This window comes from Schistocerca piceifrons, chromosome 7 (assembly GCF_021461385.2).
Source record: "Schistocerca piceifrons isolate TAMUIC-IGC-003096 chromosome 7, iqSchPice1.1, whole genome shotgun sequence".
In the NCBI taxonomy this organism is placed as follows: Eukaryota; Metazoa; Arthropoda; class Insecta; order Orthoptera; family Acrididae; genus Schistocerca; species Schistocerca piceifrons.
Genome location: NC_060144.1, coordinates 481,339,714 through 481,628,071, shown reverse-complemented (window position 1 = coordinate 481,628,071; position 288,358 = coordinate 481,339,714). Strand labels below are relative to the sequence as shown.

Here is a 288,358-nt window from a genome sequence, read left to right as displayed (position 1 = left end):
GCACCCAAATACCATCTGCCACTGGGCCTAGACACACTTGGCTACAGTGTAATATTGGAGCACCTATTTGTGGCAGAACTGGGTGTAAGCATGCGGTACCTAGTGGACACTGGGTCAGATTTATCACTTTTTCCCAGAACCATGTTAAAAGATAGTAGGAAGGCTGAAACTCTGTGCTGCAAAGAATTCCACCATAGAAATGTATGACACTTATCTTCCGAATTTGGATCTTGGACTGCACTACACATTCGTGTGGAGGTTCTCGGTGGCCAATGTCAAATAACCGATCCTGGGTGCATATTTCCTTGGACATTACCAGTTGCTTGCTAATATTGCAAATGCGCAGTTGATCGAAACTACCTCGCCCATCTGGGGCACTGTGGGAGTCAAGCATTCAATGTGCTACCATACCATAAACACACCTGGTACCCCCAACTCGTGCCTCCCACGTCACCTCACAGCCGACAGGCTCGCAGTGGCAAAGGCCGAGTTTGAGGCGATATTGTGACAAGGTGTCGTCTGACCATTGAGCAGCCTTGGTCTTCTGCCTTGCATTTGGTACCCAGAAAGGAAAATTCATGGCGCTCATTTGGAGACTACTGAATGCTAAATTCAAGGACAGTGCCAGATGGATATCCAGAGCCACATCTGCTGGATTTTTGCCATGCCTTGGTAGGTGCGACTGTGTTAAGAAAAACTGGTGCAGTGAAGGTATACACACAGCTCCCAGTGGTACCAGAGGACATAGAAAAAACCGCGATTACCACTCCCTTCAGGCTCTTTGAGAACATGTTCATGATGTTCAGCATTAGGAATTTTGTCCAAACCTGGCACTGTTTCCTGGATGGCATCTTGCGAGGGTTACCATGCTGCTTCGCCTACCTTGCTGATCCCACATGTCCCGTAAACACCTGAATTCCACTGCAGCAATTTAACAACCGTCTTCCGGCGCCTCAGTGAGGGTGGTATTTCAATCCATTGAAATGTGTATTCAGGGTCAGTGAGATTGAGTTTCTCAGTCACCTAATCACCACTACCAGATTCACACCTCTGCTGGACAAAGTGCAGGGGATCCTGAATATATCACGCCCAGAAACTCACAAAGGCCTATCTTGGAGTGGTCAGCTTCTACTGGCGCCATCTGTGTACCGCTGCTGCAGTGCTTGAACCTCTGACTGCAGCACAACTTCGCCCCACGGTGAAAGGAAAGGCTCCCAATACCTGGACTCACGAAATGGAGCAAAGCTTTACTGCAGATAAACCATGCCTCGCCTTAGCGGCGGTACTCGCTCGTCCAATACACAATGCAGAGTTAGACGTCACTGTGGACGTCAGCCAGGCCACTGTCGGCACAGTACTTTGACAATGCATTGAAGACAGCTGGTAACCACACGACTTCTTCTCACGGAAGCTGTCAGCAACGCAGCGCTCTTGGATAGCGTACGATCATGAACTGCTCACAGTGTATCGGGGTGGCGAAATACTTCCATTCGCCAGTAGAAGCCTGCCCCTTCTTTGTCTTCACTTGCCATAAACCTGTAACACACGCTCTCTGGATCAACAACACTAACTGTCCACCACATCAACTACAGCAGTTGGAGTGTGTGTCCCAGTTCACAACAGACATCCAAAACATTTCCTGGATGGATAACGTCGTCGTTCACTGCTTCTCCTGCGATTGTGCAGTAATTTCTTCCCCAGTGAACTTCGAAGATGTTGCATAAGAACATGAGGGCGATGGAAAACTGGACAGTTCCGACATGATTCCTCCAGCAGCCTACTTCTAGAACTGGTACCCATACCCAGCTCCTCCCAGCTCGCCCGTTTAACCCGAAAATATTCTGGCACAGCCCTTCCGACTCTGTACATGGGTTCTCACATCCCAGTGCAAACACCACAATGTCACTTGTGGCAACACATTTCGTATGGCCTTGACTCTGGAAGGACTGTCGCCAGTTGACATGCCCCTGTGTGGCGTGTCAGCGCACTAAAGTCGGGAGATACACTCATGCACCCATTGACATCTACCCCAATGCGACATGCCGCGTCATACATGTCCATGTGGACATTGTAGGCCTGCTTCCTCCATTCCAAGACAAGCGATACCGCTTTGCAGTCGTATACCGCTCCACTTGCTGGCCAGAGGCAACACTCATAGTGTACATTACCACCAGGACAGTCGCTATTGCCTTCGTCGACATCTGGCTGGTGTGATTCGGTTGCCCCAGCCATTTAACTATAGATTGTGGCCAGTTTGTGTGCTGTTTAAACACATCACCCGACTCTGTGGCATGTGGCTACACTGCACGACAAGCTACCACCCAGTGTTTAATGGTGTGGTCGAGTAGCTTCATCATATGCTGAAGGCATCCCTGACATGCCACAACTCTGACTGGATGGAAGCACTTCTGCTTGTACGCCTCGACCTGTGAGTGACATTGAAGGAAAAGATTGGCATCTCACATGCTGACCTCGTCTACAGTCAGTCACTTGCCATCCCTGGAGAATTCGTGGAGGAAATACTGTGGCCACACGATGCCGTCTGGCCTCTGACCGCACCCACTGATGTGGCATGGTGTTGGCAAAACCTTTGTCCACCAAAAGACTTGGTAACAGACGATGCTCCACATACAACTGGCTAGGCAGAGCCCGCCCCAGCAGTTGCAGGTGACTCACGTGCACCACCAGCTGTCATTGAGGAGCCACATGCCCCGCAGCCTGCCCCAACCCCACCAAGACAGCTGCCCACACCACACCCCACACAGGCATACTAGCAAGTCCAACCATAGCAGCCAACAGACTACATCACCCTCGCTGGCCGCCGTGTTCACTTCAAACGCCTGTGCTGTGTCATAATGACGTCATATTGCACACATCAGCCCAATCGGACACCACCCACTGCCTGCTGTTGAGACCCTCTCTCCGGCAGGCCGCCTCACCAGCTGACAACAGGTTTGTAGTTGACACTGCTGCCCATCTCACTAGCTGTTCCTCAGTCACAGTTCCTGGAATCGCCGTCGCATGTCTGCGCCTCCACTACGTCGGGTGTCGAGGTCAGCTCGATTTCTGAGCCAGTTCCTGTGTCGCGTCCCTGATGAGCTCTGGACACCATCTCGCACGCCGCCGAGTATGTCCGCCGCAGCTCCAGAAGTGGCAGTCGAGCTCCGGCGACCCCACATTCACGCAAATTAAGCTATCCATAGTCTCTGCTACCGGGAGCACTGGGACCGGATAGAGTGCCGCATCACCCTTCCACACTGGGTTTGTCTTTTATGAACAGTGCCACCATGCGAACTTTTTGTTTAGTTCTTTTCTCACAGTCAACGAGACCTTGCTTATCTGTGTATGAACTCAGTGGTATCAATAACATGTCTTTACCAAAGCTTCATTTTTCATTTCTTATCCTTTGTTGCAGTTATCCAGCGATTGTGTGCCAGTGTTCGACATCTACACATTTGATCTGCAGGCACTCATTGCCACAGACAGCTCCCGTATAGCGCCATCAGGCACTGCTGTTCTAGCGGGCTGCGTGGGAACACACCCCCATGAGGCTCACCAGCCCCTCATGATATAACACACCACGACAACTGCGGTCGCTGACACCGTGCTCAGGCTGACGTCACCACAAATGCTCGAAGCACAAACAATGCTGAGCACAGACAGAACATTTCCGCCTCTCATGCCTACGAAGCTCCGCTCCCCAAGGGGGGATCTGTGTGGCAGCCTCAGGGATCAGCACAGCAATTGCAGAAGTCACAGTCAATGGGCTGACATCCGTCTGCACGCACCCCTGGATAAAAGTACTGTTAGGCCAAAAAACGGCAACTATCTGGCGCCGATGGGCGCGCAGGACAAAGAGAGAGGCACAGTATGAGCTAACCACTGTAACACGATGGACGCCTGCTTTGTTCTGTGATGTCGCCAGCCGCAGTCCATTCCAAATGGGTCGAACACAACACGTGCTCCCCACCATCAGATACGCAAATCAGACAGCCGCTACTCGTTTGCTACGTTTCTCTTGCCACACGAGAGAACTTTCGTACACTCGGTTGGATATGCGTCCACTGTTCTGTGGCCACACGTCTCTATTAAGCACTCAATCACTGAGGAGTGTATACCCTCTGGGATCAGTGATCGAACTGCTCACCATGGTCAGGGGATTACCCATGTCGACATTTCTAGTGTAATTATTACATGTTTTCAACGTATATTTGTGTGATTAAATGAATGTGTCGTGTGTAACCATGTGTAATTTATTTACTACAGCTTGGACTTTGTGCATGGACGTGACAGAGAGCTGGCCCACTGTACAACAGGTTTGAAAGCAGCGAAGAACCACGTATTGACTGCTTCACAATTGTTTGGAGTTGTTTCCAATTGGTAATAACATCATTAATTAATTTATATTAAGGAGAGCAAAAAACTTATTTTGTTGTCTTGAACATTTCAAACAATATCTTGTTAAGAAATAATGGTATCAAATAAATTATTTTTATGAGCCTCAAGATCTAAAGGAATCCCTGTATGGCAAGAGGAAGTAAAATATTTGTTTGGATGAAATGAGGTATTGAAGAAATCAGCTTCCTTGAAAATCGAACTAACATCAAAAGCCAAGTTTTTGTTAAAAAATTCTTTAAATGACTTAGTGATTTTGTCAAACTGAAGTTGTAAGCTCTCTACTAGTATACAGATACCCTGAGTTTACTAATTTTCAGCAAACACACAGTTTAATCAGTAGTGGAGCTCACATCTATATTCTCTTTCTTGTATTTAACATGATCACACACCCCGAGACCATATGTTGGCCCCAGACTACACAAACTACACACTGTTCACTCCAGCAACTGAACCAATACTTGAAGAAACGGTATACCACTGTTGGGTAAGGTGAGTTGTATTATTACACCCTCACAATAACTTGTTTCAGTAATTATCCTGAGACAGAATACCAAAATAACCTTCTCAGAACCAAATGCTAAATCCTCTGCCACTGGGACATATATTATGCTCATTTGAATCACTGGTAACATGATGGAAGTCATATTTTACTCCACATTCACTCTTTCCTCTTAAATTTACAGAGGTTGTTTACAGTATACTCTTTTCTTTGAAAAGGCATTAAGACATTTTAATGAACAAGCTAATGTAGGAATGTAAAATAAGGAATACAGAATGCAGAACATTTGATCATAGTGTGAAAACATAGACTAATTCACAATGATATAATACAAAAGTTATCAGAAGTAAAATACAAGAGAGAAACGAGAAATATCATTTATGTTTCAGTCTGCATCCAAACAAAAAAGTGCAATAACTATGTCTGATGTAGAAGGTGAACAAATCACCCAAAATGGAAAATTGTGTAGTTCCAACACAAATCTTCCTATCATTGGTTAACATATCTTTGTAAATGCTTGTATCAACATTGAATATTACACACTACAAGATAAATTTATAGTCACCACCATGAAGGGCGAGTCTAAATTAAAAAAATCACTTATTTTTCGCCAAGTACTGCTTTGCACAACATTTTTCACAACACTTCCATTATTTGTGTTGACTCTAGAGACATCACATCCTGTGGTGAATCGTTATAGTACCTTATGATAGCACTGTCAAGTGAAATTCTGGGAGTTAGGATGTGGAAGACACACATCTACTGTTTCGTTCTCTTATGATTGGCGCTATAAAACAGGCCCACAGTGTTGTTGGTAGACATTAGACTCACAATCGTTCGGCATGACCTTTCATCCACTGGTCATGGTATGTGACACATAGTTGATGTTGTCACAAGCCGACATTCTCTCATGTTCTAGCCAGAGTGAACCAGGGCCACAACTATGGACATCACCCTAGTTCTCATTGTGGATGCCATTGGCAACTCTGCCACTGTGCTCTACTGCTCAACTTGTGTCGTTACTCCTCTTTCTGCTCTGTCCATACCCTTTCATTTGCACTGTGGTTTATACGTGGACAATGTAACACCCTAATCCCTATGCCACTGTGCAATTTTTCACGCGTGTTGCATACAAGATACAATAACTTCCTACTCTCTTTTTTTAATATTCCTTATATTGGAGTTATTTTAAGGTTGTTTGTTTTAGTGATTATCTGAGTGCTCCTCACTGGACTACGTGTATCGTCACCTTGCTGTTTTTTCTTTTCTGTTTCACCAATAGACCGCAGCATGTCCTATTTTCCTTGTTTGCAAAACTAAAATTGCTACATGCTTAAGTTTTCAGTATTGGGAATTCACTATCAGGTCAATGTCTTCATTTTTGCACCCACATAAAATTTTAGGATATTTCACTTTCCTTTAATCACCCCACGATGCTGCTGGAATTGTTAATTAGTCTTCTTTTTTCTTCTTCCTTCCATTCCTTTTCAGTCCAAAATACTTATTATATTTTTATTCCTACTTACTACATGGTTGATGTTCATAGGAAGATCATGAATCTTTTATTTTATCTTCCTTAGACATCTGTTTTTTTGTTTTCGCTTGTATTTCACCATCTTACATTTTTGTGACGCCATTTACTCTTTTGTGTATGTCGTTGTCATGTATACTCGCTACACTATATACCCCAAACCGGGTGCAATCAAAACTAGTGGATTTTACAGCATCACCTGTCTTCCTGTCCCCATTTCGTAAAATAAAATATCTTCTTTCACACTAATTTTTTTTCGGTTTCTTGGCTTGTTCCTTTCTGCAGCTTTTATTTGTTTCGCTGTCTGTTGTTTAGTAGTATTTGAATGTTTTATTCCTGTTATTTTGTATGACTCTGGCTGTTCAACAAGGTTGTTCATTTCTGCTCCAGGTAGGTTACTCTTTATGCTACACAATATTTGATTATAGTCATAGTATTATTTTCTAGTTCTGATGTACTGGGTGATCAAAAAGTCAGTATAAATTTGAAAACTGAATAAATCACGGAATAATGTAGATAGAGAGGTACAAATTGACACACGTTTTGAAATACATGGGGTTTTATTAGAACCAAAAAAATACATAAGTTCAAAAAATGTCCGACAGATGGCGCTTCATCTGATCAGAATAGCAACAATTAGCATAACAAAGTGAGACAAAGCAAAGATGTTGTGAACAGCACTGTAAAGCATGTCCAGAGTTATGGTGAGGCACTGGTGTCAGATGTTGTCTTTCAGCATCCCTAGAGATGAAACTTCCTGGCAGATTAAAACTGTGTGCCCGACCGAGACTCGAACTCGGGACCTTTGCCTTTCGCGGGCAAGTGCTCTACGACTTGCCCGCCAAAGGCAAAGGTCCCGAGTTCGAGTCTCGGTCGGGCACACAGTTTTAATCTGCCAGGAAGTTTCATATCAGCGCACACTCCACTGCAGAGTGAAAATCTCATTCTGGAAACATCCCTAGAGATGTCGGTCGATCACGATACACTTGCGACTTCAAGTAACCCCAAAGCCGATAATCGCACGGACTGAGGTCTGGGACCTGGGAGGCCAAGCATGACGAGAGTGGCGGCTGAGCACACGATCATCACCAAATGACGCGCGCAAGAGATCTTTCACGCGTCTGATAATACAGCTTCACCAAAAGCGCCTTTTCAGGTAAAGTCAACATGCTGCGACTGCTGGAGCATCTGATTCTCTCCCTCATTACAGCTCCTTTTATACACGATTGTCATGTTCAGTCACTGACGTTTTTCTGGCCAGCGCCATCTGTCGGACATTTTGTGAACTTTGTTTTTTTTGTTCTAATAAAAGCCCATGTCATTCCAAGCATGTGTGTCAATTTTTACCTCTCTATCTACATTATGCCACGGTTTAAAAGTTTTCAAATTTATACTGTCTTTTTGATCATCCGGTATTATGAGCAATTCTGTCTGCATCAACATCTTTCTCCTTCTCAGTAGATCCTTAGTTTATTTTCAATCTATTATCTGTAATTTCACTAGTTCCACTCTCTGAAACGTGAAAATTAACCAACTATCCACTTACAGTTATTTTCACTCCATCTACTCCAACACACATAACACTGATGTGATTTAACTGCATCTTGATCTCATGTTGTGCTGTCGAGGAGGAACAACATTCATGTGTTTACTGTATATCTTCTTTAGTTACAGCTCCTGTACTATCATCATAAAATGTAACAGGATAACCCACTATACCATTAAGGGGAAGTTCCTTCCTGTTAACATTTGGACTATTAATTTCTTCATCAATGTGACTTTCAAATATTACAGCATCCATAATAGTTTCTTTTGTCTTGTTCATTTCATTTTCAGGCGATCTTATCTGCACACTTCATCCTTCTGCTACTGATGTTGTCTTGGTTTCACTTTCTTGGTATTTTACTTCTGTTTCTACTGCCACTACTCTCACCTGTGTTCCTGTCTTGTTTACATGGATGGTTAATTTAGTCTGCTACTTGCTTTTTGTCGTTATTTGTGTTTCTGTTTGTGAAATATTGTCTTCTTGCTCTCGAACTGTTGTGCTACTTTTTCGTCACCGGTAGCGTCCTGCCTGCAGTCTATATGGTGGTGTTCAAATAATCAGTTAATTCTTGAAATTTACTTCTCTGATTATGTGTGTTTTAACAAGTCTTAATTTTCTAACATAATTTTTACTGATACAGGTTTGCTTTCTGTAACAATTCCAGGGAGTGGCCTCCCCAAAACTGTTCTATGTTTTAAATGCTCCCGTTTATCTCTCTCTACTGTTTTGATGCCCAGTCTATGTGCTTCTTGTTCTCCTCTTGTACTGAAGTATTAGTTAAAGAGTTCTAACATATGTGTATATACTTGTGGATACAGCTAGTTGATTACTTTTATTTAGAACACTTATAAACGTAATGCTGTACATTTTATTAGACTATAAATTGCTAAAACAAACTTGCCCATTATACTGCACAGAGTGCTACATGACATACTGTACGATGAACATGACATATTAAAATAAAAAAGCACATACCGCAAATACACACTAGCAAGTAGACAGACAGTCAAGTGCGCATGCACTGAGACTAAGCAAAGACACTAGTACATAAAAGCAAAGGCATACAGTAAGTACGGCTCACACTAGTCCACAGATGTTCATTTGGATGCTTTTGACTAAGCTCAACAGTCCCACTTCAAAATATTGAAATTATTTAATTTAAAACGTATTTGCTGTTACAGTTCTTAAATTAATAATCTTTTCCTTTAGTTATTCTTTTGTAATTATATCTGCTGAAATATCACTTGTTTGAAAATACGCTGTCTTTACTACTTCATTACACACAACTTCCCTTAAACAACAGTGTTTAACATCAACATGATTTGGCCTTTTCTGCTTTGAAGGGTTGGCAGACAAATTTAATGCACTCTCATTATCATTAAATAAAGTCACACACTGTCGATAAATTGAGTGTTATCCATTCCAACACAGAGAAGTTTACTACAGAATCTAGCGGCCACAGTAGAACAAGCAACTGAAGAAGTACATGGGTTGCTCAAATCTACAAGTATGATATAGGGACAAGTGAACGTAACCATAGATCTATCTCTCTGATATAAGTTGGTTGTACAGTTGTGGAATTTTGCCCTTGCTTATTCCATTGCTTTTGCTTTTTGTTTAGAATGAATAATTTCCGTGCAGAACAACAATGATTACAACGTTTTGTCAGTGAGTTTTTAAATGAGATACGCAAATGTTAGTAGGTAACGAAGCCCAGATTAACACAGTATTCATCAATACATGGAAAACCGTCTATAGGCATTCCACACCACTTCAAAAATCAGTAACTTGTTGTTGATCTTCTGACTATAGTGAGTCACAAGTTCAAACAGTTGAAATTGATTCGCCATAGTGCTGATGTACTGCAGTGCTGATACCTACTGACAACTTTTGTAACTTCCTTGTAAACCTTTATGAATATATGCTGCCAATGAATGGTTCACATACAATATTAAATGCTTTGGCGTTACTGCTGAATCAGATCTAGTACAAGTTTGAAGTTATGGCGTTTATTCAACAAATATATTTCGTTTTCCATGATCTAGGCTTATTATAATTATGCTGTTGGACAAAGTGTTAGAAAGACGACAAATATTGTCACTGTTTTCCCAAAGCTCAACAGTTGCAGTGCAAATGGATATCTTGTAAATTTGCCTACTGTATGCAGGGAATGTACTGTTAGTAAAGACAACATGCTGATGCGATACAATTTCTTTATTTATATCACATTACATACAATACATCCTCACAGTCACATGCTCTAAACCAAACTGCCCAGTCTCTCCTTCACACAGATATCCTGCTCAGCTGGGTGAGTAATGCAAACACATAGGTTTGTGACTGGTCACATTTTGAAGAACCATAATGTGAACTGTAGTTTCTGATCCCTCTCCAAGGGTCCATGTGAATGACCTTGTTCTACATGAAGAAGGCACCTATTTGATTCTTTACAATTGTGACTTAACATGTCTCAGTCAATTAGAACCCTTGAATAACATTGTGTACAACATTGGAATCACAAACAACAGCTATACAAAGCAGCGATGGAGCACAGTGCCTTAATGTTGACCAGCACATGGAGCATAACAAAACATAGATTTTGCCCTCCACTTCCAACTATTGTGACAGTATTATAAGAAAGTCTCTTGATATTAAATAACTGGACTGAATGTTTTCTTAATTCTGCAAGATATCCTGACTTTTTCCTAGTGAAGCAATGAATGGATAAACTAATCATCACTCCTAGCGATTATTATCGATACATCTTCGCAGTAATTGCCTTTGTCAGGCAGTAGCAATTAATTATTTTATTATTGGCTTCTAGTATACATACTTTTTAGACATAATAAATTGCAACACTCTACAAATATACTGGTGAGCAAAACTTAACCCTTTGTATCGTCATGTTGCAGTTCTGCAACAGATCATTCAAATCTCCATAAGTTATTTATTTCGAATCTTAGAACACGAAATTACTATATTGCAATTCACCAACATTCCCTCTTCCTTTCAAAATTCTCAGAAATTGTGCCAAACGCCTTTGCTGCAAGCATTCATCGATTGTTTTCCAAGGATATCATAGTTTTGATGTTCTTGAAAAGGAATCTCAAAAACAATTAAGTTACATACATAAATAATAATTTTATTTAAAACAAAACGCTACTCCAATAGATTGTAAAATTGAATCTTTATGTTACTTTCTCAAAAAAAAAAAAAAACATGAAACTTGTTAACCTGTGTACTATATCACAAACCTAGTTCCCTGTGTTTCAAAGACAATTAGGTTCATGTTTTTCATCTAGCCATATTTATCTGGGCAAGGATATTCACTGGTTGCATGACATAATGAGTTGATCCAGGAAGCGTTCTACAAATTTGTACTGCACACGTCTTATGAAACTTCTGTTTATTTGCCGATGATCACTATGTTAACATGTTAGTCGTTTACTACTTTCTACCATAAAAATTGGCATCTTTGGATTAATAAAAGACAATATGCGCAGGTTATAGGCTTAAAGCAGTGCAAAAACACTGTAGTGCATACACAAAAACTCAATGACAAAAAGTTAGATACACATAAAGCCCGTCTGTGGTAGTTACATCATTCCACGACTTAAAGTACTCTGTCAGAAGAAGAATGTACAATGAGCTGTAAGATAATAAATCACACAAAAAGCTGTTCATATGGACAGATGGGATCTAAAGTCAAAATATAATATATAATATGTAAAATTAAATAAAAAATACCACAATAAAGTCGAGGCATTACAATAACATGCCAGATGTGCAACCATAATGTATGTGTGGGAACTCCTTGACAACCAAGAACATCGCTGGTGGCTGACCAAGGCCACACAGGCGATCTTCGACCAGTTGTTCACTTAATAGCTTCAGAGTGTGTGGTTGTATTTCGCTTGTACATCTCTAATGAAAAAAAAAATTGTGCTATAATGGACTCTGGTCGTATTATTGTACAGCCCACATATCATCCATATAGTGTAGCACTGCACTGGTGACTCTGACGGTTGTGTTTACGCTTAATTTGTGCATTTATGCTTATGCACAAAAGCAGTTATGCCGCCATGCCCCTGTTGTGCTGCGCAGTTACACATTTGGACAACAGTTCTCAGGCTATGGACTACACCCTCCACACACCTAAAGTTATTTAAACCGATAGTGACACCCTTCACGTCAGCACTCCAACAGTGAACAATGGTGCTGCACAATGAACTTCATTGGAGAACCTACTCTGTGATTTTGCAATAGAGTCCACTTTGCTCACAAATTGGGCTACTTCGAAATCATGTCAATTCAGTTGGTAGGATTTGCGTACAACAGCTGATATCCTATCTGTATCTCTGCACCGAGTTGGCTCTAAAGCTCTTCTGTTATCTATGGATACACCTACAGCACCGTCTTCATCTACTGACACAAAGGTCAGTACTGTGCTTTTTGCTCATCCCTCTAACGTACCATCATGCCCGTTCCTACAACACCAGTTTGTGCAATGCGCCATTAAAACTGGAACATTTTATAAGATTGTGTCTGTGCTCAGTCCCCCAGTGCTCAGACTGAAGAGACTAGTGACCAATTTACTCCTTGTTGGGAAGGCAGCGGTAGATGATCGCCTTCAAACTGCCATCATACAACCCATGACAGATCCTGGGCTTCACCCATGAAATTGTTTCCCAAAAAATGAATCTATCAGGTTGTGTGGTGATTACAGATTTTTCGCAGTATACTGAACAGCTGTACAGTTTCGAACATCCAGGATTTCATTCATAATCTGGTGAATGCCTCTGTGTTTAGTGTTACTGACTGCGAGTCAGCATCCCTGCAAATCCCTTTGCGGCCGAACCGTATTCACAATACGAGTATCATTACCCCTTATGGCTTCTTTGAGTTCATGTTTATGCCATATGGTCTTAAGACTGTCTCCCAAAGATGTCAGCACTTTATTGACAGAGTACTAGTGAAGTTGCCATTCTGTAACGACCATCTCAAAGACATCCTAATTTTCTCAGTGGAGGATGACTCCCATAACTCACATCTCAAATAAGTTCTCGACGTGTTTTCTGACAGCAGAGTTGTGATCAAAAAAGAGAAATGCCAGCTCAGAAAGAAATCGTTTTCCTCGGTCATGTGGACCATAATAACTGCCACTGCTGCAGTGCTACCAAGAACTATATTGGTTTTTGGGCATGATACATTTTTATCAAAGGCACTTTCCACAGGCAGGTGCAAATTTAATCTCACATGGACATCAGGGGATAATATACACCTTCGAATGCAATAGAGGCTGCCTTGTCTGTACCACTACTTTGGCACGCCGCCAATTCATCATAACTGCTGACACGAGAGATTCCATTATTGGCGCTGTCCTGCAACAAGAGGTGGGGGATGGTCAAGAGCTACTTCGTTTCTTCCTGCACAAGCTCTCATCTTTGCAGTGCAGGTGGTCGGCGTATGATCGAGAGTTACTAGCAGTTTACAAAGCGGTATCTTACTTCTGATAAGACATACAAGGACGCTAAGTGATTAGTTATACAAACCACAATCCGCTTGCTGACTCTGTCTGAAACCACTCAAAGAACCCTGCCCCTAAAGGTTTCAGCACATGGATAACATTGCATGGTTCACTACCAACATATGTCATCTAAAAGGGGCGGAAAACGTCGTGGCAGATTACTTCTCATCCATCACATCCATGTTATCCCACTTTAACTATGGCGAAGCGCAACAGCAAGATCAGCAGTAACAAGCTCTTTCGCATGACCCCTCCACGAACTTCGATCTATCTCAGGCTTGACGAATCCAATTCCCCCGTGATGTTTCGAAAAAACGGTCATGCCCTGTGTTCCCCATCCGTTCAGTCGTTTCGTTTTCGTGTATGTCCAACTACAATTATGGTGACAAACAGTTTCGTACTGCCTAATGTGAAAAAAGGATTACGAGCTATGAACTCGTGCATATGTCCTGTGCCAAAAGACCAAAGTTTCATGCCATGCTGAGCCACACCCAGGTCTCTTTGAAATTCCAAAATGATGCTTCCAGTATGACTTGTCAGCCTTTTGGGACCACTACCTATCTCTGACAGCTATTGGTACTTCCTATTGGATATCGACCACTCTACTCAATGGGTAGAAGCTGTACTGCTTAAAGATATGGCTAGTTCGAATCTGCCATTTTCCTTGAACTGTGCAATATTATTGGCACCCAGCGATTCATAATGGGCGCATATTAATCACAGAGCAATGAGATTGTCATTGGGTACTTCTGGATGTACGTATGGCTCACAAAATTGAACTTGGAGCCTCCCTTGCTGAAATTCTATACAGTAAAGTACTATCCCTGCCATCGGACTTTGTGCTCCAAGAATCTTCAATTATGCCTCCAGATCTATCTGAACTCGCCTCACTAGTTAAGGGATTCACTGCTCAGCTTTGCATACCTCCATCTCTTCCACACTCGGTGCCTTAAATTTTCATCCACAAGGCACTAAAAGATTATGACTTCATGATGTTACATGATGACACAGCACCCTCTCCCCACTCCCTCACCGATACAAGCGCACTTTTGATATCAAATTAACTTACTAATTAATTAAATTGATCAATTAATTAGCCCCTCCCCCTCTGGAAAATCACCCAGTCCTCCCCTCCCCCACTCCCCCCTGCCCACTGAAATTGTCAGGAAAAGACTCAGTCTGTGCTGAGGTGCTGGAAAGGAAGGACATTGGGTAGATTTATTTATTTTGGGTGCTACCCTGTTGATAATTGGCAGGAAAAGTTCAGCCCCACCTCTCCCCCACTTACCCCACCTAGAGAAATGGCGGGAGATGGTCAGTCTGTGCTGAGCTATTGGACTCGAAGATGTGTGTATTATCTTGTCCAGCAGCTACAAACTGTAACTACATAATTACATTGATGCACATTGGAGGTGTTGTCTTATTGGAAACTGTCATGTTTGTGTGCTCATCATGAGATGCACGGATCGACTGAATTATTGCACAATGCCACCACCATATGACGTCCCACCCCACCCCCTCACTCACACCCTGCCCACCTCTCCCAAAAAAATTGGTAGGAAAAATCGGTGAACTGGTGGACTGGAAGAATCCCGTGACACTTACATTGAGGAGCAAATAATAATAATGATATATTGTTTATTTATGAAATTCAATTTCCAGGGTTTGGATCCCCCTTTATTTGGCGAGAACAGCTCATCATTCCCTGCTGTTTTGGAGGAGCCAAGTCTAGTAATATACATCGAAAAAGTAATTAAATAGATAAGTAGATCACCGTTTTCCCATCGTGTAAGGAATATTGTCACGAAATCGACGTCAAGATAACTAACCATCCGTAATTACACTGTTACAGATCATGCTAAATACATCTGGAGTAGGAACTACTTTCCGATTGTACACACTTCCTTCTTTGTGCATGCTGTCCACAAACGATTGGTCGATGACAGGGTCGCGCCGGACTCGAACAGAACAGGGAGCAGCGACTGAAGGAGTGCCTGCCTACCATCGATAGCAGCCCCCAGTAGACTGCTACTTAATCCCTCAACAAAGCATCAGGTGTTGGTTTCCCTTTTATCCCTTTTATACCAGGCTCAGTTCTTGTTTTGCTCCCAAGCAACCACATTCCATACCAGGTCAGTGGAAGCAGCTGCTCTATGCACTGGCCTTGCTGTGCAGATACTGACTGAGTTAGTTCACAATACCACTAACATAGGACGCTGTGAGAAGCAATCTCCCCACCCCAGCTCCCTCCAGTCCCTCCTCCCCTCATGCCCGACCCTCTAGTTATTTCCTGTCAGACAAAGCATCAGATGGTGGCGACTCTTTGATATTGACACCTGGGAAAATCCTGTCAAAACACATGCTCCCTCTCTCTCTCTCAAGTGACTACTCCCTGCCCAGTGAGAGTCTGTCACATGCCAGTGGAAACCACACTAACCCATCTTTTGTCCTGATCAAAGCAATGGTTATTTGGTAAATCCCCAGAGCTTCCCAAAATGCTGAGTTGTGGATATCTTGGAAATAGTATTTTTGCACTATCCCCATTCAATCAAATTGATTGACTAATTACTTAAATCTATATCCTCTGTGTGGGACAGTTTTTCCTTGCTTCCTATTGGTCGATACTAGCTCTCGAATATCTGGTGGGAATTCGATATTCGATCTCGCAAATTTCCCCTTCCGGATTTTTTTCTTGCATTCTGTTGGTGGTTGCTGGAACAGGTACGTCATTTGGCGGGAAATTCATTATGTTGGAAGTAGCTGAAATGGTGGTGAGAATTTGAAATTTCATTTCAGTTGCGCCATGTCCTTAACCAGTTTGAAGGAGACAGGGCAGGGATTGACTGAAGTGTGCTGGCAATACTGCTATTGATAAATCAGGAATTTGACATTGTGATTGGAAGTAGTGCTGTATAAAAATATAGTTTTAATTTCAAATTTTGTCCTCAATTTATGCCACCATGTTTGTGTACTTTCCAATGACCTACAAGTCTGCTAAGTGTAGTTTTTAAAGGATACAGTGTATTTTCCCAGCTCGATATTATGTAAAAATCAACACTTATTTCTTTCAGGCACTGTTTATAATGCATATGTTTTACAGATTTTTTGTTTGTCTCAGGTAATGCAGCACACTTTCTTAACAAATGAGCAGTATTTTGAATTTTTTTGAACCTGTTTAGGGTTATGAAAAAAAAATTAAAAAGAAATTGATGCAATTTTTTTCCTAGATGCTTCCTGAAATTGAGGTAGCATTTAATGGAGTGTTGTACCTTTGAAGGAAACCAAATTTTTACCAGATATGCTTGACATGATGGCTATGTGTATTATAAGGATAAAAACATCACATAATATATTTTTTTCCTAGTAAAAATGTTATTTTTTCTGTAATTTATTTGATTCTGCAATAAAGCTTAGGTCTACTACATAAGCATGGACTATTGCAAGCTACAGAATTAAAAAAAAAGCAATGCTTTATAAACTTTATAAAACATTTATACCTGAATTCTGAAAAATACAACTTGCGGGAAATTGCAAATGAAGGTATGAATCCAATTAAGCTGTGCCTCAGAACATTCCTGAAGCATATTCTTCATCCTGCAGCATTTCATCATCTTCAACCTTCCTCTTGGCATTCCTTTTGGCACTTCTTACTTATTTGGTAACTTGAAGAGCGAATCTTTCAGCTTCATTCACCTGTTGTCTGTCACACACAAGCAATTGATCTTCCATATTAGAGCCATATTTTATGCCTAAATTTCTCAGGACTTCCAACCTTCCTACCACGCCATCATTGAAACATATCACTGTATTTAATCCTACAAAAACATTCTTGGGTAACCTTTCCGATATGCAGTGGTTGAAACTTTCATTTGTATTCTGAGTGCCCCCATGAACTCATTAATTTTATTGAAAGATTTAGAGTCCGCATCGCCTAGGTACTTCATACAGCTAACCTTATAAACAGGCACCGACCTCTGGAATATTTTTAGAGCTCCATCACACTCCATACCTCCACTGTAACCATCATAATTCTTAGAATACTGATGTTCAATATGTTCTTTAGTGTTACCATGGCAGGTGTGGCAGTGCTTAGATAAGCACTCAACATCAACAACTTTACCATTCTCCAGAGAAGTAGTACTTACAACACCATTCAAGGAACGATGTCCTCGACATTGCCATGTTCCGTCAAGTTCAACAGTAATGTCCCTGGCTCCAATAATATTTACAGTTGCTTCTACTGCATGTTTCATAGATGCTTTAGGCACAACCCTCAAGGCACCTAAAAGTATTTTTACATACTTGCTGAACCTACTGGGAGGAGGAGGAAGGTCCATCAAACCAAAAACATTTGAACAGCCTTTTTTCCTTTTCCTTTGCACACATTGCATACACTAACTTCAATTTCACATATTATGAATTATGCACAATGTTCGAAGTCATTTTCGAGGTAGCTTTATTGCAGGATCTACACAGAACAACTAATTTTGATGCTAAACCCTTCCTGCTACTTTCTTGTTCAGTTATTTCCAGGCAGCCTACACCATCACATTGTTTACATTGCGCCACTTCCTTTATCAAAGAAGATAAGAGTGCCACATCGACAACAACAAATCCACTGCAAACAGCGTCATTCTTAACACAAAAATTTGAATCACCATGAGGTGTGCCATGTGGGACTTTCTTCCCTGAAGAACTTATACATAGGTTACTTTCAACAGTGTGGCTTGATTTGTTTGTGAAATGGTTACCATGGAATTTCGTTTTATTGAATTCCTTGATGTGGAGCATAATTCGTATTTATTGCACACTAAAGGATATGTACTTCCACAAATATAAGTAGCACTTGGGCAACAAACATTCAATAAGACGTGAACAAAGTGTTTCAGTGAAACAAAAGTAAATACTAGCAAAGATAATCATTTACAAACTCTGGAAACCTGCACTGTTAACAACGTGGAGGTAAGAATAAGGGGAGATGGCGCTACGTATCCCAGCCGTACTACGTTTTGAAGCCATGGGGGCGTGGCTCGCTGCCATGACACTCTGACCAAAACATTGCCAGTGTGCTATAGCGCTGCGTGTATTACAGTAGCTAATTGCACCATATACGCATGTAACATTATCAGATTGGTTGTTTCAAAGTTTTTGTTTAAAATAAAATCTCATAATGGCGAAATTCCGCATTTCTTCTGATTAAAAATAGTTTTTAATGCAATATTACGAATAACTAGTCTTCAATGTAAACGGTACAATTTTGTTAATTCAGTAATAAACGTGTATCACAAACTAAATAATAGAAACTGAAAACTAAGTTAGCTATACCCTCCCTCCAAAGCCCCATAAATACATCTTGTTTGTAATACGTACTGGAACATTTCAGTTACGTTACACTACTGGGAAACACTGTTCATTACCACCAATATTTACTGATATACGGTACATAGAATGGCAAATCTACACAGTGTCCTGTTTAGGCCTATACTTTACGCCAGTTAATGTAGTGTTAGCTTTTAATTTGGTACATGGTGAAGACAAAGTGAGTTACTCAACACTTCGATTATCGACGATACGTATGTATTATATTGAAACGTGAACTTGAAAACTAAGAATTTAATTCTTTGAATTAACATATCTTTTGCAAATGTTTTGGGTGTGTAGGGAAAACTGATGGTACAGCATTTTCTCGGAGCCTTACTGTTGAAAGGGAAGTTCGGTCTACGTCCTCTTCTCGGAAATGCTGAGAACATATAGTGCTCCATTTAGACGCACGCCAATTCTTCCTCCTCACTGCATTCTCCCACAGAGCTTTCCGACTTTCATTTTTAGGAAATCTAAAATCATACAACACGCTATAGTACAAGTACCGATGTAGCACACGTTCATACACAATGAAGTTCTAAAATCACACTTAACGAGACAACTTACACATGAAATGTTATTCCCTTCGATTTAGCATCACAATCAGAACGATTCGTACATCTGAACACCACACAAGTCACCATAATAGCGCAAAATCCTTCCAAAAGCGAGCGACAAGCCTATGCACACAAGCTTACAGCAGCAATGTTTTGGTCGGATTGAGATGGCTACCCTTGGCTTCACATAGCTTCGCAGCTGTGACGTCACAGCGTCTCCCTCTATTCTTACCTCCATGGTTAACAACATATACAATGTATCATACAAATAATCGCTGGAAACAGAAAGTTCACAGCTCTTATGGAAATAATACTGGTTTCTGTAACAGAAATAAAGGGGGCGTGGCGGCATACATGAACGTTACTTTAATAGTTCATTTTTCATTTGAAACCCTATAATGTATATATCAATGTAATCATGAAAGACTATAGAATTTAATAAAGTAATAAAAAATTTTAAATTTTTCCACCATTTATAAGTAGCCTGTATCCTTAAACGAGTATAGAATTCCCAAGTTGGTTCTCTCTGCTATACCAAGAGGAAGAAGGATGGGAAGGTGCGTACCACATGATAGTTTAGTAACGACAACGAATCCACATTTATTTACAGAAATACACTCCTTCCGCTGCAAGACAGAGTCCACTGGGATGCACTGAGAAGCACTCATCATCACACACAGTGGTCATCACCACATGGATAGGGCACTTTGTAAACACATACACTTAAACCACGATCCGTTCCATAGCAGTTGCTGTGATTAAACGTCGGAAATCGTGGAAACTTCCATAAGCCAGCAGCTGCATGTACAGCCCACAGCGTCCACAATGCCTCCCATACCGAATGCTCAGAGGTCAGAGAGTTGTCACCAAGCAGTCAAGCGATCAATTTACATGGGGAAAATCGTCCAGCGCAAACAACAGTCATATTAAATCCTCTAACTCAACATACACATATCCACTTCTGTCGCTGATCACCCAGTGCATTGGTTACTAATTTCGTATGTCAGTCAGACAGCGCCGCCACCGGGATTTGCCCCTGCAGTCGCAGGCAAGAGCCGACAGTTCGGAGCATTCTTTGTAACTAATCTTGGGTGATCTCTTCTGAAGGTAGATTGCCCAACATTAAGTTCAGAGGATGTTCAGAGAGGGCGGGGGGGGGAAGGGGGGTATGTGAAACCGATGCAGTCACACACACTCATACAGGAAAAATGGAGCAGTTGCACTAGGTGTTCACAGCAGTACTACATTTACAAGCAATTTTAGAATGTGCAGCGAAAAGCAGACGATAATGTATAGAAATTGGGGGAAAAAATACTCCAAATTGCAGAGAAATTGAGGAAAAATGAGGGAGTAGTTACATGTCGGCTTGGTGCAGGTAAATTCTTGTATATGAGTACGAGTATGTGACAGTGGGAGGAATATGAGAAAAAGTTGACATGGAAGCACCAAGAACCAGGGAGTTTTTTTTTGTGAACAGCGATACTACAGCTGGGAAATTGTTTATCGTGGATGACCTCCAAATGTATAGTAATAAATTTATGTATGTCAGATCACAAGCCTAGGCGTGAGCGCAAAGCAACCAGCTTACAGATTTTTATAAAGTGTCCTTAGCTAAAGAGCATTGTATTACCAGGTTGAGGCTATAGTATACAACTAAAGAATGAATCGCATGTTTGACCTTGTGCAAGACTGCTTCCGTGTTTTAAACTCTAACAAACAGTATTTAGAATGTGCTTTTCTGTACTCTCTTCCAATCATAACCATGCGGTGTCAGCTAACAAATTCCTTACTGAACAGTTGCTGCATGGCTTTTAACAACATTCCGCTATATGTCTATTGAGGTACCAGGGATACCTACAACTTGACTGCTTTCTTCGATGCTTTCCTAGACGAGAGAACCATCTAAATTGACATGGATTTGCGTTAAAAAATGATAAAAAGTAGATGGAGTAATCAGTTGAGAGGGGTTGTAATGAGGTATAATTAATGGTAGATTGATGATGCACTCTAGAGAAAGGAAGATATCGCAGCAGGTCATTAGTTACACATTTAACCATTTTTTCCGTTGTTCTCTTGGGGATTATCAGTTCTGTGATATAACCAGCATTCGACTCGTATACAATTGCGTGTTCTGCATGTGACATAGAGAGGTAGAGGGACAGAAAATTTGCAGGGTGTATGTATGGTAGGTGCTGGATATATATTTCCTGCATTCGAGTGTTAACAGTGTTTCACTCCACAAGTCAAACATACCGGAAATCACACTGCTTTAATATTATAACATATTTAATTGCAGAACTGCGTAGCCTTAGGAGTGTGTGTTTATGTTCTACAATCATTTCCCTTTTTCTAGTACACTCTTGCTACAGAATTCAAACAATGCAACAGTACTAAAGAATTGATATAAGTGATTTACATAAAATGTTTCAGACGACTTCCATCTGCATCTCTATCTCACATAAACAATACGTTACTTTTTCTTCTTATTTGTCTGTTATATCACTCTCAAATGTAATAGGCTCACATGTACTATACACCAATAAGTAGTGCTAACCTCCTCACATGCAAGCATCTAGAGAGATCATGTGAAATTGGATAGGTGACGTGAGTAAGATTAGTACAGAATTGTGCTATCGTGGGATGGTAGTTATGGTATTGGAATGAGAATACTGGTCCATATCACAGGCATCGGTCAGTTGTGCAACTTTGGAACACGTGTTGTGCTCTTTCAAAAAGCAAAATGTCGAAGTGTATTTATTACGTGGAACTCGGCTCATTCTGTTCCTTAACGAGATGTCAAATGTAACAGGTATTGTGGGCTCCTACTTCTGGTCAATGCAAAATTAAATCAGAGACAATGTTGCAGGGAGGGTTGGTTAAAGACGGAGGAACAGTAACAAGATGCATAGCGAGAACATTTTGAATTTTGCTCAGGATCCACAAATGCAAGGATACTTTGTGACTCCCATCCACACAGGGAGAGAAGACCAATCGCAGCAAATTCATAAAGTGTTTTGCCTAAGGAACGTAGTTCTTGCACTTCCTCTCTCCTGATGACAATTTCCTGCACTAAGAAACAGTATTTGCATAGTGTGGTTTAGGTAGTATAACAGGGTTTGCGATGTTGCCACATGAGTAGGGGAACAAGGCCGGTGTGGCCCAACTCTACATTTTTGCCAAATTTATTCAAGATCGCGGATACAAGGTGTCGGCGATAGATGTTTCAATGTCGCAATGACGTCATAGTGGGAAGTTCAAATTTTGAAGGGAAAAAGGTCACTTAGGCTACCTCCACTAACATAATGTGGTGGGAAAATTTTGGCGGGAAAATAGGTAATTTCGGCTACCTACACTAACCTAAGTGATCTGACTACCACCTCTTCCTTGGAACTGGTGGGAAAAGCACTCAGTCTGTGTCCAACAGCTGGAGAGTGGAAGGAATGCACTTTATTTATTTTCAGTGGGAAGTTGGAACACTTTATTTAGGGATGGATTTCACGTAGTTTATTTATTATACTATTACAAAACACTCACCCTGAAATGCTTGGGGTCACAGTACATAGCCTACAGACCTGCAATCTGCTCGTAAATTACCGGAATAACACAGTATACTGATGTACAGACACGTTCACTACACGTAAAATTATCAAAATAAAGCATGTATAACGCTCTACAAACTCGCTCACTAATTGTAAACTGTCGAAGTAATGCATTGCACACCCCACAGACATGTTCACAAAATAATGCAACACATTCGCATACATAAAATTGTTCAAAAATAATGTATGTACAGGGTTATTACAAATGATTGAAGCGATTTCACAGCTCTACAAAAACTTTATGAAATGAAATGAAATGTCGTGTGACGAGGGCCTCCCGTCGGGTAGACCGCTCGTCTGGTGCAAGTCTTTCGATTTGACGCCAGTTCGGCGACTTGCGTGTCGATGGGGATGAAATGATGGTGATTAGGACAACACAACATATTGAGATATTGAGATATTTTCACAATACTTTGCACACACATACGAAAACTCAAAACGTTTTTTTCGGCATTCACAAATGTTCGATATGTGCCCCTTTAGTGATTCGGCAGACATCAAGCCTATAAGTTCCTCCCACACTCGGCGCAGCATATCCCCATCAATGAGTTCGAAAGCATCGTTGATGCGAGCTCGCAGTTCTGGCACGTTTCTTGGTAGAGGAGGTTTAAACACTTAATCTTTCACATAATCCCACAGAAAGAAATCGCATGGGGTTAAGTCGGGAGAGCGTGGAGGCCATGACATGAATTGCTGATCATGATCTCCACCACGACCGATCCATCGGTTTTCCAATCTCCTGTTTAAGAAATGCCGAACATCATGATGGAAGTGCGGTGGAGCACCATCCTGTTGAAAGATGAAGTCGGCGCTGTCGGTCTCCAGTTGTGGCATGAGCCAATTTTCCAGCATGTCCAGATACATGTGTCCTGTAACGTTTTTTTCGCAGAAGAAAAAGGGGCCGTAAACTTTAAACCGTGAGATTGCACAAAACACATTAACTTTTGGTGAATTGCGAATTTGCTGCACGAATGCGTGAGGATTCTCTACCGCCCAGATTCGCACATTGTTTCTGTTCACTTCACCATTAAGAAATAATGTTGCTTCATCACTGAAAACAAGTTTCGCACTGAACGCATCCTCTTCCATGAGCTGTTGCAACCGCGCCGAAAATTCAAAGCGTTTGACTTTGTCATCGGGTGTCAGGGCTTGTAGCAATTGTAAACGGTAAGGCTTCTGCTTTAGCCTTTTCCGTAATATTTTCCAAACCGTCGGCTGTGGTACGTTTAGCTCCCTGCTTGCTTTATTCGTCGACTTCCGCGGGCTACGCGTGAAACTTGCTCTCACGCGTTCAACCGTTTCTTCGCTCACTGCAGGCCGACCCGTTGATTCCCCCTTACAGAGGCATCCAGAAGCTTTAAACTGCGAATACCATCGCCGAATGGAGTTAGCAGTTGGTGGATCTTTGTTGAACTTCGTCCTGAAGTGTTGCTGCACTGTTATGACTGACTGATGTGAGTGCATTTCAAGCACGAGATACGCTTTCTCGGCTCCTGTCGCCATTTTGTCTCACTGCGCTCTCGAGCGCTCTGGCGGCAGAAACCTGAAGTGCGACTTCAGCCGAACAAAACTTTATGAGTTTTTCTACGTATCTGTAGTGTGTCGTGACCATATGTCAATGAATGGAGCTACAGTGAATTTATGAAATCGCTTCAATCATTTGTAATAGCCCTGTATAATGCTCTGAAAACATGTGCACAACGCTTAAACAGCCGAAAATAATGCAGTGCACAGACACTCATTGCACGTAAGAAAGGATTTCCATTGCCAGGATTGAATCAGGTTTAAGGACAGGTATGACAAAGAAGTAGTTATCAAAGAGGAAAATGTGGACAGTTTGGAAAAGAAAAGAAGGGAGCCTCTACAGGCCTTAGTAAATGCAAGGACAGCTGATTTAGATATGCACGTTGTATTGGATACAGGTACATCAACAAATGTAATCTCGGAACGCTTATTTAATGAGTTGCACAGGCAAACACACGTACCAACCCTCCCTGTGCAGAATTGTCGGATCTTGACTGCAGTAAGGAGAAAATCGAAAAATTTCCATTAAATGTATTTTTCAAGCGGTGGAAAAACTTGTACTTAATTGTCTTGTTGGTATGGATACTTTCTGACAGTACAAGGTACAGATTGACAAAGGACAGTAAAGTGTTTCTTTGCAAATAACGAACAAGGATTATCAGTACATTTAATCACAACCAGTACAATAGAAAACAAACCTCTGCGAAATATAGACATTAGAGTACAGTTGTCTTACACAAATGTATTGTTCCGCAATACACAAAAAGATGAACAGCTACATGAAAGAAGTAGGGATCTAGCACTAGCGCAAGCAAAGGTAAGTGAATCAGTGTGTTTGTCAGAAGACCAGAAATGGGATATACAGGAATTAATACTTCGGTATGCGCAGTATTTGAAAAACACCCAGGAGTAATAAAATGTTACACATATAAAATGGACGTTTACCCACACGAAACGTCCTGTTTTTAATTATATACCATACCCTGGTCCAAGGAGGAGGCAGTAAGGAAGGAAATTGGGAGTATGATAGATTGGGGGTGTCATACAGTGCTCACATCTGCTATATTTTAATACAATTTTAGCTGTCGCCAAATACGATGATAGCATCAGGCTTGTACTGACGCACGGAATATGAACATGATCGTTGTTCCTGCTAGAACACGTCCCAAAAACTTAGGAGAACAGTTATTAAAGTTCCATTAAGTCAAATATCTTACTATAACCGATTTAAGGGTATCGTATTGGCGGATAGCTCTCCATGAAAACAGTAGGAAGTACACATTCTTTGTATGTGGGGCAGAAACTATGAATTTTCGTTGCCTTTCGGCTTAAATGCGAGTGCAGGTGTCCTCGTTTCAGAATTAGATAACGTTTTAGGCCCAGAACTAGCTAATGAAGTGAGTGTATGTGTGGATGACTTGCTAATAGCAACACCTACCTGGCAAGGGCATTTGCGACTTTTGGGACATGCACTATACCAAGTCTCACAATATGGTGTTACAGCAGATTTAAAGAAGTTTGAATTTGGGAAGGAAATGGTCAAATTCCTAGGAAACATCATATCACCACAAGGTATTTTGTCAGACCTAGGGAAATTAGATGCAATCAGCATTTTACCCCCCCTCAGAACAACACACAACTCAAAGATTATTTGGGGTTAGTGTCTTTTTTTAGAACATTTATTCCTGACCACTTGTTGAACAGCGATACCCTGTTAAACCTGTTATGGAAGAATAACTCATATGTATGGACCAGTCAATGTCAAATCAACCTTGAAAACATAAAAGAAGTTCTAATCAGTGCTAACATGTTGCATCGCCCAGACATGTCACAAGAGATTTGTTGCACCACTGATGCATCTTTGCAGGGTCTGGGGGCATGCCTATCACAAATCACTAAGACAGATGGACAACAAACACCCAAGATAACCAGTTTTGCAAGCAGAGCTCTTACCAAATGTGAGCAATCATATTCAAAGCTCTCTCTATAGGGCGGGCTTTTAAAAAATTCGAATATTCTTTGTGGGGGATGTACACTGAAGTCTACTGTGACCATGAACTGCTTGCTTTTCTCTTAATGTACAAATTGCTGCACAGAAGAATAGCCAGATGGTGTCTTTACTTGCAGGAATTCAGTTTCGAGGTTAGTGTACATCAGAGGTAAGCAAAACATTATTTCTGACGCTTTGTCAAGGCTACCTCAAAGTTTTTAAATGAATTGTTTGAACACTCTGAACATATTCTGAAATCTGCACTCTGTCTAAGCAAGACAAAACAGCAAAACAATATTATGCAAAAATGTGCAATTGTCTGGAGCAAATCTAAGAATAAGATCCAACTGGGAAAAGGTAAGACCCAAACTATGTGAAGGAGATGATGACAACGACTTAAAAATTTTTATACTGTTATAAAAAAAGTACTGTTTCACCGTTATACAGCTAACCAAGAACAGTGGACTGTATGTATACCAGAAAAAGTTAGTAGATGAGTTTGTTCAAAAACGGTTCAAATGGCTCTGACCACTATGGGACTTAACATCTGAGGTCAGTAGTCCCCAAGAACTAGAACTACTTAAACCTAACTAACCTAAGGAGATCAAACACATCCATGCCTGAGGCAGGATTCGAACCTGCGACCGTAGCAGTCGCTCGATTCTGGACTGAAGCGCCTAGAACTGCTCGGTCACCAAGGCTGGCGATGAGTTTGTTCTTTACACATGCAATGTGTGGGTCATTATGGTGTTACTAAATGCACCAAGATCAACATGTACTGCTACTTCCCTAACATGCAGCTCCAAATTCTCCAAGTAATTCGAAAATGTATTCGAAAAGACAGAACACTCCAACCAATTGAATTGCATCCAATAGGTGACACAAAACCTTTACAATTAGTGTTACTGGATGCTGCTGGTCCTTATCCAAAAGTAAACAGTGGTGTTAAGTATGAAATTGCCTTATGTGTTTTTTTTGCAAGCATATTAAGTTGTATGTAATGAGATCAGTGACTGCCAGTTCTGTTATTGGAGGAATTACAGACAACTATCTCTCGAGAGTAGGGAAGCCACAGATATTGTTAACTGATAATCATCATACTTCACAGGTAACAATTGGGAGGAATTCACAACCACAGATCAGATAAAACACATACTGGTACATGTCATTTGAAGAAAAAATATGGCAAGCCTTGATTAATCTAGGAGAAAAGGCCAAGGAGAGAAAAGGTCTTATGACAAAAGATTATGGCGCACTGTACTATTCCACATAGAACAAGAAGTATTCCCGCGAATGCACCCAAAGTCCTTCAAACACAGAAAACTTGAACTCAAATGGGAACTCTTATACACTGATCCATTTGTAATTACACAAGTCCCTCATTCACAATCATGTAGAGAAGATTACCCTATAAGTGGAAAGGGCAAGGGCTTTTCTTCACATAAGGATCTAAAGGAATTTGTACACTGAATAGGTCTGACAAAAGGCTAAACCAACTCATGAACTTGTTGTGCTTAAGAATAGTGAAAATATTTCACTATAAATTTTGAAAGATGTTCACTTAGTTTTAGAATAAGTTTTTCTCTTGTTATTTCCATGCATGTAAACAGAAATATGATAAGTCATTCGTTATTTAAGATTTTGATCCTTGACTATAGTATGTTGTGAAATAAGTAATAATTTGAATTTAATTGCAGTGATGCAAATTCACTACTAAAATTCATACACCTTCCAACTGCAAACTGACAAATGTTGTGGGGAGAAATAAATGGTGTAGCATTACGATGAGAGCCAACCCACAAGTGCAGTAGAAATTTGCATTGCACGACAGTGACCTTGGCACATATGCAAAGACAAAAAAAATCCAACATGCTGCTTAATATGCCTGACACTCAGCTAACATTAGTATCTATACATCAAATAGAATATACCCAAAGGATTATGAATATAAATTGGTTACTAAAATAAGTACTGAGATCTGCACTATAAGAATAAAATTAATATGAAAAAGAGAACTAAGGTAGGGAAATAGTTACATGGAAGGAAAGACAATGAAGAAACTACAAGAAGATGTCTACAGACTAGATTACTATTTACAATATATACACAGAAATGTACATTATGGCTATATAGAAAAAAACTATGCACTTTAGTATAGGAACTCTGTGTACACCATGAAAGAGTGAATAATTCTTGGGATATGCTCATGTTCTGTATAAGCTATGAGAGGGGGTAGTGACACTGCGCCTAGTCTAGAAAGATATCTATTTGTTTCATGTGTGCTCATTGAATCAATATGGAAGAGACAGAAAAGGTAAGTCGAAATGAGAGAAAACTATAAATACTTGCCTTTTCACAAAAAAGGGTAAAATTCTGAGAACCAATCAGAAGAAATATTCGCATACTGAATGAAAATAAACAGATATGAATGCTGAATACAAGCGTTCCAGAGATAGTTACACATGATCATGGCTTATCTGAATGTCCTTCCAAGAACATTTCTTTTGAGACAACCTTCGTAGCAAGCTATTTACACATATACACATTATAGTACATATGAGATATGTCCCACAGAGAAAAGTATAAATGAAGTACACTGAAGTACAATCATTACAGGTACTTTTAAGCAAATGACATTTATAAACTTTTGTGAGACAATGATGTTAGAATTTTATCTATAGCGATGCAACGTTAAGTAATAGGTTTTTCGCAAAACACAAAGAAGCAATCACAGAGGATCAGTTATTGTGTGATGCGTACACAATGGACTTCAGCAGGAGATCATAAATACTTCTTTCCATTCCCTATCATAACGCCTCATAGATTTGTAGACTGCCTCCTAGTAGAACTGAGAGAGTTGTGGTTATGTGTAGTTATGCTTGCTTATGTTGGAAATGCGAATGTGAAGTTCTGTATTCCCTTCGCTAGCGATTTGGAATTACAAACACTTGGGTTAAATGCGATGATGGTAGTAGTTCATGCATATCATTAGACTGCATATAAGTATATTGTTTTTCAGTGCTGATATGTAACATACTTTGCAAAGTATTCATATAAAAAAAGGTTATATCATGAGTTTAAAATTTAAAGGAAGTATAAGCTCATCATAAAAGTTATAAATATAAATGATTTATTAATGATGAGGGTTAATATGAAATAGCAGGTCACTGAAATGTTGTCTTATGAATTTTGAAGGTGAAAACGACTTTTTCAATGTTATTTACTTGTATTTAACTGTTGTTATGCAAACTTTGAAAAGAATGTGACTAATTTATGTATAAACTTGATTATAAGGTAAATATATTAGACCTTGCATTTCAGCGAATATTAAGATGACTTTAATGTGTATTTAGAAAGAGCAAATTTACATCATGTTTTAATTTTTTTATGCACATCATGTAAAATTTTATGCTCTTGTACAAATACGTGCAAGGAAAACTGTAGGTGAAAACAGTGTTTAACATACGATAAATGAAACGGGACTTCAAGAAAAACTGTCCACGTTTCATATACACTGAAGAGCCAAAGAAACTGGTACACCTGCCTAATATTGTGCAGGGGCCCTGCCAGCACGCAGAAATGCAGCAGCACGATGTGGCATGGACTTGATTAATGTCTGAAGTAATGCTGGAGGGAAATGACACCATGAATCCTGCAAGGCTGTCCATAAATCAGCAACAGTACGAGGGTGTGGAGATCTCGTCTGAACAACATGTTGGAAGGCATCCAGATGTGCTCAATAATGTTCATGTCTGGGGAGTCTGGTGCCCAGTCAAAGTGTTTAAACTCAGATGAGTGTTCCTAGAGCCATTACATAGGAATTCAGGACGTGTGGGGTATCACATTGTCCTGCTGGAATTGCTCAAGTCCATGCTGAGATTATTTATATCTTTGTGAAGTTCATATTTACTTCTTGTATCATGAACATAATATTCACAATTTGCTTTGTAAATTGTATGATTATTGTTCACAAAGCACATTAGTGGGTAAATGTAGTGAGATGGCAAGGTGAGGATCCCAAGCTGTTTGAATACGTTTCTGCAAGAGCATCTGACGTGCACTATAGCCATCATTCTGATGACTCTTTTCTGTGCAATAAAGACATTGTTTGCTCATTACTGGTTACCCCAAAATATGATGCCATATGTCATAAGTGAATGGAAATATCCTAGTATGCAGTTTTAAACGTTTCCAGTAAATTGAGCGAATGGTAAACGATGCTGAATTCAGTCTTTTACATGGGTCACTGATGTGAACTGACCAGTTTAGACTGTTGTTTATGTGTAATCCAAGGAATCTGGAAGACTAACTCTCAATGTTTCTCTGTCACCACATTTTATTTCAATATGTTTATAACATGAGTGAGTCCACAGAAAGGCCAGTTGTACAATCTCACGATAAATCTAGGGATAGCTAACTGACAAATAGGCTAATCACCAGTTAACGTGGCGTGCGCATTGTATGATGCTATGTTATTCCCCAGTTAGCTATGCCCAGAATAGTGTTCCCATCTAGCTAAGTTGGCAACCACTGAAGAGCAAGCTGGGTATTTTCGCATATGTCATATCATATTTACTTAGTCGTCATCTGCAGAAATAGTGTGTCTAACATGAGTGTTAAAGGTTCCAGCATCAGCAGTAAGCGTTACAGATCGCTAAAATATTCTCTTGAGGGTACTTTGAGGTTGGTAGTAACTGTAAATGAGTTCAAGAGTGTGGTAGAAAACATGGAAACTACAACAGTCTCGTTTAATGAAAATATTAGTGTGAAACATTTAACTAAGTTTGTAGGATACTTGTACATATAACAATATAACTATACATCATGAAATTAGTTAATGGATCAGCTATTTGTTATTTCACCAGTAACAGATATTTATAAACTGCCGAGTAAAGTGAGGAAAAAGTGTGCAATTGTTTCCAGTCACAAAGAATTTCATATTGATTGACAGAACAACTACAGCAGACGTACAATATTTTTATTCGTTTTTTTTATTCACGGAAGAAACACATAAACATTATGCCCAGAAAAGGTAGCATGGGCTATAGATTGGTGGCGCCCCATATATGGAAAGTAAGTTTCAGGCAGTGCAGAAGGAAATAAACGACTTGATAAAGTTGTCGACAGAAGAATGTCACAGTCAGTTTGACTCAGATGCAACATTTCTAGACAGGATAGTATTCCATGAAACGTAGCTTTGTGGTGGATGGTTAATTGTAAGTAGGAACAGAAAATAGAATCAACTGTTAAATGCAGTCTGCTTTGTGAAATAGTATGCCTTTACAAGGTCTCCAACAAACTGTGACAAGACAGATATCATGGAGATTGATTTTATAGACAGTTCTGAGAGATGTTATTGCCTAGCTTGCTGTTGTATTTACATCTTAGAGTGATCAAATCATTACAACAGCAATGGGTATTCTACAGAAAGTGCCTGTGATGAATTATTGAACACTATTATTTTGTGCATCAACTTTTTCACTTCTTGGGCATATCTATATAAATCCCGTTTCTGTGATATGATGGTTATCAAAAATTATATTGAGGGCATAAGTGGAGAATAAGATGCCAACATTTACAATAAACAATCATAATCTTTTTTTACAATTTTGGGGGCTATTGTTGTAAAAAATGTTTGAGTAACAGTAACTATTTTGCACATAATTTTGGCTTGTGCAATCATTTCTAGCAGTTACATGTAATGTGGGAGGGAAGGTGAAGTAACTGAACACGTGTCACTTTCACTGTGTTCTTTCTTCTTTTCTACAGCATCTCAGCTTATAAACGTCAGGTTTTTTTTCAGAATAAAAATACTTGTTCCCAATTTCGAAAGAATTAGCAGAGTTGTGTTTCTTCAAAAGCAGCATGACAACAAGAAAGTAAGGAAGAACTATACTGTTTTTTTTAAAAAAAAGAGCATAAAAATCAAAATCGTGATCAGAAAGTAAAAATTAAAACAAATGATTTCAGAATAAAAGTTATTAATTCATATACTTTTGTTAATTTTATTTTCGTTTGATTACATCAGAGAACTGTAACAATTAAGAAAACTGTTTCTCATACATGTCTTCCAGTGTCAAACACATCCTTTTAATAATACTGGTGGCCATTCCCTTGCCATTACCAAAGAAGTCTCCAATGGACAGAAAGAAATAACCAGAGGAAAAATACCAGAGTGTCAGTAGCAGCTGGCTAATTGGTGCAACAGAGTCATTTCTAACGGAAAGAAAAACAAATGACATGAAACAATTTCTGTGACAATTCAAGAGAAATTTAAGAACATAAAGTGGCCAGCCACTCATTCCACTGTTATGATTATGTAGATTCAGTAACCTAAAGACTCCTGTTAGCTGAATGACAAGTACCTATGTTATTATAACAAACAAATAACAATTACTCTGTGATAAGTATGGATGTTGTTATGTGGATAACACTAATAACTGAGAAACACAACCGCTATATCCTATAGCTTTCCTTAAAAACTGTCTTCCCTGCTAATTTTACAGTGTTAAACTTAGCTTGAGCAAACACAAATAACTTACATGTTTAAGGAAGTTGTAAAGGCGTAAAGTCAAGCGGCGGCACGCCGGTTGGGAATGGCAGGGATTAGAAGGCTGTGAAAAGAAGTCAGCCAATCGCACACTGAGCGGACCTCCCTCCAGAACGACAACGCAAGAGCAATGACCCCTATGTGAAGAGGACAGAAGTGCCGCGACCGACTGGTGACGGCCCACTTTGGTAGCAGCTGCAAGATTAGCAACTTGGACAGAAGCGTCATCTCTAGTCACTTCGCTTGTACTCTCTATGCAGCACAGACTTGGGATTGCTTGTATCGAAGAAGACTTATTTCATATTTCGCCCTCTGCTTGCGACACACGTGACACCCTGTTCACGTTTCGCACCCGGAGCCTGGCTACCATAATTTTGTTTTGTCATGGCCTTTTATGTTTTGCTGGCGCCTTAATTCTACCTTGTCTTTTCTTTGCAGGGGTGTGTTTACATGATTTAACTGTGTCTCTTATAGCGTTTTTTTTTTCAATTCAGAGTTTTCAGGTGAGAGTTGCAGAAATTTTCTTTGCTTGTATTCCAATTTTTATTGCTTTTGTTGTCTGACAATTGCATTTGCCTATTTCAAAATGATCAACCCATCTTTCCCACTCCCTGCTCAGACGCCACAACTACAAGCGATAGATGCAATGCAACTAACAAGGATGTTTCAGTTACAGACGCTGCAGATCGCCACTCTTCTAAATACGGTACAGCAATTAATGGCGCACCAAACACCTAATGCAGCGCAACAGGCAACAGCTGTAGCTCCGAGTGCTATACCGCCTTTTCACCAGTTTAACAAAAAAGAAGAGGAGTGGCTCGAGTGGTTACAACAGTATGAAGCCCACATCATTGCTCACAAAGTATCAGGTACTGTGAAACTACATTACTTTTTGTCAGTGGTAGGAAGCTCAGTCTTTCGCCTCATTCAGAAATTGTTCCCTAACGCCACTCCGAGTGAACTTTCCTATGATCAGGTTGTAGATTCTCTAACTAACTATTTTCACCAACAAGTGAATGTGGTGGCAACTAGGTACCAATTTTTTCATTGCGAGAAAATGACAGAACAAACTCATCCCAAAAGGTTTGCAAGGTATGACGAGGAAAAGTGAATTCAAATGTGTTTGTGGTGCTTTATATTCTGATGTGATGTTGCGTGATGCGATCGTGTACAATGTAACTGAAGTCAGACTTAGAGAACAGATTTTGAAACAGTCCCCATCATTTCAGCACTTAGTGCAAATTCTACTTCAATATGATTCAGGCCGGCCGGAGTGGCCGAGCGGTTCTAGGCGCTGCAGTCTGGAGCCAAGCGACGGCTACGGTCGCAGGTTCGAATTCTGCCTCGGGCATGGATGTGTGTGATGTCCTTAGGTTAGTTAGGTTTAATTAGTTCTAAGTTCTAGGCGACTGATGACCTCAGAAGTTAAGTCGCATAGTGCTCAGAGCCAGCCAATAAGATTCAGGTGCCATAGTGGGCTATAAATCTGAGCAGCCACCAATTTGTCGGTTTGATTCGTCCCTTTCTTATGAGTGGCCCACTAGGCAGCAACAGCACACACGCACCTCGCCGCATAAACAGTTCTCTCAACAGGCGAACATGCCCTTGATGCTATTCAAGGCGCAAACGCCAAGACTGCCCATCCAAACAAGCACAGTGTTACGTTTGTGGCAAGAACGGTCACGTACAATCCATTTGTTTGCAATGAACAAACATAAGAATTCTGCCCACTCAAAAAATTCTAGTCACAAGGCCCATGAAATCAATGTAGTGTATTCAAAGCCAGCTGCAGGCATTAGCAAAACTAGCAAGCGAACAGTTTCTTCAGTGCTACGCCAGTTCAACAAACCTTTTGTTCATTTGCATATTAGTGGAAAATGTGTGAAATTTCAGTTGTTCAGCCTCTGTTATATTGCTCAGTCATAACACATGAACTGTTAGGGTCCCCACACCTGTCTAAAACTAGCATGTGGTGTTGACTTTAAGTCTACCGTCAACCCAAAAACTGTGATTGATACTTTTTCATTGCCACGTCCAGAGGATCTCATGGTCATATTAGGCGCTGGTCGCTACTTTTCAAAAATTGATTTGTGTGACACATATCTTCAAATATCACTGGATGAAGAATCTCAAAACAGTGTGTGTTGTGAACGCTCATTTGGGCTTCTTTAAACATTTGCGTTTGTCTTTTGGCAGTGCTTCAGAACCCACCATTTTCCAACAGTATTTGGAACAGCTGACTGCTCAACTACCAAACTGTTCAAACTATTTGACGATATTGTCTTAGCAGGACATACACCTGAAGAACACATTGCAAATTTGCGTGCTTTGTCTGATGTGTTATCTGATGCAGGACTGAAGTGTAGACTGGACAAGTGTGATTTTTTAAAACCTGAGTTGCAGTACCTTGGTCATGTCATGTTATGTCATAAACATCCTCTTGAATAACATTTGTTACCCATACGTGATCTGCCAGTTCCTCGCAATGTCACAGAATTGCAGTCAGTCTTAGGGAAAACGAACTATTATATTCGATTCAAACCGAATGCTGCACAAATCGCAGCTCCATTGTATCGCTTGTGCTGCAAGACTGTCCCCTTTGTTTGAATAGATGAGGGCAAAGTAGCTTTTAAAAACTTAAAGATGCATTTCTCAGTGATCTATGCTTAATTCACTTTGATCTTTACAAAGCGGTTGTGTTGCAAGTTGACGCTTCTTCTTTCGAATTTGGTGCAGTGCTTCCACACAGAATTGGTTATGAAGACAGGCCTATTGCTTTCGCATCAAAAGTGTTTTCCAAAGCTCAGTGTAACTGTTCACAAATAGAGAAAGAGGCATTGGCTGTTGTGTATGGTGTCACCAAGTTCCACCACTATTTCTATGGAAGACAATTCTACTTAGTAACGGATCACAAGCCATTGCATCCTTGTTTCATTCGATGAAGCCGGTTCCTCTACAAACTACACAAAAATTGCAAAGATGGGCTTTGTTTTTTTCTCAGTACCAGTACAAGATTGTGTATCGCCTGAGAGCTCAACATGGTAATGTTGACGCACTTTCGCATCTTCTGATTAGCCCTGATACAGACTTTGACGCTTCTGCTGCAAATTGTTGTCACATCGATGCTCAGGATTCTGAATTGCTTCAGGCCTTTCCTCTGAACTATAGGAAAATTACGTAGGCCACTGAAGATGATTGAGATTTTAACATTGTGCTAAAATACATTCGCAGATCTTGGCCCCGCTCAATGCGTAGCGTGAAGAATTCTAAAATGTGCCGATACCTTGGACGTCGGCATATCCTCGCTATACAGCGAGGTGTGATTTTTGTTGAAAATGACAGTGGATAGTCACGTGTGTTGATTCCCAAAGCTTTTCAAAAAGAACTGTTGCAGTCACTTCACCAAGGACATTGGGGGATTGTTTGTACGAAACAGTTGGCGCGTCGACACTGTCCTTGGCAGGGTATGGACACCCAAATAGAACAGATGAGGTCACTGTGTCACGAATGTGCTGAAAATCAGTTCTCTCCGCCACAAAAATTCTCTGCTTGGCCTAAGTCGCAGTCACCACGGCGAAATGTGCACATAGACTTTGAGGGAGCTTTTTGGAACATTCATTGATTAATTGTGGTAGACTCTTATAGCAAGTTTCCTTTTACTGTGCCAATGAACTCGACAATGTCACGTAGCACAGTGCAGGCATTGGCCTCTGTTTTTTGCCTCGAAGGTTTGCCTGAAGTCATAGTGTTGGATAACAGCCCTCAGTTCATGTCAAATGAATTTGAAACCGTCTATGAACGCAGTGGTAAACAGCATCTAACTAAAGAAACTTCCTGGCAGATTAAAACTGTCTGCTGAACCGAGACTCGAACTCGGGAAACATTTAACTAGTACAGCATTCCATCCGCAGTCCAACGGTTAAGCGGAACGTTTTGTCAGAACTTTCATGCAGCAGATGGCTTATCTTCGCACCCTACACACCAGGAATCAAGAAGCATTGCAACTGTTTCTCGCCTCCTATCGTTCGCATCGCTGGCGGAATTGCTTCACAGCCGCCGTCATCGACACAGCTCCACCAGCTCTACGCTCCTCAGCATCCGGCGTCGAAGGAGGGCCGCAAGTATCGCTTCGGGCAGCATGATATTGTGTTTTTCAAGGTTTTTAGCGGCAGCAGATGGTGGGCGCGAGGCGAGATCCTTCGTCGACTTGGTGTATGCATGTACCTTATTTCAGGCCCAGACAGATTGCAGCGCCGACATCACAATCAAATTCGCCACTGTCATGTGCACGATGATCCTTCTGTATCTATTCCTCCAGAGTTATGGACCACGAGGACAGCCACAGCAGCCACAAGAGGGTGTCATCACGACATTGCGGGACGACCTCATGGAGACGCAGCCTTCGCCTCCTCTTTTCCTATCTATTAAGTTGGACCCGCCCATGCTGCAGCAGCCGACACCTTCTATGTCTGGGTATGGACCTCAGGAGGTGAACACATACGCTTCTGGGCGTTTTCTGGGGCGCGTTTCCACCAGAATGCAGGCTGGATGGCGGGGTACAACTGGAAATCCGATGTCCCCTGCAGCCACAGTTTCCAATCCCTCGGAGCATCCACACTCCTGCCTCCCCTCCTGTTGTGAAACGCCAGCACACCAGTTGGAAATGACAAGGAAGAGAAGGCTGTGAGAAGACGTCAGCCAATTGCACACTGACCAGAACCTCCCTCCAGAATGACAATGCGACAGCAGCAGCCTCTTTGTGAAGGGGACATAAGTGTTGTGACCGACTGGTGTCGGCCCAGTTCAATAGCAGCTTCAAGATTAGCAACTTGGATAGAAGAATCAACGCTAGTCACTTCACTTGTACTCTCTATGTAGCAAGATTTGGGATTGTTTGTACTGAAGAAGACTTTTTATTTCACCCTTTGCTTCCAACACATCTGTGTAATTGCAAAAGTTAAGTATTGTAATTTTTTGTAATAAAACTCATTAATATGATTTGTTTGAATGTTTGTCTAGCGAACCGAGTATGCAGGCTTCCTAGTCACCACAGGAGTAATGCTAGATGGTGGACAATTTTGTTGCTCTGAAGCATTCACTAAAAGAATGAAAGTTGTTGTCCCAATGGGAGATAAGAGTGAACAATATTTTCTACTACCGATGTGCCTGAGTGAACTTCGGATATTACTGTACTATCAAAATTTTCTACACTAAGGAATCATAATAAGCCATCAGTTTCAGAAAAATGGTACTTCACACAAGTACAATGTGAGACAATTCAATTTAAGTTATCTTCAGCTAGCTACAATTTGATGTAAAGGATGACACTGAAAATAACTTGATACTCAACAAAAGTTAAAAATATAGCATACTATACACTCCTTCCACATGCTACAACTATGTAGATTCAACAACTAGATTCCTGTTCTCCTCTTACATCACACATAACACGTGTGTATTCATTCATTCATTCATTTCATTGTTGCCCTTATGGACAGTGTTTGAACTCGAAAATCACATGATGACACAATTTTCACTTCTTTCCTTTCTTCCTCTTCTCTTCCCAAAATCTCTTCATCCTTTGGCTGTGCTCCTGTTTCCTTTGCTCTGTCCATAATGTTCCTGTCTTCTTTCTCTCCTTTACAATAAATTTTGCACTCCTAACTTTGTTTCTGAAGTATTTCCTGTCTCCTATCATTTGCCTGTTGATCCCTATCTGCCTTAAGTCTTCGTCTATTTCATGATACCAATTTGTTTTCTTGCTTGAGCTGTTTACTACATCAAAAATTTTCTTTGTAAGTCGGTTGTTGTCCATTCTCTGTATGTGCCCATAGAAAGTTAATCTGCGTTTTCTGATCGCGTCTGTTAGTCTGTCAGTGTGCTGGTACAGCTCTTTGGTAGGTTGCTTCATCCATATGCCATCTCTGTGAATTGGTCCAAATATTTTTCTGAGAATTTTGCGTTCTATTTTTTCTGTGTCTATGATGCCTGATGCTCCAATTGTGGTTGTTTCTGACGCGTACAATGCTTCTGGTAATACAACTGTTTTGTAGTGCCTAAGTTTGGCCTGCCTCGATATGCTTTTCTTATTATAATGTGACCATGTGAGTTTGTATGCCTTCTGGAGTTTCTTCGTTCGTTCCATGTTAGCCGCCTTGTTTGATCCTCCCATTTGTATGTACTCCCCTAAATACTTAAATTTTTCGACTCTTTCTACTGATCCATATACAGTATGCATGGTGCGTACATTGTTGGTCTGTCGTTCCATATATTGTGTCTTCTCGTAAGATACCTGCAGACCTGTTTTGGCAGCTATTTCATGCAAGCATTCCAGTGCTTCCTTTGCCTCCTGTGTATTATTGCTGAGTATGGCTATATCATCTGCAAATGCCAGACATTTTATGATTGTTTTGGTTTCACGTGTTCTTCCCAGCTGTATTCCTTTAACTTGTTCCTCCCACTGCTTGATAATTTTGTCTAACACCATGTTGAACAGGATTGGTGAGAGCCCGTCTCCTTGTCGGACACCTGTGTGTATGTGGAAGGGTTCCGAAATTTCTCCCATGAACTTAATCTTGGAAGTAGTGTCTGTAAGCGTCTGTTGTATAAGTGCCCTGGTTTTTCTGTCGATACCATATTCTTCCAGCACGTCAAAGAGTGTCTGTCTGTCTGTCTATGGAATCATATGCTTTTTTAAAGTCCACAAAGGTAACTACAGTGTTTCTTGCCTGTCTGACTTTCAAAAGTGTTCTCAAGTTCCAGATCTGTTCAATGCATGATCTCCCTTTTCTGAAGCCTGCCTGGTATTCCCCAATTTGCAGATCTGCTTGTGGTTCTAGTCTGTTTAATAGCACCTTAGAGAAAATTTTGTATGTAACTGGTACTAGCGAAATGCCTCTGTAATTGTTTGGATCTGACTTATCACCCTTTTTATGTAATGGATGGATCAATGCACATTTCCATTCCTCTGGCACTTTCTCTGTGATCCAAATTTCGGAGATAATCTTATGGATTTTTTTGGTGATGTTTTCATCTTGGAGTTTCCAGATCTCGGCGATAATACCATCTTCTCCGGCAGCTCTGTTATTTTTCATTTGTTTTATGATTTCCTCTACCTCTTCTATTGTGGGTGGATCAGAATCGGCATTAGGTGTGGTCTTTTGGAATGTTAATTTTCCTGTAGGTTTTTTGCAATTAAGAAGTTTATCAAAGTAATGTTTGAGAATTTTACAGTTTTATTTTGTGTTTGTTTCCAGGGATCCATCTGTACTTCGGAAGCAGAGGCTAGGGGGTTGATAGCCCTTAATATTTTCTTTGAAAGTTCTGTAAAAATTTCTTGTGTTATTTCTTTTGAAATCTTCCTCAATTTCTTTTAGTCCGTTATTGTCATATGCTCGTTTTTCCCTTCTGATTTCCTTCGATGCTAGTTTCTGAACTTCGTGAAATTCTTTCCATGTTTCTGAATTTCTGTAGCTACTGAACTTGTCCCATGCTTGCTTTCTTCTCTCAATGGCTTCATCACAATTTGCGTTCCACCACCTATGTTTGCGTTTTCTAGGTGGTTGTCCCCAGCACATAGTCTTCTGAACTGCCTTCGCCAGATCTGTCCATGTGTCTATTGAATGCCTATTAATTTCTTCAACGATTTTATCCCTGTTTATCTTCAAGTATTCCGGATCAGGTTTGACTATTTTGTTTTGTGCTGTCTGTTTCAGTCTTGGGATTGGCCTAATCTTAACTTGTAGCAAATAATGATCAGACTCGAAGACTCCTTTACGTGTTCTGACATTTAGAATTTCCCGCGAATTTTTCTTGGATATGGCCACATGATCAATCTGAAATTCTCCCCACACTGTGTTGGGTGCTTTCCATGTTGTAAGTTTTCGTCTTGGTTTTTGAAATTGTGTTGACATGATTTTGAGGTTAAAGTTTTGACAATATTTTATGAGGTGTTCCCCATTTCTGTTCGTGCGAATATGTGCTGAGTATGGGCCTGTTATTTCTCTGAATTTTCTCTCCTTACCAAGCTGCGCATTGAAATCACCCATTAGAATTTTCACATGTCTTTCTGGTACTTTGTTAGTTACTTCCTCCATGTCTTCCCAGAAGTCTTCAATTTCTTGTGGCTTCTTTCTGTTATGGTCATTTGTAGGTGCATGTGCGTTGATAATTGTGTATGCTTTATTACCTGATTTGAAGGACAGCCACCTGGGACGCACCACGTCGGAGTATATACACTCCTGGAAATGGAAAAAAAACACATTGACACCGGTGTGTCAGACCCACCATACTTGCTCCGGACACTGCGAGAGAGCTGTACAAGCAATGATCACACGCACGGCACAGCGGACGCACCAGGAACCGCGGTGTTGGCTGTCGAATGGCGCTAGCTGCGCAGCATTTGTGCACCGCCGCCGTCAGTGTCAGCCAGTTTGCCGTGGCATACAGAGCTCCATCGCAGTCTTTAACACTGGTAGCATGCCGCGACAGCGTGGACATGAACCGTATGTGCAGTTGACGGACTTTGAGCGATGGCGTATAGTGGGCATGCGGGAGGCCGGGTGGACGTACCGCCGAATTGCTCAACACGTGGGGCGTGAGGTCTCCACAGTACATCGATGTTGTCGCCAGTGGTCGGCGGAAGGTGCACGTGCCCGTCGACCTGGGACCGGACCGCAGCGACGCACGGATGCACGCCAAGACCGTAGGATCCTACGCAGTGCCGTAGGGGACCGCACCGCCACTTCCCAGCAAATTAGGGACACTGTTGCTCCTGGGGTATCGGCGAGGACCATTCGCAACCGTCTCCATGAAGCTGGGCTACGGTCCCGCACACCGTTAGGCCGTCTTCCGCTCACGCCCCAACATCGTGCAGCCCGCCTCCAGTGGTGTCGCGACAGGCGTGAATGGAGGGACGAATGGAGACGTGTCGTCTTCAGCGATGAGAGTCGCTTCTGCCTTGGTGCCAATGATGGTCGTATGCGTGTTTGGCGCCGTGCAGGTGAGCGCCACAATCAGGCCTGCGTACGACCGAGGCACACAGGGCCAACACCCGGCATCATGGTGTGGGGAGCGATCTCCTACACTGGCCGTACACCACTGGTGATCGTCGAGGGGACACTGAATAGTGCACGGTACATCCAAACCGTCATCGAACCCATCGTTCTACCATTCCTAGACCGGCAAGGGAACTTGCTGTTCCAACAGGACAATGCACGTCCGCATGTGTCCCGTGCCACCCAACGTGCTCTAGAAGGTGTAAGTCAACTACCCTGGCCAGCAAGATCTCCGGATCTGTCCCCCATTGAGCATGTTTGGGACTGGATGAAGCGTCGTCTCACGCGGTCTGCACGTCCAGCACGAACGCTGGTCCAACTGAGGCACCAGGTGGAAATGGCATGGCAAGCCGTTCCACAGGACTACATCCAGCATCTCTACGATCGTCTCCATGGGAGAATAGCAGCCTGCATTGCTGCGAAAGGTGGATATACACTGTACTAGTGCCGACATTGTGCATGCTCTGTTGCCTGTGTCTATGTGCCTGTGGTTCTGTCAGTGTGATCATGTGATGTATCTGACCCCAGGAATGTGTCAATAAAGTTTCCCCTTCCTGGGACAATGAATTCACAGTGTTATTTCAATTTCCAGGAGTGTATATATATATTATTTGATGATAACATGAGTGTCTTTATGTGAACAATACTAATAACTGAGAAAAACAACTACGTTCTATAGCTGGGAAAGAATCACCTTCTTTTTAAAAAAGAAAATAAAAATGCTAGCTTTGCTGTTAATCTTACTGTTTTAATTTTGAGTAAGTACAAAGAGTTCGCAGGCTTCAATGATTAATGGCAAGTGGGAGAAAATGTTTCTCTAAAGCATTAATGGGCCTGTGATAGTAATATTTTCACTAAAAGGTGGAAACTTGTTCTGGCACTGCTGTCTGTTTACAAAAAGAGGCAGTCCCAATAGAAAACAGAGTGGAACAATATTTTCTGCTACTGATGTAATGTGGATGAGTGAAAGTGGAACACTATTGTTTCATTAAAACGTTTTGCAACATGAAGAATTATAATGATTTTGTCTAAAACGAAAATGCAGTTAATACAAATAGTACTCATAACAGGTGGGTTTTTCGGTTTGGTTAAGTCTGTAGTGACCTATTTCTGAGAATCAAGCCCTACAAGTGTACAGTGCTTCATAAACATTCCGTGAAGTTTTAATTTATGTGCAGTGATATAGTTATTCTTTGATTAGCTTTTGTTAGTTATTCCGTGCTGTTCATGTCTACACAATTCATTCATGTGTGTGGTGTTAAGTTATTGCTAAATATATATGAGAATAAAGGAACTGTTTTCTCCAACACCCATAGTGACCTATTTCTGACAATCTATCCCTACAAGTGTAGAGTGCTTCATAAACATTCCGTGAAGTGTTAATTTACGTGCAGTGATATAGTTATTCTTTGATTTAGCTTTTGTGTGTTATTCTGTGCTGTTTATGTCTACACAATTCATTCATGTGTCTAGTGTTAAGTTATTGCTAAATATATGTGGGAATAAAGGAATTGTTTTCTCCAACACCCGCATGTCTATTATGGCCCTGTCAGCTGAATAAAACGAAACACACCTTTCCACTACTGCACCAATTGTAACACATGCCAGGTAAACAAGACTATTTTGGCATGAATTGTCATTTTAATATGCTTAATTTACATAAATAATATGATGGAATTCACGATGTACTGAAATCAAAAGCATATTACTACAAATTATCACTGCTATTAAAAAAAACAGAAGAATAGTCTCACCTGGCCGTCATATGCTCCAGTTTCTCAAGTAAAAGAGTGAAAAGACGAAATATGGCTCCCTTTGATTAGCGAAATCTGGATACTCATTTTCTCCTTCGTCATTCTCATGAACAGCTCAGCCAAAATCTTATCATTGCTCTCTGAATCTGTCACTATTCCAGCCACCTTGAAAATTTATTCTTCCGTTAAGTTCACTAAATGGGCAGAAATTGCTGGTTAAGTTATTCTGAGTTATGCGCTATTCCAGGTTCGTACACCGCGTTTCTCGCGTTATTTCGAGAATAGAGCTTAACCCGCTCAAAGTAGATTAACCCCCGCTTTTGCTTGTTATCAAACCTCAAGACTGTCCCCCCTCCCCCTCGCAAAGTCACCAGCAAAACTTACTTGTCGAGAAACCTTGATGGTGTTGTGATGTGACGTAATTTGACTTCCGAACCATTGACACCCTGTGTGAATACCCCCATTTGAAAATCATTGTGAAAGATTTTGACATGACTTGTCCGCAAGTGTGAACTGACAGGCCTTTATTTGTTTATACTTCACGAGAGGTACTATGGTTGGCGGCTGCGCTCCCTTCAAAGGTATCCTTCGACTTTATCGATGGCCTTGATAGATATCTCAAGCAGACGAATTAAAGCAGAAGCTGTTTATATGTTCAGCTGGTTCGTTCATCGCAAATTTAGAAACTATTGTTGTATTTTCTTTCTTTTAAAGTGAGAAGCTGTCCACTACATTCTCGTTATTTACATGTTAGCACATAGTATGAAAAACACTTAAGAAGTTTCACCAATGGGAAGTACATGTACTGGTTGTGTGAAGTGCTTTGTAATTTCTGCCAAAAATTACAGTTATTACTTATTTCCTTCTTTTGAAAGTGAGAGCCTGTCAACCACTTATAATTATTTACATAGCGGTATGTATCACAAAAAGTACTTAGAGAAGCGCCCCCCAGCTAAATAAATGTGCTGGTTGTGTGAAGTATGTTCTAATTTCTGAGAAAAATTTCTGCAACGAAAATAAAATATTACTTTCCTCTTGAAAGTAACTGAAACAAAGATAAAAAAATACCAACAGGAATATGCCTACACGAGGACCACAATGAATTTCTTCTGCATATTTGGTTTATTAAAAGACGTTCTTGTTTGAAACAGAAATCTGCTAAAAAACTAGCTTGTAAGTTTTCTTTTATACTTTGTAGGCAGCTGACAGTAAGACTAACTGACCTTTTAATTCTTTATCACATGTGTCAGTCCTTTCAATGTTTTTTCTCTGAGAATGAGTGGTCGTTTGTTTTTAGCAGTTTATCAATATTAGCTTGCATCTCTGTGTTTCACGCCTGATTTGTAAATTATTGACAATTACAAGTACCAGAACCTCCCAGAAATGTCAAGATGAATAATAAAATTTTAGCCGATGGCACGATACGAACCAAAATTGTCCTTTTTAGCAATTCCATCCTTCATTCTGCAGTCTCACTACGTTAAGCTGTCGAACCACGGAACGAGTTACCTTACGCTGACGTGGCGCTCTGCGACTTTTCTGACGTCACTTCCTGCTATCTCTCGTTGATGAACCATTTCATCACGTAAAAGAGAAAATAAGTTCAGCGATATTTCGGTTACATGCTACGTAAAATAGAACGAATACGAATCGAGAGCGCTCCCTACGTCACAAGCAGAAAGCAAGACCTCATACTATATTTGTCGTGTTGAGTAGAAGCCCATATTCGGTGGGTTTTATGTTATACGTTAAAACCTATGAATGTATGCTGTTTCTGAGCACCAGCCCATTGAATGTCTCGAGAACGAAACGTTATTTGTACGATTTGTTACAATAAAATGATGGGAAATGATGGTTGAAGAATTTTTGTATTTAGTTATTTTCGCGTTATAAGTCGCCTGTTATGAGAGAAAGCCGTTAAAAGACAACGACCTGTTGAAGGAAGTTTCATGAAAACGTGTTATTCTTACTGGGATTTGTTATAAATAAATATCAATAACATTTTGGAAATTGAAGCTTTTAGAGCACTTTAATATAAGATCCAAGAAAGCACAAACTGATTTATGAGCATAGTGTAGTTTTTTGAAGCATCTCATTAGGGAACCGACCTGTGGATTGGTTGTGAGTTGGCCTTCTGTTGTATCGTAATTTTTTTCCACCCTTGCGTTTTCTGAAAGGTCGTGGGAGTTACCTAATACTTGATGTTATGTAAATATAAGTGCACTCTTTGTCACAGATGAGTTTGTTCAATTTGGTGAACTTTTTTAAGTTGATGTCTTTCATGAGTTGTCATTAATCTTTCATTTTTGTCTTATTACATGTTCAGGGATGTTGAAGTTTATATTTATGTTGTAATATTGATAATTTTCGCGTCACAAACATTAGTACACGCTCAATAGTAAACGTCTGATGGCCTGAAGTTATCAGACAATTGAAATGTAAAAGAAATGAACTATCACATAGCAGCAACACAGTCTATTATTTTGTATCTTTGACACTCCTGCACAGCGGCTGGAAATCTCTATGTACACGTATCAGAATGAGACCTTTTATTATCCTATAATTTTTATTATCCCCCAATTGTATATAAAATATTACAAAAACAATATATGAACACTCCAGTTTACATGTATTACAAAGTAATATATAACAGCATTTACTTAGTGAACGTATTTTTACAATAATTTATTTGACACAAACCTGTTAAGCTTAATTTACAAGTGATGTTCCCTTGCTCAGACTTTCACATCATCATCCATAAATTCTTCTACAGAGTAATAACGTTTCTCCACTAATAACTCGTGCAGCTTTGCTTTCAGTTGCCCTAGCTCCATGCTGTTTATTTGTTGTTTTTTTTAGCATGTTGTAGATTTTCATGCTCATGTATTTCGGGGTTTGTGCATATAACTTTAACCTGTGAGTAGGAAGCATGAAGTTTGTCTTATTCCTAGTGCTGTATTGATGCTTAAAATTGTTGTCTGTGAATAATGTAGGGTTACTATATACAAAAATAATCAGTTCATAGATGTAAAAACAGGGGGCACTTAATATTTTTAGATTTATTAACAGTGGGAGACAAGATTCTTTTGGTCTTGCGTTACACATATTTCTAACAACCGATTTTTGTAATTTTAGTATTCTAATGATTTTGCTTGTATTACCCCAAAAGATAATGCCATACCTTATAACATCTTCAAAGTAGCAGTGATAAACTACTTTTCTTATCTCCATGCTAGTTGAATATGACAGAATCTTCACAGCAAATGTCAGGCTGTTCAACTTATTTGCTAAGTATTCTATATGTGAAGACCAGGATAAATTTTGGTCCAAACGTATTCCTAAACATTGAACACGATCTGATTCTTTCAGTTCCTGGTTTATGCAGGTAATATGAATTTCATTTATCTTAGAGTTTTTATTTTTAAACTGTAATAAATTTTAACCCATTTAGTTGGAACCAGTTTTCTAAATTGTCTGGTAGATTTGTGACAGTTGAGGGAATTTGTTCTGAATGATTGCCTTCGATGAGGGCAGACGTATCACCAGTGAATAAAACTGAGCGTGAATTTATGTTTAGTGGCAAGTCGTTTATGTAAAGTAAGATTAAAATCGGACTACTCAGAATTGAGGCTTGTGGAATGCTTTGTGAAATAATCATCCATTCAGAGAAGAAATTTCCCTTGCTTGATGATATAACTACTCTTTCTTTTCTCTTTTTGTGGTATCACCTGAACCACTCTAAAACACAACCTCCAGTTCCGTATTTTTCCATTTTATACAGGAGCAATTGATGGTTTACACAATCAAATGCTTTTGAGAGATCATAGAACAATCCTGCAACTTTGCTAGACTTGTCTAAGGCAGAACAAATTTTTTTCACAATCTCATTTATGGCGTCTATTGTGTTTTTGCCTTTCTGAAATCTGTATTGAATATCTGACAGTATGTTTGATTTTTCTATAAATTTTTGATTTGCATTACTACCACTTCTTCAAATATTTTTGAGAAAATTGGGGGAATAGAGATTGGGCGGTAGTTCCCCATATCTTCTCTTGAGCCTCTTTTGAACAAAGGTTTTACCTCTGCATGCTTCAGGGCGTCTGTAAAGTGGCCTTCTTCTAGTGATTTATTGATTATTGAGCAAATTGGGTGAGCTATTATCGTGGCAGCTGATTTAACTACTTTAGTAGGTATGCCATCCCACCCCGTGGGAATTTTTGGTGGTGGTTGTTGGATGTTTAAGGGGGACTAAACAGCGAAGGTCATCAGTCCCCAGGGAATTTTTGTTTTTGAGCTGTAATGTAGTGTTCTTTACATCTTTGGCTGAATTTTTTAAAAACCTGTTAAAGCATTCTTTCCCCTTGTGACCTAATTGTACTTTTTCAGTATAATCATCCACATCTGCAACTGATTTTGATTCATTTAAAAAAAATGCTAAAAGATTCTGAAACCAGAGCAGGATTTGTTATAGTTTTACTTCCCACCTTAATTTTGGAGATAACTTTGCTGTTAGTTCTCATTCCTGCATTTTCGTTTTCTCTTGTGATTTCCATGAAGTTTACCTTGAAACCAAGTTTTTGGATGAAGTCCATAAACTTTATTTAGTCATTTGCTTGATTTAATAAATTTATATTGAAATCAGCTGTTAGTAATACCTTTTTCTTTTTCTCATTGATTACTTTCTGTAAAAGATTTTTTAATTTTGGTAAAAATAATTTTTTATCTCTACACCTAGGATTCTAAACAATAATAATATTTTTTGTTTCTAGTTCAGTCGAGCAGCTTTCAAATACTCCTTCTTCATTTAGAAAATTGAAATCGTCTTTTACTTTATACTCTACGGAGGTATTTACAAGTATGCATGAGCCCCCATGAGTACTATTTGTTCTACAAAAACTTGAGACTAGATTGAAATTTGGTAGCTTATTTAAAATTATGATACTATCTTTTGTAAGGCAATGCTCGTTTAAACAAATAGTTTTAATATTTTTACATTTCGAGAGTAAAATTTGTGGTTCATCAATTTCATTCATTCTTTCATTTTGATGGTATGTAACCATGCCATTTATGTTCAAGTGCGTTAAAAAAGTGCTGCGATTTGCCTAAGGTTTCAAGAAAAGCTTTCTTTATAGGATTTTTACACTTCCTATTCTATTTTTCCTTATTTACAGTTTTTGTTGGAAATGTTTGGGACCCAGTACAATCATGAATAAAAACGTTTCTTACCTTTGTATTTGCCTTAGGCTCACTGGCAGAAAAAATCCTTTAAGTGCAATGGTTGTTTGATTTTTCTATTTGGGAGTCGAGTGGTTGCTATCAAACTGGCTGTTGGTGGTGGATTGGTTTCTGCGCTGGGCTGGCTGCTGACGGTGGGATGGTTTCTCCTGCTGCATCAGTACATAATATGCCTTCAAGTTGGTGCGAGTGATCTGCTTCTGCTAACAAGATTGCAGTTTTTGGTTTAAACCAATCTGTAATTCGTGTTTTTCTGGCGATTTTAAGCTTGGTGTATGTGTCCTCATGACACAGGTACTGGTAAATACTTATTCTGCTAAAAATACTTTTCCTAATTTTTTTAAATGGAGTCCATGAGCATGTATGTCAATAACTTCAACATTCTGAAAGTCAAAACATATTTCAGAGATTTGTTTGTCAGCAGCACAAATTCCATGGTTTACACACAACCAGATAGGCAAGTCATATCGTGGTGGTATGTTTACAACGCGAATAGGGGTGTGTGTTAATTTGTTTAAACAATTCTTTTATTAACTTGTACGTTTCATTCCGATAAACATTGTCTGAGCCACCTAAAAGTACGACAAAATCATCTTTATTTAAGTTGGATATCTGAGCAGAATTTGTTTGTTTTGCTATTTCACGAAACGGCGCTCCTTGTTTGACTAAGCCTGATACCTTTAAATTACATTTTTCTGTCAACAGTGCAGAAATTCCACATCCGTGGCTCTCACCTAACACACAAAGATCGTTTTTTACTTTTTTTTGCACTCGATGTTATGAAAACATGTATTTGCCCAGAAACCATGTTATGTTTCTGCACATTTTCTATGGGTAATATCTTCCTTACTTTTGATTCTGTGTTAGACATTATTACTCATTGTCCACTGTTGTTTACACTGGTAGGCCTCATAGTATGTCTATTTCATTTATTTTGGCCGTTATTTTCACTCGGAAGTGTGAGTGTTTTTTTTACGCATTTTTGACTATTATTTCGCACTGATGCATTGTAACCAGATGTGCACATGAGTTTTCGATCTGCTTCATTTTTCTGTATCACGTTTATACTGGGTAATTTGCTTTGGATGTTACTTGAAGCTGCTGCTTGTAGCTGGTGGTTTTCGTCTCGAAGATTACTGATATCTCGCCACAGAAGGATTTGTAATCGTACGTTCAGCGTCTCGCTTTCACTTTTACAGTTATTACAAAGAATTCTGTTGTTCAAGACAAATGAGGCCTTGAGCGCTTCATCTTTTACTATTTCTATTCCATGAAAGGTGGATACAGACTTGCTGTGTTCCGGAATCTGTGTTTCATAATTTGTGGAAAATATTTTGTAAATGTGCTAATCGTCTTCTCTATCAGAGAACATATATGTTTATGTAATTAATTACGAGCAGGACATTAGTCTCAAGTGTAGCCTGTTATGTGCAAAGCTTTTGTTAATGCGCACCAGCTATTGTAACTGTAATATAAAAAGGTACATAGCATTATAAATGTGTGTTGTATATGACATGTGCTTATTTAGACAAATTATCCTTAAGTATCTCCATCTCCTCATTACTTGAATGTTAATCATTTTGTATCAGTTTATCTCCAGAACTTACGATCACGCTGATGGACCGAACGCAGCATTGAGGCAGGAGGAACATTATCGATTTCCTATAATTTCTGATTCAATCCTTTTTTTAAATTGTGCAGTGTTGTTTTTCTTTATAAGTCAGTAAATCTTTTGGTCCCTTAATGTCGATCCGGGTATGACTGCATTGAGGTCATGAAAACGCACGGAAATGATAATGCTGCTTCCTACCAATCTCAAATAAATTAATCTGCTGATCTATGTCCAAAGAATGTCAGGTGTTTAAAAAATATTTATCAGGTGAAATAATCATTACAGTGACTTGTTACGATAAGACAGAACAATCAATCTCGGTTTCTGTTGCCAAGCTACACACAGAATTTCATTATATCTTCAACACTATATTTTTTATAACACTACAATGTGTACCGCAGACAGAACGACATGACTGGCATATGATCGAAGAAAGAAAATGTGCGTTTTAATAAATCTAACGAAGAAACTCTATGCGCATCCATTTTCGTGGACAAATTATATCGTTTGCGAGCCAAATAAAGCCAAAATCCGACGCTGGTTAATGCCGAGGGAAGAAAATCACGTTGGGCAGCCGACGGTGCTGTGTGTCGTGACGTGGTATATCTCGTTTGCGTACACTTGAACATAGCTGTCTCGTCCCGTGTGCCAACGACTTTGCCCATTACACAACAGAGGTACCGCATAACTTTGAATTTTGTCCTGCGTCATATCTGTTCTGACACCTTTACATGCTGATAACTCATTATGTGACATTTAATATTAACCACCTGCATCTTTTCGTGAGTTCCTCAGTGTACCAGTGTGTTGGAACAGCATTTATTTGTTGGACATGATTTATAACGTGGTTATAATATAAAAAAGACACTGAATACGAGCTTGATGGAATCCAAAATGGCCTCTGCCATGTGCTTCAGTCAAAATATATCTTTGAAAAGAGCGCAGCCACAGTACCTCTCGTAACGTATCCGCAAACAAAGTCAACTGTTTGAATTGGCGTTTTCTAAGAAACTGAGTTGAAAGACGGATGTAGCTTTGCTTCAAGGCATGAAACAGTTTTTTTCGATGTACATTCGAAGACACGAAATTTATATTGTACAACAAAATTGCGTGGAGCACCCAGCACTCCCTCTTGCGTCAGTTAATACGATAGAGATATGTGTCAGTATCGTATCCCTATGTAAACTGGTTATTCAATTACTTTGCTATGTGCACCATCAATGCGGGTTGCTTCAGCGCCGTATCGTGAGTAGCATCGCGTGTCGTATAGCATATCGTAAATCCCCAGTGAAACCGTGCTTAAATCACTTTTCTTATTCCACCGATTCACACAGTTGAAAGTAGTTCAGAAAATCACCGTTCCGTTAGTTATTAATAAGGTAGAAACTGATAGATACTTTTTGCCCAACTGCAGTGTGGCGGCCGATGCAAGCGAATGATCTCAGATGGAACGCTGAAGATAGGGCCAGTATCTATGGTCGGAGGATATGCACACACGATTAACTTTGGACTGTAATTGTATGCTCTATGCTACTGTCAGAGTATTAGCGCAAAGTGGGAGTGGGCGACGCCGTGGAAGATGTGAGCGATTGTTGTGTTGGGTGTGGTTGCTTAATAACTTTGAAGGTACCAAATTTAGTGAACATTGTAGCCGACCTTATCGGATACACATCTTATGTCCTCCGTTCGTAGATCGTTATGCCATTAAAGCCACCTCTGCGCACTGGCTGTTTGCATACAAGAGTTGTCAACTTATGTTTTGGTTTGCTTTGTTGTGGTAACTGTTGACAGTATTGTACCAGATCGAAATGCTACACACGCTGCTGACATTTGAACAACAGCAAATAGACGTCTATTTGCTTACTTTTTTTAAAAAAGAAATTACTAGTGTGTATACAATCGAGCTGATGCAGTAGTAATAACAACCGCAACTGATTTGTCTCTTTGTATTTAACGTTGCAAAAGTATTACACTCGAATTAAATGCGAACAGTGGACAGGGCATGGTACACGTTGTGATTGACATAAAATAAGTTATATCAATTTTACACATCAATTTTTTCTACGATACAGGTGTAGACAATAGATAAATTTTATATATTACACACTAACAAAATATGCAAAGTGGACCAGCGCTGTATGTGGTTATTTCACGGCCAGCACAAGAAATTGATTACATTGTTTAAATATAGCACGAGTTGAAACTGTGCAGTAGGTACTAACTGCTGCTTTTTCTTTTTTTAAAAAAAATCTTCTAATGTACTTACTGTATTTTATTCGAATAAACTTTATCCTAATATTAATTTTTCTTGTGCACATATTCATTAGTAGTTTCTTCAAAGCTGCTCATTGATGTATCTTTTCAAACTGTGTAGATATTTTACCAGAAAAATTGAATTCCTCAGTTGTGTACTTTTTTTTAATTCATCATGTGTGTTTACAACCTAGCTGCAACACCTAGTAGTCATTTCTTTTGTGTATAATGCTTTCCTTGCATAGTGATGGATTTACATAAGAATTTTAATAATTTATATTCTCAGTGAACAGTTAAAATTTGTAGCCCTTTAAATAATTGATAGCAGTGATCCATTTTGTTTCTATTTTTTATTTCTTTGAGTGCTTTCTCCTATAACATAAAAGTTGTTTGTGTGCTTCACCAAAAAATTGTAATGAGTTATGCCTACATGTACACAGTAAGTTATTTGGAGGCAAGTACTGCTACACACCGATGCTAATATATCTGGGCATAGAGTGCAGGTGACATTCGTTTTGCCATCATTTCAACATATTAGTTAGTGTCAACATAAAATGTTTCTAAATAAATAGAAGCCAGGATTGCGATGGCCATGTGACCATTCGGCTCTAGGAAACTGAACCTGTAGCAAGGAACAAACTGGGTCAAGTGTTTTGTGTCATGCAGTTTTTTATTGGGCAGGGGGTGGATTTGTTACTCATGTTACAAGGAGTGTTTCAGTAATATAGAGCAACTCAAGTTAATGAATACAATAGGCCTATATGAATTTCTGTTTTTTTATGTTAGAATTTTAGAATTGGATAGATAGGCTACGACTTTAGTTTTTTTTTTTTTTTTTTCCAAGTTGGAATGGCTCCACATAAATTTACACCATACAGTTTAGTGATAAAAATTTAAAAATTAGTGAATAAATAAAACTAAATGGTTTATATTTTCGTGTCATAAATAAACAGAGAGTAGAGATCGTTGAGATTTTGGTATGGAGAAGCTGAAAATGTGAATCTGCACAGACAGTGTAGGGAAAGAATTAGTATGTAGAATTCTTGATTGAGGTAGACCTGTATTATGGTATATGGTAATTTGATAGTAGGAGAAATGCCGAAGAAAACAATGCTTATTAAAAGATCTTTGGAAGAAATGGCAAAAGAAAAAGAAAGAAGATGGAGGAAAATATGTAAGTTGATAGGCAAAGTGGATCTTAAGAAAGGTTATGTCATAGCAAAAAGACTGACAGAGAACAAGCAAAATTGGAGAGCTAATGTTGAGGAAAGACTTGCTTGTAAGAGGTACCTAGTGATCTTTGTAGCCTTCCTTTTTGAATTTTTCATTTTGATGTGCAACGTATTTAAATAATATGCACCAGAATTCCCATTGAAAGTTTGTGTATAATGTATAGTGTTTTTGAATTTGCCTTGCGGTTTTAATTATTTATAAACAAAAGTGAGTTAAATATGGAGCAAATGTTGACCATGAGGGCTTCATGCTGAAATTGGAAATGACTGAGTCAGTTGAAAATCAGTGTTCAGGTTTTGTCGTAATGATGTGTTAAATATGAAGAAAATGTTATTGATGGTGGATGTTTACCCTGGGTTACGCTACAGATCAGTATGTTAGATCAGATTTCACTTTGTATTCACATTCATTGACTTCACCAATTCGCAGTCAAATTTTAAGTTTTAAACCTAAATCTAGACTTCAGGCAATGTACTGAGCAGGGTACCGCAGTGATTAGTACACTGGACTAGCATTCGGAAGGATGACAGTTCAAACTCGCGTCCAGCCATCCTTAATTACATTTTCGTCCAGCCATTCTTAATTACATTTTCCGTGATTTCCCTAAGTCGCTTAAGGCAAATGCTGGGATGGTGCCCTCAAGCTGCTGCTTTCTTTCTCCATCCTTCCGTAATCGGAGCTTGGGCTCCGTCTCTAATGAGCTTGTTGTCGATGAGATGTTAAACACTAATCTCATCCTCCTTCAGATGTCACCTCCTTCAGTCTGTCACCAAAGCTGAGGTGGTTGTTATCTTTTTATATGGAGATGGGACACCATTACATTCTATCCAACGTGCCTATTGGCCAGAACACTAAATAAGAAAATTTGATTGTATCTCTCTAGTAGAAGGCTCTCTATATTCATCACCAAAAATTTGTATTTGTGTGGGGATTAACTGAAACCTTCGATACTGCTTTGCCAACACGTAACCAAGCTGTCACTTTTCAACCTAACCTAAGACTAGGGCTAAGCTACAGATTGAATGCTTAAGCACAACTAAGATTTTGTATTTAGATTCATTGGCTTTGCCAACTGACAACAAAATAGTTACCTTTCATTATGACGTATATGTTAGGCTATGCTACAGTGCAATCTGTCACCACAACCTGTATTCTAAAAAATAGTGTAGTCGCAAAAAAAAAAGTTATCACTGTTCTGTTATTTTCTGATTTGCCCATATTTTACATCACATGATGAAGCAGATATCTGCTATCAGTAGGTTCAGCTAACCTGTGCATGTGTGATTTAGGTTAAGGCTTACTGTGTTTTTCCTGACTGTTTTCGTACACTTTAATTGTGTCAAAGTCTTTGCTTAACTGTAGCAGTGGTAACTTATTGGTAATTATGGTATTGCCTTCATCATCAAAAATGATTTTTGAAGAAATTTTGCCTTGCAGCTGGGCATCATATACTACACTCCATGATATTTCAATTGGGCACATACCAGTCATCAACAGGTGAGCCATCAAAGATTGACAAAGACATTCTCCATTTTGCAACATGTCGTTCGCTGAGAGTATCCCACTCGTGCAACAAAATCATGGTGACAGACTGAGCACGCTACCCAGCAAAAGTGCTGTCGCTGGTGGAACTCGGCTGTTCACAGTGTTGCTATGGCCATTGGCACATATTCTCTCATCTTTGACTAGAACAAATTGTGGAAATGAGGAGATCAGAGGTTCTATGCATTATTCAACTGGTAGCCACTGTCACGGTCCATAAGATTTTCTGTCATGTACATTTCCATGGATTCTTTAATAATGGAGTACTTGAAAGATGTTGCCATAGCCAAAATTATTGTTTTATCATACTCTGCTGGATTTTCAGTGGAGGTACAATAGCAAGCCTGCTTCATAGCAGAAGGCAAGTACAGCACTGATGTTTGGTGCAGCGTTCTTCTGTGGTGTGTATTCTGGCCTATATGAGCCATACCACACTGATGACAAGGTATTTTGTAAATTCCACCCTTCCGTAATAATAAATGGTTCTTCACTGATCCCAACAGGTTGACAATATTAAAGTCAGCAGAAATCCACTTTCACCTAAAAATTGTGGAAGACTCTTGCTATTTTCGCAAAATATTGCTGACAAACAGAGGAAAAGCTAGGGATTTTGCTCATGTGCCCTCCTATTTAACTACTTCACAGTTCTTGGTTTTAACTATCAGTGATTTGTTAATCTTGTGGATAGAATATCTGTGTCCCCTGAACCCTATCTTGAGGTGAGCAAGCTTTGTGTGCAATCTCTTTGCATCTGAGACTATGTGAGCTCTGTGTACAAGTGTTTTAAGCACACTCATAGTTTGTGATGGTTGATGAGAACTCCATGATAGTAAATACAAATATGAATGAGAGGGATTACGATAAACTGAATGCCCCAGAGAGCAGTCTTTCTTCTGCCTAACCAAAATGTCGAGGAAAGGCAGACAGCTATCTTTCTCTAATTCTGTAGTTAACCAGATGTTCTTATGAATCAAGTTGAGGTGATGTAAAAACTCCATTAATTCATCTTCTCCATGAGGCCACACTATGAAAGTATCACCAAATTGGTCTATGGGCTGCTGATTCAAATGCGCTCTTCTCATCGCCCTCCCATAAAAGGGTAAGGCACACAGGGGACTACCCATAGTGAAACCATCAGTCTGCTCAAAATTTTCATGGCTAAACATAAAACTGGTTGAGGAAGGATTGTGCCAAAACAAAGCAGTTTAGTCCACCTGAAACTTGTTACCAATTATAGCCAAAGAATCTGCTGGAAGGACTTTGTAAAAAGAGATACCATGTCGAAGCTATCTAAACAATCTGACGTACTTAGACAGAGAGCCCCAGTCTGTTGATAAAATCGGCGGAGTTTCATATATAATGTGAAAATTTGCTCACCAATGATCTCAGCAAAGGAGTAAGATATTTGGCTACATCAAATACTGGGACACCAATGTTGCTTACTATTGGCTGTAAAGGTAGACTTTCTTTATGAATTTTAAGAAGGCCATACAATATTGGTGCTACACAACCATGCAGTCTTGACCTTTTGAAGGTCTCTTGAGGTAACGAGGAAGAACTCAGGAGTGCACGAGTCTTCCATTGCACACATCCTGTAGGATTGTAATCAATCTTCATATAGGTAGAATCACTTATTAGACTGTACATTGTATCAATACACAAACTATGAGGGAACAGTGTTGTTTCATTACTATTATTAGCCTTTGTGCCACAATGTTACGAACCTCTTTGAGATTTTGTAGACGCCACCACATGTGCGTTAGTTAAGTTGTTGCATTGAGGAGGAGTTTCCACTCATAAAACTTCTAAAAGTGGGTTGTGCCCTAGATGTAGGTATGAAATTAAGTCCTGTACCTAATACAAATAGAGTTGGCTTGTTCACATTTTTATTCTGTGAAATTGACAGTGCAATGTTATGTAGTTATCATCTGTGGTAATGACTTGTGATAATGATACTCTTACTGATTCGTATTTATAATCATTGAGTCATCATCACCCGTCACAATAGATGAATGTGCTTGAAAGACTAGTATACGGAGGTCACAATCTCGGATGCAGATAGGTTGCACAGAGAGTTCACCCATCTAAAGAGAGTGTTCAGGAAAGATATATATTCTACTTGGCAGATTAACAGGGCACTAGCAGTTAAAACCAACAATCTGGAAGTGGATAAAGAGAACAGCACACCAGCAAGCTCTCTAGCTTTTCTTCAGTTTGTTGGCAACATTTTGTTTAAAATAGCAAGAATCGTCCATTATTGATATGGTGTGCATCAGTTGAGGCATAATGAGAACTCTGGCCAAATCAGTTTTATAAGTATTCAAGAACACAAGTCTCCTTTGTGGAGTTTTCAGTTATGTAAAAATGGAAGTTCATTTGGAACTTTGAGTTCCAAGAAGGAAGGCAAATAAAGATTAAGCGCTCAAAGGCCGAAGTGAGTAATGAAAAGGTTCAAGTCCAGAATCACTTGGAATGTTCTGGAGTTAGAGCACAAGTAGTTGTGGTCTCAGCAGATGGAGACTGTGTGTGCTTAGTTCGCTTAAGGTCCAAGTCTGGAGAAGCAAACTCACTATCCTAAGCTCGGTAGAGTGTAGCAGTTAAACATAGCATGGCAACTGTCTGCTGATGGTTCTTTAGGGAGAGCTGTGGTGGACCACTACTGTGATTGGTGTGAGGCGAAGAGAACTCGAAGGAACAACTGTTTCAATAGCTGAGCTCGAACTACTGATCCGTGTTTGTGTGTCGGCGTAAGTACTGTCGAGGAGCACGGATATGGTGCAAGCTGCTATTAGGCACATGACATTTTGTAGGGAAACAGTGTCCACAATCATAATGCCATGGTTGTGGAAGTGTGCTCAGCTGGCAGTGGACTGGGCACCTCTTGTGGCAGCTGCCAGACACTCACAGGACAAGAAATTGGTGTGTTGTTGTTGTTGTGTGGAACATTACCAATGTACGAGACGAGTGCAGATTGTTGTTTGGCTTGCAGATGCTTGTGTCCGTTGCGGCAAACAGCACCTGATATGTGGCCAACTGTGGGTTGTGAATACGTTGCAGACTGCTGTCTTGTAGGAGGGACACAGCACCCCTTCCTCCAGGAAAGAGATGGCAGAGTAATATTTGTGAAAAGTAACAATCAAGCCTCCTTTCTCCCCCCTCAGAAAATGATGGTGGCACCAACTGGAGGTGTAGGGCGAGGAGCTGTTGCAGCATTGACCCTGAGAAAGTGGAATCAGAGAAGTCCAGAGGCTTGGGTCCTGTACCCACCGGTGGCGTGAGCAGACCTGGAGCGGCTGCCAAAACTGGCAGCAGCCAAGGAGCGACCACCTGAAGCGAATCTGCGAGATACCACATAGGGTAAGAGATATGTTGTCGTTGGGTGGCTGATAGTGATGCAAGAATGCCATGGAAATGTGATGACAACACCTGGAGCGTGGAGAGTGGCGTGTGAGCACAGGGAAAGAACATGATACAGTGCACCTGGGGAACAGATGTGGGTGTGAATGCACCCAAAAGATAGTGAAACTGTGCCTGGAGGATGTATGAGAGCACAGATACACCTGAAAAGTAAAGGTATTGTGTCAGGAAGGCATGAATGAGTGCGGGAATAATTGAGAAGTAGAATTGTTGTGCCAGGATGGCATAGAAGGGTGTGGGAACATTTGGGGTGAAAAATTATTGTGCCTGGAGGGGTTAAATGGGTGAGGGAACACTTAGGATGTAAGATGATTGTGCTTGAGAGCATAGATTGATGCAGGAGCACAGGGGATATAAGATCATTATGCCTGGAGAGCTTAGATGGGTGGGGAGCATTTGGGGTGTAAGATTATTGTGCCTGGAGGGAATAGATTGTACAAGGACAGTGCTTGAGAAGTTGTTTCTACATTGAGGAGAAACATACTCATTGCCAGTTGATAGGACAAAATGTTGAAATGTGGTAGTGGTGGTGGTGGTGGTGGTGGTGGAGAAGGAGGATGTTGAGCCTATACAAAATTCTTCTATCTCATCACCAGTTGATGGGATGAAATATTCAAAATGGTGCAGAAGTCAATGGCGGCACTGGGGCTGATGAAAAGTTCTATTTCCTTGTCACCTGTCAGTGGGATGAAACTTTTGATCTGTGACGCTGGAACCAATGAAAATGTTTACCTCCATCACTAAATGGTGTGAGAAACATAAAATCTGTTGCTAATGGTGGGACAAAAAATAAAAATAAAAAAAACACCGTTTTCTTGGGATGAATGAGAAACTAAGAAAATACTGTGTCGACAAATGTTCTGGGATGAAACTTGGATTAGTGAAGGCGCTGGGGACAGAAAGAAATGTTTGTCACTGACTGATGTGGGACGAAACTTGGAGGGTGGGGAGTACTGGGGCCAGGAGGAATCCTTGTCACCAACTGTTAAGAGATGGATAAGAGACAGAACTTTGAGAGGTAATGCTGGAGCTGGTGAAAACATCTAGATGTCACCTAATGATGGGATGAAATGAAGAAGCCAATACCACTGGTGGGCAAAACATTCACAAATTTTTTATCCTTGTTACCCAGTTGATATTTCCCGCACTGATGGAGCTGCAGTGAGACACTGCCCAAGTAGACAGTGTAGAACAAGTTTATTAAATATTCAAGAACATTTGCCTCATTAATTAAGCTTTAAGTTACATACAAATGAAAGTTAATTTGGGACTTTGAAGGAAGGTAAATAATGATTAAGGACTGAAGCCCAAAAGTGAGTAACTAAAGTGTTAAAGTCCAGATTCTCTTGGAATTTTCTACAGTTAAAAACACAAATAGTAATGGTCTCACCAAAGGGATGCCACATTTACTTATTTGACGTATGCAAAAGTCTGGAAAAGTTCCCCCTGTGGGGCCAGGAGTGAGAATAGGCCCGAGGTATTCCTGACTGTCGTAAGAGCCGGCTAAAAGAAGCTTCATATGTTTCGGCCTTTATGTGATGGTCCACTGTAGGGTTTGACCTCCATTTTTCAAAATTTTCCTGAAGAACGAGCCAATTGGGGAAGGGCGCCTTACATGGTGCATAGTGTCGCATACTTAATCGGCGTGGATCTGCACTTCTGCTCATTCTCCAGGTGTTGGGCGAGGTCATCCTCCTGGGTGCATTTTCCTCCATCCTCTGTGCAGTATCGCTTTCTGTGCTGTTGATGATAATGGACTTCTTAGCTCATTTAAGCTTGAGATCCAGCACAGTAGCCAGTCCATCGTGGTGGGGCCGCCATGTACACTGCTGGTTGTAGCCCCCTGACCACACGGGGATTGAACTGCTGATGCCTGCACCGTTAACTCCCCACATATGTCAAGGAGTAGATGCCTGTCACCCTGGGGCATTGGGATTCCTGGCAATGGCCATCCTGCCAGGTGGCCTTTGCTGCGGCTGGGTTGTGCCCATGGGGAGGCCCCATGGTCGGAGTGGGTGACAGGGCAAATGACACGCCATGGAGTGAAGTACGCCATCTCTTGCTGGTAGTCAAACATCAGCACTCTCTAAGCGATAAAGGTCTTACTTCAATGCTAAGAAATACGACCCCGAATCATTCCCCTCCCTGGCCACACCATGGGAGGGACACCAGGCTGAGGGTGAAGCTTATTCACCCCGGTACCTCATATGTACGAGAGTTGATGGGGAATCTTTCTTGTCAATGAAATCTCAGTTTTTTGTGGAGCATTTAGAGGACAAGTTTTGGGAGGTAGAGGGCTTGTCCAAAATGTGGTCAGGGTCAGTCTTGATCAAAACAGCATCCTCTACCCAGTTACGGGCACTACTTGCCTGTGAAAGGCTGGGGGACGTTTCTGTTTCCATAATGCCCCATAAGAACTTAAATATGGTCCAGGGTATCATATTTCACAGTGACCTTCTTTTGCAGTCTGGCGATGAGCTACACGCCAATTTAGAGTGGCGAGGTGTCCATTTCATCTGGCGCATCCACCAGGATTGAAGGGATAATCATGTTGCCACCGGTGCCTTCATCTTGTCCTTTGAGGGTGACACATTACCCGAGAAGGTCAAGGTGATGGTCTACCGCTGTGACATAAAGCCATATATTCCTCCCCCGATGCAGTGATTTAAGTGCTGGAAGTTCGGGTATATGTCTTCCTGCTGTACTTCCAGTGTCCCCTGTCAGGATTGTGGATGTCCTTCATAACCCAATACTCCCTGTGCCCCACCTCCCACCTGTGTCAACTGCAGAGAGCACCATTTGCATTGCTTGCCAGACTGCAGGATTCTCCTGAAAGAAAGAAAAATAATGGAATACAAGACCCTGGATCGATTGACCTACAGTGAGGCTAAGAGAAAATATGAGTGACTACATCCTGTGCTTATGACGTCTGTCTACATCACCACTGTGATAACAGTTCTACCATCTTCCGTTCCACTGTGTACATTTGGCTCTCAGAGCCGTCAGACTCCACCTGCCCACTTGATGGTGGGGGGCACTTTCCTTTCTGTTGCTCCTGCACAACCTACTTCAGGAGCAAACTCCCCCCCCCCCCCCCCCCCCCCCCGCCAACCACTTGGGGCCATCAGTCCCCACTTCTCAGCAGGAGAAGCATAAGTCTCCTTTGGTTCCTCTCACCAGGAAGGGATCCCTTGTGTCACTCCCTTCCCAGGTTCCTACCAGTGGCAAAGCTGACACCTGCGAGTGGCTGAAGCAACCACAGTTAGCTGGTCGAAGGGCTTTATGGTCCTCCCCAGTCCCTGAGACTGAATCAGTGAAGCCCTACTGGCTGGACAAACCTAAGGAGCAGCGAGAGAAACCTAAAAAGAAATAGACTCCCAAGAACCAAGGCACTGCGGTGCAACCACACCCCCACTCCCTACAAGCTGTGTGTCTGAGGATGAGGTGGAGATTCTGGTGTCCTCCGAGGACCTAGATCTCGCTGGGCACTCAGACACAATGGATGTCGATCACACAGGTACTCATCTGGTGACAGCAGGTGACCCTGAGGCGTAGAATGCCTCATTGTTTCATGCCTTCCCAGTCTCATAATCACATAATCCTCCAGTGGAATTGCGGCAGTTTTTTCCACCACTTGGCTGAGCTATGGCAACTGTTAAGCATTACACCTGCTTTCTGCATTGCTCTCCAGGAAAGCTGGTTCCCGACGTATTACAGGAACCGTAGCGACTATAATGGAGTGTCAGGTGGAGTTAGTGTCTATGTCCTGAACTCAGTATGTAGCGAACCTGTGCCCCTTGAAACCCCTCTTGAAGCTGTGGCTGTCAGGATAAGGACTACACAGGAAATAAGTGTCTGCAATATATATCTTCCTCCAGATGGCGCAGTACCCCTGAACATATTGGCTGCACGGATTGATCAACCCCCTAAACCTTTCCGACTTTTGGTAGATTTTAACGCGCATAACCCCTTGAGGGGTGGTGCCATGCTTACTGGCCAAGGTAGGGAGGTTGAAAATTTACTGTCAGAACTCGACCTTTGCCTCTTAAATACAGATGCCCCCACACACTTCAGTGTGGCACATGGTACATATTCAGCCTTTGATCCCTCGGGTTGCAGCCCTAGCCTTCTCCCGTCTACCCACTGGAGAGTACATGACTACCAGTGTGGTAGTGACCACTTCCCCGTCTTTCTGTCACTCCCCTGGCGTCCTGTCCATGGGCGCCTACCCGGATGGGCTTTAAACCAGGCAGACTGGGAAGCCTTCACCTCTGCTGTCACTGCTGAATCTCCCCCACATGGTACCATCGATGTTGTCACTGAGCAGGTCACTACACTGCTCGTTTCTGTGGTGGAAAACGCGATCCCTCATTCTTTAGGGTACCCCCAGAGAAAGACTGGCCCTTGGTGGTCGCCAGAAGCTGCTGAGGCAAATAAAGAGCTCCCTTGGTGGTCGCCAGAAGTTGCTGAGGCAATTAAAGAGCGTCAGTGAGCTCTACAGTGACATAAACGGCACCCTTCCCTAGAACACCTAATAGCCTTTAAGTGGCTCCGTGCCTGCATTCGCCAGCTTATAAAACAACGGAAACAGGTTTTTGGGAGAGGTTTGTGTCGACCATTGGATGCCATACGTCACTTTCCCAAGCCTGGACGAAGATCAGACATCTTGAACCTTATAACGCCCCAGTTACAGAGTGGGAGCTCCTCAGCAACCTTGCACATTGCCCCGACACAGCTCCTGGGCCAGATCGGATCCACAGTCAGATGATTAAACATCTCTCATCTGACTACAAGCGACATTTCCTCGTCGTCTTCAACTGGATCTGGTCCGATGGTGTCTTTCCATCGCAGTGGCGGGAGAGCACCATCATTCCAGTGTTCAAACCCAGTCAAAACCCACTTGATGTGGATAGCTATCTGCCGATCAGCCTCACCGACTTTCTTTGCAAGCTGCTGGAACATATGGTGTGTTGGCGGTTGGGTTGGATCCTGGAGTCACCTGGCCTACTGGCTCCATGCCAGGGCAGCTTCAGCCAGGTTTGCTGTACCACTGATAATTTTGTGTCCCTCGAGTCTGCCATCCGAACACCCTTTTCCAGACACCAACATCTGGTTCCCATCTTTTTTGACTTACGTAAAGCGTATAACACGACCTGGAGACATTGTATCCCTGCCACATTGTATGAGTGGGGTCTGTGTGGCCCCGCTCATGATTTTTACCCAAAACTTCCTGTCGTTTCGTATTTTCCGTGTCCAAGTCGGTGCCTCCCAGAGTTCCCCTCCCCCTCCCCTCCCTCTCCCCCCGTATTCATGAAAATGGTGTTCCACATGGTTCCATATTGAGTGTGTCTCTATTTTTAGTGGCTATTAAAGGTCTAGCAGCAGCTGTAGGGCCATCAGTCTCACGTTCTCTGTATGCGGATGACTTATGCATTTTGTGCTGCTCCTCCAGTACTGGTGTTGCTGAGTGGCACCTACAGGGAGCCATTCACAAGGCCCAGTCATGGGCTCTAGCTCACGGCTTCCAGTTTTCAGCTGCGAAGTCGTGTGTCATGCATTTCTGTTGGTGTCGCACCATTCATTCGGAACCAGAGCTTTACCTTAATGATGATCCACTCACTGTAGTGGAGACATATCGATTCCTAGGACTGCTTTTCAATGCCCGATTGACTCGGCTAACTCCCTTCGTCAGCTTAAGCGGAAGTGCTGGCAGCACCTCAATGCCCTCCGCTGCCTGAGCAACACCAACTGGGGTGTTGATCGCTCTACGCTGCTGCAGCTTTACAGAGCCCTTGTTCAATATCGCCTTGACTATGGGAGTCTGGTTTATGCTTCAGCAGCACCCTCAGCATTGCATTTACTTGACCCAGTGCCCACTGTGGTGTTTGCCTAGCGACGGGAGATTTTAGAACGAGTCCTGGTGGAGGCCGGAGTCCCTCCATTGAAGGTTAGGCATGCACAACTGTTCTCCAATTATGTTGCACACATTAGTAGTTCTCCTGTGCATCCACATTACCATCTTCTTTTCCCAACCACGGCGGTTCATCTCCCGCATTGGCGGCCCAAGTCAGGGATTACGATTGTAGTTTGCGTCCGGTCCCTTCTGTCTGAACTGGAGTCCTTCCCATTACCACCTCTCCTCGAGGTCCATTCATGTTCACTTCCATGGTGTACACCTAGGCTGCGGATTCTTCTGGACCATTTGCATGGCCCTAAGGACTCCGTTAACCCTGCGGCTCTCCGCTATCACTTCCTCTCGATTCTCAAATTGTACCGGGCCCATGGAGTGGTTTACACCGATGGCTGATGGTCACGTAGGCTTTGCATATGTTGATGGAGGAAATAATGAACAGCACTCCTTGTCAGATGCCTGCAGTGTTTTCACTGCAGATCTGGGGGCCATATCTTGTGCTCTTGAGCTCATCTGCTCATGCCCTGGCGAGTCATTTCTCCTGTGTACTGATTCCTTGAGCAGCCTACAAGCGATCGACCAGTGCTATCCTCGCCAGGACACATCGGAATCCCAGGCAATGAACTTGCCAACTGGCTGGCCAAACAGGCTATGTGTAAACCGCTTCTGGAGATGGGCATCCCCGTAACTGACCTGCGTTCTTTCTTATGCCGCAGGGGTTTTTTCGGCTGTGGGAGACGGAATGGCATAACAGTATGCACAACAAACTGTGTGTCATTGAGGAGACTACGAATGTGTAAAAATTTCCATGCAGTCCTCTCGCAAGGAATCAGTTGTCCTCTGCTGGCTCCGCATTGGACATACGTGGCTAACGCACTGTTACCTCCTCCGTCATGAGGACCCACCTCGGTGTCACTGTAGCTCACAAAAGATGGTCATCAACCTCTTGCTGGACTGCCCACTTTCCGCCACTCTTGCTGTGGACTTCTAACTTTCCCAGCACCCTACCTTTAGTGCTGTGCGACAGTGCCTCAACAGCAGCTTTAGTTTTATGTTTTATTTGTGAGGGTGGGTTTTATCAAATGACCTAAGTTTTAGTACATGTCCTTTGTCCCTCTGTGTCCTCCTCTGTAGGGTTTTTAGGGTGGAAGTTTTAATGTGTTGCAGAGTGGCTGTCTTCTCCTTTTTATTCTCATTATCACCCTGCCATGGTAATCTGCTCTCTTGTTTTGATCTCTTCTACATGTGTCCTGCGTCTCTCTGTGGTTTTCTTGGCCGATTTTGTCCAGTTTACTGTTTGTTGCCCTTATGTCATTCTTGTGGTTTTCTCCTTTCTTCCAGCTGTGTTTTGTATGTCTCGATTATTTTACTCCCACCCTTGTGGAATTATTGTAATCGGAACGAGGGACTGATGATCTAGCAGTTTCGTCCGTCCGTCCCCCCCCCCCCCCCCCCTCGTCTCCCCCTCTTTTAAACCAACCAACCAATCTGGAAAAGTAAAGACACTGACCTAAGCTTGATAGGGATTAGAAGTTAGAGACGACACCAACTGTCCAGCAATGTTTCCTTAGGGAGAGCTCTGATGGACAACTCATGTATTTGGCACCTGGTATAGAGAACTCACAGGAATCACTGGTGTGCTAGCTAAGACTGAACTGCCATTCCATGGTTGTGCACCGACATAAATACCGTTATAGTGCATGGATACAGTGCGATATGCTAGCGGTCATGTGACATCATGTAGGAAAATAGTGCCCACAATTACGGCGTAATGGTCATGGAAGCACATGTGGTTGGTAGCAGCCAGGGTGCCCTTTGTGCAGGGTGGCATAGAATCTGAGGACAACAAGTCTGCATGTTGTTGTCTGGAACATTTACCAAAATAAGAGATGAGTACAGATTGGTGTTTGGATTGCAGATGCCCTGTATCTTTTGCAGCAATGAAGCCTTAAGTGTGGCCACCGTTGGGATATGAGTTTGTTGCAGGTTGCGGTCTTGTAGAAGGGGGGCAGCAGTAATTTTCAGGTGAAAGTGGTTTTCTGGCCACCATCTAAGTATGCTGACCTGTTGAAGGACAGTGTACTGTGAGAATCTGGAATTCACAAAATACCCTGCCAGTGTGATATCTATACTACTATATAAAGACAAGTCCATCTTTAATGTTGTTACCAAAAAATCTTGAAATGTGATTGAGTAATTTATTTCAAATTTTTACATGATGCTCTAATAAACATTTTATTTACTTCAGATCTTTACACAAGTCAGTAATTAGGATTCAGACAGACATATTACTTTAAATGGCAGTGTAGAGGTTTTCTGTTAAAACCGATTGTGAGAAAGAAATTGCTATGCTATGCTGTGCTGTGAAAATGTGCAGTTTCGTTTTCTTTCTTACATCAGTTTTAATTACAGTAGCAGGGCATGTAAACCATTAGACAAACTGTTTCTCCCATGTTTATATTTCGTCCTTATATATAAATTTTAAAAATATTTTACATACAACAGTGTGGTGTTTTGTTTTCTTTTTTGGCATTGGTTTTACAGAAAACAGGCAAATTTAATTTATGGCTTTGATTAAAATACTGCTGAAGAATACGGATTGTCCAAAACTTTGTGATCCTAACCATTTGCTTATTAAAACTATGTGGAATACTGTCATTGAAGCTACTACCCCCACAGATCTAACTGCTGGAAAGGCCTCTCTCATACTCTTATATACCAATAATCCCAACCAATTTACTCATTCATTTTGAGTGATTTCAATTCCCAATCAAGGTTTCATTTTGAATAAAGGTCAGAGAGAGGGAAAAAGAGGAGATGGATAAAGGGGGGGGGGGGAGGGAGAAATGGACGCAGAGAGGGGAAGGAGGAACCAGACGGAAAGAGGGGGAAGGTGGAGATGGATCGAGATAGGGTGGAAAAGTTAATGTACAGAGAAAAGGGGGGGGGGGGGGAGAAGACAAACAGAGAGGAAGGGGGGACGGGAGGGGAGTCAAGGATGTGTACCCAATTTCCATACATATTCAGCAATTGCAAAGCATTGCTGGGTTTGCTAGTGTCTTACATAGGCCAGACCACTGCACTTGCCTTTTGAAACCAAGCAAATTGGCTATTCCAAAACATTGTATCTCCGCTAGTTATTCAGTGGAGTGTGATAAAACAATAATTACGGCCACAGCAATATCTTTTTGGTGGTGGTGGTGGTGGTGGTGACGGTGATGGTGATGAGGTGGTCCCATACTCCAAGCAGTGTAGGGGACGATGCAGGAGAACCCCACTGACTACCAGGCAAGGTCCTAGTGGAGGTGGTTTGCCATTGCCTTCCTCTGACCATAATGGGTATGATTGATGATGATGAAGATGACACAACAACACCCAGTCATCTCGATGCAGGGAAAATCCCTGACCCTGCCGGGAATCGTACCTGGGATCCCGTGCGCAGGAAGCGAAAACGCTACTGCAAGACCACGAGCTGCAGATGTCTTTTTGGTACTCCATTACTAAAGAATTCACGGAAATACACAGCAGAAAACTTAATGAACCGCGACAGTAGCTACCAGCTGGATAATGAGTGGAATCCTATCCTCCTGCTCTAATCAAAGATGACAGAGCATGCCTATCACCAAAGCAACTCTATTGGACTATCAAGTCCCGCAGTTCAACCAAATAGGGTGCTTTCACCAGGTAGTGTGGTCAGTACATCAACATGATCTTCACACATGCATGGAATACCTCATAAGTATGTTACATATATTCTGAAGATATTTGCATAACAATGTTCTCTGTAATTACCATATAAACATCTTTGACAACTTGTTTCATTAGTAACACAGTTATTAGATAATAATTGTAAGATCATTAAATGTATTTCTTGTTAAGATGAAGCAGTCAGTCCCAGTGTTCAGTTCTCTATATATGATGAGTCTGGTTTCTGTACCAGATACTGCAGTTAATTTAGTAGTTAATGAAACTTTTTACACAGCTGTGTGAATTTTTATTTCAGGTGAACATACTCAAATTTTAGGACGAAAATGGCAACTGAGAAAGTGACTCTTGCAGATGCTCTGTCTAATGTGGACGTTCTTGATGAATTGACATTGCCTGATGAGCAACCGTGCATCGAAGCTCAACCATGCTCTGTTTTATACCAAGCAAATTTTGATACAAACTTTGAAGATCGTAATGGATTTGTTACAGGAATAGCAAAATACATCGAAGAAGCAACAGTTCATGCAAGTCTTGTAAGTCAAGAAATGCTTCAAGAAATATTTATTATATCATTTCAATAGTGAATAATTTGTAACCTGTATATAAATACAACCGAAAGTACAATGTAGCTAAACTAGTTGAACCAGTATTCAAGGCACTGGAGGAATGGATTTCAAATGCCCAGCTGGCTATTCAGGTTTAGATTTTTTACAAAGTCCTATGACCTTAAAAGATGACTACTGGGGCAGTTGCCTTCTCCTGTGGCCTTGTCCCATTCCTGTATGACCAGGAATGTTGCTCTGTATCTAACAATACTGGGTGAACTAGTGATCATAATAATTATTCTGAAAAGGTGGTCTTGGTCAAAGAAGAGGCAACAGAAAAAGAAACCCACTCTGCTGTTAAAGGCTTTCCCAGTGTAACTTTTTGAATGGTTTTCAGGCATTTCAACAGAAGTTGTCGTGGAAACTGAATTTCCATAACAACATGTGATGCATTGTCCAAGAAGCTTTGAAGTTAAGGTCCTTGATTATTTCCATATTGGAATGATGTATGTGGTAGATTATGAAAATTTATGCCAACTAATATGGTTTGTGCCAAGTCCTGCCTCTATGCAAACCTTTTTCTTAAATAAGGGTGTATACGACCTGGGACAACTGGGAGATCCAGGAAAAACCTGGGAATTTTTTCATCCAGGAGAAAACCAGGAAAAACCCGGGAATTTTTCGTTCTTTTAGTTTTCAGTTAAATTTCTGTATTTTTGACTGGTAAGAATCGATACTTAACAAAAGGATATTACTGTATCCCGCTATTGCAGAATAATACTGCAACAATAAAACGTGAATGAGAAAACAAAATGAAAATAAAACATAAATTGCAAAGGAAATGTGCCATATACAACAACAAGACACAGTGCTCATACAAGCGTTTGCCAACAGCAAAATGTGTCAAAGGCTTTAGGAAGACTATGAAATGCTTCATAACAACAAATTGCCTCCGATGAGTGTGACGTCAAAACTGTGTACATTAGATTTGATTTAGCAGTTACGAGTGGGCTCATGCACATGCGCAGTTGCAGTTGAGTGGCGTATGAGTAGTGCCTTCTCCTGTTTCTGGCTACAGAAGTGTGGCTGTTGGCTGTGTAAGCAGTTGCTGCAAGCAGCTAGATGCAACCAGGAAAAATTTTACTGCTGTGCCCAAGCTGCCAGATTCACGCATGCACAGCGGGACCAGATCCATGATGGAGAGAGGGGAAGGGGGGGGAGGGGGAGCAAATTCTTGAGGAGAAAAATCTTGTTTCATGATGTGCCCAGCATTCAGCGCACGTTGGTATATTGATTACTTATATAATTTTGATGCACGTCCCTGTTGGTTTTTGAACACTCTCTGTAAGTTGATTTCTGAATGAATCATAAGCCGCGTGGGGTAGCTGTGCAGTCTGAGGCGACTTGTCATGGTTTGCGTGGCTCCCCCCGTCGGAGGTTCAAATCCTCCCTCGGGCATGGGTGTATGTGTTGTCCTTAGCGTAAGTTAGTTTAAGTTAGATTAAGTAGTGTGTAAGCCTAGGGACTGATGACATCAGCAGTTTGGTCCCAAAAAAAAAAAAAAAAAAAAAACACACACAAGTTTATTTTTGAATGCATGCATAGTGTACATGATGTCTCTGTCAGGGGAATGACCGTCGCATCGGGAAATAAACTTTCCTGCAGGCAAAAGGGGACCGTGCTACACAAACTGAGCGGAGTAAAGCTGAATGATTGAACGCCAATCGCTGTCTGATTATGTTGTTGTTTGGGTTTGCGAATGATCAGCATTGTCATAATTACTAGGGAAACCCATAGATTCAGACTACTAGAGTGGAAATAAATGACTAACATGAATAACAGGTAAGAAAGATTAGGTATTATCTTCTCGGTGTATCCAGGAAAATGAAATTTTGTCAGAAAATTTTTGGCCAGATCGCTACACTAGTAAGGGTCAGTTGTACAGTCCCCATCTAGCAGCCGCTTAAGTTCTATTCTGGAAGTAGTGCGGAAAATGGTTTATACGAACATTCTAACAACGCCTAACCAGAGAATAATCAGGGATAACTAAACCGGTGATTCTGGCAGGGCTAGTGAAATTAACCGTCAGATAAGTTTTGACAAAGGCAGGAATAGTTTCAGAATTAGTCATGACAAGATTGTTAGAACGAGGAAGGAGAAGAAATGGGGACATCACACAAATTAGGGAAGAATATGACGATTCCAAATTTATATAAAAATCTCATACTATAACGTCCACTATGGATAAAATTCATTCATACTACTGTTTTTCGATCTCATGCTCAAGAAACTGGAGCATATGAATGAAATGTTAAACTATTTTTTAACATAAAGCTTTTTGCTTGTAGTAGGCCTAATAGGAATTTTATGTTGGTCTTTGTGGATTATATTCTGTCATGTTATAAAAATGACCATTTGTGCCAAAACAGTCTCGTTTATTTGGTGTGTGTTACGATTTCTGCAGTGTTTAGAAAGGTCTGTTTTGTTTTATCTAGCAGACAGTGACAAAATATACATAATCAGATCAGGGAACCACACCAGTCTTGGGTACTATTTGTATTAACGGCTTACGCGGTATTAGACTACGATATTTTGATTTTTCATGTAGCATAACGTTTGACGAACTTTGCAGAAACGAAAACACACCATGTAAAGCTGTTGCAAGATTAGAGAAAAAAACAATGCTAGGAGCTAAGAATTGAAGAAAAGTGTGCTCTATTGCTTGTCTCTTGTCTTTCCTGGTTTTATGTATCCTATATTTAATTTTATGTCACCCAAAACAGAAAGTTATTAACTAACAGGCAATAAAGAGTGCAAATTTTCTGAAGAGTTTATTTTTAAAAACGAGGGGCCGAACGTCAAACCGGGCGACTGGAAGCAGGAGAGGCACCACAGGACATTTTAATTTACACTGTCCTGAATGTAGTTTGATGGCATCCAGTACAAAATATACATGTTTCAATTCCATGGGGCGACATACAGTGGTGTGTGGTAGAAGAATGCTGTGTGAAGTTGGGTGGCACTACACTCTGACACACTTAATACCGAATAACATGTCTTACATTTCCTCGAACATATATGTTTTATGCATCAGATTCTTCAGGAAGATGTGCGCTGCAAAATGGACATATTTTTGAAAATTTGATTTTTAAAATTTTTGACGCCGTATCTTAAACGCTCGAGGGGGGGGGGGGGGGGGGGCACCACTACCTTAGTATTGCCCCGGTTCGGAAATATCGCAGATCCAAGGCTGATGAGCAGAGCAGTCTGATTTATAGTGAGGAATTGTGTAGTCTCCACGTGACCCGTGTTTACATTTAGTGATTTTACTGTTTTCTCTTTGGTTATTGCTCTCACGTCAAATGAAAACAAAATGGATTTCTGTGGCCAAGAGCTATCAAGTGAATTAAAAGACATTCACATAATTGCGGAAGGCTAATGTACGTTATTAGTTTCAGATTTTATTTTATTTCCAATTTTCTGACAGCCATGCATTAATTGCCTTGTAGAACAATGAAGTTACTTTTGTCGGTTTGCTAAAGAAATTGGGTTTTTATTACTCTCTTATGCTGAGGCAGTCAGTGTGTTAGAAACGAAGCGTTTAGTTCCACACTATTGTCTAATTTCAACTGCTCACTGCATTTCAAGTGCACCTTTTCAAAGCTTAATATCAGGTTGAGGCCTACTTCATTGGGAGTCTGGAGATACCAATGTGCTCTTTTAAGTATGCAATTAAAGAGCACATGCACATGCCATTGTAGTATGGTTCACGAAATTCCGATGCTCTTGGAGTATCTTCTAATTTATTTTTTTTTGTGACATAATGTAAAGTAAATTTCCTTTTACGCAAGTTGAACTATGTACAAGAATGTATGATGAATTTCTTAAATCACAGAGCATTTGATGACGAGCTGCTTAGAAGTTAGCCCAGAAGATCAGACATTCATGCTGCTATTATTAGCAAATTGATGTAGCGCTACGGGAAGCTCTCTCCTCTACAGTAGCTAATTTGTGGAAAACTTTGAGGACAAGTCACTGGACTCGGCTAAAAATTTTACTGGTACATTTGTGTGATATATCTTAAAATGTAACATGTGCAAAAAATATCAACATTATATGTGAAAGCTTAGCTTCTCTTGCAGCTTATTAACCGTAGAGACCACTGTTATATGTAAAAGCTTTGCTTTTCTTGTAGCAACACTATGTACATTAATTTAAGACATTAACTTTTCCTGTTTGTGTATCTGCACTACTTAACAGTGATGTTGCTATTAGCTGACTACATCACGTGTCCTGTGGTCGGAATATCTGCTGTCATCAGCTGGCGGGATCACGTGACATGAGTTATGACTGGCTTTCAAAAGCGCATCGCAATCTCAATTACAATGGTTCAGAAAGTAACATGCGGTGTTTGGTGGAATTCGAATTTATACTTTCGTAATATGAAAATATGCAGCTTACATGTTGCAACACACCAAAAATCTTTCCAAAAGGAGTTTTCTTCCCTGAGTTTCATTTTCTAAAGTTCCGGAAAATTCTACACCCATGTATAAAAACTTACCCATTCAAAGGATTGCTAAGTTTTACAGTTCCAAGGGAAAATATACTGTCGCTTAATAACAAGGAAAATAGTGTGTTTTCACCTGGGAGAAAGTGTATTTTTAACCGGGAAACCCGGGAAAAATCCGGGAATCTTTTTTCCTTGTCCACGTATACACCCTGTAAATATTTAATGAGAGTGGTGTGGGTTAACGATGTGGTAAGCAAACAGATTGACTGATGATGTCATTAATGTGAAGGTGATAGGTGGCTTACAAAACAGCTGATGGTATCACAAATAACATGAAAACATTAACAAAATAAAATCTGAAAAGTCATTGGATCTCCTGGGGACCAGGGGGCTTTGGGTTGGCTTGTTCTTGTTATTAACACTGTCATACACATTAGAAAACTTGACAAGATCAGGCCACAATGGAAAGATAGGGGATTTTGTTCAGGGATGTAAATGTAGCCATGAAATACATATTATATTTAAGACAAGGCATACTGGCTGCCGCGCCGCAGTTATTGTTGCAGGTACCAGTGACTTTTGTAAGACAGGTGAGAAATAAGTGCACCTTCTTCATTTGAATGTAGTTGCACCTAGCAGTGTCTGATGCTGATGAAACTTGGCAGACATTTTGTGTGATGTTCTAATATTCTTGAAGGGCAGTATTCTGGAAACACACACAGTACTTCATAAAATTGGCAGTTGTATCTTGTTTCACTTCTGTTATGATGTGTTGCGCAAACTCTGCTAGGTTGTGTTGGATATTTTTTTCTTCCACTTCCCACAATAGTCGGAATAGTATATTCTTTCATGTTCCCCGACAATCAACAGGGTGGATCCTTAGCAGATGCTGATTTTGTGGGTCGAATTGCTTCAGTTTCCACCATAGTTGCTGCGCCAGGTTGCTGATCAATAGTCCAAACTCTTGCAACTTCTTTTAGGAATGTTTTAATAGTTTTTTAATGTCTGGATTTAGTTTTTTATACACTTTGTATGCAAGCAAAGCACGATTTATTAGAAACAAAACTGCTTTCTTTGTCCATTTATTGATTTTTTTGCATTTTTCTGTTGTATGTGTGGATGCATTGTGAACTGTTATCATTCTCACCTCCCTTTTATCTTTCTATACCTGCAGCAACATGTCACCTTGTCTTCAAAATGTAGTGTCACCCTTCTTTACAGATTTGGCATCTGTTTGTAGACACTTAGGGGGACCTCAATTGATTCATATTGTATCACAAGCTCTTGTTTTCCTTTCTAGAAGTAGAGTAGCGTACGCCTTGAGCCGTGGCCACAGTGGCATGTCGAGTAGTCCCCTGTTCAAAATGTTGGAGGAATACAACATTACATATGGTGTTTCCAATTAGGAGTTACAAAATACTGGCCTGTTCTACCCTTGCAGCATGGGGGTGGGACGCCACATGCCATTGGATATTCAAGGGCTATTGAGTAGTATATTGTAAATTATGATTGTGTATCCATTTCTATTTCTCCGATTACATTGCCATCTGTGGTGAAACAAAGAAAATGCTTCAGACAAAATGCATGTAGAGTTTGCCGTGGAATTGTAATCTGCAGTAAATAATGGGGCTTCCCATTGAAGATTTCAAGTTTACCCCTGCTACCACCTGCGTGAGGTGGTGTGGTGGATTGAGTTTGGTATCATTAGATGTCCCCCTCTTAGACAAACAGATTGGAACTATACCTTTTTTTGATCCAATTTGTAGTTGTCAGGATATTTCATTGTCTTCAGTTAAAATGAATATCCTGTCTATTGAAACTCTGTTCACATTAAAAAATTATGTACTTACACTTGAAACAGGAAACATGGTATGAGTGCTTGGGATAATGTAGTTTAAGTGTAATTAACATTATTTATTCATATCATTTCACTTTTTTTCTATGAAAACAAGAGATACTTAATCATCTTTGTACCACATTCCATGTGTTTCAAATTGCAACCACCAGGTGATAATGTTTTTTGTAATTATAAACAACTTCCGTAATTTTATTTAGTGAATTTACTTTACGCAACAATACACAGTTGTTAGCAAGAGTGTGTAAGACCTGCGAGGAACTGTGTGGGAGGCCCAGTACGATGTAAGATCGTGAGCAGCATTCTGTGATGTAATAAATTGTACACCTGAAATAACAGACGTTTCCCGTTATGTGAGAGCTGTTCTGTTATCTGCCCTGTTTTCACACAAGAAACTGAATAGGAAACATCAACCACAACAAAACAGTGAAATAAAGATAAGTTCTGGTCAACGCTTGTTATTTTGAACAATCTGTGTTACACCCACCAAATTTCAAGAACAATTATTTCAGCTACTATTGACAGAATTAATATTTACTTAGAATTATTTTCTGTTGACAACATTTATCCCCAGCAGGGTGGTTACATGGCAACCTGTCTGTGACTCAACACTTCCTCTATGTGGTGAGCAGCATTCTGTCCTTACCATGTATTTGTTATTTCATCCTGTTTGATTTAGTTGTGTTTCTCAGTTAGCTTTTCTGAGGTTATTTATCTATTTATAGTCATCTGATAGCTATTTATAGGCTTCTGAAAGTGTAAGATGTTGAGCCTTTGTCGCCAAATGTGGGGTCTTGCCCACTCATCTTGTATATGGTGCCTAAAGGATGCTGCATTCTCGGAACGCTGTACAACAGTTCAAGCAAATAACATTAGTGGTTTTATTTCAATAAAGCAGGTTGACAATACTTAACTTAAATGTACAATGGTGTCGCAAGCAATGGGTGACATGCAACATAAATCTGAGTCCTTGGTATACACAATGTTTAAACAAGCAGTGGGTATGAATCACTACAATCTGATATCATGGCACTCTCTGCTAGTCCACACGAATGCTCTGCAAATATTGTCCACTAATGTCTGGCCGAGGCTGGCAGGAGCGGTGTTTATATTCGCTTCGGCTAGGTGCTACTCCTATCATTGTGACGTCGTGGTCAGTGGACTGTTGGCTGACATCGTTTCACCGCCTTTACTGGTCTTGCGTTCTTCTTCTTCATTCCAGCACTTGTGATTATGCCAGAAACGTCAGAGTCTCTGTCAGAGCCAATCGGAAGACGTGAAAGTGCGATCACATTACCATGTTGAGCTGTTGGACGATACACAATCTCGTACTTGTATTGAGAAAACAACAAAGCCCATCTTTGCAATTTTTGGGCAGTTCCTACAGGAACCGGTTTTGTTGGATGAAACAAGGACTGCAAAGGCTTGTGATCCGCTATTAAGTAGAATTTTCTGCCATACAAATAGTGGTCGAATTTGATGACACCATACACAGTAGCCAAAGCCTCTTTTTCAGTTTTCACTGAATAGTTAAACTGAGCTTTGGACAACACTTTTGAGGCAAAAGCAATAGTGAAGCGTCAACTTTTAATACAACTGAGCAGTGCTTCAAAGTTTTGAAAAGCTTCCTGGCACTTTTCTGTCCAAAACAAGGGGACATTCTTGCAATGCAAGTGATGCAGTGGAGCTGCAATTTGCGCAGCATTAGGTATAAAATGAATATAATAGTTCATTTTCCCTAAAACCGACTGCAATTCTGTGACATTGAGAGGAACTGGCAAATCTCATATGACTAACAAGTGCAACTGAAGAGAACATCTTGACTGTTTATGACATAACCAAGATACTGCAACCCAGGTTTTAAAAAACCATACTTGTCCAGTCAATACTTTAGTCCTGCACCAGATATCATATGAAACAAAGCATGTAAATTTGAATATTTTCTTCAGGTGTACGACCTGCTACTACAATATTGTCCAAATAATTGAACAGTTTGTGCAGTCAGCTGTTCCAAATACCATTGGAAAATAGCAAGTGTGGAAGCACTGCGAAAAGGCAAGTGCAAATATTTAAACAAGCCCAAATGAGTATTTAGTACACACACTTTTTGAGATTCTTCATCGAGCAGTATTTGAAGATATACATTGTGCAAATCAATTTTCAAAAAGTAGCATCCAGCACCTAATTTGTCCATGAGATTCTCTGGTTGTGGCAATGGACAAGTATCAATGACAGTTTGTGGGATGACTGAAGACTTAAAGTCAACACAGAGGCAAATGCGACCTGAGGGTTTGGGGAGCAAAACCAATGGACTTGCCCATTGACTACCTTGTATGGGCACAATAACTCTGCTACCTTGCAATTCTTTAAGTTCAGCAGTGACTTAGTCCCATAATGCAATGGGAGCAGTTCTGGCCCAGCAAAATTCCGGCTGAGCATTGTCTTTCAGTGTAAAACATACAACAAAATTGTTAGCTTTCCCTAAACCTTCAGAAAAGAGTTAAGAGAAGTAATTTAGAAAGTTAGCTGGACTGTATTTTGCACTGAATGTAGACACTGACAACACATTGTTGTGAATGTTAAAGCCAAATAAATCAAATGAATTAAGACCAAATATGTCCTCACACTTGCATGATTGTAGCGCTGTAAAAGCCACTGTTCACTTATGAGAGCAGTACATGGTGGGCAAAGTACATTTTCTGAGAATGGGAATGTCTTGTCCATTATAAGTTGTCAGTTGCGTGCTAGTTTTAGACAGGTGTGGGGAGCCTAACAGTTCATATGTGTGACGATTTAGCAATGTGACAGAGGCACCCATGTCCAACTGAAATTTGACGTGTTTCCCGCAAATAAATAAATGAACAAACAGTTTGTTTGACTGGTGTATCACTGACGCAACTGCACTCTTGCTAGTTGCAGACTTGGAATATACTACATTTAATGACATGGGCCTTGGAACTAGATTTTTGGGAGTGGGTAGAATTCTTATGTTTGTTCTGTTGCAAACATACAGATTGCAGATGTCCTTTCCTATCACAAGCGTAGCACTGAGCCTGTCGGGAGGAGCCGCTTGGGCATTTGTACCGTGAATAACACCTAGGGCAAGACTTAATTAATTCTGTTTGTCTGTGTAGCTGCCTGTTTAACTAATTGCTTACATGGGTGTGGAATGTTGTTTACTCGGCATGGCTTGTGCACACCGCCGGTGTGGAATGGGGTGATTGCAACTATGGAACTCAACCCAGCAAATAGGTGGGTGCTCAAATGTATGAGCCGACAAGGCACCGAAATCGTACTGATCTAGTACTTGCACTACCTGCTGAAATGATGGATTAGACTGTTTTAAAATTTGTTCTCCGAGTTTGACATCAGGTACATTGTACACGATCACATCACACAACATAGCATCTGAATACAAAGCATCGCAAGCACATTAGAATTTGCATTTACTTGTCATACCCTGCAAATCTGTTACCCGCTAACTATAAGTTTGTTCTGACCATTTTTTGCAATTAAAGAATTGATACCCAGCTGCTACCATATTCACTTGTTGGTAATAATAGTTAGCTAGCGAAGCAGTAATCTGGTTGTAACTAAGTTCACTCTGAGTGGCATTAGGAAAAAGTTTTTGAATGAGGCAAACACTGCACTTCCTATTGTGGATAATAGATAGGGAAGTTTCACAGTACCTGAAACATTATGGAGTAGTATATGGGCCTCGTACTGGGCCAACCACTCGAATCATTCGTCTTCCTGTTCACAAAACTGTCGAAATGGTGATATAGCAGCTGTAGTAAGCAGTGCCTGTTCCATCGGGCGCACAGCATTGACGAGTAGCTGCTGCACCTTGTTGAGTAGTGCTGATATTTGCTGCGTGTGAAACTGAACATCTGCATTAGCTGTGTTGCGTCTAACACTTGCGGCTGTGGTGCCTGAGCAGGGGGCGGGACAGGTGGGATGGTCATGTTGGAAGATACAAATGCAACAAACAGACAAAAATATGTACAAAGAAATTTTCTGCAACACACACCTGAAAATACGAATTAGCAAAAATGACAACAAACTGTTAAAGCAGTATGCGCCCCTGCAGAGTAAAGACAAGAGAGAATTAAGGCACCAGCAAAAAAATGGAAAGGAGAATTCCATGGCTGCCAGGCACAGAGTTCGGTTGGATACTCGTCGCCAATAATGTTGAGTCCTTGTCAGTAAATGTGGGGTCTTGCCCACTTGTCTCATATAGAGTGCCTGAAGGATACTGCGTTCTCGGAATGCAATGGTGTTGGATGTGATGGGTGACATGCAACATAAATCCAAGTCCTTGCTATACACAGTGTTTAAACAAGCAATGAATATGGATCACTACAATCTGATATCGTAGCACTCTCTGCTAGGCCATGCTAATGCTCTGCAAATACAGTCCACTAATGTCCTGCCGAGGCTGGCAGTAGCGATGCTTGTATTCACTTCGGCTATATGTCACTCCTATGGTTGTCGTGTCCTGGTTAGCACAGTATTGGCCGACGCCTTTTCACCACCTTATCTGGTCTTGCATTCTTCTTCTTCATTCCAGTGCTTCTGGTTACGCCAGAACATAAGGAACCTACTAACTAGTCTTCTGTGTGTCATTCACAGTGGCCATATGCCAGTGTGAGAGGCAGTATGTATTCCGTACATTCAACTACGTCACTAAAGCAGCAATAGTTGCCCATCAGTAACAATAAAAAATATATATTCCTTTGATAACTACATTTTGGCTGACTTTTGCCTTCAGACAGTTGCCCTCTTGCAATTTAATCTTGGATAATGGACTTCGGTTTTGGTGTCAGTTCAAGTATCTGAATAGAGGATCTTCATCTGTTTTTTTCTCCTTAAATGAGAATGAGCCCTTACACTACTGTCCATCAGCTCTTCTTTATCAGCTCAGTTTAAATCAAGAAAGGCACTAGCCATTTATTCTGTTTGTTGTTTGTGAAAATGTCTTAATGATAGTTTAATGAGTTCTTTGATTAAACGGAAGTGGATTATTACAAATTCACTCATTGTATGAATCAAGGCAATATAAATCAGAATTAGATTAGCCAGCTGTTGGACAAATGATGACTACTTTCAAAATTCTCATAATAAATGATGACTACTTTCAAAATTCTCATAATAAATATAATGCTCAGAGTATCATTAACACAGAACTTGGTAGAACGTGTGACAAAACACTACAGATGATGTTAATGTTACTGCAGATGACTTTTTTTTTAAAATGGTCAAAGGCTAAGGTCAGTTCCCAACTCATGATATTCAAAGCCCACGCCTGACTCTAACTCTGCTTATGTTAATGAGTTTCTACAAAAATTTGCAAACACTGTAATAATTTGTATCTGGACGGAAGTAGAAGTACACGGTTTTAAAAAATCAATGACAAAACTGAGCTGAGCTGCTCCAAGTCTGAAGACATTTATAGCCTTTCAACTGTGAAACACATATGCTCTACTGAACACAGCTGTTAAGATGTGCATTTTAAAGCCCGTGGTTACTAGACAATTTTTTCTTTTGGTCCATACTATTTCCTCCGAAAACATGGAAGGTAAATAGACAGTGGTAGAAGAGATTTATTTCATAGTATCAAAGATGAAGTAATGCTTATAGCTCTTAAGGTCAGTATTTTAGACTTTTTTTTGCTTCAAATAATCATTCCTGTCATATCCCTGAATTTTGAACATTCCCCCTGGACACCTAGTACATGCATTTGTTTATTTGATTGTGTATAGTTTGGAATATAGTGTTGTGTATTACAGTACAGTAAGTAGTCTCCTTTTCTCTAACATGTTAATCTCTAATGTAGAAGTTATTTTTAAAATTAGACCCGATAGCAAATGCATGCAAATGCTTAAAGATGGATGATAAATGCCTTAACATATACCGAGCAAGGTGGCGCAGTGGTTAGCACACTGGACTCGCATTCGGGAGGACGACGGTTCAATCCCGTCTCCAACCATCCTGATTTAGGTTTTCCGTGATTTCCCTAAATGATTTCAGGCAAATGCCGGGATGGTTCCTTTGAAAGGGCACGGCCGATTTCCTTTCCAATCCTTCCCTAACCCGAGCTTGCGTTCCGTCTCTAATGACCTTGTTGTCGACGGGACGTTAAACGCTAACCACCTACCTACCTTAACATATAATACAATAAAAATTTCAAAGAAGTGTGGTCCACATCAATTTGGATGTCAGCAGTGTTTTAATGTTATTTGTTATTATTTATGGATTTGCTCATTTCCCCCAACTTTCTCTCTTGTGGGATTTTACATGGCACTGGTAATAAGAGCCAGTCTTGGTTCCACCATTTCCTTCTGATGTTTCACTGTCTCATGTTATTTATTAGGTACCTATCTCACAGTGGAGGTCGTTGAGAATGCAGTACTGGTCACACAATTTGAATATGCATCATTCTTCTGGAGCTACACCTGATAGATACTTCAGCACTTCCCATTTGTTGAATGTTTACAGAAAGCCATATTCATATGTACCCCTGTATCTTGGGTAGCTGAAATATTTCTCTCTCTCTCTCTCTCTCTCTCTCTCTCTCTCTCTCTCTCTCTCTCTCTCTCTCATCTTTTTTCTAGAAAATGAATGAAAGGAGTAATATCAGTAATTGTGGTGACTGTTCTCATCTTTAGATGGGTTATTTATAAATTGATTCTGCAGTTATAATAATGAAAATCACTGTGAATTACTAATACTGCCTTGTAACATAATAACTGACTAATCACATCACAGTATTGGACTATAATAACAAAATTATTAAGCATTTGTGCTGTGGACTAAACCATGGTGGTCTGGCAAACTAAGCCAGACCAAAGAAGCACACAGTCCTGTGTTGGTGTATTGATAAAGCGTAATATTTTCTTAATTTTGGAAATGATACCTATTAGTATCTACTTCTGTGTGCGAAACAACTTAGCCATGAAGAACACGTGGTATAGAAGAAGGAAAGTCATAAAATAACGAGATACAGCTGGGATGGTAAGTTCAGGACTATGATAGACTTCATCTCTGGTAGCAAAGCTGGTCAGTATGTTATGGATGTTAAAGTCATACCCAGTGAGTGCCTAGATAGTGACCACCAGCTATTAACTGCTGACCTAAAAGGTGTTCAAGTGCCAAAGTTTAAACAAAAGAGAATGTCGAAGTTTAAGGCTTGGCTGTTGAAGGGCATGGAGAAAAATAGAAAGTATAAAGCACAAATAGCAGCCAAATTACCCAAAATTGAGAAAGGGGAATAGAAGAAGAATGGTCCTTATTCAAAGAAACCTTTGTTAGAGAAGCCACAGACATCTGTGGAAAAATGAGTGCCGCAACAAAAGAGAAGGAAACTCCTTGGTGGAATGATTGGCTAAATATAGCAGTAAAAGATAGGAACGTACTGAAAAGAAATTTAGACCATGAAAAATAGATGATAGACGAATGAATTAGCATTTGACCATCTAGTTCAGGAATACCGCAAAAAGAAACTAGCTGTAAAAAGACTGATGCAGGAAGAAAAGGAAAAGTGATGGGAAGACTTTACTACAAGGATAGAGGAAGAATGTCAGGGAAGTAGGAAATTATAATACAGAGTACTAAAGAGCAAATGAAATGAATATGTAAAAATCCTTGTCCTTGAAATAGATGACGGTAACTTAATACGAACAGAGGAAGGAATCAGGGATGAAATGAAAAAGTACTTCAACGTGCTGCTAAATGGAGATGGGGACAACACAACCATCAACGACTGTAGAGTAATTAATGAAGTCCAAACTAGTGGACACCCATTAACATCACGGAGATAGAAACAGCATTGAAGAGCGTGTGGAATGGAAAGTTGATTCAGACACGATAAAGGCAGCTGATATAGTAGGCGTAAATCAGCTATATAGAGTGTTATCAGTGGTTTGGAAAGAAAACAAAATCCCAGAAGACTGGAGTAAAGGAGTCATTGTCCATCTGCTCAAAAGAGGCAAACGACGAAATTGTGGAAATTACAGAGGCATCACACTGCTGTCACACACCTCGAAGCTGTTAGAAAAGATCATAGAAATGAGAATTAGAAAGATAGTAGAACCTTCACTTGAGGAAGAACAATGTGGATTCAGGTAAGCCGGAGTTACTATGGATCCTATTTTTGCAATTTTTTTGACAGAAAAGTACTGGGAATATGGAACAAATCTTGTGATTGTATTTGTGGACGTTGAAAAAGCGAATGACAGCAAAGTCGAGATGCTGTACCAAAAGTGTTACAGCTGTCTCCAGAAAGGCAATGGATGATCAGAATAGTTTGAAACAAAGAGAGGTGTCTAATAAGGAAGTGCCCTATCACCACTCCCGTTTGTAACAGTAACGGACAAGATCATAAAATCTGTCAAGAAAATAGACAGTGAACCAAATGCCCTAGTTTTTGCTGATGATTTGATAGTATGGGGAGAAACAGAAGCTGAAACACAGAGGAAACATAGTGATTGGAACAATACAATCAAAAATTTTGGGCTAAAAATAAGTTAAACAAAGACAGTAGAAATGACCATCAACAGGCAAGGAACAACCTCAAATATATTTCTAGAAGGGGTCAAAGTAAAATCCGTTTCACATTTCAAGTACCTAGGAAGCATGATTTCAAAAGACAACATCATTAAGCAGGAAATACTCAGTAGGCCACAGAAAGCACCCAATTTTTACATCCGAGTCAGAAATCTTCTCTGGGACGATAAAATGCCACGAAAAGCAAAAGCGACCAGTACCACATCTGTTTTGTACTTGTCCTAACGTATGGTTTAGAAACATGTAAACAAAGACCTCAACAGAATTCAGGCAACAAAAGTGAGATTCAGTAGAACTCTGAATCAAACAACTACAAAGAACAAATTCAGGAATGAGGTGAACAAATAAGTAGCCGGTATTGAGTTTCCAGTTATCCGTGTCGTAAAGAAACACAGGCTCCAGTTGTATGGGCACATAATGAGAATAAACAGCCAAAGACCTGCCAAAAGTATTTCAAACTGAGCCTCGTAGGAAGAAGACCACGGGGAAGACCAAGAAAATGCTGGATAGAGGCTGTAAGATCAGATGTGCAGGAGAAAGGACACACATGTGAAGCTCTCTTGGAATAGAAGATCTGTGAAGACAGAACTAGATGGCGAGCACTTGTACACCACACCCTGGAACCTGGAGTTGAAAAATGAAGATTATGATGATGATGATGGTGATGATGATGATGATGATGACCATTACAGTGTCCCATGGCCTTCATGGACGTGAGTGTCTTTCACGTCCTCTCAACTGTAGGAATGATTTGTGTTTGTGCACTGTTCCTTTCCTTTCCTTTATTGTTAAAAATGGCTACCGTAACCAGCACACCAGTATCGGCAGGCACAGTAGCTAGAAAAAAATGAACTATTGTCCTTGGTGATTAGATGATTGATTGAAGTAGCTACTCCCTTTGCTAATACAGACACATACGAATAAACAGAGAGATTTCATTTTGCTTCTAAAATCTCGACCTCTACCGACTGTTGCCTTTAGTGCTGTTGATAATGCGACGGGAACATTGTCGCCACTAACAGTATGTGCCTTTAGGTATAATTTTATTGTTCTTTTATCATTGTGCAGATAGTTACTTGGAAGATTTTATGTATTCCTTAATAATTCTTTGTCTCCTCATTCTATTGTCAGTCTGAAGAAGATGACGATAGGCTCACAGAAACAGGTTATGTTATCATGAAACGGTCATGTGCTTGTGTCATAAAAAAATAGTTGAGGTGGATGTAGAAAAACTTTTTGTATTTTTACGTACTAGTATTCTTAGCATAGGAATAAGTACTGTTAATCTGTGGCCCAGACAATATCTTCTGGCCAGAGTCTCCTGCATAGAAGCCCTGTGCTGGAAGCAGATTCTTCTGCAAAGGCAGCCTTCTAAATTTCTTTCTTGGATCTACAATCAGATACTGCTTTTGCTGCTGTCTTGAAGGCAACCTCACAGAATACAGTATTTTGTTACTTTTCGTTGTATCTATTCTGAAATTTCCATCAGCTTAATGATTAGTCAGTTTCAATTTCTGCAGAGTGAGTTTACAGTATGAAATTCATCAACAAATTTTGTTTTTGCAGAACGAACTGCTTGAGGAAGGTTTAGTGCACGCTGTAATGCTGTACACGTGGAGGTGCTGTTCTCGTGCTATTCCACAGCCAAAATCAAATGAACAACCAAATAGGGTTGAAATATATGAGAAAACTGTAGAAGTTCTTGCACCAGAAGTGAATAAACTCTTGAATTTTATGTATTTTCAGGTAAACCACCTTTATTAACTTCAAAGCCCCTTGTATACATACAAATGCTGATTGTGTAAATCTGCTCATTAATTGTGTTCTTTGCAGAGGAAAGCTATAGAAAGATTTTCTGCTGAAGTGAAGAGATTATGCCATCAAGAAAAAAGAAAAGATTTTGTTTCAGAAGCATACCTTCTTACACTTGGAAAATTTATTAACATGTTTGCTGTTCTTGATGAATTAAAGAATATGAAATCAAGTGTGAAAAATGACTATTCTACTTACAGAAGGTATCACCGTTTGAAAACAGATTGTTTATTTTATTCTCAGTTGAGCTATTAATAACCTGCAAAATATGTATTTGTTTGCTTTGTAGGGCAGCCCAGTTTCTAAAAGTGATGGCTGATTCACAGACACTTCAGGAATCTCAAAACCTTTCAATGTTCCTTGCAACTCAGAATAAAATCAGAGATACAGTTAAAGAAAACTTGGAAAAAATTCCTGGGTATGAGGAACTTTTAGCAGATGTAGTGAATATATGTGTTCACATGTTTGAGACAAAAATGTACTTGACACCACATGAGAAGCATATGCTTGTTAAGGTGATGGGATTTGGACTGTTTCTCATGGATAGTGATCTGTGTAATATCAATAAACTTGATCAAAAGAAGAAGCTGAAGCTAGAGAAGATTGACAGGATATTTAAGGTAAAGAAATTTGAGATTAAAATTCCATGTTTTTACAATTATTCTTTTATTTACCAAATACATTCTCTCTTAATATCTGTAGCTATACACCTTGTGAATGATTTCAGAATCTGGAAGTTGTGCCACTGTTTGGAGATATGCAGATAGCGCCATTCAATTATATAAAGCGTAGCAAGCATTTTGATCCGTCCAAGTGGCCTCTGTCCAGTTCCAACAGCATAAGTCCTCAAGCTGATTTAATGGTGCACCTGCCCCAGATACGAGAAGACCATGTTAAATACATCAGTGAACTTGCAAGATATAGCAATGAAGTAAGAGTAATTATCACAAGATCTTAATTGGATTATTGATGTGTAGATGCCTCATTTTGCTTGTTATATTAATGGTCATAATTAACATAAATTAACATAACATACATTAACATTGTACAGAATATTGACAGAAAGAAGGCTGTATTGACAATGAAGTGTATTATGAATGGTAAGACAAACATTTCATTGGCTTTTCCGCTATGGTTAAGGTGCCATCTGAGGAGACTTTTTTTGCCAAATCTTATTATCTGGTACGTGTTGATTTTGTGTGTCTGTGTTTTTTTTTTTACGAGTGGTACACACTTATTAAAGGACTGATAAGTGTTGTATACATACACGTAACAGAAAACAGTGTTCACTGGCTTTCAAGCTCTGGCTCTTTTTGTAGTAGAAAGTACATGAATTCACACAAACTGTAGCAGCTGCAGCATCATTTTTTTCTTCTAGGAAAAGAGCCAGAGCTTGAAAGCAAGTGAACACTTGTTTTCTGTTATGTGCGTCTATGCGCCACACATCAGTCTGCCATAGGTGAGTGGTTACCTTTCCCTTTTTTTACATATCATTCCATCTAGGAATTTCCATTACGGCTACATGCTTCTTAAACTACACAGGATGATTGTTAAGTATTTGATTATACCACAGGCTGTGAAGTTTGTGCACTAACTGGAGAGGCATTACATTTGATTTCTGTACAAAGTGTAAATGTGACAGACAAGCAGATAGTAGTCCTATTTCAGCTAACATTTTCAAGAAGATGGTGTTAAATTTTTGGTGACTACAATAATGTGCCTTCTCAGTTGTAATATTTTTAGTGTAAGAGGAATGATGAGCCATTTTTCCTTGCCAAAACACTGCGAGTAGAAATCACATGCTGAAATATGGGGATAGTGGGTTGTCACGGTGCAGCATATATTCTCTCTTTTTGCAGCCAATTCACCAGCCTGGTATGTGTTAATTCAGAACATCCATATGCCAATGTGGTGGGCAGTGGAGACACATTTTCCTTTACCATGAACTGTGGCACAAACTGCATTAATTGACTGTTCTGTTGGTTCTTGGCAGAATATTTTATACATTATGAACGAAAAATGCATAACACTGGTGTAACATTCCACAATATTTATTATTTTACAAACATATTTTCAGCTTGAAGATTTTAAGCTTGGTTTGTTTACAGAGAGTCTCATTTAATGTTCAAAGATGACAATTGTAATGTTTGATTTAGGACTAAAACAAGAGGAAGAATGTGATGTAAAACTATTTAGCTTAGGTACACTATGTGGCACATTAAATAATGAACTATGTGACAAATTACAACAATGTTCTGAGAAGAAAAATAAGTTGAACAATACATAGCAAACTTTGGTAACATGTTCCAACTGTGTGACTGAACAAGATAACTTGTCCTTAACAGCTCCAGTATTAGAAACAGGTAAAACATTACAAATGAGACTAAACAGGCAAGTGAATTGACTGTAATTATAAAACGTAAAATTTTAACCCAGCCAGTGAAGCTACAGAAACTGAAATAAAGGAAAAATGGGGAACTTGAGTAGAAGGGGAAAATTACAAAGCAACTTGGAAGGCATTATTAGCAGTATCCGCAGTTAGAAGTTGCAATTAAGGTAACTGTGCCTAATCATTCAGTACTGTTGTGACCTGGGGAGTTGAGGTTGCATTGTGACCAGGAGGCCAAGCCCGGACTGTGGATGAGTGCTCCAGTTTGCACCCGGAGACGCCAGTGAAACGTTGATATCTTCAGTAACATTTATTTATAATTTTCAATCTACAGAGTTATAAGGGGTTCAAGCCAGGGTCCTGTGCAAAAGTGCCATGCCTGATTGGTCTGGAGATAATAGCTTGCACATCATCTGTGATAACTAGTAACCAGCAACAGCAGACCACAGCTGTTGTACACATCAGTTTGGCTCTGTCTTGGTACTGAAGTTCACTTGCAGGTAGCTTGCAGACTCATCATCAGTCAACTTGTCATGGTGTCACTGAAACTCAGCATTCTGTCATTCCCTCTGCTTCTAGTGACACAGCCAGAATGGCAGCGTGACAATGTGTCTTGGAGCTCCAAAAGCCTTGTTATTTAAAGGGCCGAGCATATGTCTACAATACAGTGGCTCTGAGTGCATGAGTGTGTATGCCTTCATTTATCAGTCCCGTCAGAGCTCCTTGCATCAATGTGGTAATTCAGTAATTACTCTGCATCAATGAGCTTCTGCTTACATGTGACTTTGCAGTGGCACACCGGCATTGAAGTTTGGAAGTTATTTAGTGTTACTTTACAGTGCCTTGTTATGCAGCACTGCAATGTTTGCATTTCTTCCTTTCTCAGTCTGTTACATTGGTGGTATGCCTTGTTGACGTTCCAACTGGCACACTGCCGCATAGCTACCCTTCTTTGTTCTGAGCTCGCATGGCAGAACTTTGAAAAATTTAGATATGTAGCAAGTAGACACATGTTTATTAATTTCCGTTATTCCAAGATACACTGAATAGCCAAAGAAATTGATACACCTGCCTAATATTGTGCAGGGCCTCTGCGAGCTCGCAGAAGCACCACAACACGACATGACGTGGACTCAGCTAATGTCTGAAGTAGTGCTGGAGGGCACTGATACCATGAATCCTGCAGGTCGGCCCATAAATCTGTAAGCGTATGAGGGGTTAGAGATGTCTTCTGAACAGCACTTTGCAAGGCATCCCAAATATGCTCAATAATGTTCATTTCTGAGGAGCTTGGTGGCCAACAGAAGTGTTTAAACTCAGAAGAGTGTTTCTGGAGCCACTCTGTAGAAATTCTGATGTTTAGGGTGTTGCATTGTCCCGCTTTAATTGCCCAAGTCCGTCGAAATGCACAGTGGACATGAATGGATGCAGGTGACCAGACAGGATGCTTACGTACATGTCACCTGTCGGAGTCGTATCTAGAGATATCAGGGATCCCATATCACTCCAACTGCACACACCACACCACTGCAGAATCTCCACCAGCCTGAACAGTCCCCTGCTGACGTGCAGGGTTCGTGGATTCATAAGGTTGTCTCTATAACTGTACATGTCCATCAGCTCAATACAATTTGAAACAAGACTTGTCCGACCAGGCAACATGTTTCCAGTCAGCAGCAGTCCAATGTCAGTGTTGGTGGGCCCAGGCGAGGTGTAAAGTTTTGTGTCATGCAGTCATCAAGGGTACACTAACGGGCCTTTGGCTCCGAAAGCCCATACTGATGGCCCAGCGTTGAAATCTGCAGCATTTTGCAGATGGGTTGCACTTTTGTCACACTGAACGATTCTCTTCAGCCGTTGGTTCCGTTCTTGCAGAATCTTTTTCCAGCTGCAGCAGTATTGGAGATGTTTTATCAGATTCCTGATATTCTTGGTACACTCGTGAAATGGTTGTATGGGAAAATCCCCACTTCATTGCTACCTCGGAGACGCTTTGTCCTGTTGCTCGTGCGCCGACTGTAACATCATATTCAAACTCACTTAAATCTTGATAACCGGCCATTGTAGCAGCAGTTAACCAATCTAACAACTGCGCAACACACTTATCGTTTATTGACATTGCCAACTGCGGTATTTAAATACACATGCCTATACCAGTTTCTTTGGTGCTCTAGTGTAGTTATTCATCCCTTTGTGGATGTTATGTAAGACTTTGTAACTGAGGTATTCTTTAAGCTGGTCTTCTGCAAAAGTAGAATGTCCTTTCCTAAGTCTCCACCTTCTGTGGATTTAAGTGGTGATAGTCCAACCTAAGTGTCATGGCTCATGGCTGCCATGTGATTGTCAAGGTGCATATGACACTCAACGTGCTGTGTATTTCCCTACTAGAAAGATAAATCACATCCACATCTGTGGAATGAAAGGGGTATCATGGTCAGAATGCTTGCTGAAATAAAAAAGTCTACCTAAAAATATTGGATATTTAGTGTCACATAGTCTAATAATGCTACATTAATACCAAACTGAGCATGATGACGAGTCCATCACTACTTGGAATGTTTTTACATGTTGAAAACTGTAGTTTACAGCAATATTAATAATTGGCATTTATGGTAATTTCCTTCACAAATTAATTGTTCGAGAACTTGTGCTGTGAATTCAAATGAGGTATCAAAAGAAATGTCCTTTTTTGTAGTATAACCTGTGAGCACCATGCTTTAATACAGTAAATAGTTTGAACTCAAACAGTTATACAACTAAAGTAAGCCAGAATAAGTGGTTCTTCACAGTAACCGGTGTTAGGATACCAGCACAGTTTAGACCCATCTGTTACCTGTTTCCTGTCATAGTGCTTTTACAATATTCAGTATTTTTAATAGTAATGTTAAATTTATTTAAATAGGCCATTAATAAAGGCTTTTGCCCTTTGATTATTGTGCATATATTGTACATTCTGAGGGCACTAGGTGAAAGGTCGTTGAAAGGCAATTCGGAATAACTGACCACTTAATTTTTGTGTTAATTTGTAAATGGGATTTCATTGTGTAAATCATTGTTGCAGAAAGGTTTCAATATGTATTTTGTATATGTGTGGACTGCAGCAACAAATGAAAATTTGTACCAAGGCCGGGATTAGAATCTGAATCTCTTGCTCCCTAGGCAGATGCACTAACCACTAGGCCAATCTAGCACAGTGGCTTTGCACAACTGCATGTACCATGCTAGCATGCCTTCCTCCTCAATCCAAATTCCCATTCGTGTCTCAGCTCACTTGGTATTTGCCCTGAACTTGAATAGTATTGCAGAGGCACTCTAACTATACTGGAAAAGGAACTCGGTATCAAATGAAATGGGTGGGGATTCTCTACATCTACATCTACATTGATACTCCGCAAGCCACCCAACGGTGTGTGGCGGAGGGCACTTTACGTGCCACTGTCATTACCTCCCTTTCCTGTTCCAGTCGCGTATGGTTCGCGGGAAGAACGACTGTCTGAAAGCCTCCGTGCGCGCTCTAATCTCTCTAATTTTACATTCGTGATCTCCTCGGGAAGTATAAGTAGGGGGAAGCAATATATTCGATACCTCATCCAGAAACGCACCCTCTCGAAACCTGGCGAGCAAGCTACACCGCGATGCAGAGCGCCTCTCTTGCAGAGTCTGCCACTTGAGTTTATTAAACATCTCCGTAACGCTATCACGGTTACCAAATAACCCAGTGACGAAACGCGCCGCTCTTCTTTGGATCTTCTCTATCTCCTCCGTCAACCCGACCTGGTACGGATCCCACACTGATGAGCGATACTCAAGTATAGGTCGAACGAGTGTTTTGTAAGCCACCTCCTTTGTTGATGGACTACATTTTCTAAGCACTCTCCCAATGAATCTCAACCTGGTACCCGCCTTACCAACAATTAGTTTTATATGATCATTCCACTTCAAATCGTTCCGTACGCATACTCCCAGATATTTTACAGAAGTAACTGCTACCAGTGTTTGTTCCGCTATCATATAATCATACAATAAAGGATCCTTCTTTCTATGTATTCGCAATACATTACATTTGTCTATGTTAAGGGTCAGTTGCCACTCCCTGCACCAAGTGCCTATCCGCTGCAGATCTTCCTGTATTTCGCTACAATTTTCTAATGCAGCAACTTCTCTGTATACTACAGCATCATCCGCGAAAAGCCGCATGGAACTTCCGACACTATCTACTAAGTCATTTATATATATTGTGAAAAGCAATGGTCCCATAACACTCCCCTGTGGCACGCCAGAGGTTACTTTAACGTCTGTAGACGTCTCTCCATTGATAACAACATGCTGTGTTCTGTTTGCTAAAAACTCTTCAATCCAGCCACACAGCTGGTCTGATATTCCGTAAGCTCTTACTTTGTTTATCAGGCGACAGTGCGGAACTGTATCGAACGCCTTCCGGAAGTCAAGAAAAATAGCATCTACCTGGGAGCCTGTATCTAATATTTTCTGGGTCTCATGAACAAATAAGGCGAGTTGGGTCTCACATGATCGCTGTTTCCGGAATCCATGTTGATTCCTACATAGTAGATTCTGGGTTTCCAGAAATGACATGATACGCGAGCAAAAAACATGTTCTAAAATTCTACAAGAGATCGACGTAAGAGATATAGGTCTATAGTTTTGCGCAGCTGCTCGACGACCCTTCTTGAAGACTGGGACTATCTGTGCTCTTTTCCAATCATTTGGAACCCTCCGTTCCTCTAGAGACTTGCGGTACACGGCTGTTAGAAGGGGGGCAAGTTCTTTCGCGTACTCTGTGTAGAATCGAATTGGTATCCCGTCAGGTCCAGTGGACTTTCCTCTATTGAGTGATTCCAGTTGCTTTTCTATTCCTTGGACACTTATTTCGATGTCAGCCATTTTTTCGTTTGTGCGAGGATTTAGAGAAGGAACTGCAGTGCGGTCTTCCTCTGTGAAACAGCTTTGGAAAAAGGTGTTTAGTATTTCAGCTTTACGCGTGTCATCCTCTGTTTCAATGCCATCATCATCCCGTAGTGTCTGGATATGCTGTTTCGAGCCACTTACTGATTTAACGTAAGACCAGAACTTCCTAGGATTTTCTGTCAAGTCGGTACATAGAATTTTACTTTCGAATTCAATGAACGCTTCACGCATAGCCCTCCTTACGCTAACTTTGACATCGTTTAGCTTCAGTTTGTCTGAGAGGTTTTGGCTGCGTTTAAACTTGGAGTGGAGCTCTCTTTGCTTTCGCAGTAGTTTCCTAACTTTGTTGTTGTACCACGGTGGGTTTTTCCCGTCCCTCACAGTTTTACTCGGCACGTACCTGTCTAAAACGCATTTTACGATTGCCTTGAACTTTTTCCATAAACACTCAACATTGTCAGTGTCGGAACAGAAATTTTCGTTTTGATCTGTTAGGTAGTCTGAAATCTGCCTTCTATTACTCTTGCTAAACAGATAAACCTTCCTCCCTTTTTTTATATTCCTATTAACTTCCATATTCAGGGATGCTACAACGGCCTTATGATCACTGATTCCCTGTTCTGTACATACAGATTCGAAAAGTTCGGGTCTGTTTGTTATCAGTAGGTCCAAGATGTTATCTCCACGAGTCGGTTCTCTGTTTAATTGCTCGAGGTAATTTTCGGATAGTGCACTCAGTATAATGTCACTCGATGCTCTGTCCCTACCACCCGTCCTAAACATCTGAGTGTGCCAGTCTATATCTGGTAAATTGAAATCTCCACCTAAGACTATAACATGCTGAGACAATTTATGTGAAATGTATTCCAAATTTTCTCTCAGTTGTTCTGCCACTAATGCTGCTGAGTCGGGAGGTCGGTAAAAGGAGCCAATTATTAACCTAGTTCGGTTGTTTAGTGTAACCTCCACCCATAATAATTCACAGGAACTATCCACTTCTACTTCACTACAGGATAAACTACTACTAACAGCGATGAACACTCCACCACCGGTTGCATGCAATCTATCCTTTCTAAACACCGTGTGTACCTTTGTAAAAATTTTGGCAGAATTTATCTCTGGCTTAAGCCAGCTTTCTGTACCTATAACGATTTCAGCTTCGGTGCTTTCTATCAGCGCTTGAAGTTCCGGTACTTTACCAACGCAGCTTCTCCCTCAAGCCCTGGCATAAGTGCTTTAATAAAATGAAATTATATGGTTCCAGAGAACTTTTCAAGTCCCAAACATTTATGATGTATCTATTTTACAATTATTTGAGACTTGAAAAGATCTCGGGAACTAGGGCCTATATAGTTTTATATGAATATCTATTTTATCAATAACTAGGGAAGCAATAGACTTATACTATAGTTTGTGGGTGGCAAATGACTGCAAGAAAGGGGATTGTCATTATACATGTATAGTTCTAAAGTTTTATTGGTGGTGATTTTGATTGAACAAACAGGGCAGTGTGACATCAGTGACACTTCATAAGTAAGATGTGAAAGTTTTGTGTCACAGTCTGTGCAGTGAGTTTGACGATAGGCAGTGCTGGAGAGAGAATTTTTTGTGGCATATTGGCTTCATCGATTGTGGAAGATTGTAAATTTTACACAATGTGTGTCTATCTTAATTTGTCATTGACTGGTGACAACTGTTTAACTTTTGATGGATATCAGACACTGAATCCAGGTTAAATGTTACAGTTTGCAGTAAGTTGTTATGTGCTGCAGTTAACTAAAGTCAGTTGAAATTAATGTTTTGTGAAGCAGTAGTACTAATGAGAAGCTAAATAAATATAGTACGAATGCATGTTCTCGCAACGATATCCATTAATGAGCCGCGGGTTCCAAGCTGCATCAAGTGGTTAACTGTCCACACATTTTCGGCAGAGATCGCCCTGCCATTGTCAAGTGGCTGACTATCTAGTGGTCAGGTAGGGCATTAAACACTAATCTGCAAACCTTCAGATACTCTGTAAGAATGGAGCTTTGAAAATAGATCAAGAAATGTACATTAATAGTACTGTATTGCCCATGAAAGGCACATGTCCAGATTTAAGTCTCAGACTGCGAGATACTTTCCATGTATCAGGAAGCACCGCTTGTGTTTTATCAATTATGTTTAGGCTTTGATCTTTCTCATCTGAAGTTAATTTCTCCTGCTAAGTCATATCTGCAGTTACTAGGTAACAAAGGACTTTTTCATTATAGGTAACAACAACATACAAAGAAACAAGGAGTGATGCAGAAAATAAGGAAACAGCAGACTTAGCATTAAGGGGTTTGCAGCTGTTATCAGAGTGGACTAGCGTTGTAACTGAATTGTATTCGTGGAAACTTCTTCATCCGACCGACCACCATCAAAATAAAGAATGCCCACCAGAAGCAGAAGAATATGAGAGGGTAAGTAGCCGCCCCCCCCCCCCCCTCCCAAAAAAAGCTTTCCTTCATATGCTAGTAAAATAACTCACTTACAACAAATTTATGCCTTAGGCAACACGTTACAATTATACAGATGAAGAGAAATTTGCACTTATTGAAGTAATAGCAATGATAAAAGGACTGCAGGTGCTAATGGCCCGAATGGAGACAGTATTCACTGATGCAATACGACGTAATATATATGCAGAATTACAAGACTTTGTTCAACTTGTTTTGAGAGAACCATTGAGGAAAGCAATAAAAAACAAAAAGGATCTCATCAGGAGGTAAGAATGTGTCATGTCAGTTTAGTGACTACTTTTTTCTGTTTGTTACTTCTGGGATTTTGATGAAGTGGTTTATGCTCTGCTGTTATTTTTTCCCATTTGTTTTTCAAAGGATAGCTCTGTAAAACAATTTTCAAACGATTTCTGCCATAACTAACAAATATTTCTGAGCAAACTGTATTATATTTGGCCATTGCAACTGTGTGCCATCATCGGTTATGGTGGTAGCTGATTATACTAAAATATTATACATTTTTGAGTTTTACAAAAATATTGTTTGAGAGTTGTGATATTGCAATAAATCCATTAAATATAATTTTGAAATTAAAACAAATCATGTTTGGCAAGCAATATACGCAAGCGCGCGCGCACACACACACACACACACACACACACACACACACACACACACAAGTAAATTAAGCATTCCAGATCACAGACTTGACCTTCAAAAATTCCAAATTTTGTGCTCTATTCTTTCTGTCATTTGGAACATCTGAAATATTAGATTTTGATTCAGATTTCTTAGCTTCCTTAATTCATCCTATTGTGGTCCTCTTCTTCCATAGATACGTGACTGTCTGTCCGGTCAGTGTCATGCCATACAAATGTCTTAGGAACATCTTCCGCCTCCTCATCCTCATGCTCTTCAAACTTCTGCATATGTTGTGGCAGACTCTTGTGATCTTTTGAATTTTCCACCTGTCCTCATGCTGGATCATGCCCACAAATTTTCTTAAGATTCTCCTCCCCAAGACCTCTCACTTTTCCATGTTGTAGTTCATTAAAAGGTATTCACTGATGTATAAGCATTTTGTTTTGATAATAATATTAAGCTGTATTGAAAATTCACTTATTGTGAACAGGTTTTCCCAGAGCAAGTAATCTTTCCATTTTTGATATTGTGTTGCTGGTAGCATTTGTTTTCAATCCATTCTGGCTTTCAATTTTCCAAGTCCTTGAATGTCTTGACCATTTTAATCCTTTTCTTGAGATTTTTTGCTTTGTTCCTGGTGATCTCCAAGAGATTGACTTGTATTGTCATGTCTGCTGAGCTGTGTTAAAGGATTCTGCAAGAATTTAATCACTTCTGACTTTCGTCCTAAGCATATTTCATTGTTTCTTGACTTTAAAATTCTGCATCTACATTCATACTCTACAGCCACCATTAAATGATGGCAGAGTGTCCCTTCCATAGTACCACATGCGGCGTGCGGGAAGAATGATTGTTCAAATGCGCCTGTGTGTGCTACTGTTAGTCTAATCTTATTTCCCAATCCCTGTGACAGTGACATGTAGTGGTTTGTAGTAATAGCCAATATTCTTAGTTGGTTCTTGTGCTTTGTAAGTTGGCTTTCGTGGGATTGTTAAATCATCTTCAAACATCTTCCAGTTCTGTTTTTTCAGTGTCTCCATGGGTCAAACAAACATGTGACCATTCTTGTTGCCCTCCTTCCTGTCTGTTTTTAGGATGACGGAGCGTGGAGTGTTGTGAGGCAAGCCAGTCGGTGTGCTGAACAGTAATGATACGACATTAGTGGAACAAGAATTTATTCATTAAAGTTTGCAATCATGTATTCTCCTCTTTCTCTGTGCCCAGGCCGGCAGTGATACAGCATGTGGCCTTGGAACTCAGAACTTTCTGACGTTGTGTTAGCAAACTGCGGAGGATGTGGCTCTCGGCGTCTGGCTCACATAATCGTGGTCTTGGGTGGGAGACAGGCCTCATGGGCAAATGGCCAATGATGTTGCCTGTATGGCGGGTGTCACTGACCAGAATGGAGACTGCAAATTACGAGAGCACCTCAAAGAGGTGTGCTCGGGTAATGCCTCACATCTCTGAATGGTGTGTAGATGAACAACAGAATATTACTTCCCCAAGGAAGGCAGACATTGTCAATGACTGCTTACAGATACTATTTGAGGGGGGGAGCAGAGGTTAGTGTGTGTCCTGAATACTGTGACAGGTGGACAGTGCGTCAAGCACCATCAGTTTGGCTCAGCAAGCCATAGATAGAAGTCTTCAAGTCTACTCATCAGTGTTTGCAAGGTCAGCAGCTCACAGTGACAGAGTCTGGTAGATCAGACATGTAGCGGCCTTCGAGGTGAAAGTCATTGTGGTGAATGGTAGCAGCGCATCACAGGTTTGGCCTTGTAGCTGATGTGCTGCAATATAATGATTGACACTAAGGCTCAAAAGTGTATGTTTTTTTTTTTTACTACTAGTTTGAGACAGTGACGCTATGTCGAGCTGGCGATGATGGAATGTGGCCTACCTTTCCACGCTCATCAGTGGTCTTCACCACCCCTCTGTTTCATAAGAATGGCATTCAGGACTTCAGCTTGTTGCTTTTCCACCATATCAGCAAGCTGATAGCTTCTCTTGTGAAACTTTTGCCCTTTTATAAAATCCAGCTGTTCTGCTACAGTGATGAGATATCTTGTCTTCACTGAGATCTTGTTGCTGAGTTTCATTCAACCTCCTCACTCTGAAGGTGAGGCTGTGTAATCTCTTCCAGATTTGTTCGGCTGTCCATTATGTCGGCTTTCTACCTGTTTGTCATTTTGATTGTGACACAGGGTATTGGCTGGCTTGCCCCTGGCTGGAGAGGACTACAGGAAAATTTCACATTTCTCCAGAATACATTTCTGCTGTGTAATATTTCTCTACATTCAATATCCATATTCTAGAATTGGTCATACAAGTGTTTTGTACGCAGCCTCCTTTGTAGATTGATTACATTTCCCTAATATTCTACTAATGCATTGAAGCCTGCCACCTGTTTTACCTACGACAGAATGCATGTGATTGTTCCATTTCATAACCCTACAAATAATTACACCCTGTTATTTGTGTGAGTTAACTGATTCCCATAGGATACTAAGCTTTTAATTTTGTGAACTGGGCAGTTTTCTATTTCTGAATATTTAAAACAAATTGTCAGTCTTTGCACCTCTTTGAAATCTAATCAATATGTGACTGAATATTTGTTCAACTTTTTTTCAGACAATACTTTGTTATAGAAATCAGATTTTATGCAAGAACTCTGAGGTTACTATGGTCTGCAATGTTATTAATATACAACATGAACTATAATGGTCACAACACACCTGAAGTTACTTCTATATCTTGCGATAACTCTTCATCCAAGACCCTCCCTACCAAGAAATCTTCAATCCAGTCACAAATTTTGTTTGATACCGCATATGATAATACTTTTGTTAATAAGTGAAGGTGTGGTACACAGTCCAACACATTTTGGAAGTGAAGAAATACTGCATCTCCCTAACTGCCTTGATCTACAACTTTCAGGATGTTGTTGTTGTTGTTGTGGTCTTCAGTCCTGAGACTGGTTTGATGCAGCTCTCCATGCTACTCTATCCTGTGCAAGCTTCTTCATCTCCCAGTACCTACTGCAACCTACATCCTTCTGAATCTGCTTAGTGTACTCATCTCTTGGTCTCCCCCTACGATTTTTACCCTCCACGCTGCCCTCCAATACTAAATTGGTGATCCCTTGATGCCTCAGACCATGTCCTACCAACCGATCCCTTCTTCTGGTCAAGTTGTGCCACAAACTTCTCTTCTCCCCAATCCTATTCAATACTTCCTCATTAGTTATGTGATCTACCCATCTAATCTTCAGCATTCTTCTGTAGCACCACATTTCAAAAGCTTCTATTCTCTTCTTGTCCAAACTATTTACCGTCCATGTTTCACTTCCATACATGGCTACACTCCATACAAATACTTTCAGAAATAACTTCCTGACACTTAACTGTATACTCAATGTTAACAAATTTCTCTTCTTCAGAAACGCTTTCCTTGCCATTGCCAGTCTACATTTTATATCCTCTCTACTTCGTCCATCATCAGTTATTTTGCTCCCCAAATAGCAAAACTCCTTTACTACTTTAAGTGTCTAATTTCCTAATCTAATACCCTCAGCATCATCCGACTTAACTCGACTACATTCCATTATCCTCGTTTTGCTTTTGTTGATGTTCATCTTATATCCTCCCTTCAAGACACCATCCATTCCGTTCAACTGCTCTTCCATGTCCTTTGCTGTCTCTGACAGAATTACAATGTCATCGGCGAACCTCAAAGTTTTTATTTCTTCTCCATGGATTTTAATCAGGATATCAAGTGAGAAATGCTTGAGTTGTATTTATATGGTCTATATTTGAGAATCAGTGCTGGTTGGCATGGGGAGGTTTGAGATACCTCATTACTTTTGAGCTCAGAATATGTTCTAAGACTGCACAACAAATGAATGTCAAGATTGTTGGACTGTAGTTTTGTGGATCACTTCTGCTATCCTTGTAGCGGATGTGACGTGTTTTGTACCGAGGCTTGGTAGTTATGGATAAAACAGCAGTCAAGAAGACTGGAAGTAGTAAAAAGTTTATTCAGGACACAGTTACAGGAAGAAATAAAACTATCAAGCAACTGTACGGTGTATGTGGGTTACAGGAAGACATAGCACTGAGGAAGTAAGCACTTAGGATGTTACTAGAGGAGATAGCACCAGTCTGGTAACTCCGTTGAAGTGTGCAATGGGGCCCTAACACTGAGTTTTAATCCATGGCGTAAGTCTGTAAGTAGGTATCCACCGAGGGAAGGATATGTCGTGTTGGTGGAGTTCAGCACTGGTCAGGAGTTGTTTTGAATAAGGAACTGCAGAGCAGTTGGCACAATTGCCTGGTGTAACTCCCAATGGTGACTGATTTCTTGGAGGCCGTGCACTGGCCTAAGTGCTGCTGAGGTGGAAGTATACTGTGTGGACTACCTTTGTGCATGTGACTTATGGATGGAAATAGTTCTTCACTGGATGTGCTTCCTGTCATTAATTGGAGTATTGCCAAAAGGCAAGAGTAGTGCCTGCAGTGGTGGCATTCTGAGTTCTCACCAAAAACAAACCACATTGTTGTTGTTGGAATGGCTTGTTATGTGGAACTCTGGTTTTCATAGTTGGCTTGCATACACACATGCTGATAGCAGACGGTGCTTGAGGCTTCCGTGGGACATGGGTGTGCGTGCGGTTGCAGTCCAATCAGAGTGTGGGTTTGGATATCCCACTGTAATTTCTTCCAACCATCGGGCCCAGTTTTTTGTTAGAGATCTACAGTATATTATGATTGAAAGAAGGGCCAATTCGGCCAAAAAATTGGTATATAATCTGATAGGGATTCCACTGGGCACTGAAGCTCAGTTTAATTTTAGTGATTTCAGCTGTTTCTCAATTCCACTGACACTAAACCTTTCTTTGCAGTGGTGTGAGAATTAAATTGATGCAATACTCGTGGCCTTTCCTATGGAAAGGAACATTTGAAAATGGAGTTCCAGCATTTTGCTTTGGCACCTGTCTCTTTCATCAGTGCCTGGACACTAACTTTGGTGCCTAACAAATTACTGGAATTTCTTTGGGTTTTGTGAGAGATCTTTTGGTAATACTCTACTATGGTAGTCATTGATGTTATGCTGAATTGCCCTCTTTGGCCAAATGATTTTCATTCAGCACCTCTGTCTGTAGCGCTATACTGTAGTTTACACCTATTATGCAGTTCAAAGAATGTCATTATTTACTTCTGAGAGCTACTGATAAAATTTATTTTTGAAGAATCACTTGTGGTTCACGAACAGTCTTCTGCTTCATAAGATTATTTTCGTAAAAACATTTACACACTCACACTAGGTGATAAAATCAATGGTGCCAAATAATGAAAGCCATGAATAAATCACTGTTGTCAAATACTAAGAAATTACATCTACATCTACAAATACACTCCGCTAGCCACCAAGCGCTGTGTGGCAGAGAACACGATTCACGCCAGAGTCATCTTTCCCCACCTCTGTTCCACTCGCAGATCGCACGATGGAAAAACGACTGTCTCAGCACCTTAGTACGAACTCTAATTATCTTTGAATGGTGATCATTGCATGATTTGAAAGTTGATGGTAATAATATATGCTCTACATCCTCGGTGAAGATCGGATTTCGGAATTTAGTGAGCAGCCCCTTCCATTTAGTGCTCCATCTATCTGCAAGTGTATCCCACTTCAAACTCTCTATCAGATTTGTAATGTTCTCACGATGGATAAATGTACCAGTCATGAATCTTACCGCTCTTCTTTGGACCTTCTGAATCTCTTGAGTCAGACCCAACTGGTAAGGGTCCCATATAGATGAACAGTACTCTAAGACTGGACGAACTAACGTATTGTAAGCTATTTCCTTTGTTGAAGGACTGCATCGCTTCAGGATTATTGTAAGCTATTTCCTTTGTTGAAGGACTGCATCGCTTCAGGATTCTACCAATAAACCGCAATCTAGAGTTTGCCTTACCCATTACTTGTGTAATCTGATCATTCCATTGTCAGTCATAAATATGTCCAAAACAGTGCACGCATTAACTACCAGCATTAACATTATGAACAGAGGCATCGCATATACTGCAGACTGCACAGATGATTGATAATGGTGTGTGGATTGAAACTGGTTGTTCAGTAAAGGAATTTTATTAGCAGCTGTTTGCAGTAAGGGATAACATTCTTCAAATATTTACAATCTGTGGGCCACCACATTCTTAAAATATATTCTTTAGAAGTCTTTACGATGACTGTATACCATAGAGGATCGTTCCCACCATGAACTGTTCTAATAGATGCTTATCTATCAAGTGTGTCATCAAGAAAGGTGTGTGTTTTTTTTTTTTTTTTTTTTTTTTTTTTTTTTTTTTTTTTTTTTTTACTTGATCCACAGTTCTTTTGGATGCTCCTGACAAGGACTAAATGTTTCAAGTTCTTCAGTGAGATGTGTTACTAAAGCCTCTCAAACTAGTTTGCTGAACATACAAATCTTCCTACTAGTTTTAGCTTCTCTTCATGTTTATTATTACAAGTGTGTCATGGTCACTGATACCAGTTTCATAGTAATCATCTCGAAAGAGCTCGTGTGTATTTTTTGCCATTTGATGTAATACATATCTGTCATGAGCAGGCTTCTGAATTATCTGTTCTAGGCAATTTTCAAAGAGAAGGCTTTAGTAATGATTTGCAGGATATCTTATCATGTCCATCACTTACAATACTTTAACTATCCCTAGTGATTGTTGATCTCGATCATGATGATATCATAGAGCGACTAATGTATTAGTGAACTCAGAATTTCTGTAAAGTTTTTAGTTACACCTGCAGGTGAGTGGTGTTTGATAGAAACATCCATTTTTAAGTTTATGGCACTCTTGCTACTGTCTTAATCAATCAATCTCATGTGCAGCTTCAGTTTCTACCTTGGTGATTTTGAGTGTCATGTTCACTGTGAAAGATACGCCACCTTCATATCCCATTAGCCCATCCTTTCAATATACACACAAATTTTTCCCCATGAATCTCACTGCTATCAGTTATGGATTTTAATCAGATTTCTGTACCTGGTGTTAAGTGATCTCCACTGCTTTTTAGGAGTACTTCAAATTCTGGCTCTTTGATGTGAATACTTCAGCAGTCAATAATTAGTACTGTAATACTGTCACTTTTGGGGGACATTTCTTTGAATTTTATGCTGATACTGCTGGGTCTCCTACAGCTCTTCTTATCTGGACTATATGGAGAGTCACTGCTTCTGATCTGTAGTGCAGTCCTGATCCATTTAGGAGCACCCTACAGCTCTCAGCCCTATGGATGCAGGTTAGCTTGTCACAGAACCTTTGAAACCTCTGTTTCGAGCCGTGTAGTCGATTCAGGATGAGATGGCCACAATCATTTTGGGGACAATGCTGCAGATTATGAGCTTTGTTGAAATTCCATGGGCAGGGCTGGTCTTCTCAACCTTTTCTTTCGGTTACTGGAACGATCTAAGTATGACCTCAGAACCTAGATGGCAGGTTTTGTTCATTCCAACATGTGCCACAACCTGTAGTTGTTTGCACTGTGTTCCCTCAGTGGCTACCAGAAAAGCCTCGTCAACATGTTGATGCGGCCCCTGAGTATGCACACTTAGGGCGCCTTGTGGTCCTTCTCATTTTGTGTTCCCAATTATCATTTTCTTCTCTCGGAATAAAATTAAATGAGATTTGCAATAGCACATCATCCTTATTTTATTTATGTCTGGATTTTGAAAAGTTGGGAGAGTTGTCCATGAACTTCAGTGTGAAAGTTGTGTTTTCTGGAGTCTCTTTAATTGTACTCACCATCTTGTTATTTACATAAAATTCTCTAATTTTTTCTCTGTTTTAAAATGTAAATAAGTTATACAGAACTGCAACCAGTCACTTTTTTGAATAATTATGTTTTATTCCATGAACCAGTTTTCGAACCTTTTCAGGTTCATCTTCAGATGGTTTCAGGAAGGGGTTCTGGCTCTATGGCGGAAAGATGGGTCACACTTTAATGTATCATCATGACTATAGCTTATCTGTCGATATGCATGTAAATTTAGTTTTTACTTACTGCGACAGTATAGGCGGCTTTTTTCAGTTAGTGTCCATCTGTCTGCCTCCCATTTTGATGTCCAGTAGTTATATAAAGACACACACTTCCACACAAACTATATTAATTTACACTTTGACAGTGAGACTTTTCCAGCATCCAGCATCTTTGTTACAAGCAACAGTTGTAAAGCGCATGCTGGATGCTGGAAAAGTCTCGCTGTCAAAGGGTAAATTAATATAGTTTGTGTGGGAATATGTGTCCTTATATAACTACTGGACATCAAAATGCAGGCAGACAGATGGACACTAACCGAAAAAAGCTGCCTATACTGTCGCAGTAAGTAAAAACTAAATTTACATCCATATCGACAGATAAGCTGTAGTCATGGCGATACATTAAAGTGTGACCCATCTTTCTGCCATAGAGCCAGCACCCAGCATTATCCTACTACCAGTAATGATGTAACTTACTGAAACCATCTGAAGATGAACCTGAAAAGTTTCGAAAACTGGTTCATGGAATAAAACATAATTATTCAAAAAAGTGACTGGTTGCAGTTCTGTATAACTTATTTACATTCAATATACAGTCACGGTTCTAAAATATCCGTAATGGATAAGCATAATATGTTTTAAAAGTTTATTTGAGAAGAAAGAAGTGAATAATTTTGGGTAAATACTGCAGAAAGTGCTGGTGTGTGGGCCAGATTCTTGGTTAGAGATTATTCTCAGCTGAACCAAGAAAAGACTTGTTTTTATGTAGAGAAATTAAACATGCCATTAACCTATCATCATCTAGGAAAACATAGATACATAATAATGTGGTAGAACTAATTAACAAGGGCTTGATTCTGGTCATGGCTATATTAAAATTTAAGGAGGCTCTATGGTTTAAAACGATGGTGGTTCAGGGGGTCAGCTCATGTTCCATTTAAAATTCTAAAGTATATTATTACCCCTCAAGGCAAACAATATCCATTATCTTACACATTAGTGTACCTCATAAAATCATCTTGACATTGAATTGCAGTGTCACTGTAAAGTTCTGGAATCCTTCATGTTGATTAATGTCAGAGTATTCTGCAGAACAATAGGTGGATGGTTCTTGGGTGCCTGTATGTGTGACTGGAATTGTCTCCACTAAACAGCAATATGACAGCAATTCTCTCAAACTGATCGAGTGTTCCATTTATAAAGGAGTAAAGCATCAGGACTGATTAGATTAGAGACAGCTTGAGACATAATGTTTGTTGTTGTAGGTTTGTTTACCTCATTTTCCTGTTAGACCTACATTGTTTTGAAGTTCAGGGTAAGTATATGCAGTAGTATGCCATACGAAACTATCATCCACAATGTTTCTTAGCTCCATCTTATTTTGCCTTCATCCTGTATCCACAGTGGGTCAACATGGTTATTATCAGGTTTGGCAATGTTAATGTTAAATGGTGGCCAAACGCCCTCCCTGTTGCCACTTCTTTACTCCCTTCACCTGCCTCGAGATGACTGGGTGTTTGTGTTGTCCTCATCATTTCATCATCATCATGAAAGTGGTGAGATTGGGCTGATAACCTCGCAGTTGAGCACCCCACAAACCGAACATCATCATCATAATCCTTTACCCCCCCCCCCCCCTCCTCCCCCCAGATGCAAGTTGTGTATCCCAACTAGTGAGTACCCCAACTAGTGTTATCCATGTGATAGTGTGCAAATGTTTTCTAAATGCGAACCATGTAACTGAGTTGGGACATGGGTATCAGCCATGTATTCAGCTATTTGGATTGGGAAACTGCCTAAAAACCACATCTGGGCTGGCCAGCAAAGGGGCCCTCGTTGTGAATCCACCTGTTGGATCTGATCTGAGTCTGGTTCACTTGCCTGAATTCCAGAAGCAGCATGCTAACACACTGGCTATCCAGGTGGTTACAATGTTTCTGGCAAAGTTAATGTATGCTATAACAGCCCTTTCTATTCCACCTTAATGATGAAATGTTCAGTATGGCACAGCCTTATTTGTATGTGGTAAATTGATTCTTCTTGGTTTTCAAAATGCTACTTTGAAACTTCTGGTGGAATATAATAAAAAGAAAACCAAACTCACCAGCTTGTAACAGTAACTAGTTATGTATGGAAACTCTTGACTACTGTCTTCATTGTCTTGCCTGCTTTGATGCCGAGAAGCCATTTCATTTAGTAGGAGAGTTAAGAAAAAGGGTTGGAATAAATGTGATCGTAAGGAAAGTCACCCAAGACTCCAGATCAAGGGAAAGACTTGGGATAAGATGTGAGGAAAATGACAAGATAAATTCTGTTTATAGAGACATTGGCAGTGGCTGAGAGGTTACTGGACATGGACAGAAAAGAATGAAACTCTACAAAGTTGATGAATGTCAAGGTAAACAAGTGAGACTACACAAGAAAATAGCAAATTAAAAACACAAAGAAAAAAAATGGGGGTGGTGTATGTGGAAGCTGATCTGCAGTCAGTCATATTTTTTCCAAACAAGTATCAAGTAGGAGTCTCTCCTTTGTGTTACATGATTGATGTCGATATAGAGAAAGTGTTGTATAAAACCAAATTCTCATGAAAATGGTTACTTTCCAACATTACTGTTATGGAGAGTGCACGATTTACAAAATTCCCACAGTCAGTTACTGTTCGCTATTCTCCACAGGATCCTGATGGAAATATGTTAGATCTAATTGCAACAAACAGACCTGTCATCTTTGAGGACGTCTGCATTGAAACTGCTGTCAGTGAACAGTAGGCTATTATAGTGATAGTGAATACCAAAGTAAAAAGGACAACTAATACAAGCAGAAAGATTTATATGTTCAGCAAATTAGACAAAGAAGCAGTAGTGTCATATCTCGATGAGGAAGAAACTTTTAGCTCACGAGAGGAGTAAGTATAGAAGAACTATGGCTGAAGTTCAGAAGAATAGCTGACTGTCTGCTGTGTGGGTATGTACCCAGTGGAACAGTTTGTGATGAGAGATACCCTCCATAGTATACGGTCACTGTAAAGGAACTTCTAAACAGAGACTACTGCATAATCAATATAAAACAATATGTAGGACTATAGGTAAAGAGATGATGAATGAAACATCTTGGCTGTCAAAGAGAAAAATGCGGAAAAGCAAAAGCAAAAATGCGTACCTCTGTTTTCAAATATTTCTTTACAACGGGAAAGCCAGGAGTATTGCCCCAATTTAATCCACATAGCACTGAAAAGATGAGGAAAATAGACTTTACTGTCAGTGGCATTGAGAAACAACTGAAATCATTAAAATTGAACATAGCACCAGGGCCCAATGGAATTCCTATCAGATTCTGTACCCAACTTGTGGATGAGTTAGCCCATGGTTAACCACAATCTGGCAGAGATCCCTCTAACAAAAAACCACTCATAGTCATTGGAAGAAAGCACATGTCACAACTGTCTACAAGAAGAGTAATAGAAGTGATCCACAAAACTACCATCCAATGTCCTTAACAGCCGTTTGTTGCGAATCATAGAACATACATACAACATATTCAGAGCTCAAACATAATGAGGTATATTGAAAAGAATAACCTCCTTCTTGCCAACCAGCATGGATTCTGAAAACAGGGATGATGTAAAACCCAACTCACACTTTTCTCACATGAAATAGTGAAAACCATGGATGTAAGCAATGAGGTAGATGGAGTATTTTTTTTTTATTTCTGCAAAGCACGTGACTCAGTATCACACATATGCCTATAATCAAAAGTCTTTTCATATGGGATATCAGCCAAAATTTATGACTGGACTGCTGATTTCTTGGTAGGGAACATGCAATGTATTATCTTGGATGGAGAGTCATCAACGGGTGTATAAGTAACTTCAAGTGTATTCCAGGAAAGTAGTTGGATCCTTTGCTGTTAATTTGTATATTAATGACCTTGCGAACAATATTTGTAGTAACCTCAAACTTTTCGCATATGAAGCAGTTATCTACACTGAAGAACAGTCTGAATGGAGCTGCACGAATATTCAGTCATACTTTGATAAGATTTCAATGTGTTGTAAAGACTGGCAACTTGCTTTACGTGTTCAGAAATATAAAATTGTGCACTTCACAAAATGGAAAAAGAAACACAGTATCATATGATTATAATATCAGGGAGTCTCAGAGCTGGTAAATTCTTACAAATACCTGGGTGTAACACTTAGTTGGGACATGAAGTGGAATGGTCACACTCGATCTACAAAGGAGATTGCGTACAAATCACTAGTGCGTACCATTGGAACTGGCTGCTCTTGAAGATAGGCACAAACTATCCTGGGAAAGCCTACTTACAAAGTTTCAAGAACTGACTTGAAATGATGACTGTAGGAATGTACTATAACCCCCTACATATTGCTTCGATAGGGATCATGAGGACAAGATTAGATTAATTACAATGCACACGAGACATTTAAACAATTATTTTCCTGTGCTCTGTATGGTAAATGGAATGGGGAAAAAACTTAATACGTGGTACAATAAGACATACCCTCTGCCATGCACTTCACAGTGGTTTGCAGAGTATAGATGTGGATGTTGATAAGGCTCTGTTTATATCTTTAGCTCTCACCGAGGGAAAATAAACATGAACCTGAAATAAAGTGTTTCATGTTAGGATTCAGCAAAGACATCACATGGTGCAAGCTGCACTGTTTTCTTTGGGTGTATGTTGTCCCACAAAGGTCTGCCTCCATAGCGCAGCGGTAGCATTACCACCTACCGTGCAAGGGGGCCTGGGTTCGATTCCCGGCAGGAGACTGAGTGTTATGTGTCCTTCGTCATCATTGACACGCAAGTTGCCGAAGTGGCGTCAACTAAAAAGACTTGCAATATGGCAGCCGCACCCCGAAGGGGATATCCTGGCCAATAAATGCCATACGATCATTTCATTTTTTTGTCCTACACAATCTGTTTTGTTCTTTTAAGAACTCCTGCGAGTTAATATGTCAATGGCCTTGGCAAGGTGGATACTCTGGCTCCTATCGGACCACTGAAGTTAAGGTATGCTGCACTATGTTGACAATTTTCCCTTTGAGTTGATGGCAGAGAGGACACACACACACACACACACACACACACACACACACACACCTCGTGGTTCAATTCTGTTTTCACCTGTAAGTATTCTGCAAACTGTAGTAAATTCCCTTTAAATAAAATCCATTTACTCTTAGTTTTTTTGAATTTGGTTTTATTGATCGAAGAAGGTCCTGAATGTGAGATATTCCATGCACAGCATAATAGTGTCTGTACGGGAGACATGCGCTGACTGGCAACGAGGAGTGGAACCTCAACAGGACCCAGCTTTAAAAGGCAAGAAAGATCCCGACAATGGCTTTGGAATAAAAGTACCAAGAAGAAATGTTGGTGAGTACCATTGTAGTTAAGCGCTTATCGTTAAAACTTTGTGAGAAGCAGGATGCAACATAAATCACATTTGTCTTCTGTTTTAGACATATAACGATGATAATAATCACAATCTTATTATTCGTGTTAATGAAAATTGTGACAAAAACATAAATTGAAGAGTAGGGTGCCTGAGTAGGGGGGTGGGGGGTGGGGGGGAGGAGGGTTGAGGGGGGGGGGGGTAAATGATGGAAATTTGGTCATAATTATGTTGTAGAAAGAAAATGAAGTGTAAATGTTTTCAAAATGTGTAGCCATCATATGAAGTTTGCAAATGCTTTGAATGTACTGCATTAGGATGTGCTTTAATAAGATCTCAATCACTGTAATGTGGGATTACAAAAGAAAATTTAGTGTTTCTTGTATATTAAAACAAAAATTCTGTTGTTCCCCAACTGCAGCTACATATAATTTTTAATTGGGCACACAGGATAATTAATGATATTTTCTCTGCTATATTACTAATTGAAACCACTAAATCAGGCAATGCTGAGGGAATTAGATTAGAAAATGAGACACTTAAAGTAGTAGGTGAGTTTTGCTGTTTAGGGAGCAAAATAAAAGTAGTAAATGAGTTTTGCTATTTGGGGGAGCAAAATAACTGATGATGGTCGAAGTAGAGAGGGTATAAAATGTAGACTGGCAATGGCAAGGAAAGCGTTTCTGAAGAAGAGGAATTTGTTTACATCGAGTATAGATTTAAGTGTCAGGAAATCATTTCTGAAAGTATTTGTATGGAGTGTAGCCACGTATGGAAGTGAAACATGGACGATAAATAGTTTGGACAAGAAGAGAATAGAAGCTTTCGAAATGTGGTGCTACAGAAGAATGCTGAAGATTAGATGGGTAGATCATGTAACTAATGAAGAGGTATTGAATAGAGTAGGGGAGGAGTACCAGGTTACATAAAAACAATGTTTGTTCCTTTTCAGTAGTGCAGCCAAAAAAAAAAAAAAAAAACTGTCCAGGAACTTTTCTGACAAAGCGAGTAAGTCACAAGTACACAGCAAATTGCCTTGGGGATATAACAAAAAATCCAGCATTTTAAATTGTGAGCAGGGCAGGTTTAAGGCCCAAGTGACACAAGCCACCACTGGTGTGCAAAGTTGAGAGGCATCACAACTGAAAGGTTTCTGTACAGGATGTGTCACAATTCACAGCAGCTGCTTGTCGTGTCAGGTTGAGGGGGAGGTACCAAGGGTATCCAAGTGTAAAATTTGTATTCTTTATGGATCATCCTCAACAGCAAAACTTGACACAGATGAAAGTGTATTTGTGGTACTCAAACGCACTACTATCGAGTACTTTATGTTCTTATAAAATGCAGAAATATAACTCAATTATCCAAAGGAGGGAGAAGTTCGGATAGAGGTTAAGTTTAAAAATATGATTTTTTTGTGGGGAGGGAGGAGTGTGTGTGTGTGTGTGTGTGTGTGTGTGTGTGTGTGTGTGTGTGTGTGTGTGTGTTTTGGGGAGACTGCCTCTTTGTGTAAGTAGTGACACTTGTTCATTTTTATATTACTAATTTATCTTATTTTATGTATAAAATAATCGTATGTCAGTGAGATTTCTTCATCTTTTTTCAGGTCCTTCTTCTACACAACTGTATATGGTTCGAACAATGCTTGAGTCACTAATTGCTGATAAATCGGGTGGTAAAAGAACATTGAGAAAGGACATTGATGGACAGTACCTTGTTCAGATTGATCAGTTTCATAAAACATCATTTTATTGGAACTATTTGCTTGGATTTAGTGGTAAGTGGTGTCCGTACTCTGAGACCTTTTGTAAACTAATTATGCCTCTTGTAATACACACTTCATTTTAAAAAGAAAGGTTAAACACTCAATACTCTGACAGAAAAAAAAATAAAAATCGCAACACCAAGGCAGAGTTGCGCTACATAACCGAAAATTGATAGACATGTTTCAACATCTGAAAGATGACGCCTATTCAGACTTCGCACCAGTTGCAAAAGAGTGGCACTAGTAGCGCCTCTATGAGTATGCAGTTGCTGTAACAGTCATGGGTGTTAGTTACCTTTGAGATTGGACATGGTGAATGTATGTTAGTCAAGAATGCCTTTAAGGCAAAAAAGACGCCATTATCAGTGCGTCACTAAGTCTGAATGGAGTCATGTAAAAGGGCTGCGAGAAGCTGAATTTTCCGCCAGCAATATTGCAGAAAGACTTAGCAGGAATGTCACCAGTGTAAATGATTGTTGGCAATGGTGATGAGAAGAAGGTATGGTCATAAGAAGACCAGGTTCCGGACGGCCATGTGGCACTACTGAGAGTGAAGACTATCATGGTTGGCGTATGACTCTGATACATCAAACTACATCTGCAGCAGCAAATTGAGCAACAGTTGGCATCACAGTGACACAATGATCTGTTATAAATGGATTACTTCAAGGACAGCTCCAAGACTGACAACCAGTATCACGCATTCCACTGACCCCAAACCACCACCATTTGCAACTTTAGTGGTGTCAAGTGAGAGCTCATTGGAGGGTAAGGTTGAGGTCTGTTGTGTTTTCTGATGAAAGCTGGTTCTGCCTCGGTGCCAGTGATGACCGTGTATTGTTTGGAGGAAGGGCCGTTGAGCACCTGCAACCAGCCTATCTGCATGGTAGACACACTAGACCTACATGTGGTGTTATGGGCCGGCTTGCGATTTCATATGACACCGTGATCACACTCACGGTTATTCCACACACCTTGACGGCAAATTTTATGTCAGTCTGGTGATTCGACCTGTTGTGCTGCCATTCATGAACACAATTCCAGGGGGAATGTTCCAACAGGATAATGCTCCCTCACATACTACTTTTGTAGTTCTACATGCTCTAATGAGGTTGACATGTTGCTGTGGCCTGCTTGATTACCAGATCTGTCTCCAGTAGAGCACATATTGGACATCATCAGATGAAAGCTCCAGCGTCATCCACAACCAGCATTAACTGCCACTGTATTGAGCAAGCATGTGCATAAGGCATGGAACTCCACCCCACAAACTGACATTGGGCACCTGTACAACATAATGCATGCATATTTTCATGCTGGCATTCAATATTCTGGTGGTTACATCATTTATTAATTTAATAGCATTTCACATTTGCAATGGCTTGTCTTGCACTTACATTAACCTGTTATCTTGGAATGTTAATCACTTAAATATGTTAGCTAGACAAATGTATTCCCGAAATTTCGTTACTCTATATTAATTACTTTTTGATGTTGCAACTTTTTCTTGTCTGTGTATCTGCCTGTTATTCCAATGAACTGTAGTCTGGATGTACTCATATTTTAAAGACCAGCAATATACTTTTTCTATGTAAAATGAACACCATACAAAGAAGTGGCTCCCTTATGGAGCAGATGTTTGTTATTGGCCAATTTAAAGGTATTGCAAGACTATTATGGACATTAACTGTGTGATGAAACTGATTGTGGCTGCAAGACAACTGTCTTCCAAGGCTACAACCACGTCAGATGTTTGAATTTTCCAAAATGTGAGCCAGTATATGTAGCCAGTTCAGTATGCGAGACATTGAAATGAGTTCAGTTCTCATTGCCTTTCCACATGGGAGGATGAATTTGCAGTGCAATACGCTCCATTGGACCCAGAATAAGTGGAGAAGTGTTCTCACAGAGTGGAAATCAGCCTCCACTTGGATTTAGCACCAGCATTTAAAGTTAAGAGGAGAATTATGTTGAAAAAGTCTTCAGAAAGCTACCCACAGGTGTAAGGGAGGAAACTCGGATTCCATAACATTTCAGATGCAATTTAAGAGATTAGTGCACTGGTTGTATGTTGTTTAACTTACCTGAATGTTTGGGTTCTGCTTTTACATGCTTATTTTAATGCTAAAGGTTATTGTAAGTGGTAAATATATCTCCACAGTTATAGTACATAAAAATTATTTTCCAGCACTTATCCTCTTCTTCAGTTGACGTACCTTGTGACAGGTACTGACAGGAATCTCTTGACTACCTTCTATCCTGTGCCTCTTCCTTAGTCTACTGGTAAATTTATCCATTTTTCCTGCCATCCAGCATTCTAACCCTCCTTCCTCCCCCTCCCCCTCTTCTTCTTCTTCTTCTTCTTCTTCTTCACAACCTCCTCCACCTCCTTCTGTTCTTCTGCCTCTCTTCTTTGCAATCTTTCCTTCGATGCTCTTTCGCGCATGTCTGCCGTAAATGTTTTCTTCATTGTTACCATTTCCACCGAACATTCTTCATATTTTTTAAGGTATTTCATTATTTGTTGTTCCTTCAGTGCATTTCACTTTAAGTGTCCTCCTCAGCAATAATTCAAAATTAACCAAGTGTGTTTTTTTTTCTTTCTGATTGACTGACCATGGTTCATTGGCACATAATAATACACGTCAGTTTTTACATCTCTTTGTTAGCTGTATTTAATTTATTTTTGCCATCAAAAAAACTTTCTCCTTTTCAAAAACTATTTTTACCCACACACATTCTTCTTGTTTTCTTGACACAGCTTCCATTTTCCATCACCAGACTTCTTTAGGACCTAAAAAATTTTACTTGTTCCAAGTACTTTCCTTCTGATTCATTCATCTTGTTTGCTGATTCTCATCAGTTTCTTTCCTCACTTTTTCAACCCTATCCATCATAAATGGTAGTTCTTCCCTTATTTTGACAACAATACTTGATCCTCCGCATACTTAATTGTGTTTACCCTTTCTCCTTCTACCATTATGCTTTTATGGGTAACCTAACATATTTCTTTATCTGTAGTACATCCTAAGAGACTCTTCCATGATGAGGAAGGTGAAGAGAGAGAATCAGAGTGTTGTGACAAATTCTGGGTTCACTTGTGCCCAAGTGTAAGCACAGCCAGTTCCCGCTCCATAGTTGTTTTTTGTAGAGTATACAATTTTCTTGTATAATGTGTTTTCCACAACTTCAGTAATTTATATTTTTTATAAAAATTCTAGATAGTATAGAGATAACAAAAGAACGTTGCTTGCCGAGTAATATAGCTCGATGAAACTTGGGGCCATTCACAGAAAGAAGTGCTACAGTATAGCAACTGAAAGAAATAAGTAATGAGGCAAACAGAAATGGCGCTTTCATTCAAAGTGAAGTCACCGCAATTTATGTTGTTCCCCTGAACATTGCAAAAGGGAAACATCGTCTTTAGTAGGATGGGTGATCACCACAGATGGCAAAGCATGCTCTGCAAAGTGCTCTCATGCTGGCCACAAGTTTGGTAAGGCATTACTTTTGCATCCATCAGCACAGTTGACAACTGCCAGATGGTCGCCATTGGCGTAGAAGACTGTACATCTCAATGTGGCCGACAAATTCCTGATAGCAAACGTAAGAGTGTGCTGCTGCTTGAGGAGAGATTTGAGCACTGCCTCGATAGACATGAGAACCTAAAGAACAACCAGATAGAATAAGTACATGGATGTGAACACCATACTTGTCACCAGTTGTGTCATAATGCAAGACACAACCAGTAGTGCAATCACTAAGAACAAGGGTTTATTTTTCCACATTCAGGTAAACTACATACATAAAACAGTACAATAAGCAGTAGAACACAAACTTAGAAGGAGCAAAGGCTTTACTTTCTTTACATAGAGGAGGGTTGCAGTAGGCGGCGCGGCAGATGTCATGCTGTACACACTACTCTTGTGACCCAGCTTGGATGTCCTCTGTTGGCCGGCGTAGGCAGCTGCCATCGCCAGACTATGTGGAGCATAGAAGGTTGGCGGCGTGGTGTCGCAGCACATATCCAGCTGTTGTGCACAGAGTTACAGCAATATTCTTGAAACCATTTAACAAGTCTATCATGTTAGTACAAGCCTCGAATGCTATAAATATAAACTACGTTACAGTGATATATTGGAGTTTCAGATTTACTATTATGTAAATGTGATATTTTCTAATTAGTCCCAATTGAGGTATAGTTTGTCGTGTTAAATCTAACAGGTGTTTCATTGTGTAACTGTTAGGTGAAAAATTTAAGTGGATTTAATGCCCAAGTCCTTGAAAATGGAGCTGTAGCTTCGAAACATGTTGGGCACCAGTTAAAAAGTAAAAAATGTGTAACTGATGATGAAATATTACTAATTAGTAATCCCTAACCTATAGTTCTGCTAGTTGTTGGTTCGTGATATCATGGGCTTTGTTTGACCCATATAGGTCAAGTGCAATTTGCGGTACTGGTTTTCATGATTGTGTTGGGCATTTTTCAGTATAAACTGTCTTCTCTTTAGCTATATAGTTCAAGTGAAATTTGGGTATCACTGTTTTCATTTGAGCTGTTTAGATTAACTTAAACATTCGAGTCCAATTGTTGTTTTTTTATTGTTTATTCAATTTATTCTCAGTAATGTCATTTGTGTTATTTTTTGGTTGATGTATGGCAGTCATTTTGTTGTGTCTGTCTGCGACCTAACATCTCCTCTACACAGCGAATAGCAATCTTTCCTTTTCATAAGATTGTTGTTATTCCATCCTGAACTTTCCATTGTTTGGTTTTTCTGTTTTGTATGTTTTGGAATGGTGCCATTATTCTTAGTGTTGCTGCATATTTAGCTTGTCCTAGTCCTAAAACTCCTACTTTTTGCAGTGTCCTGTTCATTTTATTGCTGAAGTGAAATATTTCACGTTGGTTATACTTTGTTCGTGGGTATATTTAGTGATGTTATGGTCACTATATTGTATGTGCTGGAAATGGGGCCATCCGCCATCTCGATGGTGTCACAGGTCAAAGCAGAGGGGCAGAATCACATACTTCCATATTGCCTTTCTTCTTTTTTGTTCCATTTGTGTTCCACACTGGTCAGTCTGGGTAACATTCTGTTTGTGTGATTGTAATATGATTTTGTGAGATCCTGTTTTGGCTCACTGTTTTAACTGATGAGTCTCAATATTTTCAGCTTCTCTTCAAGAGTGCTGTGATTTGTCCCAGCTGTGGTATAGAGAATTCTATTTAGAAATGACAATGGGGAGAAGAATTCAGGTGAGAATAGTATACAGTAATATTTAATATCCAGTATGATTTCTAAGTTGTGTTGGGTGAAAATATTGCACTGCCTTTGAATTACTGAAAATTGGACTTTGTACATGCTAAAGATTCCAGTGATGATGTTCAAATAAAGTCTAGAACATTTTTGCTTATACTGAAATATTTGCAAATATGCATTTTCTTTTCACAATCTATTCTGTATAGTTGTAAATTTTGCCCTTTAGGACAGTGCATATATTTTGTACTAACATTGACCTAATGAACCTCAAGTAACTGTATTTTTTATTTGTTTTGAACCATGTCTAGGTAGACTGCCAATGTGAGGCTGGGAGGCTCTTTCCAGCTCATATTTGCATTCCAGTTATCTACATTACTTAGAGAAGTGTATTACATTGTTATCCTTTTCAGGTATCAACCAACATTAGGTGATGTTGATGGTCAGGCTATGCCTATGACAATTGGCACTTGGAACTTTCCCTCCTGTCTGTGCTAGCATTTGCAAGTCTTTAATTACTTAATCTCATGAATTTGCTGCACATTGTATATTCCATTGATCTTTAAGTTGGCTTAACTTTTATATAAAATAGCTGTCACATAGCTGTCATCTACCTGTCACTTTCTTCTCCAGTGAAACCCTTCTCAAACACTTCCTGTGTGTTTCCAGTCATAATAAAAATGGGAAGGAGCTTCATCAGTTTACCTTGTAATTAAACAAATACCTTTATGTGGTGAAAATCTTTCTTCATTTTAGAAAAGTGAATCATTTGTCTCTTTTTTTCAATTTGACAGCTGTTTCTTGAGATTTTTTGAGCATGGTTTTAAAAGATATACATTTTCCTCTCCAGCTAGAATAATGCTTCCATTTAGGTGTACAATATTTAAATGAAGCCAGGTATTGAAGTACATAGTGTGTCCTAGTTCTGCTGTGGTTGCTTGTGTGAAATTCCAAACTGCAATACTACCTTGTAGCAAGTTACAGCAATGAGATCCGTAGAAGCTTCAGCAACAACCGTGTAAAAGGTCAACGCAGTAGTCTAAATGCAAGAAGCATTCTGGCCAGGAATGTAACATTATATGTCTCGCGCTCAATGGAAATTGGTGGTGGAGCAGTGTCGCAGCATCAAATTTTGTTTGAATTAGGCATATCAGCCAGTGAATTTGTCTCATTTGACCTGAACACTTGAGAGGCAAATTCCTAGTTGTTCCTTCACGGCGATGCTCCAATCCACAAAGTGAAGATCGTGCACAAGTGTTTCACCAGTAAATGTATTAACAGTCCTTGACCACCTGCCATATTCACCGAATTTGGCACTAGCCAACTTCCAATTGTTCCCCAAATTGAAAGGACACCATTAAGATGGAATTAAGGACATGCAAAACAATTGTTCTGCAGTACCTCCTGCAGTTCCAAAAAAAGGACTGCAGTGATTGTTTCAAAACATTTTTAAAATGATTTCATCTTTGTATTGGTTCAGGGGGAGACTATTTAGAATGAATACAGTGATTTTGTGAACAAAATCCATGGCTTTTATTTTTCATAGTCACAGTTCTAATGGAACTGGGACATACTGTGTATTATATATAAAAGTGCAGTCATCCTCCAAATTAGACACTGGTAAATATATGTCATATCAATTTCTTAATTTGGTGGTCTGTAATGGTATCCTTCCTTGTTATACTGTCTGTGTTGCAAATGTGAATTGTTCTTGTGAACATTTTCTAATTCATGGTTCATGAGAATTGTAGTGTTTCCAAAAAAATATTTTGTTTCAGACAATGGTCTATTTAATAATTTTGCATAAAAAAGTAGTGATATTGTACTGCAGTTTATATTAAGAATTTGTGTTTCAGTAATTGTTTGCACATACCTATTACACTTTGAAATACAATTTTTATAATTTCTTCATGTGCTTTAATTTATTTTTAATGTATCCATTGTATTTGATATTTGAGTAGATCTTCTCCTTGAAACCACTGTATTAAAATGCAGTTGTAGATTCACCTTAGATGGATAGCAGTGGCACAGAAATGTTTCAAGGATTGAGGCCAGCTATTTAATCATTATTGATACCGTAAGATTACTGATATTGGTCTCTTTTAGTAGAAGACTTTTTTTTTAACTGCCGTAGCCTATACACCATATTTGCACTAGTGGCAACTTGTATTAAGTCCTTTGGTAATAATACAGTCCCAGATTCGGGTCAACAGAAGCGTCCGATCCCACGCGTCGGCTTTGACCCGTGACGTAAGGGTGTTGTCGTGTGTGACGTCATGACGGCACGGAGTTTGGTTTGAGTGTGGCTGTCTCCAGTTCTGTTTTATCTTATTTTATTTACTTTTATGATCTGTTCGTTCTATCTCTTGGGATTTTTTTTTTTTTAAATTTAAAAACACTTATTACTTATTTTAATTATCTGTTTCCTCCAATTTCTGTTTTAGTTTATTATATTTATCTTTCTGATCTGTTCGTTCTACCCCGTGAGATTTTTTTTTTTTAAAAGACAAAAAACACTAATCAACTACTGAAGCATCTTTATCTTCTATAGGTTGCAGGGGTTACGACCCCTGGGGAGGTGGGTGGGTATTCATGCATGGCTGTCTTCACTTACACGTTGTAGCTACGCAAGGCATCTAAATTTGTTTATATTTAGTTTGCCCCCACCCAAAACACCCCATTTCCCGCGCTTGTCCCGTTAGTGTCATTAGGCTTCTTGTGGAAAGTGTGTGTGTTTGTTTTTGTTTCCGCCATATTTGTGACGTCATGGGTCAAAGCAGACGGGCGGGATCGGACGCTTCCGTATTTCCCCAGATTCTGAGAGCTGTAGGTCTTCCTGGGGCGAAAGATTAATAAATTGTAAATTTCCCAAGTGCTCATTGTCACTCCTTACCCCACTACTAATTGTAATTTGAATGACCATCTAATGTATCCAGAACTTATTTCTGGTTATTGTGTATCTTCTGTTACGTACTGATAGCAAATCAAGGAAATACTTAGTCAGTACCTGGGTGAATTCTTCGTGGAGATACACATTGTCGGAAATTCTTATAGACTGTATGGTAGTGGATTTTGATGTAGATAGCATAAAATCTCAAGCCAGTATAAGAAAGAAAACATGAAAAGTACTTCATCTAGAAGCAACATATGCATTGGTCTTTCCATGTGTTCTCTTTCCAGTTGAAAAGTATTGAATTTTGTTTAAAAACCAATTTGCTGTACCTCATTAAATTTTGTATTCTTCTCTGAGACAAGTTTGCTGCTTTGCTACACATGTTAGAATTGCATATGTGCAGGCACATTGAAACTACTTTAGACTTAATTGTATTGTGTAATGGTGTTGGTGTCCTATTCCATTCTTGTTTAGAAATGTACCGTGAGACACCAACACAATGAAGAATGCAGTGACCTCATCACCATGGAGAAGCGCATACAGGTAGAAAAACCCTACCAAACTTGCTGAGACTAGAACATAGTCCTGTGTAGAACGTGACCTTCCTTTGCCAAACACAGTTTGAAGCAAGTTTTGATACACTACTACACTCCATGAACATAAATTGTTGCACTTTTATGAAGGCACTTAATGGCAAAACTTTATTGGATTTGGTTAATTGCACAATCTACTCACCCTAATGTGCATAACTTTTCTTTTAATTTTTTTCTGTTTTTGTCTGAACTACTTATCAGACAGCTTTAAAAACTTTAAATACTGCACAATCAGGACTGTGATCTGTCGCCAGCTGTTTACTGTGTGGTTTGTGGTTTTTCTGGCATGTTGAGGAATTATTTGCTAGGTTCTTAGTTCTTTTTACAGTTTGTTGTTACTGGAATGCTGATTTCCTTCTTCCTTAATTTGAGATATGAAATAGCAACTAAGTAATCAAACCCAAGTTTCTGTAATGGCACAATTTAGAGCTCTCATAAGTTTGTAGCTATTTTTTCTAGAATGTAGAAATTTTATGAAGTTATCATGAATGATGAGCAGAGATGCATGGTTGGTAGGGTATGAAATGCATGCTTGTACAGTAAGATCATAACTAAATTAGTTTTGTTCTTTTTGTTTCTAAATCAGTATGTAAGTTTTTTAAAAAAATCATATGGTTAATGAGCATTGAATGCTAATGACTCACCAAAACTAGTTGCATACAGATGACAAAATTGTTGTGTTTGGTAAAAGATGGCCATTTTCCATGGTAGCCACTACTAGATGATACTAGATTCACAATATAACACTGTAAAACATAGAGTTTTAGATGTTTGCTTACAAGTGTCAACTAGATGCCCAATAAGTTCAGCACAACTGAAATGTATGCATGACATTAAGAAGAAAAAGGGTTACAGATATTTTTGATGGTGAATTCAGCGTGTTGCGAACAATTTCCATTCATATGCTCTTAGGTTAACAGCTGTTAAAGGAGTTTGCTTGGCAATAAACGTGGAGAACATTTTCAAGTAGCTAAGGAGCATTATCGAAAAAGTGATTTGGAGGGAAAGGTAAGTAAAGTGAATATAACCAAGGAACAAATATGGTCTGCAGATGTGACTTTAGTTCTTTGTGTTTTGGTCAAAAGTATGAGCAGGCTGAAAACAAGACTTCCTAGAAATTAAACAATGAATTTTTGTCCAAATGGCCCATCAAATTGCCCAGTGTGAAGTCTATAAACATGCGAAAAAGAAAAGAAAAGAGGGGGGGGGGGCTGGAAAATAATCACTGTAATACAGGAAAACTTAGTGATTTGAGAGAAAACTGAAAATTTCTCAAACATATGCTGAAAGGTTAAAAAAATATCAGATCACAACATAAATGTAAAGTGCTTTGATTTCTTGTGTTCTATTTACTCTTAATAATAACAAAATACTGATCAATATTTTCATGCTTTCTGAACAAAACCTGAAAATAAAAATAATCTTGGAAAAAAATGGTCAGTTATTCCATGAAATATTTGTTTAAAAGTAAGAAACAAAATAGAATAGAGAAACATATGACACATCTCTGAATCATGTTCAAGATCATGTAGAGAAAATGAGGTGCCAACTGAAAATGTGAAGTTCAGTGTTTAATTTAGAATATTAGGATGGAATTTGTCTCTTAGAATTTCATTCAGTGGTCTATTTACGTCAGTAATGTATGAGCATCTTAGCTTCTGTCATGATTTGAAGCATCATTCAAAGGCGCATCAAATGTTTCTGTAATCTGTTTTATTTCTTACTTTTAGGCAAATCATTCCACAAAACATTTGACTGATTTTTTTTTCCCAGTGTTCATGAGAAATGTATTGTAGATAAAGCAGATTGATTTTATCTTGGAATATACAATTATTCAGATTGTCTAATCCTTACTTCTACTATCCCATGTTGACAGTTTTAATGCGCACTTTTTGCTTATTCAGTTGAATTCAGTTTATTATTAGCTACTGACCTCTTACAGTGGAATAAGTTCAGACATTAAAATTAAAAACACTTGTACAGAAACCTTTTTACACTTTAATTCCACTTTTCGTAATGTTTTTAAAAAACTAGTATTGACAATGTCTATTTCAAATAGTTGTGTTACCTAATAGAATGAGAGTTTTGGTCATAAATCTTCACTCTGAAAATATTATAGGGCAAGAAGTGAACATACTTTGAAAGTTTATTATAGAATTTTAAGCATGTTTCTATTAATGAGTCTGTGGTTTCTTTCTTGGTATATTCGAGTCCAGTTTGCCTCTATTGTTGTGATGGGATGTATTCTCCCTGGGTGTCGAACTAACTTCAGTTGCTTTTGATGTAAATCAATGCTGCAAAGATATGTATATTGATGTGTAGGCTTACAATAGTCCATTTCTTGATAAAAGTATTATTATTATTATTATTATTATTATTGGAAGCAAATAAAGCTGTAGTAATACAGGATTCCACACAACTTATTTCAGTTGGTGTGTGTGTGTGTGTGTGTGTGTGTGTGGTGTGTGTGTGTGAACACGCGTGTGCTCAAGCTCATGTTACATCCTTAAAGTCACTTCCTTGGCTGTAGGATGTTACTTGTTGACTGGTGCAAGTCACTGATAGCATTGTTCAACCTAATTAGTTGCTGATTATGGCCACATCCATTTTTACATAGATTGTTCATTATTTGTAGAAAACTGTATGGAAGTAATTCCTCGGCTAGAGTGAAAAGATTTTCTGAATATTATTTGCATATACATAACATCCAGAGAGAATTAATGGATCAGGACTAATGAAAATTTCTGCTGTATTCATTATTGGGGGGATTTAATATTTCTGTTTGGTTTTGGTGTAGTATAGTAACCTACTCATATGAGGATTTTTTATGATTATATAACATAAATCAGCATTGGCAGACAGAGCATAAGTGTCCCTCCTCCAAGACCTGAGCTCAGTGACTTAACAAACACACTGCCTCATTCAGTTTGTACTCAGTGTACAATACTTTTATGTTTGTATATACTTGGAATAATTTAGTTTTGTAAGATGGTATACGCCTAAACAGTGTTCATTATGTGTATCAAAGTCAAATCGCCACGTTTATTGCATACACTTCCAGATTAATTCGGGAACACGGCAGGCCGCTGTGGTGCTTACTGGGCTTTTTTCTTGATGTAGTGGGTTTACTGGAGCAAAAAACGTACAACTGAAGTTTGACCAGTTTATTTTAGCATTAAAATTTAATTTAAAAAGCACACTCAATTGCAACAAATTTTGTGTAACCTTTAAAGTTCTGTCCTTAATGGATGATTTTCTTTTAGTTTTATGAAATTTCACAACTGATTTGTTTACTAATGCTTTTCCCTTGCTGACTACAGAAAACAGCTAATCATAAAAGCTATTTTACAGTTACAACAGTCCCTCACTAATTAAAACACAACCACACACAGTTAGCCAAAATTACATTTTACTGAATTCTCAAATGGAAATTTTCTAATAACTATTACTTTCTTAACTAACGTCAGCCACTAGCTGGCTCAGCAAAACTAACAGCCTAACATCTTCCTTTATCCTAAATAATATGCAACACTCAAGACAACAGATAATTTACCCAGTTGTGCTTCAGTCATTTAACAGGTAACACTTCCTGGCTCAGTATGGTAACACAAATACAACTCCTATATCAAACTGAGCAATTCATTAACCCATTACAAATAACATTTGCCTCGAGCCATTATTAAAAAACTAGGCAACATATTCAGTCCAATGCAACATTACCTTTTCTGTTACCCAGACTGATAGCCAAGCAGCCATCCCCAATTGCTGCTTATGTCTCAGTTTGGCAGTCCACTTTTCTTACACATGCATTCAGCAGGACTATGGATTGTTCTGAGGATTATTGGAAGGCACCTTTGGTAGTAATTGCCCTGGATTCCACACAGAGCAGTGCAAGCTTTGATGCTGCTTATAGCAACCTTCACAAACTGTAAACAAACACTGCACAAGGTGAGTGTTCAAATCTTCACTTCACTGGCCATTTTACTGGTGCACAGTCCCAGTCCACAACATTGCCACCTGGCACCTACCCCGCCTGATCATCCAGAAGTAACTGCCATTCCCATTGACCATACACACATTGTCTGGAAGAAATAACAATCTCTGCCAACACTTCGGTGAGGCAAAAACCTTCTACCTATATCGTAGTGCCAACATTCAATCAGAGTGCCACAACTGGCACACTGCCACATATCTGTTACAGCTATCTTCCATTCTTCTGTCTGAAAAACTAAGTCAGCATCCCCTCTCTATGAGCCAATTGTTGTCAGACTTGATAGACATTTCTGTTCTGCACAACAGATATTGGTTGAATCACTACAGACATTGGTTGAATCATTTTACTATAAAACAGTGTTTTAGTGATCATCTTTTTTATCAAGCTCTACACTTAACTCTTTGCTTAATCCTTAATTGCATAGTAAACATTATTGAAGAGGTATATTTTGACTACCGTTTGAAATAAATGTATTTTAATTGTCTCTCAAATAGTAGTTGTGTTGAATTGTTGACAGGAACACTGAAAGAATGAAAGCTTCACTAGCTTTCAGACAAATCCTTTAATGAGAGATTGTGTAGTGTGTGGTGGGTAGAGGGAGAAAAAAGGCAGGAAGTGGGATGGAAGGTTGGAGAAGTGTGGAGGGAGGCAGCATGCGTGCAGGTTAGAAGTGAAGGGGAGACAGAGAGAGAGAGAGAGAGAGAGAGAGAGAGAGAGAGGAGAGAGAGAGAGAGAGAGAGGGGGGGGGGGGGGGCAGCAGGTGCCTGAGATAGGAAGGGACATATGAGCACAGGAACTGATGATTAAGTGTAGCATATGGTGATGGTGATGGTTATGGTTATGGGTATGGTAGTGATGTGGTGGAGTGGGCTTTGGAGGGGATGAAAGGACAGAGGAAGAGAAGACTGATGGATAATGGTGTGGGGCAGTGTGTTCACAGAGACTGAGGCCAGGAGGATCACAAGAATGGACAAGTTGCAAGAATAATTCCCATCTACTTAGAAACTCCAGTTGGAATATCAATAATATTAGGAAAATGACAGGCCGCTACTCATCATAAAGATGACCCATTGTGTTGCAAATAGGCACAATAAAAAGAATGGTATACGTTAATAACTTTGGGCTAAAACTTTATTCAACAAAGAAAACACACACACACACACACACACACACACACACACACACACACACAGACAGACACAGACACACGAGAGCAAGCACACCTCATGTACACATGACTGCTCCCACTGGCAGCTCTGAACAGAACGTGACTGTCATGTGAAGAGCAATTTGGAATCTGGAGTGGGGGTATAGTAGTGTATGGGCTGGGGCGGGGGAGAGAAGAGGGCTGTCTGGTTGGGCATACAGGGACCAGAGACTACCAGCCATAGCACCAGGAGGTGTGTGTGGGGGGGGGGGGGGGGGGGGCAGGGAAGGGGAAAGGGCGGTTGGATGCATTGGCAGAGGACAAACACACAAAGAGGGTGAGAGAATATGAAAAGAGAGGAGGCGATAGGTTAGGGGGCAGAAACTTGAGTGGAGGGTGTAGGGGACAGTAGGTTACTGTAGGGTTGAGATAGAGATAATTTCGGGAGCGGAGTAAGAATAACTTCCATCTGTACAGCTCAGAAAAACTGGTGGTGGAGGGAAGAATCCAGATGGCCCAGGTTATGAAGCAGCCATTGATATTTAGCATGTTATGATCAGCTGCATGTTGTGCTTCAAGGTGGTCTGCTCTGCTCTCGGACAGTTTGGCAGTGGCCATTATTCCTGATGGACAGCTCCTTGGTAGTCATATCAATATAAAAGACTGTGCAGTGGCTGCAGCAGAGTTTGTATACAACATGACTGCTTTCAGAGGTGGGCTACCCTTTGGTGGGGTAAGATAGGCCCATGACAGGATTGAAATAGGAAGTGCTGGGTGGGTGATGAAGGATGTGGTTCTGTTGTTCCAGTCCAGGGTGGTATTGGATGATGAGGAGGGTTACACTTTTGTAGCTGGCTCTTGGGAGTGAAGGGAGGGTTGGGAGTGTGTGGGGAAATGGCAAGAGATTTGTTTGTGGACCAGGTGGAGGGGTAGTGCCTGTCTTTGAAGGCCTTGGTGAGACTTTCAGCATACTGGGAAAGGGAGTTCTTGTCACTACAGATTTGCCATCCACATGTGGCAAGCCTGTATGGGAGGGATTTTTTTTATGTGGAAGGGATAGCAGCTGTCAAAATGCAGGTACTGTTGGTAGTTGGTGGTTTTAATACGGACAGAGGTATGGATGGAGCCATCAGAGCATCTAAGAATGTGGCACCACTGGATTGGAGTGGATCAGGTGAAGCAGATAGAGTGAAGCTGTTGAGCTTGTGAAGGAATGAGAATAGGATGTCTTGGTCCTGAGCCCAGATCATAAAGATATCATCAGTGATCATGAACTGGATCAGAGGTCTGGGGTTTTGGAGGCTAGGAAGGTCCTGAGCTAATCATCCTTCCTGCAAACACATGATCCACCACTCTACTGATGAGCTGCAATGAGTATCTAGTGGAAGGCCTGTTCCAATTGTCTGACCTCTCCACCTATAAACTCTGCCCAAGCAATACTTCTCCAGAAGTCCACCATAACCTCCAGTCCCTGCTTAAAGTCTAAGGCCTCCCCAAAACCACTTCCCTGACTCCATTTCCCTCCTCAGCCCTATGGCATGCCGCTCTCCCATCTTCTAAATACTCCCCAAAATTCACAAACCCAACAATCCTGGACATATCATTGTAGCTTTTTATTGTGCTCCTACTGAAAGGATTTTGGGCATAATTGATCAGCACCACCAAACCAGTTGCCCGTAATCTAGCCACCCATGTCAAAGATACCAACCGCTTCCTTCAATGACTCTGCACCATCCCCACTCCTTTACCTCCTGGTTCCCTACTGGTCACTGATGATGCCGCTTTCGTATACACCAATATTATTCATGCCTATGGTCTTGCTGTAGTTGAACACTACCTTTCCCAATGTCCTTCAGACTCCAAACCTGCTACCTCATTCGCCAAACTAACTTTATCCTAACACATAACTACTTCCCCTTTGAAGGGAAGGTATACAAACAACTCTGTGGCACAATCATGGGCACCTGCATGACACCCTCCTGTGCCAACCTGTTTTATGGGGACCATCTAGAGGAAACCTTCCTAGCCTCCCAAAACCAAACCCTTGGCCTGGTTCAGACTCATTTATGATATCTTCATGATCTGAACTAGGGGCCAAGACACTTTATCCTCATTTCTTCACAACTTGAACACCTTCTCTCCCAGCCACTTCACCTGGTCCTCTTCAACCTAGTGTGCCATCTTCCTAGATGCTGACTTCCTACCCATGATAGCTCCATCCACACCTCTGTCCACATTAAAGCCACCAACCATCAACAGCACCTCAGCACCTGCATTTTGACAGCTACCGTCCCTTCCACATCGGCTTGCATACAGCCTTGCCACTGGGGGACAAGAACTCCCTTTCACAGTATGCTGAAGGTCTTTCCAAGGCCTGCAGTGACTGACACTATCCCCTTTCCTAGTTTGCAAACAGATTTCCTTTGCCATTTCCACACACATCCCCAGTCCTCCCACCACCCCCAAGAGCCAGTGACAAAAGAGTGCCACCTCCGCCACCCAGTGCTATCTTAGACTGGAACTACATCCTTGATTACGGCTTTCATTGTGAATCATCATGCCTTAAAGAAGGGACATCTACCAAGATCCTTCCCAACCTTCCTAAAGTGGTGTTCTGTCTCCCACACAACTCCCACAATGTCCTATTCCATCCATATGGCACTCCTAATTACAGTCGCTTGCCACAGTGATCATATCCCTGTGGAAGACCTATCTGCAAGACCTGCCCAATCCATCCTCCCAGCACTTCCTATTCTAGTCCTGTGACAGGCTGCATCCATTTTCAATAAGCTACCACAAGAACTCAAAAATCTTAGCAGTAGCCCAAACACTTTTAAGTCTAAACTGAAGAGTTTCCTCATGGCTCACTCCTTCTATTCTGTCGAGGAGCTCCTGGAAGAGAGAAAAAATTAAGCAAATTCCAGTGTTACATTCTTGATTTTCTTTATTTAAACTAACGACTTGTCGCCTGAATATGTTTCTTATATTTCATTTTATCTGTTTCTACAATCGTGTTATAATTTCATGTATTGACTCGTTCCATGACCATGGAGACTTCTCCTAAATGTGGTCCCCACGCAACAATAAATAAATAAATAAATAAATAAATATACACCCACCAGAGTCTGGGCCACCTGTGGAAGGAGCCATGTCATATACCAACTCTGCTGCAACCATTGCACAGCATTTAATTGGTATGACTACCAACCAGCTGTCCACTAGGATGATCGACCACTGCCCAACTTGGCCAACTGGGCCATGCAAAGTAAACCACCCTGGGCCACAACATGCAGCTGAATATAACATGCTGGAGTTCAATGGCTGCTTCATGACCTGGGCCATATGGATCCTCCCTCCACCAACAGTTTTTCTGAACTCTGCAGATGGGTGTTATCCTTACAACACATTCTCCACTTACAAAATTATCCTGCTCTCAATCTGTGCTAACCTACTGGTCCCCTATACCCTCCACCCAACAGTTTTCTGCCTCTCATCCTATCACCCTCTCCGTTTTGAGATTCCCTCACCCTCTTAAGAATGCTGCCCTCTGCCAATGTAGTCACCGGTCCTTTCCTCTTCCCTGCCCCTCTCCTTTTGTATTCCCCATTTTTCCTTCCCACACTGCACCTCCCGATGCTGCACCTGGAAGTTGCTGGTGCTTGCCAGACAACACCCTTCCCCCCTCCCCTCCCTCCTCCCCTCTCCTCCCCTCCCCTCTCCTCCCCTCCTCTCCCCTCCCCTCCCCTCCCCTCCCCTCCCCTCCCCTCCCCTCCTTCTTCCCAATGATACCCTTCTGCCCCCACCTCTCTCCATATTACTAATCAGTGACAGTAGCATTCCATAAGGAGCTGCTGGTGGAAGTGGTCGTGTGTTTGAGGTGTCCCTTGCTTGTGTGAATGAGTGTGTGCATGTTTTCTTTGCTAAAGGAGGCCATGGCTGAAATCTAGTAATGCGTAACAGTCTTTTCGTGTCGTTCTGTAACTCAAGGGGCCATCTTTATGGTGAGTAGCAATCTGTCCTTTTTGTAATTTTTGTTGATATTCCCATCTACTTTGTTCAGAAAGCTGGTGTTGGATCCAGACGGCACAATTGTGAAGCAGCCTTTGATATTGAGCTGCTTGTGCTCGACAGCGTGTTCTACCACTGGGTGCTCTTGGCCACAGTTTAGCAGGGCCCTTATTTTGGTGGTCAGTTGTTTAGTGGTCATGCTTGCATAAAATGCTGTGCAGAACTTGTAGCAACGCTGGTAGATGGCATGGTTACTTTCACAGGTGGCCCTGCCTTTGATGGGATAGGATAAGCCTGTCACAGGACTAGAGTAGGCTTTGATGTGTGGCTGAATTTGGAAACCTGTCCACAGAATGGGTTTGGGGGTTGTGGGCCTGTCTGTAAAGGCTTTTATGAGACCTTTAGGTAGGGGATAAGGGAATTTTTGTCACTTCAAAACTGTTCGTAGGTGGCCAGATTATGTGGGGGTGATTTTTGGTTTGGACGGGATGACAACTGTCAAAATGCAGGTACTGTTAATGTTCAGTGGGCTTGATATGGACAGAAGTGTGGATAAAGCCATCAAAGGTGAAGGTCAACATCCAGGATGGCGACATGTTGGGCCAGTGAGAACCAGGTGGAGTGAATGGGAGGGAAGGTGCTGTGGAGAAATGAGGATAGGGTGTGTTGGCCCTGGCTCTCCAGGTATCATCTGCATATCTGAACAAGACAAGGAGTTTGGTATTTTGAGAGGTTAGGAAGGTTTCCTTTGTAGGTCTAGAAAGCTTGCTTACTCGATTTGCTAGACAAATATTCACATTAATGAGTTTTATTAAAAAAAAGAAAATCACAATACTTAACTTTGGCAAGCAAATGGCAACACACAAAATAACCAACCTTCATCCAGTACAAACAATCCCAAGTCTGTGCTACATAGAGAATACAAGTGAAGTGACTAGAGTTGACACTGCTATTGAACTGGGCCATCACCAGTTGGTCGTGGTGCTTATGTCCTCTTCATAAAGGGGCTGCTGATGTCGCGTTGTTGTTTTGGAGAGAGGTCCAGTCAGCGTGCGATTGGCTGACTACTTCTCACCAGCCTTCTCTTCTTTGTCACTCCTGACTGGCGTGCCAGTGCTTGACTTTATGTTGTAACGTCCTCTAGATAGCTCATAAAGAGATGACATAGGACTGTGCCATGCAGGGGCATGTGGTCAGGCCAAAGATTTGTTTATATATCTTTTCCTCAAAAGAGATGGAAGTTAAGTGTGAAGATATAATTGGTTAAGTTTGTAAGTATTGTGGTAGCCAGTTTGGAGTGGAAAGGGCATTGGTAAGTTTGTTGGTCCATAGCAGTAAGGCCATGGGCGAATGTTGGTGTTAAGGAAAGGCGTCAGCAGTGACAAATAGAGATTGAGGCATTAATGGGATGTTGATAGCAGAGAGCTGGAGAAGAAAGTGGTTTGTATCTTTAATATGAGTAGGTGGGCTAAAGAGCAGAGACTCTTTTTGTGGGAGAACAGTAACTAGTTATAATGGGTCATCTACGAGTGTTTGGCTTGTGGATTTTGTGCTATTTTTCTGATGATGTGTGCCATGCTGATAAGTGTGGAAAATTGGTGCAGCAACAAGCAGAATAGAAAGTACATGCATTTAATGAGTAGTATATTGTAAACATACATTATGTGATCAAAAGTATCTGGACATCTGACTGAAAATGACTTACACAAGTTCATGGCGCCCTCCATTGGTAATGCCAGAATTCAATTTGGTGTTGGCCCACCCTTAGCCTTGATGGCAGCTTCCACTCTCGCAGGTGTACATTCAAGCAGGTGCTGGAAGGTTTCTTGGGACTGGCAGCCCATTCTTCACGGAGTGCTGCACTGAGGAGAGGTATCAATGTCGGTCAGCGAGGCCTGGCACGAAGTCAGTGTTCCAAAACATCCCAAAGGTGTTCTGTAGGATTCAGGTCAGGACTCCATGCAGGATGGTCCATTACAGGGATGTTATTGTCGTGTAACCACTCTGCCCACAGGCCGTGCATTATGAACAGGTGCTTGATCGTGTTGAAAGATGCAATTGCCATGCCCGAATTGGTCTTCAGCAGTGAGAAGCATGAAGGTGCTTAAAACATCAATGTAGGCCTGTGCTGTGATAGTGCCACGCAAAACAACAAGGGTGCAAGCCCCCTCCATGAAAAACATAGCCACACCGTAACACCACTGCCTCCGATTTTTACTGTTGGCACTACACAAGCTGGCAGATGATGTTCACCTGGCTTTTACTATACCCACACCCTGCCAATCGGATCGCCACATTGTGTACCGTGATTTGTCACTCCACACAATGTTCTTCACTGTTCAATCATTCAATGTTTACACTCTTACATCAAGCGAGGTATCATTTGGCAATTTATCAGCTTGATGTGTGGCCTTATGTGCAGCTGCTTGACCATGAAATCTAAGTTTCCTCACCTCCCACCTAACTGTCATAGTACTTTGCAATGGATCCTGATACAGTTTGGAATTCCTGTATGATGGTCTGGATAGATGTCGGCCTATTACAACCCTCATCAACTGTCGGCGGTCTCTGTCGGTTAGCAGATGAGGTGGTACACTTTTGTGCTGTATGTGTCCCTTCACGTTCCACTTCACTATCACATTGTAAACAGTGGACCGAGGGATATTTAGGAGTGTGGAAATCTCACCTACAGACGTATGACACAAGTGACACCCAATCAGCTGACATGTCGATGTCAGTGAGTTCCGCGGAGTGCCCCATTCTGCTCTCTCATGATGTTCGACTAGAGGTCGCTGATATGAAGTACCTGGCAGCAGGTGGCAGCACAATGCACCTAATATGAAAAACTTATGTTTTTTGGGTGTGCAGATACTTTGGTCAGATAGTGCACAACTCGTGAAGTGTAGTAGTTAAACAGGATCATTATTTTGCACAGGGCAGCTGCAGCATACAAACTGCATTTGGTTTTTTTAACAATGTGCTAGTGGAAAATGTAAGATGGGGAAAAGCTCAAAGCGTGTGTTAGTATAAATAAAAAAGTGACTGTCTTTCTAGTCCACAGCCACAGAGTTCAGTAACCAGTAAAATTGATAAATTAATGTAGGGTGTATTATCTTTATATACAAACACTTGTCATCTCTGAACTATTCCTCTGCAGTATGCAATACACAGTGTTGCAAAATGTGTTCATATACTTCTGCATTTAGTGTTTTCTTAAGTGCAATAAAGGGATCACACCCTAACCATGAAGAACACCCACGTACCAAACAACACCTCATCCATTGTTCACTGTCGGCACAACACATGATGGCAGGTAACATTGTCTAGTGCATTTGCCACACTCAAACCCTTCCATGGATTGCCACAGTCTATAGTGTGATTCATCACTCATTTCAAATCGTTCACTACCCCAGTGGTGTCACTCCTTACACCACATAAACTGTTGCTTAGCAGTGACTATGGAAATGTGAAGCTTATGAGGAGCCACTCGATGGTTGTGCTCCGTGCTTTTAACTTACTATGTGCAATAGTGCTAGCTGGACTGTGATTCCTTCACTGATTCGTGCAATTTTTTGCAACCACCCTCTGCAATGCTCAGTGGTTTTTGTCCGTTAATCTGTGAACACAGTCTCGTTTTGGCTTAGCTGTCCTTACATTCTTCACAATTTCCACTACACAGTCACATCACCCAGAAGTTGAGTTGGGCATCTTCAGAATTGTTGAAATGCCCCTTGTGGATTTGTTACTGCCGTGACATCTAGTGAGTAGTCCACATTCGAAATCACTGAGCTCTGCTGACTGTCCCAGTATGCTGTTACTGCTTCTCTGCTGCTAACACACTACTCTCTGCCTTTTTTATACTAGTAGGTCTGTCTCTCATGATATCTAGTGGTCAAGTCCACATCCTATAGTGATGTCCAGATATTTTTTTGATCAGATTGTATACATAACAGCTGGTGAGACAGTTTCATATGTAGCAGGATTGTGCATGGAAAAAAAAAAACCGAATTTTCAGACCATGGAATTAAATATTTTAAACTAGAGCTTCTATTGTATTATTTTTCTCTGCTTTTGTATATCTCATATGGTGTGTGAACTCTTAAGCTTGGGAGGTGGGTAGTTCAATATTTTAAGGAACGTATCATCAATTTTTTCTGTAGTTTTTAACTAGCCTCATGTATTGGTAGTTGCCGTGTAGTTTTTTTATTTTGGCTTTGTTTCCTCTTTTATGATATGTGTTTTTATTTATGGTTTATTGCCTTGTGTGTGTGTGTGTGTGTGTGTGTGTGTGTGTGTGTGTGTGTTAGTAGAAAAATATAAATTATTTATAATTTCCTAGATATGTCTTTGCACAAATTATAAAACCATATTTCCACCCTGACCTGATGTGAAACTGTGTGTATATCAAATATTAGCCATTAAGGGTCTAATGTACGTCAAATATATAGACTCAGCCAAGGAATTAGTCATAAAATATCTTCAGTAGGTGCTGGAAAACTCACAAACCTCAATGTTTAGTGCTCTAAACCCTGTCAACTAAAATTACAGAATTTCTGCTTCAGTGAGGTCAGTTATGTGGTGTGACAGACTCATCTGTCATCACAGTTTTCAGAATAAAGCTAAAACAGAAATGTTGTTTTCATACCACATCTGCACAAGAGGGACAGATTACCTATAATAATGAACATGCACCTTCTAAATATCTAGATTGCTGAATATAGGCTTGGAGTATGAAATTACATTAAATTGCAATATATTGCAGGCAAGATGAAAATATAGTTTTGTTAAAGATGTGCATAAACTGTACACCTATGTACTAGCACCCCCAAGTGTGCATATCTGTGACTCCGAGCTGGTTCACGTAGACTATTACACCATCCATGCAGGATATCCCTGACGCACATCGCGCAGTGGATGGTAATAATTGCGCGTAACAAAAATAGAACCATCTGATCTCTTGTAAAGTCGTTCATTCTACCGCGCGAGGCACAAGAGGGTCCGTGTGACACATTGGAACGTCATTCAATTCAAATTATTTATGTGATCTCAAAGTTCCTAATTAATAAGAAATTATTTTTAATCATTATTTATTAAGTAGTTGTTATTCTATTACGTAGGTTACTACTGATCTGAATTACAGACTCAACAGTTAGTTTTATATTATGACACTTGATTACACAGGTACATCTATATCTAAATTTACATTTGCACGTGGAGGACCCACTTGTTTTTGAGCTATTGCTCTGGCAGTGACAGTAAATCTTTGGATTAGGGCAGAGCAACAACAAAAACGAAAACCCAGATGTTGTTGAGTTCGATATTGCTGAAAAGAAGAAACGAAGGCAGGGGATTATATTGCATATGAGAGAAACTGAGTCCTGAAGATCTGCAAGAATTTCGGAACTGTGTGAGGATGGACATGGTCTGTTTTGAGAAAGCTGCTGTCTACAATAGAAGATGGAATGAGCAAGTGTGACACAGTCCATGAGGGAGGCTATCTCTCCATATCGAAAATAGAATGAAATCCTATATTTTTATTTTTTGTGATTATACCAACCTAGGTCACTATAAAATACCAGGACATGCCCATGTTGCAGGCTGGTTGTGACATTACATTTCCTGGTGACTGAGGAATCAGAAGTGTCTGGTTTTGGTTTTTGGCCAAAGAATAGCACAGCCCACCATTTCAGAAGTTGTTGTGGGTGTATGCACTGCAATTTGCAACTCTTTAAAGGACTATACTTGAAGGTGCACTTGTGTTATTTTTCAAAGTTCGGAAAATGGAATGCAATGTGCTATTCAGAGTTTCGCACTCATCGTCGGTCGCATTGGATGAAACTGCAATGACTTTCTCGCCATCACTGCTAGTATCTCTTTTCTGGCATGCTGAAATAAAGCAAGAGATGCAATTAAAGCAAACATGAACTTTCGTAAGCTAAGGCATGACGATACAAATCAAAAATTACCATGTAACATTATTCGCATATTACTCAGAAAGAAACAATTGCCAACGTACTGTATTATGATACAGCGTGTCTCCACAAAGCATAGAATCCCTCTCTGTATGCTCTGCTGCTGTTCGATTGAGGAAGCTTGGCTGCGATTAAAATGTGACTTGTGGCATTGCCTTACATGATCAGTAAAGTCCTGTGGGATCACTGAAAACAAGGTTAAAACTTAATCCATCCAGAGCTCTGCTTGTTTGAACCTTAGGTCCTCCATAAATTTTTGCCAAAGAGTTATCTTGCTGTCTTCAGATGCCTGATGAATGCTGGGCTGGTTCAGTTACCCAACAATCATCTTGATTCTGGGTCAGTGTACATACAGAAGCAGGGTGATCTCAGATCATTCAGGCCAACAGTGAATGTGTTACATCACTATTTCAAAGTTTGCTAAATAAAATATATGTTGAAGTTCCACATGATACCTCTTGAAAACTACAATATTTGCTTTTATGACGATTCTTTAAGATGCTACAGACCTCCAAAAATGAGAGTATTGTGAAAATGTCATAACAAGAGAAAAATTGTAATAAAGAAACCAAAGGTGATAGAGATCTGAATTTATTTTCAATAAATACTTTGTTCACAGTACTATGACACGTGATTAATACATACATGCTTCTTGAGCTTTTTTTGGGGGGGGGGGGGGGGGGGGGGAGAGGATGTTAATGTCTTGAAAAATGATGAAGTGGAAGGAACTGTCAGCTATGACATTAATGCATGAAATTCTCAAGCAGACAAAATATTCGTGCATAAATATGAGAGGATCTGTTTTTTTTTTCCCCAGAAACCTCATTGTAAATGTTCTGAAATGTCATGCTACGTTAGTTGGTCATTGTACATAGGGAATGTGCAATCAGTGTGGGTAATACTTGGCTGTATAAAATGTGATGCTTAATATTTAAATTGATCGCTTATTTTAAGTAAATGTCATGCAAACTGGTATTTCTGAATCAAAATAATTACTTACATCATTACAAGTGAGTGGGAAAACAATTCATAATTTTGTTAGAGAACATTTATAACAAGTATCAGAATATATATACCATTTTTCTTTTATGATATTACTCACAAATTATTGTAGTCTTCTGTCATGATTTTACTTTTTCATGACTTTCTATGAATTATAATTGCCTACAGTCAACACTGCATTGTTGAAAGGGTTCATTTGTTTTTTCATCTGCTTCTCACTGAACTTGTATAGCCAAGCTGGATTTGCACATAGACAAGGATGATCCAGCAAGAAAAGTACTTGGGAAACGGAAGCTGCTTGCTGATCTTTTGATGGTGGCCATTTGATAGCATTAACAAGACTATCAGGAGTCCTAAAGGAGACGGTTATATCTTGCAGTTTATGAGAGACACTTACGTGTCCCACCCACCACTGATTCTCATACACACAAGAAATGAAGTGGCTCTCGACAAAGTCTTCTAATGTATACTGTGGTCTTGCATTTCACATATAGTAACAGGCTGCATTTCATGGAGAACCGTTGTTGAAATGTATGTGCCACTCTGGGATGCAACCCAGTAGTGACTTGATTGAATTCCTACCACAGGCTTCATAGCAGACCTCTCCTCTCTCATTTTTAAATGGAATTCCCTTAATGTACTTTCATTTAAAATTAAGAGTTTCATGCTTGTTATTAGTGTTGATATGGTGTGTACAGATCCAATAGCATCTCTTATAACTGCTGGAGATTAAATCTTGTTGCAAGATGTTTACAGATACCTCCTACCCCATCACATGTACTTTTTCCATGACCTGTTGCTGAGAATATCCATTTTTTTGTCTTAATTCCTTTACCACAGTGTTGACCAAGCTCATAAAGTTGAAAGCAGTTTTTATAATGATATGCTGCACCATCAGTCACATACACATGTGTAGGAAATAGGAAACGCATGGCCTCTAGATGCCATATCATCAATTTACAGACTGACAGCATAGCATGTATGTGCATTGTCATGAATGAGATCATCACTGACAACAGCAAAACAGTGTGATGTTCCAAGGAAGTGAGCAACACATGTGACTAATGATACCTGTGATGTGTGCCAGTGGTGACTTTGAATTTTGTTATGCAAAGCAACAGACTAGTTCTTAGCAAAGTCGAAACGAAAAATTAATGTGTCTGGGATGTGGCTGATTTTACTTCCGCTGTGACCTGTCTCTGAATCATCCGGATATGATGGTGAGCTATTACTTTCACAACCCAATGCCTAACCTCTGTAACAAACTTCTCTGGCTCTGCTGTGCTCTTCACCAACTATCCTCCTCCCCTCCCCTCCCCCCCCCCCCTCCCCCCACCAGTGCATAGGTAACATCATTGTCAGTATCCTGAAGGTGTAATGCTTCAACGGTCATCACTTCAGCACTAGGACACATTGGACAGTCCTGCAACCAGCATTTATCTTGCAGCTCTTGACATATACACAGAAGCATCAGGTCCATCTCTGTGTACTTTTTTCCTGTGACACTGTTTATGGAAAAACAGACAAGTTTCAAATTAGTGCAGTAAATACATGTGCATACTTCCTTCACTGGTTGGTCATTTTGGTCATAAGGAGTAGAATTTTGTGAGACCAATTTTTAAATTCAGGTTCTCCTTTTTCGTTAGGAGATTTGCTTCTCTTATTGATCTTGTCACATATCTTTGTACCTTTTTAACTTTTTCACCATTTTCACTAACATAGATAACATCAGCCTGGTTAGGACTGTGCCTGCTGCAATCTTTGCCATCACTTAGATGCCCACAGTAAGAGTCTGGGCATGCTGCAGGATCCCCTCACTCCTAAACTGTTACTGTTATTACTCAGCTTAGCCGCGAGTCCGTAGAGGGTGGTATATGTAACGTACAGTATGACTGGTCAGCATTTCCACCCGGAATTTCCGAGTGTAAGTTGGACCTTCCTTGATCTTCCTTGGTGGGTCGTGTCGTCGGATTTCCTCCTACCTGTGCGCGGTGCAGCTCTCGTAAATGTCGTCCCATGCAGATTCTTCATTGGCGCATTGGTTGTCTCTGTCGGTGGAAGCTAATTATCTGAAATTGCTGTCGATGAACTTTGGGGTATGTATTTACTCGAAATTAACATTCAGAATGCCGTAATATCACTTTTATTCCTATTAGATCAATAATGAAACACTCATGTCACAAACAACTCGTAACTGAGAGCATGGCTACCATCGAACATGAGAGGAAGAGCTCTTAACGCCGACCGCTGATTTTGGAGCGCAGTCCATATCTCTTACTAGTTTCGTCACAGTTCGTGGATTTCCGATCAAGTTCGTACTTACTATGATATGCATTTGTTAATAAACGAGTGTGAAGTTTAAAAAGGCAAAATTATGATAAATAGTTTTAAACATCCAGACGCTCCTCCTAATATTCATGTTGTCGTAAATGACTTTAATTATTAAATATAAATAAACAAAATCAGTGACTTTTGCGCCAAGATGGCGGTACATCCTGTTATGTATATTTCCCAGGCTAACGCTTGTTAATACGGTCCAGTGCCGAGCCCCACCCCACTATGCGCGACATATGGTCGCTTCGTCACCTAGCCAGCCAGCGTGGGAAATGCTCTCCGATTCATGGCCGGCTACGGACTACAGCACTTCCTAACTATCATGAATACATCAATAAGAGACAATAATTCATTAAATCCGGTAAAAATGTCTTCCTCATGTAAGAGGCATCTTACAATGCCCAAATACTCTTCTCATTCTTTATTTTATGAGTTTTTGAAATCAAATGATGTGAGGAAGTGGGTATGTATTTCGGTATCTGCTGCTAAGAGTAGCTACCTGGTATCAGTGTCAGTAACTTTACCATCTCATTATAGATTGCTGCGGAGATAGCAGTATTTAGATTTTGAAACCACACATCACATTTTGTACACTTATCACTATCTTCAGATTTTACATGAAGTACATCTACATTATACACTTCACGAAGTTCTGAGAAGATGTTGCTAGTCTAAAACTTGTTCCAATTTTTTCCGCTTTTCTTTTTACATACTGCTTTCTTCTTGTGCTTCTTGCCTTTCCTGGACATTTAAGGGGGGATATAGTCGGGCTACAGCAGACTTGCTAACATGCAATCTATCAACCTGGGACACAGCATCTATAGAAAACTGACACACACGGACCGATACCTGCACAAACTATCAAACCACCACCCGAGCCAGAAAAGAGGCATGATTAATACGCTCATAACGTGAGCAGGATGAATATGTGAGCCACAGCACCTCAGACACGAAATGCAACACCTGGAAAGTGTTCTGAGGAGCAATGGGTACTTCACAAATTATATTAGAAGTTTAACAGAGCCAAACACTTGGCAAAGTAAGGAATCAGAAAAAGAAATATCGGGTATGAGATCGGCAAAGGAGAAAAGGGACCCTCTTGCAATGTCGGGAATATACCATATAGCATGCACATGCGGAAAAGTTTATGTCGGAATAACTGGACAATCAATCAACAGCAGGATCAAAGAACATGAGTGCCATTGCAGGCTGGGAAAGGTGGAGAAATCGGCCATGGCAGAGCACACATTGAGTGAGACCGACCACGTAATTAAATTCGCTGACACGGAAGTTCTGGCTGTAGAGAAGCACCATCACATGTGCTTGTTCAGAGAAGCTGTAGAAATACAAAAATACGCGAACAGCTTCAACAAGAAAGAGGAAAGCCTTAAGGTAAACGGATCCTGGCTTCCCGTACTGCAACAAATGACCGTCGCAGGTAGCAAGGGGATAACTGCACCAGAAATGACCGCTGACAAGCCCTCTGACGTTGGCGTGCCAGGTAAATATAGTCTACAGCCGCGAGCTCGGCTCCAGTTCACCACCGGCAATGGAGGGTGAAGCTTTGACAATGCTAGCCATTCGTGCTGGCGAAACGTCAGTAAAATCATTAGTTGAATGTCGGACGAAGAACCCAAGACAGAAGCCAATAAGCAGTTTGTCAACAAGTGGCCACGAAAGCCTTAACAATTTTGAATCTGCCAACAACTTCACACCCAGGAATATAAACATCTGCTTTATCTTCTTCAGTTTCAGATTTGTGTGATGGTGATTGTTTGGGCGGGTTGTCACTAAATTTATTCTTCTAGTGAGTTCCTGCACAATGGATGTGATGCTAATACCATTACTTGAGTATGAAGATATTTCTGCAATACACTGTGTACATTTTTGAATGTGTCTTTAGGAGAGGAAATGAATTACCGAATAAAAAATACAGTGTGCCATTTAAGTCGTACCGCTGTTCATATCTTTGCAATAAACAAAGCTACAACAAAGGCATTGATGCTGATTGTTGTCCCCGGATGGCTAAAGAACACTTGCTCGAAACATTTTATAATTTGCATCTGGAAAAACAGTTATTTAGGGTGGTCAATGATAAATTGGACACTCTTTATATTTTTTCCAGAGAAATTCACGACCACAAGTTGACATGACCTGTATGATTTGAGATGAAATCACCCAGCAGTAGGAATCAAACTTGACAGGAATATAGTAATCCCTCAACCCGTATTACAACACCCCTTGCTGCCTGAATGAGGAAGTCTCGGTGAGAGCCCAACCCAGCATTAATAAACAGTAACTTGAAGATGAAGATGACAGTGAGTGTTATTGCTGAAAATCTGCGGAGAATCCGTGTTTCAACCTGGAAGAGCACTTCACTTTAATTAAAATAATATGTAATGTTGAGTAGTCTTCTGCTGCAGTAGTTTAATAGAACATGAAATTTAAAAATTAGATCAGTAAGTAGGAAAAAACGCTTTTGAAGTGTCACCAATAGTTCCTAGTTAGTTAGTTTCTTTGTTAGTTAGTTAGTTACTGGCTTCTTTTATCGTATTCCTATCTTTATTCAGAGACATTAATTTAATATATTTTTGTAGCAAATATATGTGATGAGAAAATTTGAATGTTTGTTTTGGCTTGTACAAATCTGTAAAAGTAATCTTTGATAATTAATATAACACAAATATGCTTCTCAGTTCAGGAGTTCTTGTTTGACAAAAAGAAGAAAACAATCAGGCAAGCATTTTACAGATTTTACTCATTCATCATTGCAGTTTTATTACAATTTTTAATTCATAACCCATCTAATACACTGGTTGTTAGTAACATCAAATTAATTATTTTATGATTATGTCTATGTGCAATTGAATAAGTGCTATTCATATTTTGCAATAACAATGACATATTCTCAAAAACATTTATATACTTTATAATTACTTGCATCCTCAAAATAGTACAGCAAAAACTGTTTTTTCTTTTTATTAAATAGGTATGTTCTTGCATGATTTTGTTTTAGGGTTTGTCATTTTAACACGTGAAAAACTAACTGACTTGGCTTATATCTTATGCCCGCTGTTCGTGCGTTACTTGCTTTGATTTACCCATACTGTGTGGTTATGGATATGTGTATCATAGGTTGGAACTGTTTGTAAGATGGACATTCTTAGTATGGATTGTGGTGTCATTCAGCAATTGTTAATGATCTCTCTTTTTTCCAGTTTCCTATTGAAATGTCAATGCCATGGATACTCACAGATCACATTTTGAAGACTAAGGAGCCCTCTATGATGGAGTGAGTAATTTATGTATCATATGAGAAGGGAATGGGGCAGTGTTGTAACCTCTTCCTGGTGTTATTCAGTCTGTACATGGGGCAAACAGTAAAGGAAGTCAAGGAGATATTTTATAAATGAATTATGTTTCATGAATAAGAAGTAAAAACATTGTGGTTTGCCAGTGTCATTGTAATTCTGTCAGAGATTGGAAAATGACATGCAAGAGCAGTTGAGCAGAATGGATAGTGTCGTAAAAGAGGTTTTATAAGATGAACAACACAAAAGCAAAACAAGGTTAGTGGAATGTAGTTGGATTAAACCAGGTGATGCTGAGGGAATTCAATTGGAGTATTGAGCCACTACAGGCTGTCAATGAGTTTTTCTTTTTGGGCACCAAAAAACTGACAATAGTTGAAGTAGAGAGGATATAAAATGGTGACCGCCAATAGCAAAAACATTTATGAATAGGAGAAATTTATTAACGCTGTATATAAATTTAAATGTTAGGAAGTATTTTCTGAAGGTATTTCTGTAGAGTGTAACCTTGTACAGAAGTGAGATGTGGAATATAACAATTCAGACAATAAGAGAATAGAACCTTTTGATATATGATGCTACAGAATAATGCTGGGGATTTGGTGAATAAATGCAATAACTAAAGAGATGGTTTGAATCTTTAGTGCTTGCTTGTTAGGTTTCAGAAAGTTTGTAAGTCCTTACAAAGCCATTATCAGCAGAGCAATTAACACTCCATTTAGCAATCCATAGTCCATCCCAGCTGTGGCGGCCAGATTCCAGTAGATTCACAGTCTTTACTTGGTGAGCAGTATGTCTGTGGAGTTCGTGGCAGCTGCTTATAAAGGCATTCTGGTCTCTAGGTGGCAGGGCTGGCTGAGTCACCACGTACACTGCCTGTCCTGAGTCACTGTGCGCCGCAGTTACTTTGACTCGATAATGTCCGTATACAGAATGTCAGAATTGATGTTGTTGTCCAGGCAGGGCACAAAAATCCCTTAGCTCAGTGAGTTAAATAATTTACATGAGATGGGAAAAATGGCAACAATAATACATTGTTTTTATGGAAAATGGGCAAAGTTGTTGTAAGCTTGATTGGTTCACCGAATCAATGTTCGCTCACTGGCCAAAAACTAATGACAAGAAAATGTTATGTGGAAAAAAAACACCTTTGAATTGCTTTTATAAAGATGAAAAAAACGATGGACATGACTTTTTGAATTTTGTGTCAGTCAGTGTTTCAATGTCTTGTGTGATGTCAGAGACTGTGAAGTTTATCCAATTTGTGCATCCATGGCAAGCACAGCAGTCACCTCTACTTGTTCAGTGTAAGCCACTTGTCCTGCATATGAACTTGTTTTCACAGCCAGATTTACAGTTGCAAGATCTAATGTGAAGCACTTGCTCTGGTGTTGGTTTGTCTTCATTCAGAATTGGTTTACTCTGACCAGCATTCGTGACTCATCCCCATTTTTCCCCCCCATGCATACTTGAACCTGTAGGTAATGATGAAAATCAGTTGAAGGTAGTATCTTTCTTACCTGTTGGTAAACTCAGTACGAATACTGTTTATTCACTGCAGATGTTGACAGAAGTATGACCCAATCAAATGTTGTTTTGATGGATTGCTTTGCAACAGTCCTGCAGAACAGCTGATGATGTCTGGCACTGTCTAGGTTGTCTTCAACACCATAGCCGTTCAAATCTAAAAGGAAATATTCTCCAGCTGCTGTGATTTCTTGGTGTGTAGCATCCGGTTTGTTGAAGACAGAAAGTGTTTCCCTTAAACAGGTGCCTTCTTTGTACTTCTTAAACGATCCCTTTTTGCCTTTTCTGAACATGGCAGAAGTTGTTGCATCCAGTTGTTGCATGGAAAAAAGAAGGTTGTTACAAAGATCTGTTCACTGCTGAAAACATAGCATTCAGCATTTTCTTTCCTGGTATTAGCATTTGGAGGTTAACTCCAGCGTTGGATATAGGAGCTATTAGGACAAGAAGGTCGATGACTTTGTCCACTATTACCGACGCTGCACTGTTCTTGGCATTATGCACAGCAGTCATTACTTTCACAATATTCATGTCTCCAGGAGCTTGAATTACCTCAATCCTACGTCATGTCAGATGTCACAATAACAGAATGATGAAGCGCACTTCGTTTTTCACATAAATCAAAACGGCTTCTCGATGAGATGTTGAGGGTGTGTTCTTCACTTTTGATACTTGGAGAGTTGTAGCCATTGAAGACCTAAGTGACAACCAGACTACAGTGATTATTGATGTAGTTGACATAATGGACGCAGAATTGATTGTAATTTGCGGGCCATGACAGCATGACCCAATGCAGTAGGAACCCACCAACTATAAACACTGCATTGGATGGAAATCAAACAATGGAAAATCCAGGATGGAATGTAACAATACCAGAGAAGGAAAGTTGCTACTCACCATATAGCAGAGATGCTGAGTCGCGATAGGCACAATAAAAAGATGCACACACTCATGGCTTTCAGCCATTAAGGCCCTTGTCAGCAGTAGACACATACACACACACACACACACACACACACACACACGCACACGCAAACACAACTGGCACACACGTCTGCAGTCTCAGAGAGCTGAAACTACTCTCAGTTTCAGCTCTGTGAGACTGCAGACGTGTGTGTGTGTGTGTGTGTGTGTCTACTGTTGACAAAGGCCTTAATGGCCGAAAGCTATGAGTGTGTGAATCTTTTTACTGTGCCTATTGCGACTCAGTATCTCTGCATTGGATGGAAAGTCATTTTTGGGTGGTGCCAGCTCTACAAGGATGTCATTTAATGTTGACTTAAAGTCTTTCTGCATCAACAGCATGTTAAACACTGCAGAAATCCTTGCTGTTATTTCATATTTCAGGTACACTCCAAGGGCATCAATGTTGCATACAGCACACTGCTGGCGATGAAGAAATTTATTTGGATTTATTTTGATGACAGTGTCTTTGATCTTAACCATTATAGACACACAGGCAAGAGTTGTGACTTCCATTTTTTTGTCTTTAAATAGACGTCATTGAATCGCTGACACTCAGTCAGTTTCATTGCACGCAGACCAGGTGAAAGAGCTTCGTCACAGGAAACACTGTCATTGGCTTCCATCCCAGCAGACACAGTCAATAGAAGGTTGTTTGGGCCGTAAAAACGATTGTGTAAATGAAGCCAGCTCAGTGTTGTCCCTAAATGTGCCATATCCCGAACTTTTGTGAGACACTTGTAGCTCCACATGTTGGTCAGAGATTTCAGAGAACACTCCACAGAAATATTTCATGACATTGATTACATGTGTACGTGCAGTCATTGAGCACACACGTTTCCAAACAAGTGTCCATGCATGAGCTCGCCCACCATGTTCATATTTCTCATCAACACTTGCTCTATAGTCATGTCTGTCCACATGCTTGACCATAACTTTTCAGATTGTCGGACAGTGAAGTAGCCTCAATTGACGAATTGATGGTATTCCAAGGGAGTCATGATGTTTCCAACATGCAACATTTGCTGTAAATGATGGTAAGAATATTTTGCATAGTTAAAGTCTCAAGCAGTGTGGAAAAATGGAATCACGCCTTGGATGTAGAACAGGTGAAGGGCCAAATCTATCTGAATGTCCTGCTCTGACAACCTGTCTCATGATTCCATTTCAAAGCATTGCAGTGCGCTGTTCACATGACATAAGGTGTTTTAGTTTTGCATCAAATTAATCTGCTGTCTGAACGATGCACTCTAATGAAAGAACGCCATAAACAAATATTGTGCCAAAATATATGGAATATTAACTGTTTCTGACTTCTTCAAAATTTAAAACAACATTTTAAAGAAGTACAATTGATTATTTTAGCATATGTATTTTTATCTTTATTTTTTATATATAAAAACAAAGATGAGGTGACTTACCGAACAAAAGCGCTGGCAGGTCGATAGACACACAAACAAACACAAACATACACACAAAATTCAAGGTTTCGCAACAAACTGTTGCCTCATCAGGAAAGAGGGAAGGAGAGGGGAAGACGAAAGGAAGTGGGTTTTAAGGGAGAGGGTAAGGAGTCATTCCAATCCCGGGAGCGGAAAGACTTACCTTAGGGGGAAAAAAGGACAGGTATACACTCGCACACACGCACATACCCATCCACACATACAGACACAAGCAGACATATTTAAAGACCTTTAAATATGTCTGCTTGTGTCTGTATGTGTGGATGGATATGTGCGTGTGTGCGAGTGTATACCTGTCCTTTTTTCCCCCTAAGGTAAGTCTTTCCGCTCCCGGGATTGGAATGACTCCTTACCCTCTCCCTTAAAACCCACTTCCTTTCGTCTTCCCCTCTCCTTCCCTCTTTCCTGATGAGGCAACAGTTTGTTGCGAAAGCTTGAATTTTGTGTGTATGTTTGTGTTTGTTTGTGTGTCTATCGACCTGCCAGCGCTTTTGTTCGGTAAGTCACCTCATCTTTGTTTTTATATATAATTTTTCCCACGTGGAATGTTTCCTTCCATTATATTTATCTTTATTTTTGGTTGACGTAGATGGCAAAACAAACAGTTTGGCTCAGAAATGAAGCCAATCGGATCCTTGGCCAATTATGATGTTTGAAACTCAAAAGAAAAAAAAAAAAAAATCCAAGATAGCAGATTTTCCTCAGAGTGAATTTTTGGGGACTTATAGGATTTTGATTTGGACATCATCAGTTTTTGGCCAATTTTAAGCTTTTTTACCAGATATCTGGGATAGTGTGATTTTTTTTTTTTTTTTTTTTTTTTTGTTGTTGTCTAATTTGACTCTCTCTGCTAGGGAATAAGTGATTCAATTCCTGGTTCTGGGATTGGGATGGATGGAAATGGGATAAACTTTGAATGGTGCTATCACTACTAGAAGTTGAGTAATCTGAGTCCTAATTGTGCAATTTTATGTTGGAACAGGATGAGCTGTTGATATAAGACACATCTTGTTCCTTAAATAAGCATTGTGCCTGACGTGCAGTCTCATGAGCTGCAGCAAGTTTAAGAACCTTTTGTAGTGTTGGATTGTCCAACTGTAGTGCTTGTGAACATACTTTTGGTCTGAAGCAAACCCTATGGTTACACCTCGTGCAAAAGAATCTCCGTACAATTGGTGGCAACTGGAGTTAGTGCATGTTAAGTGGCATTTGTAGGAAAGACCTTGAAGTTCAGCTGTGTACAATTTATTAGAGTGTATGACTTTTGTTCATAATACGAATAAAATAATTTACAAATATTTGAAAATTCTGAAGTTTGTGTGTCTGCTATGGCTTTAAGTTTGCAAAACAAAATCAACAATTTAAAATTAGTAGACAGAAGACATGCACGTTTGAATGCTACATCAGAAATGTTAACTGCCTGCAAGTGCAGGGAGAGGTGCCAGTTACAGCTGTCCCATCACTCAGCTTCTGGCTGAAAAGATGGAAATAGCAGTGGCTGGTATACTGGCTCTGCTAGTCGAAGCAGGATTTGCTGCTTGAGCTTGGCTTGCAAAGCCAGCCACTGTTTCAAGTGGGACTGTTACTTTTGACATTGTTACTGTTGATGTTTTGCTGTTTTTGTTACTGTTGATGTTTTGCTGTTTCAGCATTAACTGCTGCTGCCAAAGTTTAAGAAACTCTGGGTCCATGTGCACCTTCACTCAGTGAGTGCTGAGTTGGAGTTGTGTGCCCCTGAACTGTGGCTGGAATCCTCTTCCTCCTTCTGTACACATTTTTTTGGTACCAGAAAATCTGCAAATCCTTACAAAGTGATTATCAGCACAGCAATTAAGATTCTGTACAGCAATCTGTAATCCATTCCAGTAGAGAGTAGCACATCGTGAAGATGAAGTCAACACTCTTCACTCAGCAAATTATACACCCACAGAGCTCCTGGCCATTGATTATAAGGTATTCTGACCTCTAGGTGATGGGATGATATAGATCAGCAGTGCACCACCTATCCTGAATTCCCATGTCCCACAACCTCTTTGATTCTATATTTTCAGTGGCGGAATTGATGTTATCTGGGCGAAATACAAGAGAATTGAATTGAGGTGAAAAGAAATCTATGGCGCAGCTTGACTAGAAACAGCGGTTGATTGATAGAACACTTTATGTGGCATTAAAAAATTGGCAGTGTGGTAATGGAAGGAATTGTAGATTTTTTGGGTGGAGGTGAAAAGGGATTGGGGGGGGGGGGGGGGGGGGAGAGTTTGGAGAGGGAGACCATAGTAAACAGGTTCACATGGCTGTAGGTTACAGTGGATATGCAAAGACGATGACGCTTGCTCAGTACAGACTAGCATGGAGAGCTGCATTAAACTCGTCTTTGAGCTTAAGACTGACACAGCAACAGCTACATCTACTATAATGTTCCTATTAACACTCTGCCATCACGACAGCACAGTGGTGTCGTGCCCAAAATAGCGGTCAACAGCTGGCAACACCACACTGGTGTTGTCTGCATAGTGTTGCTCAGTGGCCGGCGACACCACAGTGGTGTCGTGAGCATAGTATTGCGCAGTGGCCGACGACAGCACTTTAGTATCTTTTGCCTTCTGTTTGTGGTTTGTTTAGGTAACAGTACGTTATACACATGTCAACAAGTTTTTGTTTTTATGAGTACTTGTGCCCTTCCATCATGGCAGATGAAAGAGACAATAGGATTATTTTCGATGAATGTGCAGACGTCTTGTCTGACATTCCGGACGACTTGGCTGATTGGGAAGAAGACATTGGATATCAAAAAAATGAAAGTGAAGCAGAATCTTTGGAAGATAGTGAAATACGTCCAAGAAGAATTCAGCGAACTCTACGGTTCCAACTGATTCGACTGAATCAGACGAAGAAGACAGTGCACAGTGGTCAGACTTTGATTTACCGAGGACCAATAATAAATTTGAAGGATCTCTGGGTCCAAACATATTTCCCAAAGATACACAGAGCATTGAGGATATCGTAGAATTATATATTGGGAACAATCTGTTTTAATATATTAGCAATGAAACCAACAAGTACCACAGTCAAATTGCAGTAGAAGGAAACTGGATTTAAAAAATGCCAAATTTGTTGACATTAGGGAGCCCAAACTTAGAAAATGGTTTGGTCTTGCTATCCTTATGGGAATTGTACAAAAAAAAAAAAAAAAAAAAAAAACAAGTACCGATGATTATTGGTCAACAAATCTGTTGATAGACACACCGATATTTTGCAAAATGATGTCCTGCAACCAACACAGACAAATATTATCAGTTTTACATTTTTCTGACAATAACAATAAACCGTATAATGCCGCCAGGCTTTGAAAAGCAATTTGTAATTGATTATTTTTCCAAAAAGTTTAAAGAAATGTTTAATCTAAGTTAAAACATCTCAATCGATGAAGGAATGATACCATGGCATGGATGGTTGAATTTTAAAGTTTACAATCCGTCGAAAAACTATTGACACCTTCCGATGGAAAGTGGCATCACCTCTGCATGGACAGTTATTATAACAGTGTAGAACTTGCAGAGAAGTTACTTGAAAAGAAAATTCGAGTTTGTGGAACGATACGGCAAAATAGAGGATTTCCAGAAAATTAAAGTGCGCAAAAGTCAATATGTATGAAGCTTGTCATCAACGGAAAGGTGACAAGTGGCCGGCAACAAGCCAAGTAATCGGAATTAACGCTGCCAGCGCCAAGCGAATAAATTTGTACGAGATGTGCGGATGGCAGAGTTTTAATTTATCCATGTTAATGGTGGTTGAGCTGGTGACTGCGGATCAAATTACCTGAAGGACTACAGCAACTAGACACTTCTCATATAGCTTTACTTATGGTAAGGTGCATTGTGTTTCCTCCCATCTTCAGTTGGTGTGATAAATTGATATCTTCATAAATACAATGTTTTTATTGACTGCATTTTCAATGCTGCAGGTGCTCTGTGTAAAACAGTAATTTTTTTTTGCTACCACACTTCCTGTGTTGTATATTCATGTTTAATTAATAGGTAGGCGAATTTACTTTTATTCTGTATTTGTGTTTCTTCACGTGATAATGCTTTTATACTTGATGTAGCATTTCACATTCAAGTTCAGTTTAGGAATCTAGTAATTTTGTTGTTGTTTCAGGTATGTTCTGTACCCATTGGATCTGTATAATGATAGTGCTGTTTATGCACTGACAGTATTTCGTAAGCAGTTCCTCTATGATGAGGTAGAAGCTGAAGTGAATCTGTGTTTTGATCAGTTTGTTTATAAACTGAGTGAACAGATTTTTGCTCACTATAAGCAGCTTGCAGCAAGGTGCGTCAATATGCTATTTATAATATACAGTGTGTTCATTTTAACCAAAGGCAGTGAAATATCTTATGGTAAGGTGCATCGGATCAAAAAAAGTTATAATTCCAATTTGTTTGTCTTGGAGGGAGACATTCAGTGATGCCACACTCAACACTCTCTCCTCCCCCTCCTCCTTACACGGGTGGCATGGGGCAACTTTGAAATCTTCAGTGGGAACCTCCATTTTTTATTGCAGATTAAAATTCTATGGCAAATTGACATATGTTTTCTCTAAAACATTTTCTTCATTTCAGCATAGATGGCACTGTAATATGAGCAGTGTAAATGGGTATAAAATCGTAATTTATGACATGCTACTCAATGGCCCTTGAGTATCCAATGGCATGTGGGACACCACCTCCATGCTGCATGGATTGGACAGGCCAGTATTTCATATCTTCTAATTGGGAACTCCATTTGCAACATTGTATTCCTCCAACATAGTGAACAGGGAACTACTTGATGCACTACTGTGGCTGTGGCTCGAGGCAAACGCTGCTTTACCTTTCCAGTTTGAGTATATGTTCAAATGTAGTACTGCCAACTTCAATACCGTTAGTGATCTGCGTTTCAAATGACCGTAGGCAGGACAGAAGTATATCTGTGGTAATGGTAGCACAGGCGTTTCTGATGCTGATGACCATGTCTTCTTGGCCTGTTGGCACACGTTATCTGTTAAATAACCTCACCAAAAGATATCTGACAACATCAGATTCAGTTAATAGGACAACCTCTGCCGATCCACCAGCCCATGTAAATGCAGTCTAATACCTCTAATGCTTCAATTGTGTAATACGCTGGGCAGCTGTCATGCTGAAATTACATATGTTGTGGAATGTCCAGGACAAGGTTCTGCAGTAGTATCAGTAGTTCCTGTTGTACAAACATCTATATTTGTGTCCATTCAGTGCGCCATTGATAAAATATGGACCAATGAGTTTGCTCCCCGTGGTGCCACACCATACATTAACTGAGCAACATTGATGGCCAGCTTGTTGTTACAAGTGGGGATTGTCTTAACTCCAGTAATGCACATTATGCCAGTTAACGCTACCATGTTTTGTGAATGTAGACTCATTGGAAAATAGTACCTTGGCAAATAACATGGGAGTTGTTTGCATTTGTTGACGTGCCCATTCACAAAACACTATGTGATTGTGGAAATTGGCACCATGAAGTTCTTGATGCAGTGACACTTGGTAAGGATGATACTTATGATAATGCAGTATTGTGACAGTACTACCTACAGACTTACTGGAATTGCAGTGTCATTGCTAGATACTTATCTGTGGGTTGTGGTGCACCGCCACTGGTACAGCTATTTCATTAGATTTTCTTGTAACACATTTACTTTGTTTCTTTTTGCTGGTGTGTATGCTGCCATGAGACATAAAGGCAAAATGAGTGAGAGTGAGCTTTCTGAGGAAAACACTCAGCGTACAAGGCAACAGCACCCTCAACATTTCTCCTACGTTCTCCATAAATCAGTATCATTTCAATTTTTTTCTTTTGTGTTTGCAACATTCATTGTCTTCTTTCATGTCTGTTTTCCAAATGAGAGGTAGGTGTGCAGGCAGTAAACACTGCACAAGTATTATAATGTTTAGAGCCGCTACCTGTTCTACATCTGCACAATATGCGAGGTCCAGTTGCAGTGTACTGCTTGTTATGATACGTGTAGTTCGCTACTCGGCCACAGTGGCACATCGAGTAGTCCCCTGTATGAAATGATGATATGTTGGAGGAAGACAACAAATGGGGTTTCCAAGTAGAAGTTATGAAATACTGGCCTGTCCTACCGTTGCAGCATGGAGTTGGGATCCTACATGCCATTGGATATTCACGGGCCATTGAGTAGCATGTTGTAAATTACGATTGTGTACCCATTTCTGTTCCTCTGATTACAGTGCCATCTGTGGCAAAAAAAAATCAGTCATAACATATGCAGATTTTGCTGTAGAATTGTAATCAGCAAAAAAAACAGAGGTCTCAATTGAGTATTTCAAAGTTGCACCCACCACCCACACTCAGGGCAGGGTGGATTCTCAAGTGTGATACTGTTGGATGTCCCCCTCCGAGACAAATTGGAATTATAACTTTTTTTGATCAGATATGTAGTTTTTAAGATATTTCAATGTCTTCAGTTAAAGTCAGCACCCTGTATATCAAGTTATGCACCTACAAGCAGTGTGCAACAGCTCATTGTTTTTGTTCTAATTTTCAGCATATTGTTGGATAAGAGGTTCCGTGTTGAATGTGTTGCCCAGGGCACATATCTCTTGCCATATCCTCGTGCTAATCGTTATGAGACACTCTTAAAGCAGAGACATGTGCAACTATTGGGCCGCTCCATTGATCTTAATAAGCTTATAACACAAAGGATAAATGCAGATATGCAAAAATCACTTGATCTTGCTATTAGTAAATTTGAAGCAGGTGATATTACAGGAGTAGTGGTGAGTACATGTACATTCCTTGATGCTGTAAGAGTTTGTGCCAAGAAATGCTAAACATTATTCTTGTTGAATGAGTTTCCAAATAATTTATAATGGTTATCATCATCATCTGGATAAAAGCTTCCTCTAAACGTTCTTTGCATTAAAGTCTTAAGCTTTACACATCCCAATTGCGCTGAACATTTTATTTAATTGACTTGATCTTATCTCCTGGAAGTTACATGTCATTTTCATTGCAGTCTTAATGACATCTTCCAGTTCACTTTATCTAATTTACGTTTTCTTGCATCTCTTAGTAATTCTCAGCATAAAACTCTCAGTTGCTTGAGGAATTTCAGGTTTTGAGTGCTTTTCACATTAATGTTCTATGTCTCTCTGCCGTAATATGAAAATGGTAATATACACAGATTATAAACTTTCGTTTTCAGACAGACTGCAAATTAAATTTTGATGACACTGTATAGCTTACTAAAAACATCCCAGGTGATTTCTACCTTTCTGTTTATTGACTTTGTTGCCCATCCAGTCATTGTTGTCAGCTGCCCTAATACAAAATGTCATCAACTGCTTGTATGATTTTATGCACTACTTGTATGTTTATCTATCATTATGTATTATTTCTTCCCAGATTCCTTGTGACCATATGAACGAAAGGTAATCATTAATAGACCAGTTCATTGCATACTTCTCAAAACACTGATTACAAATCTTAAAATTAGAAATAAGTTAAAGAACAATAAAACAAAAGATTTATGATAGTATGTGCAAATAAATAACATATCACAGTGAAAGACTTTAAGCTATTGCAATAAACTCCTGTAGACAATAAGCTCTCAGTCTTCAGGCCACGAATGGCCGACCGGAACCATCCGACTGCTGTGTCATCCTCAGTGGAGGATGCGGATAGGAGGGGCGTGGGGTCAGGTCAGCACACCGCTCTCCCGGTCGTTATGAAGGTATTCTCGATCGAAGCCGCTACTATTCGGTCAAGTAGCTCCTCAATTGGCATCACGAGGCTGAGTGCACCCCGAAAAATGGTATCAGCACATGGCAGCCTGGATGGTCACCCATCCAAGTGCCAACCACGCCCAACAGCCCTTAACTTCGGTGATCTCACGGGTGTATCCACTGTGGCCAAGGCCATCGCTGTAGACAGTAAAGGGTGTTTCAGGTTTGTTTCATGTCTTTTGACAATTGAACCTGCAGGTTGTACACACTTTTCTGTATAATGGTCAGAGAAATGGTTCCAAATGCAAATTGTTTTCTGTTGAGTCTTGTTTGAGTGAATGTTGTAATTCCTTCTGAATGAGAACATATTAACTACTAATCCTAAGAGGGAACCAAGCAAAGTGGCACAGTGATTAACACATCCAATTTGCTTCCAGAAGGAGTGGCGCTTTCAGCCCTCTGTTTGACCACCCACATTTGGGATTTTCCTAAATCATTTACAGTAAATACCAGGTCGGTTCTAACCAATTTCCTTTCCCATCCTTGTCCTACCTGAGCATATTCTCTCTCTCTCTCTCTCTCTCTCATGTGACCTCATTGCTGATGGGATGTTATACCCAAATCTTGAGTTCCTAAGTGAGAATTATGTACAGGGATTACAAGGCTCCACAATTCTGAAATGCTTTTCCAACAGGGTTCCCTAAATTTGTGAACTAATATCTTTTTGTGAATGCACATAATTTCTCTAAAACAAAATGCCGTAGGAAATAATAGAGTGAAACAAGTGATTATGCTTGTAGTTAAGATAGCAGCATTCAGTTTTGTACAAGACCCTGAAGGTAAACTTCCCAGTACACTTGTTATGTGTTTTCAGTGCTAAGTATTAAAAATATCAGATTTATGATTATTTGATTATCCTTTTCTGTAACATTTCACATTGTGAGAATTACAGATCGCACATTGTGTACTGTGTTTTGTTGCTGTTCAATAATAATTTTCTCTTTGTGTTGCTCTCGGGTGCCGAGCCAGGTCAGCCATTTATGTAACAGAATATTTTGTCAGCATACTTTATCACCATCTTCAGGCGATGCCTGTAGAATGAGTGTCTTCACTACATTGCACCCCCATCATACTCTTATCGCTCCCCACCCCTTCTGTCATTACCCAGACACATACCATATTGGGTGGAGTGGTGGAAAGAAGTTATCAATGCTGGGCCTGAGCTGCATCCCCTCAGTGCTTCTGCCACCCCCATTGGATGTGGAAGTCACTCTTGGCCAATGTTGTGACTTCAGTTGGCTGAGTGCTGAGTTCCACGCTTTACTGAGGGGTCTCTGTCCTGATTGGTTAAACCTCAGCCACTTATATTTCAAGAGCCTCCATGAGAACACTATCCCAAAACAACTTCAGTTCTCAGTAAAGCATGGGCCCAACTCTCAGCCAACTGAAGTCACAACCTTGGGTGAGACCAGTTCTCACACTTGACAGGTCAGCAGAAGCATTGAGGGACCAGAGTTAGTGCCCAGCATTAAGAAATTGCATCCCATCACCAGTCCACACGATGCGCGAGCAACTGTGTAGTGAGGGAATGGGATGGGTGTTATAAGAGTATAAAAGACGTTCGACGTAGTGGAGATGCTCATTGCACTGGTATCATCTGAATATGATGGCTAGGTACATTGTTGAAATATCATGTTACGTAAATGTTTTGGACACCAAGATAAACTGTTGATCTGCCAGGAAAGTGTACGATTACACAACAACCTTCTCTCTATATGCCACAAGCTTCTGTTACCTACTAGCTTATTGCCTCACTCTCTTACATGCATACCACATTTTTATAGCATTTGTAATATCTGAAACAATTTTTTTTATCATTTGTAATATTTAGTGACAAATGTGTTGTAAAAAAAGTGGTGGACCCAGAATAGAACCCTGTGTCACCGCCCACTTTACAGCATCCCAGTCACATTTAGTTTTGTTGCTGTTCTTTGCACTAGAGGAAAAATTTTTGTCTCCTGTTGGCTAGAATTTGCCAAATTCCATAAAGATCGAGAAGTATAGAATGATCCCACAATTGAACATTTTTGTTATACAGAGAAGTTACCCATTGTCCGCAACTTACCATTTAAACCTGAAAGTGCCTCTTGCGCAAACGAGTAAATTTAATTTTCTGTTAATGCTTCTTTGAGTCTGAGTTACATATCTGCCAACTTTAAGATGTGGTACTACTTTTTCATGTATTGCTTTCGAAAATGCTAGTAGCAAGTAAATTGTCCTATAATTGTCTACATTATTATTTTCTCCATTTGTGTGAGACAATTTTACTAATGAGTATTTGAAGGTATCTAAAAACTAACTGTACCTGAGAGACATATTGCTCAATTGACAAGAGTACAGGGCTATGCATTGTTCACGTGTCTCTATAACTCTACTTAAATTATTTCATCATAGTTACTGTCTACCCTCTAGTGATTTATTAATTAATTGAGTACTCTCCTTTCTTGTTTCTTGCAGTTGCTTATGACATAATTGTCTTGGAGTGCCAGCTTTTTAAAGTTCTGCACACTTACCTGAACCAGTAAAATTTTGATTTAACCTTAAAACCGTAGAAGTTGTTAAATATCTTGCACAACTCTGGCAGACCTCTAACATTTTCATTCTTCTGTAGAAGAAATGTAATATGTTGGGACCAACCTCATACATTGTTATTTCTTTAACTGAATAATTTTATTTTTGTTTTGAGTGCTGCCTTTTTTTCCCCATAATAAATTGTTTTGGCCTGGGTAATAACATTCTGTAGCATTTTGTAACATTGGCTGTAGCAACATTCTATAACTAGGATGTGTCTGTCTTTCATATTATTAAACAGCTTCCATTTCTCCTACTCCATTGGTTATCAAAACTGGTTGCTTATTGGTGCCACATTTATGCTTTGAAGAATGGCTCATACATTATGATGTTTTGTTTTATTAACCCAGATTGATCTGAAGATCACCATTATTGATCTAATATAGTAATCAAATTAAAAAATACATTAAAACCTCTTGCAGTCAAGAGACTTATACAAATACTGGTACCACAAATTTTTAACATATGGATCACTGTACTTTCATTGTAACATACACCACACTTAAGCCATAAATCTTTCTGATTATGTTGCTCTAATTTATATTTAAAGAGCAATGTAAACCAGTGTGGTACCAGAATAGACACACACCAATGCAACACCAGATGCAAAGGAAAGTTACGCATCACAAGACACAAAGCTTTAAGGACAGGTAGCACACAGAAAATAAAATATATTTTTTAAGAACATTATTAGTAAATGAACTACCACTGTCTACTCTGTCCATGCCCTTTGGCAACTCCAAAATTTAGATTGTAGTTGGCTACTGATACACCCATTTTACCATATAATCGAATTTTCTGACTTAGGCAATAGTGACATTAGTTTTTAAGAATATTGATATAAAATTACCTTCTGTCTTTAAGAAAACTGGTGTAAAAATCTTTGGCTTGTGTAATAACAAAGCATTTTCTGCTGTATGTGATAGATGGTACCAGTATTTTGTTTATTACCTTGAGCTATAACTCTACATTAATTCCTTTCACTGTTAATTTTGTATATTGTGATCTGACAGGGCAACACTAATTTTCTTCAGTGTGCCCCTCCACTGTAGAACAATCTATGATGGCATTATCTAGAACTGTCACTGTTTGCATTTACTCTGATGTGGAACTCCTTTGTCTGAATTAATTTAATGTCTTTCTTATGGACTGGAAATAAAACTGTGTCAAATCTGGAGAGAGAAATCTCTCCTTCAAAGCTCTAAAATATTTGCTCAGTATAGTATAATTATTTTTCAAGAAATTGTTACAGTTGTCATAAATGGCCACTGTCCCATCCACAGAGAACTCCTTACACAGAAATCAGGTATGATCACTGCTTTAAGGGGAGCTTTAGTATTCCACTTGTATATAAGTGATGCTCTGAAATATAGTTAATGCAAAAGTCAAGGATCACAAGTAGTGCATATGATTTCTGTAGTTTCCCTCGTATTTTGAAGAAACAAGCTCATTGATCTTTCTGATTTTCATTTCCCATTTACTGGGCTAACAGATATTGATGGGACTTCGCTCAAGTATAGGTAGTTCTTAACTGACTTCATCATAATAACGGTCTAGCCATTGTACAATCTATAACAGGAATTCCATCTTGAGTGAGCCATAGCTACTCACTATTCCATCATGTATTAGCTTAACCAACCAACTATTCACAATCTCTGCATTCTCTTTTGCTATTACCTCGCACAAATATTCACGAGGACTGTTGCACCGAAGGTTTGTATAGAGGAGCAGTGTTTTCTATTGCAGCTATAAGAAAATGTTGTGCTTGCCCTTCTCTTCTTCTTTGCATTATTTGAACATCTGCTATTAATGTTGGCAAGTTTAGTATTGAAGTAAAATATTCTGTATTGTTTTTGTGGTTTGTGCTATGATTAATTAACATGTTGCAGACTCAACAGCAGCATTATGACATACGTTAGTACTGAGAATGTTGTTCTTGCTTGTATCCAACTGATGATATGTCTGTAGTATTACCATCACTAAATGCATATCATGAAGTTTTCAATTTTTACTTTGTGTAACCAAAGCCTCTTTAATTTAAGAAATTTCAAGTCTTCCAACAGTGCATCAACCATTAACCTCATTTTGCAATGACAAACAATAACTCTGAATGAATGCTTAGTAATCTATCATGATTTTTTTATTTGTTTCAAATATAATAAATGTTTTGCAGACTTTTTGCATCTAATTCTAAGTGTAAATTTATACATTTCAGGAGTTGGATGGTTTACTGCAAGTAAATAGATTATGTCACAAGTTGTTGTCAAAATACTTGGCACTTGATGAATATGATGCAATGTATCGTGAAGCAAATCATAATGTTTTGGCTCCATATGGACGAATTACCCTCCATGTATTTTGGGAACTAAATTATGATTTTCTTCCAAATTATTGCTACAATGCAGCCACGAACAGGTAGAAACCACAGGTGCATTTTATGGGTCCTTTCAAACCATTCATTTGCAATTTTGAAATTGTAATACATAATCCCAATTTTTAGGTTTGTGAAATGCAAAGGTTTGGTATTTACACAGCCAGTGCACAGGGACAAACCACCACAAATGGGTCACCATTATCTATGGGGTAGTAAACAGCTCAACTTGGCATATAGCACCATATTTGGACAGTACTCAGGTGAGAAATAGATTGTTTTGTTCTAGAATGAAGTGGGAGTATTTTTATTATTAATTTTCTACTTGTCCGTATTCACATAATTGTAAGCAGGTGTCTTGTAGTGTGTGTGTGTGTGTGTGTGTGTGTGTGTGTGTGTGTGTGTGTGTGTGTGGAGGGAGGAGGGGGGGGGGGTCAGGGTTGTCAGTGAGAATGATATTGGAGAAGAACCTTGAAAATAGCAGCTAAATAAAAAGATGGAATGGTTGCTACATAAATGATGATTTGTTGCCTGTGGTAGTTATCTGTTTTATAGTGAAGCAATGCACTCAACAAAGAAGCTTCAGCTCTCATTCCTAACTAAAGGATCCTTACAGAATATGATTGCAAAATTAAACAGATTTAAGCCTTGGGGCCTATATTGCTAACACACTGTTACACAAGCATGATCAACCAGCAAGTTGTTTTGTTTTATTCTTTATTTTCTGTTCATTAACATAATGGAATAGGCTTTATGACTTATACATGATACTAATATGTTTAGTTCTATACATAATTACCATACATTCAAAGTTTTAACATGTGTTTCATATATTTTATTACATGCTCAGTCACAGATATATACACTTAATTATATACACAATTACAATAATTTATAACATGTTCACCTTTTTTTTCATCAAAAAATTCTGTTACATTATAAAATGAATTGTAAGCCAGCCAGCTGTAGAGTTTTCTTTGAAATAGTTTAGAAGGCATGGACCATGCTGAAGGTGGTAATTTGTTAAAAATTATTAGGGAGCTGACTGTGGATGAGTGGGCTATTTTTACTAGGCTGTGTCACGGAATATACATTTAAGTTTTACCTCTGGTGTTGTGCTGGTATACCTTCTCTTACATGAAATTCTTTTATATATGTCTTAATGTGTAATAATGAGACATATACCGGGTGATCAAAAAGTCAGTACAAATTTGAAAACTTAATAAACCACAGAATAATGTAGATAGAGAGGTAAAAATTGACACACATGCTTGGAATGACATGAGGTTAAGCGTATTGTGATATCTAGGGATGCTGAAAAACAACTTCTGACGCCAATGGCCTCACCATAACTCCGGACATGCTTTACAGTGCTGTTCACAACATTATTCCTCGACTACAGCTATTGTTGAGGAATGATGGTGGACATATTGAGCATTTCCTGTAAAGAACATCATCTTTGCTTTGTCTTACTTTGTCATGCTAATTATTGCTATTCTGATCAGAACAAGTGCCATCTGTTGGACATGTTTTGAACTTTTGTATTTTTTTGGTTCTAATAAAACCCCATCTCATTCCAAGCATGTTTGTCAATTTGTACCTCTCTATCTATATTATTCCGTGATTTATTCAGTTTTCAAATTTATACTGACTTTTTGATCACCCGATATATACAGATTTACAATTTTAAGTATATTGAGTTTTTTACACAGAGGTCAACAGTGATCTCATGGTCTAGCCCTATACATTTCTCTTACAACTTTTTTTTGTATCTTCAATGTATCAGCTATATGTGAAGAGTGGCCCCATAGTAGCAGTGCGTGAGAAGTAAAAAATCTACTCACCAGGCGGCGGAACAACACACATAAAAGAGGGTTGTAATTAGGCAGGTTTCGGAGCCAGTGGCTCCTTCTTCAGCCAGAAGGGTTGAAGGGAAAGGAAGAAGAGCGAAGGGAAATTCACTGGAGAGGTTTAGGAAAAGGGGTAGATTTCGGGAAAGTCACCCAGGACTGCAGGTCAGGGGCAACTTATTGTACGGGATGAAAAGGAAAGACTGATTGTTGGGGACTGCATTGGACGAGATTTGAAAACTTGAGAGCTTAAAGGTGAAAGACTGGGTAATAAGCAAGACAGAGATTACTGCTTAAACATAATGCCTGAGTTAATAAGAATGAAAAGCTAAGTGCATTGTACGTAACAGAGATGGGAGGGGAGGGGGGGGGGGCAGTGAAAAATAGACAGGTAAGACAATGAAAGGTGTAGAAAACTAAAACGGAGTAAAGAAAAGAGTAGTTACTGTGAAGAAATTCGGGGACTGAAGAAATTAATGTAAATTAAGGCCAGGTGGGTGGCGAGAACCAAGGACATGTTGTAGTGCTAGTTCCCACCTGTGGAGTTCTGAGAAACTCTGCAGAGTTGATTGTTTTCATTGTTAGATAGTTGGGAGTAACTAAATCTCTCAGTTTCCACATTAGGTGTGTTACCTCTGAAAATGTGACTGGTGTGACTGAAGTATTCTACCCAGCTCAATTTGGAGTCAATATGGAATCCTAGAAGTTTTTAACTGTTCTAGCTTCTATATGATTAAATAGTCCTAAAAAAGATTGTCAGGATTATACAGTAGTCTGTTAGAGGCAGTAGTTCACTGCAGCATTTAGTGATTCCAGTGCATTTGTTGTAATGCTGATGTGTCCTGGTGAGTGGCAATTATTGTTGTGTCATCTGCATAGCAGACCACAGATTGAAGAACTTGTCATGGCAAATCATTGATGGCAATTATGAAAAAGAATGGTCCAAGCACTGATCCCTGTGGTACCCCTGTCTTTACCATTTTCGTTAGATAATGTCTGTTTCTAACTGAAATGTATTGATTTCTGTGCCTTAAGTATGAAGCAGTTAATTTTAGTGCTGTAGTTTGTACTCCATAAAATTGAGTTTCTCAATCAGTATTTCATAAGGGATGCAATCAATCAGCACAGTTACCGTATTTACTCGAATCTAAGCCGCACTTTTTTTCTGGTTTTTGTAATCCAAAAAACCGCCTGTGGCTTAGGATTGAGTGCAAAGTAAGCGGAAGTTCTGAAAACTGTTGGTAGGTGCCGCCACAACTAACTTCTGCCGTTGAATATATGTAGTGCTACACAGGCATGCTTTGCAGGCACAAAGATAAATACTGGCGCCAAAATCTCTGCATCAGTAAATAAATTTAAAAAAAAAAGGTGGAAGACTAAGTTTTTTTCTCCACCCCGAGTTTCGACCACTGCATTTTCATACATTATCCAACGAAGTAAATACAAATTAAGTATTTTTCATCTTCGAATTTAGCAGCATTTCAATGTACTATGAAAATCCGATTGGCAAGACTGTTTGGGATGTTTGTCAATATGGCCAACTCTATGTTTTGAATTTTTTCTTACCAGTGAGAAGAGATGATTGCTAATAGGAACTTTTATGAATTGTGAATCACATGCAATATTCTCTTCACCGTAAGAATAATACGAATATAAACATTTTGCCATGTATTCTTTCGTGTTTGCTGCTATCTCATTTAAAACCTGTCTGCCTAATAAACTGCGAAACTAGAGTGAGACAACAGCAAACGCGGAATAATATACATATCATGTCATGTTTATATTCGTATTATTCTTGTGCCTAATAGTGATACAGTCAGAAATGAAGCACGGCAATTGACTAGATTTTTAAATCTAAGATGACTCTCATTTCTGTGCAGAATGTAATGTACTAAAGAGGCGACTGCAAAGATTTTCAAACGGAGAAAAATTTTCGCTTAACTCTCGTTCAGAACATCTTTTGTCATACGCATTCTATTATTTGGTTCTTGTTGATCATTAAAAGAAAGCAGCAGTGTAAGTAATAACAAATAGTAGTCTCTTGCCGCGAGCGGCGACAGGCCGTAAACACAGAATGCAACAAACAATGAATGACACAGTATAGTAATACATATTTAGGTTAGAGTGACATAAACACCTATAACAAAGAGAACAGCACTTATCATATCAAAGAAAAATAAGCAATCAGTTCAAACCAGACGAAGCACATGAAAGAGGAAGTGTACCCATATAAATATGGACGGAGTGCCTGATGCGTAGCAATGGCTACCTGGTATAGCTTAACTGCTAAGCTTACGACTCGAACCAAACTACTGTAGCTGTATCGTCATTCATTCGACCTAAATTGTGTCTCATATTACAATGGGCCAACATTGTTTCGATTTGGAGGTGCGGCCTAAAACTTTCTCTCCCCTTGAATTTCGAGTCTCAAATTTCAGGTGCAACTTAGATTCAGGAAAATTTTTTTTCCTTGATTTCAAGTCTCATTTTTCAGGTGCGGCTTAGATTCGAGTGCAGCTTAGATTCGAGTAAATACCGTAAACACTCTCTACTGCAATTAATTGTCTTCTCTTTAAAACATTGACACTATACTAAATTTAACGAGTTTTAACCTCTCTACCATCTGTAATTGGAGATGCTGTGTCTCAGTCTAAGTGTAATTAACAGCTTTGTAAAGATATATTAAGGACAGTAGATGTTATTTGTTCTCATTGACACATTTATGATTTTACATAAAAGACACCAGCAGACTGCCAGACATGGGTAACTGGTGACAGTATGGTTAGTATGCCTTTCGCCTATTTCACAGCTTCGGTCTACCACTGCCACATTCCTGTTTTCCAAGACTGAATGAGATATCATGGTTGTTAAGACGCTGGACTTCATTTAGGGGAATCCTGTGTCAAATCTACATTCAACATCAATGATTTACATTATTGTAGTTTCTCTAAATACCTTAAGGCAAACGGTTCCTTAAAAAAAGGACACTGTCACTCTCCTTCCCCAATCAAAGCTAGCATTCCATCTCCAGTGAACTTGTCATTCATTAAATCTAATCGTCCTTTCTGTTATTTCTTTTTTTGTGTGTGGAAGTCATCAACTGTTCAGTTTTTGAGGAGAGTGGTGACACATGTATTTGCCTACATAAATACTCAGAAGTACAATGAGACAGAGAAGCTGGGCGTTCCAGAAAGGCTGCACATGTTGGGCCAGATTATATTCACAAAGTATTTGTCTGTATTATTCAGGTCCAGTCTTGCTAAGATGATTGCCACCAGCACCATATCTACCTGTAATTGACTGGACATTCTCAAGGCTTCCAAAGAAGCCCGTAGGCTCCATCCTCTTGGAATGGGTATCAGCTTGGAGGTTCTATGCTAGAATGCTAACACAAGAATTCTTGATTTTAGTCACTGTATGTGTCATCTGCTCCATGTATAGCATACATTTTATTAGAGATCTGCTTGAATTTCTCACTATATTTGTGACCTGTTCTTCTCACTATTGGAGCTGAAGTGTGTGCTATGTCATACAAATTTTCACAAAACCTTTTATTATATGGTAGGTGTCATTTATGACTGCATCTAATTGGATCGATGCTTGGAAGCCAATAGTTATCATTGGAGACTGTTGCGTACTGTCTGTATCAAAACAATCTCTCATTTGCCACCTAAAAGACACTGACAATTTTATTGAATTCTACTCAGGGTATCTATGATCTAATTTGTATGTAGTCATTATCAGGTGGTGTTCGTGAGTTATCAGGCAGTGTTTATGACTGTGGATAATCATTTTGAGGCAAACCTTCAGTGTTTTTTATGTCTCAAAATAGTAGATGAATATTTGAACTGTATCACTGAGTTGAATGCCAATTCGACAGGTAACTTCCTACGCCATGAAGCCTTAGTGTGTGCCCAGCTTAAGCTTGTAATGTCACTTCAGAGCATATTGACAGGCTGAGCAGTGCATACATGCCACAGGGTCTCGTTCGTGACTGGAGACTCTGCTGAATTAAACTGATGGAGGGGAAGTTTACTCTTACATCTATTACATAACTCATCTGTACATAGAGACATCCATTTTTTCAAAAGAGCATTTAGAAAGAGGATTCTGATCAAAAAATAATGAACTGTGCTAGTCATGAGGATGGTGCAAAATGTTTTGTTAGCAGTTTATGTAGAGTGACTAAGATTGGTACAAAATGCAAGAGTGCATTTTTTGTAAGTATTATTTTGTTAGTTGAAAACTTCAGTAATGAATAGTCTATTTTGCTTGGGGGAAATCTTAATGTAAGTGCGCATATCATGCAACATAACAATGGTATGTGAAGGCAACACTTCGTAATCATAAACTTGAGAATTTGGGGAAAAAAAAATTATAATTTACAATTTGATTGCAGGATTTGTTGGGCCACACCATTTTCGTACCATGTGTGCCTTGCTGGGATATCAAGGAATAGCTGTAGTAATGGAGGAGCTTCTGAAAATTGTTAAGAGTTTAATACAAGGAAATTTATTGCAATTCACAAAGACACTGATGGATGCAATGCCTAAAGTATGCAAATTACCTCGATATGATTATGGATCTCCAGGTATGTACTTCATGTTAGTTTTCAATAAGCTTTGGTAGTTGTCATTATTTGGAAAAGATTTGACGAGTAAATGAACTTGAAAAAGTATTGAGTTTCATCTGTAAGTATCTGGCAAGATATTAAACATTAAGTCTCCTGATATAGGGAGCAATATTATTAAAAGTAAATACTGTATTGAACTTTCATGTCTGGCATTGCAACTTCATAAAATTGATAGTTGAAGAAGTTAAGGAGAAGGCGTGGTAGTGCTGAGAGGGAGAGGGAGCTGAGAAATGGAATAATACATAGCTCTGTAATGTTAGTGTAGAATACACATTTAATAACACATACATGATATTCAGTGTTTCTATAGATATGTATCAGCCTATCATACAATGTTTCTCCAAATGACCAACCACTGTATAACTATAAGATACTCAGATGAAATAATGACAACGCAGGGATATATTTTAAACTGTCAATGCTAGTCCTTCATTATGGCACAGAAAGGGGAAAAATTGGTATCTACCAATCTGCATTACCAGAGTCCATGAAGCCCTCTGTAGTAGTTGAAATCTTAGCATCAGTCAACCCATTGAATTAATCATATATGTTCAGAATTCACACTAGCAGCGTGTTCTTTGTTGAGTGTGGTGAGTTGTTATATTAACAGCCAAACTGCAGCGTTCTAGCTTTGTGAGCTTGCACAGTATCTCAAGTTAACCACATCATGGTCAGCTGTCAACTGGTGTGACTCAGTGTGCTGCCCATTGTTAGGTACAGGACACACAAGGACTTCGATTAATCTGTATTGATAGTAGAGTCAGTTACCTGCAGGATATGTGTGAGACTGTGATTGAACATTTGGCATACCCTTGATATGCTAATAAGATCTAAACCCAGTGGCCCATACATTGAACAGACCGCTTCCCATAAGATCGTGTGAAACGTTATGAAGAGAAAGTTGCACAGTGGAAACTACTGAACATCTGAATTCAAACAGGGGTGGTCAGTTAAACATGAGATATGGGTACGTAGCTCACTTCCATATAATGGTAGGTTTCATCGAACTACAAAATGAAACCAAAGATAGCAGTAACATCTTGTTTATTACTAAGATGCATTAACTTGATTCCAATCACTGATTGGCAAAATAAATAATTATAAAATGCACAAGGTCCGAATGAATTACAAAAGCTACATGATAATCACTTGGCACAGATGGATGAAATTGGAAAAGACATGATACAATTACCTATGTTCATGTAAACTGCCAATGATTCATGAATTAGTCAACATTTTACATCTACATGACTACTCTGCAATTCACTATTAAATACCTAGCAGGGGATTCACCGAACCACCTTCAAGCTATTTCTCTACCATTCCACTTTTGAACAGCACACAGGAAAAACAAACTGTAAAACCTTTCTGTGCAAGCTCTGGTTTCTGTTATTTTATTACAACAATCATTTCTCCATATGTAGGTACTCGCCTACAATATATTTTCGCATTCAGAGGAAAAGTTTGTTACTGAAATTTTGTGAAAGGATCCTCCTGCAATGAAAATTGCCTTTGTTTTAACGATTGCCAAGCCAGTTAATGTATCATATCTGTAACACTCTCTCCCCTATTTCACAGTAATACAATATGAGCTGCCCTTCTTTGAACTTTATCGATATCCTCCATCAATCCTATCTTATACAGATCCAACAATGTGCAGCATTACTGTAGAACAGGACAGACAAGTGTAGTATAGTCAGTCTCTTTAGTAGACCTGTTGTGATTTAAAAGTGTTCCACCAATATACCACAGTCTTTAGTTAGCCTACCAATATACAGGATGCCCCATTTATCATGACCACCCTAAATAACTGTTTGTCCAGAAGCAGATTAGAAAATGTTTCAAGTAAATGTTCTTTAGCCATCAGGGCAGCATGATTGCCTTTGTTGTAGCTTTGTTTATTACAGTGATATGAACAGCGGTATGACTTTTTTAAATGGCACCCTCTATTTTTTATTCAATAATTTATTTTCTCTCTTAAAGACCTATTCGAAAATGTATCACTGAAACACAATGTTATTAATTACATAACGCAACATAGACTTTGAGCCCGGGATCACAGACTTGTCCACTTGCTGAAGTTGTCAGAAAACAAATGAAAATCAAGTAAAAAAATTGACTATGACTCTCCTGTACCATTGCCCAGGAGTAGAACATTCAAAGGTGCTCAAGTGGTGATCCTGGACACTGATAAACTGGTGCACTCGTTGAATGAAAGAATTATTTACTGCTTCCAGTGTTGCCTGCTGAAGAGAATTACCAGCAAGCATGATATGTTCCTGCATGTCCTCTGTTGTTGGAATATCGCTATAGACAACGTCTTTAATGCATCCCCAAAGAAAAAAGTCCAGTGGATTTAAATCAGGAGACCTAGCAGGCCAAGTAACTGTTCCTCCTCAAGCAATCCATCTGGCAGGATACCTTTGGTTCAGAACATGATGTTCACGCGAGCCATTGTGTGCTGGACATCCATCGTGTTGATACCACATAAGAGTCTGGTTCTTAGCGGCACTTCATCGAGAAGAGGAGGAATAATTTGTCTGAGAAAGATGGCATACACTGTGCTGTTTAGACTACCATTGATGAAATAAGGGCAAATAATTGTAGTACCAAGCATCCCACACCAGACGTTAACTCTCCATTGACGCTGATGTTCCACCTGTCTAAGCCATCTTGGGTTGTCGCTGGGCCAATAATGCATGTTCCTTGTATTTACCTGTCCTTTGTTTGAGAAGGAACATTCATCAGTAAATAGAACATTGGAGAAGAAGTTCAGGTTGGCGAGGTTTTGTTGCTGTGCCCACTGACAACTGTACACGATTCTGGAAATCATTCCCATGCAATTCTTAATGTAGATGCACATGGTAAGGATGGAACCAGTGACGTGTAAGAATACGATGTACACTGGTTTTAGGAATGCCAATCTCGTGTTCAAGCTGCCGTGTGCTCACATGTGGATTCATACCAATGGAAGCGAGAACAGTAACTTCGGCAGCTTTGTCTGTGCGAGTGATACAATGGTTGCGTTATCGTGGGCTGAAACTTCCGATTTCCTGAAGCGTTGCAACAAGATGAGAAAACATCCAGTGGGAAGGTGGGTTCTTGTCAGGATATCGCTCGGTGTATAGTTCCACTGCCTGCATAACATTTCGCCGACCTTCAACAACAACAATAAAAGAAACGTTATGTTGATGCAGTTTGTAGGAAGGACAGCCTTTACTGTATGCCTACTTTACGCAACAGTATTTAAAAGGACTAAACTACTGTACTAAATGTACCCATACATAAGAAAACAGTACTGCAATTACTGTTCTATTAACTTAAATTCCCCACAGATGAGTAGAGCATTTCTACCTTCTCTTCGTTGGTGTACTTTCTACTCGCACAACTCTTCAACTGACGATGGTTGATGGAAGGACAGGTGTGCATTCTACTTATGTTTACATTTGTCCTCTGTCAACGTCAGCACAAGGATCTGTTCCATTACCCCGAGTACCTGCACTAAGTGCTGGGAGCATCAACATCAGTGTTGTGTTATGTAATTAATAACGTTGTGTTTCAGTGAATGGTACACTGTGATACATCTTAGGTCTTTAGGAGAGGAAATGAATTACCGAATAAAAAATACAGGGTGTCATTTAAAAAAGTAATACCGCTGTTCATATCTTTGTAAAAACCAAAGCTACAATGAAGGCAATCATGCTGATTGATGCCCCCTGATGGCTAAAGAACATTTGCTTGAAACATTTTGTAATTTGCATCTGGACAAACAGTTTTTTAGGGTGGCCAAGGTAAATGGGACATCCTGTATACGTCTTTGGTTAGTTTTCTCTTTGTGACCATTCCAGTGTATGTTATTCACAACTGTGATCCCCCAAGTATTCAGTTGACTCCACAGCCATTAGATTTTTGTGATTTATTGTGTAACCAAAATGTAGCAGATTCCTTTTAGTACTCATGTGGATGACTTAACACTTTTCATCACTGTGAGTCAGTTGCCACTTTTTGCACCATACAGATAACTTGTCTAAATCATTTTGCAATTGGTTTTGCTTATCTGATGACTTTACAAGATGGCACATGAAAGTATCACCTGCAAACAACTTACAGTGGCTGCTCAGTTCATTTATATAGATTAGAAATGGCAGAAATCCTATCACCACTGCCTTGGGGAATGCCAGATGTCACTTCTGTGTGACTTCATGACATTTCAACAGTTACTACAAACTGCAACCTTCCTGACAAGAAATCATTAATCCAGTTGCACAACTGAGTCATGCAATTTGATTAGAATTCACTTGTGACGAATGGTGTCAAAAGCCTTCCTGGAAACCTGGAATTATGGAATAAAATTGAGGCCCCCCTGTTGACAGCACTCATTACTTCATGTGAATAAAGAGCTAGTTGTATTTCACAAGAACAGTATTTTCTGAATCTGTGCTGACTGTTTATCAATAAATTGTTTTCTCTGTGGTAATTCATAATGTTTGAACACACATATATTTCAGAATTCTACAGCAAAAGTCTGTTAGTGATATGGGTATGTAATTCAGTAGGTAATTTAGATTTCCTTTCTTGAGTATTCGTGTGACCTCTGCAACTTTCCAGTCTTTAAGTATGGTTCTTTCGTTGAGCGAGCGGTTGCATATGATGGAGCTGTAAGACTGTAATTGGTATACAATCTGAATTGAAAAACTTCCTTTGATTAAGTGATTTAAACTGCTTTGCTGCACTGATGATATCTCTTTCTAAGTTACTCACATTGGCAGCTGTATTTGATTTGAATTCTGAAACATTTACTTTATCTTCTTTGGAATTTCACAAAGCCGATTTTAGTAACTCCATTGTAGAGGCACTGTCTTTAGCAACATTACCATTGATATCGTGCAGCAAAGGTATAGATTGTGTTGGCGGCTGGTATACTTTAAACAGGACCAGAACCTTTTTGAATTTTCTGCTAGGTTTCGTGACAGAGTTTCTTTGTGTAAACTATTAAAAGCATCTCACATTGAAGTCCATGCTAAATTTCAAAAAACATTGCCAATCTTGGAGATTTTGTCTTCTTTTAAATTTGGCATGCCCTTTTGGCGTTTCCACAACAATGTTCTCACCTGTTTTGTGTACCATGGGGGATCAACACAATCCCTTATTAATGTATTTGCTTTACATTTCTCAGTAGCTCCCAATACTATTTCTTTGAATTTAAGCCACTTCTTGTCTATGCTTACACAGACAATGTAGAAGAAGAGGAGACTGTCTTTTATGAACACATTAAGTGAATTTTTATCTGCCTTTTTAGATAGACATATTTTGAGTTGGGTGTTACAATATTCAGTCTTGTTACGATGAACTGGTGACCCTATAGTGCAAGTCGAGGAATCTGCAGGCTACGTGGTCACAGGACTATCTTAGCCTATGATTCTGTGTATCCGTCATGAGCTTTCTATTTGCCCAGTCTTATTTGTTGTTTTGGCAACCAGTTGCACTTTGAGTGGGCTCCTGAACTAATTGCTCAAAGTAATTTGCAGAGAAAGCATTCAGTAAAATTTTGGGTGATATTTTATGCTTACCACCACCTTTGAAGATGTAATTTTGCCTATATGTTGAGGAGACATTGATGTCACCACCAATTATAATTGTATGAGTGGGGTACTTATTTGAAACGAGGCTAAAGTTTTCTTTGAACTGTTCACCTGAGTCTAGTGTTTAGTAAAAGGAACCAATTATTAATTTATTCAGGTTATCAAGTTTAATCTCTACCTGTACTAACTCACAGGATGTCAATTTTATGACAAATAAACTACTTCTGACAGCAGCAAACATGCCGACACCAACTATATTTAATCTGTCATTTCTGAAATCCGTTAGATGCTTTGTAAAAATTTCCGCAGAACTTATCTCTGGATTCAGCCAGCATTCAGTACCCATGGCGATATGAGCTGCAGTGTTTTCTATTAGCACTTGGAGCTAGTTTTTTCCCAACACAATTTTGACAGTTTACTACTATAACACTGACTGCTGCTACGTTATGCTCATCCTGTTTTTGCTGTGCGCCCTTCTACACTAATGCCCTTTCTGTAATTTCCTGAGATGCACTAACCTAAAATCTGCCCAGTCCCTTCGATGAGGGCCTGGTACCGGTGTAGCCAACTCCTGCGTGTAATGGTAGCCACCTCCTGTGTTTAATGGATCCCTGATCTATTAAGCGGAACCTGAAACCCCATCACCATATGGCAGAAGTAGAGGGATCTGTAGTCTACATGGTAACAGAATCATCTGGGCACCTGCTTCAGACCCTCCTCTTGGCTCTGTATCAAAGGTCTGCTGTTGGTCCAGTCAATGATGTAACAGATGGTGAGCTCTGCCTTCATCTCACAAGCAAGACTGGCAGTTTTTACCACTTCAGCTAACCACCTGAAGCCAGAGAGAATCTATTCTGATTCAAAGCAACACACATGTGCAGTTGGCTGCACCCTGTGCTCTTCATGGCATTTGGAACCACCTGTTCCACATTTGGGATGACTCCTTCTGGTATGCACATGGAATGTACAGTGGACTTCTTCCACTCCTCGGCAGTCATATCCCCAAGAGGCCCTATTACAGGCCTAATATTGGAGCTCCCAACTACCAGTAATCCCACTCTCTGTAACTCCCCAGATCTTGCAGGCCAAGACTTCCCCTCAAACAGGGCAAGTGACTGCATCTGGCTGAAGATCTTTATCAGATGCAGATATCACCTGAAACCTGTTTCACAGAAAATCATGGAGGCCCTCCAATCGGCCCCCTGGAAAGTCTTTTTCTGCCTGCCTTACCTTGGAACGAGTTCCCACTCGACCACAGATGAGGGTTCAATCTCAGTGCGGGCAGTAACCAGGGCGGCCATAGTAGTGGATCGATTGGGCAACAGGTGATAGCGCTGGATATTCCTCACCCACATCCAGCCCCACACAATGACGCCCATTGGCAACAGCCTCAAGCTGCGTGATTAAAGCCAGCACCGACTGGGGCTGTGACCAAACAGTCATCAACTCAGCTCTCATCAGAATTAAGTAATCACAGTTCCTATCCACACTAAAGACGATAGAAATATGCACTAGAAATTTGTTAAAATGTGGAAACATGCAAATAATTTACAGTATGAATTTAAAAAGGACACTGGAAATCAAAGTTAAGTCGCTTTTTATTAGAAGCTGTGTCAACTTACAATTGAATCAGTGGGCTTTGCTACAGGGTCATAAGCTACTACCTAACTCAGATTAAAGAGCAGAACCAAAAATGTAGATGCAAGCAACAGTTCCCTTGCTAAGCACTTGCAGTGTGTAACTAGCTGACTGCGTGAATTAATTTACAAAAGCAAAGCCCTAACTTGTAACAAACATCTCTGCAGTCCCCTTACAAAGACCCATGCAAATGCAGGTCTTGCTTGTCATCATTCTAAACCTTGGGTGCAGAAGATAACTACAGTGATAGCTAAAAGTTATAATTTCAGCCCAGGGCATTGTCCGAGACAAAGCAACTCCTCCTAAACAGATCTAAAATGAACTACTCCTTTTCTGGAGATCTAAGGCTTAGTATCCATGTGCTCTGCTTCTCAAAACCCTGCTGGTTCTGCCAACACCATATTCTCTTTAGCCAATTGTCTTAGACCTTCTGAGGTCTGACCAAGGAAAAATTTATAACATTAGCAACCTGCTGTGATTAACCAGTAATACACATTGCTCTCTTAGAGTGGGGCAGAAAAGAGAGCTTCTCTCCCACCATGAGAGTGGTTTTATGTTGCGCTCAATGATAGTGGCCGTGCGTACGCACTCGCAAGTCTTCCTCCGTGCTACGAAAATAATTCTGATGAAGTTTGCTTCAGTTCTTACAGGAAATTGGCAACTTTTTAGTTATTTATTCACTGCCTTATAATACATTGCACCAGCCAAAATGCAGCTCCACTGTGAATGCTGTTCTCAAACACTGGGTGAGTTGGTTGACATTCACAAGCAACTGGAAATGGCTCCGACTACTGTCAAACAAGTGGCAGCTGCTGTGAATCTGTGTGTTGGAAGAGCTCCTAAGAGTTGTGTATCTGTGATACCAGTACGAGAGGTACCTCAATACTATCATCTCCTGTGCTTACTGTCTTCTCTGCAGAAAGTACAGGATCTAACATTACTCGTCAACTTGACTATGAGGGGTGGGTCAATGGTAGATCTAGGTGTCCTGTATGGGGTGGACAGGGACTAAGGAGGACTTGGGCTGTTGTATCCCCCAACCAACAGATTTGAAGTGCTATCTCTCACTGAAACTAAAACTGAGCCAGTGGGACTCATTTCATCTGTTTCGGGGAAACTTGTTTTGTCTGGTTTCAAGAGGAGTCAAACCCCAAAGGGCAAGGATCTCTTAATCGCTGGCAGTTCATACATACCGCAAATGATGGTACCTGTTAGGGAAATGGCAGCAAGGGACAGGAAAGGACACCAGGTGCACTCAGTGTGTATGCTTGGGGGTCTCATTCAATACGTTGAAGAGGTATCTTCCAGCAGCCATTAAGGGAATAGGTTGCAACCTACTGCAGATTGTGGCACACATTGGAACACATGATGTCTGTTGTCTGGGCTCTTAGGTCATACTCGGGCCATTCCAGCAATTGACAGAGAAGGTTTAGAAGACTAACCTTGTGCATGGAGTTTCAACGAAGCTCCCAATTTGCAACATTGTCCTCAGAACTGATTGTGGCCCTTTGTTTCTGACTCGAGTGGAAGGACTGAACCAGAGATTCGAAAGTTCTGTGACAATCTAGGCTGCAACTTCCTGGAGTTGCGCCATAGGCTGAGAACTGTAGCGTCCCCCTAAATAAGTCAGGTGTGCACTACATATCAGAGCCTGCTACTCAGGTAGGTTTTTTTAGATTATATGACTCTCCATCCAATCCAGATATTTATTGCTGTGGGAAACCCAGAAGTATCAGTGTAACATTGCCTCCCACAGGTGAGAGTATTAAAATCCTAATGGTAAACTGCCAAAGCATTCACAGCAAAGTGCCAGAGTTCAAAGTGTTCATGAAAAGCAGCTGATGTAATATTGGGTACAGAAAGTTGGTTGAAACCTGAAATTCATAGCAGTGAGATTTTTGGGGATAATTGAAGTTTATATTGAAAGTATATGTAAATGGGAAACTGAGGTGGTGTATTTGTCGACTCGAAACTCAAATCCTTGGAGATAGAAATTGAAGCTGCATGTGAGATCGTTTGGACAAGACTCAGTATCAGGGTTGGGCATAATATGATATCCAGATCCTTCTGTCACCCACCAAACTCATCTCCTGATGTAACTTAAAAGTTTGGAGAAAAACTCAATTCATTTGTATGTAAGTTCCCAATTATACTGTATTCATTGTCAGAAACTTTAATCGTACAACTACTGGAAAAATTACAGTTTCGTTAGTGTTGGGCATGATAAGATATTCTGTGAAACATTACTAAATAACTTCTCTGAAAACTACCTAGAACAGATAGTTGGGAGCCCCACTCATGATGTAAGTATATTTGATGTATTACTTTTGAATGCATTACGGGAACAGCAGTGATCAATGTCTTATAAATAATTACTATTAAAAACAGTCTTGATCACGATTTATTTAACAAGGTGACCGGTTTCGACCACTACTGTGGTCATCTTCAGACCATTGAGTAGGAACCTCTTTCTGTTGGAGAATCACTAGTAAGCCCAGAATGTCTTGCCATGAAGGGCAACAAAACAGGACCTAGGATATCATCGATGTACTGCTGTGTTGTAAGGGTACTATGGATGACAACCAAACAGGTCCTGCTATGAAATGAAATGGCATCCCAGACCACCATTGCTGGTGGTTTGTCTGTATGGTGGACGACAGTCAGGTTGGTATCTCATTGCTGACTGGGGTGTCTCCAGACACGTCTTCACTGATCATTAGACCTGGAATCTCGTCGTCTGGAACAGAATTATCTTCAGTGATGAGCCCGGCCTGGAATTGAGCATTATGGGCTGGGCTCTCCAACCAGTTCTAGATTTTGATGATGTAATGTGCCAGTTGGACAGCATTTTGATTGCTATCCCTCAGGAGGATATTTTACAACTCTATCAATTAATATCAAGTTGAATAACTGCTTGCAGAAGGGCCAGAGGTGGACCAGTGCCTTTTTGTTCTTTCTCCTAAATAAATCATTCAATTTTTATGAAAGTGTAATAATTTGTTTCTCTGTCATGTATGTTACCTCTACCTTTTGCCATCCCATTAAGATAATTCCTTCATGGTGCATCTTGTGTGTGTGTGTGTGTGTGTGTGTGTGTGTGTGTGTGTGTGTGTGTGTGTGTGTTACCTACAGTGTTCTTATTTGGACTGTCTGATCTTTTATTATTATTATTGTTGTTGTTGTTGTAGGTGTCCTTGGCTACTATCATGCACAGTTGAATGATATTGTGCAATATCCAGATGCAAGAACAGAAATGTTCCATAGCTTTAGGGAATTTGGAAATACTATTCTGTTCTGTTTACTGATGGAACAAGCACTCTCACAAGAAGAAGTCTGTGATCTTTTACATGCTGCAACATTCCAAAATATTTTGCCTCGGCCTTATTGCAAGGGTAACGCACCTTAATGATCTATTATTCCTGTTTTATGTTAAATCTGCAGCTTGAAGGATATCTTGAAACTTTTTTTGTACAGATGGTGAAAAGCCAGAAACTAAGCAGAAGAGACTGGAAGCAAAGTATGCTTCACTTCAGATAGTACCTTCAGTAGAAAAACTGGGAACACCAAAGGTAATTTATTGATCTCTTGTAACAGAGTTAATATTATTGCCCTAAGTAACCTGCAGAAGCAAAAGGTTTAACCAAAACTTACATTTTTTCCTGTTTTGGGTTATCAGTGTTATTAAAGTTGTTATAGTGTGAGACTGAACCTTTACCAGATTAGTGTACCAGTAACAACAATGCCCCAGTCCCAATTCTTTAAAGAATCAAACTCCTATTTATGAAATAACTTCAAAAATCCTTCTTTAAAAATGAGTTATTGTTTGTTGTTAAGCAGGTAAAACCTTTAGGGATGAAGATGCAAAACTCTAATTTGTATGCTGGTTTTTAGTTTCATATGATTCACTCTTAGCCTAATGAGTATAGGGTCAATCCATATGAAGTGATCCATGAGGGTTGCTTGACCATTTTTAAATATTTTGATTTTTTTTTTACATGTGATTAACTTATAATTGGGAAGTTCAAAACAGTTCTGAAAAAAAATTTGCCTTGCACCGTTACTGAAGGGCGGCCATTTTTATTTGTAAACGCACGATGGTTTTTCAGTTTGGAGATGTCAGTGTTAATGTGAATATCTGTACACTGGGTTAAGCCACAACATCGCAATTGACATGATTGTTTTTAGAAAAGTCTCCTCTACAACACCGATTATTACCCAAAATAACCAGTCAAAATTACCTCCAAAGTTTGTTATTGAAAACACAGAAAATCCACATTTTAGACCCACAAATAACAACCAAGTAGTGAATTATCTGAGTGTATTTTTTTACTTTAGTTAGATATCAATAAACTACTAGCCTTATATTGAGCAAGAACACTGAAAAATGTTTCCTTAATTTTTTATAATTTTTTGAAGTTTGACTATTTTTATTTTTTGTAAAGTTTGGGGCTAGTTATCTCCGGTGCCAGCCTTGCTGTGCTGGTACAGTGAACGGCTGAAAGCAAGGGGAAACTACAGCCGTAATTTTTCCCGAGGGCATGCAGCTTTACTGTATGGTTAAATGATGATGGCGTCCTCGTGGGTAAAATATTCCGGAGGTAAAATAGTCCCCCATTCGGATCTCCGGGCGGGGACTACTCAAGAGGACATCGTTATCAGGAGAAAGAAAACTGGCGTTCTACGGATCGGAGCGTGGAATGTCGGATCCCTTAATCGAGCAGGTAGGTTAGAAAATTTAAAAAGGGAAATGGATAGGTTAAAGTTAGATATAGTTGGAATTAGTGAAGTTCGGTGGCAGGAGGAACAAGACTTTTGGTCAGGTGAATATAGGGTTACAAATACAAAATCAAATAGGGGTAATGCAGGAGTAGGTTTAATAATGAATAAAAAAATAAAGTAATGATATGGTTATAATAGAGGGAAACATTCCACGTAGGAAAAATATATCTAAAAACAAAGATGATGTGACTTACCAAATGAAAGTGCTGGCAGGTCGACAGGTCCATTTACCTCTAGGTCTATTCTCAGTTAAGTAGCACATTACTACACGTTCAAAATGAGCAAAGTGAAATAATAAACACGTGAAATTTCTCTGTTGTTGAGGTGGCTACTGTTTTGTGCATTGGTTTAGTCCTCAAGACAAGGATGTACAGCAGCTCAGTGTACAGAGTTACAAGTTGGCACTGGAGCCCAGTAGTCAGTGACGAGTCTGTTCATGTGCTGTGTACCCCCACTACATTTGCTGGGTATGGCACTGGTGTAGTCAGTCTGTTCAGAAACCTCTGTTACAGTGGGAGTAAATACTTAGTTGAGAGTGTAAAATATTTTATGTGATTTTGTCTTAAGTGTAATTTTTAATTATCTAAAAAAATTTAAAATTTAATAATAAATAAATTTGAAAGGCTAATTTGGATGCAATAAAATGGATGAACGGTGCTGTATTGGACATGTAGTAAGTGAAGTGTGTCACAAAACAGTTTATGGTTCAGTTTCAAAAAACTTAAAAAATGTTAATGACTTTGATGAAGATAGGCAAGCTTTGTTTAAATTATGAGAAGAATCTTCTGTATCATCTGTATGCATTATGAGAAAAAATATATTCTGAAGTACAGTTTGAGGGAAATAAAACATGAACATTTGTCCTTGTTAGATCCGAGTAAAACAGCTTCCTGTGGGAAACTTAATGTGATTCCTGGAAACTGTTACTCAAAAATATTGCGGAGACATGGCTTAGCCACAGCCTAGGGGATGTTTCCAGAATGAGATTTTCACTCTGCAGCGGAGTGTGCGCTGGTATGAAACTTCCTGGCAGAGAGGCGAGGTACTGGCAGAAGTAAAGCTGTGAGGATGGGGCGTGAGTCGTGCTTGGGTAGCTCAGTTGGTAGAGCACTTGCCCACGAAAGGCAAAGGTCCCGAGTTGGAGTCTCAGTCCGGCACACAGTTTTAATCTGACAGGAAGTTTCATATCATCGCACACTCCACTGCAGAGTGAAAATCTCATTCTGTTACTCAAAAATATTTATCATGACTCCAGGACCAGAATACTGTAACCTTGTAAATGACATTTGTATTCCTAATGAGGAAACTATTAGCAAATTGCATTTTGCATGTTCTAATTTAGAGGTATCACCTGCTTCAAAGAAAAACAAAAGCAGCTATAGTAAGCAAGGAACAACGAATTTCGGACAAAATTAGAAAAGATTTAGAATCGTGCTTTAATAATGCGGATACCAACAGTATTTCTAAAAGGAAGAAAATTTACTTCCAGAATCATCCAACACTGAATACATGAGCTCAATTGAGAAATTAAAAAGTAAGTGTTCAGTGACACCTGAAGAGGAAAAAGTTAAAATTGTAAGTTTGTTCCATGACTCTTTGTCAAGAGAAAAAATAGTTCACGAGTTCAATGTTTGTGATTGTTTGGTTAGACTAACATGAAAATTAGGGGCATTCTATCAGTTTTAGGAAAGAAGAAAGGAGTAGGTGTAAGTGAAGAAACAATTGAAAAGGTCCGGCAGTTTTTTGAAGACAATGAAAACAGTAGAATGTGCCCACGTAGCAAAGATAGCAAATGATTTGTTATAAAAAGCAGAAACGAGTAGTGCTGTAAAGTTAAATGAACTTTGCGTAGCTTTCAAAAATGCTCATCCTGAATGCAAAACTGGAAGATCAAAATTTTGTGACCTTCACACTAAGTGATGTATTTTGGCTGGCTACCCAGGAACACACCCCATATTTGTTCGTTTATATCATCAAAATGTCAAACTGATGACTGTGGGTGCGAACTCGATGATGTTAACTACAAAGTGTTACTAGATTTAATGGTCTGTGACACCAACAATTATGACTGCATGATGAGTTTGCATGATGAATGCCATGGTAAAGAAATCATTCTTGAATTGTTTAACAAATCTGAGGAGGAAATGCCTGACAATGTTACCTTCAAACAGTGGGTCACAACCAACAGGGCCAAAATGATGACTGGTTGAATCTTGGGAGAGAACTTTGAATCTTTAATTGATAACTTAGAAAATCTCAAAAGTCCCCACTATGTTTCTAAAATCCAAAGCAAGCTTGGGTCAATGACCAGGCAACAGTGCATCCATTTTTTCTGCACTTCAAAAATGAGAAACACGAATTAGCAGTTCTTCAATTTGCATTCTAAGCGACTACTTGGAGCACAACGCTTCAGCTGACCGTGTATTTCAAAAGTGTGTAACAAATTACATAACAGAAAAGTTGCCCAAGGTTGAGAAGCTCATGTACTTTTCAAATGGAAGTGGTAGTCAGTACAAGAACAAAAAAATTTTCAAATCTTTGCAACTACAAAGTAGATTTCGGGTTGGAGGCTGAATGGCACTTTTTTGGCTCTTGCCCTGGTAAAAATGCATGTGATGGTTTAGGAGGTACAACAAAACATGAAGTGAGTGAAGCTGGCCTACAAAGAAAGACACTACACAAAGTTCTTCCAGTAGAGGACATGGATGCCTTTTGCAAGAATAATATTATAAAAGCATCACCTATTTTCTCATCAAGAAAGAAGAGGTAGTTCTTAATATCAAAACAACACTTTTTAGGCCAGATTTAAAAACTGTATAACAATAAAAGGAGCAAAGCAATTCCACAAAATCCTTGACATTGCAGAAAACTTAGTTTGATGATATGTAACGTCAGAAACCAAAATTTACAAGGATCACTCTGTCAGTAAAATTACATCTCTGCCTTTAACATTGAATGACATAGTGGCATGAGTGATATGATGGACAATGGAGGCTTGCACAGGTTGAAAAAATAAGTTTGGAAATCAATGATGTTTTTGTGCATTTTTACCATCCTGCTGACCCAAGAACATCATTCAAGAAATCTATTAGTGGCAGAGTTTGGATACCAATGAAAAACATAGTAGGGAAACTTTCAGTGCTTGAACTTATCACAGTAACAGGGAGATCTTGTTCTATATCACTAAAGCTGTCTGAAGAAATGAGTGTTCTTAACAATCACAACTTGGATTAGGAAGCACTGCATCTCAAAAGTATGTTAATTGAAAATATTTATTTTAAATTTGTCAGGATAATATAAATGTTGAGTTGAGTAATTTTCTGAGTTTTTGCATATAATTCAGTGCCTTAACTTCAATAATAATTGGTTACTTCTAACCAGCATCACACATGAATTAGGCAAGAGCCATATGATCAATTGTAGTTTAATGTGATTTATTTCTTCATTTTTCAAAAATTCATATCATTGGTTCACTCAAATATCAATGCTGAAATTTTTGCAGAACTTTGCCATCATATATGTGTACAAAATGTGCAAACATCAAATTTATATATTCAGTCTCACCACAGATAACTACCTGCTAACTTTACAAAAAATAAATATTTTCAAATTTCAAAAATTTATAAAAAATTAAGGGAACATTTGTCAGTGTTCTTGCTCTATAGAAAGCTAGTAGTTTATTATATCTAACTAGAGAAAAAAATACACTATGATAAATCACTCCTCAGTTGTTGTTTTTGGGTCTAAAAAGTGGATTTTCTAAGTTTTCAATACCAAACTTTGGAGATCATTTTGACTGGTTATATTTGACTGTAGGGTAGTTTGGGTGATAAACGATCAAGTCAGTTGCAGTGTTGTGACTTAACCCAGTGCAAAGAGATTCAAATTAATGCTAATATCTCTAAATTGAAAAGTCATTATGTGCTTGCAAATAAAAATAGCTGCCATTCATTAACGTTGTGAGGTATTTTTTTTAAACTGTTTTGAACTTCTCAATTATAGGGTAATCACACACACAAAAAAATTAATTATGGTCAAGCAATCAACCTAATTTTTATTGGATCTCTTCACTTGAGTTGACCCTATAGTCTGGGTAATATGTGCTCAGTTTTTTCATGCATCTCAATATTTATGACATCATATCTCATGAACTATATTTCGTGCAACATTATAATTTTGTATTCAATGGTATACACTGATACTGTTCGTGAAATCTCTGCAAATAGAGTTAATAATAAAGAAGTAGTAAATTAAAGCCTTGTACCAGATGCTGAAGTTTTACTATGTGAACATCGAAAATGTAGTTAAGCAATTAACTTTTTCTTTCGTTATTATGTGGGCGGAGAGGGGGGGGGGAGGTGCTAGTAAGAAAAATTTGGAATTATGTGTAAAGTTTGTTGGAAGTCACCAAACACTTTCATTTGCAAATCATCATCATCTCATCACCATCTCAGCCTTTTCCCGTGTCATGTGGGCTCGGCGTTGCTTTGCTGAATCCTTCTCTTCCATAAATGCCTATCCAGTACTTCTTCTCTGAGCCATCCTGTCTCCCATAGGCCCCCTGCTACCTTGTTTTCCATCTCAGTTTCAGTTTTCCTCTTCTCCTTGATTTCTTGGTCTTCAACTCCTCTCCCCACGTAGTACTCCCCTCTTCTCTGCACATGTCCATACCATCTTCGCCTACTGTCTTGGATCTTCTTCCCTATGGACCCCACTTTCACTGTTCCCCTGATGTACTCATTCCTTAGTCTATCCTTTCGTGTCACCCCACTCATCCACCTTAACATTCTCGTTTCTTCCACTTCCATCTTTTTCTCTCATTCGCAAATACTGAATGAATATCATCTGGTTATTGGTGCAACATGTGTATGCTGTCTCAAGATATATCCACAGTTTCTGGCTGTAATGTTTTTCTTGTTGTGTTAAACCTTGAACATAAGAATACACTGCTTGATTAGTAGATTACTGCAGCATTTTACATTCTTAAATTCGGTCGATAATGAAATGAAGCACTGAAAAAACAAATTTTTATTGCTCCTGTATGCTGTTATATAGGCAGCCTGCAACTGGGAGAGTGCACACTTTTATCTGTTTCATGTTGTTGTTGTTGTTGTTGTGGTCTTCAGTCCTGAGACTGGTTTGATGCAGCTCTCCATGCTACTCTATCCTGTGCAAGCTTCTTCATCTCCCAGTACCTACTGCAACCTACATCCTTCTGAATCTGCTTAGTGTATTGATCTCTTGGTCTCCCTCTACGATTTTTACCCTCCACGCTGCCCTCCAATGCTAAATTTGTGATCCCTTGATGCCTCAAAACATGTCCTACCAACCGATCCCTTCTTCTAGTCAAGTTGTGCCACAAACTTCTCTTCTCCCCAATCCTATTCAATACCTCCTCATTAGTTACGTGATCTACCCACCTTATCTTCAGCATTCTTCTGTAGCACCACATTTCGAAAGCTTCTATTCTCTTCTTGTCCAAACTGGTTATCGTCCATGTTTCACTTCCATACATGGCTACACTCCACACAAATACTTTCAGAAACAACTTCCTGACACTTAAATCTACACTCGATGTTAACAAATTTCTCTTCTTCAGAAACGATTTCCTTGCCATTGCCAGTCTACATTTTATATCCTCTCTACTTCGACCATCATCAGTTATTTTACTCCCTAAATAGCAAAACTCCTTTACTACTTTAAGTGTCTCATTTCCTAATCTAATCCCCTCAGCATCACCCGATTTAATTTGACTACATTCCATTATCCTCGTTTTGCTTTTGTTGATGTTCATCTTATATCCTCCTTTCAAGACACTGTCCATTCCATTCAACTGCTCTTCCAAGTCCTTTGCTGTCTCTGACAGAATTACAATGTCATCGGCGAACCTCAAAGTTTTTACTTCTTCTCCATGAATTTTAATACCTACTCCGAATTTTTTCTTTTGTTTCCTTTACTGCTTGCTCAATATACAGATTGAATAACATCGGGGAGAGGCTACAACCCTGTCTCACTCCTTTCCCAACCACTGCTTCCCTTTCATGCCCCTCGACTCTTATAACTGCCATCTGGTTTCTGTACAAATTGTAAATAGCCTTTCGCTCCCTGTATTTTACCCTTGCCACCTTTAGAATTTGAAAGAGAGTATTCCAGTCAACATTGTCAAAAGCTTTCTCTAAGTCTACAAATGCTAGAAACGTAGGTTTGCCTTTTCTTAATCTTTCTTCAAAGATAAGTCGTAAGGTTAGTATTGCCTCACGTGTTCCAACATTTCTACGGAATCCAAACTGATCTTCCCCGAGGTCCGCTTCTACCAGTTTTTCCATTCGTCTGTAAAGAATTCGCGTTAGTATTTTGCAGCTGTGACTTATTAAACTGATAGTTCGGTAATTTTCACATCTGTCAACACCTGCTTTCTTTGGTATTGGAATTATTATATTCTTCTTGAAGTCTGTGTGTATTTCGCCTGTCTCATACATCTTGCTCACCAGATGGTAGAGTTTTGTCATGACTGGCTCTCCCAAGGCCATCAGTAGTTCTAATGGAATGTTGTCTACTCCCGGGGCTTTGTTTCGACTCAGGTCTTTCAGTGCTCTGTCAAACTCTTCACGCAGTATCGTATCTCCCATTTCATCTTCATCTACATCCTCTTCCATTTCCATAATATTGTCCTCAAGTACATCGCCCTTGTATAAACCCTCTATATACTCCTTCCACCTTTCTGCCTTCCCTTCTTTGCTTAGAACTGGGTTGCCATCTGAGCTCTTGATATTCATACAAGTGGTTCTCTTCTCTCCAAAGGTCTCTTTAATTTTCCTGTAGGCAGTATCTATCTTACCCCTAGTGAGACAAGCCTCTACATCCTTACATTTGTCCTCTAGCCATCCCTGCTTAGCCATTTTGCACTTTCTGTCGATCTCATTTTTGAGACGTTTGTATTCCCTTTTGCCTGCTTCATTTACTGCATTTTTATATTTTCTCCTTTCATCAATTAAATTCAATATTTCTTCTGTTACCCAAGGATTTCTATTAGCCCTCGTCTTTTTACCTACTTGATCCTCTGCTGCCTTCACTACTTCATCCCTCAGAGCTACCCATTCTTCTTCTACTGTATTTCTTTCCCCCATTCCTGTTAATTGTTCCCTTATGCTCTCCCTGAAACTCTCTACAACCTCTGGTTCTTTCAGTTTATCCAGGTCCCATCTCCTTAAATTCTCACCTTTTTGCAGTTTCTTCAGTTTCAATCTGCAGTTCATAACCAATAGATTGTGGTCAGAATCCACATCTGCCCCTGGAAATGTCTTACAATTTAAAACCTGGTTCCTAAATCTCTGTCTTACCATTATATAATCTATCTGATACCTATTAGTATCTCCAGGATTCTTCCAGGTATACAACCTTCTTTTCTGATTCTTGAACCAAGTGTTAGCTATGATTAAGTTATTCTCTGTGCAAAATTCTACAAGGCGGCTTCCTCTTTCATTTCTTCCCCCCCAATCCATATTCACCTACTATGTTTCCTTCTCTCCCTTTTCCTACTGACGAATTCCAGTCACCCATGACTATTAAATTTTCGTCTCCCTTCACTACCTGAATAATTTCTTTTATCTCGTCATACATTTCATCAATTTCTTCATCATCTGCAGAGCTAGTTGGCATATAAACTTGTACTACTGTAGTAGGCATGGGCTTTGTGTCTATCTTGGCCACAATAATGCGTTCACTATGCTGTTTGTAGTAGCTAACCCGCACTCCTATTTTTTTATTCATTATTAAACCTACTCCTGCATTACCCCTATTTGATTTTGTATTTATAACCCTGTAATCACCTGACCAAAAGTCTTGTTCCTCCTGCCACCGAACTTCACTAATTCCCACTATATCTAACTTTAACCTATCCATTTCCCTTTTTAAATTTTCTAACCGACCTGCCCGATTAAGGGATCTGACATTCCACGCTCCGATCCGTAGAATGCCAGTTTTCTTTCTCCTGATAACGACGTCCTCTTGAGTAGTCCCCGCCCGGAGATCCGAATGGGGGACTATTTTACCTCCAGAATATTTTACCCAAGAGGACGCCATCATCATTTAATCATACAGTAAAGCTGCATGTCCTCGGGAAAAATTACGGCTGTAGTTTCCCCTTGCTTTCTGTTTCATAGTGGAGATTATTGTTTGTTTGGGATGCTGCTTGGGAAAAAGAAAAAAAGATAATGGAGGATCATTCTATGTAAGCGTTTGTTCATACTTTGCTGTCAGAGTAGTTGGAATTACAGTTAAACCTGTAGGATTACATGCACATGGTCCTTTCTCTGGTGAGGAAGTAATGAAATTAATTGAAATGAAATAATGATTTAGCGAAGATGATGACTGTGGCTGCAACATACGGTAGTACTATTGGAATAGAACACACAGCAGTAGATAAGCAAGCAGTGGAGTCTGAAAAGGATGTATATTGGGAGTGTATTGACAGGGCCTTACAGAATAGTTCTGTTTTGAAGATACCTCCCAAATCTGTATTGTAGTATTCTTTTATTTTTATTTACATTTTTTTAAACCACAGAGGATGGTTGATATTTTCTTTTCAATATTCAAGAATGATGTCAAACTTTTGTAGTTCCTGTTTTGTTCGCTAGATCTTGGGTCTTGTATGTGTTTTTTGTGGAAATTTCTGTTTGTGCTTGTGCCTGCTGCTACTTGTTAACAACATGTTTTGTTTCGAAAAATAAAATACAAGGTGATTAACATGTTACACAAGCACTGTCTTCAGCATTGTGCAGGAAACATTACCCTCGTAAGTAGTCCAGCCACTACATCCTGCTGGACAGGTGGCACTTTGGTTAACAGAGTGTTGTTGCTCATTTACTGAGCGATTTGAGTATACTTCGTTTCCTTTGTTGTGTGTAGTTTCCATTCATTGCATTATAGACAAAGGTTCAATAAGTACAGGGTGACACACGGGAGATGGACGGCTTTTAATGCAATAATACTCGGCCAACTTTAAAATTAATGCATGTTTACTTACACAAAATCAAAGCTCATTATTTTTCATTTTGGTTAAAAAAGTTATTTGTGAAAAATAATGTCGTCAAGGTGATGTCCAACATTTAGAATGAAGGACTCAAGACTCTTCTCAAAATCCTCCATCACACAGACTAAAATCTCTGCAGGGATGGCAGCAGCAATTTCTTGAATGACTGCATTCTTCAACTCGTCCAAATTTCGTGGTTTGTGGTTATAGACACAGTTCCCCACACAGAAAAAAGCCACATACTGACAAGTCGGGAGACATGGGAGGCCAAGGAACATTGCCAAACTGTGAGATAATCCGGCGAGGAAACATGTGTCTAAGAACTGTCATTGAAGTGTTTGCGGTGTGCGATGTTGCTCCATCCTGCTGGAACCAAACACATTTTAAAGGGATTCGTCATCTTCTTAGTTATGGTTTCAAGAATGTTTCAAGCATATGAATGTATCGAACCGAATTAGCAGTAACTGTGGCCCCGTTCTCTTCAAAAAAATAAGGTCCAATAATGCCAACAGAGCCAAGAGCACACCAGACTTTTACTTTTTCTGAGTGTAGAGAACACTGGTGGATAAGGTGTGGGTGCTCTGGAGCCCAGTAACATAGGTTTTGCTTATTTACGGTCCCATTTAAATGAAAATGAGCTTCATCGCTCATCAATAAAATTTCATTTTTATTTGATCACAAAATCACTTGCATTCTGTAAGCGAAGTCTTCTCGTACAGCGAAATGAGTTTCCTTAAGTTGTTGGATGAGCATTTTGTAGGGATGGAATTTTAATTCTTTATGCAAAATTCATCTAACCGATTCACAATTGATTCGTAACTCACTAGCATGACATCTAGTTGATGGTCCTGGGCTTCTGACTGCCGCTTGCCTTACCCTTTCAACATTTTCTGGTGTCGTTACTCTGCGTCTCAGGCCAGGATGCTTCTTATCCAGTATGTTTCCAGTTGATCTGAAGTTTTCCACCCATCTGAGGATTGTGTTATGGCTCGGAACAGCTCCATGTCGACTGACATTAAACTGCACACGAAACAATCGCTGCATTGCAATAATAGACTCACCACTTTTCACGAAACTGTTAGAGACAAACACTTGATGTTGCAAGCCCCACTGCTCAATAGTGTCCGAGTAAATAAAATGGCGTCTTGTGTGGATCAGAACTACCCCCACCAGGGCCACCTCCCACCACTGCGCCCTCAGTACTACGCATTTCAAAACAGTCCGTCTCCCGTGTGTCACCCTGTATTTCTTGGGATGAACTATAAAAGAATAATTGTCATTTGACGAATTAAGGTTACCTTTATAATGAAATTTCCCGTTGTACAAGTTCCCAATGCTTTGCCAATACATAGGTTAGTAAAGAAATTTTGAGATTGGATCTATGTTAAGATAAACAAAACTCTAAAAAGCCAAGTGTTTCAAACAGGATTAAACTAGATGATTTAGAAGTGGATTCGGAAAGAAGTCCAAGAAAATAGTCGCATGTTGAGATGCACTTTTTTCCCAATGAAGCATAGTTGCATTGATCTGGGCACACGAATTCACGGAACAATTAACAACTGAGTTCTGAAAATCCTGATCGGTTGCATTGAGAGCCTCTCCTTGCATCAAGAGCTTCTCCATGACGTGAAAACAGGATTGTTTGTTAGTGTTTAATGGTACTAAATGTGAAGGTCAGAAGCACCTTTACTTGAAATAAATCGAGATGGGAAACAGTATTTTTCTTTTTTCTGTACAGTTAGTTCAACACAGCTTATTGGACCTGAGAATTTACAAAAGTACGTAGTTATTTCATGAAGCATAACAGAAGAGCACACACCTCCAATGCGTCTGACAATATTACGAGGTGTTTGTGATGATAAGATAGTGTGTGTGTGTGTCTCCTGTCCTACAGTCGTGTGTGTGTGTGTGTGTGTGTGTGTGTGTGTGTGTGTGTGTGTTAGATTCCAAATCACTGGCATTTGTGTTTTCTTTCCTATAATTAAAAATTCAATATTTGATCACTGTGGGGCCCAAGCTTGTTTGCTCTAAAAAAGGAGTGGTGACTTCTCTCTTTTAGATAATTATGCCTGGGCTATTATGTTTGTTAAGGTGGATTAGAAAACAGGAAGCCAATATAAAGATTGTATGCCATTAATAGAATGTACACTTACATACAAACATAATTAGTGTCCTTGAAGTATTAAGATATCTTTTTTTCTGTAAAATGGAGGGAGAACTGCAAATAAAACATTTAACAACCCCTTGCTCTATGGCTTCACAACACTATACAATTTCATCACCTAAGAAGTATGCACAAAAAATGTGTAAAATGTGTAACATAAGTATTAAACTTTGATGATTTAGAGACACTGTGTTAAACATCACTTTGAATAAATGCTGACAAATGAGATTGTGGAATCACTGTCAAGTTATCTTATTTCCTTATTTCAGCAAGCACTAATAGCAAGAGAAGGAGACCTTCTGACAAGAGAACGTCTCTGCTGTGGTTTGTCAATATTTGAAGTGGTTCTGAGTCGTCTCAGAAGCTTTCTTGATGATCCTATTTGGGTGGGACCACCACCAACAAATGGTGTAATGAATGTTGATGAATGCACTGAATTTCATCGTTTGTGGTCTGCTTTGCAGTTTGTGTACTGCATTCCAGTTGGGGAAACAGAATTCACTGTAGAGTAAGTTTTCCAGGAAACTTAACTTTGTTTCTGATATATGGAAGTAAAAACAGTCTGTGTTTATTTTTTAAGAATGAACTCTTTTTGCTACTGTGTGAAGAGCCAACTTCTTTGAACTATGCTACTCGTCATTAAAATGCAACACCATAAAGGCAACTGACAAAAAATGTCTAATTGGCATGAAGTTTTATCATGTGCTTAGATGTGTAAATGGTTAGCATTTCAGGACAACCACACAAGTAGGTAGGAGTAACTCAGTCTACATTTTGTTGTTGTGGTCTTCAGTCAGAAGTCTGGACTGAACAGCTCTCCACAAGACTTTTCATCCCTACATAACTACTGCAGTGTACTTCCATTTAAGTGTGCTTACTCTATTCAAGCTTTGCTCTCCCCCACAGTCTCTTTCTTTTCCCTTTGTTACCATATTAACAATTCTGCGATGTCCAGGATGTCCTATCAGCAGAGTACTTCTTTTAGCATGGCTTAGCAATAAATTTCTTTTTCCCCCAGTTTAATTCAGTGCCACTTCATTAGTTGTTCAATCTACAAATTATTTTGCCGCCATTTTTCTGTAGCGCCACATTTCAAAAGGTTCTGTTCACTTCTTGTGTGAACTGTTTATCAACCACTTTTCACTTCCATATAAGGTTAAACTATATACAAACTTTCTGGACATTTAAATTTATATTTGAGGGTAACAGACATCTCTTTTTCATAAATGCTTTTCTCACTATTGTCAGTATGCATTTTATGCCTTCTCCACTTCAGCCATAATCAGTATTTTGTGCTGCTCAAAAAAAAACTCATATTCTACCTTTGTTGTCTAATTTTGTAACCTAATTCTATCAGCATCACATGATTTAGGCAGACTACATTCCATTGCCTTGTTTTACTTTTGTTTATGGTAATCTTATAACCTCTTTTCAAGATGCTATCTATTCTGTTCAGTTGTTCTCCAAGTTCTTGCCCATGTCTGATAGAATTACAATGTTTTCAACAGACTGCAGAGTTGTTATTTATTCTTCCTCAACTTTGATTCAGTTCCATATTTCTCATCGGTCTTCTTTATTCCTTGCTCACTGTACAGTTGTAGTGTCAGGTATAGGCTACAACCCTGTCTCAATCCCTTCTGAGCTATTAATTCCCTTTCGTGCCCCGCGACTCTTAACTACTGTTGTTTGGTTTCTGTGTTAGTTGTAAATAGCCTTTTGCTTCCTGTATTTTACTCCTGCTATCTTAATAATTTCAAAAAGCATTCTACAAATGCGATAAATGTAAGTTTGCCTTCCCTTCACTTATTTTCTAAGAGAAGTTGTAGGGTCAGTATTTCAGTATTGCCTCACGAGTTCTTACATTTCTCTAGAACCCAGACCAGTCTTCCCCAAGATTGGCTCCTACTAGTTATTCCAATCCTCTGTACATAATTTGTGTCAGTATTTTGAAAACATGACATATTAAACTGATGGTTTGGTACCATTCACTCCTATGAGCACCTGTCTTCTTTGAAGTATGTATTATTACATTCTTTATGAAATCTGAAGGTATTTTTGTATGTTTCATATCTTGCACACCAGGTAAAATAGTTCTACCTTCAATGACTCTCCGAAGCATTCTGATAATTATGAGGGACTGTCATCTACTTCAAGGGCCTTGTTTCAAATTAGGTCATCCAGTGCTGTCAGATTTTCTTGCACTATATCTCATCTTCGTCTACTTCATACATTCTGTATATTAGCAAATATTACGCAGTGGGTTTTGTTTGAATATTTGTTGTTTGTGAAAAGATCAGGTTATGTCCCCAGGTAAAAAGATGAAACACCTATCAGCATTTGTCGGAATTCGACAGCAAAAGGATTGTGACTCGTCAAGAATTTCATTTTTCATTCAGTATTGCTGCGTTAGGCAGAATCCTGTGGCTGTGAATATGCAATCAACGGGATCAGGAGGGCTATACTCAACACTATGCAGGATTTCAAAAGATGTCCTCAAATAGCGTGTGAGTGGACACAGTTTGCTCACATGGCCATACAGAATCATACAGCCCTATAACGGGCTTGTTTACAGCAAGATAAGTATCTACGCAGGCAGTTATGTCTGGAGCACCAAAAATTGTCAACACCATAATCATTGTTGCGTTTGCCTGTGACACGGCAGCTCAAAGAGGCATACTGACAGTGATGTGCCCAATGACAACACTGGGCGAAGGAGTAGCATAGTATTGTCTTTTCAAACAAGTCCTGGTTTTGTGTATGCATCATAAAAGACAAACCATGTGTAGGGGCTCCAAGGAGAACAAATGCTGTTAGATTGCATTTGTCTTTTGTCATTGTCATTTGGGTCCAGCAGTTGGAGAGCTGCTTTGGTTATCACAGCCCTGATTTGGACAGTGGCCATTGCACATCTGACACGTTAAGACCGCTGACTTTGTCTCTGAGATGTTACCTTTCTACAAGAAAATGCAAGACTGTGTGTTGCCCCTGCTGTCCTGCCTTCCCTCAATATAGTGGGAGTTAGATGACTGACCTGGCCAAAATGTTCTCCAGATCTCTCACCCATTGAAAACATCTGGTCACAGGTTAACAAGAGACTGGTGTGCCAACTGCTATGACTGATGAATTCTTACGAAGACCTGAAGCAGCATGGCATGAAATGCCATGGCTAGCTTAGTTCAACTCTATGTTGAGCTGGTTTACAGCCGGTGTTGCTAAAAGTGGCAGCTCTTTGTAGTAAATTTCACAATCTGCACCAATACAAATTTAATGATTTATTCTTCCTACACAACTGTATATGCGTGATACATAACATTTTATTTGCTTGCTATCATTTATGGTATTGCAGTTTTAATGCCCAGCAGTGTAATTAGTTATAAGCACATGACAAGAGAAAGAAGGAGGCAAGGATTACAAAAAGTTACTATTGTTTAAGAAGTATTCAGACACTTTACATTTTTTAGTATCAAAATGTTATGTATTAATGATTACATAGAATGAAGTTTAATTTGTATTTTTTTAGTTTTATTAAGTTGACAGATACATAAATTGTCCACTAAGGCATCTCTCTTGTGCAACTAGGGAGCTGTTTGGAGAAGGTCTGAACTGGGCTGGCTGCACTATGATTGTTCTACTGGGACAACAGCGTCGCTTTGAGGCATTAGATTTTTGTTATCATATATTGAGAGTTCAAAGAGTTGACAACAAGGATGAAAATGTTAAAGGAATTGTAAGTACATTTATTGTTGTCCTATTGTTTTAGAAAACACTTTTTACTGGCATCTGTCTGTTCACCATAGTCTCACAGTAATGAAATTCTGTCTGTAACCAAATAGGACAGGTTGGTTGTACCGGGACTTGTGAAAAATGAATCACCCAGAAAGAATGGTCTAAGCTCAAAAAGTGTAGAACAATATGTCAGAAATAAGTGATTTAGATTATAGAGAAATGGCAAGTTGTTTTCACTGAACATCATTATTACACCAAACTGTGAAATGAAACAGAAATTGTAAAGCAGCAAATGGCGCAGATGAAATATCAGGAAAAGATTCTTGGTTGGAACTATGAGGGTTGTCCATAAAATAAGGTTACCAATTATTTTTCACAATGGAAAAACATGTCTGTTAGTACTGAATAATACATGTGTGGAAAGCTTAGACTTCTACCTATTTTTTGACATAATTGCCATAGAGATAGGTGTATTTTTGCATTTGGTGTACCATCTTCTGTATGTCTGCATCGTAGGACTCTCCTGCCATGTCACAAAGGTAGCTTAAAACTTCTTTTTTCAGCTCCTCTCCAGTTGTGAAATGTGTCCCACCCAGGCATTTCTTAAATTCAGGGAAGAGATGGAAGTCACTTGGAGCTATGTCTGTGCAGTAGGGCAGGTGTGTGACAGTATCTCATTCAAATTTGTTGATGAGATTGGTTTACAGCCAATGAGCAGACAAGTGTTTTCCTGATAGTAAAGCACTCCCTTCATGGCATGCCTCTTCTTTTGTTTTGGATCACTGTGACATAAGTTCTTCAACAACAAAATCAATCAATTTTTGGAAAAAAAAATTTAATTGGATAGATAAAAAATCTACTCATCAAGCAGCAGCAGAACACACACATAAAAGAAGCTCTGTACCAGTATTTGTGAAAAATGCGTCATCTAGAAAGAACGGTCTAAGCTCAAAAAGTGTAGAACAATATGTCAGAAATAAGTGATTTAGATTCTAGAGAAATGAGAAGTTGTTTTCACTGAACATCATTATTACACCGAACTGTGAACTGAAACAGAAATTGTAAAGCAAATGGCACAAAGTTCTGCCAGCTATGACAGGTGAAATATCAGGGCTAGATTTCAGAGCTAGTGGGCTCTCCTTGAAGCAGAAGCGTTGAAGGGAAAGGAAGAGGGGCGAAGGTAAAGGACTGGAGAGGCCTAGGAATAGATTTTGAGAAAGTCACCCAGAACCATGGGTCAGGGGAGACTTACCAGACATGATGAGAAGGAAAAACTGATCATTGGGGACTGCACTGGATGAGATTTGAAAACCTGAGAGCTTAAAGGTGGAAGACAGGGTAATGTGCAAGACAGAGATTACTGCTTGAACGTCATGCATGAGTTAATAAGGGTGAAAAGCTAAGTGCATTGTACGTAACAGAGGTGGGAAGGGGCCGTGAAAAATAGGCAGGTAAGAAAATAAAAGATGTAGAAAATTAAAACTGAGTGAGGAAAGGAGTAGTTATTGTGAAAAAATGTTGAGACAGAAGAAATTAACGTAAATTAAGGGTAGGTGGGTGGAGGGAACCAAGGACATGTTGTAATACTAGTAAGTCATTTTTTGCACACAAAAAGCAAATCACAAAATGTAATTCAAACCAGACATGAGTGGGAGCTCCATCTTTATCGACTGCCAAGGCAAGACTGAGCATCACACACAGAAGACAATTACTTGGAGGCCATTGGATGCAATAAGCAATCTTGACTCCAGTATGAACACCCCTCATTCTACAGCTATGTACACCATGTTCAATTGTGGGAAGAATATCCAAATCTTTTCTGAGGAACTGGAAGCAGTGCGACCCTGCTGCATACTTGCCCAACACTGCCTTAGATCATGAGTATGTGGTATACTGTTGCTCTGGAATGCATTCATCAAAACCTCCAGTAAGCAGGGTTAATGCTTTGTGAACTCACATACAGCTACAAAACAAGAGATAAATGTTGATGGTGTTGAGACAGCAACCAGCCACAAATTTATTTTCCGTTCCTTTATTCAAAAGGTACCGTTACGGGTTTTGAATCATTATGATTCATCTTCAGACAATTTTCATGCTTTCATTACAATTTTCATGTTTCCTTAACAACATGTGCATTTTTTTACATATTAATTGTCCTAAAATATAAATAATGCATAATTATAAGCACGCCACACAGATGGTTGTGTTACAGATTTGCATTGGATAAGACTTACGTGAAATGTCGGTTTGGAGTGTTTGTTTTCATAGTTTACGTCCAACAGATGTAAATACATTCCCACTGCATTCTTATCGTTCCACATGTAAATTTTTCTCACTGAACACTTTAGATTTGTCACAGAATAGATTTCTAACACGCACCACATGTTTTGATACATATGAAGTGCTTATAAACATATGAGTGTCAAAGGTACTATGATATATCATAACATTATAAAGATGTCCCATGTTTGGAAAAAGATCATGTATTCACTTATGCAACTGAAACGCCTTTTATGTTAGCTAATTATTTTCTTTTATGATAAAACAGCTAACTTGTAAGTTTTAGCATTTGAAATACTTGGATATGCAGAAAATGCTGAGACAGTAATTAAAGCAATTCATTTTTCAGGCACTGAAGCGAATGGTAGACAGAATTCGGCGGTTCCAAGTTTTGAATTCACAGATATTTGCAGTGCTTAATAAGTTCTTGAAGTCAAGTGATTCAGATGTCATGTCTGTGGAACATGTCCGTTGTTTTCCACCACCAATACATCCTTCTTTGGCTGCACAAGCACATTATTACAGGCCAGAACATCTTCGACAGGCTGTTCAGCATTAAACTTGCTGGGTCCATTCCAGAATAAAAAAATACTGTGATATGCATCACAGGTCAAGATAACACACACAGTCTGTATGCAGTTGAAACTGACATCTGACAAGCAGACATATGTCATTTGTACTATGTTATAACCAAAATATTTATGTTTAGTTTGGTAGTTTTCAGTGCACTTGCATATTTGCACACGTTCATACTGCTTCCAGAACTGAATTGTGAACACAGTATTAACTATCACATTGCTTAAAAATATATTCCACTTGCCATTTTCTATCCTGTTATTGTATTTGTATATTTGATAAAATATATTAAAGTTTTTTTAAAAACATTTTGTAAAAATCTTTTGGGAGGATGTAAATAAATGAATGGAAATAGAAAGATGTTTCACAATTAAGTCTACACAGTGGGGCATGAGCAACTTTGATAGGAGAAATTACACTGAAAGGTAAGAATTGTGGCCAGTTCATTAAGGTGATAGCTGTACTGGGATCAATCATGAAGAAATTAAGCAATCTTTGTATTAATTCAGGCAAGAAGAAGATTACTGTATCTCTAGCAAGTAACAGTTTATACTCATATTTATGTCTTGTGATAAAGGAGACTAAAATAACAATACTCTTTAGATTATATTCCACATATTAAGATACAGTATTGATGTGATTAAGCAGATACACTTCTTGCCTCAGAGAATCATTGATATGTTGAACCATGGCCATGTACACTTAAAAACTTCGACCCAAACCAGTTATAGTATGTTCTGCACACAAGACACATGTTGGGTACTGCTGCGAGGGAACAGAAGACCTGTAAAGGTGATGTACGACTTGTCAGACGTGGTTTGAGAACATTTTTCCACCCAGGCAACATATCATTTCCCATCCCTCATCCATTAGTTGCCATTCCTTGAGCTCTTGGCAAGACCTTAAAAAATCTAATCAGCAGGGTAATAGGTTGTTTCTCTACTAATTACCATGTCTGTTTAAAAAAATCCAGAACTTTGTCCATGAAATTATTCTGCACTCACCTTTTACTTATTGTGCATGGTCTCCTTCGAAATACTCTACTCCACGATTGATGCACTGCTCCCAATGCCATTTCCACTTTCAAAAGCAGTCTTGGTATGCCTCTTGCTGGATTGAACAAAGTGCCATCTGCTAATTTTCTTTAATCTTGTCTATCATTGCAAATCTTCATCCTTTCAATGAGGTTTTCAGCTTTGGAAATAAAAAGAAGTCTGCAGGGGCCAGTCTGGAGAATACAGAGGGCAAGGCAGCACAGTGATTTCATTTTTTTGTGCAATAGTCATGCAACAACAGGGATGAGTGTGCAGGTGCTTTATCATGATGCAAGAGCCATAAACTGTCTTGTCTTGCCACATTTAAGGCCATTTCCTTCTCATATTTTCTCGCAGGCAATCGCAACAGGTTCCGACAGTACCATCGATTAACAGTTTGTCATCTGGCACAAATTCATGATGAACTAATCTTCCAAACTCAAAGAAAACTCAGAATGGCTTTGATATTTGACCTATCCTGACAAGACTTTTGTGGTCTTGGAGATTGTTTCCTGGCCCATTGTGATGTTTCCTGATCCACTGTGAAGATTGAACCTCGGTCTCAACATCATAACCCAACACCCACCTCTCATCACCTGTTAACGATTCTCTTAAGGAACATTTCATTCTCATTTGCACGATCGAAAAGGTCTTCACAGACTGAGGTGAAGATCATTCTGGTCGTGACTCACGAGCCATGAGACAAACTTGGCAGCAACACAATGCATTCCAAGATGCTGTGTTAGGATTTCATGACATGATCCAATTACAATGTTACATTATTCTGCAATTTCTCGGAAAGTTAGTCTTCGATTGGCAAGCAAACAATTTCATCAACGTTCCTGCCATGAGGGTTGTTGGTAGACGGCAAAGGGTGTCCTCAACAAGAGTCATCTTTAACTTCCATCTGACCATTTTTAAACCGTGTGTACCATTTGTAACACCAAGTACGGCTTAAGCACTCGTCACCGTAGGCTTCCCGCATCATTTGGTGTGTCTCTGTAAAGGTCTTATTGAGTTTCACACAGAATTTAATGAAGACACATTGCTCCTGTAACATCTCGAAATTTCCAAACTGTGCAACACAACATTATATTCAATACAGCACTGAATAATAACTAACTGACATACAACAATGAAACTTCCAGCTGTTACACATTAAACACAGGCGTGTGCAAGGATGCCAAACACAATTCGCTCCAACACACCATTGGTGTGAAATAACGAATATTCCGGAATTTTTTGAACAGACCTCATATGATATGTCCTGTGTGTGTGTGTGTGTGTGTGTGTGTGTGTGTTTTGAACTACATGTGCCTCTGGTGGCCCCCCTCAGCTTGGCACCCATAGCAGCTGCTTGGATCTTACATTGGCCCTGCAATGTGTGTTCACAGTTGCAGATCATTTTCTGCTCAGTATGCTTTGGTAAGGATCTCTCACATCTATTTCAAAATGTTTATTTCTAGCGATAAAAGTTTTATTCATGGATCGATTAAAGAAATTGTTTATCATTAGAACTGAGATTACTGTCAAATTAACCACAGTGAAATTTTGTGATATGAAAGATTGCACTCTAGAAATATATATACTTTCATTACAGCTTATCTAAAACTGCAGGACCAGTCATATTGATCACTTAAGGTTATTTTTTGCAGACCTCATATGATATGTCCTGTGTGTGTGTGTGTGTGTGTGTGTGTGTGTGTGTGTGTTTTGAACTACATGTGCCTCTGGTGGCCCCCCTCAGCTTGGCACCCATAGCAGCTGCTTGGATCTTACATTGGCCCTGCAATGTGTGTTCACAGTTGCAGATCATTTTCTGCTCAGTATGCTTTGGTAAGGATCTCTCACATCTATTTCAAAATGTTTATTTCTAGCGATAAAAGTTTTATTCATGGATCGATTAAAGAAATTGTTTATCATTAGAACTGAGATTACTGTCAAATTAACCACAGTGAAATTTTGTGATATGAAAGATTGCACTCTAGAAATATATATACTTTCATTACAGCTTATCTAAAACTGCAGGACCAGTCATATTGATCACTTAAGGTTATTTTTTGCATCTTTGTTACCAGCAAGTATTGCAAATGCTCGTGACATGATGCTACAAAGTATGCCAAAACTTTTGAGCTGATTATTGTCTTTCGCCATGTGTAAGTTGCCAGATGAGGAGCAATGAAACATTTAGGAGTTTCAGACTGAGCCAAAAGTTAGTGAAGTTGAAAGAGACATAGAAACTAGTAGTGATGACATTACAGGAAGTGACATATCTAAACAAGTTAAATCTGCAAGATAGACACCACCAGCATATCATTCAGGAAGAAATGACACTTGATAAAGCAGTGAAAGGGAGTAAGAGGTAGGTGGCAGTTACCTTTACTATTTTTTGTGCACAATTCAGAATTTGGAAAAGATGAAACAAAATGGGGGATTTTGGATCGTATCTTGCTTGCACTGGGAAGAATACATAAGCAAATGTTTTTACACCAGATGGCAGGACCAACAACAATTTGAGCAGGGAAACATCAAAACACAGAACACTGCTAGTTTTGATGGCTATTTGTAAATGACACAATGCTGAAACATACAAACCTGTGCGGAGAGACAGAAGCCAACAGGAAACTTGGAAAAAAGTTAGTGTATCTCGTTCTGGGCTACAAGCATTCATTGCAGTTCATGTCTTCAGCTTATTCTTGCAAGAGTATCAAAATTGATAGCTTTTTGATCAGAAAATGGCAGTCTACAGTTCTTTCACAATACATTGTCAAGAAAGAGAGAGAAATATTTACACACATTATGATTTTATTTTATTTTTTTATATATATATATATTTTTTTTTTTTTTTTTTTTTTTTTTTTTTTTTTTTTTTTTTTTTTTTTTTTTTTTACATTTAGATATCAGGCAACAAGGGTCATTAATTCTCAAAACAGAGAAGTTTACTTTGGATCAGTAGTTTAGATCTATTAGGGAATGCAAGCTTTCTCGTCAATGTAGTCTTCTTGGGTTATCAGCCAAGTTAAGGCGTCCTTCTATGGCACTGTTTTGACAAGTTTCCTACTGTTATCTTCAGGTGAAGTGTCAGATTTGTATCTATAGAAGTGTCGAATTTCTATCTATATAGACACTGGACTGCAGCGTCCTGTGCCTCGTCAGCAACAGCTGGGTCAATAGTGGTTTCCGGAAGGCAGCGGATGGAGTATGCTGGCAGCACCAGGATGCAACCGCAGAACCCTCAAACACACCAGCCCCCCCCCCCCCCCCCCCCCCCCCCGCCACCACCACATGCAAAACACCTTCTGGCAGCGCGTGACCGATCCAGCCGTTGAATGCGAGGCAGAGGAGCCTGCGGTCCAGCATCTGTAAAGCTATGAAATGGACATGAACCCGACACTTAGCCTGAAGATGATGAATAGGGAACTTGTTAAACCTGATCACAGAATGATGCCTCGACTCGGATGATAATTTGAGAAGACTTCTTCATAGTTTGGAATTGTTTTGGTGAATATTGTCCCCTGCTTTAAAATCCAGTACAGAACACCACAACTGATGAACAAGTCTTTCATACTAAGGCCAGATGCATATTTACACAATACATGACTATTAACCCAAAGAATCTTGGCACTCAATTTTGATTAGCACCAGATGTAGGACCAAACATCTTCAAATAGTTTTCCATACCTGGGAAAGAATGAATGTCAAACAGTACTAAACCCATTCTGAATATGTTATAAAGATCATCTTTGCACCATTTCATAGTGCCCATTGACACATTTCTCAAAGTGAACAGGGAAAGTTCTGTGTAGTTAAACACCACAAACTATACATCAGTACTGGATGCACAGAGAGGAAGCAATCATAGTGTCGAAAACTTCAAGGAACTAGGGAATTTTTGCTTTCTCTGTGGCCACTGCATTATATACCAATATGAAAAGAAGAAAATGGTGATTATAGTAGACACGAGCGGAGATGAAGCTTGACATTCCTCTGAAAAATGAAAACTTCTTTTAGAAGACAAATATTTATTTCAAAATTATTTGAGGATGATGGACAATAATTACTAATTCCTATTGAATCTTTTTCAACAAAAATTAACACATAGCAAGAGACTGTGAGGAGAAAATCAATTACGCCTTCTGAGAAGTTGTCAGCTACATTGAGATTCCATGCTACTGATGACTTGTAGAAAGAAACTACATTTTTGGTTCATAAACATACTGCCCAATCACTTCTTCCTAAGGTATCAATGACAAGTCTTTCTCAGCAATTCTATGAACACAGAGTTTTTATTTTGTTTTTCCATTTCATCAACTTATCTGAGGCCTACATTCTTAATATGCAGCAAATTTCATTTAATACTGTATCACATTTGGTCTTGTTATGTTCTTTTGTTCTGTTAAATCAAGTTACCATATTAGACTTCTCTGTTCTCAAACATGTGGTCAGCATGTTGCTGAAATGCATAGGAGCAGTCCTCTTCAATGCTTGAAATAACATTTGAGTGGATGTGTCGACTTTTATCCACAGCGTTTTTGTAACATTGTATCAGCATTCACACACAAACTTGCCTTGGTTCCATGCAACATGTGATGGCAAGATAGGTTTATAGAATTTATGTATTCTGTGTAACTCTGTGGACTCTTAATGTTCTCTAAAAGGAACATAACAGGCACTTAAAAGTGGCAAGCATTGAAAACAGATTTTTTTTTTCCACATCTTTCCACCTGGAAAAATCTTGCATAGGAAATGTGCAGTCCTACTGGGTACAATTAATCAGTTAGAAAGAGATATGCTGTAACAGTACAAGTATGTAGGTGAGTCATTTCGCTACCTGTGGTTGGTACTGATGAGAGATGGATTTGTTTGCTTGGCTGGAAATGTAAAAATCCCGCAATAGGGGAATTTGGACGGCTGTTGCTCACATTGAGCATGCAGGAGACGTACAACAAATGGCAGAGTGTAAGCATGTCTGAAATATGGCTCCTTATAACTCTTAGGAATTTTATAATAAAGCAAATCAAATACATCTGCAATCTCAGAAAATAAGCAATAATATTTTCAATATCTTTAAAATTACAAAAGTTAATAATTTACTATGACTAAATAATGTCACACAAACCTTAGAATTAACTTTTAAACACTTCATGCGATTTCAACAACTGGTATCTCACATGATATGACAGCACTATAATTACCATCCATGAAAGCAATGTATCTGTGTATTTTGTTTATTGATTTATTATGTTTCTACATCTTTTTCAATGGATTTAATAAGGTCATCATAGACCACTTCCTGTTTATTTAAGATACACTATCATGGATAAACAGTATTCAACAGAATACTCTTATGTTGTCTACATCAGTTACTGGGGTTGAACAGAACCCTTTTTATTAATTCTCCTTGTCCAATGCATAGACTTAACTGGAGGATCACAGCTCCAGGTTGTTATTTGCAGTGAGTTTATTGTCTAGGATATGAATCTAATTCCTTTAGAACTAAAATCATAATTCCAACGCATTACAATATTCTGTGATCCAAGTCCCAAATCTATTACACAACAGATAGTTTGCATAGGGGTCCGAGCATAAGATTATGCAGCAGTTGTGTGCATAATTATTGGTAGCAGAAATTAGGTGTGGGGAAGTTGGAATTTCTAGACAGAAGGTGCTGAGTTCAGTCTACAGCAGCCATCACCGGTGGAGACTTCAATTGTGGTGCGAGCACCAACAGCAGCCACGGCAATGGGGCTACCAGTAGCGACTTTGGCGAGTTCATCAGTGTCAGGAATGACTTCGGCAGCATCTACACTTTGGCAGCAGCAACACAGCAATAGCAGCCAGCAGGACCGATAAGCTGAGTACATGTGCTAACAGTGTTAATATGTGCAAATCCAAAGGATCATCATCAGTGATGGAGCTTACAACAATTAAGCAGTCACCCAGTCTGTGTGGTTTAGACAATGTTAGTGGGCCCATCAGTCCTAAATACGAACATGGTAGTGTTAATAGAACAATATTAATGAGGCAAACAGTCCAAAATCAGAGGGGGGAAGTAAGCTTGCAGACAATTCAAAGTCAGGGAAGATGCAAATTTTGTTAGACTATGATCTAATTATGGGGACAATGAACTCTAACATGATGGTTCAGAAATTGAGAATGTAGATAGAAATGTAGAAAGGGTAAAAGCTGTGGCGCGAAAAATTAAATCAGATACTGATGGGATGATTGATTCAAGATTAGAGGCCAGAAGGGCAGATGTGGGTGTAATTTCTGAGGAGGTTGTCCTGGTTAACACCAGAGTCGACACAACAGAAAAAGACTCGGTCCATAGACCCAAAAAATGAGATGATTCTCGTGGGTGTAGAACATGGCAGAAAGTATGCCATAAAAAACATACAACATTTGAATATATGAGAGCTATCCACAAAGTACATTACATTTTGGAATTAAAAGTAAATAAAGTATTGGAAAGTTTTTTTATTATATACAGATGAAAGCCACACTTAAATACTACTTTTCTACATAGTTGCCATTTAAATTAAGGCACTTATCGTAGCGATGAACGAGCTTGGAAATTCCTTCGTCGTAAAATTCGGCCGCCTGCGCCTTCAACTACGTGGTTACCTCTTCTTGAAGCTGTGCGTCATCATCAAAACGCTGCATAGCCAACCACTTCTTCATTGATGGGAATAAGTGGAAGTCACTCGGTGCTAGGTCGGGACTGTATGGCGGATGAGGAAACAACTCCCACTTAAAAGATTCGAGAACTTCACGAGTGGCATTTGCCGTGTGGGCCCGGGCGTTGTCGTGAATCAGCAAGATCTTTGAGCCCAACTTTCCCCTGCGCTTGTTTTGTATTTCTCTTCTGAGGTTGTGCAGAGTTTGGCAATACCTTTGAGAGTTTATTGTAATGCCTCTTTCCAGGAAATCCACAAAAATAGCACCTTTTCTGTCCCAAAAGAAGAGGTAGCCACATGGTTGAAGGCGCAGGTGGCCGAATTTTACGACGAAGGAATTTCCAAGCTCGTCCATCACTATGATAAGTGCCTTAATTTAAATGGCAACTATGTAGAAAAGTAGTATTTAAGTGTGGCTTTCATCTGTATATAATAAAAAAATTTTCCAATACTTTATTTATTTTTAATTCCAAACCGTAATGTACTTTGTGGATAGCCCTCGTAATACTTACTATCCTGACCATCTGTCAGGAGATTGTCAAAATAGGTGAATATGTTACAGTAAACTGGAACTGCTAATATTTACAGAATTAATACACTGTGAGAATGAAACATTGTTATGCACTTTTAATAAATTTATCAATGCACAAAATACTGAATCTTGACTGTTGTCACCAAGTGTTTTCAACACTGTAAACTAACAGACATTTTTACTTAGGCTGGTCAAACAGTCCCTGTAAAGATATTGATCTATAGAGTAGGAGGAGTTGAATATCAAAAAGTCTTTCACACTCTGTTTAAACCATGCTTTATCTGAAACCAAGCTTTTAATGGCTGCTGGCAATTTATTGAAAGTGTGTGTTCCTGAATATTGGATCCCTTTTTGGACCAAGCTAAGTGGTTTTAGGTCTTATATATAGATTGTTATTGTTCTTATTCCTAGCTTTGAACTACGTATTGGGCTATTGGTTGGAAAAAGAGATATTACTTGCAACAAATTTCATTAAGGAATAAATATACTGAGAAGCAGCAGTTAAAATAAAAAGTTCCTTGAACAGGTTTTTGAATTTACACCACAAATTATTCTTATTACACGCTTTTGCACGCTAAAAACTTTTGCTCGATTTGATGAGTTTGTGCCATCCGAGCGACAGTTGTGTAGTAAAGACATTTTTTCAAAAAATTCTTGGAACAAGAAGTGTATCTTTTGACAAAATAAATGTACACAAACATTACGTGTTTCACCAACTGCAAAGGCTGCGTAAAATTTTCCTGTTTTACTGTAAATATTAAATTTAATCTTATAATCAAGGAGTAAACTTGTTAAATGTAATAACTTCTAAGCTATTAATAAGGGAGAAGAAAGCTCCTAGATTGTTCTTTTCTTCCTCTTTCTTCGATTGTTTCTAGTAACATGAAGCAGATATCTTGTACCGTGAAAGTAATTTAAGCATTTATACTGTTAACCTTGTTGATATAGTACATTAAAGTTTATATGTGAGTTATTTCGATGCACAGTGAGCCCTCTGTCATGTTCCTTGCATTGAATTAATTTTTCTTAAGACATTTATACAGCTCCACAGTTTTAGTGGCCGCTGCTTCAACAGACACCATTGCGGTTGACCAGAAAAGTGAAATCATAGTGGAAGTGCAGAGATCGCCTGCTTTAACATTTAACAAACATTTTTTCACAGCAGTGAGCTGCAGTAGAGAGCCAACATTAGTTTTAAGGTTTTACTTTTCAGCTTACAATGAGAGGCAGGATTCGATTACCACAGCCTGAATATGACGGTAAGAGGAGTATTGTGTGGGACCACAATAATTTCAATATTTGAGTCCATGCTCCTAAAGTACAAATACACAGAGGCTAATTATAATACTGTTATATTTTCATTCTCAAGTAATATTGTTGGAAGTAAGTCAGTTAGTTATGTTTGACGATTTTACTGCTCAGTTGTGAGTTACGTAAAAGTAAAACCAATTTTGAAATAATTTTCTAAAATAGTTAAATAACTCAACAGTAAAAAAAAATAAGAGTGTGTATTTAAATCTCTTTGAATGACAGATTTAAAGTAAAAATCATTTAACAATTTTTGCATATTGGACCACACAATTACATTCACACGTTTTTAGACACCGAACAAATGAAAATAATAAATAAATAAACAAATATACTCCTCTTGAAGTGCCACTTCTGTTACTCCAGAATATGATCCCATATGATATAATAGAATTAAATATGCAAGTTTTTTATGTTTATATCTCCAACATCTGACGTCATTCTCACTGCAAATACAGACTTGTTTAGGCGCTTCAGTAATTCTGTGGTTTGCCATTCCCAACTGAATTTATTATCGAGTTGTAATCCTAGAAATTTAACCCTGTCAATCTCTTAGATCTGCATGTCTTCATATATTATACACGTGCTGGAAGGAAATCTCTTACAGGTTCTGAACTGCATATAGTGGATCTTTTCAAAGTTTAATGACAGTGAATTACTTTTAAACCAGTTGATTAGCAGCTATTTCTAAATCTGTACTGGACTTGCTGCTTATTGCAATGTTTGTATCATCTACAAACAAAACAAACTTAGCATATGGCAATGTAACAGATGAGAAGTCATTAATGTACACAACAAAAAGCAATGGACCCAAGATGGAACCTTGAGGAACACCATACGTAATTAAGTCCACATCAGATGAAGACAGACTGCTTACTACACAGATATTTCGCAATGACACCCTATATTTCCTGTTAGTTAGATAAGTCTCAAACCATTTGGCAGCTGTTCCGGTGTATCAGCAAGCGCTGGCACGAAGACAAAGATCGCAAGAGCAGAGAATGAGGTGAGACATCAGCCAAAAGCCCACACACCACGCCAGGAGCACCCTCTAGCCAAAGATAATGTAAGTGCTGCTCCTGCCAGCCTCAGTCGGATGGTATTAGTGCAGTACTAGGAGAGCACTACGATATCAGTGATGTGTGATCCATACCAATTGCTTACATGGACATTGTATACAGCAAAGGACTTCGATTGTTTGCATGTCGCCCATTGCTTATGACACCATTGTAAATTCAAAGTTAAGTATTTTCTCTCTTCTTTATTGTATTAAAAACTATTAATGTGATTTGCTTGAATTGTTGTAGACCATTCCAAGAACGCAGCATCCTATAGGCATCCTATATGAGACAAGTGGGCAGGACCTTACATTTGGTGACAAGTATCCGCCAATCTCCACGTCTGATGGCCACGGAATTTTTTTTTTTTTGCTGGCGCCTTAATTTTCTCTCATCTTTACTTTGCAGCGGCGCTTCTTTGCTTTCACAGTTTCTTGTAGTTTCTGCTAATCAGTGTTTTCAGGCGAGCGTTGCAGAATTTTTCTCTGCCTTTATTTAGCTTGCTTGCTTGCTTTGTCTGTTAGTTAAATTTGTGTCTTCCAAAATGCCCATCCTTCCTGTCTCCTCCCCTCCCCCCCCCCCCCTCCTGCCCCTGCTCGGGCACCACAGATGCAAGCATTAGAAGCCACACAGCTAATGCAGATGTTTCAGTTCCATAGGCAGCAGATCTCCACGTTACTCAACACGGTGCAGCACCCTTTCCGACAGCTTTGTGAACAAGAAGAGGAATGGCTCGAGTGGTTGTCCCAGTTTGAAGCCCATACCCTCGCTCACAATGTACCAGGTACTGTGAAACTTCCATATCTAATATCAACAGTAGAAATTGCAATGTTTAGGCTCCTACAAAAACTTTTCCCTAACACCACTCTGAGTGAACTTAGTTATGAACAGATGGTACAGCCATTAACTGACTATTTTGACCAACAAGTGAATGTGGTAACAGCAAGGTGTCAATTCTTTAATTGTAAAAAAATGGTCAGAACTAACTTATCACAAGTGGGTAACAGATTTGCAGGGTACGACAAGGAAATGCAAATTCAAATGTGCATGTGGCACTTTATATTCAGATGTTGTGTGATGCGATCGTGAACAATGTACCTGATGTCAATCAGATTTTGAAACAGTCAGATCCATCATTTCAGTACAATTCCGATACCTTGTTTGCTCATAAATTTGAGCAGAAAGCTATTTGTCAGGTTGAGTCCCTCGCTTGCAATTGCCCCATTCCGTGGTAGCTTGCACTGCATAGGCAGTTCGCTAAACAGGCAGCTACACAGGTGAAAAGAATTAAGTCCTGCCCTCGGTGTTATTACGGAACAAATGCCAAGACTGACCCTCCCAACAAGCTCAGTGTTACGCTTGTGATAGCAAAGGACATGTACAATCCATATGTTTGCAACAGAACAAATATTAAGAATTAGACCCACTCACAAAACTCTTAGCCACAAGGCCCATGTCATTAATGCAGTATATTCAAAGTCTGCAAACAGGCATTCTCGTAAAACTGGCATGCAAGCAGTTTCTTCAGTAATACGCCAGTCAAACAAACTTTTTGTTCATTTACTTCTTTGAGGAAAATGTGTGAAATTTCAGTTGGACACTTTGCTGAATTATCACAAATATGAACTGTTGGGCTCCCCACGCCTGTCTAGGACTGTGTGTTGTCAATGTCTGCATTCAATGCAAAAGACAGTGTAGCTAGCATGCTAAAAGAATTCCCAGAACTCTTTTCTGATGATGATGATGATGATGATGATGATGATGATGATGATCATGAGGTCCCATACTCCGAGGAGCGTAGGGGACCCACACTGACGTACCAGGCAAGGTCCTAGTTGAGGTGGTTTGCCATTGTCTTCCTCTGACTGTAATGGGGATGAATGATGATGATGAAGACGACACAACAACACCCAGTCATCTCAAGGCAGGAAAAATCCCAGATCCCGCCGGGAATCGAACCCGGGACCCCCTGCTCAGGAAGCGAGAATGCTACCGCAAGACCATGAGCTTTTCTGAAGGTTTGGACAAAGCTAACAATTTTATTGCCCATATTACTCTGAAAGGCAATGTTCAGCCGAAATTTTGCAAGGCCAGAACTGTTCCCATTGCATTGCAGTACAAAGTTGCTGCTGAACTTAAAGAATAGCAAGATAACAGAGTTATTGCGCCCATATCAGCTAGTCGATGGACAAGTCCACTGGTTTTTCTCCCCAACTCTTCAGGTCGAATTCACCTTTGTGTTGACTTAGGTATATAGTCAATCACCACACTGTAATTGATAAGTATCCTTTGCCACACCCGGAGGATCTCATGGACAGATTAGGCGCTGGAAACTACTTTTCAAAAATTGATTTTTGCTATGCATACCTTCAAATACTGCTCGCTGAACAACCTCAAAAGGTGCTTGTAGTAAACACTCGTTTGAGCTTGTTTAAATATTTCAGTTTGCCTTTTGGCAGTGCTTCCACACCCGCCATTTTCCAACTGTATTTGGAACAGCTGACAGAAAGTACCAAACTGTTCAAACTATTTGGACGATATTGTAGTAGCAGGTCATACACCTGAAGAACATATTGCAAATTTACATGCTTTGTTTCATGTGTTGTCTGATGCAGGACTAAAGTGTAGACTGGAAAAGTGTGATTTTTTAAACCTGAGTTGCAGTAGCTTGGGTCATGTCACAAACAGTCAAGGTGTACATCCTCTTCTGTCGCACTTGTTAGCCATATGAGAATTGCCAGTTTCTCACAATATCACAGAATAGCAGTCAGTTTTAGGGAAAATGAACTATTATATTAGGTTCATACGTATGATATCACACCTCCATTGCATCGCAAGAATGTCCCCTTTGTTTGGAAAGGAGAGTGCCAAGTAGCTTTTCAAAAACTTAGATGCACTGCTCACTTATATTGAAAGTTGACACTTCCTCTTACGGAATCAGTGCAGTGCTTTCGCACAGAATTGGTGATGAAACTGAACTATTGCGTTTGCCTCAAAAGTTTTGTCCAAAGCTCAGTGTAACTATTCACAAATTGAGAAAGAGGCTTTGCTATTGTGTATGGTGTCACCAAATTCCACCACCATTTGTATGGCAGAAAATTCTACTTAATAACGGATCATAGGCCTTTGCAGTCCTTGTTTCATCTGAGGAAACCGGTTACTGTACAAACAGCCAAAAAATTGCAAAGATGGACTTTGTTGTTGTATCAATACCAGTATGAGATTGTGTATCGTCCGACAGCTTAACATGGTAATGAGGACGCATTTTAATGTCTTCTGATTGGCCCTAATATAGACTTTGACGCTTCTGCTGCATCTTGTTGTCACATCGATGTTCAGGATTCTGAATTGCTTTCGTCATTTCCACTGAACTATAGGAAAATTGTACAGGCCGTGGAAGCTGATTCAGATTTGAAAATTTGCTAACATACATTCACACATCTTGGCCACGTTCCTTACATAAAGAACTCTGTACTGTGCCGACACTTTGAACGTCGGCATAGACTCGCTGTACAGAAAGGAGTAATTCTTGTTCGAACTGACAGTGGACAGTCACGTGTGTTGATTCCTAAAGCTTTTCAAAAAGAAGTGTTGCAGTTACTTCACCAAGAACACTGGGGAATTGTTCATATGAAACAGTTAGTGCGTCGACACTGTACTTGGCAGGGTATGGACAACCAAATAGAACAGATGACATCACAGTGTCATGCATGTGTGGAAAATTAGTCCTCTCCGCCACAAAAATTCTTTGCTTGGCCTAAGTCGCAATCGCCATGGCAACGTGTGCACATAGACTTTGCAGTACCTTTTTGGAACACTCGCTGGTTGATTGTGATTGACTCGCATGGCAAGTTTCCTTTTACCGTGCCAATGAACTCGACTACATCGTGTAGCACAATTCAGGTGTTGTCATCGATTTTTTTGCCTCAAAGTTTTACCTGAAGTAATAGTGTCAGACAATGGCCCTCAGTTCATGTCAAATGTATTTGAAACATGCTGTGAACACAATGGTATACAGCATTTAACTAGTGCACTGTTCCATCCACAGTCAAACGGAGAAGCAGCAAGTTTTGTCAGAACCTTCAAGCAGCTGATGGCCAATCTGTTTGTCACCTCATATCGTTCGCACCCACGAGATGGACAATCGCTGGTGGAATTGCCTTACAGCCACTGCCATCGGACACTGATCCACCCTCCTCAGCATCCGGTGCCGAAAGGTCACAAGTATCGCTTCACGCCGCATGATATTGTCTTTTACGCGGTTTTTAGCGGCAGCAGATGGTGGGCATGAGGCGAGATCGTCTGTCGACTTGGCACTTGCATGTATCTTATTTCAGGTCCTGATGGCTTGCAGTGCAGACATCAAAATCACTTCGCCTCTCTTATGTGCTCCACGATCTTTCATTGTTTCTTCCCCCAGATTCACGGGTCCAGAGAAACGCGCGGCCACAGCAGCCGCCAGAGGGTGTCCCCATGACACCGCAGGATGACCCCATGGAGACAGAACCTTCACCTCCCCTCATCCTACCAATGGAGCTGGACCTGCCGACACCACAGCAGTCGCCTTCTTCATCCAGTTCATGGCAGTAGGCGGTGGACATGTACCTTTCTGTTTGTTTTCCAGGGGACGTTTCGACCAGAGCGCAGGCTGGATTGCGGGGTACGGCCGGAAGCTTGACGTCCCCTGCAGCCACAGCTTCAGGCCCGGCGGTGCGCCCATGCTCCTGCCTCCCCCACTGTGGTTGTACTCCCTACACGATTATGGTTTGTTGCTTTGGGGAGGGGGGGGAAATGCCCTGGTGTACTGACAACCGCCAGTACGAAGATGAAGATCGCAAGAGCAAAGAAGGCATGAAATGACGACAGCCAATAGCCTGATGACAAGGACTGCACCACGACAGGAGCGCCCTCTAGCCAAAGAGAATATAAGCGCTGCTCCTGCCAGCCTCGGCTGAACAGTATTAGCACAGTACTAAGTGAGCCCTACGATACCAGTGATGTGTGATCCATATCAATGGCTTACAAGGACCTTGTATATGGCAAAGGACTTTGATTGTCTGCGTGTCGCCCATGGCTTGCAACACCATTGAAAATTCAAAGTTAAGTATTGTCTATCTTCTTTACTGTGATGAAAACTTTTAATGTGATTTGCTTGAATTGTTGTATAGCATTCCGAGATGAGTGGGCAGGATCCCACAGCAGCATTGCCGGTGACACTGTAATATCTTAATTTACTCAAGAGAATGCTGTAAAAAGCATCACTTTTTGATTACCGTGATATGTTTATTAAGATATGAAAAACGAAAAGCGACATTGATATATTGGACCACATGACTAGAAAATATTCAGCAAAAGCAGCTTCATGGAGTCGCCAGTACATGTGTTTTACAATACTTTGTAGTGGGCCAGAATATATGCATGGGTTCTTTACTTGCTCGGATAGCTGTGCGTGATAGCATACCACTTCTAGGGATTGGGGCCAAGTCATCCTGGATCGACTCCACCCAGAGGATTAACAATGAGGGCTGGTGTGCTGGTCAGTCTGAGGCAGTTTCTCCACTGAGCAGGTGAATACCAGGCCAATACCCTTATCCTGCCTCAATTATGAGATTCACTAACATTTAGAAAATGTTCGCACCCTTTCATGTGGATGAAACTACATGCAGACAGTTGGAGTACACAAATTCTGTCCTCAGAGGTAAAAGGGTGGTGACAGGAAGGACATCCGGCCGCACTATAACATTAACAATGCCAAATCTGATAAGAACCATGCTGACCCAGGGTAAGTATGGGATGATGGCAAAAGAGCAATGAAGAAGAACTGCAATAATTCTTTAGGCAGCAGCTACAGGGAAAGTCAACCGTTATGAGCAGTTTCTGCTGTGTCCTAGCAAAGAACTATGACATGAACTGGTGAAAAAGATGCTGAAAAGTATTTCTTGTAATCAGCATTGGGTCAGATTACAAGAACAAGGCAACTAATATATGTGTCACCAGTGAAAATGTACAAAAGTAAGCTAAAGCAATGCACTGTTTCCACTTAGGACTTGTGATTATAACAAAAAAACAATTTTATTTTTATCTCAAAATGAATCCTGACACAAATAAAAATGATAACTATAAATGAAAATAAAACAATACATCCTTTAAATTAACAAGCGTTAAAAGAAAAAACAGCACTGTCAATTTAAGCACTACCATGGTGTGAGACATTCAAAAAGTCCTGCAGTTCTAATGTTAAAGCTTTGCCACATGATCTTATTGAGCTGTTCTGGGAGAGGGGATGCAAACAATTAATAACACACTTCAATCACTTTTTGTCTCGTGGGAATCCTGTTTTTTGATTGTTTCATAATTAGCTTAATAAAAGAAATGAGGTTAATTTGTAACTACACATTGTTCAGAGTATTTATTTAGACCTTTAGAGTATTTATGTATGGAACATAAAAGTAAATTAAGCTGCCCTTACGTATTGGTTTCTATCCAATATTTTCTCCACTATGAGTGATCTAGCTAGCAGTGTGAGGACTGAATATAACAGATTAAAAACTGGCCACGTACGAGCACGACTCACATTCTCAGGGTTCTGTACAAACTTACTTATGTATGTTGACAGTTCACCAATCCTGGGAATCGAGAATCTCAATGATTTCTGTCTGTTATTGACACTGATACTGGCAACATATCGGTCCCAGGAATTCCATGACATTCAAGAATGTTTGAAGTTGGATAATAAATGACAAAAGAAATAGTATTTTGTGTGATATAATTACAAATTAACAATTTTCTGACGTTTCCTTTACTTTTATTATGAAACCATACTCTTTACAAATGTCATGATTCTCGGTCAACATGAAATAATTTAGTTTTCAAGTGTCAAAATATGGGACATAAATGACGGTTTCTTTTGATTGCATTGACTTAAGAGGCTTTCATTTTCTACACCACCAAGAAACCATAGACCTAAGTGTGTGACAAATTTCAACTTCATATGTCTCCCTGTACCGAGGAAAAAGGGTCTTTGACAGACATACAACAAAGTGATCCTACACTGAAGAGCCAAAGAAACTGGTACGCCTGCCTAATATCTTGTAGGGTCCGTGCAAGCACTCAGAAGTGCCGCAACATGACATGGCATGGACTCAAGTAATGTCTGTAGTAGTGCTGGAGGGAATTGACACCATGAATCCTGCAGGGCTGTCCATAAATCCATAAGAGTACGAGGAGGTGGAGATCTCTTCTGAACAGCACATTGCAAAGCATCCCACATTGGCTGAATAATGTTCATGTCTGGGAGTCTGGTGGCCATCGGCGACGTTTAAACTCAGAAGAGTGTTCCTGGAGCCCCTCTGTATCAATTCTGGATGTGTGGGGTGCCACATTGTCCTGCTGGAATTGACCAAGTCCATCGGAATGCACAATGGACATGAATGGATGCAGGCGATCAGACAGGATGCTTACATATGTGTCACCTGTAAGTGTCATATCTAGAAGCACCAGGGGTCCCATATCATTCCAACTGCACTCACCCCACACCATTACAGAGCTTCCACCAGCTTGAACAGTCCCCTGCTGACATGCAGGGTCCATGGATTCAAGAGGTTGTCTCCAGACCCATACATGTCCACCTGCTCGATACAATTTGAGACTCATCCAACCAGGCAACATGTTTCCAGTCATCAACAGTCCAATGTTGGTGCTGATGGGCCCAGGTGAGGTGTAAAGCTTGGTGTCCTGCAGTCATTAATGATACACGAGTCGGTCTTTGGCTTCGAAAACCCATACCAATTATGTTTCGTTGAACGGTTCATACACTGACACTTGTTGATGACCCAGCATTGAAATCTGCAGCAATTTGTGGAAAGGTTGCACTTGTGTCACATTGAACAATTCTCTTCAGTTGTCATTGGTCCCGATCTTGCGGGACCTTTTTCCGGCCACAGGAGATTTGATGTTTCACCGGATCCTGATATTCACAGTACATTCATGAAATGGTCATATGGGAAAATCCCCACTTCATCGCTACCTCTGAGATGCTGTGTCCCATCGCTTATGCATTGACTATAACACCAAGTTCAAACTCGCTTAAATCTTGATAACCTGCCATTGTAGCAGCAGTAACTGATTCAACAACTGCGGCAGACATTAGCTGCCAACCGCAGCACCGTATTCTGCCTGTTCTCTATATTTGAATATGCCTGCCTATACCAGTTTCTTTGGTGCTTCATTGTATAAGGGGTCAGTTTTTACCGACTGACATACAGGATCCCAGAAAACACACCATGAGGTGAATATCGTATGGAACACGGTTTGGGAAATAACAGGAATTGAAATCATGCCAAACAAGACAAATTTTAGCTTTCGGGGTCAAGAGGATCTTTAAACTGGATAAAAATATGAAGTTGAGAAACCAAACCTAAGGGATTAGAAAGGGAAATGACAGAGACTGTTTCAAACATAGTGTACCTAGCAATTGCAAGCTACTGATTTACAACAAAAAGTTGTTTGATAGAGTGGGTAAAGAACAGTTTTTGTTATCCTCATACAAGACATCTGTTTACACATTTTTTCCCTTCTTTGGAAACAAACATTATTGGCTGCTGATATTACTTGCCCTTTTCCATATCACTGTAGCTTTTAACACAAAGGCTAGTGTTAAAAGTTGTCTAATTTATTAAACACTCTCTCTCTTTCTCTCTCTCTCTCTCTCTCTCTCTCTCTCTCTCTCTCTCTTTCTTGGAAAAGCAACATTTAATATACCTAATGATGAATTTGAACTAAACTCATCTTTGAGATTCTTGCCAATTCCTTTTCCATTTTTATAACTTGAGACATCTAAACTGTGGCTGGGTTGCTGGGATCAGTTCAAAGAGTAAAGCTTACAGATTAAAAAAAAATTAAAACATTGATCTTAAAGACTGCACACTGTTTTCCAATAATGTAATTAAAACAAACCTCAAGAATAAATAAACTTTACTCATGAATTGTACACTTGTAAAAAATCACAATATTTACAATGTGCAAATCTCACATTTTTTATGCCAGACCAGCAAAAAAATCCGATGAATTCCTAAATTTTGATGATGGTAGATTGTGATTCATTTCCTTCTTTCTTGCTTTCTTTTTTTCATCTACCTGCACATCTTCAAAATATTTTATATTCCAGAACTTTATTGTGTGATCAAGGGAGCTCGAGGCCAGAAGTTCTCCATTCCCTGATATGTCAGCTGCCTCAATATTTAGCTTATGCTGGCCAACTATGCCCAAATGACGATGAGGAAACAAATGTGTAGCTCTGAAAGTCAATAAAAGCTTGATTAGATACAGTGTCAAGTAATACAGCAACCTTTCAGACTTTTTTTACAATTTCATCTACCTCAGAAGTCCATCTTCGCCAGCTGTCACCACAATGTTCTCACTTACAGGAATTAGGCAGTTTATTGCCTGCTTAGGGCCGGGAAACTCATCACTATGATAACCAAACTCTCCCCAGTTAAATATGTAAATCTTGCCTTTAGAGGTGCCAGTAATAAGTTTTGTTTCACTTCTCATAAGCCCAACACAATTTAGTTCCTCTTCATATGGTTCTGACTGAAAAGACATTAAAAAAATATATATAATAGAGGGAAACATTCCACGTGGGAAAAAATATATATAAAAACAAAGATGCTGTAACTTACCAAATGAGAAAGCGTTGCTATGTTGACAGAGACTATAAAAACACACATAAACAAATTTCAAGCTTTCGCAACCCAAGGTTGCTTCATCAGGAAAGAGGGAAGGAGAGGGACAGAAGAAAGGATGTGGATTTTAAGGCAGAGGGTGAAGAGTCATTCCAAACCGGGAGCGGAAAGACTCACCTTAGGGGGAAAAAAAGGACAGGTATACACTCGCACGCACGCACGCACACACACACACACACACACACACACACACACACGTGTGTAAAAAATGTTGTGTGTGTGCGAGTGTATACCTGTCCTTTTTTTTCCCCCTAAGGTAAGGGACTGGAATGACTCCTCACCCTCTCCCTTAAAACCCACATCCTTTCATCTTTCCCTCTCCTTCCCTCTTTCCTGATGAAGCAACCTTGGGTTGTGAAAGCTTGAAATTTGTGTGTGTGTTTGTGTGTTTTTTATTGTCTCTATCAACATACCAATGCTGCTTTAATTAATTACCATCTTAATTTGTTGCCTCATAAATACCTGCAAGTGCAATTTTCTGCTTCGTAGGTTCACTGATGTGATAGTACCCTCACCACTTGAATAAACTAAGAATTGTTTATCTTCATTTGTAATCATACTTGTGACATAGTCATCTGTTTCTTTTATTGAGAATACTGGATCAGACCTTCGTACATCCCACACTGAAAAATAAAGACTTCTGTTGTACAAGCAGAATAAATCAGTTATGTCCCATATACTATGTTTGTCACAAAGTTGAATACTTGGAGAGTCTGGAAGTTTCAAGATTTATTGAAGTGTGTCTCCCCCCCCCCCCCCCCCCAAAATGTCCAAAATCAGGTCTGAGCTAGATATTGGCCCCAACATACGCACACATCAGCTCACCAGATGGTACAAATCACCTCTCTCATTGATAACTGGCCCAGAACTTCTTCAACCACATTACAGCCCTAATCTAAGTTTGCACAATTTCTTCCTGTTCCTCAATCTGAAAGAAACCATTCAGAACCATCAATTTGAGTACTCAGAGGAGGAGGAGGAGGAGGAGATGAGTGTTCAACATCCCATCAACAACGAGGTCATTACAGACAGAGTACAGGATCAGATCAGGATAAGATGGGGAAGCAAATCCGCCATTGCCCTTTCACAGGAACCATCCCAGCATTTGCAAGAAGTGATTTAGGGAAATCACAGAAAACCTAAATCAGGATGGCTGGACACGGGCCTGAACTGTTGTCTTCCCGAATACAAGTTCAGTGTGCTAATGAGTATTGAGAATCACCTGTCTGTGTATGATATGTGCCAAAGTACCTCACATGAGATGCCTACCATACAGCTTTCACCTCATGGTTTGAAGGGATGCAGAGGTGGATAAAATATCAGCAAGAATACTTTGAAAATACATCACTTTTTTTAAAAAAAAATAGTAATTAAGAGAAATCTCCACGCTTCATCTCCCTCAGGAAACATTTTGAAACAGCTCTGATAAAAACCCTAAACATGCTTGAATACTTGGAGGTTACTTCATTTTTTTCCAAGAACAGTGCTCCATTGTGTTTTTTTTTTTTTTGTTTTTTTTTTTTTTTTTTTTTTTTTTTTTTTTTTTTTTTTTTTAGAAACAGTCCACTACACCAGCTGTCACTTGCTCTATCATTTATTTTTACATCAATACATTTAGTCAGACAGTTTCCAACCTTATCAATTCTTTTTCCCTCCCAAATACTTCAGCTGCTGGTTCACAGTAGTATCCAGAAGGCACAATTCGCAAAAGTTCCTTGTAGTGTTCTACAGCCATTTGCATGTATTCTGTTTGTGCCCCACACTCAAAAAGTTCCAATTCTTGCTTTGGCCAAGCACCATCAATCTGAGCAATGGACTTCTTCCTTCAGTGGCCAGTCCATTTCCACCAAACATCATCTTTTTGAACACTTCCTGTCCTTGGACCCTCTGTTTGTTTTATGTTGCTGTTGGTGGTGGTGGTGGTGGTGGTGGTGGTGGTGGTGGTGGCCTTCAGTTTGAAAACTGGTTTGATGCAGTCCTCCACATTAGTCTATCCTGTGAGACTTTCACAAAGCCCTCTATACTACAGACAAATACTTTGAGAAACGTTCTTCTAACACTTAAATTTATACTCAATGTCAGCAAATTTTGCCTTTTCAGAAATGCTTTTCTTGCAATTGTCAGTTTCTATTCTCTCTACTTCAGCCATCCTCAGTTGTTTACTGTTCAATTTGTGAAACTCATCTATTACTCGTAGATGTCTCAGTCCCTCATAACCACCTGATTTAATCTGCCTTTATTCCATTAATATTTTTTTACTTTTGTTGATGTTCATCTTATAGGTTCATTTTATAGCCTGCTTCTAAGACATTATCCATTCAGTTCAACAAATCTTCCCAGGCCCTTTGCTGCGGTCTCTAACAGAATTACAATGTCATCAACAAATTGAGTTTATTTCTTCTCCCTGAAATTCAATTCCTTTTCCATAATTCTTCTTGGTTTCTTTCACTGATTCCCCAATGTACATGCTGAATAACAGATGAGCTACAACGCTAAGGTTGATTTCCTCCAGTTTTTACATCCTTCTATAAATAATTTGTGCCAGTATTTGCAACCATGACTTAGTAAACTGATGGTCAATAACATTCATATATGCCAGCATGAGCCTTCTTTCAAATTGGGATTATCATGCTTATCAGATAGAATAGTTTTATCATAATTGATTCTCCCAAACAGCTCGACACTTCTGAGGGAATATTATCTACTCCAGATACCTTTCTTCATGATCATTCAGGTTTTCTTGGTGCAGTTGATTAATACTGTTGTTCTGGATGTTCTGCCGAGTTGTTATTTCCATTTAAAGCACAACATTTCAATGAATTGACCCAGCCATCTTCTTCAGGTGCTGCAAGTTTTTCTGTTATGTGCACTTGCTGCCTGGACTACAATCAGACTGAACTACTGCTGGTCTCACACCACTATTTATAGCCAAGTTCAGTTCCCAGTGCCCACTACATCCTTTGATGCTCTTTCGATTTCAGAGCTCACACTGATACTCTGTGAAAAACAAATTCATTCAGTGTTTTTCAACTGTAGTGGTTATAATGGCCAATGAGATTTTAATAGCTGTGTGCCAGACCTCAAGCATTATTTAAATTGAAACCTTTATTATGTTTCCTGACATTTTTATTTTGGTAAGACTCATTCATTATGCTATCCCAGAAACTTGGCATTTGCACTATGCTAGCACTCTCACTGTATTTCATATCATGATTACATTTGAGGCAGAGCTCATTGTCAGCTGATTTGCTTCATTGTTTTAGTTGGGTATGTTGCTGATGTTCCTTGCATCTCTCCCACATTCTTGATATTTTCTGCATTGCCCATTCTGTTTGATGATCTGAGTACCCATTCCTTCAGAACACTATTCTTAGGTGCTGTAAATCTTCGACGAGGCTCCTCTTATCTGAAAGTGTTCAAGTATGCAGAGAGGTCAGTGTGTATACGCTTTTTATATACACTCAGACCCAGGAATCCGTCTGTTAGTCTCTAAATAATATGTTGGGAAAAGATAGTTGGTCATCTTTTTCAAGTCCCATCACATATTTAACGATGGATAGAGTTTAAATGTTCCAGGAACTCTTGAAGCTTATATATTCCATGTGACCACACTACAAATGTGTCACTGACTTACCGTAGAAACATGTGGTTTCAACTTGGCAGATTCTAGTCTCTTCATTTCAAAGTGTTCCATGTATAAATTTGTCATAACTACTATCCATAGTCACATCATTGATTTTTAGATAATATTTTCCCTCAAATACAAAATGAGTAGATGTCAGAACATGTGTGAAAAAGTTCTGTGAATCAATCATCAAACTTTTCTATAATAAGTTCAAAGAAATCAGAAAGTGGAACTCTCGTAAAGCAGGAGATGACATCAAAACTGACCATAATATCTGTATCCTGACTGAGGTGGTGGAGTTGCGGATGTGATGTTTGAACTTCCCCACATATTTGCTGAGAATGCACTTCAGATATTATGTAGGTTTGCCAACATTAGTAACTATGGGTCTTAGAGGACTTCTTTCCTTGTGTACCTTAAGAAAGCCATATAGTCATGGTGGCACTGCTGATCGTGTTTTAAGACCCTTAATGATGTTACATGGCAAACTTGTCTCGTTGAGAAAAGTCATCACCTTCATCTCAGTTTTATTTGTAGTTCTGAAGTTAATGGAAATAAAGGTGTCAAAAAACCTGAAGAACAGGGATGGTGGTTTCAATTTAAATAGTGCTTGGGTTCTGGCACTCAATTTATTACAATCTTGTCGACCATAACATCCACCAGCATTGGGAAACGCTGAGAGAATTTGCATTTCGTGGAATATCAGTGCAAGCTCTGCAAAACGAAACTGGATCAAAGGCATAGCAGGCGTCAGGAATTAAACTCCGCTCTTTAATAGTAGTGAGAGACCAACAATAGTGCAGTATGGTTAGAGTACAGGCAGCAAGTACACATAACAACAAAACTCGTACCACCTGAAGAAGAGGGCTGCATCATTCATCGAAATACTGTGCATAAAATAGGAACAACAACTCGACAGAATACCCAGAATCCCAGTACTACCGTTTTTTGACTTCGATCTTTCACTGCTCAGTCAAATTCTTCTCACAAATGCCACATCTCCCAATTCCTTTCCATAATATTGTATTAAGTTCACTTCCTTTGTATTGCCATTCAACATAGTCCTTCCACCTTTTAGTCCCAGCTTATGTCAGAGCTCTTGATTCACACAGCTGCTTCTCTTTTCTCAAAACATTTCTTTTGTTTTTTATATGTGACACTTATTTTCCCCATAGCCATGTACACGGCTTCAGCTTTACATATTTCCACTCTAGCCGTTCCTGACAATTTCATTTTTTTTAGGCGTCTGTATTCCCTTTCGCATGCTTTATTTGCTGAATTTTTATATTTTCTCCCTTTATCAGTTCTATCCAATATCCTGTGTGTTCTACAATGATTTCTGCTGTGTCTTGTCAATTTGCCTATTTTATTTGCTTGTGACTTCACTACTGCATTTTTCACTGTTATCCATTTGCTTTCTACTGCACTCCTTTCCACCATTTTCAATCAATTTTTGCCTAATGTTCCCTTTGACACTCTTGAGCCATCCTTGATTCTTTCCATTTATCCAAGTCACATCTCCTTGATTTCCTACCTTTCTGCAGTTTCATCAGTTTCAATCTGTAAATTACAAATAAATTATGGTCAGAGCTCACATCTGCCCCTAAAAATGTTTTGCAGTATAAATCTGATTTATCATTATATAATATCTATCTGGAAACCTTCCAATATCTCCTGGTCTCTTCCACACACACACAACCTATTTCCACAATTCATGAACCAAGTATTTGCTATAACTGCACTTTGTTCAAAGTATTACAAGGTTATTTCCCCCTTTCATACCTTTCTCCCAGTCCTTGACTTCCTACTGTTTTTCTTTCTGTTCCTTTTCCTACATTAAGCTCTAGTCCCCCACCACAATTATATTTTTATCACCCTTAACCAACTGAATAATTTCTTTAACTTTATCATACCTTTTTTTCAGCATCATCATCTGCTAGAGTTGGAAGGTGTATACACTTGCACCACTGTGGCAAGAGCGGACTGGATTTATGTTGACCATGATAACTTGTTTACTATGCTGTTCATGTAGTTCACCTGTATTCCTATTTTCCTACACAGTATCAGTTCTCCAACTGTTTTACCCTATTTGATTATTCACTGATAATCCTGAATTTGCTTAACCAGGGACTTACAGGGAGTGATGTATATCAATCCATTCTCTCCTCCCCCTTGCTACATTCCTAAATTGAGTGGAAGCTATAATCAATTAGTACAGAAGCATCAGACTCATTTCAAAGAATTTCTTACAGACAAGGTAGGATTCCCCCGTTTCATGCACATGCATTCTAAAACAATTAGATTTCCCACCTTTAGTACAGGAATCATTTTATCAGTGAAGTTTTTCTACGTTACCCTTCCTTTCGAATTTTATTGCACAGCCCTTGGGTTTCAGCGGAGTGAGTTCATTGCAATGGCACAACGTATTTATAGCAATGGCAAATGTTGAGATGGTGTCTTTGTTATCCTTACATAGCTACTGCAGTGCAGTGGGTCACATAAGAGTATATCTTTCTGCCCACACTATTACTGTAAACTTTGCTGGCAAAGAGCCTTCATTTCACATCAACTTCAAGAAGCATGCCAAAATGAGATCAGTAGTAGTATAGAACAGACCATTCAAGGTCTGCCTGCCTATGGAGGCAGTAGAAGAGATATGGTGGGAAATGTACTAAACGAAAATCACAGCAGAAGAATGCGAAGCATTTTGCAACCTGCAACTGCAGTGGTTTAATTATAAGGCAGCAGACATCAGAAAATCTCTGCACTGTTGCAGGATCCAGCACACACGGAACTCACAAAGTAGCAACAAAGAAGACTGTCATTCTTTTGAAGAACTCTGACTTGCCGATGGGGAGGGTAAAACATCTATAACCTCGGAAGCATCAGCACTTTCTTGCTTGTATGGGCTTCTGCCAGTAAACAGTTCACCTATGTATGAACTGGACAAATATCTGGCAAGATTACTAAATCCTTTAGCAGGGTACTGTATCAACCATGTGAAGAACTCTTCCAAGAGTTTGTGAAACAAGGATTTTAAACTTCAAACTTACAATCTGCTAGTCAGCATTGACGTTATGACATTGCTCATCCATGTGGTGCTAAAAGTTTCTTTGGAACTGATGGCATAAAATTTTGAGCCACAGACAATGAGACTTTTTCTACAAGCTCTCACTACCACTGACTTTCAGAGTGATGCATATTTTTACAAGCAGGTGGACAGTGTGATTGGGGGAGGAGGGGAGGATGTCCCCTGGCAGCAGCTATAACCAATCTAAATACAAAATATTTGGAGGAAATGACTTCAGAGACTGCAAGCCTAAAACGCAGATGCTTCTGCAGATGCATGGGTGACTCTTCGTGTTGCCACATGACAGGAAAACACACAAAAAATTTCTCAGAAACATATCAATAGCACTCATGGGAACAAAATTCACCATGGTTGTAGAGAAAGACAGCTGTCTGCCATTCCTCAATATTTGGTATGGAAGAAGTAAAATGGAACACTATGTCGCTATGTATACAGGAAACTGACACGCACTGATCTGTATTTCCGTACATCTAGCTGCCACCATCGGGACCAAACTGAAACACCTGAGGGAAGACTTGGAAAGACACATAAATTAAGAAGGCATTGCATACAATGTGCTTCCCTGAAATGGCAGGAAGAAGACATGCAACTGGCTTTTTCCCCTATATGTGGGACCACCGACAGCAAAGATTCTGATGAAAGATGATCTTACAACTGTCTTCTGGGCGAGGCAGAAGGTTAAAGATCTAGTTGACTTAGCCAAGGATTCAGTGGGACTGCACTTGCATTATCTACAGCATTCAATGTGAGTGTGGGCTCTGGTACACCAGACAGATACAATGTTGCATTCAGCGGCAATCCAGGTGCATACAGATGGGGCAGAAAGACAAATCAGTGGTCACTGAACACAGCTTGAAAAAAAGCTGTATGTTTAATTTTGGATTCTTGTGAATACTGGGACAGCATAATAATAGACAACATCAAAATAAGGACCAATGTTGGCTTTGTAAACAGAGGTGATTATCAATTAAGTTCTGTAGGTTACACGAGGTAAAGTCTGACTGACACCACACTGGGTCTTGAACATGGCCACTACCCTATAGTATTCCCTAAATTTTTGTCCCTTTTTATTATTTTGGGTTCTTCTGAGACTTTCTCCACATTATTTGTTCCATATAAATTATGCATTGTGTGGTCTCTGACTTGGGACAAGGAATAATATAACAGCAAAACGTTTTGTTGATGCTCTGTGGATATGGTTTTGAAAACATACGATTCTTTTGTATTAATGACATATAAAAGACACAGAATAACTTTTCAAATTAGCTTGGTGTTTTTATTTTCATTTCGATTCATAACACTACACCAAGTATGCACTTCCCCAGAGAACCTATCACAGGTGGCAACACCAACGAGCATAAGAATATTTAAGTGTTATCCTGCAGTTCCTGCCCAAATTCTTCATCATGTGATGTGGTACTGGGTTCTAAATCAAAAATACTTCCCTCAAAATGTTGTATAATCCATCATGGTGAGAAAGCAAGTAATAAAGTACATGATGTAACAATGCTGCAGAATGAGGTGAGTGGTTTAAGCCAGTTCATGACTGTTGCCACCTGTACCAGTGTTCATTGAAAAACCTGAGGAAGATGTGAAAGTATTTTTTCGGAAACTCGAAACTCTTGGGTTCGTGGTCTGATTCAGATAAGCTAGCAGTTGCTAAATTGAGACTCCAAGGAGCCGCACAAGATTTCATTAGCACGGAGCCGATTTGCGTGAAAACAGAAGTTTACAATGATTTTAAAACGGTAGTGGTTCAGAGGTTCAAACGCAAAAATGCAGCCAGATTCTGCCGTGAACAACTTCATAGTTGATTGGCAACTCCATGGAGTGTTCTGTGCACCACGACCAGATAATGGATATAATTGGAAGGAGAAACAGCCTTGGTCGTATTTTTTTTGTTTTATTATCCGCAAAATCGATTTTCGGTCACTTAGTGACCATCGTCAGTGCTGTAAGATACAATTAAAATTGTTAGGCCTAACAATTGTTGCGGATAATAAAACAAAAACAATACGACCAAGGCTGTTTCTCCTTCCAACTTCATAGTTTGTGCATACGGTGTGACGAATCTATCAAGCAATTCGCTGATAGAATCCGAAACATAAATGCTCAGACTTACGAGCTTGTAGAGGACGAAAATGAAAACCGGATCCAGCTTTTTGATGCCAATCAGAGAGCACTTGACACATTCATCCATGGGTTGTATGGGGGAAGAAGTAAACAAAGCAGTAAGACTCGCACGCTGTAAAAGATTTCAAGAAGCAGTAGAGGCAGCTGTTGGTTTTGTCGAAGAATTGAGATGCAAAAATGTCACGCAAAAAAAAGAACATTGCGTGTTCAACTCAAACGTGGAATGTTACCGATGCAATAGGCCCAGTCACAAGCGCAAGGACTGTAAGGAGAATGGGACCTGCCACAACTGTGGGATACAGGGTCACTTAGTGAGGAACTTTCACAACAAAAAGAAACCAAATGTGAGCAGCAGACAACTTGGCAGATCTTTAAATGAGTGCGGGGACGTACGTGCCACCACAGCGTCTGCCCCTTGCCCGAGACAGTGATTCCTGTTAGTGCACCTGAAAATCAATTCAATAGCGACTTTGTGATAGGTGCTGTTTATCGCGGAAAAATTATTAAATTATTGATCGACACAGGAGCACAGACCTCATTGATGTGGTGTTCTGTAGACAAAAGAGACAAGCTGAGACCGCCAATGTTTAATGTGCGGGGGCTGAACGGTGGGAAACTACATAACTATGGAGAAGTTGATGTAGAATTGTGCCTAGGCCAGGACAAATACACAGCAATGGTGCAAGTGGTTTCTGATAATGAAACGCGCTACGATGGTGTACTTTGATTTGATTTCTTATCTGATAACGGGGCAGAGATATTTGTCGCAGAAGGAAGGATCAGACTAGGTCGTAACAATTACAACCTGGAAAATAATTCTTCACGTCGCACTCAAAGGAGCCAAAATTCTGACATCGAGGGACCGATCAGCCCGACCGACGCATCAGTTGGAACCCTCCGAGTCAAAGTACAAATTACTCAGCCACAGCAAGTTCCTCAGGGAACAAGGAAGACAATCCATGTTGAAGTAAAGTCTCCCCTGATCAGAAAAGGAGCTCTGTTGTTGACTGAGCGGTCGGAAAACTGTGAATTATTGGACACAATGCATTGTTATGTTGCCCGAAGTATAGGTGTAGCTACAATGGTGAGGCCGATCGTGGCGAGAGTCCCAATAACAATAACGAATATGAGCAATACAGATGTAATTTTGCCACGAGGAACAAAGGTTGCTGAAGTGTCGGGCATAAGTAAAGATGATGTAATACCGATTCCAAATGAAGCAGCAGATGTAGCATTCATGGAAACAGATTCTTGTAGTGATATTGAAACATTGAAACAAGGAGCTGAAAATGAAATTGAATTAAAGAACAAAATTTGGAAGAAGATTGACCATTTGTCAGCTGATTATCAGAAGATTTTAGCACCTGTTTATTACAATGAATCATACTTACTAACCTATGCAAATCATTCTCTGTCCAGCTTACCCGAGGATGACAATTTAATTGCGGATATCCATGAAAGTGTAATAAATACTAATAATGAGTTAAATTTCTTAGAAGTAGCAACTAAAATTAAGTCTATTTAATCTTCCAATAATGCTAATTCATATTTGATTGTCAGTGTTGCGTTCTTTGTGCTTTTGTTGATGTCTCCTGTGTGTACAGCCTATGTAATGTATGAAATTGTTGTCCTGAAAACCCGCTCATCAGTGCCCATCGTCACTGTGTCTACAAACAGAATAAATGTTGAAGTGCCCCCCAACGCCGCCATTGGCGAGACAAACGCATGACGTCCAGGAGGTCGTCTCGAGCAATCTTCGGTAGCTCGTTTTCATGAGAGAGGGTGATTGTAACGGCAGAATTGTACGGCAGTAGCGCACAGTGGGAGAGCCGCCGCACTGTGTGCTCATCACGCGGAATGCTGACGGGAAATGGAATCTGAGTCGCACGACGTGGCGTGTACACAGCCACTGGCTACACAGAGCAATCTGATACCGCCCAGTTGCGAACATGTATTGCTTTCGACACAGTGATGACGGGTTATCAGACGCGCGTAATGCATTGTCGCACCATCTTTATATATAAATGGTAAAACTAAGTTTTCCGTGTTCCACATTCTGAACTACCCGAAACTACCGCCCACGCATCCCATCTTAATGGCAAATGGATGCAATAACATTTTACTCGGCCATCCAAAAGACCCCATTAGATGTACCTCATCATAATGCAGTTCCCAGAATGAGATTTTCACTCTGCAGCGGAGTGTGTGCTGATATTAAACTTCCTGGCAGATTAAAACTGTGTGCCCGACCGAGACTCGAACTCGAGACCTTTGCCTTTCGCGGGCAAGTGCTCTACCAACTGAGCTACCGAAGCACGACTCACGCCCGGTACTCACAGCTTTACATCTGCCAGTATCTCGTCTCCTACCTTCCAAACAGGAGAGCTTCTGTAAAGTTTGGAGGGTAGGAGACGAGATACTGGCAGATGTAAAGCTGTGAGTACCGGGCGTGAGTCGTGCTTCGGTAGCTCAGTTGGTAGAGCACGACTCACGCCCGGTACTCACAGCTTTACTTCTGCCAGTACCTCGTCTCCTACCTTCCAAACTTTACAGAAGCTCTCCTGCGAACCTTGCAGAACTAGCACTCCTGAAAGAAAGGATATAGCGGAGACATGGCTTAGCCACAGCCTGGGGGATGTTTCCAGAATGAGAGCTTCTGTAAAGTTTGGAAGGTAGGAGACTAGGTACTGGCAGAAGTAAAGCTGTGAGTACCGGGCGTGAGTCGTGCTTCGGCAGCTCAGATGGTAGAGCACTTGCCCGCGAAAGGCAAAGATCCTGAGTTCGAGTCTTGGTCGGGCACACAGTTTTAATCTGCCAGGAAGTTTCTTCTCAATGATGCGTTTAATTGCTAGGCGGGTTGGCAATTCTGTTTCAAACTCATGCCTCCACTGACGTGGCATTTCAATGGCATTATCAAACTTGAAAAGCCACTTTACAATAAATTTTCATTGCTCAAATGTCAAGCGTGCTCCAGCCATCTTGTTTTCTCAATACCTAGATGAAAGGACTAACATCTGTTGAGCCAAAGAACATACTACAACACACTCGTAACTCAAATCGAACAACAATATCGATATCACGATAGAGCCTGACAAAGAGCGTATACATTTTTCTGACGGACTCTGTATAATGATAAATACTTGTCTAGGAACATGAAAGTAAGTCATCACAATACAGAATGAAGCATCTGCAAAATGAGGTGGAGCTATGTTTTGAACACTGAGAAGTGTTTGGACATGAATTTGCTCATCAGCTCTCCCAGTCATCCAAATTTTGGTTTCTCTAGATCAGTTTATGTAGATGTTGGTGCATATTATTTTCACTCCCATCCTTGACCTATTTAACACATCTCTTAGCGATTTCTACAGTTCCTCTTTCAAAACAAAAATTAAACTGAAAGTATGTCATAATACACCAAATTTCAAATGTTTAATGTAACTGTACTCACCCTTCACTGTACCACTTTCATCTCCTGAAGCAAATAAGTTTTCGTCCATCACATATAAACAATATGGTGCATCTCTGAAAAACAGTACATGAACATAAATATTACAAATTGTACAACTATATTTCATGATGCATGCTCATAATACCACCATAAAACTACTTACTCATGAGCATTGTCATAAAATTTTTTCATTTTTGCACTTTTCACATCAGTAAGTACTATAGACTTGTCTTTCGAACAAGAAAATATTGTGTTTCCATCTTCACTAAACTGAATACTTCTGCATCCTTTAGTATGCAATTCACATGTCTCAGATACTTCAACATTCTCATTGGTGTACTTGTACCTATGGAAAAAATATCATTACATGGAAATATGCCCAAAGTAATAACTAAAAGTCATCAAACATTACATTAAAAGAGTCTTCAATAACAAGCATAATAAATGTTGTAAGTGTGAAAAAATTGACACTTACACTTCACAAGCCACTGTGTTCTACACAGATGATATCTTAAACCTTTGTTGTATACAAAAATGAGAGCTGACAACCGGTCACCACCACAAGTATATTTAAAAAGATGATATATACATAATCTCTTAGTTTATATATAAAAACAAAGATGAGGTGACTTACCGAACAAAAGCGCTGGCAGGTCGATAGACACACAAACAAACACAAACATACACACAAAATTCAAGCTTTCGCAACAAACTGTTGCCTCATCAGGAAAGAGGGAAGGAGAGGGGAAGACGAAAGGAAGTGGGTTTTAAGGGAGAGGGTAAGGAGTCATTCCAATCCCGGGAGCGGAAAGACTTACCTTAGGGGGAAAAAAGGACAGGTATACACTCGCACACACGCACATATCCATCCACACTATTATCTCTTAGTTTTTGAGCTTCCACACCCTTCTAAGCAAAAGTTACATTATGGCTCCCTCCAGTATTGAACGAAAACAATAGTTTGAACACTGGTGATGGTTAGGCTCCCTCCAGTATTGAATGGAAACAATGGTTTGAACACTGGCGATGGTTCAATGAAGATAGGACAAATTCCTCCTTAACTAGAAAAATGTTTTCTAGTGTACAACCTAACCCAGCAATGCTTCACAATTGCTAAACTTGTTTGGGAGTTGGATTTCCTCATCCTCCTTTTTACCTCTGTCCATCACCACCTACACCAACTCTGTTCATCTCCCACCTGACTCTCATCTCTGTTCAACTCCTTCCCCGTACACTCTCTGTCCATCCTTTCCCCACACATTCCCTATTTATATCCTCCCCCACACGCTCTCTGTCCATCTAGTTACCCTCTCTGTCCACCTCTTCCTTCCCCCTCTCAGTCCATTTCCTCCCCCCCCCCCCCCCCCAACCTGTATCCATCTACCCCTCCCCCTCTCTCTCTGACCTTGAGCCTCGGTTATTGTTTTTGGAAATTCAGATTCCATAATAATTTTCTAATAATAAGCCAATAAGCAACAACTACAACTTTCCTCTTTCCTGTGAAAATCGACTGCAAGGAAGAAAACATAACAGCACATTGTTGCGTATACAATTTTTGTTTAAAAATATATATATATAATGAGGAACAATATGTACGGGAGGAACAATATGTACGGGAGAAACAAGTTCTCTAATGGTTGAAATGCCCTACTATCTTTGTTAAAACTGCAAGAAAGGCAAAAAGAAAGAAAGCAAAACCACGCATATTCACGGCAGAGCACAGCATAGTATTTTATTTCCCACAGTTGGTTTTATCAGAAAACCTGTACATTGTTTTCTAAAGAAATTTATAGCTTATGTCTTTATGAATGTTTATTACAGTGTGCTCTAAAAATTGCACGTAACTGATGAAGAACGTTTCAAGATTTTTGATAACAACATTTCTCCTTAATATATTATGTATATACTAATACAATATATACAGGGTGATTACAATTAAAGTTAAACTTTCAAAGCGCTATAGAAATAACACCACTGGTCAGAATGACGTCAACTTGCAACAGAATAATATTGAAGAAGGGGGAAAACGTACGGCAGAAGAAAAAAAAAAATAGTATGAACATTGATCAATAGATTGGCGCTGTATGTGTCAGAATACATAAATGAAAACACTTGTCATGCACACGACCCATTGAAGTTGGTATAAACACGCAGAGTACACGGTTTTTCTTCCTTTCGCATCTGCGACGTTCGCCGTGACTGTCTCAATGCAGGATCGCACTCTCTTGTAAAGCAGTATTACAAAAATGATGACTGTGCACACGTCACTCTGCGGAAGTTCCTAACATTGAAGCGTTGGGAAAAAGGCATTGGTCCGATGACTCCCGTGGGTCTGGAGAAAATGATTCGGAAATTCGAAAAGACGGGTTCTTTTGGTGTGCAACCTGGTAGAGGGACGAAAGAAATTGATTCAACATCAGTGGCAGCAGTAGCCACAGCAATGCAGGAGGAGACGAGTGGTGGCGTACAAACATGTAGTGCATGGAGAATTGCCTGAACACTGGAGATACCTGTGAGCACGGTGCATAAAATGCTACGAAACATACTCCTTTGCTACTGATTCAAAATTACCCATGTGCACGAGTTGCTTCCTGTTGATCTGCCAATAAGAGAGACCTTTGCTTTAGAATTTCTTGCTCGCATGGAAGGTTTTGTGGACAGATGAAGCCCACTTCCACCTGACAGGATATGTCAATACACAGAATTGTCGAATATGGGCAAAATCCACAAGCAAATCAACCAGTACCACTTCATCTTGAAAACGTCACTGTGGGGTACGGGTTTACGGCATCATTTGTCATACGGCCATATTCTTTCGAAGAGACAGGTGCTTTTGGTCCTGTTACCTGTACTGTCACTGGTAAGTGCTATGAGTGTTTTTTGCACAACCATGTCATCCCAGCTCTCCAACAGCGTGCATGTGTGGACGGGACCATTTTTACGCAAGATGGCGCACCTCCGCACATTGCAAATCCAGTAAGCAGCTGCTAAAGCGCCATTTCAGAAATGCTAGAATTGTCAGCCACCATTTCCCTACAGCCTGGCCATCCCAATCACCTGATTTTAATCCGTGTGACTTCTGGCTGTGGAGCAATGTGAAAGATGTTGTGTTCAGTGTTCTGACTGCAAACTTAGCTGCATTGAAGGCACACATTGCGCAACACATTCTGAACGTGACCCCGGAAACACTTCAATCAGTTGTGGAGCATGCTGTTTCTCAATTTCAACTTGTTGCAGAAAACGGTGGATAGCATGTTGAACATGTTTTGCGCCAGTGCGGTTGGTGGCCACAGGATAATTAAGAACCAATGTCATTGAGGCTTTTTATGTTGTTTTTGGCCTCAGGACAATTAAAAACCGATGTGAGTGATGCTTTTTGTGCAGTTTTTGGCCTCAGGACACTTAAAAATCGATTTTTCACATCCGATGTGATGTGACCTTGCCGTGGTGGATGGGCTCACATAACTAACAGTATCACACCTGTACACCCATGCACATTAAGTAGTACAGTATGTCAAATGTACACCTTAGGCATTGTTGTATGATTCATTTGTAACTGACCACTATTAAATTCTGAACCTTACAGTGCCATTTATTGCCACATTTTGTTAACTATTTATTTTTCTTCCGTCATATGTTTTCCCCCTTCTACAATAATATTTCTTTGCAATTTGACATCGTTCTGACCAGTGGTGTTATTTCTACAGCTGTTTGAAAGTTTAATTATAATCACCCCATATATTTAAAAAAATATGTATCCTTTGTCAGTAAAAATGTTCATTAGGATGTCGGGCAAAAATTTAAAGTAAACTGGTCAAGTACTTCTCGAGGTTTTTTGGTAACAATGTTTCCACTTTCTGTATTATATATATTTGAAAAATATGGCCTATGTATGTCCAAATCTGAAGTAAGTTGGTCAACTGCTCTTCCAGGTCTTTAGCTGTCTCTGACAGAATTACAATGTCATCGGCGAACCTCAAAGTTTTATTTCTTCTCCATGGATTTTAATACCTACTCCGAATTTTTCTTTTGTTTCCTTTACTGCTTGCTCAATATACAGACTGAATAACATCGCGGATAGGCTACAACCCTGTCTCACTCCTTTCCCAACCACTGCTTCCCTTTCATGTCCCTCGACTCTTTATAACTGCCATCTGGTTTCTGTACAAATTGTAAATAGCCTTTCGCTCCCTGTATTTTACCCCTGCCACCTTTAGAATCTGAAAGAGAGTATTTCAGTCAACATTGTCAAAAGCTTTCTCTAAGTCTACAAATGCTACAAACGTAGGTTTGCCTTTCCTTAATCTTTCTTCTAAGATAAGTCGTAAGGTCAGTATTGCCTCACGTGTTCCAATATTTCTACGGAATCCAAACTGATCTTCCCCGAGGTCGGCTTCTACCAGTTTTTCCATTCGTCTGTAAAGAATTCGCATTAGTATTTTGCAGCTGTGACTTATTAAACTGATAGTTCGGTAATTTTCACATCTGTCACCTGCTTTCTTTGGGATTGGAATTATTATATTCTTCTCGAAGTCTGAGGGTACTTCGCCTGTCTCATACATCCTGCTCACCAGATGGTAGAGTTTTGTTAGGACTGGCTCTCCTAAGGCCATCAGTAGTTCTAATGGAATGTTGCCTACTCCTGGGGCCTTGTTTCGGCTCAGGTCTTTCAGTGCTCTGTCAAACTCTTCATGCAGTATCATATCTCCCATTTCATCTTCATCTACCTCCTCTTCCATTTCCATAATATTGTCCTCAAGAACATTGCCCTTGTATCGACCCTCAATATACTCCCTTCCACCTTTCTGCTTTCCCTTCTTTGCTTAGAACTGGGTTTCCATCTGAGCTCTTGATATTCATGCAAGTGGTTCTCTTTTCTCCAAAGGTCTCTTTAATTTTGCTGTAGGCAATATCTATCTTACCCCTAGTGATATACGCCTCTACATCCTTACATTTGTCCTCTAGCCATCCCTTCTTAGCCATTTTGCACTTCTTGTTACATAGTTACATAGTGGCAACTATTTATTCACAACCGTTACAAAAAGAGTTACATGTTTGCACCTGTTACTGTCCTTCAATGTAGTCACCAGCGTTGTGTAGAACCCTTTGCCAATGATGTGGAAGGCTTAGTATACCGTTAGCAGAGCCTGTTCTGTTGATGGTAAGAATGGAGCAATATACTGCCTGTCGAATCTCTGCAACAGTTCTGAGGCAGATGCCACGAAGTGGTTCCTTCATCTTCGGAATCAAAATCAAAGTCACAAGGATTAAGTCCAGGGAGTATGGTGGATGGTACAGTACTTCCCAGTCCCACCGACAGAACAGAGCTGCAACAGCTTGCGCTGTATGCGCCCGCGCATTTTCGTGCAAAATGATGTGTGGGTTGTCCAGAAAGCATTGCCGCTTCTTTCGCAAAGCTTGTTGCATGTGATGCTCCAAAAATGAACAGTAATACCGTGCACTGACGGTCTGCCGTGGAGGAACGTAATGCGTTAGGATAACACCATCACAGTCGTACATGAGAGTAAGCATAGCTTTAGACCGCCCCATTCGCACCATCAACAGAACAGTCTCTCCAAACGGTATAGTACACCTTCCACATCGCTGGCAACAGGTTCTACACAACGCTGGTGACTACTTTGAAGAACAGTAACAGGTGCAAACATGTAACTCTTTGGTACTGGTTGTGAATAAATAGTTGCCACTATTTAAGTTTCAACACTCATATGTAGCCTATGTCTGGCTGAATATTCATTGCAGTATGATGTAAAAATCTGAAGCACACTGGCCAAGAACTTTTGAGATTTTTTTATAATAATGTTTCCCCCCCTTTATATTACATACATATATTTACATTAAAAGTCTATAAGCCTATGTCCGTCCGTATGTTCATTAGAGTATCATTTAAAACTTTGAATAAATTGTCACCTACATGCATGGCATATGTACATAATATACATCACAATACATGTAGATTTCTCTGTTACATAATTTACCTTCAATTTCAGATATTTATAATGAAAATGGTATTAAATATGGAGTCAGTATTGGCAACAACAGATTTGCCTGAAATTAAGAATGGCTAAACCAATCAACAATCAAAGTTCATGTGTTCCCATTATGATGTGTATTAAATATGATGCAAATGTCACCAGCACTAAACCAATCAACAATCAAAGTTCATGTGTTCCCATTATGATGTGTATTAAATATGATGCAAATGTCACCAGCACTAAACCTACATCTCTGACTATTCAAAAGATTAATCTGATACCAAAACCAATAGTTTGTATTCGCATTCAGTTGCTCTGACAACTAACAAGCAAACTGTCATCTTCCAATCTAACTGAAAACCTTAGACTAGCTATTGATTAGTCTGCCACCACAACCATGATATTAAGGGAAGGGATGGAATGAGGAAAACCACCATTACACTAGAAACATATTTTTATATACTTTTTTTTACAGATTCATTAGGATGCCGACAGTCAACGCATTTAATGATGATATACTGTGGAATATTAGTCAGTTGTGCTTTCCTGTTGATGCACAGAAAACACTCCCAGTTCGCACTGGTGACCTCGACACACTCAAACAAACTGCTGATAGAATAGCTGAGATGAATCTATGAAAGACTGTTGCAACCATCTCTGTCAAAACAGACTTCTCTTGAACCATTAAAGCACAAATAGCTGAACTGTCTAAGCAAGTCACAGCACTACGGCATTCCACAATTGTGTCATGATGGTGACACACTTGCAGCAGAAACAAGCATTCATCCATCAGGGAGACAGCCACTGACTGTTTATAATAGAGAATTCTACTAATCTGCACTGACACAGGTGCTGATCTCTCTTTACCCTTCTTCTAGCCTTCGGAATACCAATGGCCATCACCTGTTTACTATGAATCAATTTTCCATTAACACTTATGGTTCTACATCTACATCTATACTCTGCAAACCACTGTGAAGTTTAGGCAGAAGGTACATCTCATTGCACCAGTTATTGGGATTTCTTCCCATTCCATTCATGTATGGAGCACAGGAAGAATGATTGATTGGATGTCTCTGAGCATGCTGTAGTTATTCTAATCTTATCCTCAAAATCCCTATGTGAACAGATTGTCCGCGAGGATAAAAAACCGTTTCAAAGTCCAATACAGAAAGGAACAAAAAACAAATCTAAAATGTCAGGATGCTACGGAAGAGTATCTAAAAGATGTCGACAAGATACCAGTCACCAGGTAGAAATCAAATCTCTTTTGTCACATTACTGATTTTTAAAAAACTTAAAACGTGAGCCACAGCTTGCACATCATCCTCTAAAATGTCTGGCAAAGTGGGCGGCAGCCCGACCCTAAGACATAAGTGGCTAAAATGGGGGCAGAGGATCAGGAAATGTCTGACTGTTAATGGCTGGCTACAGAAAGGACAGCTGGGTGTAGGGTCGCCACTCAACAAGTGGCGGTGACTAAAGTGGCAGTGCCCTATTCACAACCGAGCTAACATTACTTCCTCATGGCAAGACGGCCAGGAGGAAGTCGACCAGGCTGTTGGGAGAGGTTTGACTTCTCTGAGTTTCTTCCCATGAAGGGAGCACCAATGGTCATGCCAAAGTGACGCGATATGCTGATATATAAAAGTACAAATATCTCGCGAAGGAACAGAGTAAGAGGCGGGCCAACAGAGATGGACTGCGGCCTTGGCTGTAGCATCAGCAGCATCATTCACAGGCACATCAACATGGCCAGGAACCCACATGAACGTCACTTGGGCTCCCCCATCCGGGAACAAATGGAGGCAGTCCTGGATCCGTCGAACGATGGGGTGGACTGGATCTGGATCATCCACACTCTGAAGGGCACTGAGGGAGTCAGAGCAGATAACACAGCAACTGAGGCGGTGCCTCCTGACGTAGTGAACAGCCTGATAGAGGGCAAAAAGCTCTGCAGTAAAAATTGTGCACTGGTTGAGAAGCCGGTATCAAAACTTATCATCCCCGATGACAAAAGCACAGCCAACACCAGGGGCAGATTTGGAACCACCAGTGAACAAAAATATGCTATCAGCAAGTTGTGAGCGAAGTTCAAGACATTTGCAGCGATAGGTCAGCTCAGGAGTGGAATCGTTCGGCAACGAGCTGAGGTCAAAATGAACACAAACCTGTGCCTGAAGCCAAGGTGGTGAAGGGCTCTTGCCCATTCGGAAAGTGGCAGCAAGTGTGAACTGCAGCTGCTGAAGCAAGTGATGAAAGCGGATGCCGGGAGGCCACAGAGAAGAAACGTACATCTCATATTGGCGGTCAAGAATGTCATAAAAAAAAAAAAGGGGTCGAAGGTTGGGTGACCTGGCATGGAAGAAAGCACACGTATCACGCATACCTACTGAGTAGGATGTCGTGCCGGTATGACAGTGGTAGTTCACCGGCTTCTGCGAAGAGACTCTCAACTGGGCTAGTACAGTAAGCACCAGTGGTGAGACGGATCCCCAAATAGTGTACTGTATTTACACGGCGTAAGATAGACAGTCGTGCAGAGGAGTGGACAATGCATCCATAATCCAACTTGGAGGGATTGACAGAGATGGAGGAGGACAGTCCGGTCAGCTCCCCAAGAGGTACCACTCAATACACGAAGGACACTGATGGACCAGGTGCAGCGTGCAGCCAGGTAGGACATGTGGGGAGACCAACTGAGTTTCCTATCGAACATAAGCCCTAATAACTTCATTGCATCCACAAACGGGAGAGAATTTTGGCCCAGTCGCAAGGGCAGTGGAAGAAAAGCCTTGTTCCGCCAGAAGTTGACGCAGACAGACTTGGTAGTAGAAAAGAGGAAACCATTTGTGACACTCCATGAATAGAGACGGTCCAGACAATGCTGAAGACAGTGTTGCAGGAGACACATCTGCTGGGAGCTGCAATAAATAGCAAAGTCGTCAATGAAAATAGAGCCAGAAATGCCAGCTGGAAGGCAGTCCATAATTGGGTTGATGGCTATGGCAAAGAGGACGACACTCAGTATGGAGCCCTGAGGCACCCCATTCTCCTGGGAAAAGGTGTGGGATAAGGAGGAATCCACACGTCCTCAGAAAACTCGGTCTGTGAAAATTTCTGGATGAAAGTGGGAAGACGATCGCGAAGGCCCAATGCTTGCATAGTATGTAGAATTTCTGTCTGCCAACAGGTATCATAGGCTTTCTAAAAAATCAAAGAATACAGCCACTGTTTGTCGCTTCTGCAGAAAATTATTCATGATGAACGTCGAAAGGGTGACGAGATGATCAACCGCTGAGCGGCGCTTTCGGAACCCACACTAAGTATTAGTGAGAAGATGGTGTGACTCCAGCCACCACACTAACTGACCATTGATCATGCATTCCATCACCTTACAAATGCTGCTGGTAAGGGAAATTGGACGATAGCTGGAAGGAAGAGATTTATCTTTACCAGGCTTAGGTAGGGGAACAATAATAGCTTCACACCAAAGTGTGGGAAATAGCCCATCAGTCCAAATAGGGTTGTAGGTATCAAGGAGAAAGTGTCTTCCCACAGGAGGAAGATTCTGCAGCATGAGGACGTGGATTGTATCAGGCCCAGGAGCAGAAGACCCGGATGAGGAGAGGACGCGTTCGAGATCCCTCAAAGTAAAAGGAGTATTGTAGCATTCTCGATTCAAAGAGAGAAAAAAGATTGCACGAGCCTCCTCCACCTGTTTCTGACGAAGGAAGGAAAGATTGGGAATAAGTGTGCGTGGAATCAGAGAGAAACATGGCTTCGCTGGTGTTAAGGCACACAAGATTAAGATGATTAAGAAGATCTCCCAAAAGAGAACCTCTCGGGCAGGTGGCAGGCGAGCCCCAAAGAGGATGATGGGCATTGGTGTCACCGAGGAGCAGAAAGGGTGGAGGAAGCTGAGCAACAAGCTGCATCAGGTCTGCCCTAGTGACAGCAGAAGACGAACAGATATAAATGGTGCAGAGGGAAAAGGTAAATTCAGGAAGGAAAACATGGGCAGCAACTGCTTGGAGGTGGGTGTGCAAGGGGATAGGACAATGACAAACATCATCTCGTAGAAGCAGCATGACCCTACCGTGAGCAGGAATCCCCACTGTAAGGGAAAGGTCCATCCGGAGCGAAGTAAAATGGGAGAGAGCAAAATGGTCTTGAGGACGTAGCTTGGTTTCTTGGAGACAGACTACAAGTGGACATTGCAATCACAGGAGCAGCTGGAGGTCTGCCCTGTTATACTGAAGGCCATGGATATTCCACTGTAAAAGGACCATAAAATTTAGGAACACTGGAGAATGAAGAAGAAAGTCACCTAAATGGCCGCTTAGGGCGAGCTGTCGAGGAAGGACGGCCACTGGAATCCACAGGTGGAGGATCTTCATCCATCAACTCAGCGGGATCAACGGAGCTTCCTCAGTGTTGGTCAGTTGAAAAGGACCGACGAGTCAAAGAGGTTCAACGAGTCGGAGAGGGAAAAGACTGTCTGCCTATGGATGATTGTTTTGACTTGACAATTGGCAGAATAGCCAGACGGCTGCGAACTCGAGGCACGCAAGAAATCTTCCTGGGAATAATCCTTTTTGAACTGACGGTTCGCTGGCTGCGTTGCAACCGTCTTCGCCGGTGAGAGCGAAGAACAGGTAGCAGAATTTACTGCCCAGGAAGTGGGAGACAGAGGGTCAGCTTGAGGGCGAGGCGACTTTGCCGGCATCAAACTGAACTGTGATACCAATGCCCATCATCCTCTTTGGAGCTTGCCTGCCGCCTGCCTGAGAGGTTCTCTTTTGGGAGATCATCTTAATCTTGTGTGCCTTACCACCAGCGAAGCCATGTTTCTCTCTGATTCCACACACACTTATTCCTAATTAGACCTCTCGATCTGCTCTGCCCAGCTCACTTGACCTCTTGAGTGGTGTACTCTTTCAGATACTTACTCGAGTGACCACTTCCCTTGTGTCACTCACCTGTACAATCATACCCCACCACAGTGGCTCACTCATTGGAAATTCTCTCTTGCTGACTGGAGGCTATATTCCTCCTTGGCAGTGTTTGACAAACAGCCGTTTCCCAGCTGTGATATCAGGTCGAGCAACTCATGGATGTTATTCTCTTGGCTGTCGAATCCTCTATCCCTCGTACTACTACTTCTCCCCGTCGGGTCCCGGTCCCTAGGTGGACCGTGCAGTGCGGCAATGCAATTTGTGCCCGACGACATGTGCTTCGCGTCTTTCACCGTCATCCTATGTTAATGGACTGCATCTGCTACAAGTAACTACGTGCGCAGTGCCGTCGCACTATAAGGAAAGCAAGAAAGCATGCTGGGTTTCCTTCACCAGCTCGTTCAACAGTTTTACTCCGTCCTCTCTCGTTTGGGGTGGCCTGCGCCAGCTTTCTGGGACTACCGCCCACTCCCCAATCCCTGGTCTGACTGTGGCGGGAAACGTCATAGTCGACCCTGTAGATGTTTCCAACGCTTTGGGCCAGTAGTTTGCGGAGGTTTCAAGCTCCACCTTCCTTCCTCGGAAACCGGTGGAGGAAGCTCGTGCAATTTCTTTTCTCTCTTTGAATCGAGAATGCTACAATCCTCCTTTTACTATGAGGGATCTCGAACGTGCTCTCCTATCATCCAGGTCTTCTGCTCCTGGGCCCCATACAATCCACCTCCTGTGGGAAGATGCTTTCTCCTCAATACCTACAACCGGATTTGGACTGATGGTGTATTTCCCATGCTTTGGCGTGAAGCTATTATTGTTCCCCTACCTAAGCCTGGTAAAGATAAATCTCACACAAGTGTGTGTAGCCATGTTTTTTGTGGGTCGGGGAGAGGCTAACACGGTGCTGTAGCTTCCAGACGAAGGGACATTCGGTTTACGACTTGCCAACAGTTCCCGGGCAACAGGAAAAGGTACCTTCTCCTTCACCATTAGCTCCTGGACAGCACGCTTATCTTGATAGACGGGACAAGAATGAGAAGAAGCAGCATGTTTTCCATGACAATTAATGCAGTGGGGGGGAAGGAGGTGGAGAGGCGCCCTCGTGTGCATCCCTGCTACAAGTGACACATTTGGCCGCGTTTTTACATGACGTGCTAGTATGATTGAACTGGTGGCATTTTTTACACCTCAACAGATTGGGAATGTAAGGGCGCACAGAGATGACTTCATAGCCTGCCTTTATCTTCCTTCTTCATAACTCAACGAACAGCAGTAACGCCCTGTTCCAATAGATAATTAGTTCTTTCATCCTCTGTCAAGCCATCCAACAGCCAGGTGTAGATAACACTGCGGAACGAGTTAAGTGTCTTGTGAGCCTCCACTTTTATAGGATATTCGTGGAGGATTTAGGCCTTGAGTAGTTTCTGGGCCTGGAGAGCACTATCAATTTACAAAAGCAGCGTCCCCTTGCAGAGACAAAAGCATGGCTTCACAGGGCTGGTGATGCCATCCACACCTTTCTGTATAACAAAGGGGTTTACAGAAGCAAAAGTCTGGTTTTTTTCTAAATGTGAGACCACTAGATATCGAGGTGCGACAGGAAGAGACATTGAGGCAGGAGCCTCATTCCACTTTCTTTTATGTGAAAGACTCGGAGAAAGAGAAGGAAAATCAGTCATTGGGAAGAAGTAACCCATGATTGCCAGTGTCTCCAATGGCGTGCTCCTTCCAGCAAGGGCCCTCCAAAGGGGAGCCGCTTGCCTTAGGTGACTGTCCACACCTCAGGTCACACCTCCCGAACGACAGACAGAGGGACCAATCGACAGAGGAGAAGGTAAGAGCTCAGGTAATCACCCCTCCCTGGGCATGGCCTGTACCAGGGGGTATGTGCAGGCCCTACATGCCAACCCGGGGCTGGGAAATACCCTTTACCCAGTCTCCTGCTACACGTTAAACGCGTGGATGGCCGTCAGCCACACGAAGGGAGGAGAAGAAGAGATAAGAAAGAAAGGATGGCCTCAAACGCCACAGCGGAGAAAAAGGAGGGCAGTCCAGGAAAAGGGCAGTACAGGAGAGAAGAGTCCGGCAAGTAAACAAACACAAATGAGTTTCAAGAGCCCATGGAGGCACGAGACATCTTCCCAAGAGGAGGGAAAGCGACAGAAGAAGAGGAGACAAGCAGCACTAAAAGAAAAGTGGTGCTGCAAGGGCTGGGGGGCCGTGGTCACCAAGCACATACTCACCAAAGAGCGATGAGCCCCCTGGGGGGACGATTGAGTCCTGTTTGGTTCTACAACACAGCTAGTAATAGGTACCTATGCCATACCAACCACGCTGGCATCAAAGTGATTGCAGATGATTCACCATACAAAAAAATTGCTTCATCAGTATCCTGAAGTCACAAGTCCATTGCCTACTCCATTACCAGTAAGACACACAACACTACTACACCCAGGACAGCCAGTTCATTCACAGCTTTATCATCTGCATCTGGAAAAACTAAAGGTCACAAAACAAAACTTATATGTTAGCACAAGGGATATGTTGTTGTTGTTGTTGTTGTTGTTGTGGTCTTCAGTCCTGAGACTGGTTTGATGCAACTCTCCATGCTACTCTATCCTGTGCAAGCTTTTTCATCTCCCCGTACCTACTGCAACCTACATCCTTCTGAATCTGCTTAGTGTATTCATCTCTTGGTCTCCCTCTACGATTTTTACCCTCCACGCTGCCCTCCAATACTAAATTGGTGATCCCTTGATGCCTCAGAACATGTCCTACCAACTGATCCCTTCTTCTGGTCAAGTTGTGCCACAAACTTCTCTCCTCTCCAATCCTATTCAATACCTCCTCATTAGTTATGTGATCTACCCATCTAATCTTCAGCATTCTTCTGTAGCACCACATTTCGAAAGCTTCTATTCTCTTCTTGTCCAAACTATTTATCGTCCATGTTTCACTTCCATACATGGCTACACTCCATACGAATACTTTCAGAAATGACTTCCTGACACTTAAATCAATACTGGATGTTAACAAATTTCTCTTCTTCAGAAACGCTTTCCTTGCCATTGCCAGCCTACATTTTATATCCTCTCTACTTCGACCATCATCACTTATCTTGCTCCCCAAATAGCAAAACTCCTTTACTACTTTAAGTGCCTCATTTCCTAATCTAATTCCCTCAGCATCACCCGACTTAATTAGACTACATTCCATTATCCTTGTTTTGCTTTTGTTGATGTTCATCTTATATCCTCCTTTCAAGACACTGTCCATTCCATTCAACTGCTCTTCCAAGTCCTTTGCTGTCTCTGACAGAATTACAATGTCATCGGCGAACCTCAAAGTTTTTATTTCTTCTCCATGAATTTTAATACCTACCCCGAATTTTTCTTTTGTTTCCCTTACTGCTTGCTCAATATACAGATTGAACAACATCGGGGAGAGGCTACAACCCTGTCTTACTCCCTTCCCAACCACTGCTTCCCTTTCATGCCCCTCGACTCTTATAACTGCCATCTGGTTTCTGTACAAATTGTAAATAGCCTTTCGCTCCCTGTATTTTACCCCTGCCACCTTTAGAATTTGAAAGAGAGTATTCCAGTCAACATTGTCAAAAGCTTTCACTAAGTTTACAAATGCTAGAAACGTAGGTTTGCCTTTCCTTAATCTTTCTACTAAGATAAGTCGTAAGGTCAGTATTGCCTCACGTGTTCCAATATTTCTACGGAATCCAAACTGATCTTCCCCGAGGTTGGCTTCTACCAGTTTTTCCATTCGTCTGTAAAGAATTCGTGTTAGTATTATGCAGCTGTGACTTATTAAGCTGATAGTTCGGTAATTTTCACATCTGTCAACACCTGCTTTCTTTGGGATTGGAATTATTATATTCTTCTTGAAGTCTGAGGGTATTTCGCCTGTTTCATACATCTTGTTCACCAGATGGTAGAGTTTTGTCAGGACTGGCTCTCCTACGGCCGTCAGTAGTTCCAATGGAATATTGTCTACTCCGGGGGCCTTGTTTCGACTCAGGTCTTTCAGTGCTCTGTCAAACTCTTCACGCAGTATCGTATCTCCCATTTCATCTTCATCTACATCCTCTTCCATTTCCATAATATTGTCCTCAAGTACATCGCCCTTGTATAGACCCTCTATATACTCCTTCCACCTTTCTGCTTTCCCTTCTTTGCTTAGAACTGGGATTCCATTTGAGTTCTTGATATTCATACAAGTCGTTCTCTTATCTCCAAAGGTCTCTTTAATTTTCCTGTAGGCAGTATCTATCTTACCCCTAGTGAGATAGGCCTCTACATCCTTACATTTGTCCTCTAGCCATCCCTGCTTAGCCATTTTGCACTTCCTGTCGATCTCATTTTTGAGACGTTTGTATTCCTTTTTGCCTGTTTCACTTACTGCATTTTTATATTTTCTCCTTTCATCAATTAAATTCAATATTTCTTCTGTTACCCAAGGATTTCTACTAGCCCTCGTCTTTTTACCTACTTGATCCTCTGCTGCCTTCACTACTTCATCCCTCAAAGCTACCCATTCTTCTTCTACTGTATTTATTTCCCCCATTCCTGTCAATTGCTCCCTTATGCTCTCCCTGAATCTCTGTACAACCTCTGGTTCTTTTAGTTTATCCAGGTCCCATCTCCTTAAATTCCCACCTTTTTGCAGTTTCTTCAGTTTTAATCTACAGGTCATAACCAATAGATTGTGGTCAGAGTCCACATCTGCCCCTGGAAATGTCTTACAATTTAAAACCTGGTTCCTAAATCTCTGTCTTACCATTATATAATCTATCTGATACCTTTTAGTATCTCCAGGGTTCTTCCATGTATACAACCTTCTTTCATGATTCTTAAACCAAGTGTTAGTTATGATTATGTTGGGCTCTGTGCAAAATTCTACCAGGCGGCTTCCTCTTTCATTTCTGTCTCCCAATCCATATTCACCTACTATGTTTCCTTCTCTCCCTTTTCCTACACTCAAACTCCAGTCGCCCATGACTATTAAATTTTCGTCTCCCTTCACAATCTGAATAATTTCTTTTATTTCATCATACATTTCTTCAATTTCTTCGTCATCTGCAGAGCTAGTTGGCATATAAACTTGTACTACTGTAGTAGGTGTGGGCTTCGTGTCTATCTTGGCCACAATAATGCGTTCACTATGCTGTTTGTAGTAGCTTACCCGCATTCCTATTTTCCTATTCATTATTAAACCTACTCCTGCATTACCCCTATTTGATTTTGTGTTTATAACCCTGTAGTCACCTGACCAGAAGTCTTGTTCCTCCTGCCACCGAACTTCACTAATTCCCACTATATCTAAGTTCAACCTATCCATTTCCCTTTTTAAATTTTCTAACCTACCTGCCCGATTAAGGGATCTGACATTCCACGCTCCGATCCGTAGAACGCCAGTCACCCTTGAAATAGTAGCAGGGCCCCTACTCTATACAGTTCCTTAGAAGAAAATGGAAGAGCATCTAGCAGATCTACAGCAACTATTCACTATACTACAAGAACTTGGTTTAGTGATTAATCAGCAAAAATGTTTCTTCAAAGCAATGGAAGTAAAATTCCTACGGTACCTTATCAATGCACAAGGAAAACTGCCACCTTAAGCCAGAGTGGAAGGTATTCTTCAGCTTCCCCAGCCCACTACAGTATGAGAATTACATCATTTCTTGGGCTTAAAATACTTTCATAGACTTTTGTGTGTAATCAAGCATTGTTTGGCAGCACCTCTCAATGAAATTTTTGAAGGTTCATCTAAACTTGGAGACATGCTAAACCACGTTAACATGTCTCTAAGTTCTCAACAAAGTAACTCAGCCCATAACGGCTCCACTCGGTACCCCTGCCTCTCCAAGTCAACGCTTTGGACATGTTCCCATCAACATCATTGGACCTTTGCCACCATCAGAAGGTTCCCAATATTGTTCCACAGCAGCTGACCATTTTCCTGTTGGCCTGAACTCTAGCCTCCGAAAGACACAACAACAGTAACTGTAGCCACAACCTTCTTCCATGAGTTAATCCTACGCTTCACTGTTCCTCCCCGTGTCATTACCAATCAGGGCAAGCAAATCGAGTAATACCTCTTCAAAGCACTCAGCATTGTTCAGCATGAACCGTATTTAACCCTGCATCTACCATCTCGCTGCTAATGGTTTTGTGGAATGGCTTCGTAAGCAATTTAAGTCCTCCATCAGATACCATGCCACAGAGCACTGGGCTGAAAGTCTACCTATTTTCTACTAGGCCTTCAAAGGAGATCCCAATGTAATAACAGTTGAATTAGTGTACAGGCGGACAATTTGACTACCGGGAGAGCTGTTTGGTTGGTTGGTTGATTTGGGGGAGGAGACCAAACAGCAAGGTCATCGGTCCCATCAGGTTAGGGAAGGGTAGGTAAGGAAGTCAGCTGTGGCCTTTCAAAAGAACCATACCAGCATTTGCCTTAAGTGATTTAGGGAAACCACAGAAAACCTAAATCAGGATGGCCGGACGTGGGTTTCAACCTTATTCCTCCTGAATGAGAGTCCAGTGTGCTAAGCAATGTGCCACGTCACTTGGTGAGAGCTGTTTACCAACAATGTAATTGCAGGCTCAGATTATGTGCAACATCTTCATTCACAGACCTACAAGCTCTGTCGTGTGATTTCAAAGAACATTTTACCCATTGACTATTCATTTTCTGTGCCTTAAAGTCATGCACACAGGCTTTCATCGAGCATGCTGCTATTCGAAAACCTCTCTGACCACCACATGATGGTCCATAGAGTATTATTAGCATGTCACAACAAAAGTTTTGACGTTAATATCAATGTTTCCTCTGTCACAATAGCCATTCACTGACTCAAGCTGCCCTTCACCTGAGCTAACACCTAGATGCCATCTATGACTAGCTCTACGAGGACACTGGGCCCACCTAGTCTTCCACTGCCACCATCTACACATTTTGGCACATTTTGGGTGCAGAATACGTTTCAGCCCCAAAGACTGTTGACACATGGGGTGAGGGTGGCGGATTGGGGGGGGGGGGGGGGGAGGAGTGGGGAGTGATGTGGATAGTGAATCATCTGCTAAATAATTCATGTGTGCTGTGTAAACTCTTTGATTCTCCTCACTGTCTCTGAGCTAAAAACAAGGTATTGATGTAGACAATTTTAGCAGTCTTGCAATTATGATTACTTGTAATTAACTGTTATGTTGTGTGCACAAATAAATTTATTTTTACATGACAAGTCCGTGAATAGTACATATCACTGTCTTATTCAGCATAAAAGAGTGAATTCTGCACAGAATACAATCATTATCTAACAGTAATGCTGAAATATTACTTACAGTAGAACATCACCCGTTATACTTCCTGCAGCTAATATGTTTTCTTGAGGGTGAAACGAAATATCAACTACATAATCCTCACACTGTATGTCTGGAGGATGTTCTCTAACTTTTTCCTTTTCACGTTTTATAGCTTTCACAAGATCATCATCTTCTTCTTCTTCTTCATCTGCAGCTTCTTCAGGATTAGATGCATCTATAGCCATTCCTGAGGAACTCCCCCTGTTCTGTTCATCTTCACTGCTATGTCCACTGCCCATACTTGAATCACCTGCTGAGCTTTCAGAATAATCACTGTCATAGTCATCACTTGAGTCACTAGAATCTGACTCCATTCTTCTCTCTGTGAAAGTCAACAAATTTTTGGTTATTTATGCACTGTATAACAGGTACTAATCAACATACTGTTGTGAGCTCTGTGTGAAAGTACCTGAAAAACATACTGATTGTACAGGAAAAGATGAGAAACATATAGTCCTACTACAACACTAACATTTTCTAAAAATGTTATGTAGACAGCAGGCTTAAATTATTATATGATGTACAAAATTCTACATCTTATCTTATACTATTAATCAAATAAGCAGAAAAATAAGCATTCATCCACTTTTTCAGATGGTTCTCTGAGCCACAGTTGATGCTGTTTTTTTTTTTCATAACTTTATCAATGACATTTGCATGACAGTCACAAAGATTTCTAGCACTTCTCATTGACTTTGCCTTCAACTCAATGAGAAGTGACAGAAATCTTCCGAGAAGTGACAGAAATCGTCACAACTATCTTCTATGAGAGTAAATCAATTATTATCTATAATTTAGTTGTATTTTTGTTTATTTTGGTAGTACTGTGATTTTACGTTGATGACACATGCTTTATTTGTTGTTACATCTTTGCAATTTTCAAGCTGCTAGGTTAGTTTTGTTATTGCTGCCATGCTGTTAACCAAGGCTGCTCCGCTGTCTACTTGCACCAAAGAAGAGAATGTTCAGTGATCCATTTTTTGTGGTCGGAAAGCATATCAGGGACCGAAATTCATCGAAGACTTTAGGTACAGTACAGGAACATTGTTTCACCACAACAGGGTGTCTACAAATGGATTGAAAAATTCCAAAATGGTAGCACAAGAGTTACGCACGATGGAGGGGCCGGATGACCGTTTACCGCCACAAATGGAGAAACCATTGAGCATTCATGTGAAATGGTTCTCTTAGACAATTAACTATTGACAAAGTGGCAAATCGACTGCAAATTAGTCAAGGTTATGCCTACGAAATCATCCGCAACGGACTTGGATTTCATAAAGTTTGTGCAAGATGGGTCCCAAAACAACTCACACAGTTGCATAAACAAACGCGCTTGGACATCTGCAACAACTTTTTGGATCGCAATGGTAACGAAGGGGACAACTTCTTAGACAGGATCATTACTGGTGACAAAACACGGATCCATCATCACAAGCCGGAGAGTAAACAGCAGACTATGGAATGGAAACATCCACATTCACCGCCGTGCAAGAAAAAGTTCAAGACCCAACCGTTCGCAGGAAAACTGATGCTTACGATTTTTTGGGACGCACAAGGTCCAGTACTGGAACATTATGGGGAAAGGGGCACAACAATAAACAGTGTACATTACAGTGAGATGCTACTGCCAGGCTAAAGCCTGCAATTCGAAGCAAACGATGAGGATTGCTGTCAAAAGGTGTTGTGTTGTTCCACGACAATGCTCGTCCACATATTGCTGCCCATAGTGTTAAAACGCTCCAGAAACTCAAATTTGAAGTACCGGATCATCCTCCATATAGTCGCAATCTTGCCTCTTCTGACTATCACTTGTTTGTTCCACTCAAACAGGCACTAAGGGGCCGTCGATTTGCCTTGGACGAAGCAGTGAAAAAAGCAGTGCATTCCTGGCTCGTAGCTCAACCAAGAACCTTCTCTTATGAGAGCGTCAGGAAGCTTGTACAATGATGGACCAAGTGTGTTGAAACGCAAGGAGACTGTGTCCAAAAATGATGTCCTTGTAAGTTTCCTATTTGATTACAATAAAATTTTATAACTGCTTTGCGGATAATGATTGAGTTATTCTCATAAATGTCATTTATAAGTTATGAAAAATGCCTAGCATTAGCAGTGGCTCAGAGAAGACTAGATCAAATTCAGTTTTCATTCCATACACCCAAAAATGAGATGAATGTATAACATAAAAAGAAACATACAACAGCATTTGAATATAATACACACTTCCCTGTCCATTTGTCAGGATATTGTCATAGTATGTGAATACATTAATGTAAACTGGAACTGCTACGAATTAACACACTATCAGAAAGAAACAGTGATGCACTGTTAACAAATTTATCATACACAAAATACCTAATCTTGACTGATGAGAACAAGTGCTGTCAGAACGGAAATCTAATAGACATTTTTACTTAAGGGGCTGTTCCATGAGAACATGGACACAAACCTTAAAAACTAAAAATATTCTTATTACAAATCTGCTTATCAGTTCTGTTGGATGAAATGCAAAATTTTTTAATTTGAAGTTTCATTTTCATCTTAAGAAGTGCTGGAACTGAATGAATGGTTTTTTAGCTTGTCTAAAATTTCAGCTTATAGACCCTCTAAGAAATTAGTTTTCAAAAATACTACAATGATGCACTGTAAAGTAATTTATTAACAGAATATATCTCAAAAACTTTACAAGTATCTATGACCAACCCATTTCGATAGCTTATATTGATTTTATTTAATTAGTGAAGTCCCCAGGTTGATTTATTTTTTATTGTTGTCTCCTGTCATTCTGTTACTGAAAAGAAGCCTGAAATTTGTCTTTTAGGGTCAATGCAATTTCACAGAAAGCTTGAAATAGGCATGCAAATACAGATTTATGAGATAGATAACAGCCTCACAGCAGAGAAAAAAATATTCATTATAAACAATATTTTTAGTGGTAATGGAATGACACACTTGCAGTAATGGAATAACATAAATGGAGTAATGGAATAACAATAATTTTATAACTGAATTTGACTGTCATTCCTTAAGCTGGTGTACGTCAAATACATTTATATGTTGGCTATACTGCAATTCTATATGTTGGCTACAATGTTAGTAAATAATGGAGGGAAAATGATGAAGGCCTACAAACCAACAATGTACTTTTTAGAGAGAAGAAATTTACATTCATTGAGTCTGAAGGGTAACTGCTGCAAGGTGAGTTAATAAGCTTCTTCAGTAAAAATTACAATGAAATGACTAAATGGCTGCATACAACATGTAGAATGGAGTTAATTATTTTGATAAACAGTATTTATTGTTCCATAACCCATTCTTTCTCTGGGAAACAATAGCAATGCCAAATTATAAGAAAACCTCAATATTGCTAATAAAAAAAGAAGTTACTGAGTTCCTATGTACTGCAACAGGGTGTCGACTATCTTTGAAGGTCACTATGTATTACGCCTAAATAATAGACATTTTTATGTATTGTGTTGTTATAAGATCACTATATTGAATAGAATTTTTTATTTAAAACAGATGTTGGCTTATCACTAGCAATTTCACTGTTTCCACGATAATTCTCAAACAAGATATTTCATTTTTACAGTTGTTATCATGCCTTTCACATCAGCTGAGAAAGGGTTAATGATGAGATTAAGGGGAAGGATAAGGAAAAGTTGGTTTAAAAGGGAGTGGGGGAGGGGAGGGGAGGGGAGGGGAGGGGAGAGGGGGGGGGGGAGGGACTAAACTGCAAGGTCATCAGTCCCTCGTTCCCAGTAGAGCAATTACACAAGGGAAAGAAGAAAATGAAGAAGACATACGGCACAATAACAGGAGAAAGGAAGAACCAGAAGAACAACAGAAGAACAACAAACACTACAATGGGCAAAACAGTACAAAAAAAAAACAATAAAGCAGATTATCAAGCCAGCCACTTTGCAACACATTAAAGGCTCCATCCTAAAAGTCGTACGGTGGAGGACAGAGGTGGACAAAGAACATGCACTAAAACTCAGATCAAATGATAAAATCTACTCTCATGAATAAAACGCAAAACTAAAGCTGCTGTTGAGGCATTGTCACCCAACACCGAAGGTAGTGTGCTGGGAAAGTTAAAGTTCATCACAGAGTGGCTAAAAGTGGGCAGCCCAGTAAGAGGTGGTCGACTGCCATTTGGGAGTCACAGCGACACTGAGGTGGATCCTCGCAACAGAGGACGTAACCATGTGAGAGCCACATATGGCCAATGGGGAGCCGACAAAGGACAAATGATTCCCTGTGAGAAGTCCACAGGGAAGACTTCCACACATTCGCAGTCTCCTTAATGACATGTAGTTTGTTGTGCATACTGTTACACCACTCCGTCTCCCAAAGTCAAAAAACTTGTGGCGTAAGACAGAATGCAGGTCAGTTTCAGAGATGCCCATCACCAGGAGCGGTTTCTGCATAGCCTGTTTGACCAGCCTGTCGGCAAGTTCGTTGCCTGGGATTACGATGTGTCCTGAAGTCCACACAAACACTACTGAATGACTGGACTGTTCCGGGGCAGAAATGGACTCCTGGATGTTCACTACCAAAGGATGGCGAGGTTAGATTTGGTTGATAGCTTGTAAGCTGGCCAGGGAGTCAGAACACAGAAGAAACGGATGTACTGAAGTGCATAAGATATGGCCACAACCTCTGCAGCCAGCAGGCAAGGAACGCTGTTCAATATGGCCTCAGCGGGCATAGGCAAAGCCAATATTACCATCAGCCATCAAGCTGTCGGTGTAAACAACTTCAGAGCCCCAGAACATGTCAAGAATTGAGACAAAGTGACAGCGGAGAGCGGTTGGATTAATGGAGTCCTTAAGGCCACGCAAAAATTCCAGATGAAGCTTTGGCCAAGGTGTACACCATGGAGGTGTGCTTGAAGGGACCTCAAGTAGATGTGGTGAAGGGAAAGACTCCAATTTGGAGATGAGGGATCCCACGCAAACCGCAACCGCGGTGTACCGTAGGTCTCTAGAAGAGCGCAGCGTTCCAAAGGATTGGAAAAGGGCACAGGTCATCCCCGTTTTCAAGAAGGGACGTCGAACAGATGTGCAGAACTATAGTCCTATATCTCTAACGTCGATCAGTTGTAGAATTTTGGAACATGTATTATGTTCGAGTATAATGACTTTTCTGGAGACTAGAAATCTACTCTGCAGGAATCAGCATGGGTTTCGAAAAAGACAGTCGTGTGAAACCCAGCTCGCGCTATTCGTCCACGAGATTCAGAGGGCCATAGACATGGGTTCACAGGTAAATGCCGAGTTTCTTGACTTCCGCAAGGCGTTTGATACAGTTCCCCACAGTCATTTAATGAAAAAAGTAAGAGCATATGAACTATCAGACCAATTGTGTGATTGGATTGAAGAGTTCCTAGATAACAGAACGCAGCATATCATTCTCAATGGAGAGAAGTCTTCCGAAGTAAGAGTGATTTCAGGTGTGCCGCAGGGGTCTGTCATAGGACCATTGCTATTCACAATATACATAAATGACCTTGTGGATGACATCGGAACTTCACAGAGGCTTTTTGCAGATGATACTGTGGTGTATCGAGAGGTTGTAGCAATGGAAAATTGTACTGAAATGCAGGAGGATCTGCAGCGAATTGACGCATGGTGCAGGGAATGGCAATTGAATATCAATGTAGACAAGTGTAATGTGCTGCGAATACATAGAAAGATAGATCCCTTATCATTTAGCTACAAAATAGCAGGTCAGTAACTGGAAGCAGTTAATTCCATAGATTATCTGGGAGTATGCATTAGGAGTGATTTAAAATGGAATGATCATATAAAGTTTATCGTTGGTAAAGCAGATGGCAGACTGAGATTCATTGGAAGAATCCTAAGGAAATGCAATCCGAAAACAAAGGAAGTAGGTTACAGGACGCTTGTTTGCCCACTGCTTGAATACTGCACGGCAGTGTGGGATCCGTACCAGATAGGGTTGATAGAAGAGATAGAGAAGATCCAAAGGAGAGCTGCACGCTTTGTTACAGGATCATTTAGTAATCGTGAAAGCGTTACGGAGATGACAGGTAAACTCGAGTGGAAGACTCTGCAGGAGAGATGCTCAGTAGCTCGGTATGGGCTTTTGTTAAAGTTTCGAGAACATACCTTCACCGAAGAATCAAACAGTATATTGCTCCCTCCTACGTATATCTCGCGAAGAGACCATGAGGATAAAATCAGAGAGATTAGAGCCCACACAGAAGCATACTGACAATCCTTCTTCCCACGAACAATACGAGACTGGAGTAGAAGGGAGAACCGATAGAGGTACTCAAGGTACCCTCCGCCACACACCGTCAGGTGGCTTGCAGAGTATGGATGTAGATGTAGATCGTGAGCCCTGACTTGGGCTGCCGATGCGAGAGATAAACTCCCACAGGTGGGAAAAGAAGACGGTAATTTGGACGCTCAGGAGAGCTAGGAATGTGTGCAACATAACTGACGAGCAGTTGTGCACATTGGATCCACAATGAAGGGACTCTGGCCTCCATCAAGACACTGGTCACCGGACTCATTCTAAAACCTCCTGTCGCTACACGAACGCCACAGTGGTGCACTGGGTTGAGTAAACGCAACACTGAAGGTGCCACCGAACTGTAAACCAGACTCCCATAGTCAAGGCAGAATTGAAAAAGGGCTCTGTAGAGCTGCAGCAGCATAGAGCGATCTGCACCCCAGTTGGTGTTACTCAGGCAGTGGAGAGCATTCAGGTGCTGCCAGCACTCCCATTTAAGCTGACGAAGGTGAGGTAGCCAAGTCAATCGGACATCGAAAACCAGTCCTAAGAATCGATACGTCTCTACTGCAGTGAGTGGATCGTCATTAAGATAAAGTTCAGGTTCAGGATGAATGGTACAATGCCAACAGAAGTGAATGACACACAATTTCACGGCTGAAAATTGGAAGACGTGGGCTACAGCCCATGACTGCGCCTTGTGAATGGCTCCCTGTATGTGTCGCTCGGCAACACCAGTACTGGAGGAGCAGTACAAAAGACAGAAGTCATCAACATACAGAGAAGGGGAGACCGACGGCCCTACAGCTGTTGCTAGGCTGTTAATAGCCACTAAAAATAGAGATACACTCAATACGGAGACATGCGGAACCCCATTCTCCTGAATACGAGGGGAACTATGGGAGGCACCAATCTGGACATGGAAAGTAAGGAGCGATATGAAGTTTTGGTAATATTTGGGAGGGGGCCCCAGAGGCCCCACTCATACACGTGGCAAGGATGTGATGTCGCCAAGTCATGTCGTATGCTGTAAGTCAAAAAAGATGGCAAACAGGTGTTGGCATCAAGAAAAGGCTGTTTGGATGGCAGACTCGAGGGACACAAGATTATCAGTGGTAGAGTGACCCTGACGGAAGCTGCTCTGGCATGGAGCCAGTAGTGCACGTGACTCCAGGACCCAACCCAACTGCCTACACACCATATGTTCCAGCAGCTTACAGAGAATGTTGGTGAGGCTGATGGGGCGACAGCTATCCACATCGTGCGGATTAGTAGCGCATTTTAGCACCAGAATGAAGGTGCTATCCTGCCATTGCGATGGAAGGACGCCATCGCACCATATCTGGTTGAAGATGATGAGGAGTTACTGCTTGTATTCAGATGAGAGATGTTCAATCATCTGACTGTGGATCTGATCCAGCCCAGGAGCTGTATCGGGGCAATGCGCAAGGGTGCTGAGGAGCTCCCACTCCGTAAATGGGGCGTTATAGGGTTCACTGTGGCATGCAGTGAACGAGAGAACTTTCCTTTCCATCTGCCATTTGAGGGCGCAAAAGGCGGGGGGGTAGTTCTCCGACACAGAGGCTCAAGCATAGTGCTCGGCAATCGCGTTTGCATTGGTAGAGAGCATGCCATTGATGTTAAATCCAGGGACACCTGTTGGGGTCTGGTACCAAAAAAGAAGTCTGATCTTCATCCAGACTTCGGAAGGTGACGTATGGCACCCAATGGTCGACACGAACCTCTCCCAACACTCCTGTTTCCATCTTTTTATAAGCAAGCGAACGCGGGCACAGAGCCAGGTGATCTAAGGAAGTGTGCTGCTTATGTCGCTCTAGAGCTCACTGATGCTCTTTAATTGCCTCAATGACTTCCAGCGATCACCAAGATACTGTCTTTCACCGGGGGCACCCAAGAGAACGAGGGATCGCGTTTTCCACCACAGAAATTATCGTTGTAGTGACCTGCTCAATCAAAACATCGATGGCACCATGTGGGGGAAATTCAAAAGGGACAGCAGAAGTGAATCCTACCCAGTCTGCCTTGTTTAAAGCCCATCTGGGTAGGCATCCATGGGCATGTTGCCGAGGGAGCAACAGAAAAATGCGGAAAAGGTCACTACCACACAGATCATCATGTCTACATCTACATGGATACTCTGCAAATCACATTTAAGTGCCTGGCAGAGGGTTCATCGAACCACCTTCACAATTCTCTATTATTCCAATCTTGTGCAGCGCAAGAATGAACACCTATATCTTTCCGTACGAGCTCTGATTTCCCTTATTTTATCATGGTGATCATTCTGCCCTATGTAGGTCAGGCCAACAAAATATTTTTGCATTTGGAGGAGAAAGTTGATGATTGGAATTTCGTGAGAAGATTCCGTCGCAACGAAAAACATCTTTCTTCAAATCCTGTATCATTTCTGTAACACTCTCTCCCGCATTTCGTAATAATACTAAACAGGCTGCCGTTCTTTGAACTTTTTTGATAGACTTCGTCAGTCCTATCTGGTAAGGAGCCCACACCGCGCAGCAGTATTCTAAAAGAGGACGGACAAGCGTAGTGTAGGCAGTCTCCTTAGTAGATGTGTTACATTTTGTAAGTGTCCTGCCAATAAAACGCAGCCTGTGGTTAGCCTTCCCCAGAACATTTTCTATGTGTTCTTTCCAATTTAAGTTGTTCGTAATTGTAATACCTAGGTATTTAGTTGAATTTACGGCTTTTAGATTAGACTGATTTATCGTGTAACCAAAGTTTAACGAGTTCCTTTTAGCACTCATGTGGATGATCTCAAAGTTTTCGTTATTTAGGGTCAATTGCCACTTTTCACATCATTCAGATATTTTTTTCTAAATCGTTTTGCAGTTTGTTTTGATCTTCTGATGACTTTATTAGTCTATAAACAACAGCGTCATCTGCAAACAACCGAAGACGGCTGCTCAGATTGTCTCCCAAATCATTTATATAGATAAGGAACAGCAAAGGGCCTATAACACTACCTTGGGGAACACCTGAAATCACTTCTGTTTTACTCGATGACTTTCCATCAATTACTACAAACTGTGACCTCTCTGGCAGGAAATCACAAATCCAGTCATATAACTGAGACGATATTCCATAAGCACGCAATTTTACTACGAGCCGTTTGTGTGGTACAGTGTCAAAAGTCGTCCGGAAATCCAGCAATACGGAATCAATCTGAAATCCCTTGTCAATAGCACTCAACACTTCATGAGAATAAAGAGCTAGTTGTGTTTCACAGGAACGATGTTTTCTAAACCCATGTTGACTGTGTGTCAATAGACCATTTCCTTCGAGGTAATTCATAATGTTTGAACACAATATATGTTCTAAAATCCTGCTGCATATCAATGTTAACAATATTGGCCTGTAATATAGTGGATTACTCCTACTACCTTTCATGAATATTGGTGTGACCTGTGCAACTTTCTAGTCTTTGGGTACGGATCTTTCATCGAGTGAACGGTTGTATATGATTGTTAAGTATGGAGCTAATGCATCAGCATACTCCGAAAGGAACCTAATTGGTGTACAGTCTGGACCAGAATACTTGCTTTTATTAAGTGATTTCAGTTGCTTCACTACTCCGAGGATATTTACTTCTATGTTACATGTTGGCACATGTTCTTGATTCGAATTCTGGAATATTTACTTCGTCTTCTTTTGTGAAGGCATTTCGGAAGGCTGTGTTTAGTAAATCTGCTTTGGCAGCACTGTCTTCGATAATATCTCCATTGTTATTGTGCAGAGAAGGCATTGATTGTTTCTTGCCGCTAACATACTTCACATACGACCAGCATCTCTTTGGATTTTCTGCCAGGTTTTGAGACAAAGTTTCGTTGTGGAAACTGTTATAAGCGTCTCGCATTGAACTCCGCGCTATGTTTCGAGCTTCTGTAAAGGATCGACAAAATTGGGGATTTTGCGTCTGTTTAAATTTGGCATGTTTGTTTTGCTGTTTCTGCAACAGTGTTGTAACCCATTTTGTGTACCAAGGAGGATCAGCTCTGTTGTTTGTTAGTTTATTTGGTATAAACCTCTCAATTGCTGCCGAAACTATTTCTTTGAATTTAAGCCACATCTGGTCTACACTTATAATATTATTAAGAAATGAGTGGAGATTGTCTCTCAGGAAGGTGTCAAGTGAATTTTTATCTGCTTTTTTGAATAGGTATATTTTTCGCTTGTTTTTCGAGGATTTGGGGATTACAATATTAAATCTCACTACAACAACCCTGGGTTCACTAATCCCTATGACGGTTTTGATGCTGGTTATTAACTCAGGATTATTTGTTGCTAATAGGTCAAGTGTGTTTTCACAACCATTTACTATTCGTGTGGGCTCATGAACTAACTGCTCGAAATAATTTTCAGAGAATGTGTTTAGCACAATTTCGGATGATATTTTATGCGTACCTCTGGAATTAAACATGTATTTTCGCCAACATATCGAGGGTAAATTAAAGTCACCACCAACTATTATCGTATGAGTCGGGTACATGTTTGAAATCAAATTCAAGTTTTCTTTGAACCTTTCAGCAACTGTATCATCTGAACTGGGAGGTCAGTAAAAGGATCCAATTATTATTTTATTCCATTTGCCAACAATGATCTCTCCAGTCGATAGATGAGAGAAGTCCTGGGCTGCAAATTGATAAATCAATGGATGAGTAACTACCATGAACCACACTGAAATGTGTGGCGCCCCAGTATTTAAGAGGCAGAGGTCGAGTTGGGACAGTAAATTTTTGACACCTCTGCCACAACCAGTAAGCATGGTGCTACCCCACGAGGGTTATGGGCATTAAAATCTACCAAAAGTTGGAAAGTTTTAGGGAGTTGATCAATCAGTTCAGCCAATACATTCAGGGGTACCGCACCATCTGGAGAGAGATATACGTTGCAGACAGTTATTTTCTGCATCGTCCGTATCCTGACAGCCACAGCTTCAAGAGGAGTTTGAAGGGGCACAGTTTCACTACATACCGAGTTCACGACATATAAGCAAACTCCACCCTTCGCTACAGTTCTTGGAATATCCTCTGTAGCCGCGAAGAGCAGGGGTCTGCATTGCCGGGAACCAGGTTTCCTGGAGGGCAATGCAGAAAACAGGAGTAAAGCTTAACAGTTGCCATAGCTCCGCAAGGTGGCAGAAAAAACCAACGCAATTCCACTGGAGGACGACATGATCGTGAGGCTGGGAAGGCACGAAACATTCAATGAGGCAGTCTATGTCTCAGAGTCACCTGCTGTCACCAACTTATTTCCTGCACAGGCTATATTGTGTCTGAGGGTCTGGTGATATCTAGGTTCTCAGTGGACACCAGAATCTTCACCTCATCCCCAGACGCAGAGCTTGTAGCCAGCAGTGATGTGGGTGCCACCACACATCCCTTGTGCTTGGGGTCTTCTTTCTTGACTTCTTTCACTGATCCTTGGGTTTCTCTGGCTGGGAGGACTCCACTGATGCAGTCTCCGAGACTGAGGCTGATCGTGAAGCCCTACAACCAGCTGCTTTTGGGCACTTCAGCCACTGGTGGGTGTCATCTTCCCCGCTAGCAGGGAGTGACGCAACGGACCACTTCCTAGCAAGAGGAGCCGATGAAGACTTACGCTTCTCCGACAGTTGGGGGAATAGTGCTCCTGAGGTAGGTGGTGCGGGAGCAACATGGAGGGAAGTGCCCCCACCATCAAGGGGGCAGGTGTAGTCTTCCGGCTCTGAGAGCCAACTGGAACTCGCAGAACCGATGGGGCTACACCTGTTCTCGTAGCAGCGGCATAAGAGGAGGTCATAGCCACAGGACGTATGAGCTCAAATATCCTCTTGGCCTCTTGGTCAGTCGGTCCAGGGTCTTGTGTTTCATGATTTTCTTTTGTCGCTGTAAAATCCTGTAGTCTGGTGAGCAAACGGAATGACGCTCTCCACAGTTGACACAGATGGGAGGCAGGGTACATGGAGTATTGGGATGGGATAGACGTCCACAATCTCGACATGTGATGCTGGAAGTACATGGCCGAACTTCCAGTACTTAAAGCACCGCATTGGGGGAGAGATATATGGCTTGAGATCAATGTGTGGTAGACCATCACCTTGACCTTCTCATGTAATGTGTCACCCTTGAAAGGAGGGGAGTGATTTAGGATCATACTTCCTTGCATTGTACTGAGACTTGGAACACTTAGAGACTGCTGGTGTTTGATCACCAGCAAGGGACGACGTGGTACGCTTCATCGCATGTCATCCGCCCTGGTGCCACCTACTCCGACCAGGGGCCCTCCCCAAGGGCACCACCCAGCTGCAGCAAAGGCTGCCTGGCAAGATGGCAATTGCAGCCACCTGGCAGGATGGTCATTGCCAGGAGTCTCAATGCCCCAGGGCGAGGGCATCTACTCCTTTGCATACGAGGACAGTTAATAATGGTGCAGGCATCAGCAGAGCGATCCCTGTGTAGTCAGGGGGGCTACAACCAACAGGGTACCTGGCAGCCCCACCACAATGGACTGTCTATCATGCTGGGTATGAGGTGCAAACAATTCCGTGGTCATCACCAGTGCAGAAAACGTCACTGCATAGTGGGTGGCGGAAAATGCACCCAGGAAGGTGTCCTCGCTGAAGAGGTGGAGGATGAGCAAGACTGCAATGCCACAACGAGAAAGTGGGCTAAAGATCGCAATGCACAATGGACGTGTTGCACCATGTAAGGTGCCCTTCCCCAGTTGGCTTGCTCTTAGGGAAAATTTTAAAAAATGGAGGTCAGACCCTACAGGTGACCATTACATAATGGCCAAAAGGTGAGAGAGACTCCTTTTAGTTGCCTCTTAAGACAGGCAGGAATGCCTTGGGCCTATTCTAACCCCTGGGTCCGCAGGGGGGGATAATGAAAGGAAAAGGTTGAAATGGCAAAGTTTAACTGCTGCTCAACTTTAGAAGCAAAGAGAAAAAGAGAAACTTAATCAAAGGAAGTTCAGAAAGAAAGTTAGAGATGGCAGTGAAGGTAATGGTGGAGATGCTTGCTTCATCTACACCAACAGTCCATATAAATCTCCCGTCATGTTAAGGAAAGCAGTTAAACGTGTGGAAACTTGTTTATCTAGAAGTGCAAGAAAGTTGTCTTGGAATTAGTTGCTGCTCATGGAGTTTTATTAAGCGAAGGGAACTTGAGGAAAAAGCTAATCAAATGGAAAATGGACACAATGGCAAACAGTGAACCAGCGAATCGCTATGAAAGAGTTTCATGGCGCTGTTGGTCAGTCTCTTGATGCTCTTTCAAACATGTTAGCCCAATTCCTACAACATACATTTATTAAAAGACAAAGTCTTGTTATATCAATGAAACTTAAACTATTAAATTAAATAAATTGTGTTCCTTTGCTTATGTAGAAAATAAAATATTAAATTTTTCGTCTTTTATCGTGATTCTTGGTCTTTTCTTTGCTTAAAGTGTAAAAACAATCACTGAGCGTCATTCCATCACTCATGGAACTACCCTAAACTGGTCTAGCAGTCCTTATTCAGATATTCACCTACAGAGTAGAAGAAGTTGTCTGTCAAAAAGTCCTTCAAGTGCTGTTTAAACTGTGCTTTATTGGAAACCAAATTTTTAACGGTTACTGGCAATTTATTGAAAATGGGAGTTCACAAATACTGGACCCTTTTTGGACCAAGGGAAGTGATTTTTAGGTCTTTATGTAGAATGTTCTTATTCTCAGAATTGATAACCTGTGCTGAGCTATTGATTGGAAACAGAGACATATTATTTGCAACAAATTTCATTAAGGAATAAATATACTGAGAAGCAGTGTTTAAAATATCCAATTTCTCGAACAGGTTTCTACATGACGTTCTTGAATTTACACCCTCAGCTTCTTGTCTGTTTGGAAAATTTAGAGTGTTCTGAAAAAATGGGCATGCTACGCCTGTATAAGCACAATATAACCACAGGATTAGACAAGTGACATAAAAGATTACACCACAGCAGCTTACGCATGCAGAACTAACAATGGGAAAAAGAGTATTCGTTACATATATTAAGACAGAACACAAGTTCAAAAACACCGAGACGTAGATTCTGTAGTTATCAGCACATGGAAATGAATGCTTGTGAATTAATCTATATCTACATACTCTGCTAGCCACCAAGCGGTGTGTGGCGGAGGGCACTATTTGCGCCAAAGTCATCATATTCCCCCCCCCCCACTGTTTCAGTCATGGATAGCGCGAGGCAAAATTGACTGTCGGAACGCTGCAGTACGAGCTCTTAATTTCCCTTACCTTTGAATGGTGATCATTGCACGATATGAAAGTTGGTGGTAATAATCCTACATCCTCGGCAAAGACCGGATTTGGGATTTAGTGAACAGCCCCTTCCGTTTAGCACGTCGTCTATTTGCAAGTGTGTCCCACTTCAAACTTTCTATGAGATTTGTAATGCTCTCACGATGGCTAAGTGTACCAGTCATGAATCTTGTCACTCGTATTTGGACCTTCTCAATCTCCTGAATCAGACCCAACTGGTAAGAGTCCCATATAGAAGAACAATACTCTAAGACTGGATTGTAAGCAATTACCTTTATTGAAGGACTGAATCAATGCAGGATTCTACCTACAAACCACAATCTAGAGGTCGCCTTACCCGTTACTTGTGTAATTTGATCGTTCCATTTGAGATCATTTCGAATAGTCACACCCAGATACTTGACGGATGTTACTGCTTCCAAAGACTGGGCATTTATTCTGTACTCTTACGTTAATGGGGATTTTCACTTTGTTATATGCAGTAGGTTACAATTACTAATATTGACAGATAACGGCCAGTCATTACACCAAGCATTTATTTTTGGCAAATCCTCATTGGTTTGGTCACAACCTTCATGTGATACTACTTACCTGTAGACTACAGCATCATTGGCAAACAGTCTAACGCTGCTGTCATCAGCCAGATTGTTGACATAAATCGTAAAAAGCAGCGGATCCATTACGCTGCCGCTGCCCAGGGGCACACCTGATGTTATGCTTGTTTCTGCTGAAGTCTCCCCATTCAGGACGACACTGTTCTCTGTCTGTCAGAAAACTTTCTATCCAACCACAAATGTGATCGGATAGACCGTAAGCGGGCACTTTTTGGAGCAAACGACAGTGTGGATCTGGGTCAAATGCCTTTCAAAAGTCGAGGAATATGGCATCAACCTGGCATCAGTATCTAGAGCCTGTTGTACATCATGCACAAAGAGGGCCAGCTATGTCTCGCATGACCGCTGTTTCGTAAAACCATGTTAGTTTCTGCAGATGAGCTTCTCAGAGTCTCGAAAGGTTATTATGTCTGAACACAAAATACATTCTACAATTCTACAACAAATCTATGTCAGTGAAATTGGCCGGTAATTACATGCATCCGATTTTCTACCCTTTTTATAGATTGCTATGACCTGGGCCTTCTTCCAGTCCCGTGGAACTTTCCACTGTTCCAATGATCTCTGATAGACGATGGATAAGAATGGTGCTATATTTGTGACATAGTCAACATAAAATCTTACGGGGATACTGTCTGGGCCAGATGCCTTCCTGGCATCAAATAATCTTAACTGTTTTACAATCCCAGATACACTAAACTCTATGATAGCAATCCTTGCGTTTGTTCAATAATTGAAAGGGGGAATGGTGCTGCAGTTCTCTACCATAAACGAGTTTTTGAAAGCCAGGTTTAGAATTTCAGCCTTCTGTTTATCATCATCCGTTACATTACCTGTACTGTCAGCAAGAGAAGGTATTGAATTACTTGTAGTGTTCACAGATTTTACGTATGACCAAAATTTTTTGGGGTTGTTTTCAGAATCTGCAGATAAAGTACTGCTTTCAAATTCGTTAAAAGAATCTCTCATTGACCTTTTGACAGCTGCTTTCATCTCACATAATTTCTGTTTGTCAATGAGGCAGTAACAATGTTCCCCTATATTTTTGCTAGGCACATATTTCTCTAGCACGTGACAGACAATACCTTAAAATTCTGACCAAAGTTGCTCAATATACTCTCCTGGAAATTGAAATAAGAACACCGTGAATTCATTGTCCCAGGAAGGGGAAACTTTATTGACACATTCCTGGGGTCAGATACATCACATGATCACACTGACAGAACCACAGGCACATAGACACAGGCAACAGAGCATGCACAATGTCGGCACTAGTACAGTGTATATCCACCTTTCGCAGCAATGCAGGCTGCTATTCTCCCATGGAGACGATCGTAGAGATGCTGGATGTAGTCCTGTGAAACGGCTTGCCATACCATTTCCACCTGGCGCCTCAGTTGGACCAGCGTTCGTGCTGGACGTGCAGACCGCGTGAGACAACGCTTCATCCAGTCCCAAACATGCTCAATGGGGGACAGATCCGGAGATCTTGCTGGCCAGGGTAGTTGACTTACACCTTCTAGAGCACGTTGGGTGGCACGGGTTACATGCGGACGTGCACTGTCCTGTTGGAACAGCAAGTTCCCTTGCCGGTCTAGGAATGGTAGAACGATGGGTTCGATGACGGTTTGGATGTACTGTGCACTATTCAGTGTCCCCTCGACGATCACCAGTGGTGTACGGCCAGTGTAGGAGATCGCTCCCCTCACCATGATGCCGGGTGTTGGCCCTGTGTGCCTCGGTCGTATGCAGTCCTGATTGTGGCGCTCACCTGCACGGCACCAAACACGCATACGACCATCATTGGCACCAAAGCAGAAGCGACTCTCATCGCTGAAGACGACACGTCTCCATTCGTCCCTCCATTCACGCCTGTCGCGACACCACTGGAGGCGGGCTGCACGATGTTGGGGCGTGAGCGGAAGACGGCCTAACGATGTGCGGGACCGTAGCTCAGCTTCATGGAGACGGTTGCGAATGGTCCTCGCCGATACCCCAGGAGCAACAGTGTCCCTAATTTGCTGGGAACTGGCTGTGCGGTCCCCTACGGCACTGCGTAGGATCCTATGGTCTTGGCGTGCATCCGTGCGTCGCTGCGGTCCGGTCCCAGGTCGACGGGCACGTGCACCTTCCGCCGACCACTGGCGACAACATCGATGTACTGTGGAGACCTCACGCCCCACGTGTTGAGCAATTCGGCGGTACTTCCACCCAGCCTCCCGCATGCCCACTATACGCCCTCGCTCAAAGTCCGTCAACTGCACATACGGTTCACGTCCACGCTGTCGCGGCATGCTACCAGTGTTAAAGACTGCGATGGAGCTCCGTATGCCACGGCAAACTGGCTGACACTGACGGCAGCGGTTCACAAATGCTGCGCAGCTAGCGCCATTCGACGGCCAACACCGCGGTTCCTGGTGTGTCCGCTGTGCCGTGCGTGTGATCATTGCTTGTACAGCCCTCTCGCAGTGTCCGGAGCAAGTATGGTGGGTCTGACACACTGGTGTCAATGTGTTCTTTTTTCCATTTCCAGGAGTGTATTTGAGTCCTGCGATGAATGCTTGGAGCTGACTATGAAGATATTCACTAATGACACTTTTATTTGCGTTCCCAAACAAGAAAACTCTACTAGATTAACTTCCTCAAAAAGATCAGGCCGGTCTGTCACCAAGATATCTCATATGTTCCCATGTTAAGCTGGTTTTTTGCTAACCAATTGCACAAGGTTGTATGTTGAGAGTACTCCTAGAATAACTTCACATGAGTCTTTGCTTCTGCCCCCTGTGATAAATATGTAATTTTCGCAGTCAACAGACACCAGATTAAAGTCTCCACCTATAACTAATGGCTAATTTGGATATTTATTTCCTATGTACTCAAGACTTTCCCTGAAACATTTGTTGCGGATACTGGCAGTCTATAAAAACATCCTAATACAATTGTCAATCCTTGTTTGATTGACAGCTTTGTGCAGACTATTTCACAGTCCGACCCAGTCAAGATCTCAACTGTGTTTAAACAGCTTTCAACTGCAATGAGCACACCACCTCTCATAGAATCAGTCCTATCCTTCCTAAACATTGTCCAATCCGAGTTCAAAATTTCATTCCTATTTATTTCTGGTTTCAACCAGCCTTTGATACCTAATACAATGTTGACCCTCACTTTTAATTGTAACTGTATACTGAGCCTCAATGAGAAATTTTGAACTGTTTATGAGGAATCTGTCAGACAGCAGCAAGCAATTAATGGCAACTACAATGTAGATTTTCTAAAGGATTCTGATACGAAAATGATCTGGAAACCTTATTTGGATCCTAAAATTTGATCTCAGTAATTAACTTTCTAACACAGATGGATAAAGACAAAAAGACCCTAACTGATAATATTTCTTTGGTGTAGCTCAAGAATAATTTACATGAGATGATCTGGGATGAAATTTATAATGAACCAAATGCTTAATACATGATTTAATCTATTCCATGATAAATTCAGATCATTACTTGAAAACAGCTCCCCACAGAATCTAATCAAAAAAGGACATTAACAGCTATGTAAAAAACTTTGGATCACAGAGGGGATTTAAGCATATTGTGAAAGGAAAAGGAAATATAGCCTTTAGCAAGAAGTAGGGATCCTGCAGTAGCTGCACATGAGAAAAACTACTCAAAATTACTAAGAAAGTTTATTAAAAAATCAAGAAACATGCACATAATCTCAGAAATCATTCCGACAACAGACTTAAGCCTATACCGATATGAAATGTAGTGAAAAAAGAGCATGGCAATCAGCCACAGAGCAGAATAATATCAGTTTTGAGCGCAATGGAAGGGCTATAAATGATGAGCCACAGGCAGCATATGTATTTGCTAATCATTTCCTATAGGCCTACATAGTAGAAAACCATACAGACATGAAGTTCAAGAGAAAAATCGTAGCAGTAGGTTGAAATTAAGTAACTCTCATAAAATTCAATCATATGAATGTATCACTAAATTCTACTTCTGAAATTAAGAAAATAGGCCTAATACATTCTTTCAAAAATAAAAGCTCATCTAGTTTTAATGGTGTTTCCAGAAGAGTACTAAAGCTTTGTTCCCATATAATAAGCCCAGTCTTATCTGAAATTCACAATGCGTCATTAACTCAAGGCATTTTTCAAGAGAGACTGAAATATGCTGTTGTTAAACCCCTATTTAAGAAAGGTGACAAGAGATGTCAATAACTACTGACCTATTTCACTGCTGACATCATTTTCCAAAATTATTAAGAGAAGAATGTATTCTCAAATAGTATCTTCCCTTAGCAACAATAATACCCTCAGCAAATCACAGTTTGTGTTTCAGAGAAGTGTTGCTCACAGAGAATACATGTTCACTCAACAGATTTTACAAGCATTAAATAATAAAATAGCTCCAGACACTTTTTTCTGAGACCTATCTAAGACATTTGACTGTTTGAATCTCAGTATTCTCCTTGTTAGTAGAAGTTTTATGGGACTGACGGTATAGCCAACCAATGGATAACGGCATATCTAACCAAAAGAATGCAGAAAGTTGTACTTAGTAATTCAACCAATATAGTCTGGACACACAATTCTGACTGGGGAGAAATCAGGTACAGGGTTCGCCACAGCTCAATCTTAGGTCCACTATTATTCCTAATTATGAAAATGATTTTCCATATAATATATAACACGAACAATTGGTTCTTTTTGCCGATGACGCTAGTATTGTAATGAACCTAAGCATCTGTGCATAAACAGAAGAAATGGTAAACAAAGTTCTTAACTCTGTGGCGCATAGTGTCCACTACAGTGGACAGCTGTTAATGGTCGCTTCTTTGACATTTTCAATCAGTTCTGAGACTGCAAATGCACACAGTTCACTGCAGTGGGCACTCCCTACTGGTGTTGTGTCCTGCATGCATTTGCAGCCTCATGACTGACTGAAACCGCCAGAGAATTGACCATTAAAAGTTTTCCACTGCAGTGAACATGCACCACAGGGTTTAACATATCATTGAGCAATTGTCTGCAAATGGTGTCGCCCTCAGTTTTAAAATGACACAACACAATCAGTTCAGCCAACCTATGGGTACTACACCAATGATAAGAGTTAACATAAAGGAAATAATTATTTCAATATTCTTAAAGTGTCCATATCAATGAATTGGAAAAAGCACATTTTGAAACACCTAAAACAACTTACTTCAGCCACATTTGAACTTAAAATCGTTGAAAATCTCAGGGACAGACAAATTTGTTAAATTGACTTATTTTCATTCAATAACATCACACAGAATAATGATCTGGGGTAACTGTTCCTTAAGAAAGAAAGTCTTCATTGCTCAAAAATGTGAGCTGTAAGAACACTACGGCACGATCACTCACTACTGTCTTGCAGACATCTGTTTAAGGAGTTTGGCATTCTGACTACTGCTTCACAGTATATTTACTCCCTCATGAAGTTTGTTGTCAATAGTCCACTACAGTTCAACAGTAACAATAACGCAAATAATTACAATAACAGAAGGAAAGATACATTCATTACGCCACATTAAGGTTGTCTTTAGTACAAAACAGTGTGCACAATGCTGCAACAACATTTTTCGATCACTAACACAGTGATGTACAAATGCCTGGCACACAGCAAAGTAAAATTTGATACCTGATAAAGTTTCCCTTTGACAACTCCTCCTATTCCGTGGAAGAATTTTTAGTATTGTAAGTCTAAAAAGTGATGGGTATGACTTACTAACTCACAACATTCATAATCTTTTACTCTTTTCGAAAAAAATTAAAAATGTTCAGAATGTAACCATATGAATTTGGGATGTGACTGTAAAATGATCCATGATCTATCGTGCAAAATGATCCAAAATGATCCATAGAACATGAAACTAATCAACCAAACCATCCTACGGCAAACATGAGTATGTGGAGGCATTGGCACACTTTAAACATTTTAGTTATTTCTTGACATGCGTGGTAATATTTTTAGGGTAATGCAACTGGAGTTCATTACATATTTATGCTATCAAAAAACCCACGAGACATTAACAAGCTTTTTTAAATTCTGTCTCGTCAAATTCCAACATATACTCACTGCGACACATTACCACTGACGGCCTTAAGAAATATTTATTACACAACAACAAATACAGTCCACAACAATCACGTTACCATAAACTATTTAATAAACAAACAGACGTCGAATACAGGCGTGCCGAAGCAGTTCCACCAACGTCTGAATAATGAAATAATCCTTGGTTTATACAAAGGGTAGACCTTTCAAGTAATTATTTCAAACGAAACCTCACGAAGGAAAATAGAAGGATAAGAGAGTCAAAGAAAGCGTTTTGTTTTTTGATCACAGGGACAACCATTTACAGTAATGCAATGTTAGACGACCCATACGTAAAAATTTCAGATCATCATTTACATCGTTTCAACCTCTGTATCCTCAACAAGTTTTCGTGTGTGAATTCTTGATGCTACTTCTACTAGTTTTTTTGCTCACCTTTTCTTCTCTTCTTTGCAGCATACGAGACCAATTACTATAGCAACAACGTCTTGATCGTCCAACATTTGGAACCAGGCGAAACATTGCTTAGTATCTATTGGAATTTGCGCAGCTGAATAAGTATTAAGGGAAAAAAAGGACATTTTACTAATAACTATATTTGCACATTCAAGAACAAATAATTTACAGCAAACACAACAGAATAATTAGCGCACAGAAAGAGTGTTAGACAATGCCAAAGAGGTCTATTTTACACAGTGCACTTTGCGCCGTCACACACGAAATATATTGTTCACACAATTCCAACACCCGTCCTTGAACTTATATTTTGTGTGTTGCTTCCACAAGATAATCCAAATAGTCCCACAATCTTCTCAAACTTCTCCCTTTCCAAGGGTTTGGTCAGAAGGTCAGCTAACATGTCTTCTGTGCGCAGATAGTCCACCGCAATGTTCTGTCGCTCTATGTGGTCCCGAATGAAATGGTGCCGTATATCAATATGCTTTGTCCTAGGACTAGTAACATCATTTTTAGCTAGGTTTATGGCTCCCTTATTGTCACAGAAGATGGTTGTAGGTTCCTCAATTAAATTGGGTTCTATTTCACTTATTAATGTTCGTAGCCATAATGCTTCCTGTGTGGTGTAAGATAGTGCCACATACTCTGCCTCTACGGTGCTCAATGCAACAATTTTTTGCTTTTGACAGGACCATGATGTGAGGCCCCCCATTAATTTAAAACAACAGCCAGTGGTGGAGTATCTGTCTCCCAATTCACTCCCCCAGTCCGCATCACTATATCCCTCTAGTTTTGCGTTACCATCTCTATGGTATTTTAGCTCATAGTTTACAGCTTTCCAGTGCTTTTCCTTTGGGTCTCTGCAATATCTGCTCACTGCATTGGTGGCAAAAGCAATGTCGGGTCGTGATGTTTGAGACAGATATAACAGACTCCATACTGCTTCTAAATAAGGAACATTCTTGTCACATTCCACATCAGTCTCATTTACACTTAACTTCACTCCTACTTCCATTGGAGTACTTATGGGTTTGCAATCACTCATGCCAAATTTCTTTAATAATTTTCCGTGTATGATGATTGACTTTTGCTCAATTCTTGTCTTTCTTCATCCTTAGTAATCTGCATACCTAAATAACGTTTGACTTCTCCCAAATCATGCACCTTAAACTTGGTTTGCAGCTGTTTCTTGAAAATTCTCATTTGGCCCTCACTTTCAGTCAGGATAAAGAAATCGTCCACCCTTATCGCCATTATTATTATTTCTTCTTTTCTCCCCTTATAGTAAATGCTGGGATCTGCCTTGGATTGCTTCATATTCATAATTATTAGAATTTCATGTAGACATCGATTCCAGCAACGTCCACTTTGTTTAAGTCCATAAATACTTTTTCTCAAACGCCAAATCTTTTTACTTTCTGATCTGGTTTTTATGCCTTCCCTTGCTGGAATGACATATATCTCCTCCAATTTCCCATTTAAATATGCCGTTTTAACATCCATATGATGAATTATTAAATTTCGTTTTACTGCCAAGGCTAAAAGATATCTCAATGATGCATACTTGACTACAGGTGAAAAAGTTTCTTCGTAATCTACCCCTTGTTTTTGTGAATAACCTTTTACCACAAGTCTGGCTTTGTATTTTGGTGATGAGCTTTCAGGGTTCTTCAAATTGAATATCCATCTTGCCTGCAGTGGTTTCTTATCTCCTGGCATATCTACCCATTCAAAGGTTTCGTTCTGATATAAAGATTCTAATTCTCTCTACATCGCTTCTTTCCATTCTTGAGAGTTTGGGCCACTCATTGCTTCTTCTGCTGTTCTTGGCTCATTATTAAAAGACTGTGCTGCATACATCGGTTTGGTACACAAGACGAACGCCTTACATTGTTTTCTTCATTTATTTCATCCTCTAACTCATTGTCATCATAAATTGTATCCATTTGTCCTTGGCTGTCATCTTCCTCTTCTTCACTTTCTATTTCCTCACACAAGGTTTCACCTTCTGAACTAGGTGCAGTTGACTTAGTGGTTTTGCTCTCTTTTGAGTCCTTTCTATTTTCAAAGAATATTACATCTCTACTTGTGACAATCTTTTTAGTCAATGGATCCATTAATCGGTAGCCCTTTGAATTTTCACAATAGCCTACAAAAATATACTTTTTAGTTTTCGGATCCCATTTTCCTCTTAGCTGTTTTGGAATATGTGCCATTGCATCACACCCAAAAGCCCTTATATTGCTTAGATCAGGTTTCTTTCCTATCCATATCTCATAAGGGGTTCTCTTCTTTAATGCTTTTGTAGGTGATCTATTGTTCAAATATACAGCTGTTGACACTGCCTCTGCCCAAAAATCTTTGGATAATTCAGCGTCAGTCATCATGCTCCTTGCTTGCTCAACAATGGTCCTATTAGCCCTCTCAGCAACCCCATTATGGTAGTTTGATGCCTGATTCCCTTTTCTGCCAGAAGTTTCTTCAATTTCTGGTTAATATATTCTCTCCCATTATCAGACCTGATGATCTTGATCTTCTTTCCCGTCCATCCTTCAACCATATTGCAATATTCCTCAAAGATATCTCTCACTTGGTCTTTAGAACTAAGAAAATAAACATGAGTATATCGTGAGTAATCATCAATAACCGTAAGAAAATAATTACTCCCACCTATGATTCACACTCCATCGGGCCAAATACATCTGTGTGGATTAACTGTAAGACTTCTGTGGATTTACTCTTACTAGTCTTGAAGGGTAACCTTGCTTGTTTTCCCTTTACACATGTCTCACAAAGATCCTTGGACACACTAAAATTCTGTATTCCCTTTACCATATCCTTTATTATAGACATACTCTTTCTATTTAGATGTCCAAGCCTCCGGTGCCATAAAAAACCTTCTGCTGAATATACTGAATCACTAACATTTTTATGTTTACTGTCAATGGTATCCAACTTAAAAATGCCCCTTTCGTTACTTGCTGTAGCTATAACTTCACCACTTTCACTGATTACTCTTGCACCCTGCATGTCAAAAGTGACTGTATTTCCTTTCTTGACAATTTCCCCTACAGACAGCAGGTTAGTTGCCACATTTTTCACATAATGAACATTGTGTGCTGTAACCATATCTGATTCACCATTTACACTTACATGTAGATCTAGTTTTCCAGCCAGGTGACACTGGAGCTTGTTGCCATTAACAGTAAATATTCCCATATGAGTCTTATCTTTGATGTCATAAAGAAGTGATTTATCTTTAACAATATGCACAGATGCACCTGAGTCTAAAATCCATTCCATATCACGATTACTCATCCCACCAAAAGAATAAAAACATGAGAGTGCCTTACCTCTGGTATTGGTCCTTCTCTCTGGGCTATCAGTAACAAACCTCTTTCGCTGAGTGTCTGATCTTGGGCTTACTTTTTCTTTGCACTGAGACGCAATATGTCCCATCTTCTGACATTTATAGCACCTCACCGATTTCTTCTTTTTGTTTTTTGAGTAGAGAGCAGAGGCACCTTCCTTCTCCAATGTACAACAGCTTGGAGCACTCTTTACGTTCTGCAGGATTTTCACCTTAACACTGTCGGCTGTGATTGGTATACCCGAGCTTTCAAGTCCCATAATCATAGGTGCATACGTTTCGGGCAGTCCTGCCAACAGCAATGTTCCTATCCATTCGTCAGCGATCTCGAATCTGATGTTTCTCAGTCGGTTCGATGTGGTTATTATTTTGTTAACGTATTCGTCTACACTCTTACATTTGTCCAGACGAGTGGTAATTAACTCGCGTAATAATCCTACTTTTCTCATACGACCACCATCCTTGAATGCACTTCGTAAATTGTCCCAGACTTCTTTCGCTGTAGCAGCTTTTTCAACGTGAACATAATTCACCGAATCAATCAGTAATATCAATTTTGATTTTGCTTTCCTATCCTTACTTGAATAATTCTGATCTGTGGATTTCATTGTCCCATCTACCACGTCCCATAGGTCGTCTAAACGTAAATACGCTTCTACTGCGAACTTCCAGTATCATTGATCGGTCTAGGAAGAACTTCGATAATATTGCACAATATTATTATTGTACTCTGATACTGACCGTCTAGGGGCTACTTACATTTAAGACAGTTGAGAGATGAGGAAATTCGAAATAGTAAACCAAGGTCTGGAAAGCTAGCTCACTCGTGAAGCGCAAGAGTGAAGAACGAGGCGGATGGACGGAAAACACATTCTCTGTACTTGAATACACAAGCCTACAACAATTTTTTGGTGCTTCAGTGTATACGTTCAGGAAAGATACGGCACCACTACCATTTTTGTAATTGCCAGTGCTATTTTGTTTTTATCCCTGATCGTAGTTTCATAGTTGTGGAAACTCTCGATACCGTGAGATAAATTGTGATAAAACTTTTTCTCACTAAACATAGTATAAAGCGAAACATAGAAACATACAACGCTCATCAACTTGTCAAATTTTTCGTCAATCAAAATTTCTTGTAAACACGTCAGATAGCCTACGTGCTACATTTGACAAACATGACGAACAGCACTCACTGTCAAATATTTGACAACGATAGAAAAGTTTGTCAAATGGATTGATATTGTACGAGAGCGTTTCCTATACATATCGCAGATCAAGAAAAAGCTTTAACAACAATGCACACTCGTAACTTTTCTCATGTTATAACTATACAGATTTGTCCAGCGGATAATAAGAGATTGACACAAGTAGCGACCAGAAATTTCTTGAGTGAACGAGATGTTGAAAAAAATGTTCACTGTCAAACATAAAAGAAAAACAAATGATTTTAACAGCCAATTTAACATGTTACTGGAACTGCAGTAACGTATGCATGTTAGCCCCTATTCACATGGGGATACTCAAATCGGGTCTCCAGCTACCTGTAAACCAAGATACTGGGAGACTGGATGACTCAAGTAGCCGATCACCTTCAAACAGGCACGACATGAGTCTTCTGTGCTGCTAGGTCACTTGCAGTGTGAATAGAAAATTAAATCAGTTTCGTTGGCTGTGGGCAAAGGACCTATGTAGCGTGCTTTTTGTATGCCGTGGCTCCAGTAGTACATAGTTCAGTGAATATATTAGTGATGATAAAAAATGAAATGTCATGTGGCTCTACATCTACACGGATACTCTGCAAATCACATTTAAGTGCCTAGCAGAGGGTTCATCGAACCACCTTTACAATTCTCGATTATTCCAATCTCGTATAGCCCGCGGAAAGAATGAACACCTACGTCTTTCTGTACGAGCTATGATTTCCCTTATTTTATCATGGTGATCATTTCCCCATACGTAGGTCGGTGTCAACAAAATATTTTCGCATTCGGACGAGAAAGTTGGTGATGGGAATTTCGTGAGAAGATTCGGTCGCAACGAAAAACATCTTTCTTTTAATGATGTCCAGCCCAAATTCTTGTATCATTTCTGTGACACTCACTCCCATTTTTCGCGATAATACAAAACTTGCTGCACGTCTTTGAACTTTTTCGATGTACTTTGTCAGTCCCCCACACTGCGCAGCAGTATTCTAAAAGAGGACGGACGAGCATGGTGTAGGCAGTCTCCTTAGTAGGTCTGTTACATTTTCTAAGTGTCCTGCCAATAAAAAGCAGCCTTTCGTTAGCCTTCCCCACAACATTTTCTATGTATTCCTTCCAATTTAAGTTGTTTGTAATTGTAATACCTAGGTATTTAGTTGAATTTGCAGCTTTTAGATTAGACTGATTTATCGTGTAACCGAAGTTTAACGAGTTCCTTTTAGAACTCATGTGGATGACCTCACACTTTTCGTTATTTAGGGTCAACTGCCACTTTTCGCATCATTCAGATATTTTTTAAAAATCGTTTTGCAGTTTGTTTTGATCTTCTGATGACTTTATTAGTCGATAAACGACAGTGTCATCTGCAAACAACCGAAGATGGCTGCTCAGATTGTCTCCCAAATCGTTTATATATATGAGGAACGTCAAAGGATCTATAACACTACCTTGGGGAACGCCAGAAGTCACTTCTGCTTTAATCGATGACTTTCCGTCAATTACTACGAACTGTGACATCTCTGACAGGAAATCACTAATCCAGTCACTTAACTGAGACGATATTCCGTAAGCACGCAATTTTAATACGAGCCGCTTGTGCGGTGCAGTGTCAAAAACCTTTCGGAACTCCAGAAATACGGAATCGATCTGAACTCCCTTGTCGATAGCACTCAACACTTCATCTGAATGAAGAGCTAGTTGTGTTTCACAGGAACGATGTTCTCTAAACCCATTTTGGCTTTGTGTCAATAGACCGTTTTCTTTGAGGTGATTCATAATGTTCGAACACAATATGCGTTCCAAAATCCTGCTGCATATCGACGTCAACGATATGGGCCTGTAATATAGTGGATTACGCCTACTACCTTTCTTGAATAGTGGTGTGACCTGTGCTACTTTACAGTCTTTGGGTACGGATGTTTAGTCAAACGAACGGTTGTATATGATTGTTAAGTATGGTGCTAATGCATCAGCATATTCCAAAAGGAAATTAATTGGTATACAGTCTGGACCAGAAGACCTGCTTTTATTAAGTGATTTAAGTTGCTTCACTACTCTGAGGATATTTACTTCCACTTTACTCATGTTGTCAACTGTTCTCGATTCGAATTCTGGAAAATTTACTTCGTCTTCTTTTGTGAAGGCATTTCAGCAGGCTGCATTTAGTAAATCTGATTTGGCAGCACTGTCTTCGATAGTATCTCCATTCCTATCGCGCAGAGAATGCATTGATTGTTTCTTGTCCTTCGACCATAGATACTAGTAGACTGGCCTTGCTGCTTCGACTATAGATACTATATTTATGGTCGAAGTTCTTGTCACTAATATACTTCACATACGAGCACAGAATGTCTTTGGAGTGTCTCCCGTCGGGTACTGTATTAGAACATTGTTATCACTACAAGAGTCACCAAATGAAGTCGCATGGTGTTCAGCACACTGGACTCACATTCGGGAGGCCAACCTCATTTAGGTTTTCCATGATTTCCCTAAACTGCTTCAGGGAAATGCCAGTATGGTTCCTTTGAAATGGCACAGCCGACTTCCTTCCATAATCCAATGGGACCGATGACCTTTCTGTTTGGTCCCTCCCCCAAATCAACCAACCAACTACTAGTCACCAGCCATTGTACCGGGTTATCAAAAAGTTTGTATAAATTTGAAAACTGAATAAATTACGGAATAATGTAGATAGAGAGGTACAAATTGACACACATGCTTGGAATGACATGGGGATTTATTAGAACCAAAAGAATACAAACTTTCAAAAAATGTCCGACAGATGGCGCTTCATCTGATCAGAATAGCAATAATTAGCATAACAAAGTAAGACAAAGCAAAGATGATGTTCTTTACAGGATATGCTCAATATGTCCACCATCATTCCTCAATAATAGCTGTAGTCGAGGAATAATGTTGTGAACAGCACTGTAAAGCATCTCCGGAGTTATGGTGAGGCATAGGCGGCGGATGTTGTCTTTCAACATCCCTAGAGATGTCGGTCGATCACGATACACTTGCGACATCAGGTAACTCCAAAGCCAATAATCGCATGGACTGAGGTCTGGCGACCTGGGAGGCCATGCATGACGAAAGTGGCGGGTAAGCACACGATCATCACCAAACGACGCGCGCAAGAGATCTCTCACGCGTCTAGCAATATTATTTTTTTTTTTTCTATTAAAAACCCATGTCAATCCAAGCATGTGTGTCAATTTTTACCTCTCTATCTACATTATTCCATTTATACTGACTTTTTGATCATCAATGCAGTCACCACTAGCTAATAATAAGCTGTGTAGAAAACCTGAAAGGCTTCACATTGTCATTTTCTTCAGTTTTTTCTTATGTCAGCTAACGAGTTCAGATGAAAGCTTGGTCACACAGTGACGATTTTCAAGTTAGAAGTGGGTCTGAATTGGTGTCAGCTCACTGAGCGATTGCATTTGGCACTTATTCTCGTTCAATAGCCTCTATCTTTCATAAGTTCACCAAATCACTGTGTTTGCTGCATGAAGTGTGTTGTGTCCAAAAAGAAGTGTCTGAGAAAACTGAATTGGCGAAAATAAATATTAAAATTAAATATGCCAATAATGAAAGTTATATTTCGTTTTATTCTTACAATGCTGTTTAGCTTCACTTTCACCCTGTATTTATTTTATTAGCCAAAACAAAAGAAATGCACATGGCAGTTTGAATTTAACACATGTTATGCAGCAAACATAGCAGTTGTCTTGGAGACTGAAGGTGGAAGACATGCTGAGGGCACAGCAGCAGCCATGTGTACTATTCAGAGAACTTTTTAAGATTCCCAATGTATCCATAGAATCAGCATATCCATGACGTAGGGTCAGTGTGTGACTAATGAAAAATATGACAGTTTTCTGCAGATATTTTTTTTTTAATTGCCATTTCCCAGAGAAAACAAAGACTATCACTAACAAAAAACAAAATGCTTGGGTCACAAAAGGTATCAAAAATTTCATCAGAAAAGATGAGGCTGCTGCACCATGGAGGTTATTTTTATCACCATGTGCTGCACACACTTAGCAAACTGGACAGTGGCAAATCCAAAGAGTTCAAAGTCTACTAAAAAATTACAAAAACACATACAGGAGAGTTATCAAATGGGCTAAAAAAGCTCATAATGATAAAACAATTAGGTGCTCTTCCAACAAATGTAAGACCATCTAGGGTATAGTAAATGAACAGACTGGTAGAAAGTTAAGGACAGAGGATAAAATCACACTAAATATAGAAGGACAAAAGACTGAAAATGCACATAAAATTGCCAATAAATTCAACAGCTATTTTTCAGAAATTTCCACAAATCTCCTAACCAACTCTTCAAATACTGTTCACTCTCCTCCCACAAATCTCCTGACTAACTCTCCAAACACTGCACACTCGTCTCAAAAATAATACTCCTCTGAACTCCTTTTTCCTATCTCCTACAACACCATATGAAATTGAAGATATTATTAAAAAAAGAGTCAAAAAGATTTATTCTGCGGGGCATGATCTGATACCTTGCTTCTTACTCCATAAGTGTTCAAATTACATCAGTGGACTCCCTGTCAAATATCATAAATACCTCATTTCTAGAGGGAACATTTCCAAACCAGCTAAACCTTGCTAAAATTATACCTCTCTACAAGAAGGGAGAGAAAACAGACATGACAAACTATAGGCCAATTGCTATACTATCTGTCTTCTCAAAAACATTTGAATACTGTATGTTAATTAGATTAGAAATATGTTTAAATTCTAACAACATAATCACATCTTCCCAATATGGATTTCAGAAAAATAAGTCCACCGTACATGCTCTGTATGCATTTCTAGAAAAGTGCTCAAGTTTCGTTGACCATAAACAACCTGCTGTCAGTATATTTCTTGATGAGTCCAAAGCCTTTGACATGGTCAACTACAAGCTGCTGCTTATGAAACTCCATAAGTATGGGATTAGAAGTGTAGCCCACAATTGGTTCCATAGCTACCTTAGTCAAAGAAAGCAATAAGTAGAAATAAGGAAATCAGAGACATTCAGGCACTGCATGTCAGATATACTACATACAACAAATGGCGTCCCTCAGGGATCTGTCCTTGGCCCTGTTCTTTTCATATTGTTCATAAATGATCTCCCAGAACACATACCAAATGCCAGCTCCTTCTGAATGCACATGACACAAATAACCCGATAATCAGTAGAGGTGACACATTGCAAGATGCAGTTAATGATACTACTTGTTATTTACTAATCACTGTTTCTATTCCGTACATGAATTTCTTGAAACAAAATTTTAATTACTTGGAATAAGCTGTTTATTCAGTTGTAGATGTTTCTACTTAGTAAGATAATTTAATTATTGTATCTCATCTATATTCTGTCTGTATCTCATATATGTATTCTGCTATGTGAACTATGTACCACAATATTTTAATTACTTGTAATAAGCTGTATATTCACTTGTAGATATTTCTACTTAGTAAGATAATTTAATTATTGTTTGTTACTCATATTCTGTCTGTATCTCTTATATGTATTATGCTATGTGCAGTATGCACCACCGTCATCTCTCATCACACATCACCTTTTTTTATATTTTGTCTATATATCCTGTATGTATTCTGCTATGTGAGTTATGTGCCACTACTGTCATCTCTCGTCATATACCATATTAACATAATTTTTCAAATTGACTTGTCCTATATCATGATGTGCTTTGCTGTACAAATTGTATGATCTACAGGACCAATAATAAATCAAATCAAATCAAATCTATAGGGACTACAATTCATATATTTATGTCAACACAAGTACAGAAATGTGAGCATTAGTAGTTCTTTCAGCAGATACTTAGCAAGCATAATTCTAGCAGAAAAAAATGTAGCATATTCAGCTGCTGAAATGTTATGGTGTCATACTGAATTGGAGCAAAAGTGGTAGTTGTCTCTGACACTTCCCTGACAGTATTAGTGTATCCAAAGTGAAGAGAGGGGGATGTTATGCATGTGATATCTGGTGACACAGATGACAGAGCTGCAAAGTAACAGGCTTCTTGGGCATTGCTGATCGATATGAAAGATTTGGGTACTATTCCATATATGGTAGTGAACACTGAAACTCATGATTTAAAAAGAAAGCTGACAGTAGGGGTCTTACTCATGTTTAAGAGATCCGAGCTGATCCAAATGGCATCCAAGTGATTCTGTGTAGCGAACAGAAACCTGAGTTGTATCTACACTTGTGTGTTCCGTCTCTAATGACCACAATTTCGACATGACTTTAAACCCTAATCTACCCTCTTTCCTTTTTGATTTGCGTTAATAAAACTTTGTATGTAAAATGATAAATGAAATCATTGCAAACAGAGAGACAGCGAACAGAAAAATTCCATGTACCGGTGTGGGACCAGTCTCAGCAAAAGAAAAAGAAGCATCCGCAAAAGCAGCAGAATCGTCAGTGGCGGAACCAACAGCCAAAACAATATATTCAGTGGTAACTATTGCCCGTCCTACACGCAACAGAAAACAAACTCAGCGTTTTTTATGGTAAGTAACACGAGAGATGAGGATTCAAAGTTGTGTGAAGCATCTCTCTTATGTGTTCAGTATGAGTTTTCCACACCTCAAGCAATACTATGAACTAATGTACTGAAAAAAGCCACTCCTAGCAAACATCACGCAAATGCAGAAGTGAGAAAAATCAAACTTCGTCTTTATTCCGCCAAAATATATGTAGCCTCAAGAATAAAATAGGCCAGTTGCTAATAAATTTGAAAGATGAGTGTGATAGTGAGCCTGATATACTGTGTTTCTCAGAACATCACGTTACGAGTGGAATCCACATGCTACAGATTGAGAACTTTAGTTTAGCTACTCATTACTGTAGATCTGTTATGGAGGAAGGTGGTGTTGCAATATTTATAAAAAATAGTATAGTGTATAAATCCCTAGATTTAAGCAAATACTGTGATGAACAACATTTTGAGGTGTGTGGCATCGAGTTAACAGCAGACAGTGCAACTGTTATTGTTCTGGCTGTTTACAGGGCACCTGCTGGAAATCTAAATGTATTTCTAAGACAAACTGAATCACTTCTGTGCCACCTATGTAGGAAAACTAAATCTATCATTGTTAGGGGTGACTTCAATGTGGACCTTTTAACAGAAAATAGAAACAAAACAGACTTTGAAGATTTAATGTACTGTTACAATTTAGTACCAGTGGTGGACAGTCCAACTAGAGCAACTGCCAGCTCTAGCACTTTAATATATAATGTATTTGTAGATAAGGATATTTGCTATAATTTAACCATGAAAAATATTATAAATGGTCTCTCTGATCATGAAAGGCAATTCCTCACTCTAAACCAAATGAATGTACGAAAAAAAGAAACTTTTATTTGGAAAACATTTAGGATTATAAACAGGCACACCACTGAAACCTTTAATCAGCAATTACAGCTTGTGGACTGGTCTCCTGTATATGCCAGAGTTGATGTTAATTCAAAATTTAATATGTTTATCAATGAAGTTACAAGCCTTTTTGAAGCAGCATTTCCTAAAAAATTAGTGAGAGAAAACCTGTTCAAATCTGGAAACAAGCCATGGATTACTAAAGGCATCAAAATCTCTTGTAAAACAAGAAGAGAACTATATGCTGCAGCCAGGAGTTCAAATGACAACAGCAGGATTACACACTATAAAATCTACTATAAAGTTCTGAATAAGAACATTCAGGCAGCAAAGAACATGTGCTTGAAAAGAAATTGACAACTTGAGCAATAAAGTAAAAACTATCTGGAAATTTTTAAAGAAGAAAACGAGGAAAAATGCAGTTTGTAGTGAAAATATCCAAATCAAAAGTCAGGGTAATATTGTTAGCTATCCAAAAACAGTTGCAGACACATTCAACAACAATTTTTTAACGGTAACAGAAAAAATAGGTTTACAAGGGTTCATGAAGCAAGCCATCAATCTTTTGAAAGCTAGAGTACCTGGTTCAGTACAACACACGAAGGTAAAAACAGTCACTGTTCAAAAAATTGAAAGCGTTATTAAATCCCTGAAAAGTAAAAACTCTGCTGGAATTGACAACATTTCTAACAAATTATTAAAATACTGCTCCAGCCACGTAAGTAAAGTCCTTTGCCACATTTATGATGTGTCACTTAAGCAAGGAATAGTTCCTGAGAGGCTTAAGTATGCAGTTGTAAAACCACTGTATAAGAAGTGGGATAAGACGGATACTGCTAACTATAGGCCAATATCACTACTGACAAACTTTTCAAAGATTTTAGAGAAACTATTGCATGTCAGGATAGTTAAGCATCTCAGTGAACACAATATCTTCAGCAAAAGTCAGTTTGGATTTCAGAAAGGTTTGTCAACAGAAGATGCAATATTTGCATTTACTGGCAAACTCTTGGAATCTATCAACAAAAAACTGAAAGTTATTGGCATATTTTCTGACCTAACAAATGCATTTGACTGTGTAAATCACCAAATTCTTTTACAAAACGCTGCACATCTCAGTATAAGTGGCGCAGCAGGGAAATTGCTTGACTCATATCTGTCAAACAGGAAACAAAAAGTTGTAGTAGATAGTCAAGATGGTGTCCCATTATCTTCAGAATGGGGTACCATCACATGTGGAGTGCCACAGGGCTCAGTTCTGGGCCCCCTACTTTTTATTATATTTGTAAATGATCTCCCTGTCTGTACAGAATAATATTGTAGATTCACCATTTTCACTGATTACACTACACTACTTATTGATAATTCAGTAGATAAACTTGAGGTAACAGCAAATAAGGTTTTAAATGAAATGGTGAACTGGTTTAACATTAATGGTCTTTGTTTAAATTACTGTAAAACAAACTACATTCAGTTCCACACAACATCCAAAGATGAGGAAATAGTATTAAAAATAGGTGAGCAGACAATAAGCAGGGTAGATTCCTCAAAATACCTAGAGTTGCATATTGATAGCAAACTGAATTGGTCAAACCACATCCTGGATCTATGCAAAAGACTAAGTTCAGCAACATACGCATTGTGTATTGTTTCTTCTTATAGAAATATGGAAACCATGAAGTCAGCATATTATGGTTACTTTCCTGCAATTATGGCATTTGGAATTATATTTTGGGGAAATCAGCCACTGGCTAAAAAAGTACTGCGTGTACAAAAAAGAGCCATAAGGATCATGTGTGGAGTCCATCCTAAAGCCACATGCAGGAATCTTTTTAAGAAGCTTGAAATACTTACATCCACTGCACAATATACACTCCTGGAAATGGAAAAAAGAACACATTGACACCGGTGTGTCAGACCCACCATACTTGCTCCGGACACTGCGAGAGGGCTGTACAAGCAATGATCACACGCACGGCACAGCGGACACACCAGGAACCGCAGTGTTGGCCGTCGAATGGCGCTAGCTGCGCAACATTTGTGCACCGCCGCCGTCAGTGTCAGCCAGTTTGCCGTGGCATACGGAGCTCCATCGCAGTCTTTAACACTGGTAGCATGCCGCGACAGCGTGGACGTGAACCGTATGTGCAGTTGACGGACTTTGAGCGAGGGCGTATAGTGGACATGCGGGAGGCCGGGTGGACGTACCGCCGAATTGCTCAACACGTGGGGCTTGAGGTCTCCACAGTACATCGATGTTGTCGCCAGTGGTCGGTGGAAGGTGCACGTGCCCGTCGACCTGGGACCGGACCGCAGCGACGCACGGATGCACGCCAAGACCGTAGGATCCTACGCAGTGCCGTAGGGGACCGCACCGCCACTTCCCAGCAAATTAGGGACACTGTTGCTCCTGGGGTATCGGCGAGGACCATTCGCAACCGTCTCCATGAAGCTGGGCTACGGTCCCGCACACCGTTAGGCCGTCTTCCGCTCACACCCCAACATCGTGCAGCCCGCCTCCAGTGGTGTCGCGACAGGCGTGAATGGAGCGACGAATGGAGGCGTGTCGTCTTCAGCGATGAGCGTCGCTTCTGCCTTGGTGCCAATGACGGTCATATGCGTGTTTGGCGCCGTGCAGGTGAGCGCCACAATCAGGACTGCATACGACCGTGGCACACAGGGCCAACACCCGGCATCATGGTGTGGGGAGCGATCTCCTACACTGGCCGTACACCACTGGTGATCGTCGAGGGGACACTGAATAGTGCACGGTACATCCAAACCGTCATCGAACCCATCGTTCTACCATTCCTAGACCAGCAAGGGAACTTGCTGTTCCAACAGGACAATGCACGTCCGCATGTAACCCGTGCCACCCAACGTGCTCTAGAAGGTGTAAGACAACTACCCTGGCCAGCAAGATCTCCGGATCTGTCCCCCATTGAGCATGTTTGGGACTAGATGAATCGTCGTCTCACGCGGTCTGCACGTCCAGCACGAACGCTGGTCCAACTGAGGCGCCAGGTGGAAATGGCATGGCAAGCCGTTCCACAGGACTACATCCAGCATCTCTACGATCATCTCCATGGGAGAATAGCAGCCTGCATAGCTGCGAAAGGTGGATATACACTGTACTAGTGCCTACTTTGTGCATGCTCTGTTGCCTGTGTCTATGTGCCTGTGGTTCTGTCAGTGTGATCATGTGATGTATCTGACCCCAGGAATGTGTCAATAAAGTTTCCCCTTCCTGGGACAATGAATTCACGGTGTTCTTATTTCAATTTCCAGGAGTGTATATTCTCTTTGATGTGCTTCATAAGGAAAGAAAAATCCATCTTTAAGCTGAATAGTGGATATCACAGTCACAATACTAGAAGGAAACATGATATCCACTATGAACAGCCAAATCTAAGTATGGTGCAGAAAGTAGTCCATTTCAGTGGCTGTAAGATTTTTAATGCCCTTCCTTCAAGAATTAAGTGTTTGGTAGATGATGAGCTCTTGTTTAAAAAAACCTTAAGGCAGTTCCTATTGCAAGGATCATTTTATACAATAGAAGAGTTCCTGAACTACAGTGTTCAACATTTCTTGTATTGTAAATTGCAAATGTATGCCCAAATTTGTATTTGTAGTACCAAACATTTTTATTGTAAACATATATTTTGCAATATTTATTTCTCTGTAACACTTACTATCTTGTAATCTTTATCTATCTCTAAAATGTATTTTTTGTAGTGGGACCTAAGTTACTGTTTATGTTTTGTTTTATGTATTACCATAAATTCTGGCCAAAAGCTTGTAAAATTGATACGTTCCATATCCAGTGATAGTGTCACAACATAGATCACTGGAACAAGAGATAAATAAATAGTCACCATGATCCAAGACGGGTTAGGAACAAGCAAGAATTTAGAAAATCTTGTTGGTACCTTATGCAGACTACACATCTACGTCTACATTCCAAAAGTCTTTTTACCATGTGCGGCACACAATAAATAGTGCATCAGAATCATTTTCTTCCTTCCTATTCTGCTCATGGCTAGTGTATGGAAATAATGGTTCTCAGAAAATACCCAGAGATCTGTAATTTTCTCTTGCAGAATTTTGCAATATGTAGCCTTGAGAAAGCAATATGTTGTTTGATTTGGGTGTTTTCATGATTTTGAAAAAAAAAATCAGTCTTGAAATGTACTGCATCTTTCTCTCAATAACTAATTTTGAAGATTGTCAAGCATTGCTGTGACTTGTGCTGACTAAATCAACCCAAGAGAAAGATCACATTATAGCTCCTCTTTGCATTCTCTCTTTCTGTTTCATTGCAACACCATGAAGGTGCCTGACATGCTTCAGTACACAGATTATTAGCATTTCAGTTAAAAGCTCTAAAGCTCTGTCTGCTGGCCCTGTTGGGTCACTCAGTACTGACTGACCATGAGTCATCCTCTGTCTATAGTGTCAACTCGGTGCAGTCTGTTGGTGACCACCTGTTTGGAGAAATTCAGAAGCATTTTTGTTAATGATTTTGAGTTCTTAAATTTTCTTTCTCTAATGCTCCAAGCTGGTGTCTGTTCATATGACCATTCTCAACTTGTGCACCAGAACTGGTCTATGTTGCAGGCCAAGGGCATTCTGCACTGGTTAGATCCTGCCAGCTAGGCTCACTTTACAAATATGGGAAGATAGTCACGTGAGCTTACAGGGAATGTGGCCACAGCATCGGTTCCAGAAGGGACTTTAACTCTGCTCTCAGCCCCCGGCCTGAGAGTATGCAAACTTCCTACATGCTCCTGACACTCCAGACTTTGGTCCGCTGTAACTTATTGTGTGTTTAAAATTAGTTGTGACTTTTGACATATGGCTGACAGGAGGGGTATGTGACGCTGTTGCCTGGGTAACACTAATGGCGAGCTGGCTTTCCCTACCACACCGCCAGCCTGCTGGTAAAGTGGCCCTGTTGCCACACTATGAATAAACAGTACCACTTGATGTTATACATTAGATGCATCAATATTCCAGTCCAATTTTCTGGTATTAAAGTGTTCTGTAGTTGTCAGGTATTGTGAACAAGTGTTTTGTCTTGGCACGGCAGTACATCTGGATACATGATTGACAATAAAAGTGTCGTCCAGAGACACATTCACCGGCTGGGAAGATAATGTTCTGCTGCAAAACATTCCTTGGAATTCAACAATAGTAATGTAGAAAACACCATACAACTTTGATTTGATGTACAAAGCTCCAACCATGCTGTGGAGGAGAGTGGATATTTTGCTCCATGCACAAAGAAATGTTCCACGAGATAAAGTTGAACCTACCATGTATAAGGCGAAATTAATGGAACTTGTACTACTGTACAAGACAAAACTTCACACTACCAGGTCTATGAACAGACTAACGGTAAAGGGAGTTGTTTAATCAAGCTTCCTCTGTATCATGCTCATTTAAATCCGACATAGAATATATGAGCCTAGGTTAAAATCAATGTGGCAAAAAACAGCAGGAAGTTGAGGCTCACTGAGGTAGGAATGCTGACAAAAGAAGCCACTGCAAATTTTACACAACAGGAGAAGACACTGATTCATGAAAGACAGTGACGAGTTTTGAGGAATATGTAGCTTCTGTTGTTGCCATGTTGAAATCAACTTCTTTTGTCGACACACGGCAGAATTTAGAAAAAATCATCTCAATAACATTCTAATGCAGTTGAAATTATGACAGAGTCCATAAATAGTGTATTATTAAACCGGCAACTGGGTGCAAGTCAGGTCAATAGATTATGAAATGGCCTATTCTCAGTATAAAAATAAACGCGTAACTTCTTCATTTATATTGTTACAAAACCCAAAACAGTTCTCATTTCACCAGCATCGATTGCCCTCAATAATTACGGTATTTCATTCAAAAAATCTGTAGTAGCTAGAATACTGCATATTAATCATATGGCAAAACACTTTTGTCTTTGCGCGCCTATCATTTGCCAAAATCTTGTTTCAATATCCCACACCATTTATAAGATACAAGAGTAATTTATGAATATTTCTTTCTACTTTTTTTTCCACTGATAATGAGTTTGTGTCAGAGCACATTACAATCTTGAGATTGGAAACCGACAGTGATATCGCTCCAAGTTTAAAGAATGACTCAATACATTGTTTCATTTAATACACAGCAACATGTAACCTGACATGCACCAAACACAAATTCTTAGCGACACCTATTTTTCACTTCAAACTAAGAATTTCTAGCAGTAGTTACCTACTAATGAAATATCACAATTACTGTGGTCATTAACAAAATGGTAGGCTCCCGTGGCCTTGTTTTGACTTAGATCTCGCAGAGCTTTGTTACATTCTTCTTGAAGTATTGCATCTTCCATTTCATCTTCATCTATGCCCACTTCCCTTCCTATGATATTTCTTTCAAGTTCATCTCTGTTGTACAGACCCTCTATATACTCCTTCCGCCTTTCCGCTTTCCCTTCTTTGCTTGGGACTGGTTTACAATCTGAGCTCTTGATATTCATACAGTTGCTTCTCTTTCCCCCAAAGGCCTCTTTAATCTTCCCCTAAGTAGTATCTATTTTTCCCCTGGTGAAGTATGCTTCTAAATCATCACAATTGTCCTCAATTTATAAAGATTTGCATTCCCTTTTGCCTGCTTTATTTGCTGCATTTTTAAATATTCTCCTTTCATCAATTAAACTCAGTATCTCTTGTGTTATCCAAGGATTCCCACTAGGTCATACCTTTTTACATATCTAATCTTTTGTTGCCTTCAATATTTTGTCTCTTAAAGGTACCCATTTGTAAGGGGAAACTAGAGCCATAATTTCTCCTGAGGACGTGCAGCTCTTCTGGGTGGTTAAATGATGATGGATTCCTCTTGGGTAAAATATTTTGGAGGTAAAATAATCCCACCTTTTGGATCTCTGAGAAGGGATTACTCAAGAGCATGTCATTATCAGGAGAAAAAAAACAGATTAGAGATAGATTAGAAAATTTAAAAAGGGAAATGGATAGGTTGAAGTTAGATACAGTGGGAATTAGTGAAGTTTGGTGGTAGGAGTAACAGCATTTCTTGTCAGCCGAAAACAGAGTTATAAATACAAAATCATATAGGGGTAATGCAGGAGTAGGTTTAATAATGAATAAGAAAATATGAATGTAGGTAAGCTACTATGAACAGCATAGTGAATGCTTTATTGAAGCCAAGATAGACATAAGCCCACACCTATCACAGTAGTGTAAGTTTACGTGCCAACTAGCTCCACAGGTGATGAAGAGATTGAAAAAATGTATAATGAGGTAAAAGAAATTATTCAGATAGTTAAAGGAGATGAAAATTTAATTGTGATGGGGGAGTGGAAATCAACAGTAGGAAAAGGAAGAGAAGGAAAAATAATAGATGAATATGGACTGGGGGAAATGAATGAGAGAGAAAGCCGCCTGGTAGAATTTTGCACAGCACAATTTAATCATCACTAACACTTAGTTTAAGACTTAGAAAAGAAGGCTGTATATGTGGAAGAGATCTGGAGACACCACAGGGTTTCAAATTGATTATATAATGGTTAGACAGAGCTTTAGAAACCAGATTTTTCAAGGTGGAGATGTGGACTCTGACAGCAATTTATTGGTTATAAACTGCAGATTAAAACTGAAGAAATTGGGAAAAGGTAAGAAATTAAGGAGATAGGAAAATTAAGGAGATGGGACTTGGATAAGTTGAAACAACTACCCATTGAGAATTTCAGAGGGAGCATTATACCACAGTTGACTAGAACAGGGGAAGGAAATACAGTAGAAGACAAATGGTTACCTTTAAGAGACAAAATAGTGCTGGATGTGGCACACTTAAAGTTAGCAGGTGATGCACTTAAAAATGCAGGAGGATTTGATGCACTGGCAGAGGGGTTAGAAGTAAGGTACTTAGATAAGACAGATGAGAGCAATGACCAGGATAAATTGCCCACACTCAGACAGAGGCAAGGCAGTGATTTTGAAGCCTTTGGGGATAGGATTCACACACTCTCATGTCATACATACATATTGGGGTGAGATGTGACATGGAATGAAGTGCTGTTAGAAGAGGCCAAGACGTAAGCTATGAACATATTTATTAAAAGCATAAATCCAAAAATTGGAGGCAAAGTTAAAATGGCACCACCTTCATCTTCATCTTAGCATGAGGCAGTACAGCTTGTTATATTATGTGAGGAAGCTGGGATTCACAAATAAAACAAAATGTAGAGGATTCAGGCAATCAGGTCTTACTACTAAAAGGTGCTAGGCCTCATGTTGCCCTAATTGCAAGGAGACTGGTCATTTGGGGGGTACTTACCCCTTGCCATAATGTACATCAAACCTTGGCCA

The 288,358-nt window shown here is 40.1% G+C and overlaps 2 protein-coding genes across 4 annotated transcripts; one reads left to right on the top strand and one right to left on the bottom strand.

Annotated features, from left to right (window-relative positions):
• The first annotated feature begins 52,242 nt into the window (after positions 1-52,242).
• LOC124804749 (cytoplasmic FMR1-interacting protein) lies at positions 52,243-195,577 on the top strand. Of its 2 annotated transcripts, XM_047265051.1 has the most exons (23): positions 52,243-52,365; positions 69,099-69,336; positions 85,845-86,024; positions 86,112-86,293; positions 86,380-86,710; positions 86,818-87,021; positions 95,658-95,849; positions 95,940-96,154; positions 109,856-109,986; positions 111,612-111,782; positions 116,948-117,030; positions 120,399-120,467; positions 142,193-142,266; positions 150,397-150,570; positions 152,831-153,062; positions 158,857-159,056; positions 159,142-159,275; positions 165,262-165,453; positions 175,904-176,107; positions 176,190-176,284; positions 188,959-189,197; positions 192,269-192,416; positions 195,045-195,577. In XM_047265051.1, exons 2-23 carry the CDS (start codon positions 69,127-69,129, stop codon positions 195,252-195,254), a joined length of 3,870 nt encoding a protein of 1,289 aa, XP_047121007.1. In that variant the 5' UTR covers positions 52,243-52,365; positions 69,099-69,126; the 3' UTR covers positions 195,255-195,577. The 2 variants fall into 2 exon arrangements, with proteins under 2 accessions (XP_047121007.1, XP_047121009.1); XM_047265053.1 differs by lacking the exon at positions 120,399-120,467.
• Positions 195,578-214,836: 19,259 nt separating this feature from the next.
• LOC124804875 (WD repeat-containing protein 55 homolog) lies at positions 214,837-267,755 on the bottom strand. 2 transcript variants are annotated; one of them, XM_047265241.1, is made up of 7 exons: positions 267,633-267,755; positions 246,224-246,566; positions 228,084-228,266; positions 227,921-227,994; positions 216,086-216,246; positions 215,257-215,471; positions 214,837-215,175 (listed from the first exon to the last, which is right to left on the bottom strand). In XM_047265241.1, the coding sequence occupies exons 2-7, from the start codon at positions 246,556-246,558 to the stop codon at positions 214,917-214,919; spliced, it is 1,227 nt and encodes a 408-aa protein (XP_047121197.1). In that variant the 5' UTR covers positions 246,559-246,566; positions 267,633-267,755; the 3' UTR covers positions 214,837-214,916. The 2 variants fall into 2 exon arrangements, with proteins under 2 accessions (XP_047121197.1, XP_047121195.1); XM_047265239.1 differs by having other exon boundaries at positions 267,556-267,688.
• Between the last annotated feature and the right edge of the window lie 20,603 nt (positions 267,756-288,358).

Bases quoted from the DNA above. Each gene is read 5' to 3' on its own strand.
- LOC124804749 (XM_047265051.1), top strand. From the start codon at position 69,127: ATGGCAACTGAGAAAGTGACTCTTGCAGATGCTCTGTCTAATGTGGAC. The intron at 111,783-116,947 runs GTAAGTGGTGTC...CAATATTTTCAG, and splicing joins CTATTTGCTTGGATTTAGTG to CTTCTCTTCAAGAGTGCTGT. The intron at 176,108-176,189 runs GTAACGCACCTT...TTTTTTGTACAG, and splicing joins GCCTCGGCCTTATTGCAAGG to ATGGTGAAAAGCCAGAAACT.
- LOC124804875 (XM_047265239.1), bottom strand. The intron at 216,247-227,920 runs GTGAGTACAGTT...TTTATTTTTCAG, and splicing joins TGAAAGTGGTACAGTGAAGG to TGTGGGATGTACGAAGGTCT. The intron at 215,472-216,085 runs GTATTTATGAGG...ATGTCTTTTCAG, and splicing joins GCAGAAAATTGCACTTGCAG to TCAGAACCATATGAAGAGGA.